At 38.5% G+C, this 288358-nt stretch overlaps 3 protein-coding genes, 2 long non-coding RNA genes, 1 other non-coding gene and 2 pseudogenes across 6 annotated transcripts; 5 read left to right on the top strand and 3 right to left on the bottom strand.

Annotated features, from left to right (window-relative positions):
- Positions 1-15144: 15144 nt before the first annotated feature.
- Positions 15145-16052, top strand: LOC120779685. Its single transcript, XM_040112043.1, has 2 exons — positions 15145-15344; positions 15453-16052. Exons 1-2 carry the CDS (start codon positions 15150-15152, stop codon positions 15732-15734), a joined length of 477 nt encoding a protein of 158 aa, XP_039967977.1. The 5' UTR covers positions 15145-15149; the 3' UTR covers positions 15735-16052.
- Positions 16053-41020: 24968 nt separating this feature from the next.
- Positions 41021-41341, top strand: LOC120779456. The gene is made up of 3 exons (XR_005705661.1): positions 41021-41063; positions 41154-41257; positions 41324-41341. It is a non-coding gene; the product is annotated as an uncharacterized LOC120779456 (long non-coding RNA).
- Positions 41342-42459: 1118 nt separating this feature from the next.
- LOC120779667 lies at positions 42460-43208 on the bottom strand. Its single transcript, XM_040112026.1, has 2 exons — positions 43051-43208; positions 42460-42959 (listed from the first exon to the last, which is right to left on the bottom strand). The coding sequence occupies exons 1-2, from the start codon at positions 43204-43206 to the stop codon at positions 42618-42620; spliced, it is 498 nt and encodes a 165-aa protein (XP_039967960.1). The 5' UTR covers positions 43207-43208; the 3' UTR covers positions 42460-42617.
- A 14651-nt stretch (positions 43209-57859) lies between these two features.
- Positions 57860-165035, bottom strand: LOC120779531 (ankyrin-3). Its single transcript, XM_040111877.1, has 11 exons — positions 164968-165035; positions 123071-123292; positions 105486-105593; positions 92097-92393; positions 89868-91736; positions 64780-65152; positions 62381-62465; positions 62091-62315; positions 60092-62034; positions 59835-59901; positions 57860-59779 (listed from the first exon to the last, which is right to left on the bottom strand). The coding sequence occupies exons 2-11, from the start codon at positions 123272-123274 to the stop codon at positions 59341-59343; spliced, it is 5610 nt and encodes a 1869-aa protein (XP_039967811.1). The 5' UTR covers positions 123275-123292; positions 164968-165035; the 3' UTR covers positions 57860-59340.
- A 6968-nt stretch (positions 165036-172003) lies between these two features.
- LOC120779759 lies at positions 172004-175528 on the top strand. Its single transcript, XR_005705749.1, has 3 exons — positions 172004-172233; positions 174722-174789; positions 175396-175528. It is a non-coding gene; the product is annotated as an uncharacterized LOC120779759 (long non-coding RNA).
- Positions 175529-256329: 80801 nt separating this feature from the next.
- Positions 256330-257774, top strand: LOC120779802 (annotated as a pseudogene).
- A 15229-nt stretch (positions 257775-273003) lies between these two features.
- Positions 273004-273212, bottom strand: LOC120779951. Its single transcript, XR_005705771.1, has one exon. It is a non-coding gene; the product is annotated as a small nucleolar RNA U3 (small nucleolar RNA).
- A 6855-nt stretch (positions 273213-280067) lies between these two features.
- Positions 280068-281120, top strand: LOC120779801 (annotated as a pseudogene).
- The last annotated feature ends 7238 nt before the right edge of the window (positions 281121-288358 follow it).

Genomic DNA, 288358 nt, shown 5'->3' with positions numbered 1-288358 from the left:
TTAAACAAAGATAAATTTTGAAAAAATACTGAAATGTAATGAAGAATATTATGGTATAGAAAAAGATTGTAAAATAATAAATGAAATACAAATTTGCGAACAAATCCAAATTGTTAATTTGGAAAACGAAAATTGTATAAAAAATTTAATAAGGAATAAACCATATAAGTGCACCGTAACAAATACGGAACATGTTAAAAATATTGTAGAAATAAATAATGGATTAATACTTTTAAATAATTTCGAAGGAAATATTACTGCAAATAATAATACTAGAAAATTAAGAGGATCATATTTGATAAGAATCTTTAATGAAACTATAAGAATAAATAACATGAATTTTACAACTTTAGAACAACATAGCTTGAGACCACTGCCTGCTTTAATCCAACATTCAAACTCAAATTCAGAGTTCGAGGAAGTTCTATCCTTCAAACTCATGAAAGAGCTTAATATAAAAAACATTAAAAAAATAAGTTCTCTGAATCTTTTAGTGAAATCCAGTTTATTCCCTCATTTTGGGCTATTAGCCCTAGTACTTACCATAATTGCAATTTTCAGATGCAAAAAGCGCGTAAAGCCTGAAATAATTATTAGCAAACCGGAATCATTTCAAATGCCAGTATTTAAAAGGACGCAGTATAGAAGTCTTAACGACATCCCATTTTTTTAATTAATCAAGCGGGGACGCTTGATATTTCGGAGGGAGGAGTTAACACAATATTTTATGAACATAAATTCCATAATTACATAATTCCATTCCCACATTATATGCTAGAAACATACAAACCGTTTGCATACTTTGGAGTCCTATTACAACCAAAAGTGCAACTGCGCTAAACGCGCATCCGCTAAATTCTTAAGTGAGCGAAACACGCGCAACCATGTCTTCTCCCCTCAAAACCAAATAGCTGCAGGTGAGCGCTACACGCGCAAACCCTTTTAGCTGACCAAGCATCTTTGGTCACGTAGGCCGGCTCAAGCATAGGTTAGATTATAAACCTTAAAGTTAAGTGTAGTTAGTTTTGTAATAAAGCTCAACAGAAGCACATAGTGCTGCTTATAAAAACGCATTGTTTTATTTTTTATGTTATATATAACTTTTAAACGAAGATAAAAAACAAAATATACCCTTTTTTGAATTCCGAATATATATAACCTATATTCCCATCGACCGTCTCAATTTTAATAAATATGTACTTACCATTGTTGAAAATAAAATTGTAAAAATATACAACAATAATTACCTATGATAATTTATATTAATATTAATATAAACAACGTTTCTTTTGTTAAAGCAATATACATAGATACGCTAAGCTATTAAAATCATATTTAAAACTTTAAATTAAAAATGTTAACAATTTACACATTTATATAAAGAAAAAATTAAACAGAACTTATTTTATACTACTGAATTAATTAGAATTTGATAAAATTATTACATATTTTTGTAACGAAATTCAGGAGAATCTCGAATCCAAGGGTAGAGGAGTAAACACTTAATATCGTACTAACATAAAATTGGGTTCCACATTAGGCTTAGTTGTGGAATAAGAGAGTGAGCGTATTTCGGGTATGCTAACGCCAACTCAACTAAAAACATATATGTATATACATAAATATATAATAATGGGTTGTCAAAAAAGTCTTGCGGTATTTTTATTGAATTTTTTTTTTTATTGAAATTGAAATGAATTTTTGATGACTCATGCCCAGCTCTTGACCGATGCTACGGCTGCTACTATGCCGGTCTTTTTCGACCAATTCAGCGATTTTATCGCAATTTTCGACGACAAGCCTTCCGGAGCTTGGCGCATCTTCGACCACCTGTACACCAGAACGAAAACGTTGAAATCATCGTTGTGCGGTGGAAATGGAAACTGTATCGGGTCCATAAACTGCACAAATTTTATTGGCGGCTTGAGATGCATTTTTGCCTTTATCGTAGTAGTACTGTAAAATATGCCGTATATTCTCTTTATTTTGCTCCATGTTTGCGACGCTATAACTCACGAACGACTTAAAAGAAACGACAATCAATCAAACACGTGTTAGCGCGTGAAATGAGCTTTCCAAAAAGGCATGACCCGATGCGACTAATAAAACTAGAACTACGCGCTTTCAGCGCCAACTAGCCAAAATACCGCAAGACTTTTTTGACATCCTATTATATGTATACATACATACATATATATAAGTAAACAAGCTAATATGGAACGATAAAACAGTTAATCCTAATATTAGAAGCGAACTAACAAAAAATGTTAGTACAGTTAGCATTAGGATAAGTAGTAAGTAAACTAATAAGAAATGTAAAGTGATTTAGTCTTAAGATTCAGTTTAATAAAGGCGGTTGTGGAAAAAAAGGCCTAAGCTCTTTTTTTATTCCTAAACTATCGGGTGATTTTTTTGAGGTTAGGATTTTCATGCATTAGTATTTGACAGATCACGTGGGATTGCAGACATGGTGTCAAAGAGAAAGATGCTCAGTATGCTTTGACATTTCATCATGAATAGACTTACTAACGAGCAACGCTTGCAAAGCATTGAATTTTATCGATAACTTTTTAAAAAACGCATAAAGACTTTATTTGAAACGTTAAGATTGGTTCATGACATTACTCGGAAATGTTGTCTTCAAAGCTGGAATAGTTGCTGGCTTATTTCTGTAGACTTTTAGCCTTGACGTAGCCCACAAAAATAGTCTAAAGGCGCGTTAAATCGCGATCTTGGTAGCCAACTTACGGGTCCATTTCTTGAGATGAATTTCTCCGAAGTTTTTACAAATGGCCATAGAATCCGCGAGCTGTGTGGCATGTAGCGCCATCTTGTTGAAACCACATGTCAGCCAAGTTTAGTTCTTCCTGCATTTTAAATAAGCGATCGCCATTCCTGAGTCAACGCTTGCAAAGCATTGAATTTTATTACCAAAATCAGTGTTCGGTTCGAAATGTGTTTCGCGCTTTACGTCCGATTTATGGTCGACAAATTTTGTTCAGCGATGAGGCTCATTTCTGGTTGAATGGCTACGTAAATAAGCAAAATTGCCGCATTTGGGGTGAAGAGCAACCAGAAGCCGTTCAAGAACTCGCCCATGCATCCCGAAAAATGCACTGTTTGGTGTGGTTTGTACGCTGGTGGAATCATTGACCGTATTTTTCAAAGATGCTGTTGGACGCAACGTTACGGTGAATGGCGATCGCTATCGTTCGATGCTAACAAACTTTTTTGTTGCCAAAATGGAAGAACTGAACTTGGTTGACATGTGGTTTCAACAAGATGGCGCTACATGCCACACAGCTCGCGATTCATGGCCATTTTGAGGGAAAACTTCTGGAGAACAATTCATCTCAAGAAATGGACCCGTAAGTTGGCCACCAAGATCATGCGATTTAACGCCTTTAGACTATTTTTGTGGGGCTACGTCAAGTCTAAAGTCTCACAGAAATAAGCCAGCAACTATTCCAGCTTTGGACAACATTTCCGAAGAAATTCGGGCTATTCCGGCCGAAATGCTCGAAAAAGCTTGCCCAAAATTGACTTTCCGAATGGACCACCTAAGACGCAGCTGCGGTCAACATTTAAATGAAATTATCTTCAAAAAGTAAATGTCATGAACCAATCTAACGTTTCAAATAAAGAACCGATGAGATTTTGCAAATTTTATGCGTTTTTTTTTTTTAAAAAGTTATCAAGCTCTTAAAAAATCACCCGATATAACTCGCGCGAGTTATGTATGACTGCCCTAATAGCTGTAAGGTGATCAGAAGCTGAACGTGACGGAATGTCGCGAGTCAGCATTTTTTAATGTATACAAATATATGTATAGAATAATATGTAGCTTAATTAGTATTAAGTTTTGATTTTAATAAACAGTTGTTAAACGGAAATCATACAGTGAAGTTATTATTTTCAGTAGCATTTAATTTGTATAACATAACTAGATGCTAGCCTTACAAACATAACTGGCGCAGTCGAAGCGAACCACAACAAAAACTGCAGCTATAACAAAACAGAAACTTCAACAACAGCAACAGCGGCAACAGCAGCAGCAGCGGCTTCCGACAAGATGCAGAGAAGTAATGTAAGATTAAATTAAATATTGAAACATAATTTTATATTATATATGTAAATATAAAATAAGATAAGTCATCGAAGACTAAAAACCAGTAATACTAAAATTGTAGAAAGTGGAGTAAATCTTAAATTCCCAGTGGCTACAAAATTGTAGGAGCAAGTCATTGATAGATCTAGTACTCCTAGTGAAAGTAAAACTATTGGAATAAGATACATAATGAAATTTCCATAAGAGGTTGGTCTAAATGTAAAAAGAAAGTATTACAAAAAAAAAAACAAAAGCGAAAACACAAAATAAAAACGCCAGAATAAGTGAAAATAATTATATTATAATAAAACAGAAGTTCTCGAAAAAGAAAGATAAACCAATTTAAATAAAATGGCTCATAATAATACATAGGAATTTAGAAAATTCATACATAATCAGAGGTCAATGAGGAAACGTATTGAAAAAGATATAAAATATGTAAATTCTTTTGAGGGTGATGCCGGGCAGTTGCCAGCATTCATTGAAGCAATAGATAGGATTCTGAGGGATTATCTAAACCAGGAATAAGAAGTTTTTAGAGTAGTGTACGATTTAAAAATAACTGGGAAAGCAAAAAATTATTTGCATCTTGCCCCACCAGCTAGTTGCGAAGATTGTAAAATAAAACTAAAACCACATTTTAAACCTAGGAAAGATCAAATGACCATAACTAGGGAAATAAATACATTACGAGTAGGTAGGATTAATGAGTTAAGTAGCAGAAATAATGAAATAATTGATACTATAAGTGAATATGGAGCTCTTGGTGAAAACGGGGAGGCAACACTGCAACAACTTCAGAGGCTACTAGGCTGATTACTCGCCTAGGGGGGCCAGGATGTATAAATGAGCATCCTTCCCCGGACATCCACACATACACCACACTATCACACCACATCAACTCAACCTCGCAACACTGACGCGCACCTTCACCATACTCACTTTACAAAACATAAGGGCTTACAACCCAAATTCCACACTACGCATGAGAGCACCACACATCGACACCCACATACACGTACACCAACCAACCACATCACACCATCTGATCCCACACAGCAAAGGGAAAGGAGGAACTACAAGGAGATCAGCAACTCATTTAGCTTTTGACATGGATAATATGATACGAGACTCTTTGATTCGAGAGAGAGCTGTCAAAACTCGCATTTTTTATAACATTTGCCAATGATGCCACTGCTGAAAAATATTAAATTGGGCATTTTATGAGCTACTTTTGGACATTTTGCAATTTCCACACTACCACTGCGGTATGCAAATAGCGCGTTATCGATATTATTTTTTGGGTGCTCGGTTCCCCAGTAGGCCTATATCACCCATATACAACATATATGTACATAGTTAACAAATAAAAAAAATATATATAAACATCAGAAACGAAAACAATTCATAAAAAATATCACAATATGTATGCTACATAGTACTAATATGTAGATAAATAAATACATTTCTTATAACTAATGTAACAATTTAAAATAATAAATGAACACAAAAACAAAACAATTCATAATGTAACAAATTAATGTAATAAAAAAACAGAAAAACAAAACAATTCATTTAAAAATATCACAAATTGAAGATATATGTATTCAATACATAACCTAAAAAAATATTTACAGAAATTTACATATACGCAATGCCAAAGTTTCCCAGAATCCAGTTTTAAATAACAAAATATAATTAAAAAGACGAAACAAGAAGCCGAAGAAAAATTAGGATATAAAATTGTCTCGAAAATATTATATTTAGGTGCCAATTTTGAAGTTATTTTTTTCAAAAAATCCTACATATGTGAAACACATAATATTTTTGTTTTATAGTGAGGTCTACTAAGGTTTCTATTGAAAAACTTAAGGGCGAAAAATATACGAATCCTAATATATAGTGCTAGATTAGCATTACTGTCGCTTTTACTACAACATTTATAAGGGCTGGCATGCTTCATTTTATCGAATAATAATTGCCCTACGCCTATCCTGTGACAAACGCAATCAAATTTCCTAACAAAAATTATTTCTTTTTCTTTTAAGTAATCTAAAAATCCCTGAGGCGGCTTAATTAAATTGGATCTGTCAATTTGCCTTTCTTGCGTAAAGAGGTATTCGACTGAAAACTCATCTCCTAAATAAGGTAAGGGTTGAGAGCAGGTGTGTGCCCTAAATATTTTTAAATAAAAATAACCACTAACATATGCAAATGCATTGTCTCTAAAACAATCTACCTCAACATCATCTACCTCGAAGTTGCTGTCTAATCCTAGCCTATTGAACGAATGTTCAGGTCGTGGAAGTCCCTGGAACTCTTGCCACCCCCATGATTTTTTTTTCCAAATTGCAGAACATATAAGGTGTTATCCTTACACATCTGCCACCGCCCCTTCTGATTTGTCCAAAATAATTTTCAAGGTTGTCCTGACATAATCGTCTCGTCTGTACATGTTGAAAACCTGAGCGTGACAAGAATCGCCACAATCGTTTTAAACTATTTATGTTAAGGATCCAACCCTTAAGGTAGTTGAAAGATGAAGTTATGTCAGCCCCGGTGTCATCGTTAACCCTAATCGTCTTTAAAAGTTTAAGGGCCTCGTCTAAAAATTGCAACTGTTCGGGAGTTGCCGAAAAAACTTTTTTATTGGGCAAAATAGCTTCAAAATTACTACTATTAAATATATCAAATAATTTATTAATAAATAAAATATATTCCGCCGTATTACAGTAACTATTTGAGGGACAAGTCAAATGACCGGAAATAAAAATCGATAACATTCCGGAAGCGACTGTGTCACTGAACACTTGACTAGCAAGTTTGACACTCATTTTTTGAAAATTATTTGGCGCAATATGAGCATCAGACAATTTCGGTGCACAGCGAATGTGATTTTGCGAATCTTTATTATAAAAGTGCACTATATCGGACCAACTTATCGGACGCGATTTAAAACATACTTTATTTTTACAGTTTTCGAGACAATTTCTGGTATTTTTTAAAAGGTGAGGACAATCATTAAAAAAAACACCTCTTTGCCATTTACATTGAAGGATGGGCGCTCTTCGCAAACCCCTAAGACCCTAGCTAAATTGAGAAAGTTAGAACCCTGATCACAAACAAAATGGCATGGATTAAGACCTATCTTTTGTAGCTGGGTAATGGCCTCAAAAATATATTTTTCGGCTACATCACCTTTACAGGAACCATGGACAATAAAATACGATAGGGGGTGAGACCAAGGTGTTCCACCTATACCTTGGACCATCAGAGTCATCGCACTATTACCTATTCTACAAGTGCGATTTTCATCGCCGTAATCCTCAACTCCTACAATTTTATCAAATTTAGGTAAATATTGCATATGACTCTTAAGTGCCATTTCGTCACACAAAATAGACACGAATTTTTGTTCCTGACTAAATCCCCGACTTCTCAACTCTAAACATCTAATACTACTGCTATTACATCCTGGATCGCGGGGCCATTCCGAAACAAACTCGTCCAGAGTTCTCTCATCCGGAAACCTAAGGATTGGCTTAAGGTGTCTGTAAGCTAAAGGTGATAAGAAGTATACGCCTAAAGCCAGTGTTTTAAAATAACTGTCGTATCTACGACCATTGGGATTTCGGTTGAAATTTTTTATACTATTGCGCACTATGGCGCTTATCTGTGGAGGAAAATTACTATTAAAGTGGCCTATTAAATCAAAACCTTCCTCTTTCTCCTTTAATTCCTTCTTTATTCTTCTGTATTTCTTTGCTAAATCTTCTAACTGATATTTTAAGTAATTAATTTCCCTTTCCTTTTTTTCTAATTTATTTTTCAAGCATAAATTTTCCTCCACCAATTTTTGTTCTCTAAGAGCTCCTAATACTAAACTTAAATTTTTTTGACTGCCTATTTCCCTGGAATTAGCTATCCCTAAAAACCCTACTTCCTCCTGGGCTTCTTTTGCCACGGATGCTAATAGCATCAAATTATTACCGTTATCAAGCAATCCAGATTCGGTATCATTGTTTAGAAAAGAAAAATCTTCCGTTCCCATTTCAATTATTGAATTGGGACTAAAAACATTTTTATATTTAAAACTAGGTTCCGGTGCATTTGGCAAATGCGTGTCCGGAACAGCATTAAGCCTTAGCTTTTTTTTCAACTTCATGGTTAAGGAAAAGTGCCGATTACAGGCAAACAGATGCTTAATTTTGGTGTCTCCTACACCCAACCGATTCAGCCAAATTAAATATCTAATAAAAATACAAATGAAGAAACCCTACACCTTACAACCAAAATCTTATTTATATTTATTTTAATTAAAGCAAATGCTATTATACTTTTCTACTTATTAAACTATTATTTATTTTTAAATACTACACGTAATATATATACTATTCTAATTATAATTTTCATATCAAAATACTGTAATTTTTGAAATTATTTCTACACTAAGTACTACAATCAATAATGTGATACAATAAAATATTTATTTTTATTTAAATACAAGTACGTAGTAGAATTTAATTACAAATATATTATTACTATATGTACTTAGATTAGTAAATTACATATTTTTAAGAACTACTATATTCACTGTATAAAATATCATGCACAAAGTTTAAATTTAAAAAACACTATATACAAATACTCACTTACAAGGAAAGTTGAAAGTATGCTCTCCGCCTTCGCATCCAACCACACACTTCCTCACTTTCGGCATTTTCACTAAATTATACAAAATTAGTAAATTAATCACTTTGAAAATACATATATAAATATTAATACACACAACACACAAAAATTTTTTTACCAAATATGTATGCACCCACTTCTATGAAATTTCGTTTCACACTGATTTTGTCAGTTAATTATAGCGGTTTATTTCTGGCATCCCGCCTTTTCTGAAATCAACTGTCAAAAATTCCCTGATCTCCTTGGCTGTCAAATAATCAGGGAGCGCGTTTGACAGAAAAAGAGAGCCAACGCTAAAGTCTCGTATCATATTATCCATGCTTTTGACCTTTACAGCGACTTGTACGCCTGTGTTCGATTGGTGCGCATCTTTTTTGCGAGTTATTCACTCCACGTGCGACCGGAGTTCTATTTCATATACATTATATAACTTATTATATTATTATCAAATCTTTTTAATAAACCCCATTGGGATTGTTCATACCATATGAACACATCCCTGCATTGTCCTCCTAACTCGTCTAAATACGAATTAGAGGACAATGCAATAAACACCCAACAGCGCCAACATAACAGCGATTTACCCAACAAAACAAAAAGACACAATAAACCGAATCACCAGAGCGGACGGACACATACAGGCGAAAAACCTTACAGCAGCAGCATCAGCAGTTACAGCAAAACTACACAGCAGCAGTAAAATCAACTCAACGCGGGAAAAACTAACCACATCAGGTTTTATTCAATTTATTTATATTTATATATATATATTTGTAAATAACCCCATACAATTTATAATATTTATTGACACATACATATATACATGTATTACACGTATTCAAATATACATAAATACATCTGAATTGTAACCCGATTTATAAAAGTTTTTATTTTATTTGGCACACCGGCAAACACACGTCGATCACCCCGACATTTTGGTCCTTCGAGCCGGATTTTCTGCCTTTTAAAATAAACCCACTCCAATAATCATCGTTTGGATCAACAAATTTGCACCCACCCAATTAATCATCGTTTGGAACATCATATTCATATGGTATTAACTGTGCTCCATTTTTAGCTATCCGTACCCTCCTCAAATTAGCGGATGATGTACAAGGAACCCACCCACTGACAGCAGAGATACTTCGAAACGGAATGTATGTTGATGATGTACTTGCAGGAGCACATGACGTACCAACAGCGATATTGGCACGAGATGAATTCACTTCATCTTTAAAGTCCGCAGGATTTGCTCTACGCAAATGGACCTCAAATGACCCAAAAGTTTTATCTGGAATCCCACAAGAACATCTATTGGATACCAACTCACTCAGTTTACCAGAATCCAATAACACAAAAACACTAGGAATCAGATGGAATGCAAAAAAAGATGCGTTCTTTTTTCTCATCAACCCTATTCAGGATAAAACGTCATATACTAAAAGAGAAGTACTATCGATCATAGCAAAATTGTTTGACCCAGCTGGTTGGCTCAGTCCTGTTGTAGTCACAGCAAAAATAATAATGCAACAGATATGGCTTGATAAATCCGATTGGGATGAATGTCTGAAACCCTTAACCCTTCATCGATGGAAAATATTCATAAAGGACTACGATTCCCTAAATCTCATTGAAATTCCTCGATGGACCCACTTTTCGACATCGGCGATCACCAATTTTCATGGATTCTCTGACGCATCTGAAAAGGCCTTCGCAGCAGCTCTATATGTCAGTGTTTCTACAAACGCAAATACCTGGACAAGCCTTTTGGTATCCAAGACTCGTGTGGCCCCAATAAAAACTATATCATTACCAAGGCTAGAACTTTTCGGAGCAGTTCTTCTGGCGAATCTCGTGGATGCAACACTACCCCAATTAAGTATAACCCAATACCGTACTCACCTTTGGACGGATTCCACAATTGTTCTTTCATGGCTTAGCAAACCCCCATGTACATGGACAGCCTTTGTATCCCACCAAATTGCCACAATCGCAGAAAAGATTGGAACCAAAAATTGGACTCACGTCGAAAGTCGAGACAACCCAGCAGATCTAGCTACTCGCGGAAGCACACCTCTGGAAATGGTTAATAATAACCTCTGGTGGCACGGACCCCAATGGCTAACACTCGACCCAATACACTGGCCAGTTACCAAAAAATCAAGCGATACAACACTGGAACTCCGGCCAATCAGGACCTTCGTGAACACAACACAAAAGGATATCCTGGATAGATTCTCGTCCTTACCCAAGGCCATTCGAGTTGTAGCATATTTGTTCCGATTCTGTTCGAATGCGTCACCCAATAAAACACAACAGTCATACACGACGTTGGAAATAACTCCAGAGGAGTTCAACACTATCCGCACGAAGCTAATTATTTTATCCCAAAAGAAGTATTTCCAAGAAGAGTATGAAGCCTTAACACAGAAAACCAGCATACCCAAAAAAAGTACAATTTTGACACTAAACCCTTTAATCGATCCCAAAGGAATAATGCTAGTTAATGGTCGGTTGAGCAATTCAGCGGCATTATCATACAACGAGCGTTATCCGATTATATTACCCTATAGCAGTCGATTAGCCAAACTACTCACCCAATTTACCCATCTAATAACCCTTCATGGCGGCAACCAGCTGGTCTTACGACTTATGCGTTCGGAATTTTGGATACCGAAGTTGAAAACCCTCATCAAGTCTACCATTCATCAGTGCAAAACTTCCGTTTTGCACAAAAAACGCAACACTACTCAGATTATGGTAGCACTACCCGCAGAGCGTACCACCTTAACCCGTCCATTCGCAGCAACAGGAATCGATTTCGCCGGTCCCTATGACATAAAAAATTATACCGGCAGAGCATGTCTGATCACAAAAGGCTATGTATGCGTATTTGTTTGTTTTGCAACCAAAGCCATACATCTGGAGCCAGTAAGTGATCTCACCACCAACGCATTCATGGCCGCATTCGTACGTTTCTTTTCCAGGCGCGGATGTCCCGCCGATCTTTAACTCCAGGTCATTTCTTAATAGGTACCCCTTTATTAATCCCAGCAGAACCCAACTTAGAAGATGCACATCTAAGTATCGCACAAAGATGGCAGAAACTGAAGATACTCCATCAACACTTCTGCAAACGATGGAAAGAAGAATATTTGAAAGAACTCCACAAAAGATATAAGTGGAAATACCCTCAACGCAACATAGACGTTAACGATATGGTAGTTATACGTCAAGAAACTCTACCCCCAAATGAGTGGAGACTTGGTCCCATCGAAAAAACGTATCTCGGTGCAGACAATAAAGCAAGAGTAGTTGACATACGTACCTCTCAGGGAACAATTACCCGCCCAATAACCAAAATAGTCACCTTACCAAATAATTAATCTTATTTCCTTATAGTGACATAGCCCCTCAAAGCAGTACGAAGTCCATTTGCAGCCGCCAAAGCAGCCCCACATTCACTGTGCGATCCCTCAGCGTGACTCGTAGCATCAGCCCACTCTCCGACGAAGGAACCCTGGCAAGACGCCTGCATCGCTTTAAAGCGACCCTTTCCCCCATTCAAGAGGAGCGTGGAAATACGAATCGCACGGCCCGACGTACCATCAGCCGTTCCTCTATTAGAGAAGAACGAGGAAGTACCCATCGCACAGCCCGGCGTACTATCAGCCGTTCATCAAAGCGAACGCACAATCACGTCGCCTGTGGATTGTGTAAAAAAGACCATAGACTGGTAACGTGTTCAAAATTCACCACAATGAACATTAGGGAAAAGTTTGACGCAGTCATTAAATATAAGTACTGCGTCAATTGCTTGGCCAGATCGCATTCCACCCAAAAGTGCACAAGTAAAAAACGAACACCATTCAACCCTACATGGACACCCCAGGCTGTTCTGCAAAGAGCCAAAGAAAACAGCAAAAAACGAAGATCGATTACGTAGACAAGAGGATCTACCGACGTTACTGGCCAAGCCGACCCTCATCCCAACAGTCATGGTCAAAGTTAAACACGATGGCAAATGGAACAAAATACGAGCCATAATAAACCCGACCCGAAAGGTGACCATAATTGCGTCAGAACTGGTCCAGAGTCTGAGGTTACCGAAAACGTACCTCGACTCGTATCGTATATGTAAAGTGGTAATCGGATCATTAACTGATTCCGACTGGCACGTCGAAGCTAACTGCCTTTTGACGCATGATTTACCGACCCGACCCTACATTCGTGACTTAAGTAGCGAAATTATTAAGAAATTCGACCATTTAGTCCTAGCCGACCCTACATTCTGGAAAGACGACAAAATTATGTTGGAACTGGGAGCTGACATCTACCCAAGATTGATGAAACCAGGCTTATTCAACCCCGATAACGGCACCGTGATCGCACAAAACACCGCACTCGGTTGGACTTTAACCGGTGCATGTGCGATTTAAACCCCAAGTATACCTCCAACCCGTTCATAACATCACTCATTTACCCAAATCAAACTAGATCTAAAAAATCTTTTTATTCGCAGACACTGCAAGGCGGCCGGGATGTTCATACCAAATGAACACAATTATTCAATTTATTTATATTTATATATATATATTTGTAAATAACCCCGGATTTATACCCATACAATTTATAATATTTATTGACACATATATACATGTATTACACGTATTCAAATATACATAAATACATCTGAATTGTTACCCGATTTATAAAATTTTTTTTTTTATTTTATTTGGCACACCGGCAAACACACGTCGATCACCCCGACAGGGACATTCCCCAATTTGTTCAACCTTACGCGTGTGCATATACACCAACGTTTATTTCGTTCGGAAAAATAGTGGTGGTGTAAAAGGTGAGTGCGGAGAATTGACACTTACAGGCCAACAAAGTTTTAGGCCCGGAGTTCCATTTCATATACATTATATAACTTATTATATTATTATCAAATCATTTTAATAAACCCCATTGGAACATTCCCCAATTTGTTCAACCTTACGCGTGTGCATATACCCCTACGTTTATTTCGTTCGGAAAAATAGTGGTGGTGTAAAAGGTGAGTGCGGAGAATTGACACTTACAGGCCAACAAAGTTTTAGGCCTAGATATGCTAATAGTTTTAGCAATCAACAAAATGTATGTTGGCCTGTACATCTATATATATAAAAATGAATGCCATTTTTCGTTGTGACTTTATAACTCAAGAACGGGCTCACCTATCCAAACCAAATTTTTAGGCTTTGTTTGGAATAGTTTAATTTAATGGCTTGTGTTTTGAAATTTTAAGAATCGGATACCAGGGTCTCGAGAAATAGGCCAAAACGTGGACCCGGGTAACCCTAGGATGTGTTTGTACAATATGGGTAGCAAATGGAAGCTGTTGATGATTTTTATAGTGTAGAGTATTTTTGATGCCGCTCCGTGACTATGGTCTCGAGATATCGGCCAAAATGTTTCAAAAATTTCACCACACATACATATGTTACATTTTTTTTTATTTAACTCGTACCTACTTGGAAAGCTGAAAAGCGCTCAATGTATGGTGAAATTATTTTTAAAAACACACCAAAAACCCATTTGTTTGGTCAGATTCATCCCACTTAGCCAGCGGATTATACGTTTTCATATTAACATACATATGTACATCAATAATAGTTTAATCATTTACTAAACGATTTGTTATCTTTTTAGCTACGCTCTTTCGCTCTCAAAATTTATGAACTTTCGTCTTAACTAGCATACTTATTATTCCCACCTACAAACTTACTTGCATTATATTTATATCAACATGTAGGTATGTATGTAGCAGGCAGATCGACAAACAAGGCTTTGAAAATACATCAAATTAGTTGTTATATTTTTTTTTAATAATTATTGAAGTTTGTGTGAATTTGTGAAAAAAATAAATATAGCGTAAAGCGAATTTCCGAGCAAAAAACGGTAAGTTTTGAACTGTTGAAGTGAATTACACGAATCTATGTGTTTCCTTATTTGAAAAAACATAGGGTGTACCACTATTAATGTAGGCATTTTTTTTAATTTAATTTATTCTTTTTTAATTGAAAGAAAAATGCCACGACCCACACGAGGAAATATAGGTCGGCGAACGCGTCATGCAAATGCTACGGCATTACAAAGGCGATCACAGACTCCAGATGAACGAGCACAAGCTAATGCATCGCAGCGTGAACGTAATGCACGAAATAGAACTGTTGTACCTGAAATTATGCGTGCCGCTTTTAATTACAACAGTCAGATTAATTACAGTATGTACGGATATATTGGAATAATGGACGCAATATGTCCACATTGTGATGCGGCTAAATTTCCAGGTGAAACGCTCGGCATGTGTTGTGCTAATGGCAAAGTGAGATTGCCACCATTAGAAACACCACCCGAACCATTGTCTTCATTAATTTTTGGGACTTCTGAAAATTCGAAGCACTTTTTGAGACATATTCAACAATATAATTCGGCATTTCAAATGACTTCTTTTGGTGCTACTAACATTATTAGAGATAATTTTATGCCGACGTTTAAGGTAAATACTTAAACAGGATTGTCCCAATCAATCTGAATCATAAAAGTATTCTATAGTTATAAAAATTATATTATGCAACATATACCTAAAATTGCATACATGTTGCAGATTCAGGGCCAAATTTATCATCAAGCTGGTTCGTTATTGCCATACCCCGACGCTGATTATCAATTTTTGCAAATTTATTTTATTGGTGATGAAAATCGTGAATTGGATCAACGTTGTGCAATTTCTTTGAATACAAGACGAGAAATTATTTGTGAGCTACAAAGGTTTTTCCATCAGCATAACGCATTAGTTCAATTGTTCAAAATTGCTCTCGATCGTATGCCCTCTGATCATCACAAAATCGTAATAAGGGCTGATAGAACACCTTTTGGAGAGCATTAAAGGCGATTCAATGCACCGACAATTGATGAGGTTGCAATTGTAATTCGTGGTGATCAGTTTCAATCGCGTGATATTATACTTCATCGTAGAAATGACCAATTGCAACGTGTTTCGGAACTTCATCGTAGTTACGACGCATTACAATACCCAATATTGCATTGGAAAGGTGACGATGGCTATAATATAAATATACCAATGATTGATCCACGAACAGGAAAATAATATTTTCAGTGTGTTGACATTTCATCATTTGTAGAAATTTCTTAAGTCACATTTTCCACTTATTTTAAGGTCTACATGTACAGAAAAAAGTTAGTGCCATGAATTATTATTCTTATCGATTGATGGTTCGTCCACAAGAACAAAATTATATCTTGAGATGTCGTAAACTATATCATCAATACATCGTTGATATGTACGTCAAAATAGAAACAGAACGTCTTAATTTTATTCGTTTCAACCAAGCAAAATTAAGATCTGAACAATATATTCATTTGCAAGATGCGATAGCGAATGATGCTAATATAAATGACATCGGACGTTTAACTATATTGCCATCTTCGTATATGTATTGGTAGCCCACGGAATATGAACGAATATGCACAAGACGCAATGTGTTATGTAAGAAAATACGGTCGACCGGATCTGTTCATTACATTTGGCTAAATGAGATAAGCCGCCCCCCCCCTAATGCCACTACACCAAGACACCACACACACAGAATCCACATTCCACAGAACCCACACATCAACACCACCCACACGCGAGAGGACATCCACACAGGCAAACACATATCACACGGTCAAAAGGGTCAACTTAAAAGTTTTCACCAGTCTCGTTTTGACCTGCATTCGATACGCATTGCCTTTTGATCCTCGCGCTTTCTCGATCATCGCCTGCACTAGTTTATCGTCATCAAAAACGGATAGTGTGGATTTTCTTGAGAATAATATACATACTATACAAATAAGACGTAATCATATACATATACTATACAAATAAGACAAGCATCTGAAATACAACCACTTCAATCGATTAGAACCGAATCCGGGTGTTTTATTTAAAAAATAAAAAGGTAAAATAAAGTGGTAAGTGTCTTACGAGTGAAGTGAGGCGGGCACCTAACCAAACATTGGTCCTTCGAGCCGCAAAGAAAGGCACTATTTGAAAAAAAAAGAAAAACAATAAAAAGATACAAGCGGCAAAATAATTAAAGTGACACATACAAAATACAAAAAATTAAAGGTGCGGTGACATATACATACTTACACGTTAATTTACATATGCAAAAAAAAAAAATATTTCTATTTCAAGAAAAAATATATAAAAAAGGTGCGGTGACAGATACACATATATACATATACAAAAAAATTTTTCAAGAAAAATAAAATAAATAAAAAAAAGAGTTCCGTGAGGTGACATATACATACATATATATAAAAAAAAAAAAACGGTTTGAAAAACAGACACAAAACGGTTCCGTGGGGTGATTCCCAAATCAAAACCAAAAAATAAAAAATAATTACAATAATAAAACAAACAAAGAAGGGTAAACCGTGTGTACAGTTATAAAAAAAAAATACATATAACTAAACATATACATTAGGGTGATTCAAAAAAAAAATTATTTATTTTTTTCAATTGGTACTCGCAAAAATAGGTTCCTAGACACCTCTAAGAAAGCCTCTCCAAATATGAGTTTTTAATTGTAACGGGAAGGTCCTCCGCCTAACGGTTTTCTATTTTTTTCTTATTATCAGATAGAAAAATTTATATCTCGCTTCCAACTACTTGAAAAAATATCTTGTTAATTAGGTTTTGTAGAAAATTAAATGCTCTAAAATATGGTCTCTTATGATTTTTTCGTAAACCAACCGTTTAAAAGACATTAACGGTTGAAATTTGACTATTTTTGGAAAAATTCTTTATTTCTTATTAATTTTATAACTCAATGAAAAAAAATTATTATGAAAGATGAAACACATAGTTTTGTAGGAAATTTACTGCTCTATAAAAATGGTCTACTATGATTTTTCGATTAAGTTAAGCGTTTACGATATATTCATCGTCAAACATCAATGCATATTAAGGTGGATCAAAAAAAAAAAAAATTTTTTTTTTCGTTTGATACTCTGAAAAATAGGTTCCTAGACACCTCTAAGAATACCTTCCCAAAAATCTATTCATAATAATTTTTTTTTATTGAGTTATAAAATTAATAAGAAATAAAAAATTTTCTCAAAAATAATCAAAATTTAACTGTTAATATCTTTTAAACGGTTGGGTTTACGAAAAAATCATAAGAGACCATATTTTAGAGCATTCAATTTTCTACAAAACCTAATTAACAAGATATTTTTTCAAGTAGTTGGAAGCGAGATATAAATTTTTCTATCTGATAATAAGAAAAAATAGGAAACCGTTAGGCGGAGGACCTTCCCGTTACAATTAAAAACTCATATTTGGAGAGGCTTTCTTAGAGGTGTCTAGGAACCTATTTTTGCGAGTACCAATTGAAAAAAAAAAATAATTTTTTTTTGAATCACCCTAATATACATACATACAAGACAGTGCTAAAAATCAAAAAAAAAAAAATAATAATACGAAAAATCGGGCGCGAAGCTCAATACTAAAAAAAAAAAAACAAAATCTTTGTGAATAATAAATATTAATAAAAGTAATACAAAAAAAAAATATTTCAATTTAAATAAAAACCAACGAAGGAAAGCCAAGCAACGAGAGGAAAGTCTACAACCACGGAACAAGCACCAACAAGCAACGGAAAGGAAACGGACAGGAAGAACGCATTGGCATAAACTAGCCCCCCCCACCCCTCTTTTTAACCACATATAAAGCCCTCAAAGTCCCTTGAAGCGGCACAAAGTGAGTGTATCAACTCCATCTATTATTTTAAATAATTTATGTTTATTTGCATATATGTATGTTGGAATTTACAGTTGATCTCTCTAAAAACTGTATACGATCCTGTAAATTTTAATAGAACGGTTGCTACCAAACTGTCCGAAGTTACGGTTGATTTCCGGGAAACCGAAAACAGTTTGGTACATTACATATGTATGTACATCCAAATATATGTATGAACGGTATATAGTATGATATATATGTATATATATATATAAATATATAATTATATGTATACCGGCATATACATATCTGATAAAAGACCTACTTATGCTTACATTTGTGTATCTAAACACACAACATTAAAAATCAAAAAAAAAAATTTCAAGTATTCACTTGACACAATTTTCCAGCAATACCCCTTATACTCAAAACAGTATAAGCAGGATTGCGCAAAAAGTAAGCTAGGCAATTGCGAAATTTAAAAAGAGAAAAGAAAAATAACAAAAGCAAACATACATATATGCCAGTAGTTACCACTTTTATATGTACATACCTTACATTCCGAAGCAAAGTTAGAAACAAAATTAATGCGACATACACCCACATGTATGTATAAACAGCATAACAACAATTTTACGTATTAACCAAAAGAGCATACCTGCACTTTACCGAATTTCTATTTCGGCGTTATCCGTACGGCAAATATTATATACATACATACATACATACGGCATACAATTTGCCTATGCCGGTATATACAACGTACATAGGGTACAAAATTAAATTAAAATTTAACAAATTTTACAAAATTTGGAAAAAATAAAGCGATAAATGCAAAATTGTAATTTATTAAAAATTTTAAAATTTGCTAATTAAAAAACAAAAAAAAATAAAAAATTACGTTCAAAATAAAACAAACAAATTTAAGGTTGGTAGAAAGAAAAAGCAAATACATACGTATTGCCATTTTCAAGTGTTCACACACACATACTTATATTCAAAGACCAAATCGGCACCTGTCCAGCAATACCCCTTGTTCTTGTTAAAGCACAAGCAAGCAGGATTGCAAACAAAACAAAAAAAAAGAGAGAATTTTTTTTTTGCATCTTACGTATGCACATAAACACGCACATATTGTGCAAACTTATATACAAAGGTCATCAACCTTTTTCTCCTTTTTGCATTATCGCTCGTATACGCAAGTATTTGCTAACGAGTACGAAACATTAAATAAAATAAAAAACAAAAACAAGAACAAACTAGTAGCTAAATACATAAGCACCGGGAATAAGTAAAACGAAATACGCGTTCGTTATTTGATAGATTGCGTATACAACAAAAAAAAAAAACTTTTATCTTAAAGATTTCACGCGTACTCATTATTATCAGAAGTACACTGAGAGAATTTTTCTTCTCATATTTTAAATTTTCTTATATTATCTAAATGAACGGAGATTCTAAGGAATCTAAATCAATACAATATTTAAAAGTACAAAAAATGATTTCAGAAGAAAAGAGCCCATGTACACCTGCTGACGCTACACGCTCAAAGCAAGGTGCTACAAAGCAAAAAAAGGTGAAAGATATTTCATATACTAAATTTATTGCTGAGAGTGACAGTCTAATTCGATACTGCACTCGATTTTCATCTTCACCGATTCAAGATAATTCTGAATCGGTATTAGAAATCAAAAAAGAAAATCTAAGCAATTTCTGGACACGTCTCCAAGCTGCGTATGACGCAATTGTAGAATCTGACGAATCAGATCTACCTGAAAACTTCAAATCTTCAGCATACTCCAAATATGAACACTGCTTAGACCAGTACGAGGAAACGAGAGCTATGATCTCCGACCAATTGAGATTAATTAAAGCAATTGCACCTACTCCACAACCGAGAGTAGAGCTGCCACAAATTCAAAGCCAAGAGGCGAGTTCAGGCATTCACCTTAAAGTGCCAGCATGCGATACAGAAATATTTCATGGAGGTTATGAACAATGGCCGTCATTCCGGGACATGTTTACGGCCGTGTACATAAACCATCCTAAATTATCTAACGCACAAAAATTGTATCACCTACGATACAAGACAAAAGGTCAAGCAGGGGTATTAGTCAAACAGTTCGCTCTTAATGACGAAAATTTCAATTATGCTTGGGAAGCTCTAAAAGCTCGTTACGAAAACGAAAGAATATTAGTCGACAAACAAGTCACAATACTAATGAATTTACCAAAAATTCAAAAAGAAACAAGTGAAGAATTTATAAAGCTTCAATCCACTGTTTCAAATTGCTTGTCGGTTCTAGCGACACAGAATATTCCCACAGACAATTGGGACCTCATTCTGGTAAATATATGCACATCCGCATTACCAGAAAAATCGTTACTTTTGTGGGAGCAATCGCTCTCATCACGAAGAAAGTGCCCAACGTGGCAACAAATGAACGATTTCTTAACTACCCAATACGAAATTGCAGAAAGGGTAGATAAAAAAAAGGGCCAGAACTAAAAACGTTCAGCACGACCTAAATCGAAGCTTCAGTAGACCCCAAGCGAGTAACAACAACAACTTAAATCGTAGTTTTTTCAAAACACAAGCGTTCACATCCGAACAAAATAAGCATACGTCATGCGAACTGTGTAAAGGAGGGAACAGGCTGAAATCTTGCGAGAAATTTAAAAAACTAAACATTAATGAAAGAAACAATTTCGTAAGAACAAAAAAACTTTGTACCAATTGTTTGTCTCATGCGCATGCGCTCAAAGATTGTGAAAGCAAATTTAATTGCGTTTATTGCCATAAACGACATAACTCAATGCTTCACATTACAAATTTTTCCAGCTTCGCTCAAAATAACGCTAATGTTAAAAGAGCTGCGGGCTTGGTTGCAACAGCAAATCCCGACTTACAAACTTCAGAAAATTGCCAAGAAGCACCATGCTGCTCAAAGGCTTTAAAAACTCAGACGCTACACAGCGAAAACCAAAGCAGTGTATTATTACCCACAGCAGTGGTCTCCATCGAGCACCGAGGAGAACGTTTTAAACTTAGAGCCCTAATAGATCAAGGATCTCAACGATCTTTTATAGCGTCAAGGGCACAAAGTAGGCTACAACTGCCAACAAAACTAGCTAATTTTGAAATTACGGGAATGGGCGGAAGAGTAGTACAAAACTCAAACAAAATCTGCCCCATTACCCTTATTTCCCCCCAAGCGGATAAGCGCATTCAAGCAGAAGCTATTGTCTTACCGCAACTAAGAAACATGCTTCCAAGCTATCATATAAATAGCAAGCATTGGCAAAAGGTTTCACACCTTAAGTTAGCAGACCCCAACTGCAACACTCCCGCTCAAATAGATATTCTATTAGGCAGCGATCTCATACCTCAAATTATTCTCGAAGGTGTTGAGAAAATTACCAAAACACTTTTGGCGCAAAGTACCATTTTCGGATGGGTCCTAAGCGGACTAGTTGCGGAACCAGTCACAAAAATGACAACTCAAGTTGAGGAAATCTCAAACGAATACCTCAGGAAGTTTTGGGAGTTAGAAGAACTCCCCCCCCATATCAATCACAACCCCAGAAGATCGATATTGTGAGGATTTTTACAAATCCACAACTACTCGATTAGATAATGGCCGGTACGTCGTACGACTACCACTAAAGCCAGAATTTCCCCACACACTCGCCTTAGGTCATTCTCGTACCTCTGCTATCCAACAGTTTTTAAGTATGGAAAAAAACCTACTTAAAAAAGGCGAGCTAAAACCAGAATACGATAGGGTTTTAGAAGAATACCTCCATTTAAACTACATGGAGGAAGTCAGCCCTGGCGAAAAAATTATAAAAAGTAAATACAATACTTTTTAACTGCCACATCATGCAGTAATAAAGCCAGACAAAAAAACCACAAAGGTAAGAGTTGTCTTTAATGCATCAAAATCATCAAGTTCGGGGAATTCCCTAAATGACATTTTATTTACGGGACCCACGCTTCAGCCAGATTTAATGCTCCTCATACTAAATTGGCGTATATACAAATACGTTTTCAATGGGGATGTTGAGAAAATGTATCGACAAATAGTCGTACATGATGATGATCAAGATTTTCAGCGAATTATTTTCCGAAAATCTCCCAATAGTCCACTGCGCGACTTTAAATTAAAAACAGTTACCTTTGGCGTAAACTGTGCCCCATACCTCGCCATTCGTACACTCCACGAACTGGCAGAAGACACAAAGTCAGAATTTCCTCTGGCAACACAAGTGTTGAAAACACAAACGTATGTAGACGACATTCTGTCTGGAAGCCACAATCTTCCACAGGCATACGAGTCACTAGCACAAGTGACACAAGCGCTCAATACAGCCGGGTTTCCGTTGAAAAAGATAACGGCGAACCACCCAAATATTTTAAAGGACATACCTAAAGAAAATCTATTAGACACTAATTTCCTTAAATTCGAAAAGGAAAGCACAACGAAAACTTTGGGGATACAATGGAATGCGATATCTGACCAGTTTTCATACACTAATGAGTCAATATCCGCACTATCAGCTATAACTAAGAGGCAAATTTTATCCTCGGTGGCCAAACTTTTCGACCCCGCAGGATGGCTTTCGCCAATAATGATACAAGCAAAAATTCTAATACAAGAATTGTGGCTAGACGGAACTGACTGGGATGAACAAGTGAAACCACTTCGATTAGAAAAGTGGTCCCAGTTCGCGGGTAATCTGAATGATATCTCACAGATACAAATCCCACGGTGGGTAAACTACTCCCCCGAACACAAAGTCGAATTACACGGCTTCTGTGACGCCTCTGAGAAGGCTTACTGTGCCACTTTATATGTGCGCACACAAAGCGATAACGCGACCACAAGCCACTTATTAGTAGCTAAAGCTAAGGTGGCTCCTCTAAAAACGCTAAGTCTACCTCGACTTGAGCTCTGTGGCTCCCTACTACTCGCAAAATTGGTTTCCATGGTGCAGACCCACTTAAACATGAAGAAATACAGATTGCATCTCTGGTCCGATTCTGAAATCGTTCTAGCCTGGTTGGAAAAACCACCACACGCATGGAAAACGTACATTTCTAATCGTACGTCACAAATACTTGACCTAGTGGGGTCAGCCACTTGGCGACACGTAGCCAGTGCTGATAATCCTGCCGATCTAGGTACAAGAGGGTGCAAGCCGCTGCACCTTGCCACCACCACCCTTTGGTGGAATGGCCCCCGATGGCTAACAGAATCTTCCGATTCTTGGCCAAAATCGCCCATGCGCAATATAATTGCCCCCGAAAGTCGAAAAATCGACTCTTTTCACACGATATCGGATGACACTGACATCCTCAGGGTAATCGCTTACATGCATAACTTCATAGAGCGTCTCAAACTTAGAATTAAGGGAATACGCACAGTATATCCCCAAGGCGATACATTGATGCACCTAGACCTAGAAAATGCAAAGGTTGCTCTTATCACTTATACTCAGTCGCGCCACTTCAGCTGCGAGATGTCACTATTAAGAGAATCGAAGCCGATTGACAAAAAGAGCTCACTCTTAGTACTAAATCCATTTCTGGATACGAAAGGTCTGCTTCGTGCTAATGGTCGGCTTGCTAACTCAAGCCTGACATATAACGAACGCCATCCTCTAATAATACCAGAGAAGTCTCGACTTGCAACATTGCTACTCAAGTATGTACACATACTAATGTTGCACGCGGAACATCGCCAAATGCAATATATAATCCGCCAAGAGTTCTATATTCCACGACTTAAGCCTCAAATAAAAAAGTGCATTTTCATGTGCAAGATCTGTACTATGCATAAACAGAAGATGAGGACGCAGATTATGGCAGCACTTCCACCGGAACGCTGCAACTTCGCTCTGCCTTTCACTATCACAGGTGTTGATTTTGCTGGGCCTTTTCAGATAAAGGCGTCCATGCTAAGATCTCCTACCCTAATGAAAGGCTACGTGGCTGTCTTTGTCTGTTTTACGACAAAAGAAGTGCACCTCGAGCTATGTACTAATTTGACAAAAGAGGCTTTTCTCGCGGCATTTGCTCGCTTCGTCGGACGACGCGGTTTTCCGTCCAAACTTATGAGCGACAATGGAAAAACCTTTATCGGAGCTCAAAGAGCCACAGAAAAACAGTTTGTGGACTTTATTAAACAAGTCTCCCCTGAGATTGTGCAAAAGTACGCCCCCCAAGGCATTAATTGGCAATTCATCCCCCCAAGAGCTCCTCATATGGGTGGTTTATGGGAATCAGCTGTAAAAAGCTTCAAATCCCACTTAAAAAAGGTAGCTGGAAACTACAAATTTAATAACGAAGAATTTACAACACTATTAATCCGCATTGAAGCCGTTCTCAATTCACGGCCACTAACAACACTCTCGCAAGATCCCTCAGATCTCACAGCCCTAACACCAGGGCACTTTCTCAAAGGAGCACCCATTCTGGCCACACCTGAGGCAGGCGTGGAGTCGCTATCCTTATTAAATCGATGGGAAAGAATTAAAATTCTCCATCATAATTTCAGTCGCAGATGGAAAGAAGACTATTTTAAGGACCTCCACAAGAGGTATCGATGGAAAACATCAGAAAATGCGCCAAAGCTTGGAGATTGTGTACTTATTAACGACGATTGTCTCCCACCTACCGAGTGGCGACTTGGCCGTATAGAAAAGCTCCATTATGGCTCAGACGGCCACATCCGGGTCGTTGATCTCCGTACTCAAAACGGAATACTCACCAGACCGCTGGTTAAATTATGCTTTCTACCAACCGCGGATAATAACGAAAATCCGATACTAAACAATCCGAACATAATGCTGTAACACAAATGAAAATAAATCAATAAAATCGCAACTCGCAACCAACCGTTAACAATAACAATAAAAATTACAAAAAAAAATGGTCTGTCAATATGACGACCCATGCATGCCACATAACGTGGCACAATCACACATTCTATTTATATACTACCATGTATATTCAAATACAGTTTCTTACAGAGATCAGGATGGACGTGGACATGCCTACAATCCCAACACCAGCTGTTCGGTCGGCAACCAACGGGGCACGTACTGGACCTACTCCTCCACTTCGCCCAACCAATGCGACTGTATCGCCTGCCGCTTCTGGTAGTGGCTCACGAGCAGCCCCATCAACGCCATCCGCTCAAGTCGAGCCGCGTCGCATCCGATGCCCGCTATGTCGCCGGAAACATCGACTACAACATTGTGGGCTCTTTAAGGAGCTAACGCCGACACAACGACAGCGTGTGCACAGGCACATGAGCACTGCCTCAACTGCCTGTCGCACACGCATGGGACGCAGGAGTGTGCTTCTCCGATCTATGCCACACGTGTGGCAGACCACATCATACGCTGCTGCACAGGACCCCACGACGCGATGCAGGTCGGCCAGCTGCCCCAAGCACGGGTAGATCAACGCGAGGAGACCGGACGGTACGACGCCGAGCTACTGCAGCCCGGCCTGCGCCCCACCAATGGCGTTCGCACCACGTTGCACCAACCAGGCGTCGCCCAAAAGCACCACAGCATCGCCCCGCTTCTGGACTCAGCAACGTAGTGGCAACACTCCAGCAATTGCAGAGATTGCTAGGCTGAATATACGCCTAGGGGGGCCGGGATGGCTAAATGAGATAAGCCGCCCCCCCTAATGCCACTACACCAAGACACCACACACACAGAATCCACATTCCACAGAACCCACACATCAACACCACCCACACGCGAGAGGACATCCACACAGGCAAACACATATCACACGGTCAAAAGGGTCAACTTAAAAGTTTTCACCAGTCTCGTTTTGACCTGCATTCGATACGCATTGCCTTTTGATCCTCGCGCTTTCTCGATCGTCGCCTGCACTAGTTTATCGTCATCAAAAACGGATAGTGTGGATTTTCTTGCGAATAATATACATACTATACAAATAAGACATAATCATATACATATACTATACAAATAAGACAAGCATCTGAAATACAACCACTTCAATCGAATAGAACCGAATCCGGGTGTTTTATTTAAAAAATAAAAAGGTAAAATAAAGTGGTAAGTGTCTTACGAGTGAAGTGAGGCGGGCACCTAACCAAACAATTATGGCGTTGCCATATGTACTCCATTGAATGGCAGAAAAGGGGATTGCCGCACGCACATATACTAATTTGGCTGGTACATAAAGTAACTCCGGATCAAATCGATAACCTTATATCCGCTGAAATTCCTAATTACACTGCTGATCCTGAGTTATTTCAAGTTGTCGTTAAAAACATGATACATGGACCGTGCGGTGAACTAAATATGAATTCACCATGTATGATTGATGAAAATTGTTCGAAACGATACCCAAGGCAATTTACTTCAGACACAATAACGGGCAATGACGGATATCCGTTGTATCGACGTAGATCACCTAATGATAATGGCAAAACGGCAACCATTAGAATGCATAACCAGGAAGTTGAAGTTGATAATCGTTGGGTGGTTCCGTATTGCCCATTATTATCGAAAATATTCAACGCTCATATAAATGTGGAATATTGCAATTCTGTCAAATCCATTAAATATATTTGCAAGTATGTAAGTAAAGGGAGCGATATGGCTATTTTCGGTGTTGCTGGTGAGAATAGAAATGATGAAATTGCTCAGTATCAAATGGGTCGCTATATTAGTAGCAATGAAGCTGTCTGGAGGATTATGTCGTTTCCAATGCACGAAAGACATCCTGCGGTTGTTCACTTGGCTGTACATCTTGAGAATGGCCAACGTGTTTATTTTAATGTAGCAAATTTATTGGAAAGAGCAGCGCAACCACCAGCAACTACGTTAACAGCTTTTTTCAAATTATGCGAAACTGATACATTTGCGATAACTTTGTTATATTCTGAAGTGCCTCAGTATTACACATGGAATGTGTCTTCGAAAAAACTTCAAAGACGTAAACAAGGAACAGCTGTTCATGGGCATCCTGGCATTTTCGAAACAGATGCAATTGGCAGAATATATACAGTACATCCAAACAATGTTGAGTGTTTTTATTTGAGATTGTTATTAGTTAACGTGAATGGCCCAAAATCATTTCAAGAATTGAGAACAGTCAACGGTCATTTGTGTGAAACATACCGTGAAGCATGCCAACTTTTGCATTTGTTGGAGGATGATGCTCATTGGGATTCAACACTTCATGATGCATCTATTTCGGCTCATCCTCAACAAATACGAATGCTGTTTGCCGTTATATTATCAACATGTATGCCATCAAATCCACTTGAATTATGGAACAGATATAAACATAATATTGCAGAAGATATTTTAATGCGTATGCGTCATCAATCAAGAAATTCTGATCTGTTGATAACTTCGGAAATGTACAACGAAGCTTTGATAATAATTGAAGATATGTGTCTACGGATTGCAAATAAAACATTAGTACAATTGGGTATGACCGCACCAAATCGTGACATGCATGATCTGTTTGATCGTGAATTGCAACGTGAGCAGGAATTCAATTCTAATGATTTGCGTTTATTTGTACAATCGAATATAACCAAAATGAATATTCAGCAAAAACATGTTTATGACACAATCATGCAAGCCATTTCCAATAATGCAGGTGGGTTATATTTCTTGGATGCACCTGGTGGTACAGGCAAAACGTTCGTTATATCACTGATTTTAGCCACTATTCGATCGGAACAGAAAATTGCATTGGCACTTGCATCTTCGGGAATTGCTGCTACATTATTAGAAGGTGGTCGGACAGCACACTCTGCATTAAAATTGCCATTGAATGTACAGGTGATTGAAACTCCAACTTGCAATATTTCAAGGAATTCTGCTATGGCAAAAGTTCTGCGATTAACGTCAATTATTTTATGGGATGAGTGTACAATGACGAATAAAAAATTACTAGAAGCATTTAATCGAACAATGCAAGATTTACGTGGTAACCAACAGCTTTTTGGTAGTGCTTTGATATTACTGACAGGGGATTTTCGACAAACATTGCCTGTCATTCCTCGGTCAACTCCTGCTGATGGAATAAATGCCTGTTTGAAGTCATCAGTTCTTTGGAGATATGTACAAAAATTGACACTGAACATTAATATGCGTATTCACCTACAAAATGATCCAGCTGCCCATGAGTTTTCAAACAATTGTTACAAATTGGTGATGGCAAAATACAAATCGACAGAACCAACGGATTGATCACTGTACCGAACAATTTTTGTACAATTACGAAATCGATAGATGAATTGATTGAATGTGTTTTTCCAAATATTCTTCAGAATTACAGAAACCATGATTGGTTGACAGAACGCGCCATTTTAGCACCGAAGAACATTCATATCAATGCATTAATTTTCAAATTCAAGCAAAACTCTCAGGCGTAGTCACGACATATAAATCAATTGACGGTGCTATGAATCAAGATGAGGCAATGAATTATCCAACTGAATTTTTGAATTCATTAGAACCGGCTGGTATGCCATCGCATTGCTTGAATCTGAAAGTGGGTTCTTTGATTATATTATTGCGAAATATTAATCCACCAAAACTGTGTAATGGCACCAGATTGGCAGTGAAAAATTTATTGTCAAATTTGAAGCTACGATCTTAACTGGTAAATCAAACGGAGAAGTTCGTTTAATACCGCGTATCCCTATGATTCCAACTGATATGCCATTTGAATTAAAACGATTACAATATCCTGTGCGTTTATCATTTGCGATGTCCATCAACAAAGCTCAAGGGCAAACACTTAACGTTTGTGGCGTGAATTTGGAGGAATTATGGCCAACTTTATGTTGTCTGTTCCAGAGTCGGTACCCCCAGCCGTTTGTTTATTCATGCTCAAAATGGAAAAAGAAAAATTATTGTTTATCCAAATGTTTTGGATTAATCTTATTGAAGTTGACATAAAGCCATAACGGCAGTGCATCTATATATATAAAAATGAATGCCATTTTCGTTGTGACTTTATAACTCAAGAATAGCTAGCAAATAATTAAATATATATATATTTTTTTTATAAATGAGTTTGATTTAATATTTCACTTCATACGTAGCGAAACACGTACCGAGCCGCTATAAACATTATATGTATTCATTGTATTGCTTTCAAAAAATCATAAAGTTCTGCTTATCTGTAACATCACATTCATTGACTGTTAGGCGGTACAAAGTTCGCCGGGTCAGCTAGTATACAAATAATTCTGCAAGCCAGCAACAAAATAATAGAACTAATAAAACATAAACTTTTCGAGGTCAAACAAATGGATCAGGTCATCATAATAGCAGACTATAAAGTATAAATAATCTTTCTAGACAGTACTCTGGGAATACCTTGACTAACAATAACAGTGGACACAATAGGCCTACTCCAATGGAAGTAGATACTATGAGTCGGGTTGAGGAACCGGTAAAAACAAACCTTAATGACTGGTTTTTTTTTCAATTAGCCTCGGGATATTATGATAAAAAAAAAGATATAATGCTAACACTGTTTGGGAAATAGTGGTGCACTTTAGTAGATCCAGGTTCCACTATTAGTATAATGAAAAAAAGAGCTTTGAAAATTTCAATTTACCCATTGTAGAGCGAGAGAGTACGGTTATAAGTACATTAAATGGCAATATTGAGAAACCAAATATTAAAGTAAAAAGTTCATGCCCTGAGGAATTTAATTAAGAAAAAAATGCTATGGTTAGATTTCGACAAGCCATATAAATTGTTATTAGGTATTTATTATTAGGATTTTATTTTCAACATTTTTTAAATTATTGATATGGAGAAAATGAATATAACTTTGAAAACCGGAACAATGATTCCCTTCCTTATGAAAACTGTTCAGGAACAGGTTTATCCATTGGAAGTGAGTGAAAAAAAAATATTGCACTTGATCATCTAAAATCAGATGAAAAAAGCAAGATTGAAATTCTATTAATCTGTGTGGTACATGAGATTAAGACCGAAACCAGCCAGCAAATAAATTCAAGAATCTAGAGACTACCTCCAAAACACGAAGAAGAGGTAAGAAAGCAAATGTATGAGTTAGAAAGTTATGGAATAATCCGAAAAATTAGGAGCAGGTATAGCTCACCTATTTTAATTGTACCAAAGAAAACCGAGGATTCAAATATTCTAAAATATAGATTAGTTGTTGACTATAAGAGACTTAACCAACTGACTGCCCTCTGCCAAATATTGATGGAATTTTGGATAAATTGGACAAATCGCAGTACTTTAGCAGCATTGATTCAGCCAATTTAAAAATTCAAGCAAGCAAATGTAGCTTTCTAAAGAAAGAAACGAAATTTTTAGGGTAAACATTAACACAAGATGGAATTGAACCTAATATAGAAAAAATTTGGCAATAAAATAATTAGAACTTCTGAAAACAGAGAGAGCTTAAAAGTTTTTTGGGCGCTACAAGGTATTATAGGAAATTTATTAAATACTATTCGAAAGTAGCATATCCCATGATAAAGTACTTAAAAAAGTAGTTTTGAAAATTTGAAATCCTATTTTAAAATTCCCTGAATATGATAAAGCGTTTCCTATTACAACAGATGCAAGTGATTACGCAATAGGCGCAATGCTTTCTCAACAAGTTCAGACAGTGTGCCACATTTCCAGAACATTAAATGACCATGAGCAGAAATATGCTACAACAGATAAAGAATTTCTAGCCATTATATATTCAATAAGCTATTTCAGGCCGTACATACATGGCGCAAAATTTAAAATTATTACTGATCATTGTCCGATAAAATATCTAGTTAATAAATATAAAGAAAAGGATTTTTCTCAACCCCACCAGAGACGGTTATTGAAACTCCAGGAATACAATTTTGAAATAGAATACTTAAATGGAAAAAATAATGTCGTAGCTGATTTCTTGAGTCGAATTGAGAACTCACCAAAAATAAAAGGAGGTAACGACAATGAATCCAACCTGGAATTGTCAGACACAATTCATTCAGCAGATGAAGAACTGGGGTCGAATCGTTACATCCGTGAACGTATCACTCGTCACGTAAAAGCCTGTATTTCGTATTATGACATACGTGATCTTAACGCTTCTATCGTAATCTAGCATGATGACATACGTGAACGAGTCCGTATCCGTTCATTCGAATCGTCATTCGAATGCAAATCGTAATAGACAAATTTTTAGAAATGTGAGCAAATTTTTTTAAATTTTATGTTTTTTATAATTTTTAGTAATAAAGAACACAAATAAGAAACCAATGAATGGAATATCTCATTTAAAATTACAAAAAAAAAAATATTTATATGAACAAATTTTTTGTATTTTAGTTGACATTAAAAATAAAATTATTTAGAAGGTAAAGGACATATACATATTTGAATTAAATTTATTAAAGTATACATTATTTGGTCTCCTATCGTTTGGTCGATTGCGGTGAGGCGGTTCGCTACCCCGTGCCCATTTCTTGTGTGTGATAAGAATCGCAATTTTGATCGGGTCGTAACTTATTGTAAATTTTATGCAGATTTTATGTAATGCCTCACAAACGTTAGTAAATCTTCCACTTTTGTGGGGTGATACCTTTCTCTCTTGCCATATCATATATGCTATTATTGTATGCCTAGCAACAGATATGGCTTTTCGCCAGTAGGTATTTTCTCTGCAGATTTTTCAGCCGATCCACTAGATAGGAAAACATCTCTCCCGGCTCACATGAAAAGTATTTTTAAACTTTTCATCCGTAAAACACTCAACCTCATTTTCCCGAAATTTAGAAGTTTCCACCTATGAATTCAGAGTCACTTTATAAGCTCAAAAAAATGGTTGAGTCATACCAAAGACCAGGATACACGGTGCCTGAAATCCCTTTTCTCCAGGCAATACGTCTATAATAATGAAGTCATTTTAATTCTCGTAGAGCAAGCCTTTTCACTTTCGCAATGCCTTACAGAGTAACCTCTCTGTTAGAGTACTGTATTCACTATTTTTTCTGCAATTAGGAAGAGTTGATTTTTGACATTTTCAATTAGAAGTCAAGTATATAGAAACCCTTGCTTATTTTAAACTATACTGGAAGAAACTAACTGGCTGCGATTTAGAATAGCATCTCTCGAATTAAAATAAGTATGGTTCTCCAGTTAAAGAATAAGTATATAAAATGGGTAAAATTTAGTGGATATAAAAGTTAAAAATATAAGTGTAAGATTTATTATAAATCGGAGAAATACGCGTTTTAAACAGTTGAATTTTTAAACTTTAAATGCAGATATCTCAAAAACCATAAGTCAGCGGCAACTATATATACATATATGTGACCTGGACTACGAAAAGGGGGCTAACGTGCGAAAACTAGTTTTCTGGGAAAAGCTGTTAAAAATAATCGTCAGTTTCTCGTTATCTCATTAATTGTTCTCCTTTTTTTTGACACCCCTTTTCGTAGACCAGGTCACATATATGTATATATTTTCTTGATCTGGAGCACCTCTTCTCTCCGTACATACCCATTTTAACCCCGAAATCGGGGGATGCTATTCTAAGTTCTAGCCTATATAATCATAGGAAAATTATAGTTTTCGAGATAGTTGCGTTTAATGTTTAAAATTTCAACTATTTAAAGTACGTATTTTTCAATTTAAAATCTATTTTATATTTATATTGTTCACCTTGATTAATACAATGCATACAACTAAAGCACATAATGTAGTGCAAAAATAGTTTAATTCAATAAATAACTCATTGTTTAAATATATTTATTCACACAATAACAAAACGGATGCAAAGTGACCAACATGACCAGTGTTACCATCTTCATTTTTCAAACGAACCAAAACAGAAATCATAATAAATGATGGACAGTGAAAAATCTTTCAGGATTTCCCGACCGAAGGTCACCAAATCAAAAATAATTCTACGCGAAAAAAACTGAGAACTCCGGTGTTGATCCGACCAGGTTTTTTTTTAAGTGCGGCCGGAGGTCGCCAACACAAACCGGAGTTCTACGAAAAAAAGCAGACAACTCTGGTGTTGTCAAATGGCTATTTTTTTAAGCGTAATGCATAAATGAGTTCGACGCGAAAGACTAATAATCAGTTTTATAGTAAACTTTGCGTAAATGTCATTCCTTATTGAAAAATTCAGAAATTTGTCTATTTCTTATCGTGAACTCACATGGGAAAAAACACCAATATTAGAAACTTATGGTTTATGTGATATTTGCATTTAAAGTTCAAAAAATCAACAATTTAAAATGCGTGTTTCTCCGATTTATAATGCATTTTACACTTATATTTTTAACTTTTATATCCACTAACACTTCACTAATTCGTTTCTAATCATTTTATAATAAATAGTGCAAAAATAACTTTAATTCCATATCAAACTTTAGTTAAAATCCATTTATTCATAAAATAAGAAAATGGTTGTTAACAAGCAAAAAATTAGTGTTACCATATGTTGTAATGGAATAAAAATAAGAAAAAAGAAAGATTATGACGTCATAACTAAATTCATTATTGGGTGATGAGTAATGTAAATTATATTTATAGTAAAATAAAAATGAATTATCTTGAATATTTAGTGTGCTTTTAGTATCATATTGAAAACATAAGAAAAAATTTATTTTAAAAAATTTAATACTTTATTAATATTATTATTGTCACTCGAAGTTGGAACCTCAAAAAAATGCACGTGGGTGACCCGGGTGATTTTGGCCCTTGATGTTATCTGAAATCAAATATTCTTGATTATTCTTATCGCGGGATTCTGTAACTAGTCTCTAGTCTCTATTTGAGGCGTTTTGAGGTAAAATCTCAATTTGTGACTAGTTACTATTCACTAAACAGTCTCTCCCGTTAGTCTCAAAATATTGCCTCAAATTTGAGACCTGGTAGTTAACAGGTCACAAAACCAAAAAGAACTCTTATCTGCCATTTTGAATATACTGAATAGAGTTCATCATAGATATTAATCGATTGTCGTTTTTTTATATTTTGTAAGCAACTCAAACACGAAAAAGTTAAAAATAAATCAATTTTACATAAATTTCGAAAATATTATGAAACAAAGTCAACATATATTTTTACTTTTATTGGTTATTATGTTTTTTTTGTTATAGACAATTTAATATTTGTTATCGACATATTTATTTTCATTCAAGGGTAAAAACATCTCTGAATAATGAAATGTAATAGATTCTGTGACTGTCACTTACAGAACAGCAAAATCGTCTCAAGTCTCAAAAATTGTCTCTAACTTAAAATCTCAAATTTAGAGACTTGAGACTGTGTCACCGTACAGAATCGCACGGTTCATCTATACACATGTCATTCTGGTCAGAACTACTGAAGTTAAATTTCAAGAGTAAATAACAAAATGGCGGGCTTTGAAAAAAAAATTATTTTTATTTTAGCAAAGAAAGAGTATTAAAATAAAAAGTTAGGGGTGAAAAAAATCGTTAGTACCGACGAGAACTATAAGTGTGTAGAATAGCCTGTTAAAATTTAGAAAAAAAGTTAGTACTCGGGCCGGGGTTGGGGTCAAAATTCTGCTTTTTTGGAAATTCTGCATTCATAATTCCGGAAGTCGGAACACCGGCAATCAAAGTTATGGAAGTCAATATTCTGGAATTCAAAATTCTGGATAACGAAATTCTAAATTGCAAAATTCTGAATGACAAAATTCTGTAATTAGTGATTAAAAATGCGTGTTGATAACAAAAAAGTGCGCACTTTTTTTTTATCAACACGCATTTTTAATCATTAATTACAGAACTTTGCCATTCTGTAATCATATGTTTTATTGCCTAGTAAGTAGTTTTTTACAATTGCATGATTGTATTTGTTATTGTTATTCCTTTGTTTGTTGTTGTTCATTTACTTTTTTGTACTACCATAATGATTTAGTTTAGTATGTACCTACATATACATACATATATGTACCGACTAAGCAATGTGTTACTGCAATTTCATTAATAAAAACGTGCTAAATATTTTTGTGAAATGATGGAAAATATAACTGTGGTGAAGTCTAATAAAGGAAAAGACATGTTAAACGTCGACGGCTACTTTTTCTATGTATTTGGAACGAAAAAATTAGAAAACATTTAACTGGACTTGTTCTGAACGAATTAAAAACAAATGTACCGTGCGTATTGTCACACAATTCGATGGCTGTGAACATGTTATACGAAAAAAAAGAAATGAATCTATTTGGTCTTTATTTGTTAATAATGTTGTTTTTTGTCTTTCTGATAAACATGTTTGAATTTTGGAATCATTTTGGAGGTCATGTTTTGTTTATGTTATATTATTATGTATGTATAAGCAAATTTATATAAGATACACGATTTGGCTCAAATTTTGGGGAAAAAATTTCCAGAATTAATTCTGGAAAACGTAAATTCCGGAATTATGAAAAACCAGTCGGCGTATGCCGACGATATTGATATCATCGGCCTCAACACCCGCGCCGTTAGTTCTGCTTTCTCCAGGCTGGACAAGGAAGCACAGAAAATGGGTCTGGCAGTGAACGAGGGCAAGACGAAATATCTCCTGTCATCAAACAAACAGTCGTCGCACTCGCGACTTGGCTCTCACGTCACTGTTGACAGTCATAACTTTGAAGTCGTAGATAATTTCGTCTATCTTGGAACCAGCGTAAACACCACCAACAATGTCAGCCTAGAAATCCAACGCAGGATAACTCTTGCCAACAGGTGCTACTTCTTGGACTGAGTAGGCAATTGAAAAGTAAAGTCCTCTCTCGACGAACAAAAGCCAAACTCTATAAGTCGCTCATAATTCCCGTCCTGCTATATGGTGCAGAGGCTTGGATGTTGTCAACAACTGATGAGTCGACGTTGCGAGTTTTCGAGAGAAAAGTTCTGCGAAAGATTTATGGTCCTTTGCGCGTTGGCCACGGCGAATATCGCATTCGATGGAACGATGACATTGACATAGTTCAGCGAATTAAAAGACAGCGGCTACGCTGGCTAGGTCATGTTGTCCGAATGGACGAAAACACTCCAGCTCTGAAAGTATTCGACGCTGTACCCGCCGGGGGAAGCAGAGGAAGAGGAAGACCTCCACTCCGTTGGAAGGACCAAGTGGAGAAGGACCTGGCTACGCTGGGAATATCCAATTGGCGCCACGTAGCGAAAAGGAGAAACGACTGGCGCGCTGTTGTTAACTCGGCTATAATCGCGTAAGCGGTGTCTACGCCAATTAAGAAGAAGAGAAGAGTTTTGAAGTGCAGCCAAAAAAAGCAAAGGAATTGCGGAATTCCGATTTCCAGAACTTTGTCGACCCAGAATGTTGATTCCGGAATTTTGACTTCAGAATTTTGATTTTAGAATTTTGACCGTTTCCCCTCGGGCCGATCAGAAAAACACTATTTTGAGAAAAACGCGTTTATAGTTCAACAACTCCGAGGCGCTCTAGAAAACTCGTTATAACTGCCGAAATATTTCGAATTCCTGTCTGAAATTTTCACCATACATTGTACTTTCAAATTAAGCAAAAACAAATTTTCGATTTTTTGAACCCAAGTTACCAGACTACTACCTTAAATCTCTTTAGAAATTATCTAAAAATATGTCCCCAAAGTTATAGATGGGAATTCGAAATATTATCGAAGCTAGAAGGGAAATAGTGACCGAGCGTTTAGCAGATATACAGTGTCGGACAAAACATATTGGACTGATGGCTATTATTGCTTAAAACTTGACGTATACTTCAAATTACAATTTTAGATATAAAAAAAGTACTTAAATATAAAGGGATATTGTTTATTTAGTGAAACCATGAAAAGCCTTGTAAATTTTTTTAATATTTTACATTTTATACGAAAAAAATTACAAGTACCCAATATTCACTGCGACAAAACATATTGGACTAGTCGCAGTTTTTCGTGATAACTGTCGAAAATCCCGTTATTTTCTGACGATTTTGCATTCTTTGCGCAAATTGAACAACGACATAAAAATTCAACATCATTTTAGTTGTACCAAGTATCTTCACATAAAAGGTTGTGACGCGATAAAAATTTTACTTTCTTCAAAGAAATAAATAAACATACAATTCAATTAAAACAATTAATTATTAAAGACTACAAGAATGGATTATCACAAAAAAACATTTGTAACAAATTTGATGTGAATAAATCAACAGTGAGCTTTATTAAAAAGAAATTTAGGGAGAGTGGATCTGTGAAAACTTCCCATCGTGGATAACGGCCCAAAGCTACAACACGATATGACGATTCTAGAATACTTAGATAACTAAAAAAGTTTCCTGATAAGTCGGCAGCGAGTGTCGTTAAAGCCTTAAATTTGAAAGTTAGCAGCCGTACAGTACAAAGAAGAGCGTGTGCAGGTGGGCTGACAAGTTATAGGGCAGCTAAAAAAACCTGTTATATCAAAAAAAATCGAATAAAACGATTACAATTTGCTCGGGAATACATAAACTGGTCAGTGAAACGATGGAAAACAATACTTTTCTCAGATGAATCAAAATTTAATATGAAATATTCAGACGGAATGAGAAGAGTTCGCCGACCAAAAAATAAGAGGTTGGATCCGCGATACTGTCAAGGCACGGTTAAGCATGGAGGAGGTGGCATTATGGTATGGGGATGTTTTTCCGGGTTTGGTAAGGGACCTCTTCATCGAATCAATGGTATTATGGATCGATTCATGTACAAGGATATCCTTGAGAACGTGATGCTTCCCCATGCCGAGTGGAATATGCCACTTTCATGGTCGTTTCAACACCACAACGACCCAAAGCACACGTCGAAACTAGTGAGAAATTGGACCGTAGCTCAAAATATTAATGTCCTAAAGTGGACAGCTCAATCGCCGGATCTCAATCCTATTGAGAATCTTTGGGAGATAATAAATAGAAGGATAGACAGAGAAGGAGTGAAAGGAAATAAAAACAAATTGTTCGAAGCTGCAAAACAAGCCTGGTTAAGCATTCCACAAGAAGTTATTAACAATCTAATAGCTTCTATGCCAAATAGATGCAGAGAAGTAATTAAAAATAATGGTTATGCTACAAAATATTAAATAACAATAATTATTCCAATATGTGTTGTCGCACTGAATATTGAATATATTTAATTTTTTTCGTATAAAATGGCATGGAGTTAAATTTTTTTGGTTTTGTATGCTTTCATAAAATAAATAGTTATCCTTCATATATGAGTGATTTGTTTATATTTAAAATGATAATTGCGAGAATAGGGAACGATAATGAAATTCGTAAGTATGAGTCCAATATGTTTTGTCCGACATGAACGCTTGGGCAAAAAGCGAAAACTTTGAAGCGCGATTTCTCGGTTTTCCATTTTTACAATTATTTTTAATTGGCGGGCAGGATAGAGAAAAACTAAACGTCGCATGGAATTGAGGCAAAGTTTAGTATCTTTGGCAAAAAATTATCTTCTGTTTAAACTAAAAAAACTAAGAAAAGTCAAGTTTGAACATATTTTTAAACAACATAAAATAAAATTTTTTGGTCAAAACCACTTTTTTTCAATTTTTAAAAAATTTGTAAAATTTTACACTTCTTTTGGATTCCTCTTAGTTTAACTAGAAGATAAATTATTAAAAAATATGAATCTCTTTGAATATTTTGTTTTGATAGAAATTGCGACCTGCATCCTGCCCGCCTTCCGTAAAAATTCACATGTGAGATGCATCGGGCAATTGCTTCCCAAAGGCAGAATATCAAAGATTTCGTATCCAAAAAATTTATGAAAGATTTTCAAATATATAGCTATAAACCCTAGACATTTTGCATGAATCAATTATTTTTTTCCCTCCCAAAAAAATCTTCAAAAAAATCGTTTTTTTTTTTGAAACCTCTAAAGCAGGCCTTAACACTTGCCATTGTTCGATGTGATCTTCACCTTCACCGTTCGGCAACACAAGAGGAATGAAATTTGTGTGCACACAGCGCCATATACGACACACATGTGTGCACACCGATCGTAAAAAATCAAACATTTCCGCGAACATGGATCGGTATGCCCACAAGCCCATACACGCATGAACCGCAATCGCACACATACCGATTCCCCTATTCCCCGTTGCTTCAGGCGTTTCCATCTGGGGCACATGACGCACAAATGCTGCAACCCTGACGACAGGTCGTCCCTGTGTACACGTTGTGGAGCCGGTGGACATGTAGCGAAGTAATGCAATAACGATCCTAGCTGCATGCTTTGTAAAGGAGCACACTCAGCCTTGAGTACTACTTGCCCCAAGTACTTGGAGATGGCGAAATCTTTAGGGAAATGAAGATTTTGCAATTAAATCTAAATCAATGTGCTGGAGCACAAGATCTGCTTGAACAGACAGCATTTGAAGAAAACATTGATGTCGCTTTATTAAGCGAACAATACTCCCAGCGTTCGGAAAGCACTTGGACCACAGACAAAGCCGGAATAGCTGCAATACGGTCATGCAAAGGACAACCATTTATATCTCGCTCCAGATATCATAACCTTTTCACATGGGAAAATATACGTGGCATATACTTCGTTAGCTGCTATGCTCCTCCCAGCGCCTCTATTAAAGATTTTGAAGAATTCCTCCTGGAACTTGCTCTAGAAACCAGAGGCAAAGCACCAATTATAATCGCAGTCGACTTCAATGCGTGGTCGACCGCTTGTGGTAGTAGGCGCACAAACCACCGTGGGCGTCTACTACTTGATCGAGCGAGCTATTGTATCGAAACAAATTTCGTGACGTTTCGAGTAGCCGGATCGCCGCACTCGATACGAAACGAATCTAAATTAGCTCACTGTAACAGCCCTGGCCTATCTATAAATGGCATTTACGAAGTGTCAAATTGTGAAATCAAAACAAAAGAAATCAAAACAAAGAAAGTTGTTGAAGCCGTGCTATATTTTTTTATAAAGGTCAAATACTATTGTTTTTCTCAAAAGTGATGCATCCAATAATTTTTTTATATTCGTCTTCGGAATCTGAGGAAGAAAACGTGTAGCAAGTCATAAGGAACCAAATGCGAGACAAAAGCAATCCCTTGGCATTGCCAGAGGCAGCGTAAGGAATTAGAATTGTGTTTAAATTAATTTCAATTCCCTACATGTTTATATTTACAGCTTCAGGAAACGGTTCAGACTCTCTAAATGTGCATTTAACTACGTATTGGCTGAACTCAAATTTGAAGGGCATTTGTCAACCGCAGTAGCACCAATGATTCAACTGGGAGCGACTTTGTCCCTTTCGGCTGACTTTTTGATAGGAATATGTCAAAGCACTATTTGCAAAATAATAAAAAATGTAATCAGCGAAATGGAAACAAAGTTGTGCCCCCAATTTATTAAATTCGTGCCAGACATTCTTTCGGAATGCACGAAATCGTTTGTTGAAAAATACAAAATTCCTGGAGGTAAGATTAGCGCTTTTATTTTGAGTAAAATGTAGCGCTTTTAAAGCTGAAGCATACTTAACATATTTAAATATATGTTTATGCATGCAGTTATTGGATGTATTGATGGCACGCACTTTGGGCTGCAAAAACCAACAGTAAATGAGCACATGTTCTTCAACAGGAAAGGATACCATAGCCTCAACTCAATGATAGTAGGTTGCATATAAAATATATACACATACACATACGTATACTTATAAACTTTAATTTAATTACAGATATGTGACCATGAATACTGCATTTTGGCCATTGACTCAAAGTGTGGTGGAGCCGCACACGATTCCTTTGTGGGGAAGCATTCGGTACAACGAAAGTTTTTGGAGGAGCAATTTAACCAAAATAACTTCAAAAATGTTTGGCTTTTAGGTAATATAACTTTTTATTGTACTGTTATGCATATATGTACCTTAATTTAAAATAAATTTTTCGTAAATCAATAGGAGATTCGGGTTATCTCTTGGAGCCGTGGTGTTTAACATCATTCAGGAGCCCTGAAGAAGGGTCTACTCAAGCTCGGTTCAATGAGGCTCATTCTAAAGCAGAGCCGCTCAAAATAATTCATGCCTATACTCGGAGTATAGGCAAGCAAATGCAGTCGAAACATGTACGCTATGACGCTAATTCTGCCAGCGTCAAAAATACACTCGAAATACAGGAGTTCAGTTTCAAATAAGCATATAGAGGACTTAATGAGAATCAAAACAAAAAAAAAATCAAACGATCTTGAAGTCGATATGGAAAAAATCATGGAAAGTTTAAAAAAATTAACAAACGTATTTGCTGTTTTTGTTGTTATTATTGTTGTTCTTAATTGCTTTTTTAATCAAAAACCATATTTTTTTATTTTTTTATTTTTTTCTAAATATTTAATAACAAAATAAACAAATAGCACGATTTCACTCAGTGTACTAAGCAAGCGCACGCACACAATCATACGCTAGCAGATATCAAATGTGTGATTGTATGCGTTGGTAAATAAATTGCGCATTATTTTGAGCGGCTCTGTTCTAAAGATCGCTGTGTGGTTGAAAGAACCATTGGTATCCTAAAGGGCCGTTGGAAAATTCTCAGCAATGACAAGAGAAGCCGTTACCAACCTGAAAAAATGGCACAATACGGGAATGTATGTGCAGCGTTGTATAACATTTGCATAAATTTCAAAGATGCGTCGTATTGCAGACATTATGCAAGTGAAGCTATTAATACAGAAGTGGATATGGGAAACGAAACTCATTTAACCAAAATTGGACACAAAATTCGAAACCATATATAATGTTGGCGCTAGAAAATACAATTTGAATAAAACAAGTGTATGTATATTTATTATTATTTGTATGTTGTATTGTATTGTATTTAAGGCTTCTAATTGTATTCGGTTAATTTGCAGCTCTATTGCTTTGACTTCCATATAAGCTTTGTGAGCTTCCTCTTTCATTTGCATCGACCTCTCCTTCAAAGCTATAAGCTTGTCTAGTTTTGCGCCTATACTCTGCTGGTAGCTTTCAAACGCGATCATGTTTTGTTAATGAGGGCAAGCTTTTTATCGGCAGCATCCTGTTTGCTCCTCTTCGTAGCGCTGCGACTAGTAGAGGGTTTCGGTGGAACGTTGTCTTCGTCACTGTATAAAAGCTCTGCCATAAGCTTTTCGACGGGCTCTTTTTCAGGGGTGGAGTTGTCAAAAGTTCTTACTTCTCCCAAGCCTTCTATCGCAACGTCCATGCCGGTAGCCTGATGCAGTTGCTCCTCTGCTGTTGTTAGGTACTTTTCTTCGTAAGGACCACCACCAGTTCGTTGCTTCAACGATTTGTTGAAAGGCAACTTCTTTTTGATGTTGTTCTTTTGATCAGCAAATACCTAAGTGTACATGTATATAGAAAATAACATTTGTGTTAGTAAATTTGCTAAGACACTTATCAAAAGAGGAAATGCATGGAGATCTACGTACTTTCCGCCAAGACTTAGCATCCTTCATTGGTGGACCGGCCGCATTAAGCAGGACCGCCAAGGAGTCCCACAATTTATTGGCAGCAGCTTTGCCCCGACCACAATTCGGCAACATATTTTTGGCCAAATCTTGATGCCGAAGCATGTATTCGGCCATTAAATTTTTTTGTCTCATGTTGAGTTTATTAACATTTGTCCTAAAAAAATGATTCTATTTATAAAATAGTCAATAACATAAACGTTAACTTACATTTTATTTGCTTTTGTCTGAGTAGACTCACGACGTTTGAAAACTTTTGAATTAACGATTTCAAATTATCAATCGATTGACATTTCGTTAGGTTCGTTTGAATTACAACTCGTTATCGAATGACGGAATGTCAAATTTCGAACAAGTGTACTCGATAACGAGTGCCGCAATCCGAAAACTGGAAATTTCGAAGAATTTTACTCGTTCACGAATGCCGCGATTCGGGCCCTGGCATGATGACATACGTGAACGAGTATATAAACGTATCCGTTATTACCAACCGTAATAGACAAATTTATGGAAATGTGAGCATTTTTTTTTAATTTTATGTTTTTTATAATTTTTAGTAATAAAGAACATAAATAAGAAACCAATGAATGGAATATCTCATTAAAAATTAAAAAAAAAATTATTTATCTGAACAAAATTTTTGTATTTTAGTTGACATTAAAAATAAAATTATATACAAGGTAAAGGACATATACTTTTTTGAATTAAATTTATTAAAGAATACTTTATTTGATCTCTTAACCATTGTCCATTTCTTGTGTGTATTAAGAATCGCAATTTTCAGGGTCGTAACTTAATGTAAATTTTATGCAGATGTTATATAATACCTCCAAACGTTAGCAAATCTTCCACTTTTGCGGGGTGATACATTCCTCTCTTGCCGTATCCTAAAATTCTCCCCCGTCTTTTGAAGATTCTATTGCTTTGTTCAACGATACATCTACAAAGAAAATTTTGTAAAAGAGGATTCACAATTTGTTTTTTTTACACCTACGCTATTGCTACAATCTCTTAGCTATTTCCGCACTATTTTTTTATCCCCATCAACTTTCACTAGAGCTCAAATAAAAAAAAACAAAGTTGGATCCATTTTGATATTTAATTAGCTTTTGTTAGTTTATTGAAAATTTCGTAACAGTTTTGACAGTTCCACATCTTTTGTCACCTAAAAATACGATCCAAAGCAATGTGGAATTTAAAAACTATTGTGAATTGAAAATACATTACGATCCGTTTGCTATGGTATGTCATAATGCCAATCGCCGCATACGATTGACGTATCACGTAATTTTCTTTCGTATGTTTGCCGATCCGAGCACGGATGTAACGATTCGACCCCTGCTTGAGCATTTTCCAATAAAAGAAGAAGTTGTAATTAAATTCAAAAATCATATCATATTGACATATAACCCTCAATTTCAGATGCAAAGACTCCATGGAAGAAGAATTACTGAAATAAACCCGATAGAAGAAGATGAAGAGAACAAGAAAATAGTAAAAATATATATAAAAGGAAACGGAGTGGTGGGAATATTTTCCGAAGTATCTGAAGGAGATTACCATAAATTGCAGAAATTACTAATTGAAATATTTTCTCAAGGTATGAATTTAAAATTTGTAAAATTCACAAAAAGAGGCTCAAAAAAGACGAAGAAGAGAAATAACATAAGCAAATATCACTTGACCATTCAATAGAATGTATGCAATGAAATGAAACGTATAATTCACAAAAAGATAAAATATATTTTATATTATTATATATTATATACAAGTATATTATTATATGTAAAGAACATATTCAACTACTAATAAACAACTGCCAAAAATGCCAACAAGTCAAATCCGGTAGAAATCCAATGAAACCAAAATTTCAATTAACAGAAACCTCTAAAAATAAAAATGAAATAGTGCGCATTGATATTCTTCATTTCAAAAAACAATCCTTTGTAACAGCATTATAAAAACTTACAAAATTTGCGGCAGTCTATAAAATAACAGATAGAAACTGGCCCGCAAAGAAAACAATTTTGATGAAATAATTTTCAAAGTTCGGTAATCCTAAAAAGGTCGTTATGGATAATGAATTCAAAGCCGAACAGCTATTGGCATACCTTCCGGATGAAGGAATACAGGTTTATCTCACGAAGCCAATTAGCCATACGGAAAATGCGTACGTTGAAAGATTACACTCAACCCTGTTGGAAAAACTAACAGGAATTGAGGACCCTGATCTTTCAACAGAGATATAAATGCAGGTATTTGTAGGAAATTACTACGAGCGATACCATTCTATCATCAAATGCACACCCCGAATGGCAAGAGATGAGGTTGATAGACGGCAGTCGAGTGAAGTGGTAGTGTTTTTTTTTACGCTTTTGATTTTCTTGGATTAATCCCAATTTTCACTGAGACGGCATATAGATTTTGTCTTGGCACTTACCGGAAGTCCGGAGGATTCAAGTGGATAATAGGCCTTGAGAAATAGATAAGTACAATTTGTTTTAAATAAAAATTCATTTGTACATACCTGTACTTTTTTCGTGGCAAATTTTTTTAGTTTTAAGTTTTTTTTTCCATTTCCCTACTAACAGCAAATCACAGCAAAACGTGCACATATTTTTCTATGCCGTTTTGTTTTGATTAATCAGCTGTTCTCCGTTTTCGCTTTCTCCTTTTCGTTTTGCTTTTAAATTAGGCGTTGCCAACCATTAAAAATATAAGTAAGTGTTTTAGCGGTAGGGATTGAACATACTGATTGACAGGTGGAGCCAGACTATTTTCTCACTGAGGCATGGCCTCTGAGAGTAGTATGGGGCGTACCCCAGAGAATCCTTTCCGGAGTGAATTCTAAAATTTTGAGAACGCCTCCAACGGCAGGAATGAGAATCCACTGCTGCTGGATCAACAATTAGCGATGAAACAACTGACCGAGCAAGCAGAAGTGAAGAGAATTCACTAAATAATGAAACTTCCGACCATTTTAACAAGCTGGGTTGTAAAATTAAAGAGTTGGAAAATATGATGGTATGGGCAAAGGCACGTAAATCAAGCTATGCGCGATTTACTGAGTAGCATAATGAGCCTATATAAAAAGCCGAGAAACCGGAGAAAAAAAATATGGTTGAGAAAGCAACCCAGATATCTCATATTTTTAAAGAGATGAATACCCCAAAGCGGCTGCGTGAAGCATCGGGTGACCTACCCCCCACGAAAAAACTGAAAAAAGCTACTGAGAAGTTGCAACAAGTAAACAGTGAGCCAACGAAAAAAATTCAAGAAAATATCACGGGTCAACATACCGCAGGTGAAAAATGGGTGGATGTTGTGAAAAAAGAAGAAGCCAATTCAGAAGAAAATTAGAACGAAACCGGACGCCATCATAATAACCAAAAAGGAGGGTGCGTCTTATGCTGATATTCTCCGGAAGATAAAAAGCGACAGTGGTCTTGAAGAGCTTGGATCAAACGTGACCTACATACGGAAGACGATGAAAGGAGACCTACTCATCGAGTTGAAAATCAGGCAGACAAGAGAGCCGAATCATTTCAAACCGTCTTAGAGGGAGCGGTGGGTGAAATGGCGCTGATACAGCCAAAACCCATAACGTTACAATAGTGTGTAAGGACTTAGACGAAATTACAACACCAGAAGAAATCTGCGAGGCACTAAAAAAAGAGTGTGGGTTCCAAAACCTGGAGAAAACAAGCGTCAAAAATATGAGAAAAACCCGAAGTGGCACACAAATAGCTCTTATTTGTCTGCGCGCCCAAGACGCTAAAGTTGCACTAAAATTGGGCAAAGTGAAGATAGGGTGGTCCATCTGTCGTCTTAGAGAATACTCATCTATTACCCGATGTTTTAGGTGCTTCCAACTGGGTCATATAGCACACAAATGTGTCAGTCAGACTGATCGGTCAGCCCTCTGCACACGCTGCGGAGCTGCAGGGCACGTAGCAAAAGTATGCAAAAATGCCCCGAGTTGTATGCTTTGCAAGGGAGAGCTCTCCGTCTTAAGTACGACATGTCCGAAGTACGTACAAATGATGAAAATAATGAAAAAATGAGGTTGTTACAGCTAAACCTTAATCACTGCGCTGCAGCACAAGATCTGCTAAAACAAACAGTCCAAGAAGAGAATATAGATGTCGCCTTACTAAGCGAACCATATAGACTGCGTTCGGAGAGCACTTGGTGTAAAGATAGAAGTGGCAAAGCAGCAATATGGGCCTGCAAAGGACAAGCTTTCTCATCCCGCTCCAAAGAAGTTCATAACGGCTTTACATGGGCGAAGATGCAAGGTATATATTTTGTAAGCTGCTATGCTCGTCCTAGCGCAACAATTAGAGAATTTGAAGATTTTCTCCTGGAGCTGTCTCTAGAGACCAGAAACAAATCGCCAATAATAATAGCGGGTGATTTCAACGCATGGTCTACTGCTTGGGGTAGCAGAATTACAAATCACCGTGGTCGCCTCATTCTAGAATTTTTGAGTCAAACAAACCTCACGATTCTAAACAATGGCACAAAAATACGTTTCAAAAGGGTAACAAAGGTTCTATAATAGACCTAATGTTTGCTAACGACACGCTTAGCAGACATATTAAGTGGAAGGTATCAGATATTTACACAAATAGCGACCATATGGCTATAATCGCTGAAGTTTCGTTTTCCCAAGAAAGGGAACTGTCTCGCAGAAATCCCTCTCGAAAACGTAGTTGGCGTGAAAAGGAATTTGATATCGACGTCTTTGAGAGCGTCTGGAGTGCGGCAAAGGCACCAGGCGAAGACGCCACCCACTTAGTATCCGCTGTGCAGAAGGAACTAGTTGCAGCATGCGACGCAACTATGCGCAGGACGAGATACAATAACAATCGAAAGCCGGTATACTGGTGGAGCGACGAAATCGCCAAGCTGAGGAAGCTCTGTCACTCAGCTAGACGTCGCGCTCAACGAAACCAGGGAGGGGAAAACGAAATCCGCCTCAGAGAAGCATTTAAATGCCAAAGAAAGCTCCTGAAGTCAGCCATTATCCGTAGTAAGAGATCCTGTTTCGAAAAGCTATGTGAGGAAGCGAACATAGACCCCTGGGGATCGGCATACAAAATTTGTATGTCGAAATTCAAAAATAAGTCGCAGCTACCTAAGAACGCATCATTTATGAAAAATGTTGTCGAAGCGTTATTCCCCACACATGCATCCATTTCCTACATTAAAAGAAACGAAGCTACGGAGCCACCTTTATTAGTCACAGAAGACGAACTATTGGCAATTGCGAAAAAAATCAAAAACTCTAAAGCGCCTGGAATAGATGGTATACCAAATAGAGCCCTTAAAGAAGCCATAACTCTTAGACCCAGTTTATTTATTAACATGTACAATGCGTGTATATTAGAAGAGGTGTTCCCCGATCCGTGGAAGATTCAGCGCCTGGTCTCTACTCCCAAAGCCAAAAAGCCACCAGAAGAACCTTCATCATATCGACCCCTTTGCGCTGCTCGACACGATTGGGAAAGTGTACGAAAGCATCGTAAGAAACCGCTTGGAACTAGCTATCCAAAAAGCCGGCGGATTATCAGAGAGACAATACGGCTTCATAAAAAAGAGATCCACTATTGACGCACTACGAGAAGTCGTCGATATTGCGAAATGTGCAGTAAGTGGCAAAAGATGGAAAGGTGGCACAAAAAAGTATTGTGCGCTGATTACCCTGGATGTCAAAAATGCGTTCAACTCAGCAAATGGGCAGACATAATTAAAGCCCTGGATGAAATGAGCGTGCCCCTGAGTACCTTCTATAAATATAATAACGAGCTATTTTAAAAACAGAAAGCTGATTTTGAGATTGGACTTAAGGCACCAAGAGTACTTCATCACAAGTGGAGCTCACAAGGTTTTAGTGTTAGGCCCATTATTATGGAACCTTATGTATGACGGGGTGCTAAGAAGACAGCAATCAACAGACGTGAAACTAGTAGCTTATGCGGACGACCTCATGGTGGTAGCAGTCGCCAAACAATTAGCCGACCTGAGAAATAAATGTAATGAGTGCTTAAATAGTCTATGCCAATGGTTCTCATCTATGAGTCTGAAACTGGCGGAGGAAAAAACAGAAGTTTTACTGATAAGCACTAGGAAGATAAAAGAACGAATAGAGCTCACCATAGGGGAATGCAAGATTACCTCGCAGCCGCAATTGAAGTATCTTTGGGTAATACTAGATTCCAAATTAAAATTTAAAGAACACTTGGAGTATACTTCCGCCAAGGCAAACAGAATTTATAATGCGCTATCGAGAATGATGACCAATAGAGGCTGTGTGCGTTCCAGCCGGCGATTCTTAATAGCGAAAGCAATGAGTTCCGTAATACTGTATGCGGCACCAGTATGGATACAGGCAATGGATATAAAAGCGTATGCAAAAGCAAATAATTGCAGTGCATAGGCTTTCTGCAATTCGGGTAATTAATTGCTTTCCGGACTATATCAACCGGACGCTGCTGAAGTATTAGCCAGCATGCCGCCCATTGACATCCAGGGAGATGAACTCGAGCGTTTATATCAATTATCAACGCCTAAAACAGTATCGGTAAGGACAGAGGAGAGAAACAAGAGTACTAAAATGTGGCAGGAGCGGCGGAATTCCTCATCCAAAGGGCGCTGGACCCATCGACTTATACCGGACATCCACACGTGGATAGACAGACGACATGGGAACTTAGATTTCTATCTGACCCAAATACTTAGTGGACATGGATGCTTTAGAAGCTACCTTTTCAGATCCCACAATGACATTAGTCCGAACTGTCCGACGTGTACAGAGCATATAGAAGACTCTGAACATGTATTATTTCATTGCCCTCGATTTTCGAATACAAGGGAACAGCTAAAAACCATACTCGGTGGTAGTTTTACGGTCGATAACTTGACCACCCTCATGTGTCAGTCGACTGATAAATGGAAAGCTGTCAGCGAAGCGTCAGCGAAGCGTCAGCGTTCATAATGACCAAACTGAGATCTTTTCAACAGACTAGGCGTCCGTCAGTCCGCGAAATAGAGGAGACTTAAATGTCTTGTCCCTCCCACGAAGTAATACCTAGCCGGTGGTTCCGTGGGAGAGTCCTGAGTTGGGAGTAGGTTAGGTTTAGCGGATTAAAGTTCCGCACTTCGGCTTTCGATGCTTCCCCCTACTATAAAAAAAAAAAAAAAAAAAAAAAAGAGATGAGGTGCCTTCCAACGTTTTGAAGATGCTAATAGAAACGTTCAAACGAAACAGTATAGACAAAAGGAACAAAGAAAGAGAAGACTATATAGAAACAAGAGAAGAAGGTCCAATAAAGAACAACAAAAGAGTACGGCATAAAGATCAACCGCATCACCGAGTTAATGATACATTTAGCTTAAGGACATTTAAGGGGGATAATACATCTAAAAAAAATAAGTTTTATTGCATAATTTTTGTATACCCCAGTGGGTACGGGGTTTTTCAAGAATATACCAATGGTCGGTGATGCCTGTCGTAAGAGGCGACTAAAACCTAACGGTGGAATAGGTAATAGAATATCTAAAAACTCCTGTGTATATATATAGGCACTTATTCAAAACCAAACGGTTATAAAATAATAATTTTATTTTTCCAGATGACGGGGACAATTGTATTTTTTTCAATAAATATAACATTGGTGGCAGCACTCTTGCAAATCACACCAATAATAGAAGAAGCGGGGTACACAATTATAGAAACGGAAGTCATAGAAATAGTCAATGAAATAAGTACAATTTTACATATTATAAATCCACTCAAAATAACAGAAATGGTCGACCAGATTAAAGAAAACATAGGGCAGTTAAATATTGACAACAAAGAAATTTTGTATAACGAAATAAAAAATATATAAGCAAAAATCACGTCCATAACACCATATATCAAATAAAGAAAGAAGAAAGGTCTGATAAATATTGAGGGAACAGCCTATAAATGGATGTTTGGAGTTATGGATGATGATGACAGGCAAGATAGTGTAGATCATTTGAAAGTTATTGAAGAAAATAACCACAATGCTATTGAAAATTTAAATAAGCAAATGAACATTTCAATTTATCATAAAACCTGTTGAAAGAGACCATAGAATCAGATAAGAAACAAATAATAAAATCTCTAAATGGAATAACCAAAGAACAAAATATAATTGATGGAAATTTTTTGTATAATGACCAAATGAACAAACTAAAATTTATAGAAAATAAAGTTCAAAAAATACATGACAACATAGCGGCGGCAATGTACAATATGGTGCACCCAAGTATGTTAACTGGGGAAGAAATTGAAAAATATGAAATTGATTTTACAAATTAAAATTGTCAAAAGTAGGAACAAACAATTGCCATTCAAATACCGAAGACTTTTTTTACAGCTAAAAGTCAAATAATAACTCCGCTACCAAATAAAAACAAATTACAGATTAATGAAAAAGAAAAAGTTGTCACCAAGATTGGCGAAAACTATTTCGATTATGAAGTGAATAAATCATTCACAAATGTAAAATTATGTAAAAGATGTATATTTTCAAATACATGTGAATTTATATACAATAACAAAACCACAATACAGGAAATAAGCGATGATACAGTAATAATAAGAAATGCACATAACGAAGTAGTGAAACTAAACTGCGATGACAGAAAAATCGCACTAGATAATAATTATGTAATTAAATTTGTAAATTGTAAAATAGGAGTTTTGCAGCAAGAACATAAAAACAATAAAACAGAATATATTCATACCATTGTGTATCCTGTCGAAAGATTAAACCAGAGCTACACACCAAAATTGACATTTAATGATATCGCATTAAAAAAAATTGAAAATTTTCAAAGAAATTGAAGAATTAAAATACCATAAAAATGTATCATATGGTATCAACATAATATTAATAATTATAGTAATGATAATAGTAGTAATCATTGCAAGAATGGCCAAAAAGAAAAGAACTAAAATAAAAATTTTAAATACAAGGATTCAGGAGTATCCTAAAAGAAACGAAGGGGGAATTATGTATAACTGCCCTAATAGCTGTAAATTAAAACTAACTATGCCACAGAGGCATGGATCAGAAGCTGAACGTGATAGGAATGTCACGAGTTAGCATTTTCTAATGTATACAAATATATATATAGAATAATATGTAGCTTAAGGAATATTAAGTTTTGATTTTAATAAACAGTTGTTAAACAAAAATCATACAGTGAAGTTATTATTTTCAGTAGCATTTAATTTGTATAATATAACTAGCTGCTAGCCTTACAAATATAACTCGCGCGGCGAAATGTGAGTAGAGGAATCCCACAAGGTGGAGTTCTTTCTCCCCTTCTATGGATTTTAGTCGCTAACGTCGTTACTGTCGGGAGTTCTCAAAAAACTCGAGGATCGTGGCTGTTGGGCGATTGCCTATGCAGACGATGGGATGTATGGTCAATGGAAAGTTCCTTAGCACCGTGTACGAGTTGACGCAGGGGCATCTCAGCGTTGTAACAAAGTAGTCGGAAGTGGACTCGCCATCAACACAAATAAAACAGAAATGGTTTTATTCAGTAGAAGATATAAGATCGCCTGCAACCGGCGAATACAGTGAAATATTTAAGGCTCATCCTGGATAAGAAGCTTTCATGGAAGCCGAATATCAAGGAGAGATCAAAGGCATCGATTGCCTTTTACTGCTGTAGAGGAGCTATTGGAGGATTCTCCATATCGAACTCTGACGGCTCCTTGTCTGCCCATATATATGGCTGGGAAGAAGCCGTTGGTGGAGAGGGGTCATGAGCTTCTTTATGGATGGGGCAAAGCATGGGGGAAGGTTGGTGGAGGGGTGTACTGTCGGGAGTTCTCTATCAACTTCAGTTTCAGGCTTCCCGACTATTGCAGTTTCTTCCAGGCTGAGGTTGCAGCCATCAAGGTAGCAGCAGATTTGCAGCTCCGGAGTGCGCCTACCTTTAGAGGAGTGACCATTTACTCAGATATCAGAGCGGCGATACTAGCCTTGAACTTATTTACAGTGCGTTCAGGGTTGGTCGAAGAGTGTCTAAGAGTGTGTAGACTGGCATGGGTGCCAGGCCACAGCGGAATCTCAGGTAATTACAAAGCTGATGAGCTAGCAAGGAGAAGCACACTAGAATCATTATCGGTAGAATGGGAACGGGTCGGTGCACCTGCATCCTCTTGTGTTCTACTACTAGATAGCAAGGTCTCGCGGATGCTTGGCCAACGCTGGGCCAGTATCGGTACTTTCGCAGTCGCAAACGCCTTTTGACTCAAGGTAGAACGCAGGAGATCTAGCGATCTCTTTGCCCGCAGTAAGACTAGCCTCTTATTAGTACAAACTTGTATTAGCTACTAAGCGTTTTGCCAATCTGTAAGTCCGAAGACGGGAGTTCTTAGTTTCAATGGCTTCACAAAAGACTACATTTATCAGTCCACGTGCGATCTCTGATCAGCCATCTAACCTAACCTACGTTCGGTATTTCCACATTATATTATCAACTACAAAGCAAACAATGGACACTGTCAGATATATTGGGTAGTTTTAACTTGTATTTTCATATTTATAATCTATAATATAAAAATGAATCGCAAAATGTGTTGATAAGCGCATAAATCAACAACACCTGGACCAACTTGGCTAAATCTTTTTTTTAAATGTTCATTGAAGTTCAAAGATGGTTTTTACGGCGAGAAAACTTCGAATAGTTGCCGGAAACCCCCTGCAAAACGGCCATTTTCTTTTTCCCATACAAACGAATGAATGTTTCTTTGTTAGTAACGCTAGGGCTCGAGAACGGCTGCACCAATCTTGATGAAATTTTCAGAGGTTGTTCGCTGTGGATCGGTAAAGGTTTAGAAATAAAAAAACGTATGCTTTTCGTGAGGAAAAGTCGGAAAATTGGACGATTCCAAAAAGTAAAATTTTTTCACACAATTTTTTTTTTTTTTTAATTTTTTTGTTTTGTTTTTCAATTATTTGAATCGATCAAATTTATCGATTGCTTTCTTTATTCCGGCTATTGAAAAGAAAAATTATTGAAAATTATTCAGTGAAAACGTTATGTGTGTTTCACACAAAGTGATCAATTACAGATTGAAATTTGTTGCGATGTCGGTCGGCGTTATTTTTGGCTGCCATACGTTGCCCAAGGCACATGACCAGGTACTACCAGGATGCGATGACATACGTGTGGAATTATGGATCGCGGTCAATCAGCAAGCGATCGTTACGATGTCACAGCACGACTTTTTAAACAACATCAACGATGTTTGATGGACTTTATCTTGAAGCAACGTATGTAAATACTATACTTTTATGATGATGTTAGATGCTGGATACAGAGTACATTCAAAAGCAGCAAAAAAGAGGTTTGACGCACGCACACATTCTTCTTTGGATGGTGGATGGTGGTTAAGCCAGATCAAATTGACGAAATCACTTCTGCGGAAATTCCTGATCCAGAGAAAGATCCAGTGTTATACGAAGTGGTGAAAACCAATATGGTTCATGGACCAATCACACTTCGGTTTGTATGCTTTCGGAAACACAAACTGGAAATGCTCTATTCGGAAATACCATGATATTATACATGGAATGCATCGTCGAAGAAATAGTTACGCAGAAAGCAAGACCAACCAGTAGATGGATATGCAGGTGTGTTCTCAACTAATGCATTAGGACGAATTTACACAATCCACCCCAAAAACGAGGATTGCTTCTAACATTCGGTTGGTATTAATTAATGTACGCTGTTCAACTTCATTTGAGTCATTGCGTACTGTGAATGATACGGTGTGTGCAAATTTTTGAGAAGGAAGCCAGCAATTACAATTGCTGGACATGATAATCACTGGAATCAAACGATGGACAATGCGATAACTACTTCGAATGCCACTGAAGGTTGCACACTTTTAGCTATGATCATTTCAACATATCAACCTTCAAATCTGCGTCAATTATGGGATACGATCAAAAATTACATTACCAAAGACATTTTACATCGTAGTCGCTAAGGATTGGAAATGGGAAAATTCCGATATTCTTGACAATGAAGACGAAGCCGTGAATTATTCAGTGGAATTTCTAAACTCTATGCAGAAGCTTGGTATGCCGCCGCACCACTTGCGTCAGTGTAGGATCAGTCATTATAATGTTTCGCAATCTTCATGCGCCTAAACTGTGTAATAAAACCCGACTGATTGTGATGCAGCTATCGAATACGAGGGGGCAGAATGCTTGACTATACGAATTTCTTTGAGTTCTAACGATTTACCATATCAGTTCAAACGTATTCCGTTTCCAGCAAAAATTGCATTTGAGATGACAATCAACAGGACACAAGGATAATCGCATCGTGTGTGGCATAAATTTGGAAATGCTATGTTTTTCCAACGACCAGATGTACGTGGCGTACACTCGAGTTGGAAAATCATCTTCTCTGTACATTTACGCACCGCAACAGAAACCAAAAAGCTGCGTTAACGCGTGGATCAATACGTCCCGGGACCGACGCATAGATGGCGTTGCCAGCAAAAGTTTCGTATGATTTTTCATAAGTACCAACCTTCAAAAGATACCTGTAAAAATTTCATGTCATTCTGATGTTTGGTTCACGAGTTACAGTGATTTAAGTGACGCTTGTCTTGATATTCTCAAAACAATGGATTCGAAACAGTTTCATGTGTTAATTTGTCATTGCTTTGTGATGAATTAAAACACAGTGCAAGCTCAGCAATGGCTTGAAAAGTGCTACAGGAAATCTGCCCTATCAAAAACAACCATTAGTCGGTGGTATGCTGACTTTAAAAGTGGTCGTACAGACACTGAAGATGCTGAACGCTCTGGCCTGCCAAATGAGGCAATTACATCGGAAACCATCAAAAAAGTCCACCAAATCGTTTTTGACAACCGTAAATTGAGATTGCGTGAAATGGCTGACACCTTAAAGATATCATATGGCAGTGTGTACACTATTTTGCATGAACATTTGTCTATTAGAAGCTGTTGTCGAAGTGGGAGCCGCGTTTGCTCACGGTGGATCAAAAACGACGTGTCGTTGATTCTGAGCGCTGTTTGAAGCTGTTTCGCCAGAACAAACCGGATTTTTTGCGTCGGTATGTGACAATGGACGAAACCTGGATCCATCACTACACTCCGGAGACAAAGCGGTCGTCACCCGAGTGGACTGCAGTCGTTGAGAAGCGTCCGAGAGTTGAAGAGGGAAGCGAGACGCATTTGCAGACAGAAAAAGAAAGATGCCGATTTGCGTGAGTATGAAGAGCTTGATAAGCTGGCCGACAGGGGTAATGCTTCAAAATTCTAGAAAAAAAATGGGGCGGTTTACAGAAGGTTTCAAGACCGGAGCATACTCTTGTAGAACCCCAAAGGTGATCTAGTCACCGATGCCCAGAGCATACTTAAATTATGACGGGAACACTTCTCGAGCCTACTGAGTGGCAGTGAACGTACAACGCCAGGAGATGGCGAACCCGATACCTCAATCGATGACGATGGAGCAGACATTCCATTGTCCGACCATGAAGAAGTTCGAATAGCAATTACCCGCCTGAAGACCAACAAAGCGGCGGGGGCCAATGGATTGCTGGCCGAGCTATTCAAACACGGCGGCGAAGAACTGATAAGGAGCATGCATCCGCTTCTTTGTAAAATATGGTCGGACGAAAGCATGCCCAACGATTGGAATTTAAGTGTGCTATGCCCAATCCATAAAAAAGGAGACCCCACAATCTGCGCTAACTACCGTGGGATAAGCCTCCTCAACATCGTATATAAGGTTCTGTCGAGCGTATTGTGTGAAAGATTAAAGCCCACCGTCAACAAACTGATTGGACCTTATCAGTGTGGCTTTAGACATAGCAAATCAACAACCGATCAGATATTCACCATGCGCCAAATCCCGTGAAAAGAGAATCGACACACACCACCTCTTCGTCGATTTCAAAGCTGCTGTCGACCGCACGAAAAGGAGCTGTCTTTATGCAGCGATGTCTGAATTTGGTATCCCCGCAAATCTAATACGGCTGTGTAAACTGACGTTGAGTAACACCAAAAGCTCCGTCAGGATCAGGAAGGACCTCTCTGAGCCGTTCGATACCAAACGAGGTTTCAGACAAGGTGACTTCCTATCGTGCGACCTTTTCAACCTGCTTCTGGAGAAAATAGTTCGAGCTGCAGAACTTAGTCGAACAGGTACAATATTTTATAAGAGTGTACAGCGGCTATCGTATGCTGCTGATATTGATATCATTGGCCTTAACAACTGCCAAGTTAGTTCTGCTTTCTTCAGACTGGACAAGGACGCAAAGCAAATGGGTCTGGCAGTCAACGAGAGCAAGTCGAAATATTTCTTGTCGTCATAAGTTTGAAGTTGTAGATAGTTTCGTATATTTAGGAACCGGTATACACACCACCAACAATGTCAGCCTAGAAATCCAACGCAGGATAACTCTTGCCAACAGGTGCTACTTCGGACTGAGTAGGCAATTCAGAAGTAAAGTCCTCTCTCGACGGACCGGCTACCAGCTGGGGGAAGCAGAGGAAAAGGAAGACCTCCACTCCGTTGGAAGGACCAAGTGGAGAAGGACCTGGCTTCGCTTGGAATATCCAATGGGCGCCACGTAGCAAAAAGAAGGAACGACTGGCGCGCTGTTGTTACCTGGCTATAATCGCGTAAGCGGTGTCTACGCCAATAAAGAAGAAGAAGATAAGAAATGTTCAATAGACTTGTGTTAAAATATTTTCTTTATTTGCTTTAAATTTTACAATACAGGTTTCAACATTTAGCATGCATAATTACCTTTACTACTTTTTCATTTGGGCATTACATGTAAATAAATACGTAAACAAGCGTATATACAGACATTTAAAGTAATAGGCATTTTAAAACATATTATAGATTTCATTTAATGCAAATAATATGTTTGGTGTGTGAATGCTGGTGGATTAATAAAACTTTATATACTGATGTAACATACTAAATGTAAAAACAGTTTATTGAACATATAATATAAGAATAAGAATTTTATTCTATACGCTGCGTATAGTATATACAGCTGTCCACCAAATACCAGAAGCGACAAATGAAATTTATTTATTCACTTTAAAACAAGAAAAATTGTTTTACTTATATTACTATGTTTTATTCTCTGTCACTGCAGCTTACACGAGATAAATTTGAAGTGTTAACAAAATAATGTTTCAAAGACAAAATAAGAAAGGGTTTAAGGAGAGTCAGAATTAAAAAAAAATCTTATGCTTTTCATATGCTAGTTTAAAAAAAAATCTCTACGACTCAATATTTCGAATTTGTACTCAAGCATAATATCTTTAGCTTAGCCGTTTGATAAAATTTTTCTGTACGCTTTTCCTTTGTTATCCTAGATTTTTTACCTTTTAATGGCTACCATATTTCAAAATAGCAAGTACTTGTAAAAATTACTACTATAAAAAGGTTTTTTTCTATGCAATAGTTAATACATTGTTAAGGAATACTTTGAAAAGGAAATATTGAATAAGCTTATTTTTATTGAAGAAAGCTCTAAAATAACTATCGTACCAAAAAATATTTAATTTTTTATTGTGCAAAATTCTAAAATGACTATCGTTACACACAAAATTGTTTACTATTTGTTTGTAAATGGGTTCAATTTTACGAAACGTCACTTTTTCTATTATTTGGTGGACAACTATTTTTCGAGCACATGTTATATGCATATAACACATTATTACATTCGTATTCTATTATATAACTGCCATTTTCATGATTTTTCTTTAATTAAATGCTTCAGCTCATTGCAACCTCCACTTTATCTAAATATTTATTTTCATTGATGACCATAGAATAAAAGAACATTCCCAAAACATTTGATTAAGCGGACATCATTTCAAACAAATAGAAAATTATTGCCATCAACAACTTATTTTCGTTTGTACATCTTACTTGGCAGAAAAGAATTCAGGAACTCGCAGACATCATCCTATGACATATATGTATGTACATAAGGCTTTTAGCCATTTTCTCGATCTGGTTTTTCAATACTTTAAACTACAATAAAGAAAAGACTTAAACTTTCTAAGATAAAAAAAAAGTGTAATTACCAAGCAACAGATTACTTGGTTCGGATCTGTAACAGAAGGTGTGCGCTAGCCTGTGTAAGATATTTTCATATGATGCTTACGGTTCTAACATAGAATTTTATTGTTGTTCAAATATATTACTTCTATTTTCATTTATAGTTGATGTAATTGACGAGTTAAGTGTACTTTCATTACCATTGTTGACAGAAGCCAGTATACTTGAAGACACTTTTTCTAACGCTCCAACAGGCAACTTATCAATTTTGCCCATACAATCTTCAATTAACGCGTCTTCGGGGTTCTGCTTATTCACTTCTATATCTAGCAACATCGTTTTTTTTTCATGTCCGTCACTACGGTAGTGAGTTGTTGAGTTTACACCTTCATAAACATTCGGAATAACATTAATATTGGACGTTCGATCAATTATATGATGTATTAGAGCATCATCTGGCTGTACAATATGTTCCTGTTCATGCTGTTTGAACATAGGTAACACGTTACCGTCGTTCGCACTAATATTCTGGGTTTCGGTCGTACCAGCTTTCTTTCCATTACTACGAAATATTGATTTCTTAAAATTAGTGTTATTTTTATCTCCATTGAACTTACCCAAGACTCTTTACTACCTGTACAGGACTTGTAATATTACTTCGTTGGATAATAGATCGAGAAGAACCTGTGAAATCCATATAAATAAATAGTTAGTTTTATAAAGAGGTTAGCAATCTCTGAAAATTCTACCAATTGAGTTATTATTTAAAAACATGTAGTATTTCCCCTTTTTCCGTATTATGATTACTTGACTAACTTATGTACTGTAAATATTAAATTACTCGTTAAAATGCCCTTAAGCTAGTATTACTCACCATCTCCTTCAATGTGCTTTTGAGCTTCATCTAATATTTGCACAACATGCTCTTCAGCGATTCGACGTATATTATCTATGCCATAGTTTGTTTGTATCAATTGTGATATATTATTGGGTGTTAGTGAATTCATCTTCATTGACGCGCCATTTGCAGATATACCTTCTGCGATTTCAGTGGGTACCGTCACATCATTCACACCATGAATTTCATTTTTCTTTAATATACAATTCCTAAGGGATTTTTGTCCACTAAACAGCAATCGATCTAGTGTAGTTTTAGCCATGTTTTTTTCGATGGCATCAGTCACAGGTTCCATATTAAATATACATTTGTCTACAATATCGCGTCTATTAATATTGCATAAAGCATGCTCTAAGCGGTTGCCTGTGGCTTTATGACCTTGTTGACGCAACCAAAGTCGCAGCATAATCATTGCTTTTTGAGATGGACTCTCCGTGTATTCCGCATTAATAACCTCGTAATCGGTCTCGGGGACACCCAATTCTTTAGCCAAGCGTATCCAGTCATCATTTATAAAATTACATACATCCGATAAGCGTATATCGGCTCGGTGTAATGTGTTGTTTCCTTCTGGATGTATTTGCAGTACATTTACTTGGTTTAGACCTTCTTCTCGAACAACTGAAGATCCGTCTAAGTCATTTGAAAGTTTCAACGCTGTTATCTTGAAACCTGCATTTAACAAATCTTTATAATTGAGACCAGGATCAATTGTTATATTATTTAAACATTTCTGGCTACATTTAAAACGATTGACACTATCAACAATATCAGAACCTTCTAGTGATATGTTTAATACACAGATTGGTTCCTGTGGTGGTTCACGGATACCAACTTTCGGATTATTCATGAAGCTTATGCGACCGTAAGGCTCCTCTTGATCTTTAACATGCACAATGAAAGAAAGGCGATTTTCGCGGAAGGCCTGAAATTTTAAATTAAACTGTTCGCCTGATTTCAATACAGGTATCAAGTTGCCTGCAAACTCCAAATAAATATCTTGATCGCCAAGCACTTCCACATCTCTGCTTTTAGCAATTTCGGTAAAGTACTCTTGCTGCTCCAGGGTTTTATCTTCTTTGTCATCCGTCATACAAAACACAGAAATTTTTGCTTCATTTAATGAAACTCGTTTGGCAAAAACCACAAACTTTACCACAAATGGGACTTGAGCCATGTAAGAATATAGTTCAGTGGCCATACGGCTAGCGTCCGAGATATTACGACAATCCATTAACCAAAAACGTGCCGATACTGTCGTAGTAAATGTGACACTATCCTTTACGAAAGCAAAGGGTGTTGACCCAGTTACATCTTCCCAGACCGCGTGATTTTGTCCCCCTGTTATTGAACACAAAAGCCGTAAAGTTGGAACATTGCCTGTGTAAGGGGAATTCACCATCCCTTGAGTAGACGCCTTTGGAGCTGGTATGCTGAGCGTAATAGCCTTGTGAAATTTCCGACGGCGCGGTTCAACGGTAACCACTGGCGACACAGCCACACCTTGGCCCAGAAGTTTGCTGCAACCGTTCAGATCAACTGGCTGTGCCTGAAGACCGACACGAATCTTCTTAGTGAGAGCGTTAGGCGGAAAAATTGCCTGTACTTGCGGCACCGCTTCTGAAGAGACGGTGCCACCGTCAGGGCCAATAGCATGAACCTCCTGCCGAATACGAGATACTACCGCAAAAAAATGTGGAAACGTGCGAGTTAAAATGCGTACGATACGACTAGTGTGCAAATCTTCCATTGGATTCAGTTCACCATTTGCCGTTTCCTGAAGAAAGTCTTGCATAACTTCATCACTATCGAACAATGTATGTTCCCGCCAGCTATCTCCGTTGTCTGAACGCAAAATTATTATTTCTCGCTCCTTGTCTCTCAGTGACCCAAAATGCGGTACCTCAAGAACCACTGACCTTAAAATTAAGGAGAAACATTTCAGTATATACATTTAGCCATGGAAATAACATACCTAAGAAATTTGCCCTCGACAGGAGATAATTCCATTATACGACTAACTAAGGCTTCGCCTTCCATTAAAGGAGGCGAATTGTGTACTCTTTGTGGTTTTACATAACGACAGGTGATACGTGTTGGCTGCGTACAAGCTTTTGGGGGAACAATCAAACGAACTCCACTGTGGCGGCAACCTCGCATCGAGCCACCACGTGCATCCACAAGGAACGATACCAGGAAACTGGAAATTGTAAATATTTATATTAGTAAACACCTTACATATCCATTCAATTAAAACACACTTACCCCAAGTGAACAGGAGGCCGAGTAATCGGAACATTGTCATTCTGCTTCAAAGAATATTGATTTGATGATGCAAAATTAATGTCAGCTAAACAAAAATAATATTATTAAAATATAGTTGCGATCAGTGGAAAACTTTAAACATCTCGACAAGCATTTTGGGTGCTTGTGAAGATATACTCTTCCAATACGTTATCCCTTTATTGACCCATATGAAATGATACGTATAGGCCCAAAAATAAAAACGTTAAAAAAACACATAGCTGTGTGCTAAACCAATTAGCTCCCGTCGACGTCTTCAATAGTACCCATTGAAAATTCAATATTATCTCCGAGAAAGACTTGTTGTATTCCCGCACTATTTGAGTGATAGCGATATAAAAAAACAAGTATCTGCAGTAATAAAAATACCCAACGATTACCCTCCTCCCGCCCAACCGAAGCGAGGGCCGCAATCCGCGAACGAACGGAATTAGCCGAGTCATAAAAGGCAAGAGAGTTTTAAGCGTTGCGATCTTAAGCTGCTCAGCTACAGCTATCGTAAGCAAAAACAGCAAACCGGTAACTTCTTACCATTCACAGTTCAACCGTTAGTTAGTTATTTCTAACTACATTATTTCAAGGTTAATTAATAACAGAAAAATAATATTTTGTGAAGATCTTTATCTTGATTTTGATTGGTCAGTTTGAATGGAAGTTGTTTTTATGCTACCAGGTTTTCCAATAGGGATGATATGATTTCAAAGAGATGTTTCGGGCATATTCAACTCATCATATGTATTTTCTTTTTTCACTAATGTTTAAAATTTCATCATGGAGAGATGAACAACGTTAACAACATTACCAAAATTATCATTCTCCAATTGCAACTTTTCGTGCGCTTTTGCCATTTTTCGGTCGTAATAATCGTCCACCTGTGGCTGCTAATCGTCGAATTGTGGAAAATTTCAAGCGTGCAGTTTCTTTACATAACATTCAAGTGTCATTAAGACAAAAAACTGATCGAAGTAATGAAAATATTGCTGCCGTTAAGCAAATTTTGTGAAAGACCACAATGTGACGTTCTATCTTAAACCAAAACCTAGCGGATTTTGAGAAAGGATTTGGGCTTGTATAAAATTGAAGTCACTCAAGAATTGAAGCCATTGGGCAACTGTAAACGTCATGAGTTTGCTGCTTTTGCCTGGAACAACTTGAAAACGATAACGATTCTTTTAATAAAATCATCATCTCCGATGAAGTTCTCTCGCATCTGAGTGGTGCTGTAAATAAACAAAACTGTCGATTCTGGTAAGAAGAAAATCGACAATTATTCCTGAACAACCATTACATTCACCTAAATTGATAGTTTGGTGTGGTTTTGGGTCTGGTGGTATCATCGTCCCGTACTTCTTTCAAAATGAAGCTGGTGACGCCGTTACTGTCCATAGAGAGCAATATACAATATATATATCGATGATATCCAAATTTTTATGGCCCCAATAGTGGAAAAAGTACTCGGAAACTGGTTTCATCGTACTCGTTCATGCAAAAAAAGTAGTGGAGGCCATTTGAATGATGTTATCTTATTTGTATCGATTATACTTCACATTAAATAACATTTGAATTTCCTTAACTTATAGTGCGCTTTTTTTTTAAATCGTTTCATTCTTATTCGAAAGCTCTGTTTACGCAGACGGGCATGACATATATTTAAACTTCGAGGCAAATGTAAGGCTCGCTTTTCTGAAAAGACGGGCCCGGAGGGAATTGGTGCAGGAGTCGCAGGACCGTTTACAAACTCTACATACATATGGGACGTTTTCCAACCATTTACCAAGCAGAGGTCTTTGCTATAGGTCAGTGTGTGTAGATAAACCTCTAACGCAATTATTGCAATGAAAGTTTCGCCATTCTCAGCGCTAGCCAAGCGGCACTTAATCCGATTTCAGCAAGTAAGTGCAACAACTCCAACTCCAAGGCATGCACCCGACAAAGTTGCTAATGGCTAATTACAACCTCACTAGGTTTTAAAAATGTAATTAACCTCTTGTAAGACAAATTTTTGCTGCTTATCGCATTTTACACTAGGTACTACAAGCTCAAGAAGCATCTATTTTATATGGCTCTTGGATCCATATATCCGGATAGGGATTACATATCCTCTATAGCACCCAGAAGTATACTGGAATTCATCAGTGTGCTGGGTTTATGTGATTCGTTGTGACAGAGGGGAATTGTGACCTTCTCAATATTTATCTATCTCTATGCAGTATCTATTTATTTAGAAATTACCACACTTAAAAAGTTATTCACTATGAACATACGACTATAGGTATGCACATAACCACTGACACATAACCATGCATGTTACCCTTATATGTTATAGTAGTAAAATATCTTCAAAAGTGGTAGATATTTACCTTTATCGTTTTGAATAATGTTACGACCAGTTGATTCTGTTTGAAGAACTTGTTGGATATGTTTTTGTTGCTGATGATCATTGTGATCGTCAGTATTGGTTGTGTCATAGTTGTGATTATCTTGATCGGACGCTTTTAAGTCATCAGTAGCCATGTATTTATATTGTTGATGGTCAATATTTTCGTCTCCACCTTCGTCTTCGGAATCTGACATAAAGGTTTCATGCATCAATTCTGGTGCTACTACTTTGTATTTCTCTTCAAGTACGCCAGTTATAGTATTCGTTACCGATTTTTCTGTTACAACTTTTAGAGTTTCAACTGCAGTAATATATCCCAAATTGTCAGCAATACTTAGTGCAGTTTGGCCGTTCTAAATAAAAAAGATTTAAAAGCAAATAAAAACAGTATGATTATTATCACTTTTTCTTCTAAATGAATACAATCTTTATTATTACCGGCTAAATATGCAGAAATTTGTATGTGTATTTTGCGATACACAAAATTATACACACAAATTAATAATAACGTTGGCACAAGAATAACAAAAATGTAAGTGCAAAACAAAAAAAAAACGTGCCTTACTATACATTCAGTTTGAACTCACTTGGGTATTTTGTTAAGAAAATACGAATGAACGTTGAATTTATTTTTAAACTTGAGATCTCGATCTCTAGTACAATTTTTATTTTCACTAATTTGCGTAAGTTTTTCCAGAAATATAATTGTATTTAGATATGGTATGGTATTTGGTAGCCACAGAAATTAATAGCATGTGTTTATCCATGTAGATATACTATGTACGCATTGGTACACCGTAGGCAAACTTAGAACTATTCGGAAAAAGATCTCTATCTCTAATACAAGTCTCATGCTAACTAAATTACTAAGTATTTTTTAGAAATATAATTGTATTTATATAGTATATGTACATAGCTATACAACTTTATAGCTACTCTATATGTCTTTATACATGTACTAGTGCAATATTAAATAATATTTCTTACAATTTGTAGATTATGTAGATATGTGTGGCAATTTAATTATAGCAACATATATGTATATAAATACGAACGAATAAATTAAAATGCTAAAATTAGAACATTGGTATTTGTGTGGAAATAATCTCTAAATACTTGATATTACTAAACAATTTGATAACCGGCCAACGGTTTGCATCTAACAGAATTGAATTTAATAAGAAAAAAAAGTATCTTTATGAAGATCTCCCTTGGAATTAAGTATTAAAAACAACCTTTAAGTGAACAATCTTATAATTTGCAAAATAATAATAATATCTGATGGATCTAATTCATGTCTTGTCTGTGTGTAAAAATTTACATATCGTGAGGTTACATTGATCGACTTGGTAAAATTTGAGTAAATCCATGATGTTGGGATTAAATATAAAATTTTTATTTTTTATTTCCGATGTTGGGATCGATTCTGACTGTTAATGCAAGATGTTTGGGATTAAAAATTTACAAGTTTGAGAAAAAGGCCTTCGGGCATTTTCAAAGGGTTTAACAGAAATGGTTGGGTAACCTCACTTTCCAAATTTGGCTGAGATTAGTTAAGTAGATCCTGAGATATAGGATTTCACCTAAAAGTGGGCGGTGTCACACCCATTGATACCCGCTCCTATAAAGCCCTCCTGCCATCCTGGTCATGAAATTTACGGATTGTTGCTCATTTATTTAGTAAGTTACAGCACTTTTAGTAATTTTCAACATAACTACTATATAGGGAGTAGGCCTTGTTATTAACGGATTTTACCCATTTTCACAGTATGCACGCTACAAAAAGTTCTCTTCACTAATAAGGAGCATGCGTCATCTTCTATGTAGAATATGGTCGGACGAAAGCATGCCCAACGATTGGAATTTAAGTGTGCTATGCCCAATCCATAAAAAAGGAGACCCCACAATCTGCGCTAACTACCGTGGGATAAGCCTCCTCAACATCGCATATAAGGTTCTGTCGAGCGTATTGTGTGAAAGATTAAAGCCCACCGTCAACAAATTGATTGGTGTGGCTTTAGACCTAGCAAATCAACAACCGACCAGATATTCACCATACGCCGAATCTTGGAAAAGACCCGTGAAAGGAGAATCGACACACACCATCTCTTCGTCGATTTCAAAGTTGCTTTCGATAGCACGAAAAGAAGCTGCCTTTATGCCGCGATGTCTGAATTTGGTATCCCCGCGTTGAGCAACACCAAAAGCTCCGTCAGAATCGGGAAGGACCTCTCCGAGCCGTTCGATACCAAACGAGGTTTCAGACAAGGCGACTCCCTATCGTGCGACTTCTTCAACCTGCTTCTGGAGAAAATAGTTCGAGCTGCAGAACTAAATAGAGAAGGTACCATCTTCTATAAGAGTGTACAACTGCTGGCGTATGCCAACGATATTGATATCATCGGCCTCAACACCCGCGCCGTTAGTTCTGCTTTCTCCAGGCTGGACAAGGAAGCACAGTCTGGCAGTGAACGAGGGCAAGACGAAATATCTCCTGTCATCAAACAAACAGTCGTCGCACTCGCGACTTGGCTCTCACGGCACTGTTGACAGTCATAACTTTGAAGTTGTAGATAATTTCGACTACTTAGGAACCAGTATTAACACCACCAACAATGTCAGCCTGGAAATCCAACGCAGGATTGCTCTAGCCAACAGGTGCTACTTCGGACTGAGTAGGCAAGTGAAAAGTTAAGTCCTCTCTCGACGAACAAAAGCCAAACTCTATAAGTCGCTCATAATTCCCGTCCTGCTATATGGTGCAGAGGCTTGGACGATGGCAGCAACCGATGAGTCGACGTTACGAGTTTTCAAGAGAAATGTTCTGCGAAAGGCTTATGGTCCTCTGCGCATTGGCCACGGCGAATATCGCATTCTATGGAACGATGAGCTGTACGAGATATACGACGACATTGACATAGTTCAGCGAATTAAAAGACAGCGGCTACGCTGGCTAGGTCATATTGTCCGGATAGACGAAAACACTCCAGCTCTGAAAGTATTCGACGCAGTACCCGCAGGGGGAAGCAGAGGAAGAGGAGGACCTCCACTCCGTTGGAAGGACCAAGTGGAGAAGGACCTGACTTCGCTTGGAATATCCAATTGGCGCCGCGTAGCGAAAAAAAGAATCGACTGGCGCGCTGTTGTTAACTCAGCTATAATCGCGTAAGCGGTGTCTACGTCAATTAAGAAGAAGAAGCTCAGGGGTGAGAAGGTGTGGCATGAAGGTCTTTTATATAAGTTTAAAAAAATTGTTCCTTTAGAGTTGTATAAAACATTGGAATCTTATTTAAATAGACAATTTATGGTAAAAGATTTCATATCTGATGAAGGACAGATAAGGGCTGGTGTACCACAGGGCAGCGTTTTAGGCCCAACTCTATACATAATATACATATATATCAGATCTTCCAACAGCTAACAATGTATTAACTTCAACTTTTGCGGATGATACAGCTAAAGTGAGCCGTAGCAATTGCCACATTTTAGCATCAAGAATATTAGCGGAGCATTTAAGTTCTGTCGAAGAATGACTAGCCAACTGGCGTATAAATGTGAATTAACAAAAGTTTGAGAATGTTACATTTTCGCTTAGACCAAAAATGTGTCCAGCAGTAAAAATGAACAATCAGGGGTGTTGTAGAATCTGATAGTTGTCGGAATCAGAACTGAAACCGATTAAATAAAATAGTAGGTGTCATGAATTCAGATATTATTGGTTTGATATTCTAAACAGAATTTGCATCGGGTTTGGGTGTCGCGGAAACCACTTCTATCGGTTTTGCTATCAGAAACAAAGCAAGAAGATAGTCGCTCACAGATTTGAAATGTAAGTTAAGAAATCAAGTTGTTTTATTATTTCGAATTAATTTATCTTTATTTCTAATGGGGAAAACATGAGTACAAAATACAAAATGTTTTAATTATTTTTTTTTTGGAAAAGAAATCCGGATATTTAAGGAAATTAGATTTACAAAACGTAATTTAACACCCAAATGCCTCTTTATTCATTAGAGCATTAGAGCTGCAAATTTAAAGTGGCTTTTAAATACAAACTCAAAACATAGCCTGACAATAAAGTGCTTTTATATAATGCGGTCATAAAGCCGATTTGCATGAATGGCATTCAATCAAAATTGCTTAGAACAATCACGTGTTCACCATGGTACATGCGTAATAAAAATATCCATAAAGACCTTGGTATTCCTATGGTAAAGAAAGAAGTAGAAGACAGCGGAATTAAATATATATCTAAACTCCGAGATCACCCAAACCCTTTCGATAATGCTTTGGTACATTGCTGCCATCAAACACGCCGTAAAAGATGAGATATGCCTGCGTACTAGAGAGCAATGTATCACCAAAACAGCTCAATCACTTACTTGAGCTTGTCCAGCTTTTAAATAGATTTAAGATTTTATAACTTATTGTTTGGCTTTAAAAAAAAAAAACAGATCAAATAAATAAAGAGTTATTGCAAAAAAAAAATTGTGTGTCGAGTCATGGATCTTTGAGTATGATCCCGAACAAAGAGGCAATCTGTTTTTTCATTTTGAGACGACAGAGGGGACCCAGCAGCATGCACCTCGGCTCTCAAGGCTATTACGGAGAATGCCTTCCGTGATGTCTTCAATGCTTGGCAATCGCGCTGGCAGCGATGCGTCGACGCAGAAAGCGCCTATTTTGAAAGTTTTTAAAGAATTGTAACGATTGGTTCAATAAATTTTTTTAAATCGACTCAGTCCTATTACTTTCCGGACAAACCTTGTATGTAAGATGGGAGGGTAGTTTTCTTCTTCTTCTTAATTGGCGTAGACACCGCTTACGCGATTATAGCCGAGTTAACAACAGCAAAGGGGGGTCTCTTATCCGAGGCTTGTTGCTTCCTTTCATTGGGGGTGTTTTTTTTTACGTGGCGGGTCCCAAACCCAGTGCACAACCCTATCCAGGGGATGTTTCGCCTTCTCACATTAGCTCGCCTTCGAACGGATGTTCTTAGGCTACCCAGAGGATACTTGGTCAAAGACCGGAAGTAGTGAGCTGCTTGAGCCATGTGTAAAAGAATCGCTTCTGGCCACTCCCAAGTGAATGGCGATCAGAGAACTTTCTGCATATGACTCCATCCTCCCTTCTACACATGACTCCATCCTCCAGGGTAGTTTTCGTTGTAAAACAAAATGCTTTACTTTCGTTCTATTAGCTCTGATGAAAACTCGGGTTTATTTTTGAGGTGATTCCAACTACGGCAACGTGTGTTTTCTAGTAGTTTCTGTCCTTTTACTCCAGCTGTCAAATCAAGAATTACACGCATGCCTTGATCTTTCAAAATGCATGGTTTTTATTCTTTGTTTATTTGCGCTATTTGCTGGCTCTGATGGTATGTATTGAAGTATTATTAAGTTTGCATTAAATCGACCTACGATGGAAATTTGTCAATCATTCGTCTTAATTATACCGCGCTGTCATACTCGATAGTGTTTTGAACCGTCTCAATGGCATGATTGCTTCACATATGTCGGTAATTTTCATTGGAGTGTCCTTCTTTCAATTTTTAAAATAGAGCTCATCACAGATTTTGGGTAGAATAACTGTAAACTTGGCATCCCTTCATTTGCAATTCTAGAAGATGCGTAGCGAGTTACATCTAGTTAGTTAGTTGTTATGTCCCATATCTATTGTTACAAAACACCAGGCAACTTCTTATTTGTCCATTTTTTATCAAAAATTCCTCAGTGAAAATATTTTACACATCACTATAAGCGACCTAGAAGTTGCATCCCCTTATACATGTTAATTATTTTTAATTTATGAACAAGATTTTACTTGACACTATTTCACTATTTTTAGTTTTTAAAATACATTTCGCTAAACTTGTTTATTTTTGATGCTAAGACCCATAAATTAAAATATCACAAATATTTGCCGGGATAGACATTGCGTAGATTGTTTTATTTACATTTCAACCATTTATAGATGATAAATTTCTCACCTTTAGGACAATATTTTTGGAAAGTTTTACTAAGACATCTTTTATATGAAAAGTAGAAGGCGGGGCTACACCCACTTTTCAAGCTACAGATGCTTTCATTTACTGTGATTAAGTTATATGGCATGAATTTTGACCTAGTTTCATAACATAATAATTTTTTACGCCAACATTATATTTGGAATTTTATATTTAACAAGAATTTTATATTTAACAAGTTCGGGTGTCAACGAACATTTTATACTCTCGCATGGTAAAGTGATAATCGAGATTTCATAATACGTCATTTACATATTTTTCAAATACCGTATTTTTGTAAAGTTTTATTCCGCTATCATCATTGGTTCCTAATGTTTATACTCGTATTATACAGAGAAGGCATCAGATGGAATTCAAAATAGCTTTATATTGGAAGAAGGCGTGGTTGTGAACCGATTTCACCCATATTTCGTCCATGTCATCAGGGTGTTAAGAAAATATTATATACCGAATTTCATTGAAATCGGTCTAGTAGCTCCTGAGATATGGTTCTTGGTCCATAAGTGGGCGGCGCCACGCCCATTTTCAATTTTTAAAAAAAGGCTGGGTGCAGCTTCCTTCTGCCACTTCTTCCGTAAAATTTAGTGTTTCTGACATTTTTTGTTAGTCGGTCAACGCACTTTTAGTGATTTTGAACATAACCTTTGTATGGGAGGTGGGCGTGGTTATTATCCGATTTCTTCCATTTTTGAACTGTATATGGAAATACCTGAAGAAAACGACTCTGTAGAGTTTGGTTGACACAGCTGTAATAGTTTCCGAGACATGCACAAAAAACTTAGTAGGGGGCGGGTCCACGCCCACTTTTCCAAAACAATTACTTCCAAATATGTCCCTCCCTAATGCGATCCTTTGTGCCAAATTTCACTTTAATATCTTTATTTATGGCTTAGTTATGACACTTTATAGGTTTTCGGTTTCCGCCATTTTGTGGGCGTGGCAGTGGGCCGATTTTGCCCATCTTCGAACTTACCCTTCTTATAGAGCCAAGGAATACGTGTACCAAGTTTCATCATGATATCTCAATTTTTGCTCAAGTTACAGCTTGCACGGACGGACGGACAGACGGACGGACGGACAGACAGACATCCGGATTTCGACTCTACTCGTCGCCCTGATCACTTTGGTATATATAACCCTATATCTGACTCTTTTAGTTTTAGGACTTACAAACAACCGTTATGTGAACAAAACTATAATACTCTCCTTAGCAACTTTGTTGCGAGAGTATAAAAATAAGCTAACGATTACTTAAAAATGTATGTTTTGATTGAAATTGCTCCACGTGCGCTGAGTTATATAAAATATTGTTAAAAAATGAACAGGTGAGTTGGTACCTAATGGATCCGCTTAGTCGGGGAGCAGTAATATATTTAGTTATTTTGTTATTCTACATATTTAGAATATTGAATAATATAAGATAAGAAATATGGAGCCAGCTTTAGAATACTGTCCCAGGATTTTGGGAATAAAATGGGTATGGTCGGATAGAGGAGGTTCTCCAGATCAAGAAAATATATAGTTATAGGGAAACGCATAGTTTTCCAGATATTTGCGTTAAATGTTGAAAATTACCACCATTTGAAGCACGTAGTTTTTCGATTTAAATTATTATTGCATTTTTGTGTCCCCTAACACTTCGCTAATTCGTTAGTGCGCATTTATTTTACATTATATAGTTCAAAAATAGTTTTAATTCAATATTTACTTTTTGTTCAAATCAACATATTTATTTAACAAAAACTAAAGGATGGAATCATGTGCAGAAGTTCACGCAAGTGAGGAAAGTTCTCTGATCGCCATTCAAAAAAAAGCGAAAGGGAGATATTTTAGATATGGATAATATTTATGGCTAACGCCAATTATTTATTGAGACCACCCATGCTGGGTGCAGCTTCCTTCTGCCACTTCTTCCGTAAAATTTAGTGTTTCTGACGTTTTTTGTTAGTCGGTTAACGCACTTTTAGTGATTTTGAACATAACCTTTGTATGGGAGGTGGGCGTGGTTATTATCCGATTTCTTCCATTTTGAACTGTATATGGAAATGCCTGAAGAAAACGACTTTGTAGACTTTGGTTGACATAGCTATAGTAGTTTCCGAGATATGTACAAAAAACTTAGTAGGGGGCGGGGCCACGCCCACTTTTCCAAAACAATTGCGTCCAAATATGCCCCTCCTAATGCGATCCTTTGTGCCAAATTTCACTTTAATATCTTTATTTATGGCTTAGTTATGACACTTTATAGGTTTTCGGTTTCCGCCATTTTGTGGGCGTGGCAGTTGGCCGATTTTGCCCATCTTCGAACTTAACCTTCTTAATGGAGCCAAGGAATACGTGTACCAAGTTTCATCATGATATCTCAATTTTTACTCAATTTACAGCTTGCACGGACGGACGGACGGACGGACGGACAGACAGACATCCGGATTTCGACTCTACTCGTCGCCCTGATCACTTTGGTATATATAACCCTATATCTGACTCTTTTAGTTTTAGGACTTACAAACAACCGTTATGTGAACAAAACTATAATACTCTCGTTAGCAACATTGTTGCGAGAGTATAAAAACACAATTCGTCTGTCACAAATGGAATACTCACGGATCATTTTAAAAATATCAAATCTAGATTCACCTCAATTATAGTTAAATACCTTGTTACAACAGTAGAAAAAGACGAAAAAATTCTTCGGTTTAATAACAGAACACACGGACATGCTATGGAAAATAAACAACAATTGTTTCAGGAATACTACTTTCTCAAAATGTAACAAAAGATTATAGCAATAATACATCAATGTAGAGTCTGTAAAAAGGAGGAATATAACTATCATCCCACTAATCCAGAATTAAAAGAAACACCAATTCCCGAATATCCAGAGCAAATAATACATATAGGCATTTATTCAACAGAGCAAGCACTTGTTTTGACCGCCATTGATAAACTCTCTTAACTTGCTCAGGGTAGAATCATTAAGTACAAAGCAATAGGAGACATAAAGAAACCTTTGCGCGACATTTTGTTCTACTATGGTGTGCCTCAGTATGTTGTAATGGAGAATGAAAAATCTTTTAATTCTGCTTCTACAACCTACTTATATGCTCAGTAATCAAATGAACATTAAATATTTTAAAGTTCCACCATACAAAAGTACTGTCAATGAACAGATTAAACGATTTCATTCAACTTTTTCCGAAATTATGAGATGTCTAAAAACAAAACAAGAACATACATCATTTGAAGAGCTTCTAAACAGGGTAGGGCTTTTGGTAGAAATATAACTACTAACCCCGAACAATTTTAAACGAGTAGACAGGAGAACTTTGACAGACTTAACCCTCATCGAGACCCTCGGGTCTGGCCAGGCATATTTTGTTTTTAAATGTTATTTAAATATTTTAAGAGTGTAGCAAACGACTTGCGCTTCCAGGTAGCTTCCTAGAATTTTATTGTCTATAGAATTCAGAAAAAAAATTCAAGGATATCGTATCGAAAAGGACGAAAAAAGGATATTATAATATTACACCTTAGTGCATCAGTGGTACTTGGCTAGACCCCATATATTTTTTATGAAAATATATGAACTTTGATATGTTTCTATCACTTCGCACGGTTGATTTATCTGTTTTTATGTTCGTTACATGTCCAAATTGGTTTGTATGTTTACTAGGTCAAATACTTTAGCCGCTAGAGAGTTTTAAAGGTTAAGAAAAATGTAATTTTTCTCAAAATGTTAAATTTTTTGTGAACGCTATTACCACGCCCCTGGTAGGGATAGAGGGGAGGTTGAGGGCTTTCCTGGAAGCCCCAGGGGTGAACTAACTCGCAAAATGGTTTTGACCCCCCTCCCCGGCTCCATACCCACCAACAGTAGTGAAACAAAAGGGGGGACATGATGAAAATCCATTTTCGCTTATTGCCACGCCCCCGGTGGGGCCTTGGGGGCGAATTATACATTTCCTGAAAGCTCTTTAAATTACCTAACCGGCGCAATTTATTTGACCCACCTAGGTCAAACGCTAGAGCGTTTTAAAAGGTTAAGAAAAAATGTAATTTTTCTCAAAATGTTACATTTTTTGTGAACGCTATTGCCACGCCAAGCGTGAACAAGGCAGTCAATTTTATTTCAACCAAATCGAGAGGTAAGAAATTTCAAAAATACATATATGAGCGTGAATACAACACGCACCATTGGTCTCGACTAAGTTTATCAGACCGTTGGTCTCGACCAGGGTTAAACAAAAACAACTGGACACAGAGAATCATAACAAGACGCAAAAGAAAATAAAAATTTACTCGGCAGGACAAGAAATATTTGTGAAACGAAACACAAGGTTAGGATCGAAACTGACTTCAAGATACCAAAACGAAATCGTGTAAGAAGACAAAAACACAACTGTACTTACTGAATTAGGGAAAATAGTTCATAAAATCAATATACGAAATGATTGAATTTATATTGAAAAAATGTTAGAATACTCTGATTATTTTATAACATAAGCACAATAAGACTACATTTGTTTACATTGTAAATATTCCACACCTTGAACAATGTAACTTTCGAAATATTATATTAAAACCAGTAGTCAAAAACAATGAAATAATGTATTTTTATGAAATCGAAATATTTTATGTTAAACAAAAAAGTCTGCGGCTTACAAGCCCATTAATAATATTAAGTTATGTAATAAGAATGAAATTGTTAATTTAAGCAAAACATGCTGTATTCAAAAAACTAACTGGACGTCATGTGTAGATGTTCACGCAAGTGAGGAAAGTTCTCTGATCGCCATTCACTTGGGAGTGGCCAAAAACGATTCTTTTACACATGGCTCAAGCAGCTCACGACTTCCGGTTTTTGACCAACTATCCTCTGGGTAGCCTAAGAACATCCGTTCGAAGGCGAAACATCCCCTACATAGGGTTGTGCGCTGGGTTTGGGACCCGCCACGTCAAAAAAAAGCGAAAGGGAGATATTTTAGATATGGATAATATTTATGGCTAACGCCAATTATTTATTGAGACCACCCATGTTAAATACCTCTCACATTGAAGAACAACATGGTTTTAGCATAAGGCACTCCTCGTTTCCATGTTTTGAATGTAAGCTGGGGAGTGTACAGGTTCTTAAGATAGGTATTTACACCGGATCGAACAGAAACTACATTTAACCTAAATTTGTATAAAAGCCCATACCGAATGAAAACTCATTTGATGCAGTAACAATAGGAGGTAGCACCAAAATAACGCTTTATAGTCAACTTGTTTTACGAATCTAACCTTACCATACAATTTTTTTATTTCCTACAATAAAATCCTTCGACGTCATTTTGGGGAAACACAACCTTAAAGAATTCGAGGCAGAAATTAATCTTCACAAGAAAGTTATGGCTGTTAAAAAAATTATTCATATACCAATTTAAGAAAGAATTTATTAAGCTGTGAACAGCATCATTCCTGCGACAGATCATTTAACAGACGTACAAAGAAAGGACTTAAAACACTTACGGAAAAAATATTCAACACTTTTTGCCAGTGTGAATGAAAAAATAACTTACACAAAATAATGTTAAGGCAGACATTAGAACAAATACAGGTACAACCATTTATTCAAAGTTTAATCAATATCCCATGTCTCTCAGGGATGAAGTCAGCAAACAGGTCAAAGAATTATTGGATAGCAAAATAGTCCGCCCATCTCGCTCCCCTTATAACTTGCCGGTGTGACGTAGAAAAAACAGCCTCAGTCTCAGTTAAAAACGGAAAATACGAATTTTTACGGCTCTCGTTTGGACTAAAAAATGCACCTTGAATATTCCAACGTGCATTAGATAATATACTACGTGAGCATATTGGTAAAATATATTACGTATGTATACATATATCGTCGATATTACTATCTTCAGTAAAGATACTGAGTTCGCCTATGGAAAATTTGGAAAAAATGTTCAAAACGTTGCAGGATGCCAACATTAAATGTTAATTAGATAAATGTGAGTTTTACAAACTTAGGTAGAGTTCTTAAGCTTTGTAATCTCCGACTAAGACATTGAAACAAATCCGACAAATGTTTTAGCATTAGCCAATTATCCTCAACCAAAGACACTAAAGAATTACCAGCATTTCTCGGCCTAGAGCCAACTATTATAGGGGTTCTATTAAAGACTTCGCTAAGATGGCAGAACCACATAGCTCACTTTTAAGAGGGGCGAATGGACGAGTGTTCAAATGAGAATCCACAAAAAAGTTAATTGGTCTTAATCAAGAAGCAGTAGATGCATTTGATAAATTGAAAAATGCACTAGTATTCAAAGAAGTAGCACTACAATACCTCGACTATAATAAAGCATTCCAGTTAACCATGGATGCCTCTAACTTCGCTTTTCGCCGTTTTGTCTGAGAATGATAATTCTGATTTCTTCAACGACCCTTTCCAAAGCATAGGAAATTATGCCACGAGCGAAAAAGAGATGTTGGCTATAATTTTTTGCTTAAAAAATTCAAGAACTACCTTTACGGTAAGGCGAAAGTTAAAATTTTTACTGATCATGAACCTCTAACGCACTCTCTCAGTAATTGGAATGGGAACAGCAGAGTTAAAAGATGGAAATCCTACTTAGAAGAATACAATCACGAACTAATTTACAAGCTAGTGAAGGGAAATGTAGTGGCTGATGAGCTATCAAGAATCAGTCAAATAAATTCAGTGAAATCAGTCGTTTCCACGCAACACAGTTCTGACAGCTCAGCCGAATACTTAGTATGTACCTAGCGTTGAGGTACCTATTAACGCTTTCAAACATCAAATTTTCATTCAAAAGAGAAATTATACATATTACGTTTTTAGTATTCCACATCCTCACACTAACAACCTTTCACAGGCACGTAATAACACGTGACCTCATCTTCATTAAAAAACAAGTAAGGAAGGGCTAAGTTCGGGTGTCACCGAACATTTTATACTCTCGCATGATAAAGTGATAATCGAGATTTCATAATACGTCATTTACATATTTTTCAAATACCGTATTTTTGTAAAGTTTTATTCCGCTATCATCATTGGTTCCTAATGTTTATACTCGTATTATACAGAGAAGGCATCAGATGGAATTCAAAATAGCTTTATATTGGAAGAAGGCGTGGTTGTGAACCGATTTCACCCATATTTCGTACATGTCATCAGGGTGTTAAGAAAATATTATATACCGAATTTCATTGAAATCGGTCTAGTAGCTCCTGAGATATGGTTCTTGGTCCATAAGTGGGCGGCGCCACGCCCATTTTCAATTTTAAAAAAGGCTGGGTGCAGCTTCCTTCTGCCACTTCTTCCGTAAAATTTAGTGTTTCTGACGTTTTTTGTTAGTCGGTTAACGCACTTTTAGTGATTTTGAACATAACCTTTGTATGGGAGGTGGGCGTGGTTATTATCCGATTTCTTCCATTTTTGAACTGTATATGGAAATGCCTGAAGAAAACGACTTTGTAGACTTTGGTTGACATAGCTATAGTAGTTTCCGAGATATGTACAAAAAACTTAGTAGGGGGCGGGGCCACGCCCACTTTTCCAAAACAATTGCGTCCAAATATGCCCCTCCCTAATACGATCCTTTCTGCCAAATTTCACTTTAATATCTTTATTATGGCTTGCAGTTGCCGAGTTATGACACTTTATAGGTTTTCGGTTTCCGCCATTTTGTGGGCGTGGCAGTTGGCCGATTTTGCCCATCTTCGAACTTAACCTTCTTATGGAGCCAAGGAATACGTGTACCAAGTTTCATCATGATATCTCAATTTTTACTCAAGTTACAGCTTGCACGGACGGACGGACAGACGGACGGACGGACAGACAGACATCCGGATTTCGACTCTACTCGTCGCCCTGATCACTTTGGTATATATAACCCTATATCTGACTCTTTTAGTTTTAGGACTTACAAACAACCGTTATGTGAACAAAACTATAATACTCTCGTTAGCAACATTGTTGCGAGAGTATAAAGGACCACTACACGTATAAAGTTCTATCGAGCGTATTGTGTGAAAGATTAAAGCCCACCGCCAACAAATTGATTGGTGTGGCTTTAGACCTGGCAAATCGACAACCGACCAGATATTCACCATGCGCCAAATCTTGGAAAAGAGCCGTGAAAGAAGAATCGACACACACCACCTCTTTGTCGATTTCAAAGCTGCTTTCGACAGCACGAAAAGGAGATGCCTCTACGCCGCGATGTCTGAATTTGGTATCCCCGCGAAACTAATACGGGCGTGTGAACTGATGATATTGACATCATCGGCCTCAACACCCGCGCCGTTAGTTCTACTTTCTCCAGACTGGACAAGAAAGCAAAGCAATTGGGTCTGGTAGTGAACGAGGGCAAAACGAAATATCTCCTGTCATCAAACAAACAGTCGTCGCACTCGCGACTTGGAACTCACGTCACTGTTGACAGTCATAACTTTGAAGTCGTAGATAATTTCGTCTATCTCGGAACCAGCGTAAACACCACCAACAACGTCAGCCTAGAAATCCAACGCAGGATAACTCTTGCCAACAGGTGCTACTTCGGACTGAGTAGGCAATTGAAAAGTAAAGTCCTCTCTCGACGAATGAAAACCAAACTCCTTAAGTCGCTCATATTTCCCGTCCTGCTATATGGTGCAGAGGCTTGGACGATGACATCAACTGATGAGTCGACGTTGAGAGTTTTCGAGAGAAAAGTTCTGCGAAAGATTTATGGTTCTTTGCGCATTGGTTACGGCGAATATCGCATTCGATGGAACGATGAGCTGTACGAGATATACGACGACATTGACATAGTTCAGCGAACTAAAAAACAGCGGCTACGCTGGCTAGGTCATGTTGTCCGGATGGATGAAAACACTCCAGCTCTGAAAATATTCGACGCAGTACCCGCCGGGGGAAGCAGAGAAAGAGGAAGACCTCCACTCCGTTGGAAGGACCAAGTGGAGAAGGACCTGACATCGCTTGGAATATCCAATTGGCGCCACGTAGCGAAAAGAAGGAACGACTGGCGCGTGTTGTTAACTCGGCTATAATAGCGTAAGCAGTGTCTACGCCAGTAAAGAAGATGAAGAATTAGAGACCAAATGGCAAAATGTAAATTCTGTAATGCTGATCACATTGACAAAATCGACAAAGTTGGCGACGGTATAATTTTTCTCAACAATTACAATGGTACCGCCATTTTGAACAAAAGTACATTGTCGGTTGATTCACTTGTGGTACGACACACCTTCAGCAAACGTAGAAACCACCGTAATGAATCCCAGAATATCAATTATTCAGGTAACACTAGACAGTTACAACACCAGCGCTGTGAAGATGAACAGAATACCTTTTACGAAGATGATACACATTCAACATCCCTAGAATTACAATTTTACAATACCCCATACTTTTGATGTTAGCTTAAGGGCAAGCAGAAATTAGAGAGGGAGGAGTTAACTCCACGCCCAAATTTCACAATTCTGAAATTTACAAGAAATTCTGCAATTCCCGAAACAATGTGCGTGTTGACGCAAAATTCGAAAGAATTGTATTTTGATCGATTGCTCGCTTCGCTGCTGTAAATTTCACACTAATTCGCGCGCAACAAGTGTCGCAACAATTTTGTCGTCACAGTCTATGTAGGCAGAAGAGTTTAGACAATTGAAGTTTAGTCTTAAAATATAAACAAAGACGAATAAATAAAAGTGTGATTAATTTACATATGTATAATAATTTCATTTAGTTTTCGGATTTCGAAATGTGAAAGAACATCTTAGGAGCAGCTGCAGCATTACAGTATATTATTCAAACATCAATATGTATGTGTCTTTTTATTCATACTTAGAAGGAAATAAAATGTACAAAGACCGTAAGTTACATATTTATTGTAATAGACAAATACTTGTATTTATAATATGTAACTAGTTCCTCCATTATATTTCAATAAAATAATTACTATTTTTTTTTAATATTGAAATTAACATAACAAACGCAACCGATTTTGCACTGTCTGGGTTGCGTTCAGACTTCATAAATGTGTGATGAAATTGTGGGCATTTGTGCTTTATCACAGCATACGCAAAACCTCATAAGGGTGACGGTGGTGATTTTTATGAGGGCATTAGAATAGGGCTGTATATTACGCATTCTTAAGCGCGGTACACATAGAGAGCGACAGACTGCAAACTACATCTGTCAAATATTAAAATACACTCGTTCTTTTGGCAGTGTTATTTTGATAGCTGCACGACTACACGACTGCAGGCCAACAGTTGTCGTTCTCGCTAACTTCAATATCCTCCTATATTTGCCAACGACAGTACGACGACAGTAGAGTTGACAGTAGAATGGAAGATAGAGAGATGAGGTAGAGTAGTGATGCCACTAATATGTAAAATGTAAAAATTATTCACAGCTCTAACAAACTTGAAGTTATTTTACAAATAAAAGCATAAAATAGCTATATTATAGCTCTATTATATCATTTGTAATAACAATTGATGATTTAAAGCAAAAATATTGACCTATTTACTTATTTTTTGCATAAAAAATTTCACTTTGAACAAAATATTAAAATTTCATTGAAGTGAAAGGAATTAGTATGGCCACAACGAAATTGTGTACATACAAAATGGACAACTGCGTTGTTTTGTGTACATGCCGGCCATTGTGTTGTTGTTGCTACTCAAAATGTACATGCAGTAAGATGAACAACGACGTTTTCAGTTCACTGTCGTGGTGCTGCAGTCTGTCGCAGTCATTGTGTTCACCACTTTACATGCATCCATAAATAAAGACATAAACACATATCCATTTATATGCAATACACGTACTTTCTACGCGACACGTATGCATTTATATGCAGTACGCATGCACTAAACAATCAACAATACAAACATATTTAATTAGGTTATGATGTATACCTATGATAGCCTATTGCATTTATATAAACATTTAGGCAATTGTAGCATAAACAATATGCAACATACATACATATGTATAACATGTCTTTCGTCCCATGCGCAATTGTGTTATGATTCTTTCATATTAGAGAAATTATTTATTTCACGTTAAAAAATGTTGCGATAACCCTTCATTTTATTTTTTATAAAATATAATAATTTATTGATTTTAAGTCTTATATTTTTAAAATATAGGAACAAAACATATTTGTATTTCAATTTACCATTTGAACCATTCACCATAGTTAAACTTATCTAATACCATGTTCAGACCGACATTTAATCACACGATTTCGGCTGTTTAATGGATTATCCCACTAATCTTAAAAATTTATCAAGATTTCGCCATACAAAAATGACAGTTCCAAATAATTTCATTGAAATCTTTCTGTGCGACTCTGATTTTGCGCAATCTACTTGTCAGCACTGGAAATCTGTTACATTATCACAGCTGATTTAGACACTACAAAGGGGAAAAACATAAACAAACAAATTTTTTTAAAGCAATGAATCTAATTTCACCTGAAAATCGAAAACAAATGAAAAAATGCATCCATTACTTCTATTATGTGGAAAATATTAAAAAAAATACGGCTTTTATTTGAAAATACTATATGACAATCTTTCCTTTTGATAAATATTAAGCGATGGGAATTCTTGAATGACAATAACAGCTGTTTTTTGATCTTTCTAACGGCAGTGAGAACACTGTTGGGTTATGAAATGCTTAAATGTAATCTAATCTTTTAAATTTTCGGTCTGAACATGGTATCAAATAAGTAAATCAAAACTTGGTAGCACTGCAAATAGCGCCTATACCACTCTAAAGAAATATCCGCATACTTTCTTATACTGACTGCAAATGTAAATTACTTGTCAGTTAGATCTTTTGTTTGATAGTTTTCATTTGAACCATAATTGAAACAAGAGAACTGTTAACTTTGGCTGCCCCGAAACTATGATACTCTTCACAGATATATTTGTTATAGAATAATGGATATAGGATATAAAAAGGTTTTTTGATTGATCAATTTGTACGACAGCGATATAGTGGTCCGATCTATACAACTTCTTTGGAGATTCTTATAGAGTAGACTCATTTTTAGCGTGGGTTCTCAAAACGGCCAATGCCAGTAATAATAGCTGTAAGTCTGAAAATGCTATTCCTGGACCTATGTAGTAAGTCCTGAGTTCTCCTTCTTTTTTTTTTTGCAGTTGGTTATCAATTTCCACCTACACTGTGGTTTTTGCACAAAATAAGTATAAAGCTCTCTTTCAATCGTTCCAGCAGACATGGTATTAACTCCACTTCGGATTCATTTAAATAAGCTCCTACTTTAGCGAACACGTCTGCTTTATCGTTACTGAAAATGTCTCTGTGACTGAAAATGTCTCTGTGACTGGACCGAGAACCCAAATTAAGGATTTATAGTCGTCGGTGACTAGACTGGGTGATAGAGACTGCATCATCCTCTTCTACCAAACCAAGTAAGTGGCTATTGAAATTTAACCTTGGGGGAATGGTCTGATTTACTTGCGTTTATCAGGTTCAGGATGGTATTTTCATACTATTTACTATTACAAGCTCCTAATTTCTGTATTCTTATAGCAGAAGCCAATGGAAATCTGATGCAGGAGTCTATTGAGTGCATCTGTCGGACATTAGCTTCCCAGCAAACACTGTCTCTAACGTTAGAGAAAAAGCTAGATTTTACATTAGAATTCTAATATAGTTTTCTAATGTTTCTCATATCGTGAAAATTCAAGTTTGCCACAGGACTTAACCGAATGGACAATTAAACATAATATTACAACTTTTGCGACGGACGACTTATTGAAAATTTTAGGAAAGAATGTTTCAGGACTTCCGTTATGCTCTTGATATGTGCGACACCATGTATATAAATTGTATTATACTTGTTGAATATATCATTTTCTGGTTTACGACAGGAATGCGAAACCAATGATTGCGCTTCTTGCAGTAAATGCTATACATTTTAAAACAATTTTCCTAAAATAACTGCAAGAACCATTTATGACAATTGTAAAATTTTGTTATGGTAAAAAGTCGTACTTGTACACGGTAATAAACACAAGAAAATTTTGTATCGACAACTCAACTTATGGAGTGTTTGGTAGTGAAATTTAGTATTTTTTTTTTTTTGTTTTCTTCAAATATGATATCTTAAAAGTATTCCCTGTAAACTTGGAGCAAGTCCGACCTACACTTTACCACTTATGTGATAAAAGGGGTCTCCTACGTAAATTGAGTGTAAAACTTCAACTTTTTTCTCAAAACTAATAACAACTAGCTCGAAACCCGTTCGGTAGATTTTAAGTGTATTTATACAGTTTTTGGAAAACACAGAAACCAATGCTGATCGAAGTAGTTTTTTAATTTGAATTTTTTATAAAGTAGTATAGGGCGCGTTGCTGTGGCTAAAGTATACATTAACTATAAACTATTCAATACAGTAAAATTTTATTTATGTGTGTAAGAATTCACGCGATTAAAATTTGAATATTATCCCGAATTTGAAAATCATTGATACAAATGTGCTTGGATTTGTTATTAAGCGCAAATAAACATAATTTTTAATTTTATATTCAAGTCTGGAACAAAGTAATAATTTTCAAAGTTGTTAGTTGATAACATTTGAGATAATGAAAGGGGGTAGAATCAAAATCTCAATTTTCAACAATAATATTTTTAGTTTTCCATTAAAACCATTTTTAAATTCAATTTAATTCAGATAATAGTATCACTGGAAACGTGGAAAGAGGACCATTTCTTCGTTACATTTTTCAGTCAGGTTGCTACAATAATATTTCCCGTGGTTTTTATGATGTCGAATCGTGTATCGTTGCATAATTGCGGTGGATAAAAATTACGCTGAATAACAATAGGAGAACCTATTTTCAAGAAAAGATTATGTAAAGACATTCCGAGTATATCTACATAGATAATTTACGTTCTCATATTCTTTAAGAACAGTAAAGAATGACTTAAACTGCATTTTATAGGCAGATTTGGTTGCAGTTCTATTTTACCGATATCTAAAAATTCCATTATTTCTGAGGGTGGATCAGTTTGCAATCTTTCGCGAATATGTATTGTCAAAGTGAAAAGCAGCAGCGTCAAAATCAAAAATCAAAAACAACAATAAGTCGAATGTCTCGTTTTTTGAGGCTTCGACTGCTGACGACTTCCGAAAGCCGACACCTGCCACAGCATCGACTTTCGGCTACGATTGAAAGCAACAGCAAATCAGAAGCAAGAAAACGAGAAGCGGGGCCTGCTGATGATTTTTGCTTTTCGTTGCTTTCATGATTTTGGCCTATGCTTCGACTGCGACTTCTGATTTTTACAAAAGCAGAAGCAGAAGCAAAATCATATAAAATGACACTTACGGCAGTTTTTCAAACGCTGAATATAATAATTAAATAGTGGAGAAATACTGTTATTTTTGAGTTTTCTAATGTGATGTCGTAAATAATTAAATTTTTTCCGCTTACGCTCCAAACGCAGGCTGAACCCAACCAGATTTATCAAAATAATATACTAAGTATTGTACATACAAGGTCTGTCGCAAAAGAAACAGGACTGTTAAAAAAAAACAACGAAAAATTAATCTTTTTCAAAAGTTATATTTTTTTTATTCAAAGTAGTTTCCTTGTGTTTCGATACAGCGTTTAGCCCGGTCAATTAGCATTTCAAATGAGTGTTTAAGGTCATTTTTCGGAATGCTTTTGAGAATATCGGTCGTCGTCTTTCGGATAGCTGAAATGTCCTGAAACCAGTGTCCTTTCATGGGCAAATGAAGTTTTCCAAATAGGTAAAAATCACAGGGAGCCAGATCAGGTGAGTGATTAATGGTTAATATGGAATTTTTTGTCAAAAAATCAGTGACAAGCGTCGACCGATGACACGGCGCATTATCGTGCAACAGGTACCAGTCAATTTGTGCGGATCAAACTTGGAAGACACCTTCCGTGGACCCAATTTATCTATCAAAATGCGATGAATGTAGTCTTTGGAAATATTTAACTCTATTTTCATGTAACCCAAAGAAGATTTCGGCTCATTCTTAATAAATTCCCGCACTTTTTCAATATTGTTTTGGGTAATCACTGAGAGGTCCTCACGACCTTCTTGGAATCGCTTAAACCACTCACGCGCATTACTACGGGATAGGCACTGATCACCATAAACTTGTTCAATCATTTAAAATGTTTCAGTATTTTCTCCAAATTTAAAACAAAACTTAATATTTGCTCTTTGTTCAAAATGCATTTTACGAGCAAAAGCTGCTGTCGCTTTGTGATCGATAACATCGATTGTAGTTATCCAATTGTCTTAAAACTTTTACGAAATGTTAACAAGATATCTATCTCTTATGGATATCCCACAATAACATTTTTTTGTCATTTACTTTTTACGACAATTAATGGCTATTTTTCCAAGCGATTTTAACCAAAACAGTATTAATCCTTATCCCATTAAATACCTTATATACATTGTTGATTTCATATATGGCCTTTTACAGCATCTGATTTAAATGAATATTTTCGAAGATATTACAGATTTAAAAACTGCAGGACGCAGCGTTTGCGGCGGAGCCGCTGTTTTCCCTACAGCACTTTGAATTTAGCAGCGATCGGATGCGTTTATTATTGGAGTTCTCTGGCGAGGAATATTTAAACGGAAACGATGAAGTGAAGTGAAAATAACCTTCCTATGTTTTTTGGCTGTAATTTTGTAAAAATGAAAAACTTTGATTCTGCTTGTGGATTATTTTTATTTGGTCTTTTAAATTTCTTTCCATCAAGTCGAAAATATATCATGTAAATGGCTGCCGCCACAGTTGATTGTCATTTGAGCCCTTTTTATGGCATTTTCCATCACTTTGGCCAGAACTTCCGGCGATAGGTCCTCACATTCTTGGCGGATATTGTCTTTAAGAGCTGCAAGAGTCTGAGGCTTGTTGACATAAGTCCGCGACTTCAAAAAGCCCCACAAAAGGAAGTCTTGAGCAGTCAAAACAGGCGATCGTGCTGACCAGTACAAATCGCCAAAACGGGAGATTAGGCGCCCGGGAAATACAGTGCAGAGTGTGCCGTTGCACCGTCCTTTTGGAACCACATGTTTACCAATCCCAATTCATCAAGTTGCGGCAAAAAGAATTCGTTGATCATTGCTCTGCAGCGCTCACCACTCACAGTAATCGTTTGGCCCGCGACGTCTTTGCAGAAAAAAGGTGCGATGACTCCTCCAGCGAAAATAGCACATATAGTGCAGTGACTTTGAGCGGCTGTAATGGCTCTTCGTGGGTTACACGCGGATTTTCAGTGCCCCAGAAGCGTAAATTTTGCTTATTTACGTACCCGCTAAGATGGAAATAAGCCTCATCACTCATGATTATTTGTGATGAAAAATCATTTTCCTCTTGGTGGTGATTTAGGATGGCTTGAGCGTATGTTAACAGCTGATGCACCGTCTGGACTTTGTACGGAAACATCTTCAAATCTTGTACCAAAATTCGCTATAAACACCGTCGACTGATACCCATTTGCGTGGCACGTCGTCTGGTTGATGTCGACGGCGCTTCCATGACATCCTCGGCAACAGCAGCAATATTCTCTGCAGAACGGTTACTCCGGGGTCTGCCACGCCTGGCAGCATCTCGTGTTGTGCCAGTCTCTTCGAGGTGATCGGCTAAATGTCACAGTGTTTCCCCAGAAGACGTCGGACGGCCAGGAAATATGCGACGAAATTCACGTTGTGCCAAAGTCACCGGCCGATTACACAGTGCAATGAATTATAACTGGCTCAGTAATCAGTCGATGAATATTATACCACGTGCATCCCAAAAGACTGATGTCATAACCTTGCCAGCCGACTTATGTGAGAACTAAATATCTATACAGAATTTAGTCCACACAACTCATAAAGGCACACTCTATTATTCATAATACAACGGGAAAACCATTCTCTTCTAGAAACACAAGAAGACGGAGAAATCAGACATGCAGACGAAACAACAACAAGCATGCATATGCAGCTGTAAAACCATGCCACTGCCAGCAACACACGGCATCCCAGCGGAACATGTTGCGAATGTACTACCACGCAGCACAGGCTTGGCGAAATGTTAGATGGCTGATGATCAGAACCTGTGACAGCGTACACACGTCCGCCAGCAGACTACGCAGTGAGTTGATCCTCTGGCTAGTCTTGGTGCGCTTCGTTAGGGTGAGCTTGGTAGTGAGCTGATCCTCTGACCAACTGAACCCTTAACATTGCGGTCGCTAACGTGGTAGGGGTCTTTGCGCGGCTATGGTGAGTTATTCAACAGGACATTTCATTATTCACACGAGTGTCAGCAAACGCCGCAGTACATCGTCATCGAAGCCTGCACGTGCGCGGGCAGAAGTAGTCGAGCATCGTCGTCGTAGCAACGAGCAGAACGGCGCCTAGAACCAAAGAGAGCAGCAGAGCGGGAAACAGTATTGCACTAACGGGCCACACAGAAACGTTACCCTGCCACTCGGGCGACGTCATTACAACGCGGGAGACAGTATTTAAACACAAATTGTAACTATAAGTAAAATTATTATACAAAGCTTAATAAATTACGATCCGCAAAGAGACCCCCTGTTTACAAATTTATTGTAACGAACCCTGGACACGCCTAGTTTACCTCAGCAAACAATAAAAAGCAGGGCCAGAAAAAAAGCTTCCTTACAAACATCATTATATAAACTAGTTTTTGTTGATGTGTTTTTGTTCATTTTCTCTAAATCACACAACTAAAACATAATTTAATGCGTCCTCAGCTATTTTTTGTACATAAATACTTACAAATCAATTTACGCCGTTCACTCATCAACGGATAGATTTCGACGAATATTTTCGAAACGGTTTCAATAATAATTTTCGATCGAATTGTCAAGTTTTTCGATCGAAACGGATTCAATTAGACCCCGTATGATCTATATACTATGTATACGAACCAAAATTACTGTACTTTTGCACTAGCTATGTGTTGTTGTCTTTATAATTTTTTTTGAAAAAATAATACAAAGAGATAAAAATAATCCAATATCCGCGCGTTCTGAGCAACCTTCTCAACAAATTTGGCCCAAATCGGTTCAGCAGTTCTTTGTTTATATTTAAATAGTGTTTCTAACATTACTTTCTTTTATATACAGTTTGCCAATTAATTGTTTGTGAAAAAAAGTATACAAATCCTTTTCCATGTGTAGAAGTGTATGTAAGTGAGGAAAGTTCTTTAAGCGTCATTCACTTGGAAGTGGTCAGAAACGACTCGTTTATATATGGCTCATGCAACTCATGACTGCCGGTCTTAGACCAAGTATCCTCTGGGTAGCCAAAAAACGTCCGATTAAAGGCGAGTTAAATTGACAAGGCGAAACATCCCTCACCAAGGCTGTGCGCTGGGTTTGGGATCCGCCACGTAAAGAACACGCCCAATGAAAAGATGCTCTTCAACATATCGCTGATTTGCGCTCACGCCCCGACAGAAGAGGACGATGTGACCAAAGATATCTTATATAAGCACTTGAAACGCACATACGAGAGCTGCCCTCGCCGTGATATCAAAATGGTGCTTGGCGACTTTACCGCCAGGGTGAACAAGGAAGGTATATTTAGCACAACGGTCGGTAAATTCACCCTCCACGATGAAACATCCCCAAATGGGTTGTGGCTAATCGACTTCGATCACCGCAGCAGAGCTTGGGCGCCAACTGGATCAACACAAACATCCATTACTGTTAAAAGTATTAATTTCTCATTTTCAATTTTTGTCAAGTCAAGTCGAAACTTTAGTTCTAAGATTTTACATTTATAAAATAAAATAAATTGCTAAGAATTGGAATTTTTTCCATTAAGAAATGTTTGATTACACCAAATTGTAAAATTCTGTATTTCTTGAGTAGTACACCCTAATAGGGTAATAGGGGAAAATGAATTAACACATATTAAACAGTTAAAGCTAAATTATGTCACTTGAGTTAATTGTTTTGCCAATACATGTACTTACGTCAGTAACGGCATTTGGATTAGCCTTATGCCGCAATAGTAAATTGATGACTATTATGTGGCCCTGCTGTGCTGCTTGATGTAATGGCGTATAACCCACATTAGTACTCATTTCGATATTAGCATCATTTTCTAGTAAAAATTTTACCATCTTTATTTGACCATAATGTGCTGCTATATGTAAAGGAGTGTATCCGGCTTTGGTACGCTCGGATATATTAGCCTGATGATCAATGAGTATTTGTGCTATATCAGTTTTATCTTCTTGAGCACACAAATGCAGCGGTGTTAAACCATTTTTGGCTTGAACATTGGCGTTAACTCCATACTCCAACAATAAATTCACCACATCAACATGACCTTCCTGTGCCGCTAAATGCAACGGTGAAAAGCCGGATTTGCTGAGACAATCAGGATCTGCACCATGTTGCAGTAGTTTCTGCGCTATTTCCATTTCTTTTTTCTTAGCTGCAATATGCAAGGGGCTGTGTCCATTTTTAGCACAAAGCAAAGGAGAAGCCCCTCGCTCAAGTAGTAAAAATACAACTTTCGGGTGATCGAAATGTGTCGCCACGTGTAAAGGCGTTACATCGTTCTTGCCTTGGCAGTTCATTTTAGCACCACGCTGTAATAGTAAGGCCACAACTTTGCCCTTACCATATTTAGCTGCTAAATGCAGTGGGGTAAATCCTTTTTTAGTAACTGAATTTAATTCCGCATTGTTTTCGACCAGTAATTGAACAACCTCTTCTTGTCCCTCTTTCGCTGCAATATGCAATGGCGTATACATGTCCTTTGTTAAAGCATCAACGCTAGCACCATGTTGCAACATTAGCATAATTATGTCAATATTTCCTAAACGTGCGGCTACATGAAGTGGTGTTTGACCTTCTCGGGCCCGTGCATCAACTTGTGCACCATTTCTAAGTAAAATTCGTATAATATCTGTTTGATTCGCCCTAGCGGCTAAATGTAGTGGCGTCTCTCCTCGAACAGTTGGTGCATCGGGTAAAGCATCATGTTGCAATAGATATATGACAATGTTCATGCAACCCATAAAACTAGCAACATGTAATGGCGTCAGACCCGATTCCGTTTTGGCACTGATGACTGCACCATGTTTCAATAGTAGTTCAACGACGTTGATGCGATTTTTTTTACAAGCGATATGTAACGGAGTAAACCCATTAAGAGCGCGAGCATTGACATCGGCGTTATAATTCAGTAAAAGTTTGGCAACGCGCGTATGACCACAATGGGCTGCAACATGCAAAGCAGTTAAATAGTCAACGGTTACTTCGTCAACAGGCGCTTTATGCGCCAACAATAGTTGAGCTGCTTCGTCGTGTTCACCTTGCGCTGCCATGTGAAGTGGAGCAAGCCCATTTTTTGTCTTCGAAAGTATGGGAGATTTATTCGCAAGTAATATCTCAAGGACATTGACATGACCCGAACGGGCTGCGCAATGAAGTGGTGTAAGACCATCACGCGTAGTAGCATTAATATTTGCATGTTTTGACAGTAATAAATCCAGAATATTAGTTTTACCCCACTTGCAGGCAACGTGTAAAGGCGTTATATTATGCTTCGCCGTAAAATTTACATCGGCTCCATGGTCGATCAGTAAATTAGCAATATGCACGTTGCCATAGTGTGCTGCGATATGCAATGGTGTAAATCCCGATTTAGACACAATATCCGGATTGATCTCTCTCTGCAATAATAAACCAGCGGTACTCATATCATTCTTCTTAGCTGCAATATGTAATGCTGGCAAACGAACTTTTCCACGAACATCGCACTCCAAAAGAACAGCAACTACTTTATCGTGACCTTGTTGCATGGCAACAGCCAGTGGCGTAAATCCATCCTAAAAAAAAGACAATAATATAGGAATAATTGGAACAATTCGAATGTATGTATAAACTAAAGAATATGGTATTGTTGTAGGAGCAAAAAACATTCCTGAAGTAACTTCAAGGCATGGTGCCGAGTTGATAGTCCTTGGCCGGATAAAAATCCGGATCCGTTTAGGTTATACATAGAGTTTTATAAAGAGATACACCCAGAGATAAAGGGTATTACAGCTTCCGTTAGCCGAAGTAATTATTTTTTAAGTAGTGTCTAACACATTCGGTTGTCTTTAGATATGTATGAAACATAAAGTATTTTCATTTATCGGGTACTTAAATTAATGCGCTTCGTTTTAAGGAAATATTTTCAGACTTACCTCAGTGGCGAGTGATGGGTTCGCTCCTTTTGATAATAGAAAACGAACGCAAGCATCGTGATTTTCTTGGGCTGCCATATAAAGGGGCGTAAAACCATTTAATGATTGGACATTAACATTTGCATTATACTGGTTCAGTAATTTAATGACTTCTTTTTGGCCGGCCAATGACGCAATATGTAATGCTGTATTACCCTTTTTTGTGGCATTATCTACCTTAATGCCACGTCGTAGCAGTTCACTCACGATATCGACATAACCATCTTTAGCTGCTAAATGGAGCGCATTTAAGCCATTCTACAATGAGAAAAAAACTTGTAATTACCTTTTATATAGTGGAATTAAAGAATTTTGGTAAACGGTCATTAATTCTCATTAGTCTGAGAAGCGATCAGCTTTAGAAATGCTTATCGGTTTTCGACACTTCAAACTAAAAAGTTAAAAACAAGTTTAGCCTATTGTTTTCCTTTCTTCTATCACATATAGCCACAAAGGCCCAGCAGTCAGTGCCCAATGGAGGTGATGTGATCCCTGTTCACGTAGATGGAAGCAAATGCCTTGAGCCTGCTTCCACAAATTGCTTAGCAACCTATAATCAAGTGTTCTGGAATTTCCGGTTCCATGTTGCAAAACCAGCAGTTTGCACAAGAGGCCATGTACTTGTTGGGCAGTTGTATCTTGAGCCTACAGTGCCCAGTATAGAGAGCGACAAGAAAATGAAAATTTACTCGAGGGAAGCTGATCATATCTTCAAATCTTGTTAGGTTGTTACCTGCCAATAGCAGATTGGTATGGCGCATTTCTCTTGCCAACGGCCAGTGCCATTCAATATCCACTATCTTCTATGTGAAACATAGTTCTGGCCCCATCATCCTAGAAACCGTAGCAGAGCGGGCGAGTTCGTCGGCCAGCACGTTGCATGCTATCCCTTTATGACCCGGCACCCTGATCAAGTGTACACGGCAGGCGGTTCAGCATTTTTACACAATTCTCCATTAATAGCGAATTTGATCTCATAGGTTTAAATTGCTTTTAGTGCCGCTTAGCTATCACTGAGTATAGCGTTGCGCTGGTTACGATAGTGGCGTTGGAGATTAATTTCTGCACACTGACTTATAGCACCTCTGCTTAAAAGATGCTCGGAAAACACGCCATTGGTATGAAAAGCTAGGTATGCGGTCCCGCAATGCCTGCATCAATGCCTTCAAATGTTTGTGGCATGTCTTCTCCTAAGTCTTTCAATTGTTGAGACGAAATTATCCTCACATAACCATCCACCTCTGTTGCCATGAGCAGGATGGTATACTTCGTTACTTGTTTGATCACTAGATAGAGCGGTGTGCGCTCCAGGAAGAATTCAAGTCTGCGGTTGGGCATATGCGTATTGCCCCTGAAGCGCGGACGCACGCTTTGCCGTTTCGATAGATTGCGTTACGTGCGATGCCCAAGCAACCGCTTCATAAGTGACAATAAGCCTTACGATTATCATATACAGCCACCTTATGATACTAGGCTTACAGCCCCAGGATTATTGTGCATTTCTCCTACATATTCGATTTGTACCACTAAATGATACTGAGTATGCGGTCCTGTCACCACGTACCAAGGTTGCGGCTATTCCGGAGGATGCAACGGACAGCCCAACCACGTTGTCTTTGTGCAACTGTGCCAGAAGCAAATTCAGCAAGAAAGTTTTTCTGATGTCCCCTTGTATTTCACGGAAAAAAACACGCCTATGTCTGCTAGCTACGCGGTTTGTTATTGTATTAAAAATTTTCCTTTGCTCCGCAAGTAACAGGGGCTCTGTTTCGACGACTTAAATTCTTAAAACACAGTATCAAAAAGAGTTTACAGCTATTTAATTCTTTTCGGGGTAGGCATAGTGAAATCGAGCAGTAAATTCCCAAAACTCGCAAAAATTTTAACCTCATAAGTTTCAGTACCTACTTCGTTAAGAATTTTCTCATCGATCGGATCATGGTATTGGAAAACAATGTCTTTTCAATGTCAAAGCGTGTTAGAGCGTATATAGATAAAATAAATGGATATAAATTCTACCCAGGGCATCATACCAGGCCAACACATTTCACGGGTATTACCACGGCATGGTCACTGCCCTTATTTATGTATTTATTTGATAATCTGCACGGAACTGTAAACCAGACTTATGTGAAAGTTAAAAAAATTTGCAAAGCAGCGGTGAATATGGAACCCCCCAGCTATTGTCCACGGACACACTTTCCGCGGTGCCTCTCAGATTAATATTAAGAGTACGTCTACCTTTTGGGGCTTTTTACGGAAAACTGATATAGTAGTGGCCTACAGCGTAGCGGTTTTCACGAACCATTATATGGAATAAGTCCATGGTGGTTACTTTTTTATTTGTATTAGTTAGAGGGATATTAAAGTAAAATCTCCCTCAAGTCGTCGAGCATTTTGTCTTATTTAGAAGCATGCTGATTACCAATTAGATGGACTTGTTCTCGGCGTAGAGAAATTTTTATATCAGGTGTTTGAGTGCACCGATGAGTGACCATAAGCTGAGCGCTTTCTCGGCGCTGAAAATTTCCCTCTTCAGGTGTCTCTGATGCACAGTGATAAGCTATGCGGGTAGCATTTTACTGTCCATCAGCTTGTGCAGACGTTTCTCTAGCTCTAACTTCTGCCTGACATGCTCCTTGCTCGCGTCTGCGCTGTAAAGCATTATAAGCAGATTCTTGCTATCTGGCAATATTCACGTCTGGAGATCTTTTAGAGCTCTGTGAAAGTTGTGATTTATGTTTGAGAGTCATAATTACGTACACAAAAATGTCAAAAATATCCTAGTCCTAAAAATATTTATGAAATATTAATCTATAAAATTAGCCATAGAAGTCGTAGCTAAAAGATTAAATGTACTAGTACTACATCGAATAACAAGAAAAGATGTATGCCTTAATATGAAAATCGAGTGTGTACGCAAGAAGCAAAATTTATGAATATTTCAAGCTAAATGACAACTTAAGGCAACTACAATTTTAAATTTCGGCCGAATGGGACAATTGGCGAAAATACAATTCGACAATTGAATTTATAAATAAAAATATATGTACTTGTATTGATATATTTTTTTTTTTACATATAAATATTTCAATTAAGAAATCTATATTTAAATATAATTTCGTTGTTTAATTTTTAGATATTTTAATTACAAATCAAGAAAAAAATATAAGTTATAAGACTGGGGTATTTACATACCTACTTAAACTAAGTACATTAAACAACAATTACGAACTAAAAAATACAGCTTGCTTATTGCCAGAATATTTCTTAGCATAATTCTATTAAACTAAAATATACAAACTATATTTACTTCAAACTACGAGTTCAACGTTGTTTGGATGTGCACCTCCTGCGGCCCCGACTTAACGACAGGCAACATGTCTTTTACTCTTCAATATTGTACGTAGGAATTGGGCGCCATTTCTCCATCGGAATAAAATATTTTCTTGCAGACGCAAATGCATTCATAACAACCTAAACGCGGAATCTTACGTAAAAAATAGCGGAATAACTGCGAATATTGGGAGTGGTAGAAAGAACTGCAACCAAATACACAGTACAATGGATCATAACTGGCTCAGCAATCAGTTTTATAAATATTATACCACGTGCATCCCAAAAGACTGATGTCATAACCTTGACAGCCGACTTTTTCGTCTTCCACGCTTGCGGACCGGTTCATCATGTGCAATCCGCTAGGCTGTCAGTCGATTGGACTCCAGTGTGAAATGAGGAGGACATGTTTCTGTTGTCACATACCGACGGACAAATTCGGTTTTATTACGATTAAGGACCACTCCAACACTTCTCAGAATCCCCAATTCGTTGTTTTTCTTGGATTATGAACTTTCGTGGCACCAACTTTGGTTACTTCGCCTCTTTCCAACTTAGCAAAACTCTTTTCAACGGTTGGTTTCTCTGGTGCAGAGCCCATATTGAACCCTATTTTTCAATGGTATTTTTCCCCCACGAAATGCTATTTGATCCATTTTATGTAAACTAACACAAGATGATTCACCCAAAATGCTATATCTCATTAACTAATAGTTGCTTAGTTACTAAATTTGTATACGTATCTTTTAAAGGTCGGAGCTGACTAGAAATCATATAGATGGTATTGGTAGTACCGTTCGGAATTGACGTTCGCCATCGAATACGTCCTTAGGAATGAGTAAGGCATTTAAGGTGTTCTCAGTAAATTTTGTGAAGCCGACCCATTAGCTTTGTTGAAGTTAACGAAGGTACGGTTGTCCACAGAAACAAAATCGGGAGGTTTCTCGATCGAGATAATTATGGGAAGGTGGTCTGATGCGAGAGTTAGAATAGGTCGCCAGGTTATGATATTTATCAGACCGCCCCTAGCAATGGTAATATCGGGCGAGCTATTACAGGTGCTCATAACTCTGGCGGGGGCTTCGCCGTTCATTGTACAGAATGTCGAACCGTCAATGTGTTCCCCCAGCTCCATCCCCATACGATCATTTGACGGGCAGGAATGCCAAAGTATCCCTGCGTTCGATGTCTTCATCGATTAGACGATTTTGCACCGTGTTGGGCAATATGAAGGCTAGGCCTCCACCATTATCTCGCTCACGATCCTTCATAAAACGTTGAAACCGGCACAACTCAAGATCTGAGCGGCTTTTTAGCTTGATTTCTTGGACTGCAGCTATCGATGCGCGTTCCCGATTCATGAGTGCAACTATCTCCTCGATCTTACTCTGGAGTTCGTTGCAGTTGAATTGTAGTATTCAGGTTTGACGCGGGTGTCCATGGCTAATCTTGGGAGTGAGGGAGAGGCGTGTGGATGGTGCTTGTTGCAGTTGAATTGTAGTATTCGGGTTTGTCGCGGGTGTCTATGGGTGATCCTGGGGCTGAGGGATTGGCGTGTGGGTGGTGTTTATTGCAGTTGTAAAACCCGCAGTGGCGGTTGTCGCACTGTGGTGTTGTTTGGCGACGCCACTGTTAAATGTTGCGGGGGCAAACTCCAGCAGTATGAGGAAATGTACGAACCACGCCGGGAAGTGAAACCAGCCAGTGCATGAATTGCACTTGACTAATGTGACGTTTCGACGTATAACGGTCTGACGAGCGGACCAGACTGAGCGATGAACCAGGAGTTGTTGAGTGGTTCTCGCATGAGGATTGGAGCTGGAGGAAGGTTTGGGGAAGGACAAGGCAGAATGAGAGTTATGTAGCTGTTTGAGGTCCTGTGGACCGTGGTGGTCCTCTGTTCGCCACTCGGGATGAGTGCCGGCGCAATGCTTGACCTGGGTGCAGATTACACTGCCGGAGAGGCTAATGTCGCAATAGTGCCTTGGCAACATAGGGCCACGTATCTCGTAGTCCACTCCCTATGTGTCTAAAGTCCTGAGCATGTCTTATGATGGCTCCATCCAAAGGTGAAGTTTGGATGAAGCCTATTGGCGCAAGTGCAGCAGAAAAATTTCACTGGGCCAGGATTGGCCTCAATGCCCACACGAGTCACGAAGATACGGAACAACCCGGCTGCAAGGCGTTGCTCTTGCGACGACAAATTTAAATTAGTACTCACCTATCCAAACGGGGTTAGATCGCCGAAAAAACAGCCAAACCGGCTGTAGTGGGAATTGCTGACCACTCTTCAAATACACCATGTGTGGAAAGTCGGAAGAGTGGGAATCCCGCCTCTTACGCTGATGATTGCACGATATTGCCGTCGGGCAATAGAATCGATGGCATGTGTTCAAAGGAAGACCGCTATCTCTAATCTTTCTCGCTTCTACTCTGCACGGAACCTAACATTCTTCCCCACCAAAACCCCAGGAGCCATATTCACGAACTGGACGAAGGAGTACAGACTTGAGCTTAATATTGCAGTCAACGCGGCGTCAAGATTTCGACTGTCAATAACCCTAAGATTTCAGGTGTAGCTTTCGATAGTCTATGCTCCTTCACTCCTCATCCGACCGCGATTATCGCCAAGGTACAGAGCCGCAACAAAATCCTCAAGTCGTTAGTCGGCAGCACATGGGGAAAAGACCAAGAAACGTTGTTGGCAACTTACAAGGCAATCGGCCGGCCGGTCTTCAACTACGTCGCACCAATATGGTCACCTGGATGCAGTGGAACGCAGATTAAGAAGCTTCAGACTTGTCAGAACACTGCACTCTGGATTACGACAGGATGCCTCTTGATGTCTCCCATTGAATATCTACATAGTGAGACGCTTATGCTCCCAGTTAAGGAGAGGACTACACGGCGTCCTTCCTGGGCATCGACTTCAGGACGAGTCGCCGCCGACTGGCTGAGGAAGCACGCTCCAAGGCTGGGAAGCTGGACGGGCCCTGTCCTCTGCGTGAAGAGGGTGGAAGATGTGCCAATCATGCACAGCATGACGATGTTCCTCCCTCGGAGCGGGGACAGGACCTACGAACACGCCTTGAACCTGGTGAGGAACCAAAACCGGGGACTAAGTATCTCGTCCTGGTGTGTTGCAGGCAGTAAGAAGGAGAAGCTAGGCGACATTGAGGGATGGAGGTTACACCTATACATCAACGACGAGTCGTACAAGTATGTCCGGGCCGCGAGCTTCCGCCTGTTCTACAGGTATAGCACGGTCGTCATGCGGCCCTACAAGCCTGCTGACACCGCGAGCAAGGAAGCCAAAACGCCTGCGACTCTAGAGGACAGGGGCGTCGATAACCAGGCAGTGCCGGAGTCCGCCCCGGAGGAAACTAGAATGGAGGTGGACGAGTTGTCGGAGCAGCCCTGCGGTAGCAAGTCCGGACAGGCAGGGCCAGAAACGACCACTGACTTCGTCCTGGCCTCAGCATACTTTCCGGGAGAGGCAGCAACGGCACCCCCGGAGGCGGTGGAAAGGCTGGTAGAGCACTGCAGACTGCACAATCTCCCCTCATCATCGGCTGCGATGCGAACGCTCACCACACAGAATGGGGCAGCACCGACTGCAACGTGAGAGGTGAGTCCCTGTTAGAATATGTTGTAGGCAGTAATTTAGCAATTGAGAATGTAGGGTGTGAACCCACATTCATAACTATGAACAGGAGGGAGGTGCTGGACCTCACCTTGAGCAATGAGCCTGCAAATGGTTTGGTCTCGCAATGGAGAGTCTCTACGGAGCCCTCCATGTCAGACCACAGGATTTTAAGGTTCACGCTAAAGGCAGAGGTCAGGAAACTCCCCCCCCCAGACACAACCCTCAGAAGGCGAACTGGGATGCCTTCAGGGATATACTAGGTGAGAAATTGGGCAGGGGGGAGCAGACTGATAACAGCGTGCCAGGCCCAGGCTTGGAGATTAGGCTATCTAAGCTAAACGATTCTGTCATTAACGCTTATCATGGCAGCTGCCCCCTACAAGTGACCACAGACAGGCGAAACAGCCCCTGGTAATCAAGGAAACTATCAGACCTCCGGAAGAGAGTACGCAGCCTATTCAACAAAGCGAAACGGGGGTCTGGGAGGAATACAGGAACTATCTCACTTTATACAATAAGGAGATCAGATCTGCAAAGCAGGCTAGCTTCAGGAGATTCTGCGAAAATGTCTCCTCCACACCAGAAGCGGCCCGGCTGCATAAAGCCCTGGCACAAACGACGCAGTAGTAGCAATCAAAAGAGGTGATGGGACATTCACGACCAGCGCAGAGGACAGAGCGACGGAGCTTCTGCGGGCGCACTTCCCGGAGACGGTTCGGGAAGACCAGTGTCTACATGTGATCGAACACAGGCCATCCCGCGACGATTGGAGGATAGCCAAGCAGTTGTAAACGGCGGACTCGATCAGGTGGGCAATGGCCTCGTTTGAGAGATTCAAGTCTCCGGGAGTGGATGGTATCTTTCCAGCGCCGTTTCAACAGGGGGAGCAGCATTTACTGCCTCACCTGATTCGGCTGCTGAGGGAGAGTCTCGCATTGGCATACATCCCTGAGGTATGGAGGACATCGAAGGTGATCTTCATACCCAAGGTTGGTAGGAAGGACTACTCATTGGAAAAATCCTTTAGGCCAATCAGTCTAACGTCCTTCCTACTAAAAACCATGGAGAAGATCGTGGACCATGAAATAAGGTCGACAGTGCTGAAGAGAGCACCCCTGCATGCGGCTCAGCACGCCTACAGAGTGGGTAGATCCACTAACACTGCTCTGTACCAGATAACCTCTGAAATAGAGAGTTCACTGGAGCATGGAGAGGTGATGCTTTGCGCGTTCTTGGACATCGAAGATGCCTTTGACAACACTCATAAAAGTGTAGCCAAGGCACTGGAGAAAAGGAATGTGGCAGCACCGGTGCGCAGATGGATTGAATCTGTATTGCGTACCAGAGTTGCTGAGACCACAGTAGGTGAAAAGAGGATTCGTCTTGGCACAACAAGAGGCTGCCCACAGGGAGGTGTGTTATCACCCTTGCTATGGAGTCTAGTTGTAGACGACCTGTTAGTACTGCTAACGAACAATGGGATCCGCTGCCAAGGGTATGCGGACGACATTGTAATTATAGCAAGAGGCATATACGAAGACACTCTCTGTGACCTAATACAAAGAGGTCTAAACCTGGCGAAGACGTGGTGTAAAGAGGTTGAATTAAACATCAATATCTCCAAGACGACCGTAGTCCCGTTTACGAGACGCAGGTCCTTACCCGGTCTCAGGAATCTTACACTTGGGGGCAGAGAGATAGGAATGACCGGCAGTGTCAAATACCTAGGTTTGATGCTAGATTCTACTTTGCGGTGGAATCAGCATGTAAACCTGACCCTGGTCAAGGCAACAAAAGCTTTAATGGTGTGCAACCGGCTGGCGGGCAAGTCCTGGGGCTGTAAGCCAAGGATCCTCAGATGGTTGTATACCATGATAGTGCGACCAATAATCACATACGGGGCGGTGGCCTGGGCCCCAATAGCGTTGCAGACTTCGGTTAAGACCAAGCTATCGAAGCTGCAGCGGCTAGCCTGTGTCTGCATGACGGGCGCAATGCGCACCTGTCCAACGGCAGCACTGGAGGTTCTGACGGAGCTTACTCCGCTTCATTTGGTTATCGGTCAGGCAGCTGAGCACACAATTCTGCAAATAACGGCAGAGGGTGGGGCAAAGGTAGGGTAATCTCGTCCCAGAGGATTGAAAAGATAAGTGGCGATGTACCATCAGCCCTCCTCCCGAGGGACAGCACTACCAAAACAGTTAACTTCAAGAGGAAGTTTAAAGTCACCCTCGGCAGCAAAGACGAGTGGAATGATTCCAATCTCGAACTGATGCTGAGGAATAGCACGCTAAGGTGGTACACCGACGGCTCGAAAATGTCGGAGGGAATCGGTGCGGGGATCGCGGGCCGACGCACTAAGCTCTCCATACCCATGGGAGAGTTCCCAAGCATTTTCCAGGCAAAAGTTTTTGCCATAAGTCGGTGTATAGAAATAAACCTCCATAGCAACTATCGCAATGAGAGAATTGCCATTCTCAGCGATAGTCAAGCGGCGCTAAAAGCGATCTCTTCTTACGAAATCAGATCGCTATTAGTGCAGGAGTGCAGGGAGAGGCTGAACAGCCTTGCAGAACGTAACAAGGTACACCTAATCTGGGTGCCTGGTCACAGAGGTATAGCCGGTAATGAACTGGCGGATGAGCTAGCCCGCTCAGCAGCCTCCACCAAGATGGTGGGACCAGAACCCTTTATTGGGGTAGGTCCACATACCATAAAGGAGCTACTTCGCAGGGAAGAAGGAGTGGGCAGAGAGGAGCATTGGCGGCAAAAGCGTGGTATGAGACATGCCAAGCTGCTAATGGGAGGATACAATCTAAGCAGATTCAAGGTTATAATAAACCTCCCCAGGAACAAACTCAGGCTACTGGTCGCATGGTATAAAGGCCACTGTAAGTTGAATAGGCACCTGTACAACATGGGCCTATCCTCTTGCATTAACTGCCGGTTCTGCGACTTGGAGCCTGAAACCCCGGAGCACCTGCTGATTGACTGCACAGCAGTCTGTAGACGCAGGACTCAGGCCCTCGGATCAATGTTTCCGGATAGGGATCGCATCGCCTCACTAGCACCCGGTAGAATATTGAACTTCATCGATGCGCTGGGGCTGGGTGAGTCTACGTGAGTTAGGAGAGGGCACAATAGACCAAAGGTCGCGGTGCATTCCTCATATTAATCAATCAATCAATAAGGAGCATAATGAACTTCTCTCCAAGCACATCCTGCTGTAATGTTTTCGCAGAAATCACCCTTGCAGCCACTTGCTTGGGACGGAACCGACTCCTAAGAACATCTAGAGGTCTTTCGTCAATTACATCGACGACATCGATCCTTCACCGACTCCCTTCCAGTGAATGGCGTTCTTGGAGTCAAATCACTACCCATTGCAGGCGAAGAGCTTGACTTGAAGTGAGAAACGAGAATGACTCTTGCGCAGCTTTTTTCTGGATATTGTAGCAGATTGAACTTCTGCTTGTCCAGAATAGACCCCGAAATATCTAACATATGTCTTGCGTACAATGAGTCTCCGCATGACAATGGCCACCTCTTTGCATGCCCCGCCCGCCAACCCCACTCATCTGACACCGTCTTCCCTTTGGTCCGAACCCCTCGAAACTGCACGTTTCTTGGGCCTCTCGTTAGATGACGTCGACGACAACTTGGATAATCCTTACCATCCTAACGGGATTGAATAACCGGTAAACAACACATAAGGTTTCTAAAAAAAATTAAAATCATTATGCATTTCTAGTATATGGGTATTGGAGGTGGTATCGATTCGATTTTGTATGTATATTTTTGCCAATTATACACATTATTAAAACGACACATAATAATAAAATGTTTCCAGAGATTCATTAATGTACCTCACATACTATTCCCAATCATAAGGACTAAAGTCACACGGAAGTTATATGTTTATTATATGGGCGCCACAACAAGTTTTCGCTCAATTTTATCCATTTTAGGCACAAAGGTACATTGTTATGAGTAAAACACACTGTCATCATCATCACTATCAGTTTCGTTGATATATGTAGCTCACATGTTGACCAATATATGCGGTACTAAGTCACCTGGAAGTTCAAAAAACGTTGTGTTATGTATATGGGATCTAAGGGAAATAGTGACACGATTCAATAAATTTTTGACACATAGACATACCATGGTCAGGAAAAGATTATTCCAGAATATCAATTATATATCTCTCAAACTGACCGACATTTGCGGTAAGAAGTCAAGTATAGGTACTTAAGTTCAAAGGTGGTTGTTCGATTTCGTCCATTTTCGCACTGTTACCCTGTTAACCTTATTATATATGAGTTATACAAGTAAGGGCTAAGCTCGAGTGCAACCGAACATTTTATACTTTTGAAAGTTGTAAGAATCAAAGCCAAGTAAATACTTTAAACTATAAATCGTCAACCAGAGGATCGGAATCCAAGCAATTATGTATTATATATATTTAACCTCCTCATCGGTGAAAGTGGTGCGCAGTCTTTTGGTATTTTGCGCAGCCGTCGGGTAACATCTTTTGGCTTTGTCTACCGAAGGGTGCAGTGTAAATTGTCGGCTAAAATAACTAACGCGCTTCTTCGGGTCCGAAAAGGTATGGCCAGTGAATTGAACCTAAACTCGGTCATCATGTCTTTTCGGATCAGACAAAGCCTTGACAGTAGACCAAAACTTACTCTCACCGGTGGAGAGGTTGCAGGACTTCAAGTCTATCCATTTCGTCCACTTATGTTGATTTTCCAATCACCGAATCTCCAAATTGAGATCCCTTATTCGGGGATCCCCGCGATCGGCATGGCGTAAGGTGTCGCTAATTTGCTAAAACAGCTGCTTCGACTAGGAATTTAGGACGGAGTTCCGCAATGTACATGTGTAAACGGATTATACTGATTGTTATTAAGGGGCTATACCAGTGTGACACTTTCAAAAAAAATTTTTTTTTTTTTGCTTTTTTCGGTAGCTTATACATATATTCAAAAATATCCTGTGAAATCGGCGAGGTCGTATTTTAAATAGTTTTTGAATGGCAGCGTTCTAAATAGCGACCGCTCAGAGGTGCAAACATATATCAAGTGAAAACTTTAAAGGCATTTTTCTCGAAACGACATTTTTCAAATTTGCTGACATTATAAAAACTCAACGAGAAATTAACCGATCGACTTCAAATTAAAACTGGATATAGTTGAATACATTTGCTATACAATAGACTACGATCTTTTTGATTGGCTGAAAATTGTCAATTTGGCATTAAAAAAACGACAATTTTTTTCGTAAAAAAACGATTTTTTTTTCAAAATGGCGCCATTTTCTTAATTTTGGATATTTTTCAAAGATCGTAGTCCATTGTATAGAAAATATATTTAAGTTTAATAAACATTTTGAATTTTTTTGTTTCAGCTACTCAATCGACCGGAATCATGCCAGCAGTTGAGGCACTTTTTTTTTTGGCACTTCCGCAGACAGCACATTACTCCGTTATTTTTCAATATTTTTGTAAAATTTTTTTTTTTTTTAATATAGCTAAAAATATACTTTATTACGTCCATAGAACGTCGAAACATTCAATCTAGTACTTTCTTTTAAAAAAAATCACGAAAATATAGCCCCTTAATGAACAACCGGTTTTTTTGGACAATCGAATCGATCAGAAAATCGCATTGGCAGATGCATTACCAGGCTAGCAGCTACTTTGTCAGATGATGGGCGAACGACGAACAGGCATTCATAAGAAACAAACCAGACGTACACATAACATAAACAAATAACGGAATATCTATAGTGAAAAAATAAAATGAAATAAAAATTCCAATTGTAATTTGCAATGAGTGCACGATATTATTGACAATAACGTAATAAAGATATGTTGCCAATCCCTATTTCAAAACGAGCGGGTTTAGGTCTAATAATATACATATATATATAGTTAGAAGTTTCACATAGTCTCATAGAGTTATAAGTTATAACGATCCGAAAACATAGCGTTCAGAGTTGTATTTGCGTTAACTTACTTTATAGTATGCAATCCAACAACAAATTTTTTAAACCAGTATAAAAATTTATGATTTTACGATGCATTATGACACATTGTGAGTACCCCAAGTATATAAATACTTTAACAAAGAAAAAATCCATACATATCGCCGATTTACGCGATCCCTTCTCTGAAGTCAGTCTCACAAAACTAAATTTTCTCCTTGTTCTCTGTGACGGCGAATCTAAGGATATGATTGTGTAAGATAAATAATATATTATATTGCTTCAGAATCGTTTTCAGAAATCTGATTTCGTAGAACCCATTTTTAGCGTTCAAAATAAATATTCTTATAAACAATACGAAAGACCGTTATACTTACAGCGTTACAAGCGTTAATATCTGTGATTTGCGCTGATTCCAAAAACTCTAATACTTTTCCCAAATCACCACTCCGCGCAGCCCGAAGAAATGAGATAATAGCTTCACTCTGTAAAAAAGCAATAGATTAATAGACGTGTTAATAATTTTCCACATGATAGCCAATCATATTGGAAAAATATCAGGGTAGCGAACTTTTAAATTCAAAAATATCCTGATGTTGGGTTTAAAAATTAAATTTTCATTTTTAATTCAAACCCAAAACCATGCATAGTCGAGCTGACAGGCGAAAGCCATTTAGATATCAAAAATTAAATACAATGCGTTGAATTTTGCCAAGCAAAAAATATTGAGAATGATGCTTCGGCTAGTTTATATATTAAGGTTATTTATTAGAAATTTTCAGTAACATTATATTTTTCTTGGTATTATTCACGGACGGTTCAAAAATTAATCTGATTGGTTCGAAAAAAAAAACAAAAATTTTACATTACATTCCTTCACATCATTCGTCTGATTTGCATATGAAAATAGTACCGTAATAGAACCGACACAAAATATTGTAAAAAAAACTGGTAGAAAGCATGCAACTACGCTGCCTTCAAGCCGTCATGGATGTTAATGAAAAACGTACCCGTTACAATTTTTGTTTTTTTTTGATAAGGCCTCTTCTCTCCCGGGCCGAGTTTTACACAGAATTTAATGGCGTACCTCTGCTCTAACAAACGCTGCAGTTTTGGCTTGCACCACTCACAGAAACACGTCGTGCGAAAATGTTTGCCCTGATTCCCCCAAGTGTTTAGAGACAACTGACCAGTCGCTCGCTCGTTAGCTAGGAACGCCCGCTACCGAATCCAATCGGTGCGGGTACAGTCGCGACGGAAAAAAACAATCCTATTACTTTCCGGACGAACCCTGTATGAGTTCTATTAAAGGGGAATCAGGTAGAAAGGCTATTAAATAATGAAGATAACGGTTTATTTTCAATAAGAACGCTACAAGAGTTTTTCTTAAATAAAACAAAAATGGTTTGGAATATAATGAAATTATTTAATCATGTGAAAGTACGTTCGATGCCATTATGTATGGCCACCAGGCACACTTGCAAAATCCAAACGCTGAACACAATTTTCGGCGGTTTTCTAGCATAAATCGGCAGATACTAAACAATTTCTTTTCGATATTCGTACGAAGTTCATCAATCGTCACTGGCTTGTTGGCATAGACCATAGACTTTACGTAGTTACGCAGGAAATAGTCTTACGGCGTTAAATCGCACTGGGTCATTTCGTTCATCAAACTTGGTTTTCAATAATTCGATTGTGACATTCGCTTTGTGGCTTGTGGCGCTGTCCTGTTGTAACCACATATTGTCCTAGTCCATATCGTCTAATTCGGGCAAATAATATTCGGTTATCATTGCGCGGTAGCGGTTCACGATCATCACGGAAGTAGTACGTCCCAACGACGCGACCGCGTCACTACACCAAACCGTAATTTTTTCGGAATGAAATGGTACTTTCACGGAAATAAAGAATTTCATTGATATCCCAAACCTTTTTTGTTTTACTAAAAAAAAATTTTTTGTAGCGCTCTTATTGAAAAACCCGCTCTTATAGTTGAGCCCACTGAGTCCGAATTTCTGTAGTAAGTTTTAATAATTTTGACTCTTTTCATGATGAAATGGCAAACCTTACTCTACAAAAATGTCTAAAGCACGGAAAATATATGGCGTCGTTTGCTGTCCCTATCGGTCTATTTTGGTACCGCCCCTATTGAAAAACCCGTTATACCAAAAATGCATGATATAGATTCGATCAGAGTTAAAACACATTTGCCAATTTTGAAAAATATAGTATACTTCATTACTAAAAAGTTAAGAGACTGGGCTTATTCCTTTAAATAATTAATTGAAAGATGTCGTTCACAAAAAAGCTTTTAATCATTATATAGAAAGTCATTTTAAAAATAAAAGGAATTTTAAAATATCAGAAGTTTGAATTATGCATAAAAGATACAATTTACACAATTTTTTCAACAGACTGAAGGAGATCTTCTTGATATCTTTTTTTTTTACTGACGTAGACACCGCTTACGTGGTTATAGTTAGCAACAGGTAGCCAGTCATTTATTCTTTCCCCTATTTGGCGACAATTCCAGATATCAGGGTACCAGATCCTACTCCACCTGATCTCTCAAACGAAGTGGAGGTCCTCCTCTGCTTCCACTGGCGGGAGCCCGATCGATAACTTTGCAAGCTTAAGTGTAAGTAAGAGAAACAGGCCGCCTACCTCGCAACGTTACGATCGACCACAACACGTGCGGGATGGGATAGATACCGAAAGTTGAAAAGGGAAGCGAGACGCATTTGTAGACAGAAAAAGAAAGAGGCTGAAATGCGTGAGTACGGAAAGCTTGATGAGCTGGCCGACAGGGGTAATGCTCGAAAATTCTACGAAAAAATGCGGCGGCTTACAGAAGGTTTCAAGACCGGAGCATACTCTTGTAGAACCTCCAAAAGTTGATCTAGTGACCGATGCCCAGAGCATACTTAAATTATGGAGGGAACACTTCTCCTGCCTGCTGAATGGTAGTGAACGCACAACGCCAGGAGAAGGCGAACCCGATTTCCCAATCGATGACGATGGAGCAGACGTTCCGGCCGAGCTATTCAAACACGGCGGTGAAGAACTGATAAGGAGCATGCATCAGCTTCTTTGTAACATATGGTCGGACGAAAGCATGCCCAACGATTGGAATTTAAGAGTGCTATGCCCAATCCATAAAAAAGGAGACCCCACAATCTTCGCCAACGACCGTGGGATTAACCTCCTCAACATCGCATATAAGGTTCTATCGAGAGTATTGTGTGAAAGATTAAAGCCCACCGTCAACAAACTGATTGGACATTATCAGTGTGGCTTCAGACCTGGCAAATCAACAACCGACCAGATATTCACCATGCGCCAAATCATGGAAAAGACCCGTGAAAGAAGAATCGACACACACCACCTCTTCGTCGATTTCAAAGCTGCTTTCGACAGCACGAAAAGGAGCTGCCTTTATGCCGCGATGTCTGAATTTGGTATCCCCGCAAAACTAATACGGCTGTGTAAACTGACGTTGAGTAACACCAAAAGCTCCGTCAGGATCGGGAAGGACCTCTCCGAGCCGTTCGATACCAAACGAGGTTTCAGACAAGGCGACTCCCTATCGTGCGATTTTTTCAACCTGCTTCTGGAGAAAATACTTCGAGCTGTAGAACTAAATAGAGAAGGTACCATCTTCTATAAGAGTGTACAGCTACTGGCGTATGCCGATGATATTGATATCATCGGCCTCAACACCCGCGCCGTTAGTTCTTTCTCCAGGCTGGACAAGGAAGCACAGAAAATGGGTCTGGCAGTGAACGAGGGCAAAACGAAATATCTCCAGTCATAAAACAAACAGTTGTCTCACTCGCGACTTGGCTCTCACGTCACTGTTGACAGTCATAACTTTGAAGTTGTAGATAATTTCGTCTATTTAGGAACCAGCATTAACACCACCGACAATGTCAGCCTGGAAATCCAACGCAGGATTGCTCTTGCAAGTAGCACCTACTTTGGACTGAGTAGGCAACTGAAAAGTAAAGTCCTCACTCGACGAACAAAAGCTAAACTCTATAAGTCGCTCATAATTCCCGTCCTGCTGTATGGTGCAGAGGCTTGGGCGATGACAACAACCGATGAGTCGACGTTACGAGTTTTCGAGAGAAAAATTCTGCGAAAGATTTATTAGTGCGCATTGGCCACGGCGAATATCGCATTCGATGGAACGATGAGCTGTACGAGATATACGACGACATCGACATAGTTCAGCGAATTAAAAAACAGCGGCTACGCTGGCTAGGTAATGTTATCCGGATGGATGAAAACACTCCAGCTCTGAAAGTATTCGACGCAGTACCCGCCGGTGGAAGCAGAGAAAGAGGAAGACCTCCACTCCGTTGGAAGGACCAAGTGGAGAAGGACCTGACTTCGCTTGGAATATCCAATTGGCGCCACGTAGCGAAAAGAAGAAACGACTGGCGCGCTGTTCTTAACTCGGCTATAATCGCGTAAGCGGTGTCTACGCCAATTAAGAAGAAGAAGAAGTGTTGTCTTCCAAACGAACACAATGACCTAGCCTCGTATATCTTGTACAGCTCATCGTTCCATCGAGTGCGGTATTCGCCGTTGCCAATGCGCAAAGGCCATAAATCTTATGCAAAAGCTTTCTCCTAAGGCTGACTCATAAGATGATGTCATTGCCCATGTCTGTCCACCATATAGTGCGCAAATGATGAGGGTAGATTTTGATCTTTTTTCGTCGAGAGAGACTTTACTTTTCGACTGTCTGGCAGGAGCGATTCTGATTGATTGTGGCCTCAAGATATATTAATTATCCACGACTTTAACGTTATATCTGTCAACAGTGACGTGTTGACTGTATGCTTGATGACAGGAGATATTTCGTGTTGTATGGGTCTATGCAGGATGGAGTCATGTGTAGAAGTTCACGCAAGTGAGGTCAGTTCTCTGATCGCCATTCACTTGGGAGTGTCCAGAAACGATTCTTTTACATATGGCTCAAGCAGCTCACGACTTCCGGTCTTAGACCAAGTATCCTCTGGGTAGCCTAAGAACATCCGTTTGAAGGCGAGCTAAAGTGAGAAGGCGAAACATCTTCTCCGCAGGGCTGTGCGTTGTGTTTGGGACCCGCCACGTACAAAAACCCCCCAATGAAAGGATTGTTGCTTTCTCGGATGAAAGACCCCCTTTTGATTACGACGATGGCAAACGAAATAAGGACTACGAATTAAGGGCATGCACCTGGAATGTCCGGTCCCTTAATTGGGAAGGTGCCGCTGCCCAGCTGGTTGATGTCCTCGTGAAAATAAAGGCTGACATCACCGCCGTCCAAGAAATGCGATGGACGGGACAAGGACAGAGACGAGTAGGTCCTTGTGACATTTACTACAGTGGCCATATAAAGCAGCGCAAGTTTGGTGTTGGATTCGTGGTGGAAGAGAGACTCCGTCGCCGAGCGCTATCATTACCTCCGGTGAATGAACGTCTAGCCGCAATCCGCATCAAAGCGAGGTTTGAGCTCACGCCCCGATGGAACACGCTTGGAGCGCGCCTATGAGAGCTGCCCCCGCCACGATGTCGAATTCGAGCTTGGCGACTTTAATTCTAGGGTTGGCAAAGAAGGTATCTTCGGCACAACGGTCGATAAATTCAGCCTCCAAGATGAAACATCCCTAAATGGGTTGAGGCTGATCGACTTCAAGCCAAATCGGTCATGTTGTGATAGACGGAAGACACGTCTCCAGTGTTCTAGACGTGCGTGTGCTCCGAGGTCCTAACATCGTCTCGGACCACTATCTTGTTGCAGCCAAGATTTGCACCCACCTCTGTGTGCTGCAAAAAACGCACGTCAACAAACACAAGGAAGGTTTGACGTCGAGAAGCTGCAATCACAACAGACAGCAGAACGATTTTCTACTCGGCTTGCACTCCTGCTCTCTGAGAGCACTCGTCAACAATTCGGTATAAGAGAACTGTGGGACGGCAGGATCGGCGGGGGCCGATGGATTGCCGGCCGAGCTATTCAAACACGGCGGCGAAGAAGTGATAAGGAGCATGCATCAGCTTCTTTGTAAAATATGGTCGGACGAAAGCATGCCCAACGATTGGAATTTAAGTGTGCTATGCCCAATCCATCAAAAAGGAGACTCCACAATCTGCGCCAACGACCGTGGGATAAGCCTCCTTAACATCGCGTATAAGGTTCCATCGAGCGTATTATGTGAAAGATTAAAGCCCACCGTCAACAAACTGATTGGGCCTTATCAGTGTGGCTTCAGACCTGGCAAATCAACAACCGACCAGATATTCACCATGCGCCAAATCTTGGAAAAGACCCGTGAAAGATGAATCGACACACACCACCTCCTCTTCGTCGATTTCAAAGCTGCTTTCGACAGCACGAAAAGGAGCTATTTTAATGCCGCGACGTCTAAATTTGGTATCCCCGCAAAACTAATACGGCTGTGTAAACTGACATTGATCCTCGTTAGGATCGGGAAGGACGTCTCCGGTCCGTTCGATAACAAACGAGGTTTCAGACAAGACAACTCCCTGTCGTGCGACTTCTTCAATCTGCAGCTGGTGAAAATTATTCGAGCTGCATAACTTAATCCAGCAGGTACAACCTTTTATAAGAGTGTACAGCTGCTGGCGTATGCCGATGATATTGATATCATACGGATAACTCTTGCCAACAAGTGCTACTTCGGACTGAGTAGGCAATTGAGAAGCAAAGTCCTCTCTCGACGAACAAAAACGACTGGCGCGCTGTTGTTAACTCGGCTATAATCGCGTAAGCGGTGTCTACGCCAATAAAGAAGAAGAAGATGGGTCTACGCTTTCTTATTCAGTCTGGAGAAAGCAGAACTAACGGGATGGTTGTTGAGGCCAATGTTACCATCTTCTCCGCACGCCACCTCCTACACTCTTTTAGAAGATTGTACCCTCTCTATTTAGCTCGTCAACTCGTATTATTTTTCACACCAATGGATTAGAGTCCCACGACAGGGGGTCCCCTTGTCGGAAACCTCACTAGGTATCCAACGGCTCGAAAAGGTTAATCCCTATTCTGAAAGAGCTTCGGTGTTGCTCTACGTCAACTTACACAGTTCTATTAGTTTCGCTAGGATATAACATGCAGACATAGCGGTATAAAGCAGTTCTTTTTCGTGCTGTCGATGGCTGCTTTAAAATCGATGAAAACGTGGTGTATGTCAATCTTCATTTCACGGGTATTTCGCAAGATTTGATGCGAGATGAAAATCTGGTCGATAGTATATTTTCAGGTCTAAATCCGCACTGATAAGGTCCAATCAGTTTGTTGACGGTGGCCTTCAGTCTTTCACCACTATGCTCGATAAGACCTTATATCCGATATTAAAGAAGCTCATCCCATAATAACTGGCACAAATTGTGGGTCGCTTTTTTTGTGAATTGGGCAGAGCACACTTAGGTTCCATTCATCAGGCACATCGTCATTTCTGAGGAGCCGTGTTTGAATAGCTCGACAGTTACTCCATCGGCCCCTGCCGCTATGTTGTTCTTCAGGCGGGTGATTGCTATTCGAACCTCATCATAGTCGGGCAATGCGACGCATAATCCATTACCATCGATTGAGGAATCTGGTACGCCATCTCCAGATGTTTTACTTTCACTGCCGTTCAGGAGGTTGGAGAAGCTCTTCGTACTCATGCATTTCGGCCTCTTTTTTTTCTGTCTGCAAATGCGTCTCGCTTCCCTCTTCAACTCTCGGTATCTATCCCATCCCGCACGTGTAGTGGTCGATCGTAACGTTGCGAGGTAGGCAGTCTGTTTTCTCTCCGCTGCGACACGGCACTCCTCGTCGTACTAGCTGTTCTTTTGCTCTTTCCGAAAACCAATGGTTTCGGTTGCAGCTGTACGTAAAGCGCTTGAAATGCCGTCTCACAGTTCCCTTATACCAACTTGCTGATGAGTACTCTCAGAGAGCAACAGTGCAAGGATATGTGATAGGAGCATTTCGACGTCGAACCTTTCTTGTTTTTATTGACGCGCGTTTTTTGCTGCACAGAGTTGGGTGCGTATCTTGACGGCAAAAATTTAGTGGTCCGAGTCGATGTTAGGACCCCGGAGCGTACGCACTTCTAAAACACTGGAGACGTGTCTTCCGTCGATCACAACATTACCGATGTGGTTGTTGATTTTTCGATCCAGAGACAACCAGGTAGCGTGGTGAATTTTCCTATGGTGGAATCTGATACAAGAGATGAGCATATTTCGGGCCCCGGCGAAGTCGATTAGCCTCGAAGCCTCCATTAAAGTCACCATACGCTATTTTGACATCATGGCCGGGGCAGCTCATATAGGTGCGCTCATAGAAGGCATCTTTGGTCGCATCGTCCTTCTCTTCTGTAGGCGCAAATCAGCGATATGTTGAAGAACTTCGCTTTGATGCGGATTGTGGCTAGAAGTTCATTCACCGGGGTGGATGACAACACTTGTCGACGGAGTCTCTCTTCCACCACGAATTCCTCATCGAATTTGCGCCCCTTTATCCATATCAATACTACCCAACTACCTATAATGATTTTCGTTATTCTTGCAAGTTTCATGCCGAATATGCCTTTCAATGAGTACTACTCTACATAGAATTCCTTCAAAACTTGTTCTCGAGTATACCTGAGCAATGTCAAAATAAATGCAATCCCGCCCTTTCTCTGCCTAATATAAATATACTCCATATTATGCTAACCGTCTTTCCACCTATATTTAAACTGTTCAGGTTGGCCTAATCATATCCCTTATATAATGAATTTCGATCCTCTGGTTGACGTTTCCCGCATTAACTCAACATGTTAAATTTAGCCTTTTCGGTGGAGTTAATACCACATATTACACGTCTCTTTTAAACATTGCTAAAATATAGGAAATCAACCAAGTTCTAGTTTATGGCCTTCAATATCGTAATTTGTTCATAGCGTAATGGATATTTAATTTAATTTCACCGGCTTTGATTTCTGCAATTTGCCAGAGTATCAGTTACCCCTGAACTTAAACTTAGTCTTTCCTCAATTATTTTAATTTAATTTTACTAGCACTTGTAGGAACAAAAATAGAGGATAGAGTATCTTTAGATTCTTGACCATGTAAAAAAATATAAAACAGGAGTACATACTATATTGTCATATAATGAGCAATTTTTCCAAAGAGAAGAGAAAACGCTATTAATATTGATATCACAACTATTAACCAACACAAGTGGTTTACCGTCAGCTGTGAAATTGGAAAACAGTTGCACAATACGAACAATTATTTCAAATATGTATTCTTAAAACTGGAAAAAATAACTTATATTTGGTATGACAACAAGCTCGCAGACGACGAAACATGGCCTGTTTAAGGTTTTTCATATCATAAATCTCTGGATCTTTTTTGCCATTCTTCTTGTATTGCTTTGGTAAGAGCAGATTTATTGTTCTCTATTGGGTGTAAGTCAGGACTCTGGGAAAGTGTATCAATAACTTTGCTGCAATTGTACAACAGTCAGTTTGTGCTTTGGAGCGTTATGACATCATCAGGCCTGTTAACATTGCTAATAGCAAAGGCAAGTCGCTTGTCAATATTAAATGCAGTCAGCAAGCTTTTTATTTGACTACGCACGAGTATTTGTGCTCTTTTAATACTGTTCGCACGGTCTCGCACTGACTGATAGTAATCATATTTAAGAACAGATGCCAACTGCCTTAAGCTTGCTTAAGGAATATTGTTAATTTCTTTAAAATTTTTGATTATTCGCGCCTACTGAGATTTGTTGTTGTTGTTATCTACTCCCCGTTAAGATGGCAAGGTTCAGATAAGTTGTCATCGAGGTGACAGATTCAACAGATATGTGGTGTTAGCTGGGAAAACACCCCACAAAACTGTTGAGAGGAGTTCACTAAGCTCCTTAACTGGGAGCATACAGGATTCACTGTGTACATGTATTAATAGCAGACGTCAAGAGGTCAGCGTTTCACTGCATCCAGGTTATCATATTGGTGCGGCGTAGTTAAGGACCGGCCGGCCGATTGCCTTGTATGTTGCCAACAACGACTTTAGAATTTTGTTGCGACTCTGTACTTTAACAATAATCGCGGCCGTATGAGAAGTGAAGGAGCATAGGCTTCTAGAGTCACGCCTCAAATCTTAGGGTTATTGACAGTCGGAATTTTACCTCCGTCGACTGCAATATTATCCTTCGGCCAGTTTGGGAATATGGTCGCTGTAGAATTAGTTGGAGAGAGTGTTAGCTATGAACTATCTGGGCGGTGCTGTGCATTTTACGGAAGGTATGCTAGACTCAGGTGGTTCGGGAGTAGCAAGTTTTCAAGTGTCTTCACTACTAGGGAGAGAAGAGTTACACATGGAAGTGCGATTCATTTAAAAGTGAGGTTAGTTTAATCATCCCGGAATACACAATTAAAACCTCTGACGACGAAGCAGTTAATAAAATTAACGATCTGTTTGAAAAAAGGTTCAAATAATACTTTGAATCCTTAGTATACAACTTTTAAATTAAGTGAAGTAAAGTCGTTTTAACTCGGCTATGACCGAGGAATCGGTATCTACGCCATTAAAAAAGGAGAAGAAGAAGTCGTTTCAAGACAGCCATTGAAAGTAATGTGGCCGATATCAGAGGCGAGATGGGTAAACTTGCTAAGCAAAACAGTATATTTCCCAAAGAATGCTCTCGACTTAATAACTAACTCGCCACAGTTGAAGAAAAGCTCAAGTCTCGTCCTGTCTTAATTGTGCCTACTGAAGAAATTTTCGCGGAAAGAAAGTAGCCATTACTCAGAGAAACACCATCGCCAGATGCTGATTTAAATAATATCAAGTGGCAACCTTTAGTAGCAATTGAAGAACCCTAGATCTCATTCAAGTCTTACTAAACACGTTCTACACGGCGCATTTTATCTATGTTTCTATACATTTGTTTTAAAAAAACTATAAAAAATTAAATTTTATTAATGTTGAAAACGCCTGCAACAAATATAAATTTATAATTCCCTAATCTATTTTTTATAGCACTGTGTCTCTTTGTAGTATAGTTTTTTAATTAAAAGTACAAATATTTGTGGACCACCAGTGATCCACGCCGGGTAGAACGTGTTAGCACAGGTTCAACAATGTTATCCAACAAACTTGAGATGAGCTCGATGCTTACAAAAACGGTAGACTCGACGATGATAATGGCTTTCCTTAGATCGTCATCAAGATTTTTCGCCCGTTGTCTATCTGCCATCAAAGTCTGCATATGAAGCATATGGTTACATCTCCACCAGCTATATTCTTCTTCTTTACTGGCGTAGACACAGCTCACGCGATTATAGCCGAGTTAACAACAGCGCGCCAGTCGTTTCTTCTTTTCGCTACGTACCGCCAATTGGATATTTCGAACGAGGCCAGGTCCTTCTCCACCTGATCTTTCCAACGGAGTGGAGGTCTTCCTCTTCCTCTGCTCGTTACTGCTTTCAGAACTGGAGTGTTTTCGTCTATTCGGATATACACATGCATGCCATGCGTAGCCGCTGCCGTTTAATTCGCTGAACTATGTCAATATCGTCATATATCTCATACAGCTCATCGTTCCATCGAATGGGATAATCGCCGTGGCCAACACGCAAAGGCCCATAAATCTTTCGCAGAACTTTTCTCTCGAAAACTCGCAACGTTGACTCATCAGATGTATCGGGTGATTTTTTAAGAGCTTGATAACTTTTTTTAAAAAAAAAACGCATAAAATTTGCAAAATCTCATCGGTTCTTTATTTGAAACGTTAGATTGGTTCATGACATTTACTTTTTTGAAGATAATTTCATTTAAATGTTGACCGCGGCTGCGTCTTAGGTGGTCCATTCGGAAAGTCAATTTTGGGCAACTTTTTCGAGCATTTCGGCCGGAATAGCCCGAATTTCTTCGGAAATGTTGTCTTCAAAGCTGGAATAGTTGCTGGCTTATTTCTGTAGACTTTAGACTTGACGTAGCCCACAAAAAAATAGTCTAAAGGCGTTAAATCGCATGATCTTGGTAGCCAACTTACGGGTCCATTTCTTGAGATGAATTGTTCTCCGAAGTTTCCCTCAAAATGGCCATAGAATCGCGAGCTGTGTGGCATGTAGCGCCATCTTGTTGAAACCACATGTCAGCAAGTTCAGTTCTTCCATTTTGGCAACAAAAAGTTTGTTAGCATCGAACGATAGCGATCGCCATTCACCGTAACGTTGCGTCCAACAGCATCTTTGAAAAAATACGGTGCAATGATTCCACCAGCGTACAAACCACACCAAACAGTGCATTTTTCGGGATGCATGGGCAGTTATTGAACGGCTTCTGGTTGCTCTTCACCCCAAATGCGGCAATTTTGCTTATTTACGTAGCCATTCAACCAGAAATGAGCCTCATCGCTGAACAAAAATAAATCGGACGTAAAGCGCGAAACACATTTCGAACCGAACACTGATTTTGGTAATAAAATTCAATGATTTGCAAGCGTTGCTCGTTAGTAAGTCTATTCATGATGAAATGTCAAAGCATACTGAGCATCTTTCTCTTTGACACCATGTCTGAAATCCCACGTGATCTGTCAAATACTAATGCATGAAAATCCTAACCTCAAAAAAATCACCCGATAGTTTTGCGGGGATACCAAATTCAGACATCGCGGTGTAAAGGTAGCTCCTTTTCGTGCTGTCGAAAGCAGCTTTGAAATCGACGAAGAGGTGGTATGCGCCGATTCTCCTTTCGCGGATCTTTTCCCAGGTTTGGCACATGGTGAACATCTGTTCGGTTGTTGATTTGTCAGGTCTAAAGCCAAGGACCAATCAGTTTGTTGACGGTAGGCTTTAATCTTTCACACAATACGATGAATTTTGTTATGCTGGAATCTAGTACCACAGATAACCATATTTCGGGCCACGGCGAAGTCGATCAGCCTCGATCCGTTTGGGGATGTTTCGTCGTGGAGGCTGAATTTATCGACCGTAGTGCCAAAGATACCTTCTTTGCCCATCCTGGCGTTAAAGTCGCCAAGCACGATTGTGATATCGTGGTGGGGGCAACTCTCATTGGTGCGCTGCAAGCGCTCATAGAAGGCATCTTTGGTCACATCGTTATTTTCTTTCGTCGGGGCGTGGCCGGAGATCAGCGATATGTTGAAAAACTTCGCTTTGATGCGGATTGTGGCTAGGCGTTTATCCACCAGGGTGAATGACAGTACTCGGCGACGGAGTCTCTCTTCCACCACGAATCCCACAGCAAACTTGCGCTGTTTTATATGGCTACAAGGACCTACTTGTCTCAGTCCTTGTCCCGTCCATCGCATTTCTTGAACGGCTGTGACGCCAGCCTTCACTCTATCGAGGACACCAACCACCACAGAGTGGAAACTCTCCTGTGTTGGCCTGATTCACAATGACGGACCCAAATCAAAGGTATCGATTTACACACCTACATATATGCCTTCAGTCAACACAAGCAAAACGTTTTGAAAAGATAGTCTTGCCCCAGATGAGTGTGTTAGTAACAGTCATCAATACTAACAAACATGGACTTATCGCCGGGAGATCGACCACATTAAAACTCTTAACATATAATAACTATGTATTCAATGCAACGAATAATAGGCATATTGTCCATGCCGTCTAAACCGACCGAGTTAATCACACCATCTTTCTTAACAAGTTGAACTCAGACAATTTCAAGTCAAGATTGATGGCCATTTATCTGCTAGTTACGACGTGAAAACAGGAGTACCAGAAGCATCTCATCTAGGACCCATCATTATTATTATTGCTGATATCGTGAATTATACCAATGAGAAAATTCGTTTGCAATCTACTAACGATCCACAAAAATGAAAAACAACGCTGGTAAAAATGAAGGCACTATTTGGCTTGTTTTTTCATCTGGTTTAGCATGTTCTAGTCGTCAAAACACACACAAAATAATGTGTATAAACAGATTGGTTTTCTTATTTCAAAAGTTTAGAATTGACAGCGCTGACACACGAAGTGAGAGAATAGAGATAGAACGATTAAAGGGCCCATACACGACACACATGTGCGTTCGATCTTGCTTAAATCTCTTTAAAAAATGTCTAAGAATATGTCCACAAAGTTATAGATGGGATTTCGAAACATTACCGAAGCTAGAAGGGAAATAGTGACCGAGCGTCTAGCAGATATATGAGCGCTTGGGCAAAAAGCGGAAACTTTGTAGCGCGATTTCTCGGTTTTTAATTTTTACGATTATTCTTAATTGACAGGATAGAAAAAAACTAAACGTCGCACATAGGAGCATTTACCCTCAAAAACCGGACAAAATTGAAAATTACAAACTTTAGCGATGGTACTCAAAATTGATTATTTTTGGTACCTAAATAACCGATCTACAATGAACCGATTAAATGAATGACCTTCAGGCCGCTATATTGCCACACAAGTAGTCGGAACCTAGACTTCGTTCAGAACGCACGTGCTTATTCGCGAAACTCTCCATTGTTCTCGAAATTGCAAGTGGTTTTTTTTATTGCGTGAACGGAATTCTAGAAAATATTTTTTATGGATTCAAGACATGGTATGTATTTAATATTAATGATATAAAAATTAATTTAGTTAATGTATTTATATGATTTGATTTGATTGATAGTTAATGTATTTATATGATTTTTTCGGGACAGCAATGAATCATTAAAAAAACTAATTTTTTTTTTTTAATTTTTTAGAAATTAGTGTTTTTGTTATACTGTTGGGTGAGGTCGAGCTATGAATTATTTTTCCTAGTAAACTACAGGGCTTCTACTTAACATATACGCTCAAACATTTTCCCCGCCTACTTCCCATATAACACAATTTAAAATTCCATTTGATTCTTTCACTTTCCAATATACAAATATAGAATTAATTAATATAACGGAATAAAATTTTGTGGTAATAATTCCCTTAAAGTAAGCCACCTTTTGACCAATAATTGTCTAAGTCCAAGCAAAGTTATTCAAGCCCCTAGGTACCGAATATGTGAACCCGATACCAATAGTTGACTTTTGACCGAAAATATCGTTCATTGTGTGAGATATGAAATTGAAATTCCCACAGAATACTTTTCTGACAATAGTATTTCGTTGTGTCAAAAATGGGTTAAATCGGGTCAATACTTTCCTGAGCCCCCATATACCTAATATAAAGATTTTAGAACTTCTAGGTCACTTTATGTTGGATATATCCGCCAATATTTGAGTCAAGTCTCGATGAAAATTGCAGAACATATTTTATTCAGAACAGTGTATCTTTGCTCCTAAAATAGATACAATTACGCAAAAACTTGACCCCTCCAACACAACCCCCCACCTATATAACTATTACCAAGATTTTCGGACATCCACTTGACCTTGCTCCACATGATTGTTGATTGTATTTAACGTATCTAAATGAAACCGAGGGAACATTTTTTTGAGTATGTGGCATATATATTTGTAGTATGTGGGATGAGCAAAAATAGATAAAATCTGGTCAACACTACCCCCTTCTCAAATATATTCCATATAAAATGTTCGGTTGCACCCGAACTTAGACCTTCCTTACATGTTTTATTTTCATATATTGCATTATTATATTTAATCATGCATTTTTATTCATTTTCATTCATAAAATCAATTTAAATAATTTTGTCCGGTTTTTGAGACCAAATGCTCCTATGTGCGTCGTGTAGAATTGGGGCAAAGTTTATTATCTTTGGAATAAAATTATCTTCTATATAAACTAAAAATTTTTAAACAACATAAAGTAAAATTTATTGGTCAAAACCAACTTTTTTTAATTTTTAAAAATTTTGTAAAATTTTACGCTTTTTTTTAATTTTCTGAGTTTAACTAGAAGATAAATTATTAAAAAATATGAATCTCTTGGAATTTTTTTATTTTCGACAGAAATTGCAACCTGCATCCTGCCCGCCGTCCGAAAAATGCACATGCGAAATGCATCGGGAAATTGCAGAATATCAAAGATTTCGTATCCAAAAAATTTGTGAACGATGTTCAAATATGTAACTATAAAGCCCAGAAATTTCGCTTGAATCAATTATTTCTTTCCCTTCCAAAAAAATCTCAAAAAAATCCCTTAACACTTGCCATTGTTCGTCCGCGATCTTCACTGTTCGGCGACACGAGAGAAATGAGGTTTTGTGTGCACACAGCGCCATACACGACACACATGTGTCAATTATGATGTACGCAGCGCCCATATGGGGACCAGCACTGCAGCAGAAGACGTATGCGAGGAAAGCGTGTGCCATTAGAGTCACATGTGCATTTCGTACGGTATCCCACGAAGCGGCTGGGATCTTAGAAGGCATCATGCCACCAGATATAATGGCAAGCATTTATAGAGAGGAAACATGGAGAAACAGATTTCTACCTGACGCAGTTTCTGACGGGGCACGGGTGTTTTAGGGAGTATCCCTATAAGCATGGACATGACGACGGGGGAATTGTTCCTTCTGCGACAGCAGCGGAGAAAACTAATATATATTCAGAAGACCGCGGTTGTAATATGTGCCATTTAATTTCAGTCCTTATGAAAATATTTAATAGTACGTAGTTTGAAGAACAAGTTAAGTTTTTGTATTTTAATTAAAAAAAAAGCTCTTACTATAATATAAAAGTAAAATTTGTTTTGCTAACTCTTATTTATTATTAGACATTTAATTATTCAACAACCATATATAACTATTTTGTGGATTTTAGTACCTTTTATAATTGGAGCATAGAAAGCCCCACCATCATATACGGAAGATTAAATAACTGACTGATTTCATATTTTCTATTGTTTTCAGCAAGTGACACACAGATGGAGACACCTATTCCCACGACAGTCGGGTCTATGTCCAGGATTTTTTACCTGCCCAGGACTGTCAACTCCGTTGCAGTATTCTGCCCTGACTACTACAACAATAGATATCTTTATCGCTACAAAAATACATTCGCGGCTCATTTCATTTCAGTTCAGATTATTGTGCTTACATCCGACAAATTTAAATCAAAGCTCGTTTTTTAGTAAAATATTATGGATTTTTAAACGTGAGAAAAAGATAAAATATAACCGACGATTTTTAATATTAGTTGTGCAATTTTTCGTCCGCTCAATTATTTTTCACTTTCGCTTTATTATTATCAAAACTAATACATAAATGACAAGCTATCATACTTATTTTAACTTACGAACAATTTTATTACAAGCCAATAGTAGTCCATAAAATGCATCCATCCAGGTGTAGGAGAGGATGATACGACGGTTACTAAATATTTTTCCTTTTCAATAATTCTGTTGGGTTAGGTATACTAGCCGATGCTTGCGACAGGAGTCACTAGAATTCTACTGCCCCTCAAAAACGCTGCACTTTAGATCATTAAAATTACGGTTACCTTGATAGCTGTCACCTCTGCAGGTATGACACTACAGCCTGAAGAAAGAGTACTCCCAACATAAGACTCCTAAAAAAAAATATCCATCCGTGAAAAATCACTGCACCCCATCCACATATGTATCCAAAGTATGTGCACGGAGAACCAACGAATTCACTACATTTCGCCCCCAACGATTAATGTCTAGTAAGAGCCAGAAACAAAAATGGTACGCTGAAAAAGGATTCAACTGGAATAAAAAAAAGCCCCTTGAAGTTTCGAACTATGTAACGGACCGGTCCTTATATGTTGGAAGATCGTTGTAACAAACCACTCTAAATGGAGATTGTTGCAAAGCATAAAGCCACATTGTTATTAAAAAAATGTTCTTTCATTGTAAGGCCACAGACCTTTTAATAAATTTTGAAGAAGTTTTTAAATACTATATACTCATTTTTTTTAATTAAAAATTTGCCAACGTACATAAAATAAAACACAAATATATATATAAATATATAAATATACCTATAATGAATGTTATATATTAAGATTACTAACCTGTTTCGAAGAGATTGTTACAGCTCCTGAAGCTGCTGCATGTTTATTTATAAAACTATACTTCTCGTTTGCTGTAGCCAATGCCATTGTACCTGTTTGTTGTTGATTGTTCTGTTGTTGTATATCAATGCTTTGTGCTAGGTTGATATCTCGATTCTTTGTCAGGTACGATACATTTCCATTATGTTGTTCACCAAGAGTCATTTTTTTGTTATTGCAAGCCTTTCCAAATTACAATAGAACGTTTTTTATAGAAAATGCATTAGAACTTTTATTACGTTAAATAGATAATTGTAAGCGGTTAAGTGTGGAAATGGATCACTCATGCAAATATCTATTCCTTAAAAATGGTTAGCTCGAAACCGGTTTTATACCCATAGTTTCTTAGGCAAAGTTGTTCAGAACAGGGTTCTCATTTACTACTCCGTAGCAGCAAAATTTCTAAAATTATTGCTATGCTATCGCTACCGCTCTCACTTTGTCGGGAGCCGCAGCATAGCCTTAGCATAACAATGTAAAGTATGTGCTTTACTCTGCTCCGAGTTTTGTTAGGTAAAAAACTATAGCTAGAGCGGGAGCAAAAAATTAAATTCTGCGCTATGCTGTGGCGTAGCGGTAGCAAAAAATTGGGAGCGGTAGCACAGCAGAGCAAATGAAAATTTTCATGTGCTACAGCTCCCGAATGTGTTTGTTTTTTTTTTCTTTTTTGCTATTTTCTGGCATTTACAAGTATGGTACAAGTTGGTATATAAAAGAAAGTCGTTTATAACTCAAGAATGGCTGAACCGATTTGGCTTAAAATTGGTGGGGAGGTAGTTTAAAAGCAGGGTAAGGACATAGGATACATTTTATCTCTTTATGCTAAAATTCAATACAGCTTATAAATACAAAAATTATATTTCAAATCATATGCATTTGTTCAAAATTTATGTAAGAATCATTGGAAAATTTTAGTAATTCAAAAATAGAAAGAAATAAGTAAAAATTTTCATTTCCAAACATGCTTAGTATATGGGTTACACTGATTTTGCTTCTTAACCAGGTAGTTTTTGTTTAAGACGAGCCCGCCCGATGTATTTAATATCACAACAAAAAATGGCATTGGAATTTTCATCGTCAAGGCACTGCGGATACTTTGCTAGATTATTGGTCAAGGACGCAAATGCATTCATAACAAACCAAACGCGATATCTAACGTAAAGATAAAGCGGAATAATTGGAGTGTTGATAAAAAGGTTTATTATAATTTTAGATATACAGAAATCTTTTCGATTCTTTGCAATATACATTGAAGTATGTATATGCGTACAATTTCAAACTGATTCTTCCTAAAAAATTATAAAATTACTAAATATTGGGAATGGTAGAATAGAACTGCAAATACACAGTGCAATGGATTAACACATTCGCGTAAATTGCGGGAATTCCCGTCATTCATGTTTCCTGCAATAAAACAATTGCAGGAATTCCCGCGCTATATTCCCGCAATTTCTTCCGCACATATAAAAATGCCATAAAATACCTCTGATCTGTAGGAATTTAAAGATAAAAATCAGGATTGTAGTGTATTTTCTATGGAAAATTTTTACATGCCTCGGTCCAGTTCTTAATGTAAATATTTAGGGCTAAAATTTTCAGTTAATTTTTTTTTTGGGGTATTTCCAAGGAAATTTCGTGACGGGACTGAAAAAAATTAATAGTTCAAAAAAAAAAAAACACTCTAATGTATATAAAAAAGGGGAAAGTATATGTACATATGTAGTTAAAATTAATCTCGAAAATTCATAGTAATTGAGTATTGTAATACATTTGGAATGGATGATGTTTTTGGTAATATAAAATTGGTCAATATTTTACATAATAAAAAAAATTTATAATTTATTCAATTATTATCTAATTCCCTTTATTAATATATTTTTTAAAATATTTGATTTTAGATTTATAAAGGCACTTGCAAACAAGTGCCAAAATGATTTGCATAACATTGTTTTGTTTGAATTATTCAATTAATTCAAATATTATGCCAGAAAATAGCAAAAAAGAAAAAAACAACAAACATTCAGGAGCTGCTAGCACATGAAAATTTTCATTTGCTCCGCTGTGCTACCGCTCCCAATTTTTGCTACCGCTACGCCAGGCATAGCGCAGAATTTAATTTTTGCTCCCGTTCTGGCTATAGTTTTTTACCTAACAAAACTCGGAGCAGAGTAGAGCACATACTTTACATTGTTATGCTAAGGCTATGCTGCGGCTCCCGACAAAGTGAGAGCGGTAGCAAGAGTAAAATGAAATGCTACGAGAGTAGCGTAGTTTTTCAAACGCTGGTTCAGAACGATCCGTAGAACTTTTTCCGCATAAGCGATTTTATAGCAAAAAAATCGGCACGCTCCAAAGGACATACGTTTAGTAATAATCAGGTCCTTATATACTTTAAATTATTTTTTATCCAAACAAAAAAAAACTCTTTCATTTTTTGAAACCGTTGTATGAAGATTAAAACAAGTAATGAATGGCTAAATTTAGGTCTAACCAACTATTTTGTAGGTCGATGCCGATTTATCGACCAGTTGACAAAGAATCGGCCGATGCCAATACCAATTTGTTAAAGAAAGATATTAAATATTATTTCTAAATGTATTTGGTAACTAATATAACAAAAGAAAAGTATAAACAAATAACATCACAAAATAAATAAGCATTAAAGAATTACTTATACATAAATAAATATTTATTTACAATGCTTCACATTCCAATACTTCACTCCACCACCTCTTCTTCGATTTTAAAGCTGCTTTCGACAGCACGAAAAGGAGTTGCCTCTATTCCGCTATGTTGAATTTGTTATCCTCGTAAACCTAATACGACTATGTTTGCCGACGTTGAGCAATACCAAAAGTTCTGTCAGGATCGAGAAGGACCTCTCCGAGCCGTTCGTTACCAAACGAGGCTTCAGACAAGGCGACTCCCTTTCGTGCGACTTTTTCAATCTACTCTTGGAGAAAATATTTCTAGCTTCAGAACTAAATAGATAAGGTATCATCTTTTATAACGCCACATTGCAAAAAGAAGAAATGACTGACGCACTGTTCTTAACTCGATTATAACCGCTTAACCGTCCGGTCAATGACCAAACTTTCACCTTTCGTTCAATGACCGGGTACCCGGGTACCCAGGTGGAGCAGATGTAGAAATCGTTAGCATACTAAATAAAATTTTTAAGTACGTTTCATGCTTTTTTCGACTTACGCTGCTGATCGAAAGCAACAGCGACAAAAATCAAAAGTAGCAAAAAGTCGAATGCATTACTTTTCGCGACTGTGACTGCCGACGACTGTCGAAAATTGTCGATAGCTGCTGCGGCAACTTATGGATACGATCGAAAGCTACAGCAAAGCAGAAAGCAGAAAAACGAATAACGGCGACTTATGCTGATTTATGATTTTCGTAGCTGTTTGATTTTTGCGCCAGTCAAAGCATGCGACTTCTGATTTTTTCAGAAGCAGAAGCAAAAGCACTTGCATACTTTCTGATATCTCTCGCAGTTGAAGTAGCGAATAGCAACAATATTGCGACTTCTGCTAATTCGACTGCAGTTTTTTAAACACTGGACTAAACCGTTGTATGAAATGAAAAATGGATTGAATCACTGTGAAGAAAATACAATGAGGATGGTTTGTAAAAAAAATGTTAATTTTTAACCGACTTACGAACGTAAATTCAAAAAAAAAATCAGTACCTACTTATAACAAAGAATGTTAAATTTAGCCAGACAATGGTATACATTAAGATAAGCTGCAACACACTAATAAAAATGTACAATACCAGGTGAAACATGTATCACATTGTTTACATTTTTTGTCATCCAGTTCGTACAGATTTGACATTTCATATGGATTATCCGTTACATTTGTGATAAATATGATATGCACTAGAAATACGAATTAGATGTGGCGATTTCATAAAAATGAAGCTCAACAGAACTCTAAAATGTAGTCAAATGAAGTTGAAGCTCCTGTGAAACAAAACAATTTGTTACCAAATTGTACAAATTGAAAAAGGAGTAGAGAAATAATTTGCATAAGTCAACATATATTTTTAAAGTTTAGAATTTTTTGAGAAATAAACAAGATAATTTAAAAATGATTTACAGCCACAACGCAGCCTCGCTACCAGGCAATAACCCCTTTGTTCATAATAATAATTAAAACTTGGCATCTTTGTATTATAAAAATCATATCTGTACTGAAATATTATATTAGGTTGTAATTACTGCAATTTTTATGTGTAATTAAACTAAGATTTTAAAAAATTGTCTATACAATGTTCACATGTATTGACTAAGCAATAGCCAATTACCGGCCTATCTTTAATCGAGTAGCCAGTTGTGAAGGCAGAAACTGGTTTCTCAATTACACTGGCCTACACTCATTTTGGTGCCTAAAATTCTAGACCTGATTTTAGGTATATTTTGTGAGCTAATACGAAAATATCAGTCACATTTTTCAAATCAGTTCTCGTTCACGCTTTATCTTGATTGCCAATTTCAATAATAAAGTAAGCAGAATACAAGCGAATTACAATGTCATTAATCGATTTCCGTTGATTTTTCATTATATACTCGCAGCATATATAACAAAACTTGTCAGGATCATTACTGCAACTACTCGACTTACTTTCCATACTATTAATTTCATAAAAGTGATAATCAGATTGACAGACTTTGAATAAAACCGGAAAAAATTAAAATAAGACTTGTAGGAAAACCAGAGCTGTCAGCTGACATCTAGTAGCAGCAATGCAGTTAATACTACCTACTTTACCGACTACAGATACGGACAGAGCTGCACCAAACAAAATTTTTTTTTTTGTAGGCCAGTGTATAATCTTAATATACTAAATTAATTTGATTATGCGAAAAGGCTTTAATGCTTCATATAATTGTTTTGGATTTATAATTATCATGCGTGGCTTCGTGAACAAGCTATTTTAGCTGCAAAAAATTCATATTCACCCTTTTAAACACAACGGTCATTGCCCAGCAATGAGAAATTGTTCAATTCGAACGACATTGCTACTGATCCTGGCGAAGCAGTCAAATATTCTGTTGAATTCTTTGAAACTTGATTGATTATGTGATTACATACTATACTTTGTTTAATATCCTAATAGCGTAAAATATCATATCATGCAGAAAAGTATTTGGATCTTTTCTATATAATTTTGTGGATTACAAACAATTCATGTAAGTAACTTTACATAAATAGTATGATATGATAATGTATAATTAATTCAAATAGCTATGTTTTAGGTTGTGCAGTTTTGTATAATATATAATTAAATATGTTCATTTGCACGTCCAAGATATCTGTTCGCATGTGCGATATCTAAAATTGTTTAAAATAAAAACAATAGTGTTGCATAGTGTATAAAAGTGAACATAGTTCTAATATACATATGTGCATTTCTGCAAGGATGCAGGATGTTAAAAATTGTTTAATATCATATAAAAATAGCTTATACTTGTACATACATATGTACGTATGTTAATTTTTGTTCGCGTGCAGGATGATAATGCAATAAAAAAACAAATTGAAGATGCGATTTATTGCATTTACTTTAAACTGAATAGGGGGATTCTCTTGCTCTTGCAAAACCCTTGAACGGTGCACGTATTGCACGAAGTTTAGAATTTTCCAATTGGTGCAACGACAAAACAACAAAACACACGTTTTCTAACAGACACCCGTCGTTCAGGGAATGCTCACGAAGCAGAGAACGTAAAAATATTGCTATCCAACTCGTACAAGATGAGCGCGTTTCAATTCAGGGGACCCGAAGCAGAATTTAGTATTTTAACGTAAAATGATAAAAATGTGAAGCAATGTAAGCTTACGAATTCGTATATTTTTTATGCGCAAAAGACTGCATACAATTTATAGATATGTACACTGTCGGACAAAACTCATTGGACTAATTCGTCGACACATGTTAACATAACTTTTTACATTGATGGAAAAGCATATGTATCTGAACATTTTAAGAAAAAAAATTTAAATTTTAAGTGTGCTTAAATCGGCTGTTAATAGCGGCCACTTCTATTTATAACAAGATAACGGCCCAAAACACCCGTCTCATCTTGTACGTGCAGAGTTGTTATGGAATTAAAAATAACTCCATAGGTCCCGCAATCACCATACATTAATCCTATTCAAAATATCGAAAACATCGAATTTTATAAAATAAGGCCAAAAAGCTGGATCATAGACTTAGTGGGTATACGGAAATAATACTAGAAATCAAGTGGGGAGCATGTGTCGACGTTTAGATACAATAATAGCAACAATATTTAGGCCAAAAACCGCTAAAACTATTGTAATTACTTTTGATTTATATAAATAGTCATTGGTGTACGTAAACTTTTTTGATATGAATTAGGCGCATTTTAAGCTTTAGAATTATTTTTTCTTATTTGTGTAAATTTTTTTTTTTTGAAATGGATAGAAAAAAACCACAAAATTTATTCATTTTATAACAAATAAACATGTCGTAATTTAATAGAATTAGGTGTATGTAAACTTTATTGGTCCACTGTATGTATGTGATATCAAAGCAAAAAATATAAACATACTGTATGTATGTAAAAATTGCCTCTGCGAATGGTAGGCACCTTGTAGTGGGGCAGGGGCCTAACCTCCTTATCCAGGGTGTTATGCGACTCCCGTGCCCATTGGATGATTTGCCGCCAGGTGAGGTAGCGCATTCGACTACCCAGTGACAAACCGGGAAGCGTAAAAGCGGGCACATCGCGCCACAGAAGCCCCCAGTTCTAAAAAGGTGAAAGGCAACACTACGAAAGCAGCCGGAGGCCAATCCTCCGCAGCAAATCCCCCTCGGCTGGACAAGAGACGCCGCAAATATGCAGATGCACTAAAAGGCATCCAAATGGAGTCAGTTCTTAACTACCCGGCGAAGATGTTACAGTTGGAGGAGCAAAGGAGGCGTGTTGCAGGTGACCTGCAAGGATGAGAGAATCGCTATCTGGCTACGGGAGATCGCTTCAAACCTGGAACACAGCATGACGATGTACGAGTTTATTGTCGCTCTGATTAAAAATAAAGAGCTTGGGCCTCAGCAGCTCGGTCTGGCGAGTAGTCAGCAGCTAAGTTGAGGACTCCGGATGGAGACTAAACCTCTGTTTCGACAACGAGTCGTACGTTCTGAGAGCAAGTTTCCGTCTGAACTACAGGTTCAGCTGGTCGGTCTTGAGGCCTTAGAAGCCTTAAACAGCCATCGAGGGCAGAGAGACAGAGAAGATGCTGGTGGATGAGGTTGCCACTCAACGCAGCGCTAGCACGTCAGAGCAGGTTGCGAGGCATGGGTCTACAAAACTGAGGTTAGAGGCGTCAAAACGGACACCAACAAGGTAATCTGCGATCTCTCTAGCCAGAGACCTAGAACTAATGTAGTAGTCATGAACAACATTGACTTTTTTTTTTTCAGCGTTTTTTTGAATTTCAGCGTTCCTGACTTAGGACCTAGTTGCTGTACAGGCCAAGGACAGCGAAGGAGCAGCCCGAGAGGCACTTTTGTCACACTAAGCAAGAGAGAGGTGCTCGACTTACTTTGAGTAACGAGCCTGTGAAAGAAATTTTCTCACTATGGAGGGTGTCAGCGGAGCCCTCCTTGTCGGATCATTGAATCTTTAGGTTCATCAAAGTGTTACGGGTCTAGGACTGCTATCCCCGTGTTACGAAGTCTTTTCGTGGACGACCTACTAGTATTGCTAACTGGCAATGGGATCCGCTGTCAAGATCACGCGGATCACATTGTTATTATAGCCAGAGGTAGATTTAAGGACACTCTCTGTGGCAAAGAGGTTTAAACTTGGCAAAAGGGTGGTGTAGTGGTAGACGACCATCGTCCCATACACGAGACGTAAGTCATTGGCCGGCCTCAGGAACCTTACACTTGGGAGTTGAGAGGTAGAGATGATAACCATGGTCAAATATCTTGGTATCACGCTGGATTACACTCTTGGACCGCAGGCCAAGGATCATTAGGTGGTTGTACACCATGATGGTGCAACCGATAAGCACGTATGGGGCGGTGGTCTGGGCCTCAAAAGCTTAGCAGACTTCGGTAGGGCTCCAACTATCGAAGCATACACTTCTATAAATGACAGCAGAAGGGTATGGCCAACGGATAGCATTACTAAAAGCGTTAGCTTCACCAAGAAGTTTAAGGTTACTCTTGGCAAAAAGGCTGAACGGAATGATTCCACTCTCGAGCTGCTGCGTCGGGATAGTACGATCAAGTGGTACCCTGACGGCTCGGAAACGTCGGAGGAAATCGGTACAGAAGTCTCCTCAGCAGGTTTAAATATGCAATCAACCTCCCTAGGTATAAACTCAGACTACTGGTCGCATTTTACACTTGCCACTGCAATCTGAAGAAGCAGGGAGCCTTAAACACCAGAACACCTGCTAATTGACTGCACAGCAGTCTGCAGACTGAGGTTAAAGGCTCTTGGATTCGCTTCGCTAGCACCCAGCAGAATATTACACTTTATAAATATGCTGGGGCTAGAGGAGCCTTTTTGATTTAGAAGAGGGCACAATAGACCTATGGCCGCACTGCATTTCTCATTTATCAATCAATCTATCAATCTAATCTTTTTTTCCGCATAATAATCCGGGTCCGGGTTACTTTGATCCGAACATGGAAACTGAGGTGCACATATTTGAAACATATATCGGTGCTTGAACAGTTATTGTTAGAGTTTGATTTTTTAGTCTTGGGAACGCAACCCTTTAAATTTATGCAAAGTTCTATCCCGACATATTCAGTGTAACTTGATTTTTGCATGTACTCTTAAGTAAAATAATCAGATTGATGAATTGTGACATTTGGGAAGTAGACGTGGCGTCAGGCTGTTAATATTCACTGCAACTTCTTTATTTTCTTTCATTATAAAGTTAAGAAATAGTTATACATTATTCTTAATACCTCTGCGAATGGTTGGCACCTTGCCGTGGTGCAGGGGCTTAGGCGCAAGGCATACTCGGTATCCCCCAGCCGGTGTGGGTGGTGCTGAAGGGCACTTTTTCGAACGGAGCCTCCCCAACACCGGGCCGAATTGGGGAGTAACTGTGGCCTTACTGCGTCACGGGGCTCTGTAGTGGCGGACCTCCTAGTTCCCCATAATAATAGTAGACCCGACAGCTCACCCTGCTGAGCCAAGGGTCGTAAGACAAAGATGAGCAAAGACAACAAAACCACAACAAACAACCCAACTGTAAGGCAACGACCCAGGACAACGACCACGGACAAAGAGCAGGTAAGCAGCGTAGGCAAAGAGGGTCAAGGAGCTAAGCGGAAGTTTAGTTTCCTTGACGCTCTCTCGCCAGAGGAGCGGGCGCTGTTTGGGGAGCATGCGAGAGAGGATGATGACGACATGCCCTTATGCAGCGGCGCTCGCCTGGCGAGGGTGCCCTCTGCCGCCGCAGCAGCTACGAGCGCCGCCAAAACCCCCTTAAGCATAAAGTGGTACCTGCGTTATCTCCGGGACGGGAAGACTCCCGAGGAGGGAGAAGCTATGGTCAGAGGACGGAAGGAAGGGAGCAATGCATCCCCAGTAAAGAAGCGCAACAGGGCCGTGTAAGCTCGCACGCAAGGCAGCGACACTAGTAACCGCGGCCCGGTCAGCACAACACTGACCGCAAGACGTGGCGACGGAAGGGCAGCGCCCACGGACACCTACGCCCAAACAGCGAAGCGGAAGAGCGGCCAGCTCACGCCGCAGGAGCCCCCCAGCTCCAAAGGGATGAAGGGCGGCAACACCAGGAAAGCCGAAAGTTAACCATCAGCACCAGGTCCACACCGGGAAGAGGAGGGGAGGCGCAGATATGCGGATACTGTTAAGGTCATCCGCATGGCTGTACTTCCTCAAAACTACCCGGCGCGGTTGCTCGGATCGGAGGAGCTTACCGTGCTCCAGGAGGACCTCATAATGGATGAGGTATTCAGAGGAGACGACTACGCGGCGTCCTTCCTTGGGGTAGACTTCAAGGGAGGTATGTTACAGATGGACTGCAAGCACGAGACGTCCGCCAACTGGCTGCGGGTGTTCGCCCCAAAGCTGGACGGGTGGAAGGGTCCCGTCCTTTGCGCAAAAAGGCGGAGGACGTGCCAATCATGCACAGCATGACAATGTTCCTCCCCCGATACGGCGACAAGCCATACGAGTTCGCCCTAGGGTTGGTGAAGAACCAAAACCTGGGCCTCAGTATCGCAGCCTGGCGTGTCGTCAGCAGCGAGATAGAGAAACTAGGTGATATTAACGGTTGGAGATTGTACTTGTACATACACGATGAGTCGTACAAGTACGTCCGTGCAGCTGGCTTCCGCCTGTATTACAGGTACAGGACGGTGGTAATGCGGCCCCACAAGCCGGCAGCCACCGGGAGCAAAGGAGCTGACAAGGCTGCGGCTCAGGAAAGCGGGGGTATCGCAAACCAGGCAGCGACTGTAGGGGCCCCGGAGGCGGAAAGCATGCAGGTAGACGAGGTTGCGAGTAAGCCCAGCGAGAGCAGGGATGGGCAGGCTATGCCTGCGGCAACCCCAGAAAACCCGGATGTCAGCTCCTGCGGTCAGGGAGCAGAGCTACCCTCCACGCAGGAACTCCTTGAGGGGCTAGGAGACCCACTGGACGGCAGTGCGGTTGACGGCGGAGCTGTCAGCTGTCATAGAGAGCAGGTTCACAGCGGATAAACTGGGTATCCTGCTGATCCAAGAGCTTTGGGTCCATAGAGGAGAGGTTAAAGGCCTCAAGATGGAGTGAAATAAGGTAATCTGGGATCTCTCTAGCGAGAGACCTAGAACTTGCATCGTGGTAAGGAATAACATTGTATTCTTCTGTATTTCAGAGTTCCTGACGCAGGATCTGGTGGCGGTGCAAGCCAGGGACTTCGAAGGCAAGGACTTCGTACTGGCTTCAGCCTATTTTCCAGGGGAGGCATCCACGGCACCCCCGGAGGTGGTGGAAAAGCTGGTGGAGCACTGTCGAAGACACAAGCTTCCCCTCATCATTGGCTGTGATGCGAACGCCCACCACCTGGAATGGTGCAACACAAGAGGTGAGTCTCTTTTAGAGTACATATCAGGCAATAGCTTAGCGATAGAGAATGTAGGGTGTGAGCCCACATTCATAACTATAAGCAGGAGGGAGGTGTTGGACATCACTTTGAACAATGAGCACGCAAACGGATTGGTCTCACAATGGAGAGTCTCAACGGAGCCCTCGTTGTCAGACCACAGGATTGTAAGGTTCAGGCTAACGGTAGAGGTCAGACAACTCCCCCCCCAGACGCAACCTTCGGAAGGCGAACTGGGATACCTTCCGAGAGATACTAAGCGAGAAATTGAGCAAGAGGGGGCAGACTGATAGGATCGTTTCAGCCTCAGGAATTGAGAGTAGGCTAACGGAGCTGAACGAGGCTGTTATCAATGCCTACCATGGAAGCTGTCCTCTAAGAGTGCCCACAGACAGCCGAAACTGTACCTGGTGGTCAAAGAAACTGGCAGACCTCCGGAAAAAAGTAAGGAGCCTATTTAACAAGGCGAAACGTACGGGGGTCTGGGAAGAATATAGAAGCTACCTCACCTTATATAATATGGAGATTAGGTCTGCAAAGCAGGCAAGCTTCAGAAGATTCTGCGAAAATGTCTCCTCCACACCAGAAGCGGCTCGGCTGCATAAAGCTCTGGCTAGAGGTACGACTGACGTAGTAATAGCAACTAAAAGAGGTGACGGGACATTCACGACCAGCGCAGAAGACAGAGCCACGGAGCTTCTGCGGGCGCACTTCCCGGAGACTATTCGGGAAGACCAGTGTCTACCCGTGATCGAACAAAGGCCATCCCGCGAGGATTGGAAAATAGCCAAGCAGTTGTAAACGGCGGACTCGATAAGGTGGGCAATGGCCTCGTTTGAGAGATTCAAGTCTCCGGGACTGGATGGCATCTTTCCAACGCTGTTACAGCAGGAGGAGCAGTTTTTACTGCCATACCTGGTTCGGCTGCTGCGAGAGAGCCTCGGAATGGAGATTACTCATTGGCGAAATCCTTCAGGCCAATCAGTCTGACTTCTTTCCTGCTAAAAACCATGGAGAAGATCGTGGACCATGAAATAAGGTTGAAAGCGCTAAAGAGAGCACCCCTGCATGCGGCTCAGCATGCGTATAGAGCGGGCAGATCTACCAGTACTGCTCTGTACCAGCTAACCTCTGCGATAGAGAGTTCTCTGGAGAACGGGAAGGTGATGCTTTGCGCTTTCTTGGACATCGAAGATGCCTTTGACAACACGTCTCACAGGAGTGTAGCCAGAGCACTGGAGAAAAGAAAAGTGGCAGCACCGGTGCATAGATGGATAGAAGCCGTACTGCGCACCAGAATTGCTGAGACCACAGTGGGAGATAAAAGTATTCGTCAATTCCCACGACAGCCGGTTCTACGCACCGGAATTGACTCGGATTTCATCCCACCAAGGGCTGTTCTTTCGGCGATCTAACCCCGTTTGGATCGGTAAGTGTTAATTTGTGTTTGTCGTTACTAGAGCAATGCCTTGCAGCAGGGTTGCTCCGTATCCTCCTGACTCGCGCTGGCATTGAGTCCAACCCGGGCCCGGAGGAATTTTTCTGCTGCGTGTGCGCAAAACGGCTCCATCCAAACTCCACCTCGGTCAGGTGCAACACATGCAATGGATGGAGCCATCTTAAGACCTGTTCAGGCTTTAAGACACATAGGGAGTGGACCACGCGTTACGTGGCCCCATGTTGCCTGCGCAATACCGCGACCCAAGCCTCCACGGCTGTGCAATCCGCACATAGTTAGCGCGCCGCGCCGCCACCCAATCCGAGTGGCCAACAGAGGACCTCTACGGTCAATAGGAGCTCCATCAGGCAACATAGCTCCCCCTCTGACTGGTCCCCCCCCCAACCTTCATCCCGCTCCAATCCTCGTGCGAGAACCAACCAGCAGCTCTTGGTCCCTCGCACTGTCTGTTCCGTGTGTCAGACCGTCATACGTCGGAACGTGGCATCCGTCAAGTTCGCAACTCTTGTACTGGCTGGTGTCACTTTTCGGCGTGTTCCGGCCTGCGCACCACACGTGAGTGGAGTGACTCATACGTTGCCCCATGCTGCAGGAGTCTGCCCCGCAACTCACAACAGTGGCGTCGCCAACCAACACCCCAGCGCGACAACCGCCCCTGCGGGGTACTACAGCTGCAACAACTTCCACCCACACGTCACTCCCTCACCCCCAGGATCACCCACGGACACCCGCGACAAACTCGGCTACTTCAATTTAACTGCAACGGACTCCAGAGTAAGATCGAGGAGATAGTTGCACTTATCTATCGATAGCTGCGGTCCAAGAAACCAAGTTAAACAGCCGCTCAGATCTTCTGAGTTGTGCAGGTTTCAACGTTATACGTAAAGATCGCGAGCGAGATAATGGTGGTGGCCTAGCTTTCATATTGCACAACACCGTGCAGTATCGTCTAATCGATGTAGACATCGACCCCAGGGATACTTTCACCCTAGAATGTCAGGGGTATAGCTATCCGGTCAGGCGATGTCGAGCTCGAAATATTTAATATATACATCCCTCCAGTTACATGTTGCCCAACAGGATATCACCGCGAATATAGGTGCGCTACTTCGTGGTGAAAACCGTTTGGTACTAGGCGACTTTAACGCGCACCACGATCTTTGGCATTCCTGCCTGTCAAATGATCCCATCCCCCTACGATCATTTGACAGGCAGGAACAGATTGACGATTCGACATTCTGCACAATGAATGACGAAGCCCCCACCAGAGTTATGGGCACCTGTAATAGCTCGCCTGATATTACCATTGCTAGCGGTGGTCTGATAAACAGCATAACCTGGCGACCTATGCTAACTCTCGCATCAGATCATCTGCCCATAATTATCGCCTCTCTTAAGCCTCTCGATTTTGTTTCTGTGGACAACCGCACCTATTTTAACTTTAACAAAGCTAATTGGGTCGGCTTCACAGAATTTACTGAGAGCACCTTCAAAGCTCTACCTATTCCTATGGACGTATGCGTTGGCGAACGTCAATTCCGCAAGGTGATCGCAGCAGCTACCGCTCGCTTCATCCCGGCTGGAAGAATCGCGGAAATCCGCCCCAATTTCCCAGCCGAAGCAGCCGTCTTAGCTAATGAGCGCGACACCTTACGCCATGCCGATCCCGGGGATCGCCGAATAAGGGATCTCAATTTGGAGATTCGGCGAATGGTAAACCAACATAAGCGGACGAAATGGATAGAGCACCTGAAGTCCTGTAACCTCTCCACCGGAGTGAGTAAGCTTTGGGCTATTGTCAAAGCTCTGTCTAACCCGAAGAGACAAGACGACCGAGTTGAAGTTCAATTCAATGGTCATGCCTCTTCGGACCCGAAGAAGTGCGCGAGCTATTTTAGCCGGCAATTTACACTGCTGCGCAAAATGCCAAACGAAGGCGCGCCACTTACTTTCACCGATGAGGAGGTTCAGGGTGCCATCAAAAGAGCTAAATCATCTAAATCCATTGGCCCTGATGGAATCAACATGCTAATGCTAAAGCATCTAGGCTCGACGGGAGTAGGATATCTCACCAAGGTCCTCAATCTGTCGCTGACCACTCTTCAAATACCCGATGTGTGGAAAGTCGGTAGTGAAGACACTTGAGGCCTTGCTACTCCCGACCTTCACTCACCACCTGAGCCTAGCCAGCCACCAGCATGGATTCCGAAAAGTGCACAGCACCACCACAGCACTTAGCGTCATAAGCGCCCAGATAGTTCGTGGCCTCAACCAGAAAGCACCCTGCGAAAGAACGATCCTCGTAGGGTTGGACCTGTCAAAAGCTTTTGACACGGTCAATCACACAACGCTACTGCAGGACATCGAAACAACTACGCTCCCTCCAGGGTTAAAGAGGTGGACCATGAACTATCTGAGCGGTCGCCAGTCATCCGTACTATTTCGAGGTAAAACATCTAAACTGAGAAGAATTAAACAGGGGGTTCCGCAGGGTGGTGTCCTCTCCCCACTACTGTTTAACTTCTACATCTCGAAACTCCCACAACCACCAGAAGGAGTTTCCATAACCTCGTACGCTGATGACTGCACGATATTGGCGTCGGGCAATGGAATCGATGGCATGTGTTCTAAGGTAAACAGCTACCTCTCCGACCTTTCTCGTTTCCTCACTGCACGAAATCTCACACTTTCCCCCACCAAATCCACAGCGACCATATTCACAAACTGGACGAAGGAGTATAGACTTGAGCTTAACATTGCAGTCGACGGCGTCAAAATTCCGACTGTCAACAATCTTAAGATTTTAGGTGTAACATTCGACAGTCTATGCTCCTTCTCTCCTCATACGACCGCGATTATCGCCAAAGTACAGAGCCGCAACAAAATCCTCAAGTCGCTAGCCGGCAGCACATGGGGAAAAGACAAAGAAACGTTGTTGGCAACATACAAGGCAATCGGCCGGCCGGTCCTCAATTACGCAGCCCCCATATGATCGCCTGGATGCAGTGGAACGCAGATGAGGAAACTACAGACCTGTCAGAACACTGCACTCCGGACCACTACAGGATGCCTTTTGATGTCTCCCATTGAACACCTACACAGTGAGACGATTATGCTCCCAGTTAAGGAGCATAATGAACTCCTCTCCAGGCAGTTCCTGCTGGGATGCTTTCGCAGAAATCACCCCTGCAGTCATCTGCTTGGAGCGGAACCGCCTCCTAGGAGCATCAAAAGGTCATTCCTGGATTACGTCGTCGACGTCGTACAGTACGCCGACCGGACTTCGGACGCAACTAACTTCAGACAGGTACTGACCGCCATTCACAGCGGAGCCATTAACACCTTCACCGACTCCCTTCCCGTGAATGGCGTTCTTGGAGTTAAACCACCACCCATCGCAGACCAAGAGCTCCAGCTGCCGCGAGAAACGCGTGAGACCCTGGCGCAACTTCGTTCTGGATACTGTAGCAGGTTAAACTCTTACTTATCCAGAATAGACCCTGACATACCCGACGTATGTCCTGCATGCAACGAGTCTCCGCATGATACTGACCACCTCTTTGCATGCCCCACAAACCCCACCCATCTAACACCCTTCGCCCTTTGGTCCGACCCCGTCGAAACAGCACGTTTCTTGGACCTACCGTTAGATGACATCGACGACAACACAAAAGACATTTACCATCCCAACGGGGATTGAATTTCCGTTAAAACAACAACATAAAAGTATTCGTCTCAGCACAACAAGAGGCTGCCCACAGGGGGATGTGTTATCACCCTGTTATGGAGTCTTGTCGTAGATGACCTGTTAGCAATGCTAACGGACGATGGGATCCGCTGCCAAGGATATGCGGACGATATTGTTATTATAGCCAAAGGCAAATATGAGGACACTCTCTACGACCTGATACAAAGAGGTCTAAACCTGGAAAAGAGGTGGAGAAGGGGGGTTGAATTAAACATCAATCCCTCCAAGACGACCGTTGTCCCGTTCCCGAGACGCAGGTCCCTACCCGGTCTCAGGAACCTCACACTAGGAGGCAGAGTGATAGAGATGGCCAATGAGGTCAAATACCTTGGTCTCACGCTAGACTCTACTTTACGGTGGAAGCAGCATGTGGACCTGACCTTGGTCAAAGCAACAAAGGCATTAATGGTGTGCAATCGGCTGGCGGGTAAGTCCTGGGGCTGTAAGCCAAGGATTGTTAGGTGGTTGTACACCATGATAGTGCGACCGATAATCACGTACGGGGCGGTGGCCTGGGTCTCAATAGCGTCGCAGACTTCGGTAGGAATTAAATTATCGAAGCTGCAGCGACTAGCCTGCGTCTGCATGACGGGCGCAATGCGCACCTGCCCAATGGCAGCTATGGAGGCCCTGCTTGAACTCACACCGCTTCACTTGGTTATCGGCCAAGTAGCCAAGAGCACGCTTCTGCAAATAACGGCAGAGGGGCTTGGCAAAGGAAAGGTAATCTCGTCCCAGAGGATGGAAAAGATAAGTGGCAATATACCAATCGCCCTCCTCCCAAAGGACAGCACTACCAAAACGATTAACTTCACCAAGAAGTTTAAGGTCACCCTCGAAAGCAAGGATGAGTGGAACGACTCCACCCTTGAACTGCTGCTGAGGTACAGCACGTTGAGGTGGTACACCGACGGCTCAAAAATGTCGGAGGGAATTGGTGCAGGGATCGCGGGTCCACGCACCAAGCTCTTCATACCTATGGGGGAGTTTCCGAGCATTTTCCAGGCGGAAGTCTTTGCCATAAGTCGGTGGATAGAGATAAACCTCCATCGCAACTATCGCAATGAGCGGATAGCCATACTTAGCGATAGGCAAGCAGCACTAAAAGCGATCTCCTCCTACGAGATCAGGTCGCTGCTAGTGCAGGAGTGCAGAGAAAGGCTGAACAGCCTTGCGGAAAGAAACCAGGTGCACCTAATTTGGGTGCCATGTCACAAAGAAATTGCCGGTAACGAACTGGCAGACGAGCTCGCTCGCTACGCAGCCTCCACAAAAATGGTAGGTCCTGAACCCTTTACAGGGGTGGGTCCCCATACCATAAAGGAGCTACTTCGCAAAGAGGGAGTGGGCAGAAAGGAGTACTGGCAACGAACTCACGGCATGCGGCATGCCAGGTTGCTAATGGGTGGGTACAACATGAGCAAGTTCAAAGTTGTAATCAACCTCCCTAGGAATAAACTTAGGCTATTGGTTGCATTTTATACTGGCCACTGCAAGTTAAATAGGCATTTATATAACATGGGCCTATCTCCTTGCACTAACTGCCGGTTCTGCGACATGGAGCCTGAAACACCGGAACACCTGCTGATCGACTGCACAGCAGTCTGCAGACGCAAGATTAAGGCCCCCGGATCCATGTTTCCGGACAGGGATTGCATCGACTCATTAGCACCCGGTAGAATATTGGAATTCATCGATGTGCTGGGGCTAAGTGAGTCCATGTGATTCAGGAGAGGGCACAATAGACCAAAGGTGGCGGTGCATTCCTCATAAATAAATCTAATTACGAATACTTTACACAATAACAAAAGGTTGCGTGCCAATAAATAAGAACTGTTACCGTGTTTACATATTTTGCAAACTATAAACTATTTTTTAATATCGAGAACCGCCCATACCATTTTAACACCAAATTTAATGGAAACTTTTTGTAACGATTTTTTTGTATTTGCTGGTTAAATTGTACAAAATATTATGTTCTTATTGTATACATTATGGAGAAACTAACAGATGTGAGAAGTTTTTGCTAAGCCACTTTGTTTTAATTATATCGTTGCTTTAACTTATTAAACCTAAATATTGCAGAACTCTATCATTCCGAATATTAAAACCGAATTTTTTCCAAACAAGAAATAGCATAAGTCAAAATAATGGGTGCAATATATTTGTTTCTAAATAAAAACCAATAGTTCAAGTTATCCCTTATTACATCCATGGATTTTTAGTAACCGTTTTTTATACGTTTTCCAATTCCATTCGCTATGGATAAGAGGGTTTCCAATGGCGTATCATCCCAAAGATCCACCACAATTACTCCTTATTTTGGAATGGAAAGGCTGCACAGCTCCTAAGGTCACTCCACAAGTTTTCAATCGGGTTGAGATCAGGGAATTGACAAGGACTTTGCATACAGGTCATATGTGTATCTCCGAATCACTCACATATCAACCTCGATGTGTTTTACGCCGTTATCTATTTGATAATACCATAATAAGGGTGCAGAACGTTTTGCAAAATATCTCTGTACTGTCACAAAACATCCAAAATAAGAGACTAACGCCTTGCAATTCCTACTACAGCCAGTTCTACGTTCCCGGACTTGATCCGGATTTTATACTGCTATTTTTTCAGTGATCTAACTCGTTTTGGATCGGTGAGTTTTAGGTTAAGTCTGTCTTCACTGGAGCAACTCCTAGCAGCGGGGTTGCTTCGCATCCTCCTGATTCGTGTTGGCAGTAAGTTCAACTCCAGCCAAGAGGAATGTTTCTGCTGCGTCGTTTCTCCTCCCGAGTGACCAACAAAGGACCTCTACGATCAATATGACCTTAAAAAAGCATAGCTCTTAACTCTTGGTTCCTCGCAGTACCTCACATCAGTCTAGTGCAATTCTTGTACTGGCAGGTTTCACTTGCCGACGTGTTCCGGTCTGCGCACCACATGTGACGTTTTTAGTAGGTGCATGTGAAGGACAAGGAACGGTCGAATTTCGCCCTTTCATACTAAGATGCTGTTGGCAGTAAAAGAAAGATAACTTCGTATCAACAAATAAAGGACTTAGAGGAAGACCTTCCTCTGTGAGACGGCGTTACGAAGAGGATAAACTTCACAAAATTTGATGTGATTCCACACTCGACCCAATACTGAAGGGCGGTATCATTCAGTGGTACACTGACGGCTCGAAAACACCCGAAAGCATTGGAGCAGACATTTCAAGCAAAATTCTTTCCTATTAGACAGTGTGCATATCGCTATATTCAATGATAATCAAGCGGCACTAAAAGCGACCTTAGCCTATGATATGACTTCTTGTGCAAACTGCCGGTTTGCGACATAGAACCGGAAACTCCAGAACACCTGATTCTTAATTTCCCAGCAATTTATAGACGCAGGCTCAAGGCCCCTGGATTCATCTACGTCTCTATTTCTTCGTCCAGTTGGTTGTTGTTTTCCTAACGGTTATCTAATCACCGTTGGAATAGTAAGGACTATCCAAGATGGTGTCGACGTCATCAAGCGGGAGGCCCAGGAAACGTGCTGTTTCGAAGGGGTCGGACCAAAAGGAAAACGGTTTCAGATGAGTGGGGTTGGCCGGGCATGCAAAGAGGTGGCTAGTGTCATGCAGAGACTCATTGCACGCAGGACATATGTTTGATATGTCGAAGTCTATTCTGGACAAGTAGAAGTTTAATCTCCTACAATATCCAGAACGAAGTTAGGCGAGAAAGGGTAAATGACACTCCGAACATCGTCATCGGAGAAAGTGGTACGCAGTTTTTTAGCATTTTGCGCTGCCGTCGGGTAATACATCGTTTGGTTTCATTTGAGCGGCTGTTTAACTTGATTAACTTAACTGTATGGATCTTTTGCTAGCAACTAGGGCGGAGTTGTGGCGCTGTGCTCACCGATCCAAATAGGGATATTTCGTCGTAAAAACAGACTTTGGTCGTATTGTGTTGTTATACATCCCTCCTGATCTTCAAAGACCTCTTTAAACCTTGCTGCTGATATCGGTCCTGCTAAACGCTCACCAAAAGCTTCAAACTCAGCCACAACATACCCATGTCCGCAATCTCTGATGAATACCAGGTCTTCTTCGTTGTCTTTTCTTTTAACTTCAAAAGAAAAACATATTCGTCGAGACCAATGCTTTTAACTTCCATGGCCTGTCGCAACCGTGATTGCAATTCAGCTTTTATTCCATTAGAGGCCAACCCTCATTGCACCACCTCCTTTGCGAATAATTATTTCCATGGAAATTTATTTGACGATCCCTTTTCCGACACCAATTGTAACGTTTTTCTCGATAGTTCAGTTACCTTCTAAATCAATCTTGAGGCGATCACTGGATTGTTAAATAAAATTTACAATTTAATGAATACACTTGTCTTAATTTCTAATCCTAACAACTTAACGCTTTATCTTAGCCTTTCACCTTCTTACTTTAACTTTAACTATTTATTACACGGCAACACTCGTAACTAGAAGGGTGTCTGCTGCACTATTCGGCAGCCGTTGTATAGTAGATCTTTAAAAAATTAAAAAAATCGATTTTTATTTTTTTATCTTATAAATATTCTCATAAAATTTTAAATTGATCCGAGTAAAATACTAAGAGATACACACTTTGGAAGTTCCGCCCATCAGGCCAAGTTGGTGTAGCGTACCGCAGGTATAATGCGTTTTTCGTAATCCATTTTTGAAGTCGGTGCACACGCTTTCTCGAAAAGTAATTGACCGATTTAATTCGACTTGTGTAAAATCACACTATCTAGTTATTTTCATTACAACTTATTTATTTGAGCCAATAAATGGCGAAAATTTTACCAAAAACTGCGATTTTTTTTTAAGTCTGAAATTTTTTTATTTCCTTTGTTCAAAAACGAGATTTATATATGTACTAACGGAATATATTTGATTTTTTTAATATTAGATGAAGCAATAATAAGTTACAATCTCCAAACAGAAAGCAGTTTTTTGTGAGACACCCAGGGATATGAGGTATCAACAGCTGAATTTTCAACATTTTTATATCAAAATTTCAGGAGACATTGTTCAAGTTTCTACCTTTGATATGCCATTTGAAATACGTATATGATTGTTTACATTAAAAACAGAAAAAACGTAAAAACACCTTTTCTTGTACCTCTGAAACCCTCCTAACCCCTTAACAAAACTTCGCATAAGAATAAGGGATCTCAATTTGGAAATTCGGTGATTGGTAAATCAACATAAGCGGACGAAATGAATAGACCTGAAGTCCTGCAACCTCTCCACCGGCGAGAATAAGCTTTGGTCTGCTGTCAAGGCTTTGCCTTATCCGAAGAGACATGATGACCGAATTTAAGTTCAATTCAATGACCATGCTTTTTCGGACCCGAAGAAGCGCGGGAGTTATTTTAGCCGACAATTTACACTGCAACCTTCGGTAGACAAAGCCTTATGTCGAATATGTCGGTCAGAGTAGGATTTAAATATATATCTACAGAAATAAAAATGAATCGTCAAACTGTATGTACGCTCATAACTCAATAACGCCTGGACCAATTTTTCTCCAATTCTTGTTTTAAATATTCGTTGAAGTTCAAAGATGGTTTTTACGGCGAGAAAAATTCGAATTATTTCCGGAAAACCCCTAAAAACAGCTTTTTCCTTTTCCCCATACAAACGTTATACATATAAAAATGAATGTTGGTTTGTTAGTAACACTAAGAGAACGGTTGAACCAATCTTGATGAAATTTTTAAAGTATGTTAGTTGTGGATCGGAAAAGGTTTAGAAACAAAATGCCTTATATTTTTCATGAGGAGAAGTCGGAAAATTGGACAATTCCAAAAAGTTACATTTTCCATACACATTTTTTTCAAGTTTTGTTTGTTTTGTTTTTCAATATTTTGATTTGTAAATTATTTGAATCGTTCAATTGCGGTCGCTTGATTTTTTATTCCGACTATCCAAAGGAAAAATTATTGAAAATTATTCAGTGAAAACTATATGTGTATTTCAGACGAAGTGATCAATTACAGATTGAAATTTGTTACGAAGCCACGAAAAGGTCGCGCTAATATTGGTCGGCGTTCTTTTTGCCATCAACGTATGGCAGCCCAAAACACATGAACGACTACTCCCAGGATGCGATGACATACGTACGGATATATAGAACGCGGTCAATCAGCTAGCGATCGTAACGATATCACAGCACGACTTTTTAAACAATAGCTGCGATGTTTGATGGTCTTTATCTTGAAGCAACCTATGGTATACATATATGGTGCTGTTAGATGCTGAATGTATTCTCTTGAGTAGCAAAAAAGAGGTTTGCCGCACGCACACATTCTTCTTTGGATGCGGATGGTGATTACACCAGATCAAATTGATGAAATCATTTCAGCGGAAATTCCTGATTCAGAGATAGATCCAGAATTATACGAAGTGGTGAAAACCAATATGATTCATGGACCTTGCGAACCTTACGTTTGCAAATATGTCACCAAAGAAAGCAACATAGCGGTTATTGGCCTTGAACGATATGAGATCAGCAGTATCAAATGGGTCGATATGTGAACTGCAATAAAGCGCTTTGTAGGATATTTACTTTTGCAATTCATGAAAGTTTTCCGACTGTTGTGTGTCTCGCGGTTCAACTTCATTTAAGTCATTGCGTATTATGAATGGTACAGAGTGTGCAACTTTTTGAGAAGCATGCCAGCAGTTGCATTTGCTGGAACATGATAATCACTGGAAACAGACGAAGGACAATGCGATAGTTACTTCGCAAGCCACCGAAGTTCGCATACTTTTCGCGAAGATCATTTCGACATATCAGCCTTCAAATTCGCGTTAATTACGGGATACGAAAAAATGACATTGCCGATGACATTTTACATTGTATTCGCTAAGAATTGGCAAATTTCAGTTGATACTTCCAGTGGTTTGATATCAATTTCAACTCCCTTTTGTCAATTCACTTCAACGGAAGATGAACTCATCACGAATGTTTATCCGAACATTGGCCAAATTATCGTAACTACGATTCTTTAAGTGCACGCGCAATTTTAGCTGCCAAAAATACCGATGTTAATGACATAAACTGGAAGATTCAAAGTCAAATCCCGGGAGGTTTGCGTTCATATAAATCGATCGATCGTCTTGACAAGGAAGACGAAAACGTAAATTATCCAGTGGAGTTTCCAAATTCTTTGTTGTTGTTGTTTTAACGGAGATTCAATCCCCGTTGGGATGGTAAATATCATTTGTGTTGTCGTCGAGGTCATCTAACGGTAGGCCCGAGAAACGTGCTGTTTCGACGGGGTCGGACCAAAGGGAGGAGGGTGTTAGATGGGTAGGGTTTGTGGGGCATGCAAAGAGGTGGTCAGTGTCATGCGGAGACTCGTTGCATGCAGGACATACATCGAGTATGTCAGGGTCTATTCTGGATAAGTAGGAGTTTAACCTGCTACAGTATCCAGAACGAAGTTGCGCAAGGGTCACACGCGTTTCTCGCGGCAGCTGGAGCTCTTCGTCTGCGATGGGTGGTGGTTTAACTCCAAGAACGCCATTCACGGGACTGGAGTCGGTGAAGGTGTTGATGGCTCCACTGTGAATGGCGGTCAGTACCTGTCGAAAGTTAGTTGCGTCCGAAGTCCGGTCGGCGTACTGTACGACGTCGACGACGTAATCCAGGAATGACCTCTTGATGCTCCTAGGAGGCGGTTCCGCTCCAAGCAGATGGCTGCAGGGGTGATTTCTGCGAAAGCATCCCAGCAGGAACTGCCTGGAGAGGAGTTCGTTATGCTCCTTAACCGGGAGCATGCGCGTCTCACTATGGAGGTGTTCAATCGGAGACATCAAGAGACATCCTGTAGTGGTCGGAGTGCAGTATTTTGGCAGGTCTGAAGTTTCCTCATCTGCGTGCCACTGCATCCAGGCGACCATATGGGCGCTGCGTAATTGAGGACCGGCCGGCCGATTGCCTTGTATGTTGCCAACAACGTTTCTTTGTCTTTTCCCCATGTGCTGCCGGCTAGCGACTTGAGGATTTTGTTGCGGCTCTGTACTTTGGCGATAATCGCGGTCGAATGCGGAGAGAAGGAGCATAGACTGTCGAAAGTTAAACCTAAAATCTTAGGATTATTGACAGTCGGAATTTTGACGCCGTCGACTGCAATGTTAAGCTCAAGTCTATACTCCTTCGTCCAGTTGCTAAAAATGGTCGCTGTGGATTTGGTGGGGGAGAGTGTAAGATTTCGTGCAGTGAGGAAACGAGAAAGATCGGAGAGGTAGCTGTTTACCTTCGAACACATGCCATCGATTCCATTGCCCGACGCCAATATCGTGCAGTCATCAGCGTACGAGGTTATGGAAACTCCCTCTGGTGGTTGTGGGAGTTTCGAGATGTAGAAATTAAACAGTAGTGGGGAGAGGACACCACCCTGCGGAACCCCCTGTTTAATTCTTCTCAGTTTAGATGTTTTACCTCGAAATAGTACGGATGACTGGCGACCGCTCAGGTAGTTCATGGTCCACCTCTTTAACCCTGGAGGGAGCGTAGTTGTTTCGATGTCCTGCAGTAGCGTTGTGTGATTGACCGTGTCAAAGGCTTTTGACAGGTCCAACGCTACTAGGATCGTTCTTTCGCAGGGTGGTTTCTGGTTGAGGCCACGAACTATCTGGGCGTTTATGACGCTAAGTGCTGTGGTGGTGCTATGCACTTTTCGGAAGCCATGCTGGTGGCTGGCTAGGCTCAGGTGGTGAGTGAAGGTCGGGAGTAGCAAGGCCTCAAGTGTCTTCACTACTGGGGAGAGGAGAGTTATCGGGCGATAAGATTCCCCTTTGTTGGCGGGTTTCCCAGGTTTCAGTAGTGGGACCACTCTTCCGACTTTCCACACATCGGGTATTTGAAGAGTGGTCAGCGACAGATTAAGTACCTTGGTGAGATATTCTACTCCCGTCGAGCCTAGATGCTTTAGCATTAGCATGTTGATTCCATCAGGGCCAATGGATTTGGAGGATTTTGCTTTTTGATGACACCCTGAACCTCCTCACCGGTGAAAGTAAGTGGCGCGCCGTCGTTTGGCATTTTGCGCAGCCGTCGGTTAACACATCGTTTAGCTTTGTCTACCGAAGGATGCAGTGTGAACTGCTGCCGGCTAAAATAGCTCGCGCACTTCTTCGGGTCCGAAGAGGCATGACCATTGAATTGAACTTCAACTCGGTCGTCATGTCTCTTCGGGTTGAACAGAGCTTTGACAGTAGCCCAAAGCTTTACTCACTCCGGTGGAGAGGTTGCAGGACTTCAGGTGTTCTATCCATTTCGTCCGCTTATGTTGATTTACCATACGCCGAATCTCCAAATTGAGATCCCGTATTCGGGGATCCCCGGGATCGGCATGGCGTAAGGTGTCGCGCTCATTAGCTAAAACGGCTGCTTCGGCTGGGAAATTTGGGCGGATTTCCGCTATTCTTCCAGCCGGTATGAAGCGAGCGGTAGCTGCTGCGATCACCTTGCGGAATTGACGTTCGCCAACGCATACGTCCGTAGGAATGGGTAGAGCGTTGAAGGTGCTCTCAGTAAATTCTGTGAAGCCGACCCAATTAGCTTTGTTAAAGTTAAAGTAGGTGCGGTTGTCCACAGAAACAAAATCGGGAGGCTTCTCGATCGAAATAATTATGGGCAGATGGTCTGATGCGAGAGTTAGCATAGGTCGCCAGGTTATGCTGTTTATCAGACCACCGCTAGCAATGGTAATGTCCGGCGAGCTATTACAGGTGCCCATAACTCTGGTGGGGGCTTCGTCATTCATTGTGCAAAATGTCGAATCGTCAATCTGTTCCGCCAGCTCCATCCCCCTACGATCATTTGACAGGCAGGAATGCCAAAGATCGTGGTGCGCGTTAAAGTCGCCTAGTACCAAACGGTTTTCACCACGAAGTAGCGCACTTATATTCGGGTGATATCCTGTTGGGCAACATGTAACTGGAGGGATGTATATATTAAATATTTCGAGCTCGACATCGCCTGACCGGATAGCTATACCCTGACATTCTAGGGTAGTATCCCTGGGGTCGATGTCTACATCGATTAGACGATACTGCACGGTGTTGTGCAATATGAAAGCTAGGCCACCACCATTATCTCGCTCGCGATCTTTACGTATAACGTTGAAACCTGCACAACTCAGAAGATCTGAGCGGCTGTTTAACTTGGTTTCTTGGACCGCAGCTATCGATAGACGTTCCCGATTCATTAGTGCGACTATCTCCTCGATCTTGCTCTGGAGTCCGTTGCAGTTGAATTGAAGTAGCCGGGTTTGTCGCAGGTGTCCGTGGGTGATCCTGGGGGTGAGGGAGTGACGTGTGGGTGGAATTTGTTGCAGCTGTAGTACCCGCAGGGGCGGTTGTCGCGCTGGGGTGTTGGTTGGCGACGCCACTGTTGTGAGTTGCGGGGGCAGACTCCTGCAGCATGGGGCAACGTATGAGTCACTCCACTCACGTGTGGTGCGCAGGCCGGAACACGTCGAAAAATGACACCAGCCAGTACAAGAATTGCACTTGACGGATGTCACATTCCGGCGTATGACGGCCTGACACACGGAACAGACTGTGCGAGGGACCAAGAGCTGCTGGTTGGTTCTCGCACGAGGATTGCGAGTGTTACACCTGACCGAGGTGGAGTTTGGATGGAGCCGTTTTGCGCATACGCAGCAGAAAAATTCCTCCGGGCCCGGGTTGGACTCAATGCCAGCGCGAGTCAGGAGGATACGGAGCAACCCTGCTGCAAGGCATTGCTCTAATGACGACAAACACAAATTAATGCTCACCGATCCAAACGGGGTTAGATCGCCGAAAAAACAGCCCTTGGTCGGATGAAATCCGAGTCAATTCCGGTGCGTAGAACCGGCTGTCGTGGGAATTGTTTCCAAATTCTTTGGAGAGGCTTGGTATGCCACAGCATCATTTGCGTCTTAAAGTTGGATCTGTCATTATTATGTTTCACAATATTCATGCGCCGAAACTGTGTAATGGAACCCAACTAATTCTGACACAGTTATCGAATACAAGGGACAGCCATTTCAGTTCAAACGTATTCAATTTTCAGGGAAAATTGCTTTTGCGTTAACTACCAACAGGACACAAGGAAATCGGGAAATGCTATGTTTTTCACATGGCCAGCTATATGTGGCGTGTTGACGAGTTGGAAACCCATCTTCTCTGTATATTTACTCACCAGAACAGAAATCAAAAAAATTATGTTTATTGAGCGGTTGCACTCGAGCTTAGCCCTTACTTGTATAACTCATATATAATGAGGTTAAGAGGGTAACAGTGCGAAAATGGACGAAATCGAACAACCACCTTTGAACTTAAGTACCTTCCTGACTTCTTACCGCAAATATCGGTCAGTTTGAGAGATATATAATTGATATTCTGGAGTAATCCTTTCCTGACCATGGTATGTCTAAGTGTCAAAAATTTATTGAATCGTGTCACTATTTCCTTTAGATCCCATATACATAACACAACGTTTTTGAACTTCCAGGTGACTTAATACCGCATATGTTGGTAAACATGTGAGCTATATCAATGAAAATGAGACAGTGTGTTTTACTCATAACAATGTACCTTTGTGCCTAAAATGGATAAAATTGAGCGAAAACTTGTTGTAGCGCCCATATAATAAACATATAACTTCCGTGTGACTTTAGTCCTTATGATTGGGAATAGTATGTATGGTACATTAATGCATCTCTGGAAATATTTTATTATTATGAGTAGTTTTAATAATATGTATAATTGGCAAAAATATATAAAATCGAATCGATACCACCTACAATATCCATATACTAGATATGCATAATGATTTTCATTTTTTTAGAAACCTTACGTGTTGTTTTTTTACCGGTTATTCAATCCCGTTAGGATGGTAAGGATTATCCAAGTTGTCGTCAACGTCATCTAACGAGAGGTCCAAGAAACGAGCTGTTTCTTCGGGGTTGCACCAAAGGGAAAATGGTGTCAGATCAGCGGGGTTGGCGGGTGGGGCATGCAAAGAGGTGGCCAGTGTCATGCAGGACATATGTTAGATATGTCGGGGTCTATTCTGGAAAAGTAGAAGTTCAATCTGCTACAATATCCAAAACGAAGCTGCGCAAGAGTCATTCTCGTTTTTTGACTCCAAGAACGCCATTCACTGAAAGGTAGTCGGTGAAGGATCGATGTCGCCGATGTAATTGACGAACGACCTTTAGATGTTCCTACTTCATTTTTCATTTTCTTCTGGTCTTATCTTTTGTCCGCATTTGTCGCAGAAAGGTGGAATGGAATCCCTTGATGGAATTAATCCCACTTCTTGCAAACTGCAACGATTGCTCATTGTTTTTAACAAGCCTTGCAAAAGATGAAAGAATAGAAAAATTTCAACGGAGTAGAAAAATCTAACAGAAAATTTTCTTGGAATATGTATATCATATTCAGACTTTGGGAATGGCCAAATAGTAAGAAAGCTAAAAATAATGGAGTTTCCATGGGTAATATAAAACCGGTATTTACTAAGTAATGTATAACAATATTTTTCTCTATTTTTGAAATAATATATTGTACATGAATCAAGAGTTCATTTTGAAGCATTTATATCTCTGAGGATGAAACAGAAAAATGTTTATTATTTTTTCAGGACATAAAGTATGGCAACACTGCTATTTGCAATAACTGTAAGCACACAAATCTCTTGAAACTTTTTAAAGTGTATTTATTTTCTTAAAAAATATACAATTCGTGTATTTTCAATGTGTACAGTGTAATTAAAAATAAATTAATTGAAAAATCGCCATAAGAATTTTAATATTGTCTTGGGATTTTTTGTCTATATATTCTGTCTCTAACTCATTCACTCAGCGTGATTATTCAAAATGAATCGATCGATCTGGCAAAGGCATCAAATATGCCCAAAAATCACAATGTGCCCAAAAAATAAGGTGACATTGTATTTATTTTGAAAATTCTTTATTTATTCTTCCAAATCAATTTCATCTCCTTCAAAGTAATCCCCTCCCGATGCAATGCAATTATGCCAACGGATTTTCCAATCTTCGAAACACTGGTTGTAGTCGCTTTCCGGGATGGCCGTTCCGTCTTCGGTGCGGCTTGAATCTCTTCTATCGTATAAAAACGGTGTCCCCGGAGCGGTCTTTTGAGCTTGGTGAACAGCCAGAAGTTGCGCGGCGCCAGACCAGGTGAATACGATGGTTGCGGAACGGCATGGGTTGAGTTTTTGGCGAAATTATCACGAATTACGAGGGCAGTATGGGATGGTGCATTATCGTGGTGTAAAAACCAAGAATTGTCTTTAAACAATTCCGGCCTTTTTGGGCTGATAGCATTACGCAAACGACGCATAACGTTCAAATAATATTCCTTGTTGCCTGTTTGAACGGTTGGAACGAATTCATAATGCACAACACCACGATAGTCGAAGAAAACAGTCAACATGACCTTGATTTTTCAGCGACTTTGGTGCGATTTTTTTGGTCTCGGCTCTCTTTTGGCACGATATTCGCTCGATTGATCGGTTGTTTCGGGGTCGTAAGCATAGATCCAAGTCTCATCGCCAGTTATAATGCGTCTCATGACACCCTGGTAGTCGGAAAGCATCGTTTCACACACTTCAATGCGACGCCTTTTTTCCAAAAAATTCAATGTTTTCGGTACCAGTCGAGATTTGACGTGCTTGAGGCCCAAAACATCCTTCAAAATGGTATTGGCTGAGCCTTTCGATATGCCAACTTCATCAGAAAGGTCTCTAATTGTTAATCGACGGTTTTTCAACACCAAATCTTCGATTTGTTGAACGTGAGTTTCGTCGGTTGAGGTTGATGGTCGCCCTGGACGCTCTTCGTCTTCCACACATTCACGGCCGGCTTGGAACTCACTATACCACTTGTTAACATTTTTTTTAGACATAGCCTCATCACCAAAGGCTTTCTGCACCATCCTCAACGTATCCGCAGCAGATAATTGATTCCGTAAACCAAATTTAATGCAAATTCTTTACTCAACAAATTTCGACATCGCAAAAAACGAAAAACTCACTTTTAGTAGCTCACAAAACGACACGTATCTCAAACACTAATGAATATTTTGACATGAAATTTGACATAAATGTGACTGACAGTACTACCAACCTAAAAAAAAATAATTCTCCAAATCCTTCGACGCGCGGTCTAAATTCAAATACCACCTTATTTTTTGGGCACAGTAGTACATACGCTGCTTGTAACGTTCCGAAGAACTGCGATGTATGTAGATCTGCACCCCATAATTCATAGCTTTATTCGCATATTCTGCACTTTTCCTGTGACGAATGCGAACTCTAAGCGCTCTTTTTTGACACTTCGTTGGATAAAAACGTGGCTGAGGACGAACATGCTTCAAGATATATTGATCGGCTTGGCGTTGCTGCACACGTATCATAACATTGAAGTCCATTGAAGTCACTGCAGAAGAAGCTCTAGAAAAATTCTCAGGGAAAACTTTAGAACACCGTCCCAGGATTTCAAGAATAAAATGGGTATGGTCGGATAGAGGAGATTCTCCAGATCAAGTTATAGTTGCAGGAAACTTAAAGTTTTCGAGATATTTGCGCTTAAAGTTGAAAACTACCACTATTTGAAGTGCGTATTTTCGTTCAGGCAGAAGTCTGCCATAAGTCGGTGCATAGAGATAAACCTCCATCGCAACTATCGCAATGAGCGGATAACCATACTTAGCGATAGGCAAGCGGCACTAAAAGCGATCTCCTCCTACGTGATCAAATCGCTGCTACTAGTGCAGTAGTGTAGATAACGGCTGAACAGCCTAGCGGAACGTAACCAGGTGCACCTAATCTGGGTTCCTGGTCACAGAGGTATAGCCGGCAACGAACTGGCTGATGAACTCGCCCGCTCCGCAGCCTCCACCAAAATGGTAGGACCCGAACCCTTTAGTGGGGTGGGTCTCCATACCTTAAAGAAGCTACTCCGCAAGGAAGGAGTGTGCAGTGAAAAGCAGTGGCAACGAGCACACGGTGTCAATTCCCACGACAGCCGGTTCTACGCACCGGAATTGACTCGGATTTCATCCGACCAAGGGCTGTTCTTTCGGCGATCTAACCCCGTTTGGATCGGTAAGCACACGGTATGCGACATGCCAAGTTGCTAATTGGGGTGTACAACATGAGCAGATTTAAAGTTGTAATTAACCTCCCCAGGAATAAACTCAGGCTATTGGTTGCATTTTATACCGGCCACTGCAAGCTGAATAGGCATTTATATAACATGGGCCTATCCTCTTGCGCTAACTGCCGGTTCTGCGACAGGGAGCTTGAAACACCGGAACACCTGCTGATCGACTGCACAGCAGTCTGTAGACGCAGGATTAAGGCCCTTGGATCTATGTTTCCGGATAGGGATCGCATCGCCTCACTAGCACCCGGTAGAATATTGGACTGCATCTATGTTTCCGGATAGGGATCGCATCGCCTCACTAGCACCCGGTAGAATATTGGACTTCATCAATGTGCTGGGGCCAAGTGAGTCTTTGTGAGTTAAGAGAGGGCACAATAGACCTAAGGTCGCGGTGCATTCCTTATCTATCAATCTACTCTAACTTCTTATTATATTACAGTCTGTCATATAATCAGTGTTACCTTATCGACATCTTTTGTAAGTGAATTATAAGAAATAAAGAAAGTAAATTACCCCAAAAAATAGAATTTTTGCAGTTGTCTATCGCAAAAACACTTTTTATTACCCGCCACCGGGGTGTGTAAAGTTTTTTTTGGAGAAAAATTCCTTTTAGCATGGGCTTAAAAATATAACCCTAGTCGGTCCAACACCGGGGTGGTTCAAGTTTTCTTTTTCGCGTAAAACTCCTTTTTGCATTGACCGCCTTTGGCCGCGATTAAAAAAAAATTAACCCTGGTCGGTCCAACACCGGATTGTTTTTTTTTTTCGTGAAACTCCTTTTTGCGTTAGCGGCCATCGTTCGCACTCAAAAAAAAAAAATAACACTGGTCGGTTCAACACCTGGTTTTGTCAAGTTTTTTTCGCGAAATTTTCGTTTCGTTAATCTTTTTTTCTATTATATTTTTGTTAGTTTGTTAAAATTTATTAGTATGGTAACACTGATTATTTTACGGACAGCAACACTTTAGTTGTTGTTAAATAAATAGAATTGAACAATAAGTTACATCTTGAATTAAAACTGTTTTAGCACTATATATAATATAATATAAATGTGTACAAAGGAATTACTTATGTGTTAGTGGATATAAAAGTGCAATATACAGGGAATGTAAAGAGGTGGTCAGTGTCATGCGGAGACTCGTTGCATGCAGGACATACATTCGGTATGTCAGGGTCTATTCTGGATAAGTAGGAGTTTAACCTGCTACAGTATCCAGAACGAAGTTGCGCAAGGGTAACACGCGTTTCTCGCGGCAGCTGGAGTTCTTCGTCTGCTATGGGTGGTGGTTTGACTCCAAGAACGCCATTCACGGGAAGGGAGTCGGTGAAGGTGTTGATGGCTCCGCTGTGAACGGCGGTCAGTACCTGTCGAAAGTTAGTTGCGTCCAAAGTCCGGTCGGCGTACTGTACGACGTCGTCGACGTAGTCCAGGAATGACCGTTTGATGCTCCTAGGAGCCGGTTCCGCTCCAAGCAGATGGCTGCAGGGGTAATTTCTGCGAAAGCATCCCAGCAGGAACTGTCTGGAGAGGAGTTCGTTATGCTTCTTAGCTGGGAGTATAAGCGTCTCACTATGGAGGTGTTCAACGGGAGTCATCAAAAGACATCCCGTAGTGGTCCGGAGTGCAGTGTTTTGACAGGTCTGAAGTTTCCTCATCTGCGTGTCACTGCATCCAGGCGACCATATGGGTGCTGCGTAATTGAGGACCGGCCGGCCGATTACCTTGTATGTTGCCAACAACGTTTCAGAGGGGGAGCTATGTTGCCTGATTGAGCTCCTGGGGACCGTGGAAGTCCTTTGTTGGCCACTCGAATTGAGTGGCGGCGCGCGAACTATGTGCGGATTGCACCGCCGTAGAGGCTTGTGTCGCAGTATTGCGCAGGCAACATGGGGCCACGTAACGCGTGGTCTACTCCCTATGAGTCTTAAGGCCTGAGCAGGTCTTAAGATGGCTCCATCCATTGCATGCATTACACCTGACCGAGGTGGAGTTTGGATGGAGCCGTTTTGCGCATACGCAGCAGAAAAATTCCTCCGGACCCGGGTTGGACTTAATGCCAGCACGAGTCAGGAGGACACAGAGCAACCCTGCTGCAAGGCATTGCTCCATTGACGACAAACACAAATTAACACTTACCGATCCAAACGGGGCTAGATCGCCGAAAAAAAAGCCTTGGTCGGATGAAATCCGAGTCAATTCCGGTGCGTAGAAGAAGCCTATTTTGAAAGTTTTAAAAGAATTCGTTCAATAATTTTTTTTTTAAATCGACTCAGTTTTATTAATTTCCGGACAAACCCCGGGCACGATTACGATTCTTTTGGCGCCGCGATTTGATGGTACGGATGGAAGGAGGAGGTCCTCAGGATTAAAAAATGTATACACATTCATATACCGTCCTCAGACTCATAGTTTTCGAGATATTTCACTTTAAAGTACAAAAATTTTATATGCGATTCAATCTTATTTTGTTTTGTTTACCAGTGTTGCAACATATTGTGGCTTAAAAAAACTATTAAACAATATTCTGTTTAACACATATAGAGAAAATGGTACAAGTGGTTTTTGTATCTTATGTTATTTGAAAAATAAAGATAAAAAATAATATTCCTTTGTGTCGAACTACTTTCTGCACTGGCGGCCTTCGGCCGCGCTTCAAAAAAAATAACCCTGGTCGGTCCAACACCGGGGTGTTCATAGTTCTCTTGTGTTGAATTACCTTCTGCAATGGCGTCCTTCGGCAGCGCTTCGAAAAAAATAACGCTCATCGATCGAACACCCACATTAATTAAAAGGAGAGAAATACTGAAAAACTTTGCATTCTATAATAAGTTTTTTCTATTTATTATGGTTTATAATCCATATAAATATATGAAACAATATTTCATTTTGAATCATTTATATCTCTAAATATGAAACAGATTTTTGATTATATTTTGAGGATACAAAGTATGGCAACACTGCTATTTGTAATAAATGTAACCACACAAATCTCTTGAAACTTTGAATGTGCAAAATAGTTTTTAAAGTATATTTTCTTAAAAAATATACAATTAGTGTAAATTTTTGATATATGCGAATGTGTACAGTGTAATTAAATATATATCAATTAAATCACAATCCGTCTGGCAACCCTTCTCGTGCTCAGCTGTGAATTTGGTGCTCTGGCGAATTTATTTAATTTATATTTAAAACTTTACTGTGAAAATTTCTGTATTAAGTGATCTTTTAAAATAAGTATCAGTGTTATATTGTGCTAGTGAAGCAATTGATTTTACTTTAATTCTGTTCTGGCTAATTTTAATTTATTGTGCCGAGTCATTTTCAATTTGTTTTTGTTGCTACATTTTAAATAGTGCAATTGTTAGTGTTAATTTATATTGCTTACTTAAATTTCTTTCTTGTTTTTATTCATTTCCATCTTTGTCCACAGCTGATCCCAAGTTTCTTACTTTTCGTGCGTTACAGTGCATCTCAAACTGCTCGCTACATTGGTTGTTATCTTTGATAACTAACTATTTTTTTGCATTAATTTGTTATAAATATTTTTGTCATCGCGCTTTTTACTTTTATTATTTAACATTTTTTATATAATTGTTTAATACTGTTTTTGTTCATTATGACTTGTAACTTTCCGAACTGCTCTGTGAAAGGCGAGTCGGAACGCTTTGTTTCTTGTTGGGTTTGTGATGGGCTTGCCCATCTTAAATGTGCTGGACTGACAGGTAGGATTTTGGATTCCATTCTTGACAGTTAGGGCTTGCGCTGGTCTTGCTTGAAATGCAGACCAACTGAAATTGAATTGTCTAAAGTTTTTAAGCAGGCGCGCAATGGTTTCAAGGAGATTGGCCGAGAGCTTGAAACCCTTACTGAAAAATTTAGGCATTATGAAGCGCTGTTTCAATCATTTCAATGCCTAAATACTCGGGATGAGAATCCAAAACCTAAACGAAAACGTCCGTCTGATGAAGATACCACTGTATCTTTCTTAAAAAGAATGCCCCCACCCGCTATTGACCTCATAAATCTTGCATCCCCTCGTCCTCAAGGAGAGAAGGTTCCGTCTGCTCAGGACACAGAGAAAACTGTTACTGAATACGGTAAGCGGAAAACTTCTCAAGATCCGCCTCCAAATACCTCCAAGTCAGCTAATAAAAACTTAGTGGTAATACCGCGGAAAAAAGCAATTTTTATCTCGAGACTTGCTGCGGATACCACAGTCGAGGATATAAACAGTTACATCTCGTCGAAATTAAAAACGGTAGATACGGACATCCGTAAATTTAATTTCAAATACAACAGGGATATTTCCTCGTTTAAGATCGACGGATCCGCTGACAATTTTCAATTGATACTTGACAACTCATTCTGGCCATCTGGGGTCTTTGTGCGCGAATTCGAGCACAAACGTTATAAGCCCCCTGTAGTTATCACTAAAATGCCAAGAAATCCCGTTGATACAAAAAACTAATTAACAATAATTCGCTGATTGTTTATTATCAAAATGTTAGAGGGCTTAATACAAAACTTACTGATTTGTATCTAAATAGCATTCATTGTAACTTTAAAATCATTGCTTTGACAAAAACTTGGCTAAAGTCCCACATTTTTGATAACGAAATATTCAACAGCGAATTCGAAATCTTTAGATATGACCGGCTGAATAGAAAAGGAGGTGGCGTCTTGTTTGCTGTTCATTCTTCAATTCCATCTGAAGAAGTCGATGTTCCGTATGCAGACTTCATTGAATTTAAGTGCATTCGTATTTGCGCTAATAGTGGCCATATCTACTTAATATTGTCTTATATACCGTCTCACTCTGACATATCTGTATATATGCAGCATGCTTCATTAATAAGTAATGTTTTCTCAATGGTTAATGATACTGATTCCATGATTGTTTTGGGAGATTTCAACTTACCGTGCGTATCATGGAAATCTATTGATCATCACACCATCCCTGTTGTTGTTGTTGTTGTTTTAACGGAAATCTAATCCCCGTTGGGATGGTAAATGTCATTTGTGTTGTCGTCGATGTCATCTAACGGTAGGCCCAAGAAACGTGCTGTTTCGACGGGGTCGGACCAAAGGGCGAAGGGTGTTAGATGGGTGGGGTTTGTGGGGCATGCAAAGAGGTGGTCAGTATCATGCGGAGACTCGTTGCATGCAGGACATACGTCGGGTATGTCAGGGTCTATTCTGGATAAGTAGGAGTTTAACCTGCTACAGTATCCAGAACGAAGTTGCGCAAAGGTCACACGCGTTTCTCGCGGCAGCTGGAGCTCTTGGTCTGCGATGGGTGGTGGTTTAACTCCAAGAACGCCATTCACGGGAAGGGAGTAGGTGAAGGTGTTAATGGCTCCGCTGTGAATGGCGGTCAGTACCTGTCTGAAGTTAGTTGCGTCCGAAGTCCGGTCGGCGTACTGTACGACGTCGACGACGTAATCCAGGAATGACCTTTTGATGCTCCTAGGAGGCGGTTCCGCTCCAAGCAGATGACTGCAGGGGTGATTTCTGCGAAAGCATCCCAGCAGGAACTGCCTGGAGAGGAGTTCATTATGCTCCTTAACTGGGAGCATAAGCGTCTCACTGTGTAGGTGTTCAATGGGAGACATCAAAAGGCATCCTGTAGTGGTCCGGAGTGCAGTGTTCTGACAGGTCTGTAGTTTCCTCATCTGCGTTCCACTGCATCCAGGCGACCATATGGGGGCTGCGTAATTGAGGACCGGCCGGCCGATTGCCTTGTATGTTGCCAACAACGTTTGTTTGTCTTTTCCCCATGTGCTGCCGGCTAGCGACTTGAGGATTTTGCTGCGGCTCTGTACTTAGGCGATAATCGCGGTCGTATGAGGAGAGAAGGAGCATAGACTGTCGAATGTTACACCTAAAATCTTAAGATTGTTGACAGTCGGAATTTTGACGCCGTCGACTGCAATGTTAAGCTCAAGTCTATACTCCTTCGTCCAGTTTGTGAATATGGTCGCTGTGGATTTGGTGGGGGAAAGTGTAAGATTTCGTGCAGTGAGGAAACGAGAAAGGTCGGAGAGGAAGCTGTTTACCTTCGAACACATGCCATCGATTCCATTGCCCGACGCCAATATCGTGCAGTCATCAGCGTACGAGGTTATGGAAACTCCTTCTGGTGGTTGTTGGAGTTTCGAGATGTAGAAGTTAAACAGTAGTGGGGAGAGGACACCGCCCTGCGGAACCCCGTTTAATTCTTCTCAGTTTAGATGTTTTACTTCGAAATAGTACGGATGACTGGCGACCGCTCAGATAGTTCATGGTCCACCTCTTTAGCCCTGGAGGGAGCGTAGTTGTTTCGATGTCCTGCAGTAGCGTTGTGTGATTGACCGTGTCAAACGCTTTTGACAGGTCCAACGCTACGAGGATCGTTCTTTCGCAGGGTGGTTTCTGGTTGAGGCCACGAACTATCTGGGCGTTTATGACGCTAAGTGCTGAGGTGGTGCTGTGCACTTTTCGGAATCCATGCTGGTGGTTGGCTAGGCTCAGGTGGTGAGTGAAGGTCGGGAGTAGCAAGGCTTCAAGTGTCTTCACTACTGGGGAGAGGAGAGTTATCGGTCGATAAGATTCCCCTTTGTTGGCGGGTTTCCCAGGTTTCAGTAGTGGGACCACTCTTCCGACTTTCCACACATCGGGTATTTGAAGAGTGGTCAGCGACAGATTGAGGACCTTGGCGAGATATCCTACTCCCGTCGAGCCTAGATGCTTTAGCATTAGCATGTTGATTCCATCAGGGCCAATGGATTTAGATGATTTAGCTTTTTTGATGGCACCCTGAACCTCCTCATCGATGAAAATAAGTGGCGCGCCTTCGTTTGGCATTTTGCGCAGCCGTCGGTTAACACATCGTTTAGCTTTGTCTACCGAAGGGTGCAGTGTAAATTGCCGGCTAAAATAGCTCGCGCACTTCTTCGGGTCCGAAGAGGCATGACCATTGAATTGAACTTCAACTCGGTCGTCTTGTCTCTTCGGGTTAGACAGAGCTTTGACAATAGCCCAAAGCTTACTCACTCCGGTGGAGAGGTTACAGGACTTCAGGTGCTCTATCCATTTCGTCCGCTTATGTTGGTTTACCATTCGCCGAATCTCCAAATTGAGATCCCTTATTCGGCGATCCCCGGGATCGGTATGGCGTAAGGTGTCGCGCTCATTAGCTAAGACGGCTGCTTCGGCTGGGAAATTGGGGCGGATTTCCGCGATTCTTCCAGCCGGGATGAAGCGAGCGGTAGCTGCTGCGATCACCTTGCGGAATTGACGTTCGCCAACGCATACGTCCATAGGAATAGGTAGAGCTTTGAAGGTGCTCTCAGTAAATTCTGTGAAGCCGACCCAATTAGCTTTGTTAAAGTTAAAATAGGTGCGGTTGTCCACAGAAACAAAATCGGGAGGCTTCTCGATCGAGATAATTATGGGCAGATGATCTGATGCGAGAGTTAGCATAGGTCGCCAGGTTATGCTGTTTATCAGACCACCGCTAGCAATGGTAATGTCCGGCGAGCTATTACAAGTGCCCATAACTCTGGTGGGGGCTTCGTCATTCATTGTGCAGAATGTCGAATCGTCAATCTGTTCCGCCAGCTCCATCCCCCTACGATCATTTGACAGGCAGGAATGCCAAAGGTCGTGGTGCGCGTTAAAGTCACCTAGTACCAAACGGTTTTCACCACGAAGTAGCGCACTTATATTCGGGTGATATCCTGTTGGGCAACATGTAACTGGAAGGATGTATATATTAAATATTTCGAGCTCGACATCGCCTGACCGGATAGCTATACCCTGACATTCTAGGGTAGTATCCCTGGGGTCGATGTCTACATCGATTAGACGATACTGCACGGTGTTGTGCAATATGAAAGCCAGGCCACCACCATTATCTCGCTCGCGATCTTTACGTATAACGTTGAAAACCTGCACAACCAGAAGATCTGAGCGGCTGTTTAACTTGGCTTCTTGGGACCGCAGCTATCGATAGATAAGTGCAACTATCTCCTCGATCTTACTCTGGAGTCCGTTGCAGTTAAATTGAAGTAGCCGAGTTTGTCGCGGGTGTCCGTGGGTGATCCTGGGGGTGAGGGAGTGACGTGTGGGTGGAAGTTGTTGCAGCTGTAGTACCCGCAGGGGCGGTTGTCTCGCTGGAGTGTTAATAGGCGACGCCACTGTTGTGAGTTGCGGGGGCAGACTCCTGCAGCATGGGGCAACGTATGAGTCACTCCACTCACGTGTGGTGCGCAGGCCGGAACACGCCGAAAAGTGACACCAGCCAGTATAAGAGATGCCACGTTCCGACGTATGACGATCTGACACACGGAACAGACAGTGCGAGGGACCAAGAGCTCACACCATCCCTATTAGTACTCGTTCATGTTTTAACGAGTTCTTAGATGAAATGTCGGAGTTGGGTCTTAACCAAACTAATTTAATTTCAAATGAATTTGGTAAGCTCTCAGATCTAGTTTACGTCGATAACGCTTCAATGTTCTCTGTTGTCCGATGTGATCCTTTGGTTCGGCCAGAGAACTCGTATCATCCTGCTTTGGAAATTAACATCGAAATCATAGCCAACTTTGCTTATAATAATACACAAGACCTTTGTTTTCGGTTCAACTTTGCGAAAGCTAATTATAAGAAGATTAATTACAAACTTTCTAAAGTAACTTGGCCAGATTACAGTGGCAATATTGAATTTAGTGCTTCCCACTTATTTGAAAAATATATTCCGAAGTGTGTTGTTACTCAAAAACTGAGTTCTAATTTATGGTTTTCGAAAGAATTATGTAAATTAAAAAATAGAAAATCTCGTGCTTTTAAACTTTTTAAAAAAAACTGGTTTAGTTGCTAACTATTCAAAATATTCTAAATTGCGTCGACAATTTGCTGAACTTAACAAAATATGTTATAGTAATTATATAAAAAATGTGTGAAAAGTGGGTTAAACATAGTGAAATAAGGAACATTGTTTTTACAAATTTTTGAACTTTAAAGCGAAATATCTCGAAAACTATGGGTCTGAGGACGGTATATGAGTATACATTTTTTAATCCAGAGGACCTCCTCTATCTATCCGTACCATCAAATCGCGGCGCCGAAAGAATCGTAATATTGCCAAACCCCGTATAAGTGTAAAAGTAATTTTATATCGAAAGAATACGTACTGAAAAATTTTGTTTTATGAAATTTTTCATTTTAATATACGAACTGATTTATACATTGCAATAAACTATGTTACCCACAATTTTACGATTTATAGGAATTGATATTAGGAGGTTGATTTTACACCATGATATTAAACTGTACAAAGACCACTAAAATTAATATAATATAATAATCTTCGTGTCAAGTAAATGTTTTTATACCCTGTAGCAACATTTTACAAGAGCATAAAAACCACTAATTTTAGTATTTTAGTAAAAAAAACATTGGACTAAAAAAATATAAACTAATTACAGGGCGTGTATTTGAATTTTCTGCTGATTGTTGGCCACTGCTCTCCTTCCACAAAGGTATAACATATTTTCTACATTAGGAATATCAATTATGAATAACAATGACATCACCAAAAAAAATTAGTATATATACCTTTAGGTAAGCTGCGACAGCGACCCATGGAAAATTATTTAATCTTCTAGTGTAATTTTTAGTTATATCAACAGTAACCTAGCCTCTATTATTTCACTGAAGGTTAGGTATTTCAGCTTGTTACTAAATGTAATAACTCTTTAATATCACTATGGTATGATTAATTTATTTATCCAGCTTAAAATAACTACAATTATTGTTTGCAAATTGTTCGCCCTTTTTATTTATTTTTGCAGTTCCATGCTAACTTTCCCTTCATTGATTAGTTTATTTTCAATTTTTATATTTGAAGATAATTCTCATTTTTATTTTTTAACAAGTGAAAGAGTTTTTCCTTTAATTACACCAATCGTCAGCCCAAATACATCCAAGGGTATCAGCGATAAATTCGTTACGATATTTTTTTAATGATTACAATTCACTATATCATATAATTCATATGTACAAGATTTTTAAGCCATTGCTGTCAGTTTAACCAAACATATCCAAAATTTAAAATTTGTTTTAAGCTGCCATTTTATATCGTTTTCTCTTTCGCCTGTAAACGTAAGTTTTTTTTTTGGGTGAAAATACATTATGCGTATTTTCATAATTATTATTAAAAAGTGGCAAAATGTTACAAACTTAATAAAAATATTTATTAAAGAAAACATTTTCTTAAACTGGCACATACTAAAATATTAAAATTTTCTTAATTCGAAACTCAACAACAAACACTTACATATATCAAACACACTCTCGCAACCAAAACGACGTCCTCGCCGATCGAAAAATAACATACTAATCCGAATTTCCTTAATGAAAACAGTATGGTCACCACCACACCATAAAGACAAATTTACCAGACGTCTCCGCATGTTATCAAAATTGGTCTCCCTATGTAACTTTGTAGATGTTATAAGATAAATATTCATAATTCTAAGTATCTGTTAATTGCCTTTGGGAAACTTATCTACATGTAACATGTAATTAATAATATAATGAAAAGATGGAATGGGTGAAACAGATGAGTTGAAAAGGCAAACCTGTTGATTCTATAGAATTTAATTTTATCAATTTTTGAATATATGGTGAACAAATGTAATATATGTGGGTTAGTATGTATAAATGTATAATTATGTGTGGCTATGTACAATTAGTTCAATAAGGGATATTGATACACATAGATATAATTTTAAATATAATACTATAAGTATATAACCTGAAATGATTATTTATTCCCGCGCTGATATTGCGCTCGTATGTACGACCGCTTTGATGAATATTGTTTATATATATATTTCTCAGTTCTATATATTTTGTTTTGCTATTTGTTGGGTTCTCCGTCGTTATGTTGGCGCTGTTGAATTTTTTTTGCGTTGTCCTCTAATTCGTATTTATAGCGGGATTCTGTGACCAGTCTCTAGTCTCTATTTGAGACATTTTTAGGTAAAGTCTCAATTTGTGACTATTTACTATTCACTAAACAGGCTCCAGCATTATACCATGTTCAGACCGACACTTATAGCGCCCATACACGAGCACACAAGTGCGTTCGATCGGTATGAATTCGTTTGCCCATACACGACACACAAATCCATTTTGCCATGGATAACTTAATACGAAACTCTTTGATTCGAGAGAGCGCTGTCAAAGTCCACATTTTTTATAACATTTGCCAATGATGCCACTATGGAAGAAATGTGTTAGGGAATTTTTAGTAAATGTTTTGGGAGTTTGTAATTTCCACACCACCGCTGAGGTATACAAAAGGCGCGTTACCGAAGTTAGTTTTGGGTGCTCGGTTCCCCTATAGGCCTATATCACCCATATAGGTACAAAATAAAATCACAAAAATGACAATATTTGTCGAAATTCAAAATTAATATAAAAATTAACAAAAACGAATAATTCAAAACAAAAAAATCTTAAAACTATACAAACAAAATATCACATTTCATTATTCTGAATATAAAAATGAATATAAAATAAGAAAATAAATAAAATGAGTACGCATTATTTACATATATACAAACTAGCCTACACCCAGTTTTCAGGGGTAATTATTACAAAATTTAAAACTAAAAGGGCTGGGCAGAAAATAAGAGTTTTAAAAATATAGAAGAATTATATTACACACATATGCTTCTGTAGAGCTTTGAAGATATTTTACCACCTACTGTACCTACAAGTGCGAAACGCATAATATTTTGGACTTAAAATTAGGGGTACTAAGGCTTCTATTATAAAATTTAATTAAAAAGAAAATTCTAATTTTAACAAATAATGTTAAAATTAGATCACTGCTGCAATTTTCACAGCAGGAATAGGGTCTGACACATTTGAGTTTATCAAATAAAATTTGCCCTACACCTATCCTATGACAAGTTGAATCAAATTCCTTTAGGAAAATTGTTTCTAATTTATTTAAATAATCTAAAAATTCCTGTGGTGGTCTTACTAAACTACACCTGTCAACTTGTCTCTGTTGAATAAAATAAAATTCTGGTGAAATATCTTCATCTCCTATATATGGCAAGGGTTGGGAGCAAGCGTGTGTCTTATAAATTTTTAAATAAAAATAACCACAGAAATACGAATATGCGTTTTCTTTTAAGAAATCTACTTCTAAATCTAATTCTAAATTTTCTCCTACTGCTATCCGATTAAAGGTGTGGTCTGGTCGCGGTAGACCTTGAAATTCTGGCCAAGAAAGATCCCGTACCACTTTGTCATTGCACACACTTGCTATTATTTGATGAGACTGTGCAATTGAAAAGGTTTCGTTTTCTGGAACGGGTTCGCAGTTTCCCTTTACTACGATATTGGCGTATCGCAACCCCCAAGATTTTTTAAAAAGATTGCAAAACATGTAGGGAGTAATCCTTACACTTCTTCCCCCTCCTCTTCTAATATGTCCGAAGTAGTGTTCTAAATTGTCCTGGCAAAGTCTTCGCGTCTGTAGGTTAGTGAAGCCTGACTGTGACAAAAATCGCCACAAACGTCTTAAACTACTAATGTTTAAAATCCAACCCTTAATATAATTAAAAGAATTTGTTATGTCAGACCCACTTTCGTCCTCTATTCTAATTGTCTTTAAAATTCCTGCTGCCTCATCTAAAAATTCTAACTGGTCGTCTGACGCCGAAAAATTTTTTTTTGTTGGCAAAATAGCTTCAAAGTTGCTGCTATTAAAAATATCAAATAGCTTATTAAAAAATAAAAGATATTCCGCGGTACTTAAAAATCGAGCATTAGGGCACGACAAAAGCCCTGAACTGTATGAAGCGAGCATACCGGAGGCTACCGTGTCGCTCATAACTGGGATGCCAGCTTCACACTCATTTTTTGAAAGTTATTAGGAAACATATGTGCTTCAGACAGTTTAGGGGCGCAACGCACGGGATTTTGGGAATCCTTATTATAGAAATGTACAATGTCATCCCAACTCACCGGACGCGATTTAAAACTGACTTTATTTTTTGAATTTTCTAAACAATTCCTAGTGCTTTTTAAAAGGTGGGGGCTATCAAAAAAAAAGAATATATCCTTGCCATTAACCTGAAAATATGGGCGTTCCTCGGTCACTCCTAAAATCCTAGATAAATAGACAAAATTATATCCCTGATCTGAAACAAAATGGCAAGGTATGAGACCTATGTTTTGTAATTGGGTGATGGCCTCAAATATATACTTTTTGGCAACATCCCCTTTACATGAACCATGGACAATGAAATAGGAGAGTGGGTGTGTCCAAGGCATTCCACCAATACCTTGAACCATAAGAGTCATTGCACTATTACCTATACGAGACGTACGATTTTCATCGCCGTAATCTTCTACTCCTATAATCTTATCGTATTTAGGGACGTATTGGAAATGACTCTTAAGTGCCATTTCATCGCACAAAATTGATACAAACTTTTGTTCCTGCGTAAAACCCCGACTTCTTAACTCTAAACACTTTAAAGAACTATTACTACAACCGGGGTCTCGGGGCCATTCGGAAACGAACTCGTGAAGCGTTCTCTCTTCCGGAAATCTAAGAAGAGGTTTTAGGTGTCTATATGCTAGAGGTGAAAGAAAGTATACACCTAAAGCCAAAGTTTTGAAATAGGTGTCGTATCTACGACCTTTTGGTTGACGGCTACAGTTTACTAAACTATTTTTTATTATACTACTTATTTGAGGAGGAAGATTTCTATTCAAATTTTCATAATTACTAACCTCTCCTAAATTTTTAATTTCACTTTCTAAAGTCTTCAGCTTTACCGACATTTCTTTTAATTGAAATTTTAAATTACTAATCTCCTCATCTTTTTCTTTTAATTTAACCCTCAAACATCCTTTTTCTAACGAACTATCGCCCATGGAAATATTTTCAAAAACTCCTATTTCCTGTTCGAGTGCGTCTTCTGCTAAAGACGCTAGCAATAACAGGTCGTTTGAACCTGAGGGGTTCTCGACCAATTTAGGTTCAAAATCTAATATTCCTAATTCGATAGTCGAAGTAGGATCGCTAAATTCTACCTGAAAACTGGGTGTAGGAGTTAAATTTTTATCCGGAACCGCAGTCGGCGACAGTTTTTTCAAATACCGGACTTCATCCGAGAAGTGGCGGTCACAGGCATATAAATATTTTTGCCGATTTTCTCCTACGCCCAATCGCTGTTTCCAAATACTATGCCTAAGAAAAAACAAATATACCCTAAACCTTAATACCTTTTACTTTACCTTTAATTTTAAAATATAATATCGACTACAAATAAAACCAATATTGTTACATTATAACATTTATTAGTATTTACGATACTTTCTACTCGTATTACATTTATTTGTACTTATAATTTATAATTATAGTAATATTTACATCTACTACGCTACTCCAAACAACATATTAAATTGGATCTATTAAATATTACAATACTATTTACTAAATTACATTACATTTCGCAAGTATAATATATTTTTTTATCATGCAATAAATTGCATCTAAAACAATATCAAAATAGGCACAATTTATGAAAAAATATTTCTAAATTTCACTAAATAACTATATTTTTCTACTAATTAAAATTATTTACGAACCTGGATCCATCCTTCTCCTTGTTGGGGAAATTGAAAAACCGTCGCGCTCCTACGCATCCAGCCACACACTTATTTTTAGCTCTCGGCATTTTCCTATAATACGTTGGGAAAACATAATATATTTATATACATGTATTTACGATGGCTTTAATAATACACTTACCAACTTTATTTTTAGTAAAAACACTTACACGCTGTATTTTTATTAAAAAAACCTAAACACTATAATTACACTACACGTACTTCACAATGAAAAATAACAAACTGATTTTGTTAGTTATTTTTAACGGGATTTTGTCTGGCAGTTCATTGTTTTGCTTGTCACCTGATTCGTAGCCCATGAACTTTCAGTGTTGCCATACCAAACCGTGAGATCATGGGCTCTCTCAGAAAGCGAAGAGAGGACTTTCGGATCAATTTATCCATGCATTTTGCGTTCGTTCTTCACAGAGTTAACATATGCCACAAGCAAGCGGAACATTTCTTGGAATTTATTTCTAATGTAGCATTTTTATCTATTTCATTGTATTTCGTTAATAAGTTATTCCAACTTTTATTTTTCTTACACTATGTATATGTATGAGCGCTTAGGAAAAAAGCGAAAACTTTGAAGCGTGATTTCTCTGTTTTTCATTATTACGATTATTCTTAATTGGCGGGCAGGATAGAAAAAAAACTAAACGTCGTATAGAATTAAGACAAAGTTTATTATCTTTGACATAAAATTATCTTATATTTAAACTAAAAAAAATATAAAGAAAAGTCAAATTTTAACATATTTTTAAACAGCATAAAGTAAAATTCTTTTAATCAAAAGCCACTATTTATTCAATTTTTAATAAAATGTTAAATTTTACACTTTTTTTGGAAATTTTTCATTGTTTAACTAGAAGATAAATTAATAAAAAATATGAATCTCTTTGAATTTTTTGTTTCCGTCCGAAAAATGTACATGCGAGATGCATCGGGTAATTGCTTCCCAAAGGCAGGATATCAAAGATTTCGTATCCAAAAAATTTGTGAAAGATGTTCAAATATATAACTATAAAGCCTAGAAATTTCGCTTGAATCAATTATTTCTTTCCCTCTTAAAAAAATCCTCAAAAAAATCGATTTTTTGAAGCCTCGAAAGCAGGCTCTCCCCTTAACACTTCCCATGTCCGCGATCTTCACTGTTCGGCGACACGAGAGAAATGAGATTTTGTGCGCCGACAACGCCATACACGATAAACATGTTCGCGCACCGATCGTAAAAAATCAAACATTTTCGCGAACATGGATCGGTACGCGAACAAGCCCATACACGATAAACCGCAAGCACACACATACCGATCGAACGCACTTGTGTGCTCGTATGTGGGCGCTTTTAATCACACGATTTCTGCTTTTAAGTGGTTTATCCCACTAATCTTATAAATTTATCAAGATTTCGCCATACAAAAATGACAGTTCAAAATCATCGGAGTGATTTGAAACTGATCCACGCTAAATCTCTCTGTGCGACTCTGATTTTGCGCCATCTACTTAGCAGCATTGGAAATCTATTACATTATCACAGCTGATTTAGACACTACATAAAGGGAAAAATGTAAACAAACTAATTTTTATTAGAGCAATGAATCTAATTTCTGCTGAAAATCGACTCCCCAAATGAAAAAAATGAATCCATTATTTCCATTATATGAAAAATATTTAAAAGAATACGGCTTTTATTACAAAATACTATATGACAATGTTTTCTTTTGATAAATATTGAGCGATGTAAATTCTTGAATGGCAAAAACAGCTGTTTTTAATCTTTTCAACGGCGGTAAGAACACTGTTGGGTTCTGAAATGCTTAAATGTAATCTAATCTTTTAAATTTTCGGTCTGAACATGGTATTAGGCTCAAACTATTGCCTCAAATTTAAGACCTTATAGTTAGCAAGTCACAAAACGAAAAACAACTCTTGTCTGCCATCTTGAATATACTTAATAAAGATCATCATAAATAGATATCAATCGATTGCCTTATTTTATATTTTTTAAGCAACTCAAACACGAAAAGGTTAAAAATAAGTCAATTTTACATAAATTTCGTAAATAGTATGAAACAAAGTCAACATATATTTTTGTTTTTATTGATAATTATGTTTTTTGACTATGTTATAGAAAGTTTGGGTCGGCTTTAGTATACGATCCCACGATTTCAGGGTTAAAAGTGGTATGGTTGGATAGGGCTGATGCTCCAGATGAAGGAAATTGTTGCCGCCGCAAACTTATAGTTTTCGAGATATTTGCATTTAAAGTTGAAAATTTTGCAAATTTTATCTTGCAATTTCTCGATTGCTAGTAATTATTTAATTCATATTATGCCTTTTTTATGCACTTACACTTCACTACATTATTTCTACATATTTTTTTTCCAGTAATTATTTAGTTATTTGCTTAAAATAAGCATTTTATATTTTACACAATTTAAAATTTCAAATTTATAATAAGTGTTGCCATAATTACACATTTATCAAACGAATAAAAATGAATAAAAAATAGGACTATACCCCACATACATAAATCATTGCCCTTTTTCTTGATATATCAAGATTTTTGATACACCCCGGTGTTGGATCGACCAGGGTTATTTTTTTTGAAGCGCGGCCGAAGGCCGCCAACGCGAAAGGAATTCTACGCGAAAACCTGAACACCCCGGTGTTGGATCGACCAGGGTTATTTTTTTTGAAGCGCGGCCGAAGGCCTCCAACGCGAAAAGGAGTTTTACCGGAGTGTACCCGGTGTTGGATCGGCCAGGGTTATTTTTTTGAAGCGCGGCCGAAGGCCACCAATGCAGAAAGAAGTGGGACGCGAATGGACTAATGTTTACCCAGGTGTTGGATTGGCCAGGGTTCTTTAAGCGTGGTCGAAGGCTGCTAATGCACAAAGGTAATCTAAAAGTTATGTTAAATAGGGTATATCTTCCTCTTTATACTACATTTTCTATAACGGATATTGTTACAACTAAACAAGGTACCGTTCTTTTTGTTGTCCGTTTTGTCATTATTTTCATATTTATCAATTCCGCGTTTCCCATTTTTAAACTACATTTTCTATAACGGGTATTGTTACAACTAAACAAGGTACCGTTCCTTTTTTCCCGTTTTGAAATAAGTTTCATATTTATTTCATTTGAATTCCGCGATTGGATGCAGCCATATATTCAGGACACAAATTTAAAGAGCATAAAATTTAAAATGTATTTAAATACATATATAATTATTAAAAGTTGAATTTTAAAAAATGAGTGCAAATTCATCAGGTAAGTAACATAAGTTTTAAACTGAAAAAATATAACTTAAGGTATTTAAATAGATTGTGTCGGAGCGTCAACGAGCCGAGGTGCCATAAAGCGAGTGCGTGCAAATTCATCAGGTAAGTAATATAAGTTTTAAACTGAAAAAAATATAACTTAAGGTATTTAAATAGATTTTGTCGGAGCGTCAAACAGCCGAGGTGTTACAAAGCGAACCAATGTGCTTAAAGCGGCGGAAGTGAAGTCAATGTGGAATATTGTAAAAATATTCCAAACATTTCACACAAAAGAGAAATGTATTTCCTTTGCCGAAGAACAAGGTTTGATTTTAAAAGCCAAAATTTGCCGTACGCATAAAATGCCAATGACGCTGTCGTTAAAAAAAAGTACCAGTGTTGGGGGTGTTCCGATGCCGGAAAGGGGGTTGTCGGAAGCGAAGTGCGTTGGCAAGGTCGAGCGATACCTGGTTCGAAAACGTCAAAATCCCACTTCCGCAGGCATTTTATCTAATGTATGCGTATGCATCTCATTGGTCACATGCGGAAGTGAGGAAAAACAGTTTTATCAGGGAACCAGTTTTATCTAGCGCTTCAATATGTGACTGGTATAATTACTGCCGCGAAGCTGTAGTATTATACCAGGTTGACTCTCAGGTAGCGGTAGGTAAAATTGGTGGCCCTGGTAAAACTGTTCAAATAGACGAAAGCAAATTTGGGAAGAGAAAATACAACAAAGGTAATAATAAAGATATAATTTTTTTTATGTAATTAATATATCTTTTCTTATTTTAGGGCGGAGAGTCGAGGGCCACTGGGTTCTTGGGATGGTTGAGGATGGGAGTGGATTTGTATGTCGTGTATGGCGAAACAATTTCATACAGATCGAACGCACATGTGGGTCGTGTATGGCCATTATAACACATACGTAGTAAACGCAATACACTACGATCTACCAAGCATGATTTGGTGCTAGATTTTCCGGCAACCAAATTCCAGCACTTCAAAAAGATCATGGTCGACATTACAGATAAAAATGAAGAAATGGAAATTGTCACCACCGAACATAACCGCGCGCACGGAGCCGCCCAGGAAAATACTAAACAAATCATTTGCGATTATTATTTTCTAAAAATGACGAAGTTGGCCAATGAAATAGCAATAATTTGCAAGATATGCACTGAAGCAAAGTACGATGCCGCCCCAAAAAACAAATTCTTCGGGAGACACCAATTCCATCATACGCTGGAGAAATACTCCACTTTGATATCTTTTCAACTGACAAAAAAATTTTCGTACTTACACTGACAAATTCTCAAAATTCGCCGTGATACAGCCCTTTCGAACAATAAGGGATGTAAAACCACTAATTATTCAGCTGTTGAACATGTTCTCACAAACCAAGACAATTTACTGCTAAGCTTCTTTTAATTAAGAAACTATCAGGGCCCTGTTGAAAAACATGTACGACGTCGACCACGCACCATAACTACATAGTTGCTCAAAGGGCCAAGTGGAACGCTTCCACAGTACCCTCGCAAACATAGCCAGAGCGTTTCGCCTACAAAAAATGTCTGACGATGCAGTCAAGTTGATACTAAGGGCAACAATCGCGTACAATCTGTGACTGAATGTACAGATCCCAAATGGATTTCTCTAGATCGGGCTACAATTCGCAAAATCACCTCTTCGATGAAACGAACTTTTGGTGATCAAAGCATATCAAACAATCCGCCAGTCAATTGGTCACCAAGATCACAACATTTGACCCCGTTACGTGAATACGTGATACGTCAATCGTATACGGTGATTGGCATTATGACATACGATAGCAAACGGTAATGTATTTTCAATTCACAATAGTTTTTAAATTCCACATTGCTTTGGATCGTATTTTTAGATCACAATAGATGTGGAACTGTCAAAACTGTTGCGAAATTTACAAAAAACTAACAAAAGCTAATTAAATATCAAAATGGATCAAACTTTGTTGTTTTATTTGAGCTCTAGTGAAAGTGATGGGGATAAAAAAATAGTGCGGAGATAACTAAGAGATCGTAGCAATAACGTAGTTATAAAAAAAAAAAAAAATTATGAATCCTCATTAACAAAATTTTCTTTGTAGATGTATCGTTAAACAAAGCATTGGAATCTTAAAAAGACGGGGGAGAATTTTAGGATATAGCAAGAGAGGTATGTATCACCCCACAAAAGTGGAAAATTTGCTAACGTTTGTGAGGCATTACATAACATCTGCATACAATTTATAAAAGGGGTATTCTCTTGCTCTTGCAAAACCCTTGCCCATTGAAAGAATTGCATATATTTCCTTTTAGTGCACCGGCACAAACACAAGCACACGCAGAAAATTATTTGCAATGGCTGTAGAATGTGTAAGACCAAAACCCATGTATATTTGCGTGCAATGTCACGCAAAAATATAATTGCAACCCTGTTTTATCTGTCATTTTACATAAAGACATATTACGTCGTTAAATTGTTGAGGAAGGCAAGTTTTAAATCGATTTTATAATATCTATTTAAATTATAAAGATTTGTTACAGTTTTTTTGTTAAAAATGTATGCAGAAGGTGCGCCAATTCACAATAGCCATGCATAATAGTCATTCACAAGAAATTGAGCGAATCAGCCGTTCATATATCACTAGATTCTGCAATGGGTGCTCTCGTGCCTTTGAATATTTCAGTATAGTATTATTGCAATCGGCAGTCTTGCAAGAGCAAGCGAATACCCCTAATAAGTTACGACCCTCAAAATTGCGATTCTTATCACACTCAGGAAATGGACACCGGGCTAGCGAACCGCCTCACCGCAATCGACCAAACGATAAGTGGCCAAATAAAGTATTCTTTAATAAATTTAATTCAAAAATGTATATGTCCTTTACCTTGTAAATAATTTTATTTTTAATGTCAACTAAAATACAAAAATTTTGTTCATATAAATAATTTTTTTTTTAATTTTTATTGAGATATTCCATTCATTGGTTTCTTATTTATTTCTTTATTACTAAAAATTATAAAAAATATAAAATTTAAAAAAATATGCACACATTTCTTTAAATTTTTATATTACGATTGGTAGTTTGCGTTGGAATGATACGAACGAACGGATACGTTTATATACTCGTTCACGTATGTCATCATGCCAGATTACGATAGAAGCGTTACGATCACGTACGTCATAATACGAAATACAGGCTTTTACGTGACGAGTGATACGTTCACGGACGATTCGACCCCTGAAAAACAAGCTTAAATCTCACTCTCCCAGTGTTTTTGCACATTAGGACAGCTGTTAAAGCAATAAAAGTGGTAAAAAACAAGTAAGAATGAGTTAAGTTCGGGTGCAACCGAACATTTTATATTCTCTAATCTTGCAAGAATCAAAGCTAGGGAATTACTTTAAGATGTAAAACGTCAACCAGTCTATCGGAATCTAAGCAATTTTATATACATATATTCTATATAACTCATACACCGACCGACAAATTCGTCATAAGATATGTTAGAAAAGCGAAAATCATTGTACCAAGTATATGAGGGTCCCAATTGTTTGTATTTAGGCATAGAGATATACTGTTATGAGTGAAACCCGTTCTGTAATTTTCATTGGGATAACTGAAATATTTGTCAACTATAGATACTGGGGTGCACATATTCGGTAACTAGGGGCTTGAACAGTTTTGGTGGGATTTGGGCAATTCTTGGTCACAAAGTGGCATACTTTAAAGGAATTATTAGATAAAAATTTTATCCCGTTATATTAATTACTTACTTACTAGAAAGTGAAAGAATCAAATGGAATTTAAACTTGGTAAATAGCTTTTGATAGTGTCATGGGAACATGACAAGAATTCGGTCGGCCGGGGTCCAAGATACGGGATTTCTCCAAATGAAGCCCTCTCATAGCATTTCGGAGGTAAAATTTAATGTATCTAGTGCAATTAGTTATTGATTTATTGCGCTTTTAATAGTTTTTAAAAGTACCGCTATATGGGAAGTTAGCGGGGTTATCTTCCGATTGCATTTATTTTCACAACGTCGGTAGGAGTTCCTATAATATTTGCGCTAAGCAAATTTGATTGTTGTAGCTTTAGTGGTTTAGAAGATATGTACATTAAACTTATTAGAGGCCCACTTTTTTTTGCCTACAGATGTCTTTTGCTACAGCAGTCCCGTCTGCCAAATTACAGTTTTATATAATTAAGTGCTTAGTTAGAGCACTTTATAGGTTTTCAGTTAATGGCGTTTTGTGGGCGTGGCAGTGCTCTCGTCTACGAACTCGTAATTTTCTTTTTACTAAGTATCACGCATACTAAATTTCATCAAGATATCTCAATTTGCACTTAAATTACAACCTGCACGGTCCGATGGATAGACAGACAGTCATCCAGATTTCAACTCGGCTCGTCATCATGCCCTTGTCTATGTTTTAAGTATCTACGTTTCCAATATCTTTTTTTTAGAAAAACATAAGATTCATTTAGGTTGGCCTTTGCACAACACTGCTAAATAAAAAAATTAAAAAAGCGTAAAATTAAATTAAAATATTGAGTAGTCGAAAAAGTTTCTTCGTATTTTGTCAATAGATGTCGTTGCAGTCGTATATCTTTAGCGTTAAAAGCCTTTTTACTCCAATGGTATCAAATGACTCTTATATGAAATACAATAACACTTTGAAAAATTAACGTTCCTATTTATATTTATTTATACTGAAGAGCAAAACTGGAACAATAATTACATAAATGAACTTTGATGCAATAAATTGCAAGCATATATATATTTTTGTAAAAAAAATGTTAATACATACATATATTATTTTTATACAGGTTTAAAATACACTATAACTATAAAAAATGTGACAAATTCACTCGTGAAACAAAAAAAAAAAATAACAAAAATGTGGTAAAACTCCATTGTTCCACTTTTGCACCCATACAAAAAATTATATTTTCTCCTCTAGTTTAGTAGTCCGTTCACAATCCTTTCACCTTTTTTAACGCATTAGGCTTCGCGGCATGCTCTCATACAATTTTTGTAAGTAATCTGGCGAAATTGAATACCACTCGTCCTCGACGCGCTCCCAAAGCTCCTGCATGCCTTTTGGTGGATTCGGGTAATTTGCCAGCTGCCGTTTCAAAAAACTCCATAAGTTCTCTATGGGGTTCATATCTGGGCTTTGTGCAGGCCACTTCATTGTTGAAAAACTTTGCGATTTCAACAAATTTTGCACTAATTTCGAAGAGTGCTTAGGATCATTGTCCTGTTGGAATATAATCCGGTTCTCCCGCAAGCGAACCATATCCATAACAATCGGCAGATTTCCATCGATTTTCACAATAGGACCAACTCCATACTGCGTAATACACCCCCAAATCATTAAACATCCACCCCCAAACTTTATAGTTTGCTTTACTTGATGGGGTTGAAGTGGTCCTGAAGTGATTGACCAGTACCAAGAGCGGCCATCTGACTAGAATCTGCTAATTTTGGTCTCGTCTGACCAAATTACCTTTAAGAAGTTCAAAAAAAATCAAAGACTGCCCACAAATAATTAACATTTACAATTACTCGTTTCCAGTCATCACACGTCCAGTATTCGTGGCGTGCCAGGAAGTCCTTTCGGGCAGAAATATTTTTTTTTTTGTCAAAGCGGGTTTCGTCTTCTTCTCTTTCGCTTTGTAACCAACATTTTTCAACGCGCGACGCAATGTCCAGACACTAAAATTTTGCGTTAAAAGCGGTAGTCCTTGCTTTGGGGTGGTCAATTTGTTGGATATAAGAAGTCGTCCAACATGTCTAGCTTCACGAATTTGAATTTTTTTGGGTCTCCCGCCCTTATAGCATGTTAGCCTATCCAGGTTGCTATTCTTTCCTATCCGCAAAAGCGTTGTATTGCTGATTTTGAGCTCCTTGCCAATATCGCGGGCAGATTGCCCAGCAGAGAAATATCTTTCAACTTTTCTTTTAATTTCTTCACTTACACCACGCATTTTAAACGAATTTTATCGAAACACAATAAAGAAATAAAAATTTGTGTCAGAAATTTCAATTTGAATATTAAATTGCAATGTATACTTAGCGGGTGCAAAACTGGAACAATGTAGTTATGCCATACTTTTTATTTTTTTAGGCCCTGCCACATAGTTTCCTGCATTTTTTTTTGGTCACAGGGTAATTCAACCCACCTAAAAACGAGATATTAAATAAAATAATAAAACAAGTAATCCATCAATGCAATACAGTACATCAAAGTTCATTTATGTTATTATTGTTCCAGCGTGTGTTAGCATAAGAAATTTCTAGAATAATGTTCTGGTAGCGTCAGAAGTTGCTAGAATAATAACTGTTCAGTGGCATGAGAATCGTAACTGCAATTCAACTCAGCAGCTGTAATTGTGCTGTGGTGGAATTTGTTGCAGGCGAAGTTGCCACATATATTCTCTTCCCCGTGACTTTCATAGGTTACGAAGGGAACGAAACAGTTTTATCTCTCCTGGAATAAGTACGAAGAGGCTTGTCCATGATTCCAGCTGCTGGCTGAAACAGGTTCTCCAGTCTACTTTATAGCACGTGCGAAGACCTAGGAGCACCGTTGAAAGAACTTTCGGCCAAGGAGAAACAGAGTTGCACATTAGAGCTGCCTTGAGCGGCCTGTGCCACCGGATGATAGGGTGTTGTTCTTATGCGATGGGCACCAATCAGCCGTGTCAAAGACGTAAAGAGCCCAGACTCAAGCTGGGTTCCTTGATCTGTGGTTATGGGGAGTGGTGTGCCGAACTGAATAATCCAGTTTGAGTAGAAAGCAACGGGTCAGCAACGGGTCATCTGGAAAATCTATCTATGATTGTTAAACAGTACCTGAGATGATTGACAACTGGAAGTTAAATGAGGTCGAGGTGTACATGTTTGAACCTAGTTTCAGGTACGTCAATGTGTTTAGGTGTAAGGCGATTGTGACGCTGAGTCTTGGAGCGTTAGCACGGTATGCAGTTGCGGGACCAATTCAGTGCGTCCTTCTTGATGCCCGGCCAAATGTACTTTTGCTTGAATGTGCGGGCCGTTACTCGACCACTGGGATGGGAGAGTCCATGGATTGTGTCGAAGGCCTGTCGGCGAAGCTTTTTGGGATGAAAGACCAGATGATATGTTACAATAAATTGAGGTGTTTTCGACAATATATAGACGTTGGTTTCAAGGTCGTGTTATTGTTGCGAACAAGCTGCTGGACTTCTTTATCCTCTCGCTGCTCATGCTGAATTCTGTCGGCACTCAGGTTGGTCGGAATGTTAATGGTACTGATCCTGGATAGGGCGGCAGCTACCACGTTCTCTTCGCCTTTAAGGTAAAAGATCTCAGTGGTGAACTGGGAGATGTAATCGAGCTGGTTTAGCTGTCGTGGTGAAGCTTTGCTGGCTCTCTGGGCGAAAGCGTAGGTCAAAAGTTTGTGATCCGTTTTAATGATAATGTGACGTCCCTCCAGTATGTGTCGAAAAAATTTAATAACTGCAAATATTGCTAACAGCTCTCTGTCGTTCGTGCTGTACTTCACCTCTGTGGGGCTGAGCTTTCTGATGAAAAATCCAATGCTATCCTCGAACTGCTCTAACGATGCGCCTATGGCTGATTCGGATGCGTCAGTTGTGAGAGAGAGAAAGGCGGTAGATGAAAGGAATATTGTTCTAGTTGCTGCTGCAACACTCTTCTTACAGGCTTCTAGGACTCTTTCAGCCTCTGGTGCTCTAGGCTCTTTGGTTTTGTCGGTTTTTTGGCATATTTTAGAAAGGAATTCAATGGTGCCTGTAGCTGCGAAGCATTGGGAATACATTTGCGGTAGTAATTGATCATCCCCAGGAATCTACGGAGATCGGTGATGGTGTCAGGCTTGGGAAATGACAGAATCGTATCAACGCATTCAGCTGGAGGTTTTTAACCATCCTCGGTAATTGTATAACCATGGTATGTCACCTCTTCTTTTGCGAAATTGCACTTATTGGAACTCGTAGTGAGTTTGTTGGCGCGTAGTACGTTGAAAATCTGCTCTAGGTGCTGGAGATGTTCCTCATGGCTTTCAGAAGCCACAATGAGGTCATCAATGAAACAGCCAAGGAAGTCCAAACCTCTTAAGATGTCGTCCATGTGGCGCTGAAAGGTTTGGGTTGCATTGCGTAGTCCCGGCGGCATTCCCAGGAACTCAACGAACCGAAAGGTGTTGTGACTGCTGTCTTCTCGATGTATTCTGGAGCCACAGGAATCTGATGATATGCACGAGTGAGATCGATTGTCGAAAAAATTTTCTTTCCGTGGAGGCGCCGAAATAAGTCTTCAGCGACAGGTACTAGGCAGGGGTTAGGGTTCGTTTGTGCGTTTAGTCGCCTGAAGTCTCCAGTAGTTCGCCAGCCCCCCAGTCTCTTGGGTACCATGTGGATGGGACTGGCCCAGTTGCTGCTAGAAGGTCGAATCACCCCAAGCTCTAGGAGCAGGTTGATATCATAATTTGCTGCTTTTAGTTTGTCACCGGCTAGTCGGCGGACTCGATCAATTACCTGAGGGCCCGTGGTGACAATGTGGTGAGCCACGTCAGCCACGCTATGAGAGGCTGATGTGACGCTGGGTTTGGTGATATCAATACAATGGTTTAGTAGCTCGTTATACATGTTATTGCTATGTGTCTTGCAAAGGTCAACCCCAATGACCCAACCAATGATTGCGGACTGAACGTCGGCGATGCTGAAGGGCCATGTGAAAGCTCGACGAAGCCCAAGGTTGAGAGCGACTGGTTCATGACCGTATGTATTGATGCTAGTTAAGTTTGCTGCGTAAAGTTTAAATTCCGACGGTAATAGTTTTTGCTTGACAAAAGCTCGTGTTCAATTAAATTCAGCTAAACATCTGTAATTGTAATTGTTCAGTGGCATGAGAATTTGTTGCAGACGGAGTTGCCACATATCTTCAGTGCTACCAATCACATTGGGTCATACCACTTATTGTTGGAAAGGTGAGATTTTGAGCTTCATTTAATTAAAGAAATTTAAATTCGGGGAAGTTGAAAAAAAGTTACAGCTGTTAAAAATGAGTGAAAATAATGAAGAAATTCGCTATATTTTGAAATTTTTGTATAAAAAAGGAAAGAACGCGCTCAAGCCACCAATGAAATTTGTCAAGTTTACGGAGACAACGCTGTCTAAGTTCGTGAAGCACAGCAATGGTACGAGAGCTTACGTTCTGGAAATTTCAGTATTTCGACTTACACTGACGAAAGTTTTTCACTGGTCGAAAAATATTTCTAGCGGAAAAATGGCAAAAAGTGGTCGACCAAAATGGTACATATTTGATTATTTCTTTAAATATGAAAAAAATAAGTGAAAGTTTGATTTGAAATACGAAACCCTAATATAACTATTTTCAAATCCAACAATTAAAAAATTCTTTGAGAAATTGATAAGAATAAATTTATTTATAAATTTAGTTGAAATACAAACTTATGGGTTATATTTTTCTTAATATAAAAATTTGTTAAATTTTGTATATAGCAGAGTAGAATGAATTGTTTTTTAATTAACGGTAAAATATTGTTTTGTAACACAAATAATATATTATAATGGACATGTGGTTTAATTATGTGAACGTATATATGAAAAAGTGTGCGAGCATATGTTCGCTAAGTATAATACTAGTTATTAGAACGTTCAGTCACGGAGTCATGTGTAGAAGTTCACGCATGTGAGGGAAGTTCTCTGATTGTCATTCACTTAGGAGTGGCCAGAAACGATTCTCTTACGTATGGGTCAAGCAACTCACGACTTTCGGTCCTCTGGGTAGCATAAGAACATCCGTTTAAAGGCGAGTGAAATTGAGAATGCGCAACATCCCCTCCACAGGGTTGTGAGCTGGCTTTGGTACCCGCAACGTAAAACACCCACCCAATGAAAAGAAAGAACAAGCCTCGGATGAGTGACCCCCTATTTATAACGACCATGGCAAACGAAATAAGGACTACGAATTGAGGGCAGGCACCTGGAATGTCCGGTTCATTAATTGGGAAGGTACCGCTGCCCAGCTGGTTGATGTCCTCATGAAAATAAAGGCTGACATCATTACCGCCCAAGAAATGCGATGGATGGGACAAGGACAGAGACAAGTAGGTCCTTGTGGCATTTACTACAGTGGCCAGATAAAGGAACGCAAGTTTGGTGTGGGATTCGTGGTGGGAGAGAGACTCCGTCGCCGAGTACTATCATTCCTCCGGTGAATGAACGTCTGGCCACAATCCGCATCAGAACGAGGTTCTTCAACATATCGCTGATTTGCGCCCACGCCCCGACGGAAGAGAAGGACGATGTGACCAAAGATGACTTCTATGAGCGCTTGGAGCGCTCCTATGAGAGCTACCCCCGCCACGATGTCAAAATCGTGTTTGGCGACTTTAACGCCAGGGCGGGCAAGGAAGGTATCTTTGTCACAACAGTCGGTAAATTCAGCCTCCACTAGGAAACATCCCCAAATGGGTTCATTCTGATCGATTTCGCCGAGGCTCGAAATATGGTTATCTGTAGGACTAGATTCCAGCATAGAAAAATTTACCAAGCTACCTAGCTGTCTACGGATTGAAAAGCCACCAACCAGAACGATTATGTTGTGATAGACGAAAGACACGTCTCCAGTGTTTAAGACGTGAGTACGTTTCGATGTCCTAACCTGGACTCGGACCACTATCTTGTTGCAGCCAAGATATGCACCCGCCTCTGTGCAGCAAAAAATATATGTCAAAAAACACAAAGAAGATTCAACGTCGAGAAGTTGCAATCACAACAAACAGCACTTGCACTCGACTTGCACTCCTGCGTTCAGAGAGCACTCGTCAACAACTCGGTATAAGGGAACTGAGGGACCGCATTTCAAATTCCTTACGTACAGCTGCAACCGAAACCAATAGTTTTCGGAAAATGCAAAATAACAGCTGGTACGATGAAGAGTGACGTTTTGAAGCGGAGAGAAAACGGACTGTCTACCTTGCAAAGTTACAATCGACCACAACACGTGCGGGATGGGATAGATACGGAGAGTTGAAGTGGAAAGCATGAAAGAGGCTTGACATGCTGGCTGACAGGGCTAATGCTCGTAATTCTACGAAAAGCTGCGGCGACTAACAGAAGGTTTCAAGATCGGAGTATACTCTTTTAGAACCTCCAGAGGTGACCTAGTGACTGATGCGCACAGCGTACTAAATTTATAGAGGGAAGACTTCTCCAGCCTGCTGAACTGCAGCGAAAGTCTATCGCCAGGAAAAGCTGAACCCGATTCACCAATAGCTGACGATGGAGCAGACGTTCAAAAGGACGAAGTTCGAATAGCAATTACCCCTCTGAAGAACAACAAAGTGGCGGGGACCGATGGATTGCCGGCCGAGCTATTCAAACACGGCGACTAAGAACTGATAAGGAGCATGCATCAGCTTCTTCGTAAAATATGTTTGGACGAAAGCATGCCCACCGATTGGAATTTAAGTGTGTTCTGCCCAATCCACAAAATGGGAGACCCCAAAATTTGAGCCAACTCCGGCGGGATAAGTCTCCTAAACATCGCGTATAAGGTTCTATCGAGCGTATTGTGTGAAAGATTAAAGCCCACCATCAACAAACTGATTGGACATTCTCGGTGTGGCCTTAGACCTGGCAAATGAACAACTGACTAGATATTCGCCATGCGCCAACCCACGACCCGTGAAAAGAGAATCGACACACAACACCTCTTTGTAGATTTCAAAACTGCTTTCAACAGCACGAAAAGGAGCTGCCTTTATGCCGCGATGTCTGAATTTGGTATCCCCGCAAAACTAATACGGCTGTGTAAACTGATGTTGAGAAATACCAAAAGATGATATTGATATCATCGGCCTCAACACCTGCGCCATTAGTTCTGCTTTTTCCAGACTGGACAAGGAAGCAAAGCAAATGTGTCTGGTGCTGAACGAGGGCAAAACGAAATATCTCCTGTCATCAAACAAACAGTCGTCGCACTCGCGACTTTGACAGTCATAACTTCGAAGTCGTAGATTTCGTCTATCTTGAAACTAGTATAAATCCCACCAACAATGTCAGCCTGGAAATCTAACGCAGAATAACTCTTGCCAACATGTGCTACCTCGGACTGAGTAGGCAATTGAGAAGTAAAGTCCTCTCTTGACAAACAAAAACCAAATTCTATAAGTTACCCCATATTCCTGTTCTGCTATAAGGTGCAGAGGCATGGACGATGACAACACCTGATCAGTCGACTTACGAGTTTTCGAGAGAAAGGTTCTGCGGAGGACTTATGGTATTTTGCGCATAGGCAACGGCAATGGATCGATGAGTTGTACGAGATATACGATGACACAGATGAAGTTCAGCGAATTAAGAGACAGCGGCTACGCTCCGTATAGTTGAAAACACTCTAGCTTTAAAAGTATTCGACGCAGTGCGCGCCTTGTGAAGCAGAGGAAGAGGAAGACCTCCACTCTGTTGGAAGGACCAAGTAGAGAAGGACCCTGATCATTTATATATTTATAACTCTATATCTATCTCGCTTACTTTGTAGCAATATGTTGCAAGATTTTGAAAAAATCGTTTTTGCAGAACAAAACAAAATTTGTCATAAAATAAACAATCTTTAATCGTTAATATTTTTTATACTGTCAGATTTTCGAAAAAATATTCTCAATAGACAAAATATTCCACAGTAAAATAGTATTTGCATACATTTGCACAAAAACAATTATTGGATAAAGTAAATTTTCTAAGGCATTGCATTCAAAATGGACCATTTCACAATGTGATTGAACAATAGACCAAGAGAAAAGAAGTGGACCATATTTGGTCCAAATGGCTAAAGGGACAACCGTGGTCGCGACAACAACACACAATATGAACTGCAAGACGGGTATCTTTTAGCGAACATCTTAGCTACTTTTCTTTCTTCACTTGTGTAAGTTAACACATAATAAATTAGTTAAGTTAGTATAATTAAAGTCAAATCAGATTCCGGGAATCTTCTCAGTAAATTTAACATTTGAATATTTCATATAAATAAAACAGCTGAATTCGATTCGAGAAATCAGAGCGGTAATTTCAACCTTAAACACTTTGCGTATCCGGCGTAATACTGCTATTTGCGCTAAAGTGCTAATCTTGCAGATTGTACTTACTGCAAGCAATAGCCTATGCTCGAAAATTTGGCCGAGTAAGCTAATATCAAACGTTTTAAACTAAAGAATAAAGAAATTAAATTATAAAGTCAGTTTCACTTTCGTAGTGTCCGGGTCCGGTCATTAAAATTGAAATGTCATTTTATTTAATTTGCATAAGTTGAAATATGTTTTACTTTTGTTCGGTGAAGGAAAAACAGTAACCCATTGCCCCTTGGATGTTCAAGGCCTTTGCCGCATTATCCAATTACAAGTATGGCAGGTTACCCTTTCTGTGCTACCTCTTTTTTGTATAAGCTATGTGGATGTTCGAGCAAACTAATAACTGCATTGATTAATTTAACAACTTGGTGGATAGTGCCAGTGGTTTCCTTCTAAAATACAAGAAAGCAAGAAATCAAAGCTTTTTGAGTAAAAAAGTAGCTAATGTCCGAAATTTTAAAGAAGAGGAAAGTAGTAAAATCGAGAAACTTCTTTAAAACAATTCGATTTTAACTTACGGATATTCATATGGTAGTTATCACATTTTTGGATGTCTTGTGGATGATTTGCTGTTAGTTTGTTTATTACCTTACGGAAGCTGCGTATTAGAAGTCACTTATCGTGGACTATCAGACAAATTTGATGTTGCAAAAGGGGCTATCCAAAAAGCTTTCTTTAAAAGAATAGGAAGTGGTTATCGTAACAAAAATGTTCCCGAAATGCTAACACATGCATTTGTTAGAGGTAACAGATGGAAAACCAACATGTGGAATAAAATAAAGTAACAGAAATGCTTGTTACTGCTAATGAATTGGTAACAAATACGCTATGTTAAAGTTTTCAAACTGCTTAGCAAGTTAATAACTCTCTAGGTAACTCATATTGCTGTTATGGATAGTGTTCGAGTCTCAATCACCGCGGTAATATTGCAAAACATTATTTTCGACGTAAAAATGTGCCAACTACTGCAAACTCGTGCAATGCAAATTTTGACATTTCATTCGCGCAAAACAGACAAAATCGGCAACTATAAAATTTTTGATGGAAGAAATGAGGTAAGAGAAATGTTTGTTTATAATTAAATATAATCATTAGTTGTGTATACCAACGAATAGTACATTAGGGGAATTTTCTTGCTCTTGCAAGATTGCACGATGACACAAAATGCAAAAATCCTATACCGAAATATGCAAGACCAAGAAAGCACCTATTGCAGAATCTAGTGATATATGACGGCTGATTCGGCCAATTTATTGAGAATGACTATTGTGAGTTGGCGCACATTCTGTATTCATTCTTAACAAAAAACTGTAACAGATCTTTATAATTTAAGTAGAAATTATAAAATCTATTTAAAACTTACCTTCCTCAGCAATTTAACGGTGTAATATGCCTTTATTTAAAATGACAGCTGAAACAGGGTTGCAATTATAGTTTTCCGTGTCATTGCACGAAAATAAACATGGGTTTTGGTCTGATATATTTTGTAGCTATTGCAAATAATTTTCTGCGTTTGTTTGTTGTTGTGCCGTTGCACCAAGTGGAAAATTCTGCAATTAGTGCACCGTGCAAGGGCTTTGCAAGAGCAAGAGAATACCCCTATTATTTTAAATATATTTTCCAGCCGGAAACTTAATCAAAATTTTACCAAACAAGGTGGTTAATGAAATAAGCATAGTCACTGGAGAAGTTACACAATGGAAATAAAATTTTAGAATTTGTTTGGAACTTATGAACGAAGCGAAACGGGTAGCCTGGGTGAGAGGCAAAGTAGCTGGGAGTTTTATGGAGAGTTTGACTACGAAAAAACTTCAAAGCTCCATAATCGATAACGCAGACATATGTGAAATGAGTGGCGACGCGAAGACTGATGACTCATATGAAAGTCAATTCTAAAATGAGCCAAGAAAGCAACTGCAACCAATGAATCATTGGATTTCCTAAAAACATGTTTCTAGTAACTTTCGATCCCATGGAGAACAAAAAAAAGATTTACCATACGATATCTGAATGCTCAAAAGCACCCCTAATGCTGTAACTGTGGCGAAGCGCATCCAGTTAATTATCGAGGATGCCTTGTTGCCAAAGAATTACAAAAAATACGAGCTAACACGATTGGCCATAAAAAGGTGTTTGTCTAGCTCAAAAGGCAGAAGGTGCTGTAGATTTCAGAACAAAAAACAATGAACCTCATCAACAAGAAGTTCGAAAAATTAAAGCTGAAACATCCAAAAAATCTACTTTTGATCATCTTTTAAAAGCAAATAATAATGATAATATATCCATAACAGTATTTTGTCACCGATCCTTTCCAAACTTAATCAACAAGACGAATTCAACACCTCCTTACAAAATCGCTTATGTAAGCTTGAAAAATACCTTTTTGATACCAAAGATGTCTAAATCAATAAAAATTCTTCTATGGAACTCAAATGGGTTAACTAACATAAGAATGAAAACGAAATTGTATTGAACTCGGAAAATGTTGAAGTATGTATGATATCGTATTACGTCACAAGCCTACTATAAATTTAAAAACTATGAAACTTACCATACAACTCATCCTAGCAATTTCCCCCGAGGCGGAAGTGTAATATTAATTAAAAATACGATTAAACATTTTGAGGAACCAAAACTGTCAACTGATAAGTTTGAAGCTACAACAGTGATTATTTACGGAGTTAAAAGTCCACTCTCATTTACCTGTGATTATAGCCCTCCAAGCCATCAAATACAATTTGAAGAGTACCAACACTTAATAAACAGATACAAATATAGATTCATAACGGGTGGAGATTTCAACGAAGACGCACTGGTCTTCAAGGCCAGGCTTCAACTACAATACTTTAATGTATATTTCAGCAACTGAAAATAACAAAACTACCTTTTTTATTTTCCGACTCATATTTTTTATCCTCCGATAAAATAAAATTTTATTAAAAGAGAGGCACGAACAACTTTAATACAAATTTTTAAATGACAACGGAAATTATCAATTTCTAAAATCGATGTGGCGAAAAAAAGAGGTCGAGCGCGCAGGTCACTGTTTCCTTAATCGTGTTGTCGAAAAAGAGACTGGACCGCTACTCGTTATTCCTTTTTGTTATTCTGCTATAGCGGTGACATTGTGGATGATGTAAAGTGTGGGTGTTGGTGTGTGGTGTGTGGTGAAGTGATGTGGAATGAGTGTTGTGAAATCGTGAATGCGGTGTGTCGGTGTTGTGAATCTGCATAGTGTTGTGTGCTGGTGTGGTACGTTGAGGCTCATTTGGCCATCCTGTCCTCCCTAGGCGAATAGTTAGCTTAGGAGACGCTTTAGTCTTGCAAGCTGGCGACCACGTTGCTAAGGACTGTCGTGCGGTGAGGTTGCGGCCTTGATGATTGGCGCCGCGTCGAAGTGTCGTTGTGTGTACGCCAAGCACGAGGTGCTATACGAGGACTTCTTGGAGACGGGTTCGTGCTGCACGGCTTGGTTTAGCATATCGCCTACATCACGGCTGCGGGGAGCAGATGGACACGCGACAGTGCGCCTTAGATTTTGATGTAGCAGCGAATGATGTGGCCGTTCACAGAGCTGGCACAGGGTGTCAGACACGCACTCCTGCGTGAGATGAGTCGGGGCTAAACAATTCAAACAGTGGCCATATGCCTGAGCCACCTACTGGGTTCGAAGTCATTCCCTTAAAAATGGGGCAGTGGACGGCAACAGACCGGGTATTGGGCGGGGGGTGCCTGCAAAGCCGAAGTCGGCGGGTGTCGGATTACACTTCGTGCAACAGATGGCGCAGTTGTTGCAGTGTCAGTGTCATTTCGAACGAGCCTTTAAGTAATTTAGTTATATTGTTTTATTATTTTTTGGCGGTTGTTTTAACGAGTTTTGACAATGTTTCGTTATTATCGGCAGTTGGTAAAAAACAAAGTTCTACGAGCGGTCTAGTTAGCGTTCCAGTTTGCGTACGAAAATCGACAACTCAGATGACCGTCGGAGAAATAGTAAAGCTTTTCTATGCGGCCAAGTCGCCACTCGGTAGGATGGAGATAATAATCGTTAATTAGGACACAATCTCCAAGCTTAAGCGCATTTTCTGATGTTTTCCATTGATAACTCCTGTGGAGGTCTTTTAAATAGTCTTTTTTCTTTCGGCGACTGAAATTATGATGGAGAATTTTAATTCTCTCTCACGCCTGGCTCTGGTTTGGCGAGAAAGGGTGCACCTTTGAGAAAGTGCCCTGGGGTTAGGGCTGTGAGATCTGAGGGATCTTGCGAGAGCGTTGTTTGAGGCCGTGAGTTGAGTACGGTTTCAATGCGAATAAGTAATGTTGTGAATTCTTCGTAATTAAATTTCTAGTTTCCAGCTACTTTTTTCAAAAGTTTAAAACTTTTTACAGCGGATTCCCATAAACCACCTATATGAAGAGCGCTTGGGGGGACAAATTGCCAATTAATGCCTTGGGGAGCGTATTTTTGTACAATCTCAGGGAATCTTGTTTAATGAAATCCACAAACTGTTTTTCTGTGGCTCTTTGAGCCCCAATAAAAGTTTTTCTGTTGTCGTTCATGAGTTTTGACGGAAAACCGCGTCGTCCGCCGTGCAAATGGCGCGAGGACAGCCTCTTTTGTAAGATTAGTACATAGCTCGAAGTCGAAAACAGACAAAGACAGCCACGTAGCCCTTTATCTGAAAAGGTCCAGCAAAATCGACACCTGTAGTAATAAAAGGAAGAGCACAGTTGTAACGTTACGGTGGAAGTGCTGCCATAATCTGTGTCCTCATTTTCTGTTTATGCATAGTGCAGATCTTGCATATGGAAATGAACTTTTTTATGTATGCGTGAAGTGATAAAATGCAGGTAGTTCACCGTCTGCACTTGGAATTGTGTGCATAAATACGAATGTTTTGGAAATAAGCAATTTCATTCTTTCGCTTCTTGTATTGTGCATATAAGAATTTTGGGTCTATGAAATAACTCCCTCGAAATAAGTCCCACTTTTAAAAACGAAATAAGTCCCACCAAAAATTGCTATTTCGAAAGTGGGAGTTATTTCGTTTTTAAAAGTAGGACTTATTTCGTCAATTGGTGGGACTTATTTCGTTACGCGTTTTTATTTTAAGTGGGACTTATTTCGTTTTGAGTGGGAATAAATTCGTTTTGTAAAGTGGGAGTTATTTCATACCTCTAAATTTATATTTATTTCGTTTTAAGTGGGACTTATTTCATTTTCATAATTTTGCATTTTAAGTGAATGCTTAATAATTTTTGCCGTTATTTGTTGCTCTTCACGTTGTTTCTCATTGAATTTCATAATGTTCTTTTTGCTGCTTTTTAAAATAAATTTATTGTATTGTAGAATATGCTTTCGAAAAGTTCCGTTATTTCTTGCTCTTTACGTATTGTTTCAAATTTGTTGTTAAGTGTGCAAGTTTACAAGACCTTATCATTATATTGATTAGTTAAGTTTGTGAATTTCAATAGTGAACATACGAAATAATTGCAGGGAAGAGGAATAACAGCAAGCTTCTTTATATTTTTTTTGAGAAACAATTATATATTAAAAAGTGCACTAAATTAGAAAAACATTTTTATGTTTGTTATGTAAGGATTGTCCATCACGAATAATGTTATTTGGCAGCGAGTGCATTAAAGCAAAAAATTATAAAACGCACAATCACGATAATCAAGAGGCTCTGTACAAAGAACTAAAATTTTTAAATAATGTAAAAACAAAATGCGCACTTCTTAATGAAAAGCCAACTGAAAACAATTGCGCTGGAAGTATTCGCAATATTTTTGTGAATACTAGCGTGGAGTAAGTACCACCCACATGATAATTATTATTTATTAAGTAAGTACTTAATAAAGTCTTTGCAGAAATCAAAACGAAAGCAAAAATATTGTCTTTGATAAATCAATGGATGCAAAAGGTACAATATTCCCTTTTACAGAATATTAACAAAAAGGTGTTATGATTTCATTATTACAGATTCAGACAGTTTTCGATTCTAAAATCCGCACTACGTCTGCAAAAGAAGATTACAATAGCGTCATAGGAAAAATCATTCCAAAGAAGACTACTTTTTTCAAATTTGTAGCATTTTTACAGATGCAAGAATTTGAAAAAGTAAGAAAATTTGAACTATTGGTGAATACCAATGGTAGTGTGGGAAAAAAGCGTATTAAAAAGTCCTGTGTTTTGAAAGCAGATATGATTTCGAAATTCAAGATTGATCTCTTACAAGGTACTATAACTCCTTCTAAATTCCTTGACCAACTGGTGTTATCAAAAAATAATTTAGTTGTACAAATGGAGCCTGATGAAGATCGTTTTGAAGAATTATCATATTTGGAAGAGGACATCGAAGACGAGTCGTTAAACCATGTTGAAACCAACCAGAATACAATTAATAATAATATGTGTGTGGTTTGTTTCATCAATCAGCCAAATATCTTATTTTTTCTTTGTAAGCACTTGAAAATTTGCAGTGAATGCTGTCTTACAATGCATACTCACAAAATTGATCAAACCAGTAAACTAGTATGTCCATTCTGTCGTGCAGAAGTTCATGAAACCCTTCAAATATTTATCTGATAAATAAATGATTTTTTTATGGAATGGTGCGATAGAGCCATGAAATATAAGGCCATTATGGCTTTATTTCTCATTTTTTTCTTATACAAAAAGTTATATATTGGACATTTCGTAAAAGGTACAACCATAATTTTTTGTCCTTATCTCTCATGGCTCTCCTTTTTTTTGTTATTAATTACTTTATACTTACTATAATAAAAAAACTTTAAAGAAATGTGTACAAATAGGCACCGAACATAACTACTGGAAAAACAACATTAAAAAAAAATTACGTATGTATGTGTTTTATTATACTTTTAGAAGGAATTTGGAATTCGTGTTCCATGTTTTCTAATATTACCATTACAAAATACAACTAAACCCAATGCCACGTTAAAACTATAATACCGTCTACCATGCACTGGATCTTCAAGCCATTTATAAAGGTCGATAATTTTAATCTGATGGTCCTTTCGAAACGGCTTCCATCTTAAAAATAAGAACAATTGATCTGTACTTAATCCATTTACGAATCCAAACGTTGTTACTAGTGGGCGTTCTCTACATATACGTTCCTTGACCGAAAAAGAATTAATAATAAATTCTGGAACTCTATCAAAATTCGTAATATCCATTCCATTAAGAAGCCTTCTGCAAGCTTGCATACGATTTTTATTATTCCTCTGCTTTCATTATTCATATTATTCGACGTGTGTTTTTTTCGAAGAGCCAAATACTTCTTATTTGAAATCGCATTAAACAGTGAAAAAGTGGGACTTATTTCGTGGGAGTTATTTCATAGACCCAAGAATTTTATGTATAATGAAAATGTATCATAGAATATAATATATGTGTAATAATACATATGGTAGAGCGAGCGTGAACGTTGAAAGTAATATCAGATAAGAGAGATGGGCTGCAGACTGACCCATTCATGAGTTTTACAAGAAATTTTATACCAAGCATCTCCCTACGACTAGCGAGTGTCGGAAGATTTATAAGTTTTAAACGGTTAATATAAGGGGGAAGATTTAAACTAGAATCCCAATGCAAGTGATTTAAGGCAAAAAGTGAAAATTGTTTTTGAACGGACTCTAACTTATCCGAATGGACTTGGTAACTAGGGGCCCAAACCACAGAAGCATACTCTAATGTAGGCCTCACCAAAGACGTAAAAAGAATTTTTTGGTAAGCGGATCTTTAAATTCTTTAGACCAGCGTGGAAGATGCGTGAATATTAAAATTATGTTTGGGGTCCATAGTTACTCCCAGATCAACAAAACTGCATACTTGCTCCAACTTAAAGTTTTGTATTTCGTATGAAGTAGGGTCTACAGCTCTACGTGAAAAGCACATCGTTTTACAATTTTTAAGGTTCAATGGCATGCCATTTCTATCACACCAAGAAACTAGGTTGTTTAAGTCTGTTTGCAACTGACATCTTTCGCTGTTTGAAGTATATGTTTTAAAAAGTTCAACAGCGTCAGTATACAATAAAACTTTTGAAAACTTAACAACAGATGATATGTCATTAATAAATGACAAGAACAGAATTGGACCAAGATGTCTACCTAGAGGAACGCCTGAAAGAACATTAGAGCAATTCAGAATCTGGTGCAAATGGTCTTGCATATTTGCAATTGCAAATTAGCGAGCATATTTTTCCTTTTACACTAACAAAATGTACAGCGATGCACCTGCTACACCCTTGCAAAGAAGCAACACTAAAACGCTTTTGTATTATTTGCAACACTGGTTTGCAAATTATCAGCTGTTATAAAAGCAAACAAAGAAAAGAAATGGAGCAAAGAGGTATAAACAGAAAAAGAATTAAACGTGAAAAACCAAACAAAAAGTGGAGCGAAAAACAAATCCAGAGTACACTGGATTTCTTGCAGGAAGCTCCAGAAGTAGAGGTAAGTGATTTAAGTGATTAATTTCAACAATTTATTTAAATAATTTTAATTTTAATAGGCTCAAATTTTTATAAAAAGCTCATTGATACCACAAAAATGGACTCCACGTGGGATCTAATTCGGTGGAAAGTGCGGCACCTAACGGCTTCATACAAAAAAGTAAGCGATTGGCGAATGTCAACAGGAGCAGGCCTTCTTGAGTCTGATGCCGGGACGTCGAGTGTTGAAGGTAAGCGTAATGAATGCGACAAAATTTTGTCTAATGTTTATATTTCAGGCAAAGTGTTGCAGATGTGCACACAATTTAATCAGCTTAAATATATTTTTGGGAAAAAAATCATAAGTGAATTACCTTTTGAAGTGGTTGATAGTGGCAGTACGTCCATAATGATTGAAAGCGCGGCCAGCCAAATACTGGAAATCACTTTTTCTGATGTCGGCGAAGAAATTGCGTCTCCAATTGACATTGCCAATATTGAAAATGTACCACCAGGCAATGTAAGTGAAGTAATTGTTTCTGAAAAAGCAAAAGATTTCGCGAAAAAAATGAAAAAACATGTCCCAAAATCATCTGAGAAACATGAAAAAGATCAGGCTTTGAATGAAAGCAGAAATTGAAATAGGTAAAGCTGAAATAATATTCAAGAACCGTGAATTGGACTTAAAAATGTTAGAATTGGAAAAGAATGAAATATTGAAAAACTTGAACTTGAAAAGGAGGAAAGCTTACAAAAGTTCGAAATTGAGATGAAATATAAGTATTCTTCCCGACAGAAATTTTTCTGTACTTTATTTATCTTTATTTATTTATCTTTGTATTTTAAAATATGTAGTTCCCATTACTGTTGAGATGAATACTTATTTAAAACGGTTATTGATGTTTTACTATCTTCTATCATTCAAAGCGTTATCTTTTTCATGTTTGTCTTCTACTGAATATATAAATATATGTAATTATTATTATTATATAGTATATGTAATTAAAAACTGACAAATGAATTAAAATACTTTAAAGAAAACATTAATGCGTATATGGCTTGTCTTTTAGTTTCTCCAACATTCTCATCAGGCTCAATAGAATCTTCCGTAGTAGTTTATGGATCTGAACCATCGTCGAACGAAGTGGAACCATTATTAATGAAAATGTTGTGGAGAATACAACAGACAAGAAACCAATGGCAGCATAATTTATGTTTTTTTTGGTAGACAGACGCATACTTAGCTGCTTAAGGCTTCCAAATCTTTCTTTTAAAAGCCCAAAACAATGCTCTACTCTAACCCTGTAGTTACTGTTCCGTAAATTAAATGCAATTCGGGCATTTCAATCCAATTGTCTTGCGTTGCTATTGTAAGGAGTTATTAACGTTCCAGATAAAGGGTATGCCAAGTCCCCAGCAATCCATTGCTGTGAAGAAAAATACTGCTCATTTTGTTGAAAGAGTGAGCTATTTCGATATATACGTGCATCATGTCGAATCCATCAATATATCCAATACAAAACGGTAACTCATCAAAGGTATCCGATACTATTTTCGATCGTTCAACCTCATGGGGCCAATATACATACCTAGATTGGTGACGCAAGAACACTCTAAAGATTTTTTTTGTTATTGTCGATATAGTTTCGCCATCTCCCACTCCAAAAATTGTCGCTATTTTTCTATATGCTGCGCTTTCTCCCGATGAACCCAATCGAAACAGTGTGATTGCTAATTGCAATTCGACAGAAAATTGCTTACATGAGTGCGCTTTGCTGAATTCCTCATCGTTTTTTATTAAATCAACCAGCATATTATAGTGGTCTCTATCTACTCTTAACATTTGGCGAAATTGGTCTTCGTCCAGTGTTGTCAAAATATTATTGCGCCAATGTCTGCCTTAGGTATTGTGCTATAAACTCCTCGCCGACATTCCATAACAACAGATATATTGTCAGCCAATTCATCTAACACTGCGTCATCATCACTTTCGATTTCTAGAAGAAAATTGTTATTAACAGAAATTCTGCATAAAAATATTTCTTACCTTCAATGTCCATAATTTTTTATGGAGCTTCATCAATTAAAGTATCAGTTAATTTTTCTCTAAAACTTTTTTTCAGCATATTTTCCAATTTGGGCAAAAATTTTGTTTACAAACAATTTTTTTCTTCACCGATCAGTTGAGAATTAATGGTATTTGCAAGGGTTGCACAGAAATCGCAAAGAAGACGTTCATTGTTGATAGTAAATATATACAAATGCATAATTTTGCAAGCTCAGATGCACAAGATTCTGAATTGCCGTATTGATTATGTCAGAAAAAGTATCGTTAAATATGACTTGTTAAATTCTATTATTAAGATAAGAAGTAACCGATTTTAGAAATATTGGTTGAAAACCAAGAAGATCAAGTTTGTTCAAAAGAATTGAAAGTAAACCTTATCAAAAGCTTTACTAAAATCTGTGTATATAACATCAGTATTTTTATTCTCCCTAAAGCCCGTTGATACATATGATACAAATTCAAGCAAATTAGTTATTGTAGATTTCCCTTAACGAAAACCGTGCTGAGAACAAGAAATTAGTGGAGAGATCCGGAAGGTTATGTCGTCTGTTATAATTGATTCAAAAAGTTTAGGTATTGCTGACAACTTTGCTATTCCCCTATAGTTTTCAATAGATGACCTAAATCCACTCTTATGTAAAGGAATTATAAATGACTTTTTTTATATAGGCTTGCATAAGAGATGAATTAAATAGATTTGTTAGGGGTTGGTATACATATATATTTCGCATATTTTTTAAGAAAGCATGAGGGAATCATATTATAACATATTTAACTGATATAAGACGTCTGCTTCGGAAATGGTAAAAACCAAACGCCAAACGAATCTGTCGACCATCGTCTTGACAGTAGCGCGCGTACCGGGGTAGGACAGATTGTGTGTAGCCCGAAGAAAAGTTTGCCGAAATTTTGTTGTTACAAAGGGACGAGTTCGTTCTGTGGATATATCACAAAAAAACTTTTTAGTACTTGAAGGTAAGATAAAAGATTTTAATTTTTGTGAGTGTCGAATGCTGCCATTTAGGTGTGCTAGTAGCTTTTCATCGTTCTCTTGGTCTATTTCGACGGCGTCGTAGCCAATAATGGCGGTCGTAAGTGAATGAATTCGCGATAATACATCAGCGGTTACATTTCTTTTACCTTGAACATGTCGGATATCAGTAGCAATTTGCGATATGAAAACCAATTGCCTAACTTGACGATCTGAAGCCTTATGCAGTTGTTGTCGGAATATGAGTGGCTTATAGTCAGTGTAAATGTGACAGTTACGACCTTCTAACATGTAACGAAAATGGTGAACGGCGCTGTATAGCGCGGTCAACTCACGGTCATACGTACTGTATCGCTCATGAAAACTTGTTTGAGAAAAATCCTAATGGCTGAAGTTTGTCATATACCATTTGATTTAAAACTGCTCCAGCCGAAAAATCCGACGCATCTACCCACAAAGAAAATTCTACATCAGGTAGTGGATAAGCTAACATGCCGTTTAGTATCTTCATTCCAATTCAAGGAATCATGGCGAATAGAGGGCCTTGTAACTCTAAGACGTTTGGAAGAAATTTCCGATAAAAGTTGAGCATTGCCAAAAAACGTTCAAGCTCTTTTGTAATTTTGGGTGGTTTCATATTTGTTAGTGCTTCGACGCGGCTTGGCAATGGGCGAATACCGTCTTTCGTAATTGAATGATCTAAAAAATCGAGTTGAGATGCTCCGAATTGCGATTTGGCAATATTGATCGTTAAATTATAATCTCGAAAATGTTAAATACAATACGAAGATGTTGTTTGTGTTTATCAATCGATTTTGATGCGATGCAAAGATCATCTAAATACGCAAATGTAAAATCCAAGCCTCGAAGTACTTCGTTAATTAAACGCTGGAACGTCTTCGCAGCGTTCCTTAATCCGAACGTCATATGAGTAAATTCAAAGAGTCCAAACGGCGTCGTAATGGCGATTTTACAGATATCGACGAGGTGAATCGGCACCTGATGAAACGGCAAACAATGACAAAGATGATGGACGTGCTCTGGCTAATTTCGTCGACCTCGGTATGACGGATATGCTCGCTCCTGAATCTATTAAAAAAACTAATTTTCTCTGATGTGTCGGAGGACCTGTTGGAATAACTGAATGTTTGCCGTGCTCTCATATGGTATTAGCCGAGCTGACCTATTAACTTGAACTGAAACTGGTGCATTTGCACCAAATTTTGCATGATATCTACAAAAATTGTTCGTATGTTGAATTACCAGTTTTCCAGGTGACGTAGATCTACTGCGCTGCCGTCCGGTGGATTTAACGTTCCGCATCAACTGTCCTACGGTTTTCGTCTTTCAGAGATAAGCATTTTGTGATAGAATCAGTTATTTTAATTTTGTCGCTGATTGGAACGCTAGTGGCGATGATAGCTGCTTGTGCATACGGTGGCAAACCGCAAATCCCATTCCCATTCATTTAACATAGGAATTTTCGCTTTTTCATTGAAACCAATTAATTTTCGTTTCTGAACAATCAACATCTCATATTCAGAAAGTTGGCTTTTCAAACTTTAAAAATTCCCGCGACAAAATTATTATTCTCGGAAACTTTATTATTTTTATTGAAAAAATTCCAAATTTCAAATCACTATCTTTAATCGTCTAATTGAGATAATCAAACTTTGTCGAAGGAATTTTCAAAGTTTGAAAAGTCAACTTTCTGAATATGTGATGGTTATTTTTGAGAAACGAAAATTAATTTGTGAGATTTTAGTTTCAATAAAAAAACGAGAACTCCTATATTAAATGAATGGGAACCTAAAAAAAATAGCGGCCCATTAGAGTTTAGCTACAGCGCCTGGTTTGAGGGGGTAAGAGTTAAAAAAAACAAACTCAAAAAAAATTGTTCAAGCACCCTAATGCGCACATGTTCAAAGCTACTAAATTTTTTGCCACACATGATTCAAATGAATCCAGCAGAAAATTTGCTGTACTCTTGGTTTACTCGCAGATTACTCGTAGTTTACTTGTAGTTTACCCGCAGTTTCACATCGATTCAAACAATCGTCGCAACGTTATGAACTGACATGATACGATTTAAACCGAAGCTAGCCATACCGTCTACTCGATCGTGATTGGAAGAACAGATTGTTCATGGATTGAGCTGTGCTAACTTTAATATTTTGCATTTTATATAAATCTATATTGTAACGGACTATTGCAGCCACAAGGTTGTTTTGTATGTGTTCAAAATTGTCTAATAAAATTTTCAACAGTGTATCAAGATACATTATTTTCCCTTCTAGTTGTTGATCATTTGCAGCAATTTCATTAAATTTTCTTGTGAATTTTTCCCTATCTTCATCTATAGCTTCTTTAAGTTTTGCAGTTGTTACATTAAATACATTATTTATTTCTATATTTTCATTTGAATTTTCTATTATTGCATGGTTATGCTCGTTCATTGTCTGAAGATGTTGTTCTATTTCTTCTCTGTCGCTATCGTCCATTGTACCATATAGCCATTTTATACCCGATCCTATGATATTAATTAATCCTCTTCGTTGTCTATGTGGGTTAATAGTTACTAATTTCAATTTAACTTTATTTAATTATTGTATCAAAAAATGTTTTTCCTCATGTTTGCGATTTGTTCGATATTATGTTCAAGAGTTTCAGTAACTTTAATAATTTCTAACGGGTCGATAATTTGTAGTATTGTGCTGTAATTGACTATTATCTTTGTGTCTTCAAAAAAAATTTCAGCAAAACCGTTTTAACATCAACGTTTTCCACCATCAGGGTTGCGTTGCTCAATATCAGAAATGTCATTAGTGTCAAAATTTGATAGTTCTTTTAATATTAGCTGTATGGATGTTGTCGATTGGCATTTTTTTGTATCTGGGTTCCTGTTTGTGTCTAACAGCTTTATAGTTTTTCACATATCCCTCCCTGTCGGTGTGTTGGTAATTTTCTCTTCTAGTGTTATGCCTTTCGATTTTTTTTTCTTTACTGTTTTAAGTCAAATATTTAATTTTGATCACCGTTTGCAATATCTATTGGCTTTTTCCCTGTGGTTGAATGTATGAATTTGTTACACCATTCGGTACATTTATATACTTGTTCCTGAACTGACAATTTCGGCGTTTCTATTTCTATTATTCTAAACCTTTCGCCTAAAGTAGTATGAAATCTTTCGATGTGAGAATTCAGTTTTGTAAAATGAATTTCTATTTCTTCTCTTCCCATGAAATCCTTTACATTAGTTGAGTTAAATTCATTATCAGCAATTATGCGTTTTAGCTTTGGTTTTAAGGAAAAATACAAACGATTTTTTTTCTATTATAGTTATGCTGGTTCTGTCTTCTAAATAAATTGCAGTAGCTAGTTTAGATTTATTTAGAATTTATCTATGAACGTCAAGAAACTGTGATTTTTTATGACATATGTGTCCATATGGATTATTTCATTTCTATCTGTAGCAGTTTCTGTTAAAAAATATTTTGGTTTAATTGGTCGTCTATCGTATTTGGCTCTACAAAAAACATCGCAATTATTAATGTATTTTGTATATTATTGAACATTTCTATTAGTTTTAATTGAACAATATTATAATCGCTATCCGAGTTACCTGAGTATATGCCTACTTTTCCCGTTTTAATAAATCTTCTAAAAATATCGCTCATAAATCCGCTTTTTATGCCGTCTTTATATATATTTTTCGTTTATTTCCTATTATTTCGATTTCTCTGATTTTACTTTCCGTTTAGATAATTTGTGTATGAAAATGGTTGACAACTGTGTATAATATACTTAAGAAAGTGGTCATTATTTTCTTCTTGTTGAGAATGTATAGTTGCACATGTACTCATATTGTCTACTACATTTTCTCTTGTGCCAATGATTTCTGAATTTTCAGATTCTATTGTTAAAATTTCTTCAGTATCGGCATTTAATCGACTAAGAAAATAAGGTAATGTATTTTCTTTTCCTTCCATATACGTATGGTCTGAAATAATTAATGCCCCATACGATAGCCAAGAGCTCTTTTTCTGTGGTTGAATATTTTTATACTCTCGCAATAAAGTTGCTAAGGAGAGTATTATAGTTTTGTTCACATAACGGTTGTTTGTAAGTCCTAAAACTAAAAGAGTCAGATATAGGGTTATATATACCAAAGTGATCAGGGTGACGAGTAGGTGAAGAGTAGAGAAATCCGGATGTCTGTCTGTCCGTCCGTCCGTCTGTACGTCCGTCCGTCCGTGCAAGCTGTAACTTGAGTAAAAATTGAGATATCTTGATGAAACTTGGTACACGTATTTCTTGGCTCCATAAGAAGGTTAAGTTCGAAGATGGGCAAAATCGGCCAACTGCCACGCCCACAAAATGGCGGAAACCGAAAACCTATAAAGTGTCATAACTAAGCCGTAAATAAAGATATTAAAGTAAAGTTTGGCACAAAGCTTCGCATTAGGGAGGGGCATATTTGGACGCAATTTTTTTGGAAAAGTGCGCGTGGCCCCGCCCCCTACTAAGTTTTTTGTACGTATCTCGGAAACTACTATAGCTATGTCAACCAAAGTCTACGAAGTCGTTTTCTTCAGGCATTTCCATATACAGTTCAAAAATGGAAGAAATCGGATAATAACCACGCCCACCTCCCATACAAATGTTATGTTCAAAATCACTAAAAGACCGACTAACAAAAAACGTCAGAAACACTAAATTTTACGGAAGAAGTGGCAGAAGGAAGCTGCACCCAGGCGTTTTTTAAAAATTGAAAATGGGCGTGGCCTCGCCCACTTATGGACCAAAAACCATATCTCAGGAACTACTAGACCGATTTCAATGAAATTCGGTATATAATATTTTCTTAACACCCTGATGACATGTACGAAATATGGGTGAAATCGGTTCACAACCACGCCTTCTTCCAATATAACGCTATTTTGAATTCCATCTGATGCCTTCTCTGTATAACATATATACATTAGGAACCAATGATGATAGCGGAATAAAACTTTACAAAAATACGGTATTTGAAAAATATGTAAATGACGTATAATGAAAACTCGATTATCACTTTATCATGCGAGAGTATAAAATGTTCGGTGACACCCGAACTTAGCCCTTCCTTACTTGTTTTTATGTTCATTTAGTGTTCTACTAGCATAGCATCAGCATGGGATGCCCAACTTATTCCAGTGTGAGAGCGCCGCAAAATAAGCGTTTTTTTATAACATTTTCCATTATGGCCAGATCGAACAAAATAAGAATTTTTGGGCATTTTAAATTAAAACACCCAACATTTATTACGATTTCAAATTACTATGTATTGAACTTTTGATATACGGCGGAACTATTTAAATCCTTTTTTATGATTTAATGGTATATTAAAACCACTAACTTTTGATCTTTCAATACTTAATAAGGTAAATTAAGCCTGTTAGTTCTCAATTAATAAATGTTTTAATCATTTGTATTTTGTTTGTTGTATTTAAATTTCGCATTTTATTTGATTTGCATTGTTTTAAATTTTTATTAGCGATTTTGAACGGCGGCAACGAATTCCTCCGTTCACATAAATTTTTGGTATAATTTCAATCTGGCCGTGGCAAAACGTCAAAACCTACCCAATCCAGTCAACTGTCAAAGTTCGGTAGGTGAGCGGTTCTCACATTTCCAGTGACAGGAGAGTTATGGATCTCTTTATCTCTGCATAGCATATTGGATGATGGTCTAGCGTTAAAACTGCGTCAATCGCAACTTCACTTGCATCTGTACACAATTTAAATTTTTTCTGAAAATCGGGGTAACGAAGAATTGGTGTGTCAATTAAAGAACGTTTCAACTTAAAGAAAGCATCTATATATTGTGGGTAATTTTTTTTTAACTTAATATCCTGTTTGATGTGAAACATCTATAGGCGCGAGTTAAGGAACGTTTCATTTCACAAAAAAAACCAAAAAATCTCTTGTTTATATCGAACCACTCATAAACAAATAGTCATAAGCAATTCCAATATATGGTGTGAAATAGAAATGGTATCACACATAACGAGTGTTATCTCCTACACGCTATTCTCTCGGGACTGTTTGTAACGACAAACAATCGACTGTAGATAGTGTGTCTATCTTCAAATAACATAGCAGACAGCAAATAGAAACTACAGATAACATAGCAGACAGCAAATAGAAACTAGTACCATAAAGTAGTATAAATAGCACTAAATAATCAAAATGCACTTAGTCTTAGTTTTGTATTAATAAAAGAACTTGCCCTGACGGTGCAAAGTACATAATAAAGTGAATCAATTGTGATTAACTGGGGGCTCAACCGGTATAGCAAATTTTTCCTTGCTATCAAAAAAGGCCAGGAGACATCCTTGAAAAGACGGGAACTCCGCGATCCTAAAGAAGGATAAATTAATTATTATTATTAAAATACCACGGGAAGTAGGACTTCCAATACAAAGTGCTTGAAAAAGTAGCATACGATTCAAAGCAGATCCTGAAAAATCGGACAGCGCCAAATCCAACAAAAACGAAACAACTGTAATCTAAGAAAGAAGATTACATGTTTACACCTCGATCAAACAGCAAGAAAGCAGCCTTTGACGACAACAAAAATATATTCCAGCTAGAAGCAAAAGCTATTAAGATGACTGAAGCAGCAGCACTCAAAGCAAACATTGATGTCCTTATGACTCAACTCAATTCGGTAAAAACCGACTTCGATGCATTAAGGACACTGTCAGTCGTTTCGATGCCCACGGTACCAACCATGCCTGCTCTAAAACCACAAATCGCACAAGGAAGCCAAATAAGTACAGACATTTTTAAATGCCTACCAACATTTAACGGAGCAGTGGGCGAATATAACCCTTGGCGCACCCAGGTGTGGACACAGATGGAGAATATAAAAGAATTTATATACAGCCCTGAGTATTACAATTGCGTATGCATAATCAGAGCAAAAATAACAGGAGCTGCTTCTAAAGTTCTATCAGTTAATGGAACTGAACTTAATTTCTACGCTATAATCAACCGCTTGAATTATACCTATTCGGATAAACGACCACTATATGTCCTGAAAGAAATAATGATGAAAAAAAAGCAAGGAAGTAAAACTCTCACTGAATTCCACTACGAAATACATCAAGCCTTAACATTGATTCAACAAAAAATAGAAACAATGGAAGGAAATATGCGAGCTGGAAGATTATCAGACGTGAGTGATGACGCTATCCGCACATTTATTATGGGACTCCGGAGCAACTACACCAGAGGTATACTTTATTCAAATAAACCAAAGAGCCTTGGTGAAGCATATGCGATTGCTTGCACCATCTACCATGATAATCAGGATCTACACTTCGAGAGCACTGTTCCCCGTCGACATGATTCGAGACATGAAGATCAGACCACCTTTTATCACCAAAGGAATAATCATCAACTGGGATCAGCATATCGCGTTAATCCTCAACGGCAACCAACGTATGAAGAGAGAAGGAAACATAATTCTGGTAGCTACATCCAGCGAAATGGCCAAGAACAATCAAAACCTACACCAATGGAAGTGGACTTTTCACACCTATACGTGAATCAAACGCATCAAAACACACCAAGAAATCCGCCTCACCAACAAAATCCATTTAAAAGGGAGAGAAACGTATCATCCCAAAACTTTAACCACAATAAAGTACAGCGTATCAATCAAACTGAACAAGCTGACAAAGAATCTGTGAACATCTCTACCTACGAGGAAAATTTTGAATCTGGCAGTACTTTTTTAGGCGAGTAAACGGGTTGCCATGCATCCAGACGAAATGCGGACTAACTGGCACACCCGTCACTTTACTAGTGGACACTGGATCCACAAATAACTACATTAGTAAGAACTGTAGCATAGATAAGTCAGTATCAATAAAACCATTTAGAACAAAAGCTCTACATGGCTATTCGGTTATACATTCAAAAAAAGTGATCACAATATACGGGCACCACTTAGTATTCTTTGAAATAAGCGAATTAAAAGAATTCAACATAATCTTAGGTGAACAAGGTCTCAGATTAATTAAGGGAGAGATTAACCTCTTTGATTATAGTTTAAAGTACCAGAAGAACGTAGCAGGAAAAAAGGAACCTTTCATTAATTATACTGTAGATAATGCCAAGCATGAGGAGGAAATTAAGGAAATAATGAAAGCAAATGAAAATATTAGTGACACCTTACCCTTCACAACTACTATCCAAGCTACAATTAGGACGCAAACAAAAGATCCTATTGGGACAAAGGAATACCCTTCCCCCGTGGCAGACCATGACTTCGTCAATAAAGAAATATATAGGCTTTTAAAAAATGGAATAATTCAGCCTAGTAAAAGTCCGTACAATTACCCTCGATCATGAAAAAACGGCATTTGCAGTGAATGGCGCAAAGTATGAGTTTGTTAGGATGCCGTTTGGACTTAAGAACGCACCCCCAATCTTTTAACGGTGCATAGACGACATTTTGCGGCAATATATCAATAAATTTGCTTACGTTTATATAGATGATGTTTTAATATTTTCTTCAACGCCTGAAGAACACATAGAACATATTCGAACTATAGTCAATGCACTGCATGAAGCTAATATAAAAATTTCGGACGAATAGTCGCATTTTTTCCAGGACTCTGTTGAGTACCTTGGCCACATAATTAAACATAACAGAGTAACGGTTGATCCAAGAAAGATTCAAGCTATAAAAGAGTATCCAATGCCAAAAACCTTAAAAGAACTCAGATCATTTTTAGGTTTGGCTAGCTACTATAGGAAATTTGTAAAAAACTTCGCACAAATCACTCTACCACTAACTATACACCAACGAGGTGACTCAGATGAAGCGGCAATTACTCCTATAGAAAAAATAAAAGATGCTCTGCAAGATCAGGTAGAACTTTATCAGCCTGACTTTACCAAACCATTTGAACTAACTACCGATACCAGTAACCAAGCAATTGGAGCAGTTTTCTCCCAATTTCGCCAACCTATTGCTTTTATTTCTCGAACGTTAACCGACACTGAAAAAAATTACAGCACAAATGAAAAAGAACTTCTTGCAATAGTGTGGGCGCTACAGAAGCTCCGCAATTTTTTATACGGCATCACTGATTTAACCATTTATACTGACCACCAATCACTCATTCATTCTATTTCGGAAAAAAACCCGAATACCAAATTAAAAAGGTGGAAGAATTTTATTGAGGAATTTAGTCCCAAACTTGTCTACAAACCTGGTCACCAAAATGTAGTAGCTGACGCACTCTCCCGTCAACAAATCAACAATACAACAGATTGTTCTCAACGTTCAGCACAGAGCTCTCCAACTAACCAAAGAAAGAGGGTGAAACAACCGTTGAACTCATTCAAAAATCAAATAATACCTATTCTAGATCCAACAAAAGAGGCAATTGACTCCAAAACCATTTTTCCAGGTAGGAAGCGTCACACATTTTATTACAAAAATAAGCAAGATTTTTTAACAAAACTACAACAAGTATCTAAACCCAATGTAACTAACGCACTAAGAATAGATGAAGAGCTAATATTCCACTTTAAGGATGATATTCTTTCCCACTTTCCCAATTGTACCTTTGTGATAGCACCAAACTTGCTAATTGACATTACTAACCAAAATGAACAATTAGAATTAGCAGAAAAAACACACAGACGTGCACACCGAAATTATAAAAACAATGTGCAAGAAATATTGCTTAACTACTTTTGGCCTAACATCAGAGAAATGTGCAAGAAAGAAGCGATAGACTGTCAAATTTGTCTAACAAACAAATACGAACGACAACCAATCAGACAACCTATTGGAAAAACACCAATACCAACAAAAACTGGAGAATATATACAGATGGACATATTTCACATGAATAGTTGTACATATGTATAAGTTAATACTAAACATATTTGCGTTTCTCACCAAACATATTTACATTTCTTAATAATTATTACGAAACGTATAAAAATATTTTTGCTATACTTTCGCTGACTATCATTTCCTGTTTACGTCCCAAATTTTGTTTAGCCCATTTCCGATCGTTGCACGCGCGACCCAAAAGTGCTGACGTAGCGTCTGCATTGAATGCACGGTCACGTTGCACTGCATGTGATGATCGCTGCTCACACACTTTTAATTTCAATATAACTAATTTTTAACTTAAGTTTCACAGTCAGTAGTTAAGTGGTAGTCGATAAGTATAGTTAAGAAAAAGAGGTTGGATTAAGAAGACATAGTCTTCCCAACAAATAATAATAAATAAACGAAAAAATTATATTATAAAATAAAATCCGTTTTAATAAAGAAAATAGAAAGTAAAATCGCGTGAATTTAAAAAAATTTTTCGTGAAAACACTAGCCTGTAGTGTCCGTCCGCAGGCAACCGCGCGATAAAGTGTCGCTACCGAATCCCGAGTAGCAAGATATGCAAAAAGGACGAAATTCGAGCGATCGGTGCGGTAAATTAAGAAAAAAAAACAAACAATCAAATAATAACACTTATTAAAATTTAAATTGTGAGAAACATTTTTGTGTATAAAAAACAATCATCAAGCAGCAGAGACAAAATTTTAAAATAAATAAAGCACAAATAAAGACAATTTACATTGGGAAATTTAAATGAAGCAACAACAATAACATCAGAAATAGCAACAACGAAACAAATCATCGATAACAACAACATCAGAAATATCAACAACGAAACTCATCATCGAAAGCAACAACATCGCAAACAGCAACAACAAAACTCATCACCAATAACAGCAATAGCAACTCATCATCGAAAACAATAGCATCAGAAACAGCAGCAAGTAATAAGTCAATAATTATTTTAATATTTTAGATGCTATAGTAATAAAAAAAAACGTTTCAATAGTAAATAGAGATACCATACCTATATACTAATTAAATAAGAAACAAAAAAAAAAATAATAATAACCAAGATTAAATTATAGTTAACTTTGCGAATCAATATGGCTAACCCTAACAATTTAGTAAGACCACCCCTTCTTAACGTTCCAAATCCCAATTTCCCCCCAAACCATACGTCCGCAGAAGACCTACAGAACAGAATAGCGTATATTTGTGCACAACAGTGTAGAAGTATAGTACAATCAATAATAAACCCTAACGCAGATATTAAATATGGAAACGACCAGACCATAGAAGAAAGGTACAAAGGAAACCTAAACAATTTAGATAAAATACCCGATATTGTAAGAAGTTTAAGAGATTTTTCCGGAAACCCCGCAGAATTTATTTCATGGAAGAAAAGTGTCGACAGAGTACTGCAAATTTATAGGAACACCCAAATATTATGGCATCCTTAGCGTCATAAGGAAAAAAATAGTAGGAAATGCAGATATAGCGTTAGAACCGTATAACACACCACTCAATTGGAATAGTATAGTAAAATGCCTAACATTACATTACGCAGACAAACGTGACTTAGGAACGTTAGAATACCAAATGACTGCGCTTATCCAGGGAAGAAATACCATACAGAATTTCTATCAGGAAGTCTATGCACATTTATCGTTAATATTAAATAAAATTGGCTGCATGGAAATTGGAAGTGAATCCATGAGACTTCTGACTCAAACTTATCGAGACAAAGCTCTTGATACTTTTGTCCGAGGTTTAAATGGAGATCTACCAAGATTACTTGGTATTCGTGAACCTTCAGACCTCCCACAAGCACTACACCTATGCTTGAAATTAGAAAATCAACATTATAGGTCAGAATACGCGAACAATCGCCAAAACCATAAACATCGTCAACAACCACCACTCCCTCCAATGCGTAATATACGAAATAATAATACACCATTTTACCCAGAACTAACATTCCAACATTCAACCAATTATAACAAACCTATAAATAATATGCAACGAAATACATTCCAAAATCAACATCCTTTCCCTAACCGTAACTCCCAACCTATGTTTCAACCACATTACCAAATGCGCCAACAATTCCAATTCCAACCCCCAAGGCCAACAGCACCCAAACCTCAAAGGCCTGAACCGATGGACGTTGATAAGTCGGTACAAACGAGGAATATTAACTACCAAAATAGACCCCGTCAAATGACACAACTCCAAGGCAAAAGACCTCCATCCCTGAATCATGTTCCACCACCATTTAAACAACAACGAAATTTTCACATACAAACCGAAGAACAACATTGCAATAATTTAATGGAATCTGGAGAATTTCAACCTGAGAATTACGAAGAAAATTACTACCAGCAACTGCAGAATGAAGACATCGAAGGATACGCTGAATCCTTTGATCAACAGAATCAACAATATGAAATCCCTACCCAAGATTTAACAGATATCCATTTTTTAGGTTAACACATTCTTCGCTTCCATACTTCGAATGTAAAGCGAAGAATGGCCAAACTTTGAAAATCTTAATAGACACGGGATCTAATAAAAATTATATCCAACCAAATTTGTTACCAATCCCAAGCAAAACGAAAAGTCTTTCTTTGCCAATTCAGTTTCAGGTGATATAAAGATAACCCACCATACGTTTGCAAATCTTTTCAATTTACCGAACCACTCCATAAAATTTTACATTTTACCTTCTCTAAAATCATTCCATGGTATCTTAGGTAACGATAGCTTGGAAGAACTTAATGCAATTATTCACATAAAAGATAGATATATGATGATAAATGATAAAACAAAGATAAAAATTCACCAACATATATCCCAGTCTGTAAATAAAATGGAATTTAGAACCAACCATATGGACGACAACCAAAAATCTCAATTAGAACAAGTCATAAGAAACCATCCCAATCTATTCACAGATCCCAACAACAAACTTACATTCACTTCTCGAGTTCGAGGCGAAATTCGCACCAAGTCAGACTCACCAATTTATTCGAAATCATATCCGTACCCCATGGCACTAAAAAATGAAGTTGAAAAACAGATAAAAGAACTCCTGAACGACGGAATTATAAGACCTTCTAGATCTCCGTATAATGCACCAGTTTGGATTGTTCCAAAAAAGATGGACGCATCTGGAGAGAAAAAGTACAGAATGGTCATTGATTACAGAAAGCTAAACGCTATTACTGTAGCCGACAGATACCCGATTCCGGAAATAAATGAAGTTCTGGCGAATCTAGGAAAAAACAAATACTTTTCAGTTGTTGACTTGAAGAGTGGTTTCCACCAGAATGTGACGTTGAGAAAACCCCCTTTTCGGTAAACAATGGGAAATTTGAATTTGTCAGACTCCCATTTGGATTAAAAAACTCCCCTTCAATTTTCCAAGGTACTTTAGACGATGTCCTAAGAAACCTTATAGGGAAAATATGTTACGTATATATAGATGACATAGTTATCTTTTCAAAAAACGAAGAAGAACACTTCGAAAATCTCAGTAAAGTATTTAAAACATTAGAAGCTGCGAACTTCAAAGTACAGCTTGATAAATGTGAATTTTTCAGAACTGAAATCGAATTCCTAGGATTTATCGTAGGAACCGCTGGAATAAGAGTTAATCAACAAAAAGTAGAAGCAATAGCCCAATTAGCACTACCAAAAACCCTAAAAGATTTGAGAAGCTTTCTAGGCATGTCAGGTTATTACCGACGCTTCATTAAGGAATATGCGAAGCTCGCTAAACCCCTGACATCCCTTTTAAAAGGGGAAGAGGGACGCATCTCGAAAAATGCATCCAAAAATGTAAAAATTTCTTTAAACCAGAACGCCTTAGATGCATTCTAAAAATTAAAAAATTCACTAGCGTCAGACGATGTCACCCTATCTCACCCAGATTTTGAAAAAGGTTTTGATTTAACGACAGACGCTTCCGACTACGCAATCGGCGCAGTCCTCTCGCAAGATAAAAGGCCCGTAACATTTCTCTCAAGAACTCTTAGTAAAACTGAAGAAAATTATGCCACAAACGAAAAAGAGATGTTGGCTATAATTTGGGCTTTAAATTCATTGAGGAACTATCTATACGGATCGCGAAAAGTAACCATATTTACAGACCACCAACCTTTGACATACGCACTTAGCAACAAAAATACCAACAGCAAGATGAAAAGATGGAAAGCGATCCTAGAGGAATACAACTACGAGTTGAAGTATCAACCAGGAAAAACAAATGTTGTTGCGGATGCACTATCTAGGCCATCTCAAATAAATTCCATGACGCCAACCCAACACAGTGACGAAAGTTCTTCGGATAACAAAATACCAGCAGTAGAATGCCCCATAAACGTTTTCAAAAACCAACTCCATATTATAATAGGTAATGAAGACAACTACAAATTTGAGATTCCATTTCCATCCTATCATAGACACATAGTACAAAAACCCCACTACACCAAGGACCTTCTAATTTCAACACTAAAAAAGATCTTAATCCCAGCGTGGCCAATGGCTTATTTACCACTGAACCAATCATGGGAATAATTCAGGATTTATACCCTGACCATTTCAGAAACTATAAAATAAGATTCACACAGTCACAGGTTAAAGAAATAACTAACGCCGTAGAACAAGAAGAAATCTTAATCAATGAGCACAGAAGAGCCCACCGAAACTCTAAAGAAAATATAGAGCAAATAAAACAGAATTACTACTTTCCTAAAATGAACGAAAAATCTAATAGAATCGTTAAAAATTGTCAAGTTTGCAGAGAGCAAAAGTACGATCGTCGTCCCAACAAACCACAATTTCAGCCCACACCAATACCACAAAATCCTGGAGAAATTGTTCATATCGACATTTATTCCACCGAAGGAAACCTTGTACTCACCCCAATAGATAAATTTTCAAAGTATGCTTTAGCGAAAATTTTGAAATCAAAAGCAGTTGAAGATGTCAAAGAACCGATAAAAGAAATAATTTTGGCTTTCGGTATCCCTAAATCCATGGTCATAGATAACGAAAAATCCCAAAATTCCGCAACAATAAATTTCCTCCTCAAAGATCAATTTGGCATACAAATCTTTACTACACCCCCTTACTCTAGCTCTGTTAATGGTAAAGTAGAAAGACTTCATTCTACCCTTTCAGAAATTATGAGATGCATAAAACCAGATAAACTTCATGATTTAATTACAAGAAAAATACACGAGTATAACAGATCAATTCACTCCACCACCGGTAGAAAGCCTATAGATATATTTTTCCACAGAAATTCAAATAATGATCTAAAAAAAGCTATCTTGGATAAATAAGGCATCATTAATCGTTTGACAGAAAAACAAAAACAGGACTTGAACTACCATAACCAAATTAGGCATGAAACAAAAGTTATTCACCAGGAGAAGAGATTTTCGTAAGGATTAACAGGAGATTAGGATCGAAACTTACGCCACGGTTTAAAAAAGAAATAGTTAAAGAAGATAGGAATACAACCGTCCTCACGATGGCAGGCAGGACTGTTCACAAAAACAATATTAAAAGACAATAAAATATTTTTCAGATTCTTCCTAACTTGTGTGGCGACGGAGGTCCAAATCTTGGATTATACGTCATCATACGTTATCACGATCAGTAAAGGTACAGCAAAAATTCAGCAAGGACCTTTTACTATTTTACATCCAATAGACCTGGCACAGTACGCAATATCCACATCCAACACCCATACATTTATCCAACAAAGCATCCCAAATCACCACAACCTGTATCCTATCCTGATCCACGAATTAAGACTTACCGAAAATATTTTAGAAAATATAACACCCATTATAAAAAATAAAAGGGCAATAAACGCCATAGGTACTATTTGGAAGTACGTCGCAGGATCATCAGATCACGACGACTTTGAAATAATAGCTAATAATATAAATGATCTAAATAAAAATAATAATAAACAAGTTTATGTAAACGAAGCTTTTAATAAAAGATGAAATAACCCGACAAATATGATAAATAAAATTTCAAATGCCATAAGAAAAGGTGTATTATTAGAAAACGAAATAGTTATAAATTTACAAAACAGAGTAAGATTAATCAAAGAAGAATTGAAAAATACTCAAAATGGAATCGAATGGGCAAAGCTTGGAAATGTAAACCCATCAATATTAGACAAAAAAGAAATTGAAAGTGCTTTAAGTAAAATTAGAGAAGAAAATATTGTGTTCGTGAGTCCCGAAGATGCACTCCAATTTGCTAAAGTATCTGTCCTACTATATACGTACAGTACTAATAAAAAAATATTCTATTTGATTAAGGTTCAGTTAACAAGAAAGGAAACCTATGAAAACATAATTTTAAGACCGGTAAAAAAGGAAAACTCTATAATTAAGTTAGAATTTAAACGGATTTAAAAAAACGGGAAAACTATCTATGGTATAGTAAATGATTGTGAAAATTTTAATAATATAAGAATTTGTAAAGAAGATCAAATAAAGAATATTTCAGATACAAAATGTATTCCTAATCTCATAAGTAATCACAATTCTACATGTGTAACGAGCAATAATCATCACATCCCATTAATCGAAGTAATCGGATCTGGCGTTATCCTACTAAATAATTACAACGCATCTATTTATATCGATGAAGCGATGCGAAATCTTTCTGGCACGTTCCTTATTAAATTTCATAATACAGTAGAGGCCCGCTAATCCGGATCAATTAAAACCGGCCCCTATCCGGAATATAAGGAAATCCGGATTACCAAAGACATATCAGAACTATGTATTATGAAAAAATATTTATAAATTTCTGTTTGTTTATTATAACAAATAATACACATGTTGCAAAAAAACAAAAAAAACTTAACTCTCTCATGCCCGAATTAAAATGGGCGTGGCTAAAATTTTTTTGAGTAGACATATAAGCTAGAGTTGACCGCAATATCAACTGACAAAAATTTCAATGTCCTAGGTGTCCTGGTTCAAGAGCTACAGAATGTTGCGTATATGCAACATTGGGAAATGGGGTCATATATTTAAAGTCATGTTGATTTTTTTTCAAATGCCGTTTATTTAAATTTATGTATGATAGGACACGAAACAATTTTTTTGGGGATTGGAGCACAAATGCACATTACATTTGCTGCAATTACAGCTTGGAAACCCAGTGCTGCATACTCTACATCTTCCTCTTGTTCCCCATTCTGGCCAATGATTATAACCATCAAGTCGTATTGAATTTGCTGGGTCTGCAACATAAGCTCTTTTACAGGGGTTTGATTCGGAGCCCGTAGAAGGAGCTGGTGATGATGGAGCTGGTGGTGATGGAGCTGGTGATGATGGGGATGAATTCATTGTCAAAAGGAGTGATGATGGACGACCTCTCTTTTTGGCGACAACTGTAGTTTGACTTGCGTTCAAAAGCTCGGAAGCAACATCCAATTGGAAATTTATGAGCGGCATATGCTTCAATTCGCCGTCTGTATGTGTGATGTCTCTGCGGTACAACAACCAACTGTTTACTAAACTTGAATTTATGCACCAGTATACTATACGCATGTACCATTTATTTGAGCGGTGGTTGATTTTGTACAATTCAAGCAGCATGTCCGCAAGATCAACCCCTCCCATGTGTTTGTTGTAACATTCAACTATTCCTGGACGAGGTATAGTTATAAACTTCTTCTCTTTGCGGCACCATCTGTTGCATTCACTCATGAGGTTCTTACCTGCATAATTTGAAACTAATTGTACGCTTTTATTATCATACCAACGACAAGCAATCAAGTTGTGCGTTTCTTCATATTTGAAATCGCTTGATCCTCGTCCTCATTTTTGAAGGTCTTTCTCACTGATTAGAGCACAATTTTTCAATCGGTTGCTTCTAATTGTACTAACGGCCAATATGCCTTTTTCTTTCAGAGCAATCATCAAGCTTATTGACGAAAACCAATTGTCAAAAAACAGTTTGAAATTTTGGTTTACTGGCAAATTGGATGATAAAAATAGCACGATATCTGATGAAATACCCAAGCCATAAGTCTTGCACGTTCCTTCTCCAATGTACAGAGTAAAATCATATATAATTCCAGATACACCAGCTCTCGTAAACATTTTGAAACCCCACTTGTGGGGCTTCATTGGAAAATATTGTTTCAAACTATGTTGACCTAAGAAAATAATGTACTATTGTGTTATTCAGACATGTATTCACAAATAATAAGTTACCTTTATATGCAATCATTTGCTCATCTATACTTTGGAATTCTTCCTGCGAAATTTCATTGCATTTTTTTTTATGGCGTCCAACAGAGGCCGAACCTTGTACAACTTGTCATATTCAGGTGTTCCCTTCTGAGGCTGTTTAGAATTATCGTTCAAATGGAAAAACTGTTTAATTTTTTCGAATCTGTTTCTCGGTAATGCATTTGCAACGGCCGCTAGTTTGAAATTGGCCGCCCACGCCATTCTATAAGCTGGTATTTTCACAACTGCAAGGTAAAGAAGTATGCCAACAAACCTTTTCATTTCAGGCACAGTGCATTTCAATTCTATGCCCTTCGTTTGTATGGCATATAAATTCGTTTCCTCGCATATTTTCTGCCACAGTTCATCCGCAAAGAAAGTACTAAAATATTCTATGGGGGTTTTCACCTCATTGCTGCATAATTCACTTTTCCAAGTGGTCTCGCTTTCCATAAACTCTGCACTCCTCCACTTCAAACTCTTCAAATCAATTTTTTCCATCACCTCCTGTACAACGTTTTCATTTTCATTCAAATCTCCATCATTTTCGCTTCTAATAAATTGGTCACTCAAACCAACTTCCACATTTTCAGCTCTGTTATCCAAATTTTTCAAAGTTTCTTCTATAATTTCGTATATATTTCGATCTTCTTCATTTTCCTCGTCAGCCGAATCATCCCAATCAAAGTTAGCAAATTTTTCAATCTCAGCTTGAGTCAGACCTTTTGGGCGCATCTTAGAAGGTGCATACAAAAAAAGTTTTATTTTTCGAAAATTACCACAATAGACCAATGTTGCATATACGCAACACGACATTTACAAAATTATTACAGACAAACTAAATAACATTTTCATGCCGGTTTTTTTTTTTTTTTAATTACTCTCTTACCTTTCTTTATTTAGTTGTTGAACTTGGTTTTTGGATGAATTAATTATATTAATGTTTTTTTACACTTTTTTAAAACCACGTTTTTTGAAAAATTCATTTGTCAACTTTGCTCTCGGGAGAATGGCTCCCAACTGAACACGTGCGCAGCTGACTACGAACCAATTAGCTGTAAGCTTTAACAACACATAAGGCTATATTTTTGCGAAAGGTTCTAAGAAAAATATCTATAATAGCGGTACTTAAACGCTCATAAACCCAATGTTGCATATACGCAACATCGGGCATGATAGGGTTAAACCAATAAAGCATAAAAACGAATGTAGTGAATAATAAACACGTGATCCGGATTAGAGAATACGGATAGAGAATGTCGGTCCGGATTACAAGGGACATAATAGAAATTTTGAGTTTTTTAACCGTGTCCGGATTACAGTGGAATCCGGATTAGGCCATGTCCGGATTAGCGGGCCTCTACTGTAGCACTATTAAAGCTAACAATAGAATTTTTAGTAACAAGAGGCCTCACCTCTACAAATGATTCCTGCATTAATGCAGCCTACTCCTTTTGAAAGTGACCGCATTAACTTACTATCACTCGAAGCTCTCAATGAATTGCAGATTAATAATACGGAGGTTATTTCAACCATTCAAAAACATCTAAAAATCGGAGGATGGTCAATTTCTGTTATTCTTAGTCTAATTATCGTTTCCATTGCATGTTTGAAATTTTTCTTCAGAAATACTAAAGAAATTATTGTTTGGGAATCCTAAATTCCACGCACTAGTCTAGAGCCTCATACGGAAATAAAATTACCATCTTATATTGATATTCCCAAGCCAATAGTTTTAGAAGCTTCTAGCAAACCACCAAGATTGAATAATATCCCCTTTTTCAAAAATGATTGAGGACAATCAAATTAAGAAGGGAGGAGTTAACACTAAACATATTTACGTTTATCACCAAACATTTTTACATTTCTTAATACTTATTACGAAACGTATAAGAATATTTTTGCTATACTTTCGCTGACTATCATTTCCTGTTTACGTCCCAAATTTTGTTTAGCCCATTTCCGATCGTTGCACGCGCGACCCAAAAGTGCTGACGTAGCGTCTGCATTGAATGCACGGTCACGTTGCACTTCATGTGATGATCGCTGCTCACACACTTTTAATTTCAATATGACTAATTTTTAACTTAAGTTTCACAGACAGTAGTTAAGTGTAGATAAGTATAGTTAAGAAAAAGAGGTTGGATTAAGAAGACATAGTCTTCCCAACAAATAATAATAAATAAACGAAAAAATTATATTATAAAATAAAATCCGTTTTAATAAAGAAAATAAAAAGTATTTTATTAACTTACAAGCTTATTTTATTAATACTTATAAGCTCTACCGACAAAGTATTGCTATCTCCGAAAAATTCATACTAAAGCAAACTGTCACGAACATATTGAAGAAATACTTACACAAGTGTATCCAAATGCAAAACATCTAATGACTGTTAACGAAAATGTATTTATCAGCAACATGACAAAGGCCTGTTATACTCGACTACATATACAACATACTGCCACACCATTAAATCACACGACAACTAACGCTCATGTAAAACGGTTGCACAGTACGTTGATTGAAATCAGTACGAGTTTAGCTAGTGAAAATAATACGACTCCAGGTGAAGAACTTTTTAACGCCATCCGACAATATAATTCTACAATTCGCTCGTCTACAGGTCTCAAACCTGAAGTAGTTTTCTTTATTCGCGAAAAGTATCCCGAGATTAAAGAAATCTTTCAGAACAATCAGGAGAAGCTATTGCTATACCAGAACAAAGGACGAAGAAACATCACATATAAACCAGGAGATATCATATATTCAAAAACAGATCGTAGGAATAAAATTGCTAAACGATATAATCAGCACAAAGTTAAGGAAGATCGCGGGGACACGATCCTTACAACGAGAGGGAAAATTATTCATAAAGACAACATCCGCAAACAAGCCACACAATGCGATCCGAGACGGTATTAATTAATCTATTTTTATTATTTGTTGTGTCCCATTCTGATCTAACCACAGATCTTAAATTCAAGAAGTATATTTCAACAGAGACCGATCCAGTCAACCTATTTGAAAATACGTCTTATCTGTACCACGTAGCAAACTTGTCAATTATCCTAGGTCCATACGAGAAAATCATGAAATCCAAATACGTTGCAGAAAAAAAACAATGAAGAAATAATTCTTATTAATAAAATAGAGGCACTTAAGACACAGCTTATACCTTCTAGTCGTAGACTCAAACGCTCATTAAACTTTTTAGGTTCTATTCTCAAGTTTGTCACCGGTACTCCTGACCATGACGACCTTATAGAGATTAAGACAGGACTCAATCAGTTGATAGAAAACAATAATCAACTAAAGTCAAACCTAAAGTCAATTACTGAAGAATTAATTATTACAGAAGTTTACAAGGAATTAGAAACAATCACGAATACCATTAATTTTGCTAAAACAGGAAACTTTTATTCTGGTACTCTAAACCTCAAAGACATTCAAGAAATTGCCTCCATAAAAGATTTTAACATACCCATAATTAATATTTTAGAATATTCTGATATTCATGTATGCATGTGCAAAGATGCTATAATTACAATATGCAAATATCCCGTAATAAATAACCGCTGTAAATTATACAACTTAATACCTTTAACATACAAACACGGTAAAGTCCGATTGGACGCAAAATGTGAAGCGAATTTCAAAAGAACTTCTAAATGTAAAAATTATCTGGGATTAAATATTTGTAAACAGGAGTCTCCCGACAACTGTACCATCCCATTGCTTGAAAATAATAAGGCAAAATGTAATGTTATTCAAGAAAATAATAGACCACTTATTGTGTTAGATCACGGAAATATAATTATTGATGGAGAACATCTGTGGAACGGACAACGTGTTAACGGCAGAAACCTGTTACAATTTAATCACAGTACTAATTTAGATAATAAGGTATATTTCAATCACGAAGGATCATTCAGGAAATTAAAGATGTGATTCATGCCCACCAAGAAGAACAATTAGAAGTTCTAAAAATATTAACCTCCAATTCAGATTATACATTTTCAAATATTCAAAAATTGTAATATAATGGGTTGTCAAAAAAGTCTTGCGGTATTTTTATTGAATTTTTTTTGAAATTGAAATTAATTTTTGATGACTCATGCCCAGCTCTTGACCAATGCTACGGCTGCTACTATGCCGGTCTCTTTCCACCAATTCAGCGATTTTATCGAAATTTTCGACGACAGGCCTTCCGGAGCATGGCGCCTCTTCGACCACCTCTACACCAGAACGAAAACGTTGAAACCATCGTTGTGCGGTAGAAATGGAAACTGTATCGGGTCCATAAACTGCACAAATTTTATTGGCGACTTGAGATACATTTTTGCCTTTATCGTAGTAGTGCTGTAAAATATGCCGTATATTCTCTTAATTTTGTTCCATGTTTTCGACGCTATAACTCACGAACGACTTAAAAGAAACGACAATAAATCAAACATGTGCTAGCGCGTGAAATGAGCTTTCCAAAAAGGTATAGCATGACCCGATGCGACGAATAAAAATAGAACTACGCGCTTTCAGCGCCAACTAGCGAAAATACCGCAAGACTTTTTTGACAACCTAATATAAATATATGATTCCTATTGAAGAACAACCGGAAAAGTTCATATTTTACCTAATACTTATTGTAATACCTTTAGCTTTATTAATCTATGCTGCTGTAAAATTATGCAAATGCTAACGAGTATATTTAGAAGATAAAAAGGAACGATTATTCCGCCCAACATACGAGATCGAACTTCGTCGACTCCAAGCCCAGATGACTTGAAATGAGGACATTTCATCTTAACACAGGGGAGAGTTAAGTAACGTTTCATTTCACAAAAAAAACCAAAACATCTCTTGTTTATGTCGAACCACGCATAAACAAATAGTGATAAGCAATTCCAATATATGGTGTGAAATAGAAATGGTATCACACATAACGAGTGTTATTTCCTACACGCTATTCTCCCGGGACTGTTTGTAACGACCAGTGTTTAAAAACTGCCGTCGAATTAGCAGAAGTCGCAATATTGTTGCTATTCACTACTTCAACTACGAGCTATATCGAAAAGTATGCAAGTGCTTTTGCTTCTGCTTCTGAAAAAATCAGAAGTCGCATGCTTTGACTGGCGCAAAAATCAAACAGCTACGAAAATCAGAAATCAGCATAAGTCGCCGTTATTCTTTTTTCTGCTTTCTGCAGCAGCGATCGACAATTTTCGACAGTCGTCGGCAGTCACAGTCGCGAAAAGTAATGCATTCGACTTTTTGCTACTTTTGATTTTTGTCGCTGTTGCTTTCGATCAGCAGCATAAGTCGAAAAAAGCAAGAAGCGTCCGATTCCTGGAAGTCGGCCGTTGCGACCGTTTTTGATTAGCTACGACTTTAAAGAAATGTTTGGCAATTACTTATAGTGTACTTGAATTTTTTTATTATGTTGTTCATTTTCAAATTTTTTAATTTTTCTTAAGTTTACAAAAATAAAAAACTAAATCAAAATTCGTTGGAATAAATAACATAAAAACATAACAGTAAATTAATTTTTCATTGCTTTCATAACATATGTACATTACTCATTTTTTTGATTATTCATTACAAAGTTCCTCTTGTTCAAAAAGTGGCAACGTATCAATGGCCATGTCGAGAAAGCTAGGATTTAATTTTACTAGCAATATGTTCTCAAGAACATCGTGACTTAATCGATTGCGAGAGTCGGTAAGCACCAGTCTTAAAGTAGAGAAAGCTCGTTCAATCGACACCTGTTATAAAAATAATAAATAAAGGAGAAAACTTTAATTAATTAGGCCATTTTCATTTACCTGAGTTGGCGGTACGGCATAACAAACATTACTAATTGCGTATAATTCCTGGTCGGTATACTGTTTTCCTTTACAATAAGACAAAACGTCTATGTCAATCCTTTGATAAGAAAGTTTCAGGTTTTCAATTTTTTAATGTACATCGATTGTACTGTTGACTTCTGATTTAACGCCTTCAGACAAGTACGCTTCTAGCAATTCGTCTTCGTCATCAAAAAAATAGTTCTGCATTTCATTAGAGCTGGAATTCGGAGTTGAGCACTTATTGCCAGTAGGATGAAGACTATTAAGTCTATCCCAAATTGAGTTTAAATGATTTATTGCGTCATTTTTTTGTTGCGGCGATAATATATGTTGAAAACGTGGATCCAAAAACAAGCAAGAAACTATAAATTTGTTATTCAACAATATTTTGGTTCGTTTTTCAATAGAATTTAAAATTTCATTTCCAATAGTTTTCGTTAAATTCTGATTTGTATCCTTTACTAATTTTTCAGTAGATATTTTAAGTTTGAGCCATTGGGCGTAAAAGTTACTATAATGTAACTGTTCCTCTTGAAATTTTTTATGGCTTTTTGCAAGGGACTGAAAACATTGCAATATGCCTCAATAATATAACAAAACGAGGAATCTAGATCAAAATTCTCTTCATCCAATTTATTTTTAATAGATTCAATTTTACTTAAAATATCTTTGGCTTCCAACAAGTATTTTAACATTGTGTAAGTAGATCCCCATTTGGTTGGACAATCTAGTTGTGGCATTTTCAATTTTTTTAATTCAAATATTTCACGATATAATCTGGCAACCCTTCTCGTGCTCAGCTGTGAATTTGGTGCTCTGGCGAATTAATTTAATTTATATTTAAAACTTTATTGTGAAAATTTCTGGATTAAGTGATCTTTTAAGATAAGTATCAGTGTTATATTGTGCTAGTGAAGCAATTGATTTTACTTTAATTCTGTTCTGGCTAATTTTAATTTATTGTGCCGAGTCATTTTCAATTTGTTTTTGTTGCTGCATTTTAAATAGTGCAATTGTTAGTGTTAATTTTTATTGCTTACTTAAATTTCTTTCTTATTTTTATTCATTTCCATCTTTGTCCACAGCTGATCGCGAGTTTCTTACTTTTCGTGTGTTACAGTGCATCTCAAACTGCTCGCTACATTGGTTGTTATCTTTGATAACGAACTATTTTATTGCATTCATTTGTTATAAATATTTTTGTCATCGCGGTTTTTACTTTTATTATTTAACATTTTTTATATTTTTGTTCATTATGACTTGTAACTTTCCGAACTGCTCTGTGAAAGGCGAGTCGGAACGCTTTGTTTCTTGTTGGGTTTGTGATGGGCTTGCCCATCTTAAATGTGCTGGACTGACAGGTAGGATTTTGGATTCCATTCTTGACAGTTAGGGCTTGCGCTGGTCTTGCTTGAAATGCAGACCAACTGAAATTGAATTGTCTAAAGTTTTTAAGCAAGCGCGCAATGGGTTCAAGGAGATTGGTCGAGAGCTTGAAACCCTTACTGAAAAATTAGGCATTATGAAACGCTGTTTCAATCATTTAAATGCCTTAATACTCGGGATGAGAATCCAAAACCTAAACGAAAACGAAAGTCAGCTAATAAAAACTTAGTGGTAATACCGCGGAAAAAAGCAATTCTTATCTCGAGACTTGCTGCGGATACCACAGTCGAGGATATAAACAGTTACATCTCGAAATTAAAAACGGTAGATACAGACATCCGTAAATTTAATTTCAAATACAACAGAGATATTTCCTCGTTTAAGATCGACGTATCCGCTGACAATTTTCAATTGATACTAGACAACTCATTCTGGCCATCTGGGGTCTTTGTGCGCGAATTCGAGCACAACCGTGATAAGCCCCCTGTAGTTATCACTAAAATGCCAAGAAATCCCGTTGATACAAAAAACTAATTAACAATAATTCGCTGATTATTTATTATTAAAATGTTAGAGGGCTTAATACAAAACTTACTGATTTGTATCTAAATAGCATTCATTGTAACTTTAAAATCATTGCTTTGACAGAAACTTGGCTAAAGCCCCACATTTTTGATAACGAAATATTCAACAGCGAATTCGAAATCTTTAGATATGACCGGCTGAACAGAAATGGAGGTGGCGTCTTGTTTGCTGTTCATTCTTCAATTCCATCTGAAGAAGTCGATGTTCCGTATGCAGACTTCATTGAATTTAAGTGCATTCTTATTTGCGCTAATAGTGGCCATATCTACTTAACATTGTCTTATATACCGCCTCACTCGGACATATCTGTATATATGCAGCATGCTTCATTAATAAGTAATGTTTTCTCAATGGTTAATGATAATGATTCCATGATTGTTTTGGGAGATTTCAACTTACCGTGCGTATCATGGAAATCTAGTGATGATCACTCCATCCCTATTAGTACTCGTTCATGTTTTAATGAGTTCTTAGATGAAATGTCGGAGTTGGGTCTTAACCAAATTAATTTAATTTCAAACGAGTTTGGTAAGCTCTTAGATCTACTTTACGTCGATAACGCTTCAATGTTCTCTGTTGTCCGATGTGATCCTTTGGTTCGGCCAGAGGACACGTATCATCCTGCTTTGGAAATTAACATCGAAATATAGCATAGCCAAATTTGCTTATAATAATACACAAGACTTTTGTTTTCGGTTCAACTTTGCGAAAGCTAATTTTAAGAAGATTAATTACGAACTTTTTAAAATAACTTGACCAGATTATAGTGGCAATATTGAATTTAGTGCTTCCCATTTTAATGAAACTATTGTAAACTTATTTGAAAAATATGTTCCGAAGTGTGTTGTTAGTCAAAAACTGAGTTCTAATTTATGGTTTTCGAAAGAATTATGTAAATTAAAAAATAGAAAATCTCGTTCTTTTAAACTTTTTAAAAAAACTGGTATAGTTGCTAACTATTCAAAATATTCTAAATTGCGTCGACAATTTGCTGAACTTAACAAAATATGTTATAGTAATTATATAAATAAAGTAAAAAATAATATTATACGTAATCCAAAATTGTTTTATGGTTTCGTCAACCCCAAACGCAGGATTTCTAATTTTCCGTCCGCTATGAATAATAAGTCTAGTATGTCCAGTGACAATCACACCATTTCTAATATGTTCGCTGAATTCTTTAGGTCCAATTACTCTTCAAAATCTCCACAAAATGTTCCGCATCAGCACAAGTTATGTCCGATTTCTGTCATTAATGCACCTACCATTTCCGAAGCAGACGTCTTAAATCAGTTAAATATGTTAGAACAATCATACAATTACGGCCCAGATATGATTCCCTCATGCTTTCTTAAGAAATGTGCCAAATATACATACCAACCCCTAACAAAACTATTTAACTCATCTCTTAAGCAAGGCTTATTTCCATCCATATGGAAAAAGTCATTTATAATTCCTTTGCATAAGAGTGGATTTAGGTCACCTATTGAAAACTATAGGGGAATAGCAAAGTTGTCTGCAATACCTAAACTTTTTGAAGCAATTATAACAGACGACATAACCTTCCGGATCTCTCCACTAATTTCTTGTTCTCAGCATGGTTTTCGTAAAGGGAAATCTACCACAACTAATTTGCTTGAATTTGTATCACATGTATCAACGGGCTTTGGGGAGAATAAGAATACCGATGTTATATATACAGATTTTAGTAAAGCTTTTGATAAAGTAAACCATTCAATTCTTTTGAATAAACTTGATCTTCTTGGTTTTCAACCAATATTTCTAAAATGGGTTGCTTCTTATCTTAGTAATAGAATTCAACAAGTCATATTTAAAGATACTTTTTCTGACATAATCAATGTTCCTTCAGGCGTTCCTCAAGGTAGCCATCTTGGTCCAATTCTGTTCTTGTTATTTATTAACGACATATCATCTGTTGTTAAGTTTTCAAAAGTTTTATTATATGCTGACGATGTAAAACTTTTTAAAACATATACTTCAAACAGCGAAAGATGTCAGTTGCAAACAGACTTAAACAACCTAGTTTCTTGGTGTGATAGAAATGACATGCCATTGAACCTTAAAAAATGTAAAACGATGTGCTTTTCACGTAGAGCTGTAGACCCTACCTCATACGCAATACAAAACTTTATGTTGGAGCAAGTATGCAGTTTTGTTGATCTGGGAGTAACTATGGACCTCAAACTCAATTTTAATCTTCACGCAACTTCCACGGTTTTTAAAGCTAAAGGCGCTCTTAGTTTTGTTAAACGTTGGTCTAAAGAATTTAGAGATCCGCTTACCACAAAAATTCTTTTTACATCTCTGGTGAGGCCTATATTTTATCTACTCTTAACAAGTAACATTTAAAAATTATAAACTTTAATCAAATTCTTAATTTCGGCTGTTGAAATTTTTGTTTCTGTAGCTGAGCAGCTTAAGATCGCAACGCTTAAAACTCTCTTGCCTTTTATGACTCGGCATATTCCGCTCGTTCGCGGATTGCGCCCCTCGCGTCGGTTGGGCGGGAGGTGGGTAATCGTTGGGTATTATTATTATATCCATTTGATGTTTTTCTTATGTATTTTGTCATATTTCTGCAATTGAGTAAGTACTTCATAATATCCAATGATTTCATCACATCAAGAGCAACCAGCTGTGCTGCATATACAGCCCAACGACAAACTTGAATATTGCCTATTAATATATAGGGCACTGTTTCCATAAGCTCGATTTCTTGTATATAGTGATCGTTGGTGCACTCTTCGTTGTCCGTTTCATTATTTTGTTCGGAAACAAATGATAAAATATTTGTTGTTTTTAGCATATTCGCACCGTTATCAGAAGTTATGGATACAATTTGATTTAAATTAATATTATATTTACTAAGCACTTTCACTACTTCGGTGGCAAGATTTTTGGCTCCACTTGATCCTTCACCTTTCAATTCAATCATTCCCAAAATGATTGATTTTATTTCAACCGCGTTTATGTATTGTGCACTTATTCCAAATATATATCTGAACAATCGGGTTGCACTGTCTATTTTTAAAGATAATAATTTGTTCTTCACTACTTTCAAAGTATTTTTGCAGTTTAATGCATTTAATTTCATTATTTGTCCATCCGCAGTTTTTAGTCCTTCACAAATTGGATCGAGAATATTCCTCATGTTTGGAGAATTTAAAACATTAAAAGGAATACTGTCTTCCGTTACCAATCCAATGTAAGATCTTAGCAGTTGTTTTTTATTGACTTCAATTTTAATTTTTTTTCTTCGTACTGTTTTAATGGCGGAAGTTGATGACGATTCAATGTTTTCAAGAGTTAAATTTAAGTAAACTCTGTGCTGCTTTATTAAATGCCTTTTTAAATTCGACAGTCTATTGTTTTAAGTGAACTTTTACATATATTGCATATTGCTAAACCCTCGGCTGCTTTATTTTCAAAATATTTCCACGCTGCACTTGGCGCCATAGCTGAACATGTGTAAGTCTAGCAGCGTTCTAATTCCAAGTAAAAGCAAAAGAGCAAAAAAAACAAGACGGCGACTGCTGGTGACTTCCACGAATCGGACGCTTCTTGCTTTTTTCGACTTACGCTGCTGATCGAAAGCAACAGCGACAAAAATCAAAAGTAGCAAAAAGTCGAATACATTACTTTTCGTGACTGTGACTGCTGACAACTGTCGAAAATTGTCGATAGCTGCTGCGGCAACTTATGTATACGATCGAAAGCTACAGCAAAGCAGAAAAACGAATAACGGTGACTTATGCTGATTTCTGATTTTCGTAGCTGTTTGATTTTTGTCTATGCTTCGACTGCGACTTCTGATTTTTTCAGAAGCAGTAGCAGAAGCAAAATCATATGAACTGAAACTTGCCGCAGTTTTTTAAACGCTGGTAACGACAAACAATCGACTATAGATATGTAGTGTGTCTATCTTCGAATAATATAGCAAACAGCAAATAGAAACTACCATTAACATAGCAGACAGCAAATAGAAACTAGTACCATAAAGTAGTATAAATAGCACTTAATTATCAAAATGTACCTAGTCTTAGTTTTGTATTAATAAAAGAACTTGCCCTGACGGTGCAAAGTACATAATAAAGTGAATCAATTGTGATTAACTCGCGGGTAAACATGATTTTCGCCGTATACGTAGTCTATGTGTAGCATATACATATATATACGTATGTATATTTCAACGCGGCTTGCAAAAATCTGTGTCGATATGTATGTAAGCTCATACATAAACATACATATTTACGCTGGTTTGTTTGTGAGGCTGTTACAGCGGCAAGGGAAGTAGTGGTAATTGGCGATAGTTCGTTTGTGTTTTCGGCACAGCTCGCATTTTCTACCAACAATACAATGTTGTGACGCTTTGTCGTCGTGTCAGTTCTTCGATACATTGAAGTGCTGAACACAATGAGCGCGACAGACTGCAAACGACATCTGTGAAATATTAAAATACACACGATCTTATGGACACAGTTATTTTGACAGTTGCACGACTACACGACCGCAAGCCGACAGTTGTCGTTCTCGCTAACTTCAATATATTTTTATATTTGCCAACGACAGTAGAGTTGACAGTATTTTATCATTTGAGTTATTTTATTATTTTGGCTTTGTTTAGTTCGTCGCGAATTTGGAAATTGTTGACGAAATGACCCTGAGTTATTATTTAGACTATTATTACTTTGACGTCCGGAGTTATTACATGGGTTATTACTATTTTGACGTAACTGTCCCAAGTTATAGTTGTTGTTATCTATAAATGTTTGTAAGTTATTATTTTGGGGAACTCTATGTCGTGGTAAGTATTGTGACTGTTGTCTATTGTTTGGTATAAACCTGCTCTATATATTCGGCCTACTGTCGTATCTTTTTACCATGCCTGTTTCTTCTAATAACTAATATGCGCTTCTAAGACAAGTTATGTTTCTACTATGGATAATACTTGCATCCATAGTAGATATATAACGTGTCTTAGAAGCGAATAGATATGGCTCAATACCGTTTAACAATGTTAATTAAAATTAGCGACTCATTTATTGAAGGCTTAAATTCTGAAGGTTTATTATTATCTTGTTCGTATTTAGTATTTAATTTATCTAAAATATTTCTGAGGTTATAATAATTGCTTACATTATAATTTTTCAAGTTTACTGTTTGGTGGTACAGGTTATGGTAGGTTTCCTTTATGAAGAAGTTTTTGATTAGCTCTTCTTTAATGTCTGGCCATGTGGATTCTTGTCTCAATGTCCTTATTGCATGAAGGGCGCGTCCTTGGATTTTATTTTTTATATACCTCTCAAAGATGAATCGTTGTAATGGCAAATTGTTATTGAAAAGAGGGAGAATTAGTTCTACCTCCCTTATAAAAGACGACAAATCGTAGTCTTTACCAGTGTATTCCGTTATTCTGGATGCTTCTTTTATTAGTTCTGAACCTGTTAAATGAATGGGTTGACTGGATTCAGTCGCCATGACTCTTTTTTTCCACTTGGTTCACTTCTTTATTTATAAAACATATTTTTTTGTTTTTTTTTTTTAATTTAATATTTAGTGTACCGACGTAGTTGTAGCCTTATTAATCTTTGGATTAATACCGACGTAATCTTTTGATTACTGCGTGGATTTCCGATTGCGCCACTTTCGTAATTAAAGCCGAACGAAAGATAAATTTTAAAATTTTTATTTATTGTGTAACTTACAGTTGGGTTGTTGCTTAAGAACTAACTAACTTTCTTTAAAAATTGCTTATATTTATATAGTTCTTAAATTTACGACTGTGGACTCAGCACAACGTTAGTTGAACTCATACATATGTTTGTAAAATCGATTAAGTCAATGAAATCGATCGTTGCACGAAATTATTAAAATAAATAAAAATGAAAGTATCGAATTACTATTGCAGTGATCAATGATTTTTGGTTGTTGTATAAAAAACAAAATGAATTTGGTTATTGTACAAAGTTGCTGTGCAAGCTGTCGAAATGAACTCCAGTCGCCCAAACTAACCTACTCAATACCACACTTCAGTACAAGGAAAAGGGGCATCACTGAATACAACACTCTTCACATCAACACGCTAATCAGGAAAAAAGGCATCACTGAATACTCTCCACATCAACACGCTAATCAGGAAAAAAAAGGCATCACAGATCCTCACCACATCAAACTGTTTTTGTTTCTTTTTCCACTTTGTATCAGTGGGAAGGTGAAGCTGTGCCGGCACTTGTTCTGTATAGTACGCCGATATACACGCGCACCAGTCCGTTAAAAGCACTTACATCGACATACGCGCACCCCTGTCCGTTAGCGAAAGCCTCCGTACAAAAAAAATGAATTGTTTAAAATTAAAAGATATTGTTTAAAATTAAAAGAGAGTGTTTAAAATTGATAATATTGGCAAAGTTGTGAAAAGAAGTGTAAAGAACGAAAAGAAAATTGAAATTGATGAATTGAAGAACTTATATTGTAAAAGTGATATTGTGAAACTTAAGTATATTGGATAAGCAAAAAACATAAATCATACGGCGGTGTGAAAAGAAGTGTAAATCCAGAAAGGAAAGAAAACTGAAATTGTAATGAACTCATATTGTAAAACTCATATTGCAAGAAAAAATAAAATAAAATCATACTAAACGTGAATCTCAAGAAGAAGAAAATATTCTAAAGCGTTCCTCTGTTCAGTGTTCTAACCACATAAGGTAACTTCAACTTCGTCCGGCAAAATTCTCGGTAAGTGCTCCCTACTAATTGGTGAAAAAAGTAAATATGGGCCTTCGAGCCTAAAAGAAAGGCACTGTGGCGGAAAACTAAAACGGAATCAAAACGGTTAAAAAGTGAACAGTGGAAATTCTTGGCGGTGTGCGGTATTCATAAAACAAAAGAAAATTTATAAATAAATACCTCTAAAACAACGGAAAACAAATTTATAAAGTGCGGTAAAACAAAGCAATATATACATTAATATACACAATTTTACACAAGAAATAAGAGATTTTTGAAAGAAGTGCAGTGACACAATAAAACAACAAAAAATTAAAATTTTACCAAGAAAGGTAAAGTGACAAACGGGCGCGGGAAAAAAAGTAAATAAATAAATAAACCACAAATACACCAGACCCAACTTGCGGAGACATGGAGACCCTTACACCCCCAAAACTTCAGTTAAAGTGAGTCGTATCGATTCCTATTAGTAGCTTAGCACTGTATATATGTACATATATGTATGTTTGAAGCCTATATTGGCAATACTAGTTTGAAGTATTTCAAAACGGTTGTGTAAAAATATAAATCTAGCTAAGCTTATCTTCGTGTATTTAAACACACAAAAAAAAAAAAAAGAGCTACATATTTATACATAAATACATACAAAAATATTCAAGTTCATACTTGCCTAAACCTCTAGTTACCCCTCTTGCTTTTTGAAGCAATTAGCAGGATTGCGTAACATAACTAAGCGCTAGCAGATTAAAGCATAAAAACGGCTAAAGACACAACATAAAACCAAACATACATAGATATTCCATATACGTTAACATAGATCCCAAGTATATTTACCAGCGCAAAATATAATCGGAAACAACGCTGTTTCATCATTTTCATTTTGGCATATACTTCGGGTTTTTGCGCTCTTCAAAATACATACGCGGAATTAAAATTTATATACATATGTACATATATAAATAAATAAATATTTATAATATAACATATATTTGGGGTACTCACAACCCGTCGTAAAGCATCGTAAAATCGTAAGATTAGAAATTTTTACACTTGTTTAAAAAAATTCATACAAAAATTACTTTACACATTTACAATTCTCAATGATATGTTTTCGAATCGTTATAACTTATAACTTTATGAGACTTGTGAAAACCCTAATTATCTATACTTAAAATTTTAGAAATCTACATACATACATACACTAGCTGTTACCCTGTGCGTTTCGCTACACCTAAATCGATTAAAACTCTTAAGGGTTTTTACTTTGTGTATTATTTATTGTTGTAAAACTGTTACTCATTTATAAAACATATTGGTATACAACATTTTTGGTTTTTCCTCCTGCCGCGTAAATGAATAAGCACCTTGGTGTTCCCACTCTCGAGCATGCGACGAACAATTGGCCGTGGGAGAAGCACGGTTCCTCCAAATTGTCGCCGCACATTTGAAACGTTTGCCCTTTCGATTTGTTGATGGTCATTGCAAAGGCAAGACGTACTGGGAACTGCAAGCACTTAAATTCAAACGGCATGTCCGTTGGAATCATGGGAATGCGTGGTAAGAGTACAACTTCACCTGCTGCCTTGCCATTTAGTATTGTTGCTTCAATCAAATTTGGCCACAATTTTTTGACTGAAAGTCTTGTGCCATTACTCAAAGTCGGTGGCTGCAGATTTCGTAGAAGTATAATGGGTGAACCGACTTTCAGGACCAAACGATGCGGTGGCAGACCGGGGGGATCCAAAGAATTCAAGAATTCAGTTGGTTAATTGACTACTTCATCTTGATTTAAAACGCTATCAATCGATGTACATATATGTTGTAGCTTCTCCTGGCAGTTTTTCTTGAATGGCAAAATTGATTTCGTTGACGTGTACATTTTTCGGTGCCAATATTGCGCATTCACTAAATAATCGTGGCGTTGATAGTGTTGAACAATATTCGGAAATACACTTTCAATCAATTCTTCTTTCGATTGTTAAAGTGTACAAAGGATGTTCGGCAATGTGATCAAACCGGTATCATCGATTGGTATTTTGCCTTCGCCAATGTCCAACAACTGCTTCAAAAACGCCGCTGCGGATCGATCATTTTGCAATTGGACTCGCATGTTGATGGTAAGAGTCAGCCTTTGAACATGTCTCCACAAAACTGACGAAACGTATGTTTAAAGTTTATTTCATCGGCAGGAGTTGATCGAGGAATGACTGACAAAGTTTGCCGAAAATCGCCCGATAATAAGACTAATGCTCCGCCAAAAAGTTTTTGTTTTTGGCGTAAATCTTGCATTGTTCTATTGAATGCTTCTAATGACTTTTTGTTAGCCATTGGGCACTCATCCCATAGAACTATTCCAGCTCCTCGCAAAACTTTTGCCATTGTTAAATTCCTCGATATGTTGCACGTTGGTGTTTCAACGACTTGGATGTTCAACGGTAATTTCAACGCAGAATATGCTGTTCGGCCGCCATCAAGTAGAGTAGCAGCGATGCCTGACGAAGCAATTGCCAGCGCAATTTATCAAGAAAGTAGAATCCACCATGTCAACCGCTCGTATAATCTTATCATAAGCATTTTTCTGCTGAATATTCAATTTGGTAATGTTAGCTTGTATGAAAGCACGCAATTCATTGCAATCGTATTGTTGTTCACGTTGAAGGTCATGGTCAATGATTGGGCGCAGTAATGCCAAGTTGCGCTAATGCCTTATTCGCAATTGTAAGGCACAGATCTTCAACCAATATCAAAGCAGAATTATACATTTGTAATGTATATAGCAAGTCTGCGTCCGATGCTCGATTACGCGCCAAAATTAATAAGTCCTCGGTCATGCAGTCTTTGTACCTATTCTACAGTTATTGCGGATTTGACGGAAGGCATGTAGATATTATTATGGCGAATAGTACGCGTATTTGTTTTGGATGAAATGTGAGTGATGCGGCATGAAGTGCGGTGTCCCAATGCATATCATCTTCTAACAAATGCAATCGCTGACATGCTTCACGATACGTCGCACACAACTGACCGTCAACAGTTTTCAAATCAGCAAATGATTTTGGTCCGCGCACGTTGACTAATAGCAGACGCAAATAAAAACATTCGGCGTTGTTCGGATGGATGGTGTAAATACGTCTTAAGGCATCGATTTTACGCACATTTGGATAACCGTCAACACGCTCCCCTTGCTTTCGTCGTTGAAATGTTTTCGATGATGGATTCCAAGTGAAATATTGTGGTATTTCGGAATATAGCAATGTTCTTGCAAATTCATCGTTTTCACACAACTCGAAAAAGGTAGTTAGTGTTGTCCCCGGTGGTCGTGCTAGAGTATGCATATTTGAAGTACATAAATAAAAATGGAAAAATTAACCTAAAACTACATCTTAAACTATGTATTTTACCCACACACGCATATGCAATAAGACCCACCAACAGTGTATTTGTGAACCGCATAGAAGCACTTACGAATCAATAACAATACTCACTTGCTTTGTGTGTGTTGCACGGTCAGCAGAAAAACACAAAATCGGTTCCAATAAATGTAGCAAATTTTTTTTTTCGTTTCGTACTCAGAAAAATATGTTCCTAGACACCTCTAAGAAAGCCTCTCCAAACATGAGTTTTTAATTGTAACGGGAAGGTCCTCCTACATACAGTGTTCTATTTTTTCTTAATATCAGATAGAAAAATTTATATCTCGCTTCCAACTACTTGAAAAAATATCTTGTTTCTTAGATTTTGTGGTTTTGAATGTTCTACAAAAAAGGTCTGCTATGATTTTTTCGTAAACCCAAACGTTTAAAAGATATTAACAGTTAAAATTTGATTATTTTTGGGAAAATTTTTATTTCTTATGAATTTTATAACTCAATGAAAAAAAATTATTATGAATGATGAAACTCATAACTTTGTAGGAAATTTACTGCTCTATAAAAATGGTCTCAAATGATTTTTCGATTAAGTTAAGCGTTTACGAGATATTCATCGTCAAACATCAATGCATATTAAGGTGGGTCAAAAAAAAAAAATTTTTTTTTTCGTTTGATACTCTAAAAAATAGGTTCCTAGACACCTCTAAGAAAGCCTCTCCAAAAACCTTATTCATAATGATTTTTTTCATTGAGTTATAAAATTCATAAGAAATAAAAAAATTTCCCAAAAATAATCAAACTTCAACCGTTAATATCTTTTAAACGGTTGGGTTTACGAAAAAATCAAGGTAGACCTTTTTTGTAGAGCATTCAATTTCCTACAAAATCTGAGGAACAAGATATTTTTTCAAGTAGTTGGAAGCGAGAAATAAATTTTTCAATCTGATAATAAGAAAAAATAGAAAACTGTATGTAGGAGGATCTACCCGTTACAATTAAAAACTCATGTTTGGAGAGGCTTTCTTAGAGCTGTCTATGAACCTATTTTTCCAAATACGAAACGAAAAAAAAAATGTTTTTTTGAATCACTCTAATATATATGTATGTATTTATATACATAGATAAATAAATAAATATTTTCATACGTACTAATCTGTACATACTCACATAGTACATACTTATATTCAAAGTCCATATCGGCAATTACCTCTTGTTCTTCGTCATAGAACAAGCAGGATTACATACAAACTTTTTACACATATTCTTCTTCTTCTTCTTAATTGACGTAGACACCGCTTTCGCGATTATAGCCCAGTTAACAACAGCGCGCCAGTCGTTTCTTCTTTTCGCTACGTGGCGCCAATTGGATATTCCAAGCGAAGCCAGGTCCTTCTCCACTTGGTCCTTCCAACGGAGTGGAGGTCTTCCTCTTCCTCTGCTTCCCCCGGCGGGTACTGCGTCGAATACTTTCAGAGCTGGAGTATTTTCGTCCATCCGGACAACATGACCTAGCCAGCGTAGCCGCTGTCTTTTAATTCGCTGAACTACGTCGATGTCGTCGTATATCTCGTACAGCTCATCGTTCCATCGAATGCGGTATTCGCCGTGGCTAACGCGCAAAGGACCATAAATCTTTCGCAGAACTTTTCTCTCGAAAACTCGCAACGTCGACTCATTAGTTGTTGACATCGTTCAAGACTCTGCACCTTATAGCAGGACGGGAATTATTTCAAAACCTCGTCTTACTCCAAATATGAAAATTGCCTTTACCAATATGAAGAGACAAAAGCCATGATCTCTGATCAATTAAAATTAACAAAGTCAAATTCGCCAAATCCACAACTGAGAGTAGAGCTACCACAAACACAGGCCCAAGAGGCAAGTTCAGGCATTCACGTCAAAGTGCCAGCATGCGACACAGAAATATTTCATGGAGGTTATGAACAATGGCCATCAACAAAAGGTCAGGCAGCCGTCATTGTAAAACAATTCGCTCTTAATGACAACAATTTCAATTTGGCTTGGGAAGCTTTAAAAGAACGATATGAGAATGAAAGAATATTGGTCGACAAACAACTGACCATTTTAATGAATTTACCAAAAATTCAGAAAGAAACAAGTGAAGAATTCATAAAATTTCAATCCACTGTTTCGAATTGTTTGTCGGTTCTATCGACACAGAATATTCCCACTGACAATTGAGACCCCATACTGGTAAACATATGCTCCGCGGCATTACCAGAAAAATCGTTGCTTTTGTGGGAGCAATCGCTCTCTTCGCGAAGAAAGTGCCCAACGTGCCAACAAATGAAAGATTTCCTAACTATCCAATATGAAATTGCGGAAAGGGTAGATAAAAAAAATGGTCAGAACTAAAAACGTTCAACACGACCTAAATCGAAGCTTCATTAGACCTCAAGGTGTAGAAACAGTGCACTCACCTTTTATAATGCTTTTCCACTTCACTAAAATATTCAAAAAAAGCGCACTCAAAAATAGAAAAAGGGTTTGTGTTTTATTTAAGCGAATTCTGTTAAACAGGAAAAGTAACTATATAAACGCGTTCTGCGTGATATATATTTATAGGTATGTCTATGTGGTTGGTTTCACAAACGGGAGGGCGGCGGATAGAGTCGACCGATCGCTGATTATGTCGCAAACGAACTGAACTTAATCTGATCATCGATCCTTCTTTATCCCCGTTGGCGCTGAATAGGATGGTATGACTGTGGGTGATGTGCGTGTGTGTGTAGGAGTCGGGGTGCTGCTCTCGTGTAGGATGTAAGCTTTAATCGATGTGATGTGGTGTGGTGAATGTTGCGTGTTAGTGATGTAAGTGTTAATCGATGTGGTGTGGTAATGTGGTGTGTGTGTTGAGGCCGGGGGAGGATGCTCATTTGTACATCCTGGCCCCTCTAGGCGAGTGTCTAGCCTAGTAGCCTCTGAAGCCGTTGTAACGTGGCTACCACGTTGCTGAGGCCGGTGGAACGGCGCGATTGCGGCCTTGGCTGGCGCCTCCGGTTCGGTGTAGGAGAGCGGTGACGCCAGGAACGGGAGTTCTCCGTAGGGTAGGCCGGCCTGCGTGGTTGCGATCGCTGGGGTCCTCTGAGGGCATTACGGCTGCGAGGAGCATTATGACGCCCGCCATCGAGTACGCCGGTGCGGTGTAGCAGCGTATGGTGGTGACCCATGCATACTTGGCACTGGTAGCCCGTTGTGCACTCCTGCGTACGATGGGTGGGCGCCAGACAATTCAGACAATGCCCATGTGCCTGAGCGATCTGCTGGCGCTGCTGAGGGGTCATCCCCTTAAAGATGCCACAGCGAGGCAACCGATGACGACGGCGACAGAGAGCGCATTCTAGTTGTGGTGGTTCCGGAGCCGTTGATCGCGTGTCGTTGTGTGGAGCCGTTGAAACTGCTCGGGGAGCTGCGGTGGCTATGGTGGTTCGCGGCGCTGCGACTGGTGTAGTCTTCGAGCGCGGAACAGTAACTGCCGAACGTATTGTGGGCGTGGGCGCAGTTGACATCTCGGCATCCATTGTTATCTGTTAAAAGATTTTATTTTAATTAGCATTTACACATATATATATATTCATATGGACATTGGTGCCACGAAATGTGGCACGAGTGAGTCGTCATGTGGATCGACTCATTTTTCTTGGTTTTTGCGGTTACTTATAGCTAATGGAGGCTTTTATTATTATTTATTTTCGTTTCTTTGTCTATTAATTACGGTTACGTTATTATCGGTTTACTTTTCGGTTTTATCAGCGGTTGGCAAAAAGCATAGCTTAACGACCGGCCTGGTTAGCGTTCCCGTTTGTGTACGGAGATCGACTACGCGAATATGACCGTCGGAGCCGTAGTAGAGCTTCTCTATGCGGCCAAGCCGCCATTCTGTCGGGGGGAGACAATCGTCATTGATCAAGACACAATCTCCAAGCTTAGGCGCATTTTCTGTTGTTTTCCATCGGTACCTTCTGTGGAGGTCCTTTAAATAATCCTCTTTCCATCGTCGACTGAAGTCATGATGGAGAATTTTAATTCTTTCCCAACGATTTAATAAGGAAAGCGACTCCACGCCTGGCTCAGGTGTGGCCAGAATGGGCGCTCCTTTAAGAAAATGCCCTGGTGTGAGGGCTGTAAAGTCTGATGGATCTTGCGAGAGGGCTGCAGAGGCCGTGAGTTGAGAACGGCTTCAATTCTAGTTAACAAGGTCGTGAATTCTTCATAATTGAATTTATATGTGCCAGCTAGCTTCTTGAAATGTGATTTGAAGCTTTTTACGGCTGATTCCCATAAACCACCCATATGTGGAGCGCTTGGGGGGATAAACTGCCAATTGATGCCTTGGGGAGCATATTTTTATATAATGTCAGGTGAGACTTGTTTCATTAATCCACAAATTGTTTCTCTGTGGCTCTTTGAGCTCCGATAAATGTTTTACCATTATCGCTCATGATTTTGGATGGAAAGCCACGTCGTCCGACGAAGCGAGCAAATGCCGCGAGGAAAGCCTCCTTTGTCAGATTGGAACATAGCTCAAGGTGTACTGCTTTTGTCGTAAAACAGACAAAGACAGCCACATAGCCTTTCATCAGGGTGGGAGATCTTAGCATGGACGCCTTTATTTGGAAAGGCTCAGGAAAGTCGACACCTGTGGTGGTGAAAGGCAGAGCAAAGTTACAGCGTTCCGGTGGAAGTGCTGCCATAATCTGCGTTCTCATTTTCTGCTTGTGCATAGTGCAGACCTTGCACGGGTAAATGCACTTCTTGATTTGGGGCTTAAGGCAGGGAACATAGTACTCTTGGCGTACCATATGTTGCATGAGGCGATGTTCGGCGTGCAACATGAGTATATGGATATAATTGATGAATAATGTGGCAAATGAGGATTTATCTGGTATTATTATGGGATGGCGTTCGTTATGCGTAAGGCTGAAATTAGCAAGCCGGCCGTTTGCACGAAGCAGACCTTTCGTGTCTATAAATGGGTTTAGTACTAAGAGTGAGCTCTTTTTGTCAATTGGCTTCGATTCTCTTAGTAACCCTAGGTCGCGGCTGAAGTAGCGATAAGATTCGAAGTAGTGGGTTGATGCGATAAGAGCGACCTTCGCTTTTTGTAAGTCTTGGTGCGTCAATGTATCGCATTGGGGGCAAGTTGCTCCCTTTACCTTAAGTTTGAGTCGCTCTACGAATTTGAGAATATAGGCGACTACTCTGAGTGCTCGGGGGAACGATGAAAATCGTTCAAGGATGTCAGTGTCATCCAGTGTTGCATGATAAGTGTCGATTTTACGACTTTCTGGGGCAAGTATGGTGCGCATGGGCGATTGTGGCCAAGAATCGGGAGATTCTGTTAACCATCGTGGGCCATTCCACCAGAGGGTGGAGGTGGCAAGATGCAGAGGCTTGCATCCTCTTGTACCTAGATCAGCAGGATTGTCAGCACTGGCTACGTGACGCCAAGTGGCTGATCCTACTAGGTCAAGTATTTCAGATGTTCGGTTAGAAATATAAGTTTTCCACGCATGTGGTGGTTTTTCTAACCAGGCTAGAGCTATCTCGGAATCGGACCATAAATATAATCTGTATTTCGCCATATTTAAGTGGGTCTGCACCATTGAAGCTAGCCTTGCTAGTAGCAGAGCGCCACAGAGTTCAAGTCGTGGTAGACTTATCGTTTTTAGAGGCGCAACTTTTGCTTTTGCCGCTAATAAGTGGCTTGTGGTTGCAATATCGCTTTGTGTGCGCACATAAATAGTGGCACAATATGCCTTTTCAGAGGCGTCGCAGAAGCCGTGTAGTTCCACGTTGTATTCGGGGGAATAGTTTACCCACCGTGGAATTTGTATCTTTGAGATGTCGTTCAAGTTATTAGCGAACTGGGACCATCTTTCTAAGCGAAGAGGTTTCACTTGTTCGTCCCAGTCGGTTCCGTCTAGCCATAATTCTTGGATCAAGATTTTCGCTTGAATCATAATTGGCGAAAGCCATCCTGCGGGGTCAAAAAGTTTTGCCACCGAGGAGAGAATTTGGCGTTTTGTAATGGCGGATAATGCGGATATGGACTCAGTCGTGTATGAAAACTGGTCCGATATCGCATTCCATTGGATGCCTAGTGTTTTTGTTGTACTATCCTTTTCAAATATAAGGAAATTAGTATCCAACAAATGGTCTTTAGGAATATTTTTTAAAATATTTGGGTGATTGGCAGTAATTTTTTTTAAAGGAAACCCTGCGGTATTGAGGGCATTTATTACCTGTGATAAGGTCTCGTATGCTTGTGGAAGACTGTGGCTTCCAGACAGGATATCGTCTACATACGTTTGCGTTTTTAAGACTTGTGTTGCCAGTGGAAATTCTGGCTTTGTGTCTTCTGCCAGTTCGTGTAGTGTACGAATGGCTAGATATGGGGCACAGTTTACGCCAAAGGTAACTGTTTTCAATTTGAAGTCGTGTAGTGGACTATTGGCAGATTTTCGGAAAATAATCCGCTGAAAATCTTGATCATCTTTATGAACCAGTATTTGTCGATACATCTTTTCGACATCCCCATTGAATACGTATTTGTATATACGCCAGTTCAATATGAGGAGCATTAAATCTGGTTGGAGTGTGGGTCCCGTAAATAGAATATCATTTAGGGAATTACCCGAGCTCGTGGATCGTGATGCATTGAAGACAACTCGAACTTTTGTTGTTTTCTTCTCAGGCTTTACTACTGCATGATGTGGCAAGTAGAAAGAGTAATATTTGCCTCTTAAGATTTTTTCACATGGGCTTACTTCCTCCATGTGATCTAAATGAAGGTATTCTTCCATGACACCATCATAAACTTGTTTAAGCTCACCTTTTCTAAGTAGGTTTTTCTCCATACTTAGAAACTGCTGTATTGCAGAGGTGCGAGAGTGACCTAAGGCGAGTGTGTCTGGAAATTGTTGTTTTATTGGTAGTCGTACGACATACCGACCATTTTCTGATCGAGTAGTTGTGGCTTTGTAAAAGTCTTCACAATACTGATCTTCAGGTGTTGTAATTGGAATGGGGGGGAGTTCTTCTAACTCCCAAAATTTTCTCAATTGTGTATTGAGGTACTCGTTTGAGATTTCCTCAACTTGAGTTGTCATGGCTGTGACTGGTTCCGCAACTAGTCCACTTAGGACCCATCCGAAAATGGTATTTTGCGCCAGTAGTGTTTTCGAAATTTTTTCAACACCTTCTAATATGATTTGCGGTATAAGGTCGCTGCCTATTAAGATGTCTATCTGAGCTGGCGTGTTGCAGTTGGGATCTGCCAGTGTCAGGTGTGAAATTTTATCCCAATGCTTGCTATTTATTTGATAGCTTGGAAGCATGTTTGTTAGTTGCGGTAAGACAATAGCATTTGCTTGAATGCGCTTATCCGCTTTGGGGGATATTAGGGTAATGGGGCAGATTTTACTTGAGTTTTGTACTACTCGTCCGCCCATTCCCGTAATTTCATAGTTGGCATGTTTTGTTGGCAGTTTTAGCCTATTTTGTGCCCTAGGCGCTATGAACGATCGTTGCGATCCTTGGTCTATTAGGGCTCTTAGTTTGAACAGTTCTCCTCGATGTTCGATGGAGACAACTGCTGTGGGTAGTAGTACTCTACTATGATTTTCGCTATGTAGCGTTTGAGTTTTTAATGCCTTTGAACAACATGGTGTCTCTTGGCAATTTTCTTTTGTTTCGGGAGTTGCTGTGGCAACTAAACCCGTGGCTTTTTTTGAAAAAGTGCTGCTATGAGATGTGTTGGGAAAGTTATTGAGATGTAACATAGAGTGATGCCTTTTGTGGCAATATACGCAATTAAATTTGCTTTCGCAAGTATTAAGATTGTGTGAGTGGGACAAGCAGTTTGTGCAGAGTCTTTTTGACCTGACAAAGTTGTTCCTTTCATTCACATTCAATTTTTTAAATTTTTCGCAAGCTTTTAGCTTATGCCCTCCAGAACATAGTTCGCATGACGTGAATTTATTTTGTTCAGATGTGAACGATTGTGCTTTGAAAAAGCTTCTGTTTAAATGATTGTTGCTTCCGGCTTGGGGTTTATTGAAGCTTCGATTTAAGTCTTGTTGAACGTTTTTAGTTCTAACTACTTTTTTGTCTACCCTTTCCGCAATTTCGTATTGGGTAGTTAAGAAATCTTTCATTTGCTGCCACGTTGGGCATTTTCTTCTTAATGAGAGCGATTGCTCCCACAAAAGTAACGATTTTTCTGGTAATGCGGCGATACATATGTTTACGAGAATAGGATCCCAATTGTGGGTGGGAATATTTTGTGTCGATAGAACCGACAAACAATTTGAAACAGTGGATTCTATGTAGTTTGATGAATTCTTCATTGGTTTCTCTTTGAATTTTAGGAAAGTTCATAAGTATCGTTACTTGCTTGGCAACTAATATTCTCTCATTTTCATATCTTTGTCTTAAACCTTCCCAAGCTAAATTAAAATTATCGTCATTCAATGCGAACTGCTTGACTATTACGCCTGCTTGACCTTTAGTTTTGTATCGGAGGTGATACAGTTTTTGCGCTTGTGATAATTTTGGATGGTTTATGTACACGGCTGTAAACATGTCCCGGAAGGACGGCCATTGTTCATAACCTCCATGAAATATTTCCGTATCACACGCTGGCACTTTGAGATGAATGCCTGAACTTGCCTCTTGGGCTTGCAATTGTGGTAACTCTACTCTACTGTAGGGAGTAGGTTCAATTGCCTTCATCAGTTTTATTTGATCTGATATCATTGCTTTTGTGTCTTCATAGCGGTCTAAGCAATTTTCGTATTTGGCGTAAGCCGAAGATTTGAAATTTTCAGGTAGAACTGAATCATCGGTTTCTACTATTGCGTCGTATGCAGCTTGGAGGCGTGTCCAAAAATTGTCAATAGATTTATTTTTAATTTCTAGTACCGATTCAGAGTCGTCCTGAATCGGTGAAGAAGCAAATCGAGTGCAGTATTTAATTAAGCTGTCACTCTCGGAAATGAATTTGATATACGAAATGTCTTTCCCCCTTTTTTGCTTTGTAGCACCTTGCTTCGAGCGTGTAGCTTCAGCAGGTGTACATGGGCTTTTATCGTCATTAATCATTTTCGGAATTCGTAAGAATTCTGCTTTAGATTCTTTTGAATCTGTGCTCATTCAGAAAATTTGAATTAATAAAATATATATGTATATTTTATTAAAATAGAGAATGTGGTACCGAAACTCTTTTCAATAAATAAGAGTTATTATAATAATTCCGAAATCTTTTAATTTAAGAATGCGTTATAGCTTTTATTGCTCGCGTATTTACTTGCTTTTTTTTTGTTTTTTTTTTTTATCGGAAAAATATTTTTTACGGTTTTATCAGTATGCCCTTGTATCAGCGCGCTCTGAACACTAGGTCAATACCCTTTGTACATACGTGTGGATTTTATGTGCATATAATATGCGTTAAATGAAAAATGTGCAATTATGCTTGTTCTTGTTTGACAAGTAACAAGAAAATGCTCGGAGATCGCCAAAATTGGACTTTCAATATTTGTATGTATGTATGTACAAGGGTAAGTATTATGTTGATTTTCCGCACCGTTTATTTAATTCCTTTGACTTATTTTCTTGTATCCTACAGGTTGTAGGTATACAAAAATTTGAATATTCACGGCGATATATGTATGTGTATAATAGTTCGTGGTTAGAACGCTGCGCCGAAAGCGCTAATGTATATATTTGTATATAAGTATATGTATATACGTATCACAATTTGGTTAAGTATGTATATTTCGTTTGCGGATATGTATATACGTATGTTTGTATTCGTTCTTTTTATGTTTTATTCTTTTCTCTGCCTTTGCTTACTTTGGATGCAATTCCTCTCACCGCTTAATACGCTGAAGCGGTATTGTCAATATAATTTGCAATTATCCCTCTCACGGCTGAATAATCTGAAGCGGTATTGCATTTGCAAGTATCCCTCTCACAGTTACTAAGCCGTAGCGGTATTGCCAGAATAATTAGCAAGTAAATACTTGAAAAAATATATTTTATATGTTTTATTGTTTTGTGGATTGTGTGTATTGTATACACGAAGGTAAGTTTTAATGGCAAAGAATAATAATTTATTGATTATATATATATGTATATGTATTGCGGATACATATATATATAAATATATTATTTTCTGTTTTGCTTTGCGATTATATCGGTAACTGAATTTACCGCCGAGCTTTCACTAACCGTTTTTATCAAACGGATTTAGTAGCTATCGGTTTTATGCTGTTGACCGTTGGCGCAACGATACATACATATATACATATATTATATAAAATGATAAAAATCAATGAGGAATGGATACACTCACTTGTATTTTCATCAAGGGTTTTGGGGAGATGTATGCCAGCTCGGCAGAATCGGGTGGGCGTTTGTTTTCCGTTGTTTGTTGTTCTGTGGTGAGTCGCTGATCGCTCCTATTCCGCTTTCTGCTGTGTTGGTGTTTCTTTTAGTTTAAGCTCTTTTATATATTTATTTAATTAAAATGATTTTTTAAGTTTCGCGCCTGTTTTTATTTTGTTCGTAGCATTAGAAAATGTTGAATTATTGTGTTGTTTTTGACGTTGGGTGACTGCACTTTCACTTTCACTTTTTTTTTTTGTTTTTGTTGTTGTACCACGATGTTTCTTTATCTGAATGCTTTGTACATATGTGTATATATGTATATATTTTCTTGAAATTTTTTTTTTTTTTTTGTCACCAAGTTTAATTTCGTATTTTGTGTCACTGCACTTAACTTTTTAACTTTTTACCACTGTGCCTTTCTGTATGGCTCGAAGGACCATGTAGAAACAGTGCACTCACCTTTTATAATGATTTTCCACTTCACTAAAATATTCAAAAAAAGCGCACTCAATAATAGAAAAAGGGTTTGTGTTTTATTTAAGCGAATTCTGTTAAACAGGAAAAGTAACTATATAAACGCGTTCTGCGTGATATATATTTATAGGTATGTCTATGTGGTTGGTTTCACAAACGGGAGGGCGGCGGATAGAGTCGACCGATCGCTGATTATGTCGCAAACGAACTGAACTTAATCTGATCATCGATCCTTCTATATCCCCGTTGGCGCTGAATAGGATGGTATGACTGTGGGTGATGTGCGTGTGTGTGTAGGAGTCGGGGTGCTGCTCTCGTGTAGGATGTAAGCTTTAATCGATGTGATGTGGTGTGGTGAATGTTGCGTGTTAGTGATGTAAGTGTTAATCGATGTGGTGTGGTAATGTGGTGTGTGTGTTGAGCCCGGGGGAGGATGCTCATTTGTACACAAGGTAATAACAAGAACAACTTAAATCGTTGTTTTTTCAAACTGCTTGTCCCATTCACATAATTTAAATAATTGCGAAAGCAAATTCAATTGCGTATATTGCCACAAAAGGCATCATTCAATGTTGCACTTCAATAATTTCCCCAACTCCTGAATCACAAAATTCCGAAAAATGCCAAGAGACACCATGCTGCTCTAAGGCATTAAAAACTCAAACGCTGCACAGCGAGATTCAAAGTAGGGTACTACTACCCACAGCCGTCGTCTCCATAGAACATCGATAGAACTTTTTAATCTTAGGGCCCTAATAGACCAAGGATCACAACGATCTTTCATGGCGTCTAGGGCACAAAATAGGCTAGAACAGCCAACAAAACAAGCCAAAATCCTAATAAAAGAATTATGGCTAGATGGTACCGACTGGGACGAGCAAGTAAACCACTACGTCTAGAAAAGTGGTCCCAGTTCGCGAGTAATCTGAACGACATCTCGCAAATACAAATTCCACGGTGGGTAAACTATTCCCCCGAATACAAAGTGGAACTACACGGCTTCTGTGACGCCTCTAAAAGGCATATTGTGCCACTATATATGTGCGCACACAAAGCGATACCGCAACCACAAGCCACTTATTAGTGGCGAAAGCAAAAGTTGCGCCCCTAAAAACGCTAAGGTTACCACGACTTCGACGCACACAAAGCGATACCGCAACCACAAGCCACTTATTAGTGGCGAAAGCAAAAGTTGCGCCCCTAAAAACGCTAAGGTTACCACGACTTCAACTCTGCGGCGCCCTGCTACTAACAAAACTAGTTTCCATGGTGCAGACTCACTTAGACATGGCGAAATACAAGCTATATCTCTGGTCTGATTCCGAAATAGTCCCAGCCTGGTTGGAAAAACTCCCACAAGCGTGGAAAATATATATTTCTAACAGAATCTCGCAAATACTTGACCTAGTGGGATCCGCCACATGGCGACACGTAGCCAGAGCTGACAATCCTGCCGATCTAGATACAAGAGGATGCAAACCCCTGCACCTTGCCACAACCACGCTCTGATGGAATGACCCTCGATGGTTAGCGGAATCTTCCGATCCACAATCGCCATGCGCATTATAATTGCGCCCGAAAGTCAAAAAATCGACGCTTACCACACAATAATGGAGGATAATGACATCCTTGAACGATTTTCATCGTTTCCCCGAGCTCTCAGACCCGTCGCCTATATGCTCCAGTTCATAGAGCTACTTCAACATAAACTGAAAGGAGCAACTTACCCCCAATGCGATACATTGACGCACCAAGCCTTACAAAAGGCAATGGTCTCTCTTATCGCATCAACTCAAACTCGCTACTTCAGCCGCGAAATATCATTACTAAGAGAATCGAAGCCGATTGATAAAAAGAGCTCACTCTTAGTTCGAAACCCGTTTCTAGACACGAAAGGGCTGTTTGTTTGTTTTGTTTTGGGCTAATGCAAGCCTAACATACAACGAGCGCCACCCCATAATAATACCTGAGAAGTCTCCATTTACCCATTATTCCTGCATTACATCCACATATTAATGCTTCACGCCGAGAACCGTCTCATGCAGCTTGTGGTACGACAGGAATAATATCTGCACCAGATTATGGCAGAACTTCCACCTAAACGCTGCAACTTTGCGCCGCCTTTTACCACTACATGTGTCGATTTTGCTGGTCCTTTTCAGATAAAGGCTTCCATGATAAGATCTCCTACCCTCATGAGAGGCTATGTGCTTGTTTTTGTCTGTTTCACAACAAAAGCAGTACACCTTGAGCTACTATATACTAATCTGACCAGGGAGGCTTTTCTTACCGCATTTGCTCGCTTCGTCGCACGACGTGGTTTTCCTTCAAAAATCATGAGCGATAATGGAAAAACATTTATTGGAGCTCAAAGAGCTAGAGAAAAAAAGTTTGTGAAGTTCATGAAACAAGTCTCTCCTGACATTGTTCAAAAATACGCTCCTCAAGGTATTAACTGGCGGTTCATCCCCCCCAAGCGCTCCTCATATGGGTGGTTTATGGGAATCAGCTGTAAAAAGCATTAAATTTCATTTCAAGAAGCTCGCTGGCAACCTCAAATTCAATTATGAAGAATTCACGACATTGTTAACCAGAATCGAAGCCGTTCTCAACTCACGGCTCTGGCTGCACTCTCGCAAGACCCCTCAGACTTTGCTGCCACACCCGAGCCAGGCGTGGAGTCGCCGTCCTTACTAAACAGATGGGAACGAATTAAATTTCTCCATCATAATTTCAGCCGCCGATGGAAAGAAGAGTATTTAAAGGACCTTCACAAAAGGTATAAACGGAAAACCCCAGAACAGGCGCCAAAGCTTGGAGATTGTGTCCTAGTTCACGATGTGTTACAGAAGAAGAAAATATGAAAAACGCTAATGCCGACTTCGATGCGTCTGATGGAGTTTTGTCTGAAGAGACAATGAGGATGAGTCAAATATCAAGGAGGGGTCCTGGGCGACCAAAGCTGATCCGTACAGGGCGTACAAGCAAGCAGTATAACATTTTGAATGTTAGGACAACAGATGATGTGACAGTATCAGAAACAGTAACTTCGGACATAAGTTCTGATCATGCCAGTCAGTGGACGGCGTCGATGCCAATAAAACGTAGTCGTTTCTGTATCTTCCGAAGAGCAAAAAGGCGATCGGTTATAAATGGGTGTTTGCAGTAAAGCGTGACAAGCATGGCAACATCGCTCGTTTTAAGTCTTGGCTAATGGCCAAAGGCTGTGGCCAGAGATTCGGTGTCAACTACACTGAAACGTTCTCTCCTGTGGCACGATATTTAACAATAAGTCTAGCAATTGCCATAGCGGTTGAGAAAGGTATGTGCATATGTATATGCACCAAATTGATGTGCCATCTGCTTATCTCAACAATGAACTGCGAGATGTGGTGTACATGAGACAACCACAGGGATTTGAAGACCAAGAAAATCCTGGGAGTATGCTCAAGCTTCAGAAATCTTCATACGACATAAAGCAAAGGGGTCGTGAATGGAACACAACTCTGAATGAGGTGCTCCTGACCATTCGACTCGTTTCATGTGCTAGTGAACTCCGTAGTAGCACGGATTTCAGCATGGTCATTGTCTATGTTGACGACTTGATTGTTGCCAGCACATCTATGAAATCGCTCAACAGGTGAAGCATTTCCTTTGTATGGAAATAGAAAGAGAAGGAGTAGCTGCCAACGTTTCTGTTGGTCACAAGCAATATATTGGAAACCTACTCCACGAGTATGGTCTGAGTAACTGCAAGCCGGATGTCATTCGTTGAGCGCAGGATTCCAGGTTAAGTGTGACAATGATGAGTGTCCGCGTGCGAACCAGTTAAGCTATCAATCTCTGATAGGTTCGCTGATGGATCTAGCCATAACAACCCGGCCAGATATTTCACACTCTGTTACGAAGCTTTCACAACCGCTTAACATCCTGATTGATACTGGAGCAACAAACAATTACATAAGCACAAAATGTTAAATAGGTAAGCCTATTTAAATTAAACCTGTAAAAGTGAAAACTCTTAATGGTTACTCCATAACAAAATCTAAAAAAGTAATAACATTGTTAGAGCATAATCTCACATTTTTTGAAACAGATGCATTAAAAGGATTTTTCTATGCCTCTGGGTGAACAGGGTCTTTTGAAAATTAAAGCAGAGATTAACCTTTTCGAGTATAAGCTCAGTTATAAATATAGGGCCAAGAAAAAAAGGGAAATTTTGAAAAAAATTAGTTACACAGTAAGCAATGAAAACTATAGATCTGAAATAGAAAAAATAATGCAACAAAATGAAGGTACTAACTCGATATTACCATTTACTACCACTGTACAAGCAACAATTAGAACGAAATCCGAAGATCCTATCTGGATAAAATAATATCCGTACCCTTTATCTGATAATGATTTTATAAAAAAAAGAAATAAATAAACTTTTAGAAAATTAAATAATCGTACTGAGTAAAAGTCCGTACAATTCACCCATTTGGACATTTGCTAAAAAGGTATCGATGAACAAGGGAGTCCTAAACGTAGAATGGTTGTAGACTTTCAAAAGTTAAACGCTCAAACTATTACAGATGTACTTAGCTGTGACAATACAAAATATTGGCAATGCAAAAATATTTACAACTTTAGATTTGGAATCTGGATTTCATCAATGGAGTCAAGTATGAATTTCTTCGCATGCCTTTCGGAGTGAAAAATGTTTCGTCAAATTTTTAACAAGTATAGATGATATCTTGAGACCATATATTGGCAAATTTGCGTATATCTATATAGACGATGTTCTCATTTACTCTTCTCTCGAAGAGCGTATCAAGCACTTCATCAAGCTGACATGAAGATTTCTAATAAAAAGTCTCACTTCTTTCAAGACTCTGTAGAATATTTATGGCACATAAATACCTCTGCGAATGGTAGGCACCTTGCCGTGGTGAAGGGGCTTAGGCGCAAGGCATACTCGGCACCCCCCAACCAGTGTGGGTGGGATGTCGGGTACTGCACGCGTGCGTCAACCAAGAGCTACCACCTCCTAATCCAGGGTGTTATGGGACTCCTGTGCCCATTGGTTGATTTGCAGCCAGGAGGTAAATTCGGCTGTATTCTAACGGAACCTTCCCAACCCCGGGCCGAATTGGGGAGTAACTGTGGCCTTACCACGTCAAGGGGCTCTGGCGTGGCGGACCCCCTAGTTCCCCACAAGAATAATAGACCCGACAGCTCACCTCGTTAAGCCAAGGGTCGTGAGAACAGGATGAGTAAACAAACACAAAACACAACTACACCAAACAACCCGACAATAAGGCAACAACCGAGGGCAACGGCCACGGACAATGGAAAAGGAAAAGAAAGCAGCGTAGCGACAGGCAAGGAGGATCAAGGAGCTAAGCGGAAGTTTAGCTTCCTTAACGCTCTCTCGCCAGAGGAGCGGGCGCTGTTTGAAGAGCATGCCAGGGAGGATGATGACGACATGCCCTCATGCAGCGGCGCTCGCCTGGCAGAAGTGCCTGCTGCCGCTGAAGCAGCTACGAGCGCCGCCAAGACCCCTTTAAGAAGGCCTAGCGGTTCGGACTCGGGGGAGACCGACGGTGCTCGTAGAAGGAGGAGGAGACGCAGAAGAGGTGGGCAACGCCCTCTCCCAGATGCTGGAAAACCCGGCGGGTGTGATAACCCGCACAGGAAGGGTATGAGCGGTACCATATCTCCGGGACGGGAAGACTCCCGAGGCAGTGGAGACTATGGCCAGAGGAAGGAATAAAGCGAACAATGTATCCCCAGCAAAGGAGCGCAACAGGACCGTGTCAGCTCGCACGCAAGGCAGCGGTACTAGTAACCGTGGCCCGGTCAGTGCAACCCTGACCGCATGGCGTGGCGACGGAAGGGCACGAGATCCTCCTTCGAGATCAGATCGCTACTAGCGCAGGAGCGCAGAGAACGGCTGAACAGACTTGCGGAAAGAAACCAGGTGCACCTAATCTGAGTGCCAGGTCACAGAGGAATAGCCGGTAACGAACTGGCAGATGAGCTCTCCCGCCCCGCAGCCTCCACCAAAATGGTAGGACCCGAACCCTTTACTGTGGTGGGTCCCCATACCATAAAGGGGCTATTCCGCAAAGAAGAAGGAGTGGGCAGGAAAGAGCATTGGCAATGAACGCACGACATGCGACATGCCAAGTTGCTAATGGGTGGGTACAACATGAGCAGGTTCAAAGTTGTAATCAACCTCCCTAGGAATAAACTTAGGCTATTGGTCGCATTTTATACTGGCCACTGCAAGTTAAATAGGCATTTATATAACATGGGACTATCTTCTTGTACTAACTGCCGGTTCTGCGACAGGGAGCTTGAAACACCGGAACACCTGCTGATCGACTGCACGGCAGTCTGTAAACGCAGGAATAAGGCCCTTGGATCCATGTTTCCTGATAGGGATCGCATCGCCTCACTAGCACCCGGAAGAATATTGGACTTCATCATTGTACTGGGGCTAAGTGAGTCTTTGTGATTTAGGAGAGGGCACAATAGACCTAAGGTCGCGGAGCATTCCTCATCTATAAATCTAATCTAATCTAATAATTATATACAATAAAATAACTGTCGATCCAGTAAAACTACAAGCTATAAAAGATTTTCCACTCCTACATCACTGAAGAAGCTCAGAACTTTTCTAGGTCTAGCAAGTTATTGTCGAAAATTTATAAGATATTTTGCAGCCATTTTTAAACCACTTACCACGTTTCTCAAAGGAGACAACGGTGGCATTTCAAAAAATCAAAGCACAAAATTTAAAATCACATTAGATGAACCTGCAGTAGCAGCATTAAGTCGAATAAAAGAAGAACTTCAAGATCTGGTTGAACTTATCCAACCAATTTTCAGCAAGCCCTTTGAATTAACCGCAGACGCTAGAAATTGTGCATTATCACAGAATAAAAAACCAATATCATTTATTTCACGATTACTCAGCCAAATCGAACCGATTTACTCTACAAATTAGAAAGAGTTACTCGCAATTGTGTGGGCCTTACAGAAACTTCGAAATTACTTATATGGCATAGCAGATTTAACTATATTCACCGATCATCAATCCGTAATTTTCGCCATATCATACGGCGCTAAAATCAGTTACAAGCCTGGACATCAGAACGTTGTTGCTGATGCACTTTCCCGCCAACAAAATAATAACACGTCTAATTCTGGTAATTCCCAACATTCAGCACAAAGCTCTCCTATACAAATCAAACGTGTAAAGCAACAATTAATTAGCTTTAAAATTCAAATTATCATAACCAAATGTAAGCCCCACCCAAATATCTTCGTAAAATATTTTTTCTGACACTAGGCATACACTTTTCTTTAACACTTAAACGGAGCTATTGGACAAAATGAAAAAATTAAATTAGACCAATGGAGGATGGGGTCATGCGTAGAAGTTCACGCAAGTGAGGAAAGTTCGCCTTTCACTTGGGTGTGGCCAGAAACGATTCTTTTACATATGGCTCAAGCAGCTCACGACTAAAGAAACAGTACCAATGAAAAAGACAAAACAGTCTCGTTGCGCGTTGGGTTTGGGACCAGCCACATAAAAAAACACCCCCAATGAAAAGAAACAACAAGCCTCGGATGAGAGACCCCCCTTTTGATGGCGACCATGGCAAACGAAATAAGGACTACGAATTGAGGGCAGGCACCTGGAATGTCCGGTCCCTTAATTGGGTAGGTGCCGCTGCCCAGCTGGTTGATGTCCTCGTTAGAGTGAGGGCTGACATCACCGCTGTCTAAGAAATGCGATGGACGGGACAAGGACTTAGACGAGTAGGTCCTTGTGGCATTTACTACAGTGGCCATATGAAGGAGCGCAAGTTTGGTGTGGGATTCGTGGTGAGAGAGAGGCTCCGTCGCCGAGTACTATCATTCACCCTGGTGAATGAATGTCCAGCCACAATCCGCATCAAAGTGAGCTGATTTGCGCCCACGCCCCGACGGAAGAAAAGGACGATCATCATTGGTCATGCCTTCTATGAGCGCTTTGAGCACACCTATGAGCGCTGCTCCGCCACGATGTCAAAATCGGGCTTGGCGACATTAACGCCAGGGTGGGCAAGGAAGGTATCTTTGGTACTACGGCCGGTAAATTCAGCCTCCACAACGAAACATCCCCAAATACGTTGAGGCTGATCGACTACACCGGGGCCCGAAATGTAATACTAGATTCCATCACAAGAAAACTCATCAAGCTGACTGGCTATCTCCGGATCGAAAAACCACCAACCAGATCGATCATGCTGTGATAGACGGAAGACACGTCTCCAGTGTTCTGGACGTGAACTATCTTGTTGCAGCAAAAATTGGCACCCACCTCTGTGCAGCAACAAACGCTCGTCAACAAACACAAGGAAGGTTCGACGTTGAGAAGCTGCAATCACAATAGATTGTCGAACGACTTTCTGCTCGACTTGTTTTCCTGCTCTCTGAGGGCACTCGTCAACATCTCCATATAAGGGAACTGTGGGACGGCATCTCAAACTCCTTACGTACAGCTGCAACCGAAACCATTGGTTTTCGGAAAATGCAAAAGATCAGCTAGTACGACGTGTCCTAGCGGATAGACAGACTCCCTACCTCGCACCGTTACGATCGACTACAACACGTGTGGAATTGGACAAATACCGAGAGTTGAAGAGGGAAGCGAGACGCATTGGCAGACAGAAAAAGAAAGAGGCCGAAATTCGTGACTATGAAGAGCTTGACAAGCTGGCCGACAGGGGTAATACTCGAAAATTCTACGACAAGATGCGGCGGCTAACAGAAGCAGCGTTTGAAAAACTGCGCTACTCTCGTAGCATTTCATTTTACTCTTGCTACCGCTCTCACTTTGTCGGGAGCCGCAGCATAGCCTTAGCATAACAATGTAAAGTATGTGCTCTACTCTGCTCCGAGTTTTGTTAGGTAAAAAACTATAGCTGGAGCGGGAGCAAAAAATTAAATTCTGCGCTATGCTCTGGCGTAGCGGTAGCAAAAAATTGGGAGCGGTAGCAGCAGAGCAAATGAAATTTTCATGTGCTACAGCTCCCGAATGTGTTTGTTGTTTTTTTTTTTTCTTTTTTGCTATTTTCTGGCATAATATTTGAATTAATTGAATAATTGCCATAAAATACCTCTGATGTGTGGGAATTGAAAGATAAAAATCAGGATTGTAGTGTATTTTCTATAGAAAATTTTTATATGCCTCGGTCCAGTTCTTAATGTTAATATTTAGGGCTAAAATTTTCAGGGAATTTTTTTGGGGTATTTTCAAGGAAATTTCGTGACGGGACTGAAAAAAATTGATAGTTCAAAAAAAAAAACCCTAATGTATAGAAAAAGGGGGAAAGTATATGTACATAGTTAAAATTAATTTCGAAAATTCATAGTAATTGAGTATTGTAATACATTTGGAATAGATGATGTTTTTGGTAATATAAAATTGGTAAATATTTTACATGTTAAAAAAAAATTTATAATTTATTCAATTATTATCTAATTCACTTTATTAATATATTTCTTAAAATATTTGATTTTAGATTTATAAAGGCACTTGACGCAACAAGTGCCAAAATGATTTGCATAACACTGCTTTGTTTGAATTATTAAATTAATTCAAATATCATGCCAAAATAGCAAAAAAGAAAAAAAAAACAACAAACACATTCGGGAGCTGTAGCACATGAAAATTTTCATTTGCTCTGCTGCGCTACCGCTCCCAATTTTTTGCTACCGCTACGCCAGAGCATAGCCCAGAATTTAATTTTTTGCTCCCGCTCCAGCTATAGTTTTTTACCTAACAAAACTCGGAGCAGAGTAGAGCACATACTTTACATTGTTATGCTAAGGCTATGCTGCGGCTCCCGACAAAGTGAGAGCGGTAGCGATAGCATAGCAATAATTTTAGAAATTTTGCAGCTACGGAGTAGTAAATGAGAACCCCGAACAGAAGGTTTCAAGACCGGAGCAAACTCTTGGAGAACCTCCAAAGGTGATCTAGCTACTGATGCCCAGAGCAAACTAAAATTGTGGAGGGAACACTTCTCTAACCTGCTGAATGGCAGTAAAAGTTTAACCTGGTGAAGGCGAACCCGCTTCCCCTATCCATGACGATGGAGCAGACGTTCCATTGCCCGACCAAGAAGAAGTTCGAATAGCAATTACCCGTCTGAAGAACAACAAAACAGCGGGGGCCGATGGATTACCGGCCGAGCTATTCAAACAGGGCGGCGAAGTACTGATAAGGAGCATGCATCAGCTTCTGTGCAAACTATGGTCGGACGAAAGCATGCCCAACGATTGGAATTTAAGTGTGCTCTGCCCAATCCACAAAAAGGGAGACCCCACAATCTGCGCTAACTACAGTGTGATAAGCTTCCTTAACATCGCATATAAGGTTTAATCGAGCGTATTGTGTGAAATATTAAAGCCCACCGTCAACAAACTGCTTGGACCTTATCAGTGTGGCTTTCGACCTGGAAAATCAACAACCGACCAGGTATTCATCATGTGCCAAATTTTGGAAAATACCCGCGAAAGGAGAATCGACACACACCACCTCTTCGTCGATTTCAAAGCTGCTTTCGATAGCATGAAACGGAGCTGCCTATATGCTGCGAAGTCTGAAATTGGTATCCCCGCAAAACTAATACGGCTGTGTAAACTGACGTTGAGCAACACCAGAAGCTCCGTCAGGATCGGGAAGAACCTCTCCGAGCCGTTCGATACCAAACGAGGTTTCAGGCAAGGCGACTCCCTATCGTGCGACTTCTTCAACCTGCTTCTGGAGAAAATAATACGAGCTGTAGAACTTAATCGAATAGGTACAATCGTTTATAGGAGTGTACAGCTTCTGGCGTATGCCGATGATATTGATATCATCGGCCTCAACACCCTCGCCGTTAGTTCCGCTTTCTCCAGACTGGACACGGAAGAAAAGCAAATGGGTCAGGCAGTGAACAAAAGCAAGATGAAATATCTCCTGTCATCAAACAAACAATCGTCGCACTCACGACTTAGCGCTCACGTCACTGTTGACTGTTGCCCTCAGGTGCTACTTCGGACTGAGTAGGCAATTAAGAAGTAAAGCCCTATCTCGACGAACAAAAACCAAACTCTATAAGTCACTCATAATTGCCGTAATGCTATATGGTGCAGAGGCTTGGACGATGACAACAACTGATAAGTCGACGTTGCGAGTTTTCGAGAGAAAAGTTCTGCGAAAGATTTACGGTCCTTTGCGTGTTGGCCACGAAGAATATCGCATTCGATGGAACAATGAGCTGTATGAGATATATGCCGACATTGATATAGTTCAGCGAATTAAAAGACAGCGGCTAGGTCATTTTGTCCGAATGGACGAAAACACTCCAGCTCTGAAAGCATTCGATGCCGCACTCACCGGGGGAAGCAGAAGAAGAGGAATACCTCCACTCCGTTGGAAGGATCAGGTGGAGAAGGACCTGGCTACGCTTGGAATATCCAATTGGCGCCACGCTCTTGTTAACTCGGCTGTAATGCTGAAATGTTTTGATTCGGAAATTTTTTTCAGGATGGTCTTTATTTATTTAAAAGATAAATTATAGTTCACAAAGTTTATTGAATAAAAGATAATCAGCCCTATCACGCAATCCATCGTAGACTGTTTTTTCGGGAAAGATACGAAATCATGTAATTCGAACAATTACGAACGTAAGTTCGAAATTCGTAGAGTGGCATTCACTGAATTCACTCGGAACGGAAAATTTTGAATTTTATCCGAATTTTTGTACGACAAGTTTTTGCTAGCGGAGAAATAAATTAAAAAAATAAAAATGTAAGTTTTTATTGAATTCAAACTATAACATATTTGTTACCAGTAAAATAATATTTAATGCGATTTCCGCAGGTCCTAAGTAATTACCACCAAGCAGCAATATGCACTAATAGTTAAGCTGTTACAGCAAAAGTGCCCTAAAAAAGCAGTGGCAGCTTTTTGAAACAATATGGCCCAAGAACTCAACAGTGTTGGTCTGCCTATCAAGGATATTTCCAGCTGGAAGAAGGTAATATAATAAAGTTGTAGTTTTTATTGTTGTAACAGGATAATTTAAAGCTTGTTTGACTTATTTTATATTAGGTATGGCTTGACTGAAAGGCCTACATAAAAAGAAAATTGGTGGAAAATAAAAAGGAGCAGTCTGCTTCTGGTGGCGGCAGAAATAGGCAGCACCATTTCAGCGAATTGGAGAAAGCGGTAATAACACTAACCGCATTAGAGACGAGTACAAGTGGTATTAAAAATACAGTGAGCATGGGCTTACCAATGTCAGCCGACGTTGGCAATGAGACAGAGGCCGGCATATCAATGACATCAGTGACCTGCAGTCCAGCACTGCCTAGACGGACTGCTAGGTCACCGGATACATGTACAGCCGATTTAATAAAAGAACAGCTTACAATTCGAAAAGAATTTCAGGAAAAGGTTATCGATAAGTTGGACGATCTTTCATTAGGTATGCGACAACTAGGCAGAGCATTGGAAATGCAAAACGATTTTAAAAAAGGGGAAGCATGTATTTTATTATATATCCCTTCTGGGCTTTCTGAGGGAGGGGTACGGAATGGTGTCATTAACCAAGGTTCTAGGGCATAACTAGCATCTCCTGTACAAATATAAAACGATTTTGATGTTTGAAAATTTGTAAGGCGTTTTTGGAATTTTTGTAACATTTTGTAGGAAACTGAGCATTCACATAACGTATTTTGATATTATTGTCACATATCTGCAAAACATTGATTAAGATGTTTGAAATGTGAATTTGTCACAAAACTTGGCATTGATACTAAAGTATCCTTTGCGGTTATAATAGAGAAACTTATCTTTAGTTGGAGCAACGATTTTAATAATGTGTCCCGTCTACACACAAAATCGCGCCTGGAAATCCGTATTTCCGTAAAAAATTCTTTTTCGTCTCACTTTTTTCAAAGTTACTTAACTCGAGGTTTATCCACTGAGGGCACAAATGGGACTGAAGCAATCCCAATACTTCTTTTAAGATGCAACAAAATGTTGACTGAGCCATTGGAATATCGAAGTCTTTACCCACTCCATGCTGATAGCCTCCTTCAGCTAAAAACCGTAAAACCGAAGACCATCGATGAAGTAAAAATGACGATCTTGAAGAACTAGCATTCCTCTCTAGAACATCGAGGACATATGTTAAGGCCGCCTTATTTAAGCGATAGTTTTTAATAAACCTCTTTTAGAAAAATAATTTTAATAAAATTTAGCAATCCATATTTTGTTCGTAAAATCAATTTGAATATAAACGATTTCAGTTTTATTAATCAAAATTTAAGTTTTTTCTTCTACACAGCTGATTTCGAAATGTCAAAATTCAAAATTAAGTCTGGCAACAAAAGTTTCGAATTCACATGGATTCAATGATAGCAAATTATGCGTATTTGTAGCGGACATTCGTATTCGTAGCTTTGCTACGATGGATTGCGTGATAGGGCTGAATATCTCACGGGAGGCTGCGTTCGCGTTGGCGGTTGATATTCAAGCGTTGCTTTTGATGTGCCGGTGATGCCACTCAGATGAGAATTAATATTTCGCATAGAGCTGCCTTACAGTCGGCTATCCTGTCAATGTATAGCGCCCTCGCTATGATCGTCGCTTTCATCATCGGCTTCATCGCTGTCGTCTTCAAATTTAGGAGGAGGTTGGCACCATGACTTCATCTTATCGGATGCGTAGATTGAAGTATAGTGACGTGACTTTCGATCTGCTTCTGGCAAGTCTTCAATTAAATAACGGTCTTTACCAAGCGCTTGCTTAATTATATAGGGGCCTTTGTAACGTGGCTTCAGTTTTCTCGACGTTCCAGTACTAGAAGGTTCATTTTCGATTAGCACTAAGTCATTAACGTAGAATTTTTTTGGGTTTGAATGCTGATCATCGCATCGCTTCTTATCTTGTTGTCGTTTCTGGTTTACTGTTTCACAAGTTGCTTCTCGTGGTTTTTGTATATCTTCTTCACTTCTTAGATTATTGTCGTGTAATGCTAACAAAACTTTATTTTGAAGTATATCTCTTGGCGAAAAACTAAATAAAAGTTCATGTGGACTTTTACCCGTAGTTTTATTTTTCATCGTGTTCATTGACCAGTAGGGTGGGTCGATTCCGGACTTTTTTTCGATTCGGGAATTTTAATAGTGCGGAAAAGTTGCCTTAGTACTTCCTGATTCCAATGCAACTTTTTGTTTGGAGATCGGATTGCATCTTCAACCCCAACTCCGCCCTTGAAATTTCGGAAATTCACCTAAAATCGTGAAATTGTCTACCTAGCGCCTGAAATACGCGCATTTCTGTGTAATACGCGCATGCCTTTGTAATGACTTTTGTGTTCCGTCATCACACTGTTCACTATCATCACCCGTAACTTGTTCGTTTTCGTCCTCTTCGACTTCGATTTCAGGCGACCCGATCGTTTCACTCGAACGACTTCTGAGTGTTGCTTTCGTACCTGTGGTTGAGCAACTTCGCTGCGACATCTGCCGTTTTAGTTGCACTACACTCAATGACGCATTAGTTCTCGCTTTTACAAATTATGTACTTCGTTGTATACAGTGTTTAAATTGCTGCAGTCGAAGTAGCAAAAGTCGTACAATTTTTGCTTTTTACTGCTTCGACTTCTTTTAACTGTTTCAAATTTGCTTTTGCTTTTGCTTATGCTTTAGAAAAAGCAGCAGTCGCAAGCAAAGCAAAAGCAGAAAACAATTATTAGAAAAATGCGCAGCACTTTTGGCAGTCATTGGTTTGCAGTTTTTCACATTGCTTTGCTTGTGTTTGATCAGCTGCACAAACCAAAGCAAAAGCGTTATATTTGCTTCGCTAGTCGTCAGCAGTCGCAGTCGCGAAACAGTTTTTTCGATCATTTTAAAACTGTTAAGCACTCTGACAGTTTTAAGTTATTTTGCTATTTAAGAGCACATTGAAAAAATTGATGGTCATTAGTTTTTCTTAAGTGCAATGGGGCGGAGCAAGCAATCGGAAATTTGGCAGTTTTTTGATAACAATCCAGACGGCGGTTTTGCTACATGCAAAACTTGTAAAAATAAACTAAAAAATAATAGACTGTCGAACTTAAAAACACATTTAATTAAAATACACAGTATAAATGTTTCATTGAATAATACAGAAGTATCGGAAACTTCTTCGATAACTTCTTTATCAAAAGTAATAGTGAAAAAAAAGTAATAATTGAGATTAATAAAAAGCAGCTACTGAGATCATATATTGGTCTAGTCACCGAAGATTCTATTCCGTTTAATTTGCTAAATTCGGTGAATATGAAAAATATTTTGAATCCTATTTGTGAAGGACTTTTTGCTGCAGACGAAAAACAAATATGTTTGAATGCTTCAAACTCCAAGAAGACTTTACAGATCGTTGCTAACAATATTCGAAACGACATAACAGCAGAAGTGAAAAATACCCCAGTCAAATAATTATATGTGCAATGCTTCAACTTTAATTATTTTAAAAAGAAACAATGAAAGAATGTGGAATTTTTTTTCTTGTCTTTTATAATTAAAAGAACTAAACATTACATAACAAAATTATATTCAAATATTTTTCTTAATTAAAAAAAAATAATACTTTATGAAATTTCCACATCAAATAATTATGTGTGCAAAAAATTATTTCAATCCAAGTGCATATCTTTTTATTTATAAATGAAATAATTTTAAATTTGTTAATAAGGGATTGTGTTGCCCTTATGTATCTTCACCAATTGGACACCATGAGGCATTGACTCCACCAGGTTTTTAGCACAGACATATCAATTTTGTCTCATTCGGCCAAAATGGCATGCTTTAGTTGCTTAAGGCTATCATATTGCTTAGAAGATGCATAAATTTTGCCTGAAAGAATTCCCCACAGATCCTCGATCGGATTCAGATCCGGACTTAAGGCAGGCCACTCCAGCAATCCAATTTTCCGAGAGTTAAAGAACGCCTTTGTCTTCTTCGCAACATGGATCGGTGCATTGTCTTGCTGAAAAATCCATTCATCGCCATGTAAATCACCAGCAAAATCAAGCAGTTCATTTTCCAACAAATCAATGTAGATTTCTGCATTCATTTTGCCTGGAACAAAGCATATTTTAAACTTGCCTTTTGATGAAAATGCTGCCCATACCATTAGCGATCCACCACCGTGAACGCGCTTATGACATGCCTGCCGTGGGCGTCTTAAATCCCTCCAATATTTATGAAGACCATCTGGCCCATCCAAATTAAATTTTTTTTCGTCACTGAATACCACAGATTCGAATTCTTCATCCCAAAATTTATACTTTTCATAAAATGCTATTCGTGCATTTTTATGACGTTGCTTAAGGCATGGCGTAGGCACTCGATTTTCATATTTAAGGCATAAATCTTTTCTCATTATTTGATGCACACGTTGTTTAGTCACATTTAGACCAAGTTCCACTTTTGTTTGCCTGCAACTCATATGACTATTGGTTGCTAGCTGCTGAATCCGCCGTCTGGTCCTGCCATCAATGGTTCCTATACGACCACTACGCTTAGTAACTCCATAGTTATCTGGATTTTTCAGAAAGTTTGTTATTGTGTTCCGATGCCTCTTCATAGAAAAAGCAATTTGGCCAACTTTCATGCCAGATTGACTCATTCCTTTAATCAATCCACGGTCCTCATCAGATAATTCAGTTCCACGTGGCATTTTCCTACAAATTCAAAAAATTTAATTTAATTTTGTCGCCTTAAACCTTTAATCATGTACTGTTACTTACTTAAAAATTTGTATCTCCGCTTTTTCTACTGATATGTTTACTTGGCACCAATCAGAACACAAATAGTTCATTTTGCACATATAAATATTTTATACGTAAGTTGCGACTTACTTCATTAGAAATAACGGTACTATGAATACGGTGCGGGCATGAATTTTTAAATGACGCTAAACCATAAGGTAATTACATGAAAATATGCATACCAAAAATTTTTGCCGTACCGTTAGTAGAACATAAGTTATAGAGAAAACCAATTTTGCACACATAATTATTTGACTGAGGTAGACTGTTATCGTTAAAAATCGGCAGTGCTACGCGGTTATGCCGAAACATTTTTGGCATTAGTGCGCAATTTATAACAAATGGGCTGATAAAATCACGCGTTCTAGTAATGGTAGAATTGAAGGGTGTTAGATCGAGTACTAGCAAAAACCTAGCCATGGAAATTATAAAAACCATAAAAAATACGACATTACTTTAAGACAAATAGTGTCAGTTACATCGGATAATGGCGCAAATATGCTTAAAGCACCTAAAATATTATCTTTTGTTTCACAAGAAGAATTGGAAGAAAATGAAGCAGATTGCGCGAATGATGAGTATCTTAAAAAAATCGAACTTGTTGAGGAAATGCCAGATATGCTATTGGGCGATATTCAAGTTTGCCGTTGCGCTGCTCATACTGCATAGCTTTGTGCGCTCGACGTATCACGACAAAATCTTCAGCTATAACAAAGTACCTATTAACATGCCGTAATTTGACAAAATATGTGAGAAAAACAACAAATGGATATCGAGCTATATTTGAATTAAAGCAATTAAAGATGCCTCAACTAGATTGCCCTACAAGATAGGGATCGACCTTCGTAATGGTGGAAAATTTGAAGGCAGCAAAAGACGTTCTAAAAGAAATCGAATCCGTTAAATATAAGACCGAAGATGAAAATTTCGAGTTAGATGACTCCCTTTGGGAATTCGTTGAAAGCTATTGTCTTGTATTTAATCCATTACAAAAAAGCATAAAAATATTTCAAGAAGAACAATTACACTACGACAACTTCTATGCACAATGGCTCAAGTGCAAAATATGGACGGAAAATATTATTAAAGATACGAACCACCCACTAGTTAAAACAATCGGCGATATGATTTTGCAGTCCTTCGAAAAAAGAACAAACACGTTAATGCACACACATAGTTTAATTGCTTGTTTGTATTTATATCCTCGCTTCCATCACATCTTAACGGTAAAACAAAAAATCGAAGCAAGACAATATTTAAAAAAACTATGGGATAGAATTAATGAAATGACCCTGGTAACATTACGTGTTTAAGTCCGAATTCAGGTGTACATCAATCCGGTAACCAATTTTGTGATATTAAAGAGAAATTATTAACCGAATATTTATCGCAAGGAATTGAGGCGAACGTAAATAATGCATCTGATGTCTATACAAATCTTGACAATCTGCAGCTTCCATTTTTAAGAAGTGACACAAATATTCTATCATTTTGGAAGGAAAAGCAGTTCACTGATCCCGACTTGTACTCGTTAAGCAATGTGTGCTTTGCAATACCACCCACTCAGGTATGTATCGGGTGATTTTTTAAGAGCTTGATAATTTTTTTAAAAAAAAACGCATAAAATTTGCAAAATCTCATCGGTTCTTTATTTGAAACGTTAGATTGGTTCATGACATTTACTTTTTGAAGATAATTTCATTTAAATGTTGACCGCGGCTGCGTCTTAGGTGGTCCATTCAGAAAGTCCAATTTTGGGCAACCTTTTCGAGCATTTCGGCCGGAATAGCCCGAATTTCTTCGGAAATGTTGTCTTCCAAAGCTGGAATAGTTGCTGGCTTATTTCTGTAGACTTTAGACTTGACGTAGCCCCACAAAAAAATAGTCTAAAGGCGTTAAATCGCATGATCTTGGTGGCCAACTTACGGGTCCATTTCTTGAGATGAATTGTTCTCCGAAGTTTTCCCTCAAAATGGCCATAGAATCGCGAGCTGTGTGGCATGTAGCGCCATCTTGTTGAAACCACATGTCAGCCAAGTTCAGTTCTTCCATTTTTGGCAACAAAAAGTTTGTTAGCATCGAACGATAGCGATCGCCATTCCACCGTAACGTTGCGTCCAACAGCATCTTTGAAAAAATACGGTCCAATGATTCCACCAGCGTACAAACCACACCAAACAGTGCATTTTTCGGGATGCATGGGCAGTTCTTGAAAGGCTTCTGGTTGCTCTTCACCCCAAATGCGGCAATTTTGCTTATTTACGTAGCCATTCAACCAGAAATGAGCCTCATCGCTGAACAAAATTTGTCGATAAAAAAGCGCGAAACACATTTCGAACCGAACACTGATTTTGGTAATAAAATTCAATGATTTGCAAGCGTTGCTCGTTAGTAAGTCTATTCATGATGAAATGTCAAAGCATACTGAGCATCTTTCTCTTTGACACCATGTCTGAAATCCCACGTGATCTGTCAAATACTAATGCATGAAAATCCTAACCTCAAAAAAATCACCCGATATATACATATAAACGTAACATAATTTTTATTTTTATTGTAACGTAAAACTGAACAAATGAATTTTTTTCATACTCTAGTACATATTTAATTAATCATGAATTTAATTTATTTATTGAATGAACCAAATAAGTATAATAAGTAAATGAAATAAGTTTTACTAAATTGAATAAAATTTTGCTTTTCTCCCCAAAACAGGTGACGATTGAACGCGCATTTTCCACCCTTAAACTAGTACTAACAGACTATAGGAATCGATTAAGTGAGGAAACACTGGAAAACATATTGCTAGTAAAGCTAAATCCAAACTTTCTGGAAGCTCCTATAGACAGTTTGCCACTTTTCCAAGACGTAGATGACGAACAAATTTAATTTTTTTATTTTTAAATGTTTATACCTACATATATCCTACATATATTGCGTTGTATATAAAATGTAAATACACTGAATTCAAATACATAAAATACATATATGTAAAACAAATACATATAGTTTTTCAATCACCATGAACAACACATCACTTATAGCTGCCAAAAAAGTACGCGAAACTAAAAACTGTCGAAGTGCTTAACAGTTTTAAAATGATCGAAAAAACTGTTTCGCGACTGCGACTGCTGACGACTTGCGAAGCAAATATAACGCTTTTGCTTTGGTTTTGTGCAGCTGATCAAACACAAGCAAAGCAATGTGAAAAACTGCAAACCAATGACTGCCAAAAGTGCTGCGCATTTTCCTAATAATTGTTTTCTGCTTTTGCTTTGCTTGCGACTGCTGCTTTTTCTAAAGCATAAGCAAAAGCAAAAGCAAAAGCGAAAAAAAACTTATCGTAGTTTTTTAAACACTGGTTGTATATTATGTACTTCGTTATATTGCATATACACACGCGCCTTTAAATCGAATGTTCAAGATGATGCACCGTTAGCCGTTATATCGAATGTTCTAGAATCTAGATGATGCTCACTTTTTTACACGTTTAAATTGTAGGTTGAGTTATATCTTAAAATTTTCGTTTTTTTATAATACACTTTAGGTTTATGAAATTTGCAAGTTAACGTTTTACAATATTTCACAAGTATGTACGTATATGCCTTTCACTAAGAACCGTGTGTTCTTTTCGTTCTACAAGTATGGTAGAAATAATGTGGTATGAAAATCTGCATTTTAATGTTTAGCACATTTTCCGTTTTTTATTTTCCACACATACATATTTGATCACTAAACCATCGCGAAACCGTTTTTAAAATTGTGTAATCCTACTACAAAAGTGAAGTAATCCTACTTCTGATTTGACAGGTTTTGATTCGGAAACTTTCTATTTTTCAGGATGGTCTTTATTTATTTAAAAGGTGAATTATAGTTCACAAAGTTTATTTAAAAATAAGATAATATCGCATGAGAGGCTGCGTTCGCGTTGGCGGTTGAAAATCTAGTTTTGCTTTTGATGTGCCGGTGATGCCACTCAGATGAGAATTAATATTTTTACGCAAGTTTAAGAAGACGAAGAAGAAATAGACCAAAGATAATTAATGCTCTGCAAATAGACGAGTAGTGTGTGCTATGCCCAATCCATAAAAATGATATTGATACCAACAACACCTCAACACCCGCGCCGTTAGTTCTGCTTTCTCCAGGCTGGATAAGGAAGCGCAGAAAATGGGTCTGGCAGTGAACGAGGGCAAAACGAAATATCTCCTGTCATCAAACAAACAGTCGTCGCACTCGCGACTTGGCTCTCACGTCACTGTTGACAGTCATGACTTTGAAGTTGTATATAATTTCGTCTATTTAGGAACCAGCATTAACACCACCAACAATGTCAGCCTGGAAATCCAACGCAGGATTGCTCTTGCCAACAGGTGCTACTTCCGATTGAGTAGGCAATTGAAAAGTAAAGTCCTCTCTCGACGAACAAAAGCAAAACTCTATAAGTCGCTCATAATTCCCGTCCTGCTATATGGTGCAGAGGCTTGGACGATGACAGCAACCGATGAGTCGAAGTTACGAGTTTTCGAGAGAAAAGTTCTGCGAAAGACTTATGGTCCTTTGCGCATTGGCCACGGCAAATATCGCATTCGATAGAACGATGAGCTGTACGAGATATACGACGACATTGGCATAGTTCAGCGAATTAAAAGACAGCGGCTACGCTGGCTAGGTCATGCTGTCCGGATGGATGAAAACACTCCAGCTCTGAAAGTATTCGACGCAGTACCCGCCGGGGGAAGCAGAGGAAGAGGAAGACCTCCACTGCGTCGAAAGGACCAAGTGGAGAAGGACCTGACTTCGCTTGGAATATCCAATTGGCGCCACGTAGAGAAAAGAAGAAACGACTGGCGCGCTGTTGTTAACTCGGCTATAATCGCGTAAGCGGTGTCTACGCCAATTAAGAATAAGAAGAGTTTGTTCTGATTTTATCATACTCGTTGAAGCTCTCTCATAAGCACATACAAGTCCAAGTATTAGGGTGTACATGAATACAAATCATTCGTACTTCTAATATTTTAATTGGCACGGGTATGTGCGGATAGGGGAGCTTCTCCAGAGAAGAAATATCCAAAAATAATATAAAAATAACTTTTATTTTTTAAAATATTCACGATTAAAAGTTCAAAAATTTGCACATGGTATTTCTCTATGTTTCACTTAATTTTTTCACGTTTTTCACTCTCTATATTTAAATATACACTCTAAACATTGAAATAAGTTCACATTTCACTTTTATTTTGGTATATTTTACCTAAATTTATTAATTTAAAAATCACTTAGCGCACTCATCGTTGAAAAGAAATGTTCGAATTTTTTGAATTTTTGAACTTTAAGGTCGAATATCTCGTAAACTAAGCGTTTGCGGTACCTATGTATATATTTTTTAATCAGGAGGACTTCCTCTTTCCAACGGAACCTTCAAATCGCGGTGCCAAAGAAATCGGAATTGTGCCTTTTAATTAATAAAAAGCGCGGTTTTATAATTAAAAATTCAAATATATTTTCGAACTAAAATACAAAATAAATAATATTATTTTGCAAAAATGGTTAACAACAACAATACTCAAAATACACGCCTCAAACAGGTTGCTAAATTTATTTCAGAAAGAGACAGTTTCACAAGATACTACACTAGATTTGCCTCTTCACCGATTCAAAAAAACTCTGAATCGTTATTAGAAATAAAAAGCCAAAATCTTAAAAATTTCTGGATTAGAATCTGACGATTAAGACATACCACAAAATTTGAAACAATCGGCTTACGCAATATATGAAAACTGCTTAGACCAGTACGAAGAAACAAAAGCTACGATCTCCGATCAATTAAAGCTAATAAAAGCATATGCACCTACTCCACATCCAAGAGTAGAGTTGCCATAAATGCTACACTATCAAGAGGTAAGTTCAGGCATCCGCCTCAAGGTGCCCGCATGTGACAAAGAAACATTTTATGGAGGTTATGAAGAATGGCCGTCCTTCCGGGACATGTTTACAGCCGTTTACATCAACCATCCACAACTATCAAAAGCACAAAAATTAAACACGACAAAAATAGAAGCTTAAATAGACCCCAAGTTAGAAACAAAACCAATTTAAACAAAACCTTTCACAAAATGCAATCGTTCACATCCGAACAAATAAAACATACGTCATGCTAACTATGTAAAAGAGGGCATAAATTTACACCTTGCAAGAGGTTTAAAAATTTAAAAGTTAACGAACGTAATAATTTGTCAGGTCAAAAAAACTTTGCACAAATTGTCTGTCACATGCGCAGACATATAAAAATTGTAAAAGCAAAAATTAGTTTCTTAAGTTGTCACAAAAGATACCATTCAATGCTTCATTACATCAGACATCCTAACTTACTCCAAAAAAGCGCTTACACAAAAGTAACCACCTGTTTAGCAAAAGCAAATTCCGAAATCCTCAATTCTAAAAATTGCCAAGAGACACAATGTTGCTCAAAGGCACAAAAAGCTCAAACGCTGCACAGCGAAACACAAAGTGGACTAGTTACACAACAATTTACCACCATACCAACTCAAGTTGAGAAAAAATCAAATCAATACTTTAATTCACAATTAAGGAAATTTCAAGAGATAGGGAAACTTCCCGGAATATTACATAAAACTCTAGAAGATCAGTATTGTAAAGGCTACTCGAAAGTCACAACTACTCGATCAAATAATGGCCAGTACGTCGCACGACTACCCTTAGAGCCACAATTTTCCAATACTCCACAAATTGATACCAAAAACAAAGTCAGACTTACCTCTGACTGTCCAAATTATTAAAAGCACATACAACTTTTCGGCCCCGCTGGATTTCGCCAATAATAGAAAAAAAAAAAACAATTCTGAACAAATCCTAGAGCGGTGGAGGGCTACTAAACGCCAAATTAGTGCATACGCACTAAAACATAAAATATAACACAGTTCGGTATCAAAAAGTCGAAAAATCGACACTTTTCATAAATTTCCAAAAATAAATAAAATCTCAAAAGTAAGTTGAGCGATCACAACACTCCCAATGCGTTAAAGTGACGCACAACACTTACAAAAAGCAAAGCTCGCTTTTATCGCATCTATTCAAGCGCTCCTCATATGGGTGAGTTATGGAAACAAGCTATACAAAGCTTCAAATTTAGTATAAAGAATTATCTACTCCGCGATTCGAAGCCGTTCCCTATTCACGGCCACTCCCTCGCAAGATCCCTCTATTGTCACAGACCTAACTCCAGGGCTAAGGAGTACCCATTCTGGCCATATCTGAGCCAGGCGTGCAGTTATTATCCTTCATAAGCCGAGAATAAATTAAATGCAAACAATTGCCGATCATACAGAAAAGGCAAAAACCGGTACACCAAACCGATAAAATAAGAAATTGTAAATAACCGCTAATAAAATTAATAAAAGCAAACAACAAATATATATACACACAACAAACCAGCAGCACAAGAAGGTAGCCAGCTGGAGCACAGGACGGGGAACATACCAAGAAGAAGGCAATAGGGCAACATATCTATATGTATACACCCTACAAAATATACCATACCAACTGAGCGTATTATGTTCATGTTATTTTAATATATGCAAATATGTATGACTAATATTAAAGTTTTATCTGATATAAAACTTGTAAAAAAAGAAATATACGCTAACGGCTTGATATCACAAAAAAAAAAAATCGAAACAAGGTAAAAGCAGGATTGCTTAAAATTTGTAAGCGAAGGCAAACATTAAAATCATAGCATAAAAAGTGACTCATAAAATAAATTTTAAACAACAAAGCAGACTTAAATACATATTCGCATACATATCAAGTGGAAATATATTTCTCCTCATATATTCTTAATATACATATGTACATACTACAAAAACTTATTCATAGAAACCTTAACATACATACATATTATATGCTTATAACATCAGACATATTAGAATATACGATTACCTACCTGCACATCACTCATTTCGTTTATGCGCTCTTCTCGCAGTGCAAACATATGTACATATGAACATTTATATTTAAGTACAGAGACAAAGAATTTAGCTGTCTCTTTCCCTACACTGGGTACTGGCAAATTAATAAAATTAAAAAAAGAAGTAGTAATAATAATTAATCTTAAAATTTAACGCATTTAAAGTAATTTTAAAATTCACATTCAAATTACAATACGGCGGTAAAGTGATATAAAATTTCTAATTAGAAACAATTACCAAGTAACAGTTAAACAAAAAACGTACTCGTATGTATTTAAATATTCAAAGTCCATTTTGGCATTTATTCGGCAATACCCCTTGTTCTTTGGCAAACAAAAGCAGCAGGATTGCACACAAAAAGCAAATTGATCCCTCTAACGAGCTCTCAATTGCTTACGAACAAAGCGTATTCATAAACACACAAACAATTCGTGCATACTTATGTAAATAGCGCATTGATCTCTCTACGAGCTCTCAATTGCACAAAACATAAGCACCAGAGAACTGCAACGATTAAAAAATTTTTGTTTATGCTTAAGTACTGATCATGTACACGAAGCGAACTGTTTGTCTTCAAATCAGCGATATAGAACAACTTTGTATCATTAGCGATCATCTTATACCTGATTTGTTTATGAACGTTCGTATCAGCAGTAAATACCCAAAGTGATGCAAACTCATGCTTCAGTGATTGAAATGATCAACAGAGTTTGGTTTGCATATCATCCCCTAAACACTGATTTACTAGTGCACTTTTGTTCTATTTCAAATACATCCCTTCCAACCATGAGCGGGTAAAACACCAGATAATCAGTGGGTAAGCCTGTGGGTAATCAATAGGGTAAACATATGTACTTTGCCATAGGCCGAGCGAATATTCTACCCACTCACGTACGTATACATGTGATCATACATCTTTGTTGCGCTCATTCAGCATTGTCATATAAAAAAGTATATCTGTCCTGCTCTAATATCCCCAATCGACGGCTGCTGCAGGGTTGAATTTTCTCCTTTTAAATAACTGATGCAAAATTGCATTTTCTGATTCCTACTTTTAATATTTCTTAAAATTTCAAACTAATTTTTTAATTTTTAAAATTTTTATTTTATTTTATTTCTTATATGTTTACAAAAAATTTATAACAGTCTATATAAATGAAAATATATTTAATTAAAAAAAAATATATTATTATTGATACCTGAAAATAAAAGACAAATATCTGAAAAAAGATTGAAACAAAATAAAGGTTATTAAAACCTGAAAATAAATAATAATTACATTGAATTTGTAATATCTAAAAGAAAAAGAAAGATTAATTGTATAAAATGATAATAATATCTGAAAAAATAAAATATATTAAATACGAATAGAATTTACTCTGAAAGCAAAGATTAATTAAATAAAAATCATAATAATATCTGAAATAAAAGAATAATATTATCTAATTAATTAAAATATAAAGCAAACATTTGTTTTCACATATTATATTGGATTGTGCAGGACACCTTAAACTCATAAAATACATATGTACATATGTATGTATGTATTTATTTTTGCGTATTATATTGGACTGCGCAGTCCAATTTCAAAGTACACACACTTTTTTCACATACTTACTTAACAATTGATATTTGCCGCTTCTGATGATATAGCTGCTGCTGGAACTTCCAAGTCAGTTCTTATTTTGAAAGCAATAAAAATAAATGAACTAATTATTTTTAAAATATTGTTAAAAACTCACATAAAATTCATTTACTTACCTTCTTGTTGTACAAGCCTCCTTTACGATGGTACGATCATGAACGACATGCGTCTTTCAATCGTTTTTTTATTACCCTTTTTGGGATTTTCTATTGTCACTATTGACAATAATGTTTTCTCCTTCGCACTCATTCAAATAAATCAAGAAATGAAACAAACTTTTTTTCATCGCATTTAGGTTAACAAAAATAACCCGAAAATGTGCGTTGGTGTTAGTGTATAGAGAAAAAAAGTTGCGTGGAGTCCCTACGCGCGGAAGAAGTTATACTTCTTAGTGATATTCCAAGAAATGCATATCATTTTATATGAAAGAAAACTAGAAAAGTTAAATTCACATTTTATAAATTTATTATGCACATAAAATGAAGAATAAAGCAAAGTCTAAATGAAGGAACTTTAACTAGAAAAGCAGTTCTGTCTCTTCGTTGCGGAAGATAATATGCAGCTGGTAATCCATCTCTCTTTTGTAATCCATGAACACGCGTTGAAGGCCCAGCAGTTATCGGCGAATTGACGACCGTTGATTCATCAGTAGTTATATATGCTCCCGCAGAGATTGATGGAACAGCAAACGTTGAATGTTTTTTTACACGCTCTCTGATATTCCGCAGCGGTTTTCCTCTTCTTCGTTTGACTGCCAGCTATCATTTCCAATTTCTCCTTTTCCCGCTCTGCTTTCTTTCGTGTTTGGTATTCACGATAATATTGTGCTGTTTTCCCTCCTCTTGAAACACGGGCTACACTGTCTTTTTCCGCTGTAAAATCAATTTAAAATCAAAACATTAAAATTTTTGCCAATCCAATTGATATTAGTTTCAAGGCACAAGTTTAATGCAGAAGGTGCATCTATTACGGACAATTGAAATATTAAAGAGAAACTTACCATCACATAACCTGGAGTCCGCTGTGTTATGCGTATTATCACTGTCATTTATTTTATCAACATTGATCGGAGGTCCAGCCGTCATTAATCCATCAACACGCGTTGAAGTCCCAGCAGTTATCGGTGAATTGACGACCGTTCATACATCAGTAGTTATAGATGCTCCCGCAGAGATTGATGGAACAGCAAACGTTGAATCTTTTTTTACGCGCTCTCTGATATTCCGCAGCTGTTTTCCTCTTCTTCGTTTGACTGCCATCTATCATTTCCAATTTCTCCTTTTCCCGCTCTGCTTTCTTTCGTGCTCGGTATTCACGATAATATTGTGCTGTTTTCTCTCCTCTTGAAACACAGGCTGCACTGCCCGTGTTGAAAGCCCAGCAGTTATCGGTGAATTGACGATCGTTGATTCATCAGTAGTTATAGATGCTCCCGCAAAGATTGATGGAACAGCAGACGTTAAATCATTTTTACGCGCTCTCTGATATTCCGCAGCTGTTTTCCTCTTCCTCTATTGACTGCCAGCTATCATTTCCAATTTCTCCTTTTCCCGCTCTGCTTTCTTTCTTGTTCGGTATTCACGATAATATTGTGCTGTTTTCCCTCCTCTTGAAACACGGGCTACACTGTCTTTTCCGCTGTAAAATCAATTTAAAATCAAAACATTTAAATTTTTGCCAATCCAATTGATATTAGTTTCAAGGCACAAGTTTAATGCAGAAGGTGCATCTATTACGGACAATTGAAATATTAAAGAGAAACTTACCATCACATAACCTGGAATCCGCTGTGTTATGCGTATTATCACTATCATTTATTTTGTCAACATTGATCGGAGGACCAGCCGTCATTAATCCATCAACATGCGTTGAAGGCCCAGCAGTTATCGGTGAATTGACGACCGTTGATACATCAGTAGTCATAGATGCTCCCTCAGAGATTGATGGAACAGCAGACGTTGAATCTTTTTTACGTGCTCTCTGATATTCCGCAGCTGTTTTCCTCTTCCACGATTGACTGCCAGCTATCATTCTATTGCTACGAATATGGAAATGACAACTAAATAATGCAAATATGCGTATTTCTAAATGTCATTAATTTTTTTGAAGAAATGAATGATCCTGAGAAGTATAGTCTTAACTTTTCAACGGCCAACGCAGAGCGTTTCAACCAAAAGGAATTCATTCATTAAAATCACCACTCAGAAGTCGTTTTATCCGTTGTAAGCGAATGATTTTCGAAGAAACATCATTTCTAATATGCCAGAAGACAAAATTAGAAATGAACTTGTTAACCTCACGCTGTCAGATAAAACGAAAATACTTCGTCATCGTGGGTCGATTTCCAAAAAATGTAAATGAAGACCGTACTTCACAGGATCATTTCTGTAGTGAAGCATAGTCTTAATTTTTCAAAGACCAACGCAGGGCATTTCAACAAAAGGTCACATAAAATAGTTGAGAATTCGCAGAAATGAAAGACAAAGGAAAGAAAAAGCAGTATAACTTCAATAATGCACAAACATACAAGCATACATATGCTCAGCAGCAGCAAGGAAAGAGGTAACAATCGGCGATCCATTGTACATTTCTTTCATGCATAACCAAACCATAATTAGGGCAACGCAATAGGAGTCAATGGTGGTCGAGGTGGTAAGCTCTTCAAAAGTTACGACGAGCACGTAGGTACGTAGGTTCGAATCCCAACAGAATTTATTTTTAATTGAATATGTCACCAACCAAAAACTGAAAAATTTTTCTACAAAAACAACAACAGCATAAGCATGGCAACATTGTGTTGTTGGTAGAAAAGCCGAGCTGTGCCGAAAGAAACGAACAAACGATCGCCGATTGTCACCGCTTTGCTTGCTGCTCGAACATCTTCGCAGACAAGGTTGCGTAGATTCATATTGAGCAAGGGGTTGCGTAGATTCATATTGAGCAAGGTTGCGCTTGAGCAAGGTTGCGTAGATTCATATTGAGCAAGGTTGTGCAACCTGAATCAATCGCACCCATTTTCGAACTCGTATAAGAAGTATAACTTCAAAAAACCAAATTTCTGTATAAATGGGAAATGTGCGGATAGGGGAGCTTCTCCAGAGAAGAAATATCCGAAAATAATATAACAATAACTTTTATTTTTTAAAATATTCCCGATTAAAAGTTCAAAAATTTGCACCAATAACACATGGTATTTCTCTATGCTTCACTCAATTTTTTCACGTTTTTCACTCTGTATATTTAAATATACACTCTAGACATTGAAATAAGTTCACATTTCACTTTTATTTTGGTATATTTTACCTAAATTTATTAATTTAAAAATCACTTAGCACAATCATCGTTGAGAAGGTAAGATTGTTTACAATTATGAGGAAAACAAGCCTTGCCACATCTTAAACAGCAAATATGTAGAAGTTTTAACAATTTTTCTTTGTTTGCTTTTTCGCGTGATTCTTTTTTCTATATTAACTATAAAAAAATTCTTTCTACATATGTATGTGTGTAATATTATGTGACTGAAGTACTTTCGCGTAGTACTCCTTTCTGCGTTGGCGGCCTTCGGTCGCGCTTTAAAAAAATAACCCTGGTCGAGCGAATACCCGGGGTGACTGAAATACTTTCGCATAGTACTCCTTTCTGCGTTAAAATAAAAAAAAAATATATATTGAGTTTCGTTATAAAGTGGTTATATTTTTTGGTTATCTTGCACTGATATTGAAACAAAATGTGAGGTTGCGTTATAAAATGGTTAAATTTTGGTTATTATATTTATCAGCGCTTTCCATTTATTTTTGATAATACGTTTTTTTTGTATAATAGGTGACAATATATATATTATTATATAATATTACTTCTTTCTTTATTAAATTAAATAAAGAACATATCCACATGAATGGATAGAGGAATTTTTGGGAAAAAAGGCATTTCAGAGAATTTTCTTATTATCACATGGCAGCGCTCCATTTCGTAATTTTTAGCACACACATGATGTTCACTACGAGTGTAAAATGTAATTTTTAAAATAAAGATTTCTTGGGTAAAAGGACTGTTAAAAGTGTAAAATGTGGATTTATTTAAAAGTTTATAGTTTAATTTAATTAATTTGAAATGAAAAATGTGAGTAAAGTGTGTTTAATGTGGTAAAATAGCTTGTTGAAATGTTCGAATTTTGGGAATTTTTGAACTTTAAGGTCGAATATCTCGTAAACTAAGCGTTTGCAGTATCTATATATTTTTTAATCAGGAGGACTTCCTCTTTCCAACGGTACCTTCAAATCGCGGTGCCAAAGAAATCGGAATTGTGCCTTTTAATTAATAAAAAGCGCGGTTTTATTAGCAATTAAAAATTCAAATATATTTTCGAACTAAAATATAAATAAATAATATTATTGAGCAAAAATGGTTAACAATAACAATAATCAAAATACACGCCTAAAACAGGTTGCTAAATTTGAGAAAGTGACAGTCACAGAAGTGACGATAGGGCGATTCCCTATCGAGTGACTTTTTCAACCTGCTTCTGGAGAAAATAGTTCGAGCTGCAGAACTTAATAGAGAAGGTACCATCTTTTATAAGAGTGTACAGCTGCTGGCGTATGCCGATGATATTGATATCATCGGCCTTAACACCCGCGCCGTTAGTTCTGCTTTCTCCAGACTGGACAAGGAAGCAAAACAAATGGGTCTGGCAGTGAACGAGGGCAAAACGAAGTATCTCCTGTCATCAAACAAACAGTCGTCGCACTCGCGACTTGGAACTCACGTCACTGTTGACAGTCATAACTTTGAAGTCGTAGATAATTTCGTCTATCTTGGAACCAGCGTAAACACCACCAACAACGTCAGCCTAGAAATCCAACGCAGGATAACTCTTGCCAACAGGTGCTACTTCGGACTGAGTAGGCAATTGAGAAGCAAATTCCTCTCTCGACAAATAAAAACCAAACTCTTTAAGTCACTCATAATTCCCGTCCTGCTATATGGTGCAGAGGCTTGGACGATGTCAACAACTAATGAGTCGACGTTGCGAGTTTTCGAGAGAAAAGTTCTGCGAAAGATTTATGGTCCTTTGCGCGTTGGCCACGGCGAATATCGCATTCGATGGAACGATGAGCTGTACGAGATATACGACGACATTGACATAGTTCAGCGAATTAAAAGACAGCGGCTACGCTGGCTAGGTCATGTTGTCCGAATTGACGGAAACACTCTAGCTCTGAAAGTATTCGACGTTGTACCCGCCGGGGGAAGCAGAGGAAGAGGAAGACCTCCACTCCGTTGGAAGGACCAGGTGGAGAAGGACCTGGCTACGCTTGGAATATCCAATTGGCGCCACGTAGCGAAAAGAAGAAACGACTGGCGCGCTGTTGTTAACTCGGCTATAATCGCGTAAGCGGTGTCTACGCCAATTAAGAAAAAGAAGAAGACAGTTTCACAAGATACTGATCTAAATTTGCCTCTTCACCGATTCAAGAAAACTCTGAATCGTTATTAGAAATAAAAAGCCAAAATCCAAAATCTTAAAAATTTCTGGACTCGTCTGCAAGCGGCTCATGACGCCATATTAGAATCTGACGATTGGCGACACGTAGCGAAAAGAAGAAACGACTGGCGCGCTGTTGTTAACTCGGCTATAATCGCGTAAGCGGTGTCTACGCCAATTAAGAAGAAGAAGAAGACAGTTTCACAAGATACTGCTCTAAATTTGCCTCTTAACCGATTCAAGAAAACTCTGAATCGTTATTAGATATAAAAATCCAAAATCTTAAAAATTTCTGGACTCGTCTGCAAGCGGCTCATGACGCCATATTAGAATCTGACGATTAAGACATACAACAAAATTTGAAACAATCGGCTTACGCAATATATGAAAACTGCTTAGACCAGTACGAAGAAACAAAAGCTATGATCTCCGATCAATTAAAGCTAATAAAAGCAATTGCACCTACTCCACATCCGGGAGTGCCATAAATGCAACAATATCAAGAGGCAAGTTCAGGCATCCGCCTCAAGGTGTCCGCATGTGACACAGAATCATTTTATGGAGGTTGTGAAGAATGGCCGTCCTTCCGGGACATGTTTACAGCCGTTTACATCAACCATCTACAACTATCAAAAGCACAAAAACTAAACACGACAAAAATAGAAGCTTAAATAGAGCCCAAGTTAGAAACAAAGCCAATTTAGACAAAACCAATTTAAACAAAACCTTTCACAAAATGCAATCGTTCACATCCGAACAAATAAAACATACGTCATGCGAGCTATGTAAAAGAGGGCATACATTTACACCTTGCGAGAGGTTTAAAAATTTAAAAGTTAACGAACGTAATAATTTGTCAGGTCAAAAAAACTTTGCACAAATAGTCTGTCACATGCGCAGACACATAAAAATTTTAAAAGCAAAATTAGTTTCTTACGTTGTCAAAAAAGATACCATTCAATGCTTCATTACAGCAGATATCCTAACTTACTCCAAAAAAGCGCTTACATAAAAGTAACACGGGTTTAGCAAAAGCAAATTCCAAAATCCTCAATTCTAAAAATTGCCAAGAGACACAATGTTGCTCAAAGGCACAAAAAGCTCAAACGCTGCACAGCGAAACACAAAGTGGACTAGTTACACAACAATTTACCACCATACCAACTCAAGTTGCGAAAAAATCAAATCAATACTTTAATTCACAATTAAGGAAATTTCGAGAGATAGGGAAACTTCTCGGAATATTACATAAAAATCTAGAAGATCAGTATTGTAAAGGCTACTCGAAAGTCACAACTACTCGATCAAACAATGGCCGGTACGTCGCACAACTACCCTTAGAGCCACAATTTTCCAATACTCCACAAATTGATACAGAAAACAAAGTCAGACTTACCTCTGACTGTCCAAATTATTAAAAGCGCATACAACTTTTCGGTCCCGCAGGATTTCGCCAATAATAGAAAAAAAACAATTCTGAACAAATCCTAGAGCGGTGGCGGGCTACTAAACGCCAAATTAGTGCATACGTACTAAAACATAAAATATAACACAGTTCGGTATCAAAAAGTCCGAAAATCGACACTTTTCATAAATTTCCAAAAATAAATAAAATCTCAAAAGTAAGTTGAGGGATCACAACACTTCCAATGCGTTAAAGTGACGCACATACACTTACAAAAAGCAAAGCTCGCTCTTATCGCATCTATTCAAGCGCTCCTCATATGGGTGAGTTATGGAAATCAGCCATACAAAGCTTCAAATTTTGTATAAAGAATTATCTACTCCGCGCTTCGAAGCCGTTTTCTATTCACGGCCACTACCTCGCAAGATCCCTCTATTGTCACAGTCCTAACTCCAGGGCTAAGGAGTACCCATTCTGGCCATATCTGAGCCAGGCGTTGAGTTACTATCCTTCATAAGCCAAGAATAAATTAAATGCAAACAATTGCCGATCATACAGAAAAGGCAAAAACCGGTATACCAAACCGATAACATAAGAAATTATAAATAACCGCTAATAAAATTAATAAAAGCAAACAACAAATATATATGTATACACACAACAAACCAGCAGCACAAGAAGGTAGCCAGCTGGAGCACAGGACGGGGAACATACCAAGAAGGAAGCAATAGGGCAACATATCTATATGTATACACCCTACAAAATATACCATACCAACTGAGCGTATTATGTTCATGTTATTTTAATATATGCAAATATGTATGATTAATATTACAGTTTTATCTGATATAAAACTTGTAAAAAAAGAAAAGTACGCTAACGGCTTGATATCAAAAAAAAAAAAAAAATCGAAACAAGGTAAAAGCCGCAACACCGAATGATACATACATACAATAACTATTAAATTTAATGTCTATATATAGACTTATGTTTCTGCATTCCAAATAAAAAAAAGATATTAAATACCTCTTATACTTTATCAACAAATAAGCAGGATTGGAATTTGTAAGCGAAGGCAAACATTAAAATCATAACATAAAAAGTAACACATAAAATAAATTTTAAACAACAAAACAGACTTAAATACATGTTCGCATACATATCAAGTGGAAACATATTTCTCCTCATATATTCTTAATATACATATGTACATACTATAAAAACATATTCATAGAAACCTTAACATACATACATATTACATGCTTATAACATCATACATTGGGATGTAAGGCAGGTCGCCTCCAAGCTGGTGTAAGGCAAACATTAAAATCATAACATAAAAAGTAACACATAAAATAAATTTTAAACAACAAAACAGACTTAAATACATATACGCATACATATCAAGTGGAAATATATTTCTCCTCATATATTCTTAATATACATATGTACATACATACTATAAAAACATATTCATAGAAACCTTAACATACATACATATTACATGCTTATAACATCATACATTAGGATGTAAGGCAGGTCGCCTCCAAGCTGGTGCATCCTGGGTAACTAAATGACCTGCGGCCTTCACGGTCTAACAACTCTTAGACGACTTTGGCTTTGGACTGGTTTTTGAGAAACTTTTTTTATTGGATTTGGTAGAACCCTGGGCTGGTGGTGGCGGCATTCTGACGCCTGAGTATGATGAGGTGACACTCATCAGAAATGGCTGACAGGCTAATGTCGCAACTGCCCCTGTCCCGTTAAAACCCTGGCAGGCCTCAGAGTACGTTCCCCCCCGTCGACGTTAAGTTGGCGTGGTAGGTGTATGTTGAGATGACGCCTTCTTTGCGCTGGGTTGCTCTGAACGTATTGCCTCATAAGGGCGTACGTCAACCCTCGCCTTGGCCTCGTCATCGAGAGAACCTTGGGACCATAAAAGGCGACTACCTTTCCGGGGGACGGATAGAGGCTCTGAGTGGGGACCCTTTTTGCGTGGACAACTTGAACAACCCAAAAATTGACGGAAGAACGACGAAGGGAGGTGAAGGGCTGTCGAAATCGGCACCTAGATCCAACCCAGGCGGGGACGCTGCTCCTATGGCGACGAAACCGTCGTCGAGAGATGGTAGCGACACGACAAGGACTCCAGTAGGTGTCTCCGTAGGTAGCAGACTGGAGGTAACCGGCGCTAAGCCGTCGGCAACAGTAGTAGCGAAGGGTGGATTCTTCATACGCGGCGGAATCGCCAGCACTAGCAGGGGAACCTCAGCTAGAATTATGAAAATTATGAAAGGAACCACAGGGGGTAAGGGCAAGGCAGCTTTAGCTTGAAAGCTAAAGTCAGACCGTCGATTGGCGGCCAAAATCATGGAGCGCTACGGTGACAAGCGTGTTGGTCAGGTTTCTGAGCAACATGCTAGTACACTTGAGTGGGCCAAGAAAGTGCTGAGCGAGGACGATAGGGTAGAACTGGCAACCAGCAAAACGGAACCGGCGGTCAAGCGGCAGAGGACGCACGAGGGAGAAACCTCCCTTGTTAAGAAACCGCGAACAGGAAAGGCGCCAACCTTTAGCGAAATCGCTAAAGGCGCTGGGGCCAGAATACTGGGGGTGCTTGATCGTAGTAGAGAGGATGGTGCCATTTCCCACGATGAATGGAAGAGGGTAGCGGCGGCTATCTCATCGGTCTTCCTGAGGGTGGTCAAGGAAAACTCGGGGCCACCCCCGAAATGTGTGAGTGCCGGTTGGCACCAGGGGCTGCATAAGCTCACATGTTGTGCTGACGAGTGATCGGCTATCTTGTACAAGAAGGCAGTCTCTCAGGTGGGGGAGGTTTGGAAGGGAGCCAGACTGGAGGCCGTGGCCAAAGAGGATCTTCCTCTTCGTCCTAGGGCTCGCCTTTGGCTGCCGGCCGAACCTTCCACTCCGAGTGAAAATGAGAAAATTCTCAAATATTGCAATCCCTCACTTCCAACGCAGGACTGAAAGATCTTGAGGCTGGAAAGGGCTAATGAACCGTATCGGCAAGCGCTGATAATGCTAAACACGGAATCCATCGGTCCTCTCAGCAAAACAAAGGGAGCCATAAGCTATGGTTTTGAGATGGTAGTGCTGAAAGTACTTCCATCGGATGCCAGAGCTGATGGCCCCCAAGTTGCGGTGTCTGCGGTGGATGTGTCAAAGAGTACTGACGGTCAAACGACCGTGGAAATCGGTGCGACAGAGGGCGCCGACGGTCAAATGACCGTTTAAATCTACCCGAACCTCTCGGATGTGGCGAGTACTGGGGGCGGTTCGTCGATCGGCGACTCCGTCTTCAGTCTCGAACAACTGTTTGAGGAGGTGCGGGTCGATCACGACTTGGGCGCTGAATTAGTGCTCCTGGAGGTAAGTCTGAAGGATGAAATTCCTCCAGATTAACCTCCAGCATGCGAAAGCGGCCTCCGCCAATCGATTGCTCCGTCTGGAACAAGACTTAGCTGATGTCGTCCTGACATAGGAACCGTGGCTGACTGATAACGGGATCTCTGGAGTGAAGGCAAAGAGCCATAGGCTCCTGACGGCCAAAGATGCAGATAGGAACAGAGCCTGTATGCTGGTAAGGAATGAACTAACGGTATTCCTTTTACCTAATTTCAGCAATGCTGACGTAGTGACAGCGAAACTGGAGTGTGACACAGGAGATTTCTGGCTTATCTCCGCGTATATGCCGCACGATGATGTGGTGGAGCCACCTCCCCTACTGCTGAGAAGGACCTTAGCCGTTGCGTCTAAGACTGGCACTGGCGTCATCATCGGTTCCGACGCTAACTCGCGGCACCAGATCTGGGAAAGCTCGGGTACGAACAGTCGAGGTGAGTCGCTTTTTGATTTTACTATTGGCGAAGATCTTCGCATTTGTAATAGAGGAAACTCTTCTACTTTTGTGACCGCAGGCAGGGAGGAGGTCCTCGACCTCACCCTTACCTCACAAGCGATTGCCCCGCTGATCTCGAACTGGAGGGTCCTCGACGATCACTCCTTTTCGAATCACAGGTACATCGAGTTTAGTCTAGTCGGAGAAGGTCCGCCTAGGAAATCTTTTAGGAACCCTAAAAACACGGACTGGGAAGGTTACTGCAGGAGGCTTCGGCAAACTCTCCCACGCGCACCGGGAGTGGACTCGTTGGCCACCACCGATGCGATAGAGGAGTGGGTTGAAGTCTTCAGCTCGGCGTGCAAGGCTGCGCTAGAGAGGTCTTGTCCACTGAGATCGCCGACGGGCAAAGAGAAACCTCTATTGTGGACTACGGAGCTCTCAGATATTAGGGCGTCTTGTAGACGGCTTTTCAACAAGGCCCGCAGAAGTGGGTTATCTGATGACTGGGCTTTGTATAAAGTTGGACTTTCAATATATAAATCCGAGTTAAGAAGGGCCAAGAGGATCTCGTCGAAGCGCTTCTGTGAAAAAGTGCAAGGCTGTCACGAGTCCTCGCGATTCAGGCGTATTCTCGCGAAAACCCCAGTGTCCCTGGGGTATCTCAAGGACGCAAATGGGAAGTGGGCCCTCAGTGGTGAAGAAACAAAGTAAAAAGTAAAGTTCCTTAGCATCGTGTACGAGTTGACGCAGGGATATCTCAGCGTTGTAACAAAGTGGGCGGCCGGAAGTGGACTCGCTATAAATCCTAACAAAACGGAAATGGTTTTATTCAGCCGAAAATATAAAATCCCGGCGGCACCGTTGCCGCAGATGGGAGGTATGCGCCTGCTACCGGCGAATACAGTGAAATATTTAGGGCTCATCCTGGATAGGAAGCTTTCATGGAAGCCGAATATCGAGGAGAGAGCAAAAAAGGCATCTATTGCCTTATAATGCTACAGAGGAGCTATTGGCAAAAGGTGGGGTCTCTCACCGAAAGTGGTCCTCTGGCTCTATGACACCATAGTAAAGCCCATCTTGTTCTATGGTGTCTTCATGTGGTGGATGGCTTTAGGGAAGACCTCACTGGCCAAGAAGCTCGAAAGCGTTCCACGGACTGCGCTAGTTAGCATATGCGGTGCATTAAGATCTACCCCAACCATGGCACTTAAAGCAAATTTGAATATTACGCCGGTGGACATTGCCGGTAGGTGCATAGCCGCGAAGGTGGCTATCAGACTCAGAGAATCTGGTTTCTTAAAGGATCGTGCATCTGGTCATTCGGATATCCTTACAAACTTTGACTGCATACCGGATCATCTGGATCATGGAGTCGCCATACCGAACTCTGGCGGCTCCTTCTCTGCCCTTATACCGACGAGGGAGATGTGGGTGGGAAGAAGCCGTTGGAGGAGGTTGGCAGGAGTAGCAAGGAAAGGCACCCTAGAATCACTATCGGTAGAATGGAAACGGATCGGTGCTCCTGTTTCTTCTTGTGGTCTACTACTAGATAGCTGGGCCACGCGGATGCTCGTCCAACGCAGGGCCAGCACCGGATCTTGTGCGGTTGCAAAAGCCTTCTGGCCCAGTATAGAGCGCAGGAGATCTAATGATGTCTTAGTCCTCAGTAAGGCTAACCTCTCATTGTTAGTGGGTCTTTTAACAAGCCACTGTCCTAGTGGCTTGCACGCGGTAAGAATGGGTATCTTACCGGATGCTGACTGCAGATGCTGTTTAGAAGAAGACGCGGTAGAAACAAGCCAGCACTTCCTGCTTGACTGTCCCTCTTTTGGGAGGTCAAGACTCAGACACTTGGGGGCGCATACCTTTGGACACCCCACCGAACTGGCGGGTGTTGAACTTAAGCGTCTGTGTAACTATATATTGGCTTCAAAGCGCTTCGGCAATCTGTAAGTCCGAATACGGGAGTTTTCATTTAATGGCATCACAAAGGACTAATTTGTTAGTCTACATGGGATCATCGATCAGCCATTTTTACCTAACCTAACCTAACATCAGACATATTAGAATATATGATTACCTACCTGCACATCACTCATTTCGTTTTTGCGCTCTTTTCGCAGTGCAAACATATGTACATATGAATATTTATATTTAAGTACAAAGATAAAGAATTTGCCTGTCTCTTACCCTACACTGGGTACTGGCAAATTATTAAAATTAAAAAAGAAGTAGTAATAATAATTAATCTTAAAATTTAACGCATTTAAAGTAATTTTAAAATTCACATTCAAATTACAATACGGCGGTAAAGTGATATAAAATTTCTAATTAGAAACAATTGCCAAGTAACAGTTAAACAAAAAACGTACTCGCATGTATTTAAATATTTAAAGTCCATTTTGGCATTTATCCGGCAATACCCCTTGTTCTTTGTCAAACAAAAGCAGCAGGATTGCATACAAAAAGCAAATTGATCCCTCTAACGAGCTCTCAATTACTTACGAACAAAGCGTATTCATAAACACACAAACAATTCGTGCATACTTATGTAAATAGCGCATTGATCTCTCTACGAGCTCTCAATTGCACCAAACATAAGCACCAGAGAACTGCAACGCTTAATAAATTTTTGTTTATACTTAAGTACTGATCCGTTACTCTGTCTGATTCTGTTAGTTCAGTTCATGTACACGAAGCGAACTGTTTGCCTTCAAATCAGCGATATAGAACAACTTTGTATCATTAGCGATCATCTTATACCTGATTTGTTTATGAACGTTCGTATCAGCAGAAAATACCCAAAGTGATGCAAACTCATGCTTCAATGATTGAAATGATCGACAGAGTTTGGTTTGCATATCATCCCCTAAACACTGATTTACTAGTGCACTTTTGTTCTATTTCAAATACATCCCTGCCAACCATGAGCGGGTAAAACACCAGATAGTCAGTGGGTAAGCCTGGGGTAATCAATAGGGTAAACATATGTACTTTGCCATAGGCCGAGCGAATATTCTACCCACTCACGTACGTATACATGTGATCATACATCTTTGCTGCGCTCATTCAGCAGTGTCATATAAAAAAGTATATCTGTCCTGCTCTAATATCCCCAATCGACGGCTGCTGCAGGGTTGCATTTTCCCTTTTTAAATAGATGATGCAAAATTGCATTTTCTGATTCCTACTTTTAAAATTTCATAAAATTTCAAACTAAATTTTTTAATTTTTAAAATTTTTATTTTATTTTATTTTTTATATGTTTACAAAAAATTTATAACAGGTTATATAAATAAAATATATTACATTAAAAATATATTATTATTGATACCTGAAAATAAAAGACAAAAATCTGAAAAAAGATTGAAAAAAAATAAAGGTTATTAAAACCTGAAAATAAATAATAATTACATTGAATTTGTAATATCTAAAAGAAAAAGAAATATTAATTGTATAAAATGATAGTAATATCTGAAAGAAAAGATTAATGTTATCTGAAAAAATAAAATATTAAATACGAATAGAATTTACTCTGAAAGCAAAGATTAATTAAATAAAAATCATAATAATATCTGAAATAAAAGAATAATATTTTCTAATTAATTAAAATATAAAGCAAACATTTGTTTTCACATATTATATTGGATTGTGCAGGACACCTTAAACTCATAAAATACATATGTACATATGTATGTATGTATTTATTTTTGCGTATTATATTGGACTGCGCAGTCCAATTTCAAAGTACACTCACTTTTTTCACATACTTACTTAACAATTGATATTTGCCGCTTCTGATGATATAGCTGCTGCTGCAACGTTCAATTCAGTTCTTATTTTCAAAGCTATAAAAATAAATGAACTAATTATTTTTAAAATATTGTTAAAAACTCACATAAAATTCATTTACTTACCTTCTTGTTGTACGAGCCTCCTTTACGATGGTACGATCACGAACGACATGCGTCTTTCTATCGTTTTTTTTATTACCCTTTTTGGGATTTTCTATTGTCACTATTGACAATAATGTTTTCTCCTTCGCACTCATTCAAATAAATCAAGAAATGAAACAAACTTTTTTTCATCGCATTTAGGTAAACAAAAAATAACCCGTTAATGTGCGTTGGTGTTAGTGTATGGAGAAAAAATGTGTAGTTGTATTGGAATATTTGTCACAAGCGGGTAGTCGTGGTTGGCAGGGATATGTTTGTATATACATGTATGTATGTACATATATATGTATAACGGAAATTCCATTTCAAAGCTGATACATTTTTTGCCACACATGATTCAAATCAGTTCTGCAGAAAATTGTTGTTGTTTGCTGTACTCATAGACTTACCCATAGATTTACTCGAAGATTTACTTATAGTTTACCCAAACCGAATCTAGCCATACGTTTACACGATCGTGATTGCCGAAGAACAGATTGCATCAGGTCAGTTGACGCTGGCGGCTACACGAATTGATTAACAATGTTGTCTATGCTGAACTGAAATTCCGTATAAATGGGGTATGTGCGGATAGGGGAGCTTCTCCAGAGAAAAAATATCAAAAAATAATATAAAAATAACTTTTATTTTTTAAAAAATTCCCGATTAAAAGTTCAAAAATTTGCACTAATAACACATGGTATTTCTCTATGTTTCACTAAATTTTTTCACGTTTTTCACTCTGTATATTTAAATATACACTCTAAACATTGAAATAAGTTCACACTTCACTTTTATTTTGGTATATTTTACCTAAATTTATTAATTTAAAAATCACTTAGCACACTCATCGTTGAAAAGGTAAGATTGTTTACAATTATGAGGAAAAGAAGCCTTGCCACATCTTAAACAGCAAATACGTAGGAGTTTTAACAATTTTTCTTTGTTTGCTTTTTCGCGTGATTCTTTTTTCTATATTAACCATAAAAAAATTCTTTCTACATATGTACATATATGTGTAATATGTGATTTATGTGACTGAAGTACTTTTCGCAATAACCCCGGTCGAGCGAATACCCGGGGTGACTAAAGTACTTTCGCGTAGTACTCCTTTCTGCGTTGGCGGCCTTCGGCCGTCCTTTAAAAAAATAACCCTGATCCAGCGAATACCCGGGGTGACTGAAGTACTTTCGCATAGTACTCCTTTCTGCGTTGGCGGCCTTCGGCCGCGCTTTCAAAAGATAACCCTGGTCGAGCGAATACCCGCGGTGACTGAAGTACTTTCGCGTAGTAATCCTTTCTGCGTTGGCGGCCTTCGGCCGCGCTTTAAAAAAATAACCCTGGTCGAGCGAATACCCGGGATGACTGTAGTACTTTCGCGTAGGTTTCCTTTCTGCGTTGACGGCCTTCGGCCGCGCTTTAAAAAAATAACCCTGGTCGAGCGAATACCCGGGATGACTGTAGTACTTTCGCGTAGGTTTCCTTTCTGCGTTGACGGCCTTCGGCCGCGCTTTAAAAAAATAACCCTGGTCGAGCGAATACCCGCGGTGACTGAAGTACTTTCGCATAGTACTCCTTTCTGCGTTGGCGGCCTTCGGCCGCCCTTTAAAAAAATAACCCTGGTCGAGCGAATACCCGGGGTGACTGAAGTACTTTCGCATAGTACTCCTCTCTGCGTTAAAATAAAAAAAAATATATTGAGTTTAGTTATAAAGTGGTTATATTTTTTGGTTATCTTGCACTGATATTGAAACAAAATTTGAGGTTTCGTTATAAAATGGTTAAATTTTGGTTATTATATCTGCCATTTATTTTTGATAATACGTTTTTTTGTATATTAGGTGACAATATATATATTATTATATAATATTATTTTATAATATTACAATATAATATTACTTATTTCTTTATTAAATTAAAAAAAGAACATATCCACATGAATAGATAGAGGAATTTTTGGGAAAAAAGGCATTTCAGCGAATTTCCTTATTATCACATGGCAGCGGTCCATTTCGTAATTTTTAGCACACACATGATGTTCACTACGATCGTAAAATGTAATTTTTAAATTAAAGATTTCTTCGGAAAAAGGACTGCTAAAAGTGTAAAATGTGGATTTATTTAAAAGTTTATAGTTTAATTTAATTATTTTGAAATGAAAAATGTGAGTAAAGTGTGTTTAATGTGGTAAAATAGCTTGTTGAAATGTTCGAATTTTGGGAATTTTTGAACTTTAAGGTCGAATATCTCGTAAACTAAGCGTTTGCGGTACCTATATATTTTTTAATCAGGAGGACTTCCTCTTTCCAACGGTACCTTCAAATCGCGGCGCCAAAGAAATCGGAATTGTGCCTTTTAATTAATAAAAAGCGCGGTTTTAATAGCAATTAAAAATTCAAATATATTTTCGAACTAAAATATTAATAAATAATATTATTTTGCAAAAATGGTTAACAACAACAATAATCAAAATACACGCCTAAAACAGGTTGCTAAATTTATTTCAGAAAGTGACAGTTTCACAAGATACTGCACTAGATTTGCCTCTTCACCGATTCAAGAAAACTCTGAGTCGTTATTAGAAATAAAAAGCCAAAATCTTAAAAATTTCTGGACTCGTCTGCAAGCGGCTCATGACGCCATATTAGAATCTAACGATTAAGACCTACCACAAAATTTGAAACAATCGGGTTACGCTATATATGAAAACTGCTTAGACCAGTACGAAGAAACAAAAGCTATGATCTCCGATCAATTAAAGCTAATAAAAACAATTGCACCTACTCCACATCCGAGAGTGGAGCTGCCATAAATGCAACAATATCAAGAGGCAAGTTCAGGCATCCGCCTCAAGGTGCCCGCAT

Source organism: Bactrocera tryoni, unplaced genomic scaffold (genome assembly GCF_016617805.1).
Source record: "Bactrocera tryoni isolate S06 unplaced genomic scaffold, CSIRO_BtryS06_freeze2 scaffold_11, whole genome shotgun sequence".
NCBI lineage: Eukaryota > Metazoa > Arthropoda > Insecta > Diptera > Tephritidae > Bactrocera > Bactrocera tryoni.
The sequence above is the reverse complement of the archived record's forward strand: the minus strand, read 5'-3'. Positions and strand labels throughout refer to the sequence as shown.

What these genes read in the sequence shown, in the direction of transcription:
- LOC120779685 (XM_040112043.1), top strand. Translation starts at nt 15,150, where the DNA reads ATGTGTTGTGCTAATGGCAAAGTGAGATTGCCACCATTAGAAACACCA. An exon ending in ATTTTATGCCGACGTTTAAG is followed by an intron (nt 15,345 to 15,452) that starts GTAAATACTTAA and finishes TACATGTTGCAG; the next exon opens with ATTCAGGGCCAAATTTATCA.
- LOC120779531 (XM_040111877.1), bottom strand. Translation starts at nt 123,274, where the DNA reads ATGACTCTTGGTGAACAACATAATGGAAATGTATCGTACCTGACAAAG. An exon ending in ATCCAAATGCCGTTACTGAC is followed by an intron (nt 65,153 to 89,867) that starts GTAAGTACATGT and finishes TTTTTTATTTAG; the next exon opens with AACGGCCAAACTGCACTAAG. An exon ending in GTCGAGGGCAAATTTCTTAG is followed by an intron (nt 62,035 to 62,090) that starts GTATGTTATTTC and finishes CTTAATTTTAAG; the next exon opens with GTCAGTGGTTCTTGAGGTAC.
- LOC120779667 (XM_040112026.1), bottom strand. Translation starts at nt 43,206, where the DNA reads ATGGCCGAATACATGCTTCGGCATCAAGATTTGGCCAAAAATATGTTG. An exon ending in ATGCTAAGTCTTGGCGGAAA is followed by an intron (nt 42,960 to 43,050) that starts GTACGTAGATCT and finishes ATGTACACTTAG; the next exon opens with GTATTTGCTGATCAAAAGAA.